General features: G+C 39.0%; 2 protein-coding genes across 4 annotated transcripts; one reads left to right on the top strand and one right to left on the bottom strand.

The window, feature by feature from the left end:
* The first annotated feature begins 20,293 nt into the window (after window positions 1–20,293).
* BACH1 (BTB domain and CNC homolog 1) lies at window positions 20,294–36,723 on the top strand. Its single transcript, XM_032203480.1, has 5 exons — window positions 20,294–20,438; window positions 21,000–21,297; window positions 25,134–26,525; window positions 28,142–28,348; window positions 33,186–36,723. The coding sequence occupies exons 2-5, from the start codon at window positions 21,058–21,060 to the stop codon at window positions 33,645–33,647; spliced, it is 2,301 nt and encodes a 766-aa protein (XP_032059371.1). The 5' UTR covers window positions 20,294–20,438; window positions 21,000–21,057; the 3' UTR covers window positions 33,648–36,723.
* Window positions 36,724–81,489: 44,766 nt separating this feature from the next.
* GRIK1 (glutamate ionotropic receptor kainate type subunit 1) lies at window positions 81,490–245,074 on the bottom strand. Of its 3 annotated transcripts, XM_032208042.1 has the most exons (17): window positions 244,933–245,074; window positions 158,793–158,960; window positions 156,080–156,337; window positions 149,113–149,294; window positions 139,558–139,611; window positions 137,498–137,671; window positions 134,015–134,158; window positions 119,082–119,189; window positions 114,578–114,691; window positions 113,202–113,405; window positions 112,396–112,619; window positions 106,791–106,909; window positions 102,417–102,634; window positions 97,392–97,617; window positions 92,589–92,839; window positions 89,988–90,153; window positions 81,876–81,928 (listed from the first exon to the last, which is right to left on the bottom strand). In XM_032208042.1, exons 1-16 carry the CDS (start codon window positions 245,072–245,074, stop codon window positions 90,004–90,006), a joined length of 2,736 nt encoding a protein of 911 aa, XP_032063933.1. In that variant the 3' UTR covers window positions 81,876–81,928; window positions 89,988–90,003. The 3 variants fall into 3 exon arrangements, with proteins under 3 accessions (XP_032063932.1, XP_032063933.1, XP_032063934.1); XM_032208041.1 differs by lacking the exon at window positions 89,988–90,153 and having other exon boundaries at window positions 81,490–81,928; XM_032208043.1 differs by lacking the exons at window positions 81,876–81,928; window positions 89,988–90,153; window positions 92,589–92,839; window positions 97,392–97,617; window positions 102,417–102,634 and adding an exon at window positions 106,189–106,248.
* Window positions 245,075–287,800: the final 42,726 nt, after the last annotated feature.

The raw sequence follows: 287,800 nt of genomic DNA, 5'->3' as shown, positions 1-287,800 counted from the left end.
TCAGATACAGTTGTACAGCTTGGATTTTGAAGAAGGCCCAAGGCATATGGGAATGGTAGGCTGCCGTGTGGTCTGGGATGTCTAAATAAGAATTCACTGACTTTTTCAGGTGTTTTTGCAGAGTGTTTTGAAAACTGGCTGGGACAGTGTCCAGACTCAACCCAACGCCCAAGATCTGCACTGTCATGAAGTGCAACATTTACACACTCAGCTGAGAAAAAGCGTGTCTGAAAAAGTGCTGTAATCATTAGAAAGTAGCAGGAACAGCACCGGGCGTTTTTGCTGAGTAGATATTTCAGCTTAGCCAGTGACCAGGCAGCGTATTTCAGCCCCTACTTTAATGCTTCATCCCAGACAAGAAGAGACCTGGGCGGGAATCTCCTCAACATACACAAATACCCAAAGAGAGGGTGCAGAGAGGACAGAGCCAGGCTCTTTTCTGTGGTGCCCAGTGCCAGGACAAGAGGCCGTGGGCACAAATTGGAGCACAGGAGGCTCCATCTGAATCTCAGGCAGCATTTCTGTGCTGTGTGGGTGACCGAGCACTGGCACAGGTCACCCAGAGAGGCTGTTGAGTCTCCTCTCCATAGAGATACACAAAAGCTGCCTTGGACATGGCCCTGGGCAGCCTGCTCGTGGTGTCCCTGCTTGAGCAGGGACCAGAGGTTAGACCAGATGACCTCCAGAGGTCCCTTCCAGTCTCAGCCATGCTGTGATTCTGTGAAGGAAAAGGGGAAAAGAAGCAGTGTGGTCCCAAGACAAATTATTTTTGAAAGTGCGTTCAAGAAGCGCCTACTTTCCAGTGTGAGAAATCCAGCCCCAAAGTGTTTCTGGAAAAAGTTGTGGATCACCAGCTTTCCAAGGAAGGGAGAGGAAAAGCAGAAACAACAGGAAAGTATCAAGCAGATTACTGTATCCTAGGCAATACCTCAAAAGACAAAAGACTAACGCAGAGCTGAGTTATCAGGAAGTGACACTACATAATCAATCCCATCATTTCTATAACCAGTTCCAGGTTTGCAAGTACACTTTCCAATCTAAACCTGCTGTTTTCAGCAACCTTCATCCTCCAACAGGAGACGACCGCTACTTTGTGCACCATCTAATATTTGTGCACCATCTGACATTCTAGTTTTGGAGAAGAGACTCCATCCCAGCCAGACCCAACACAGAGACTTGCAGGTACAATTCTCTCTGTATATATATCTTCTTTTTTTTTCTTTTTTTTCTTTTTTTTTTTTTTTTTTTTTTTTCTTTTTTTTCCCTCCACATGTTGATGGTGATGCCTCTTTCTGTATCTTTTATGCATTGGGTTACCTTTTGCTGCATGTAGCTGTTCTGGACCCTTTGTGACTTTTACAGAATTAACTAAGCTAGACATAAAATTAAAAGCAGAGTTAAAATTGGCCTCCTTTTCCTTTCAGTATGAGTTGTTCACTTGAACCATGACTCATCATGGCTTGCCGTCACACCCAAGCAAACGATGAACGGACTGGCCAATCGGTGGGGAACAGGAGGAAATCCAGATAGGCACGGCAGATGGGCTAAGACTGGCTGCCTCCTCTTGCTGGATCGCCGCAGTGACATACATGTTTGTAATCACTCCAGCTTCTCGACTGAGGCTCCAGCTTGGTAATCAGTACCAGAAACTGAACAGCTTCTGTTGTGGGGCATTTAATTTGCAGTTCTAAACAGAAGCAGGCTCTGAATCAATTTTTCTTCTGTTATGACAAACGGGAAAGCACACAACCTCAGAAAAATAAATCCTTTTTTTTTTTTTTTTTTTTTTTTTTTTTTTTTTTTCAGAAAGCTGTAGTAACAGTACAGTTAACATGCTGAACAGTCAAACTCTTTTTCCTGGCAAGTCATTCTAGGATCAATATAGAAGCCGTAGGTTACAACAAGAACCTTATGTTGTGAAATTAAAACCTAGCCAAGTATTTGAATGTATGGTATTCTTTCCTAATTTTGGTATGCTTTCCAGTCTTAGCCAAGTCTTCAAATGCATCACTCACTTTTGCAATCATCCTCTGTAACAAAAGCAAGCTGGGTGATCATAATGAAGAACTTATTTAAGCAAAACTGTACTTAGGTACCTAAAAAGCATATGTTATACCATACTGCACAAGATCATATGCTTCCAAGTCTTTTTGCCAGTTAGACATCTCCAAAAGCAAATGCAATTTCATTGTTTGCTGTTCTGCTCCTGATATATGTATGATAGCCTTCAGATAGCCTAAGTATAAGTCCTTCAGAAGTCTTCCATCAAATAATTTTAAAATTAATCCTTCTTTAGGCATTAGACTCAAAAGGCAAATATGTTCAGATAGACTGGAATGACAATTCATTTCCATATTTTCTTTCAGAGTCCTTGAAATGTTTCTGTCTGATGCCAGAAAACTTAGCCTTTTGAATCATTTAACCAGTGTTTTTGTTGTTCATCTGTCTGTCTTGGTTGTGTCTGACCTCTGTAATGATTGTAATAGAAAAAACATTCAGCTTTTCTTTCCTTTCTTCACTATGACTCAACATCCTTCTCCTCTCAGGGGTATGACTACAATTTTTAGGGAATCGGTCCAAAGTTTTAATGTTTCGAGTATGGCAGAGATTTTTGAATCTGCTGTGAGAGAGAAGCCATTTCTTTCCTACCTTCAAGGATCTCACCCACAAGTATTTTTGTTAAGAACACTCAGGGTACCTCCTTCCACAGATACAGCGAATGTTTCACAGGTTTTCCTCTGTGGGAGAGAGTTTGCATTTCTCCAGAAGAGCAGCAAACCAGTGCTCCAGATATCACTGATAATCTAGCACTAATGAACAGACTCCTCAGTTAGAGCAGTTTAGAGTGAGAGCAACAGAAGAACCCCAAGCCTGATACAGATGGGGAGAGTGATCTACCAGCTCTTAGCCCCCCCTAAAGTAGGAGTGTGTGGAGGGGCCATCAAAGTTGCTAATTTGGGAGACTATCGATAGACTGTACTATGTGCTAAAGGAAGCAGATGGGCTCTTGGGCTGTTTGAGGAAAGGTTGGACGTGGTGCTTAGGGACATGGTTTAGTGGGTGACATTGTTGATAGGGTGATGTATGGACCAGATGATCTTGAAGGTCTCTTCCAACCCTAATGATTCGGTGATTCTATGATTCTTCTTTCCCTAGTACCACTAAGGGTATTTTTTAAGGTGGTGGCTCCCTTTCCCAGCACAATCTTTTTATATAAAAGGGAACACATAAGCGACGCAGTGTGTTATGCATTTAGTTTGTGAAGGAGCACCCCACCACGAGTTGTTTCACCAGGTCTCCCTACATCTTCCCAAATACTCAGCACTTCCACGAATCTGTTAGCAAATCCGTATCTGGCTGAAAACAGCTTTTGCTGTTTTCGGGCTTCGTGGTTTTCTGCTGCATTGAACTAATTCATTTAAAATCCACACAGCTGCTATCCCACAGCATTACTTGAGACTGAAAACGCTCATCAAGCTCCGGACAGCATACACTGGCTTTCCCACAAACACTGAAGTTTCCTCCCATGCTTCAAAAGAGCCACTGTGTGATAATGCATGGCCTGGACAGTCTGACTGCAGCAATCTCACCTCACTTCCCAGGCGTTACTGGTCTTTTCACAGATCCCTCAGATCAACCATTTCTGCCAGAAAAAAAAAAAAAAAAAAATTACAACTTTTACCATTTTGTTCTCCAGGTTTCCAGGAAATAAAAGCCATTTTTTAATGAATAAATCAATTGTTTTCCTCTTTCAAGCAAAGTACCTGGATCGGTCTTTTTAGTTGTCCTGCTGCGTTTCTCATTTGTTGGTCTCTTCATACACCTCCTTCAGCCTATCTAAGCAGACCTCTGGTGTCCCACAAGTAGAAACTTTTAAATATGTTTCCCATCTTTTTTGCCATTGCTTACATGTGGTTTATAACTCCTTTCACAGAATCCTCTCCCTCCTCCCCAAGTCATTCTTTTCAATCAAAACAAAACAACCCCCCCCCATTTTTTTTCCCTGTGGAAATATTACTGTTTAGTTTAATGATGCTGTTTTTAAAAACAATATCTGAAAAAGGAAGGAAGGAAGGAAGGAAGGAAGGAAGGAAGGAAGGAAGGAAGGAAGGAAGGAAGGAAGGAAGGAAGGAAGGAAGGAAGGAAGGAAGGAAGGAAGGAAGGAAGGAAAAGAAAGAAAGAAAGAAAGAAAGAAAGAAAGAAAGAAAGAAAGAAAGAAAGAAAGAAAGAAAGAAAGAAAAAGAAAGAGAAAAAGAGAGAAAGAAAGAAAGAAAGAAAAAGAAAGAAAGAAAGAAAGAAAGAAAGAAAGAAAGAAAGAAAGAAAGAAAGAAAGAAAGAAAGAAAGAAAAAGAAAGAAAGAAAGAAAGAAAAAGAAAGAAAGAAAGAAAGAAAGAAAGAAAGAAAGAAAGAAAGAAAGAAAGAAAGAAGAAAGAAAGAAAGAAAGAAAAGAAGAAAGAAAGAAAGAAAGAAAGAAAGAAAGAAAGAAAGAAAGAAAGAAAGAAAGAAAGAAAGAAAGAAAGAAAGAAAGAAAGAAAGAAAGAAAGAAAAAGAAAGAAAGAAAGAAAGAGAGAGAGAGAAAGAAAGTTAGTTTAAACTGAGAGACTAGTTTTCACTTCAAGGAGCTTTGACAAGATTCTGGACCAAATTAACTTTGAAATAATCACTTTTATAACTGCATTTTTAAAGGACAGTCTAATAGAATAGTATTCACTTTAGATGAAAAACATTTTCCTCTCTCTCTCTCTCTTTTTTTTTTTTTTATAAAGAGGGAATTTAAAAATATTTTCCTGTGAGTAATAGTATGCTTTCCCAGAATGAACAAAAGACTTTTGTAACCAAGAAAACCATGAAAAATAAGCATGTGTGTTCTTAAGAATGAGAACAGTACCTCACACATACAGCAAAAGACAGTATGGAAATAAATTTGCTTTGCTCCTTCACTTACGTACTTGTAAGAAAATGTAGAAAGTCTTCAAAGGCTTTCTAGAAGAATTTGTTTGAAGACTTTAAAAATAATTTTAAAGTAAGAGGCAGATATTCAGCTTATACATATTGACATAGCACTGTGGTTTAAGTCACTTAAATACATTACATACTACTTAGCTACTTGATAGCTAGATCTGCAGTAAGAAAACACAATCTAAGTGTAGATAAAAAAACAGCTTTTGCGTTTGCAAGTCCACAGGAGGGAGCGGTTTGGTTTTCATTTACCAGAGTGCCAATGGACTGGTCTGCTGCATGATGACGTGGATGTGTGCGCAGCAGGGTCCCCAGGCTCTGGCCCATGAGGGCCAGGTGGCAGCCTCCTGCAGGAGATACTGGAATTGCTGTGCCTGCATCCATTTGTTTTACTGCTTATGACAGCATGGTGAATGCTTCCAGGAAAGCCTGCCCCGATGTAGCGCATTCAATCTATGGATATGAAACTGGTGTGTCTAGGACAAGTCTCTTACACCTGGTTTACTGTATGCTCATTTGGCTTGTGGCCAGAAGTGCCAGATTCATTGCGTATGTCTCATCAGTCTGCTACAGTGTAGGTACGGGCCCAAAGGCAGAAACCCTATTCTGAAAGCATCCTGCTCAGCCAGAAAAAGCAGGGCACAGAAGGAAGGAGATGGGGCCTTGGTGTTTACTTTTCTCAACAACTTTTGCTGATGTTTTTGATATCTTCTGATCCCAGCATCCTGCAGAAAGTGCAGATTCAACTCATCCACAGTCCTCTGAGAGTTATCCACCTAGCCTAACCCAGTTATCTGTGTTCCCACCACAGACATAGGAGTGAGACAGGCATCTCCAAAAGGAGTTTCATCACACCTGTCTCAGACACCTACCATAGGAAGGGGAAAATTACCCTGTGGAGATGCCTATCTGGTTCCATTGACTGCACAGGAGCCTAAATAAGTAGCTTAGACGAGACAGCTAATATTTAGATGGGTAAAGATAGGTGGGTTGAGTCTCACCTTTAGCATTGGAATATGTTGCAATTCAGCTCTGGAGAATTTATTAGCCAAGTTTCTGCTGTATGAAACCAGCTTCAGCATAGGAACTAAGGGCAAGGGCAGAAAAGATCAAACACAGTATTATAGATGTTTCAAATGTGCCTTGGCTTAGGCTGTTCCTGTTTAACACAAAAACTCTAAACTACACCACATTCATATGTCTGGGTCATTATCCTCATGCAGACTAGCTGGAGCTCAGTGAAATCCAGCCACAAATTAGTATGAGCTGAGACCGAGCTGAGACTGGTGCACCCAGTGTGTCTGATGCAGTAAATGACACTCAGAAAAAGATAGCGATATTCACACTTCTTAGGGAAATAAAAGCATATTATATAATGGGACTTAAAATCCCATTGTCTTCAATGTATCAGAAAAAAAAATCTATTGCAAAAAAGGGCATTATTCTTCATTTTCTTCTAATTGCATTCTTTTATTATCATTTCTTCTCATTAATTCTGTAAGCATTTATAATTCCAGTTTAAAAACTGTTTAATCTTTAAAACATTCATTATTCATCTGCAGGAAGATCTACTTCCTTATTTTTCAGCTTAGCTCCCAGATCTCCTTTTTGCTGGTTTTACTTCTCCTTTTTAGGAAAAAAAAATGGACTAACATTTTTTTTATTTTATTTTTTTTTAATTTTTCCCCTCTCCAGTTGTGTCTAATTTCAATGAGGAAAGTACTTACTCAGTTCTTCAGTCTGACTATGAGTGAGAAACAAGCTATTACACCATAATTTCTTTCTCTATTGTGTGGGAAGTCAGCATTGCATCATCCCTAGGACTGAGAACAAGAGATGAAGATCCCTTCTTGGTGGGTGCGGTCCAAGGTTTGGTAGCCAATCTTCAAGCCAAAGTAAGAGTTCTTTTTGTTTTGATTTATTTCTTCTCCCTTCATTCCCTTGCTTCCCCTACAAAAATCTTAAGAGTAAGATCAGAAAAGAAAAAAAAAAAAAAAAAAAAAGAAAAAGAAAAAGAAAAAGAAAAAGAAAAAAGAAAAACAAACAAACAAACAAACCACCCTAGTGGTATTTTAAATTTTCTGCTTATGCTTAAAAACTGAACTCATTCTCTATTTCTGTAACTCTACTTTTACCATTTAAACATTTTTTTTTTAAGCTGTTTGTTTCACATCTGAGTACTTGGGCATTGGGAATTGTCAACATGGGTAAAGGCAGGAGGTGGTACAAAACATACAGAACATCTATAAAAACTGAGATTTGGAATACGTTATTATTAAAAATGTAAGAACAAGCGTTACCCAAATCTCAAACATAAAGATACTTTTTGGATATCACAACCAAATAGTTGTTCTTAAAGATATTTGCCAATAAATTGCTTATGCTATTTTGTAATGAAACCCTGGTTGTGTTAGTGGAATATATTGGGCAACTAATTAAGAGCTAAAATAATGACTGAAAATAACTGAATGCCCTCTTAAGGAGGTGAAAAGTAGTTATCAAACAGTCAAAGAGGGAAAATTGGTATTAGCCTCTAGCAAAACTGAAAGTCTCAGAATTTTGCTCTATACGCTCTTTGCATGAATGGCAAGGAGAACCACACCCTCCCTTCACCTTGTGTGATTTTGCTAAATCCCACATGAGATCACAAACATTGCATGTCTTCATGTTACAATACAGTTGCATTTAGCAAATTGGGGCCACCACCAAATTCTTGCTTACTCAAAATACAGGAGCTATATAAGCACAGGATTAACAGTTCTGTTACATGTGAAGGGAACTGTTAGAGGAGTTCTTTCTGTTTACAAAGTATTGGATATAACTTGTTCCTTTAGCAGAAATGCATGTGAGCAAACTTGTCAAGAGAAATTCCAGGGGAAAGTAGTGAGTGGAGAGGCAATCCTTCCTCCGATAGGAAGATTTTTCTCAGCTAAAAGGTATTGTTCCTCCTTCACAGAACACTCACAAAGTCAATTTGTAAAACAAACAAACTAAGGCTGTAATTATGTATGTGTACATATATACATTATATTAGCAATTGAATATCCAATTTGCTTTTCAGTCAGCAAGTACTTTCATGTCTTCCGCTCGTGGCCCAGTACCATACTTTGTACTGCTGCAGTTCTCTACCGTCCTTCAGCCATCTCTTTTGACCTGATACCCTCTGCTTCATTAGCTCTGGTGTAACACACGTGCAGCATTTTCATCTTGGCTGTTAGTGTGGACTAACACACGGGTATATAATTCTGTTTGCTCCAGGCCTTTCAGAGAAAGCCTTGCTAGACTAAATCTCATGTACAGACAACATAGTAGGCTGTTTATTCATGTTCTTTTATTTGTTCTGCATAATTGTCAGTTACAAATGACAACTGTTACCCATCCCACATTAAAGACTCTTAAAGAATCCAGGAACTTGTAAAAGTAGAATGAAAGGTGTGTCGCTCTGAAAGATGTTTAAAGTTTATGTGCCTACAGCAGGCATAACAAAAAGCCAAACCAACTTTCACCTGGTGGAAACCTAGACAAGGTGTTAACACCTATCTGAAATGTTGTCAACTGAGGAAAAGACAGCTTTCATTTGGCAGACTTTTCCACCTGAATGCAGAGATTACAAAGTAAGTACGTCAGTTCCTCAGGGGCTGGGGCAATCAGGAACCCTTGAATAAACAACCTGGAACTGCTACTCAGGGTCTGGTTGCAGATCTGCTTTCACAGTGCTTCAGGTTGTTATTTTTATTTTGGGTGGTGTTGAAGATGTCTGACCAAAGAAATGCTAAAAAAAACACACCTTTCAAAACGGAGACTGAAGGAACTTAGAGAAATGATCCAAGGAAACATAAGGCCTGCCTGTGAAATACAGCCACTCCTCACCTTAAAAAAAAAAAAAAAAAAAAAAAAGTCCCATTCAAAAGCTAACAAAAACAACAAAAAAGTCAATAAACCAGCAGGGATTTCCTGTCTGTTATCAGTTTTAATTTGGTATAATGACTATTGAAGAAAGCTATTGAAAAATTCCTTTCTAGGTTGCAGTGGAAATGAAACCGTTTGGTGTAGAAGGGCTCCCCAGTTCACTGGGTGGGGGCTGGCATCAGCTGTAGATCCTTCAGACCTCTGATCTGTGTGATTTCTAGCTGCTTTGTCACTGAAAATAAAGAAGAGTTTCATTATCAACCTGATGGTAACTGAAGAACGAGAGTATTAATACTTGTCGGAGTGAAGTAATATACAAAAATATGTTTTTGACACTGAGGACTTTTCAGTAAGCCTTTTTCCCCACGGTTTCATATGTTTCTGAATTATGCAAGGTCAGTCGCTCTGCGCAGACACGAGGGGAACTCCCTGCCCGCTCATACACACCTATCACTACTGAGCATTACCAGTAAGATTTTCACTCACACCTTCCCCCAAAATTCCCACGAAGGCCAGAAAGAGGTGCAGAGCTTCTGCTGTAGAAGCAGCTTGGGAAAGTTACAGGGCACTTAAATACAGGGTAAGAGCGCGTATTTCATTTTGTTGTTTTTAATGTAGTTTCTATGGAGCATAAATGGAATTCCATAACTCGTTGGTAAAGAAAATTGTTAACTTTATTAGAATTTCGTAACAATGACGTTCCTATTAGTTGGTACTAGTGACAGTGAGGCTTTCACAGCTGCCGTCATTGGTGTTTTTTGTTTTATTCAGGATATGCAGCTTCTGGAAGGACATTACCCTCCGTGGCATCCTTGAACGGACAAGCAGATGGAGCTCACCCCCCTCCCAAGCGGCCAACAGGATTTCCCCCCCATTTTAATGCACAACAGAGGTGAGTTCTTTCTGTGTGACGCCAAGTTCCCCTCAGCAGTGCCTTCAGGCTGATAATTGCTGAGATAACGAGCAGCCTTTGGCTATTTATTGGCAGAGGGAAGCTTTAACCCGCGCCACAGCCGCCTGACGGGGGGCTCCCCTCAGAGCCCGGGGCGCCCGCAACAGACACCGGCTGCGGCGGCGGCGGCGGCGGCCGCGCGCATGCGCCGTGCGCGGGCGGTCGGCGGGGAGCGCGGCGCCCAATGGGCGGGCGGGGTGTGCGCGCGGGGGCGGCCCGTGCTGCCGGGGGTCACCTGACCGCCGCCAAGCCGCCGCAGTCGGGCCGCAGCCGCCGGGGCAGGAGCAGCCGGGGCGGAGCGGTGGCGGCGGCAGGAGTAAAGCAGGGAAGGAGGGAAGGGTGCGAGCAGGCAGGCGGTGGCCGCGCTGCTGCTCCTGCTGCTGCTGCCCCCGCCGCGGCGGCGGCGGCAGGCGCTGAGGTGAGGCGAGGTGCGCTGCGCGCGCGCGGAGCGGCCGTTGGGTGCCCGTTGGGCGCCCGTTGGGCTGGGGGCGGGGGGGGGGGCGCGAGGGCAGCACCACTTCAGTGCCGGGGGGAGGTGGGGGGGGTGAGGCTGAGGCGCGCTGACCGCGCTGCGCCCGGGCAGCCGCAACCCCCCTCGGTCCCCCCCCGCCGCCCCGCGCGGTCTGGGTGCCCGGCAGGGGAGGAGGAGGGGGGGGGGGGGGGGGGGCGGCAGCGGGCCGTAAACAAGGAGCCGCAGCGCCCGCCCGGAGCCTCTGCGTTGTCGCTGAGATTAAAAGGAGTTCAGAGCGGTGTTGTGGGGGTAGAGGTAGCGCTCTGCGTGCGGCTCCGTCACGCCGTGACTTCTGACAGACGCGTTGATCTGAGGCGCTTTCGGGAAGGTGTGTGGGAAAACGTGCTTAGCTGTAGTAATGACGAGTTGCCGTCTGGAAAGAAATGCCGTAAGTTAGTTACACAGCTCCACAAATCCTTTACAGCCCTATAAACTGAGGGAGCAAACAAATGGGAATCTCCTTACCAAGCAGGAGTGAGTAAAGCTGTTAAGCTATGATGTCGTATTTTGTGGGTCGAGTTTCCCCTTTAAAGGTGACTTGCATGGCATGATTCCTCCTGCGTGTCCTGACACCTGTGAGTAAGCGGCGTGCACATTTCTAGGTGGTGAGGCCCGAAGGTGGCAGATGTGCAGAGAGAAACAGTTGCTGAAAGCAGAGTATCCATGCTGCATGCCTTTCATAAGGATCATTCTGAGATGATTCTGCTAAATCCCTTAGTATTTGGGCTTCTTTTGGTGTACTTCTAGACTATATCTTAATACAGATGGAATCTACAAGACGTTTAGATGTTGAGCTTAGTGATATGGGTTAGTGGAGGACTGCTAGTGTTAGGTCAGAGGTTGGACTTGGTGATCCTGGAGGTCTCTTCCAACCTAGATGATTCTGTGATTCTGTACAAATCCACTTTTGTAGGCTGGATCTGTTTTGTGAGGTGAATGGAGGCACAGTAGGTGAGACGTTTGGGAATTCTGCTTCACTGGCATGTGAAGTAACCAAAATGGATGTTTTAACTTGTATCTGCTGAGTTATTGTCTTATACTCAAAAACATCCAAGACCTTAGTTTAATAGGATCTTAGTACCTTAAGGGTATTTAAGCAATAGCAATTTGATGTTAATGTTAGAATTGTCTGGTATTAGAAGCCATGCTCTTCACCTGATCATTTTGATCAGGTAGCACTACCATTGGACATAGAAAAAAGGTACTGTTGGGGGTAGAATAGAGACATTTTTGTACTTGAGTAGTAATTTGAGTCCCAAATAACTGCCCAGTGGTTTTGGCCCAAGTATTTTTGCCCTGATACTTCTTCCACTCTTCCCCCACCTGATCAGGTGAGAAAAGGTGTTCAGATAAATTTCTCATGTTTCCATTCAGCCATCAACCCAGCTTTCTCCCTGCTCTGGGCAGACTGGTGTGAAGGGAGGGATTGGTAGGCCAGTTGAAGGACTTGTCTCTGAGTGCTGGTGTTTTAATTGCCCCTTTGTGTTTTGCCACTGCAAGTTTCAAGAGGGAGGTTTTAGGAGCTGAAAAAAACTTGGGGGTATTTATAGCATAAGTCCTGTTTGTATGCAGCCCATAGTTAAACAGTGGTAACATGTTGGTTAATGCAAATGTGAGTAGGAACAAAACCGTAAGTGAGCAAAAAATAACTGCTGAAGCAGCCATGAAGTTGTGTGAATTCAGCCAAGTATGCCCAAACTGGGGATAATTTGTGAGGACTTCCTGCAGCTTTCCCTGTCTTCGTTTCAGAAGTTAACAGTGGGGTGGTGTTGGGAGGGGGTGCTCACTGTGCTGAAACAAATCATAGGCTGTGTTGCAAAAGTAACTTCATCTCCAGCAGCATGCTATATTTTTCAGTTAAGGACCTTTTTGTGGTGGAGAGAGGTTTTGTTCTTTGGTAATGTGAAGGGAAGTCAGTGTTCTTCAGTGTTTTGCGTAAATGTGAGGTAGCAGGTCAGAGTAAAGCTCAACTGACCTGTCGGCTACTGAAACTTTACAAAGAAGAGGGAAGTGTGTTATGGAAAATTGGCTTTAGAAGCATTAGTGAAACACAAATTCAGTTTAACCATTAGATGTATGCTGAAGAGTGGAAGACCCTAGCATAGGGTCTGCTAAAATGCCTTCAGATTGACTGCGTCTTAAACAACATCCAAGTAGTCTTCAGGATTGTGTTGAGATAGTGTTTGTGAGTGACTTAATTTTAACTGTCAAGATAACATTTGTATTCCAGTCTTGGCCCATTAGCTAATACTTTCATAAGGAATTAAATAGCACTTGCTATTCCCATTACCATTTGAAGTCTGGTACATTCTGTCTTCTAAACAGAAATATATAAATATTGCGAATTCTGATCAAACTTCCATATGCTTTTCTGTTTCCATAGAAGTGTGTCCAAAATTCTTCCTGATTCATGCCTAAAATCTTCTTAAAATTCTGTTTGTTTCATGTGCTGTGAAGAAAGGTTGTGGAAGCAAATCAGAAGAGCTAAAAAGCTAACACCACAAACAATGTTACTTTCAAAAAAGAAATAGTTACTTTGAATTGCCAATATATTTGCTTCTCAGTTCTTTCTGGGTTGTTTCATGCATTAGAACTAATGATGGTTAATTTACTATTTATTGTAAATATTTTGACATTCATACTTATGAATGGATTCTGACTGTTGTTTATACACAATTCATTTAACTGTGGCAAGGAGTAGAATATGTAGATATAAATGCAAAGGTATTTGTCCTTTAAGGCAAGAGTTGACTGTAAGTACTTGTTGAGCAAGCTTTGTTATTCATTTTACCTTTCATCCTAAATGAATATTTTCAGTCAGGGCATAGCCACCTTCCCAGAGTAACTGTTGAATACCAGCAGAGAAGACGGGTTGTAAATGGTGGGATTTTGCTGCAAAAGAGTCTCTGAAATCCCTGCAGTCCTGTTTGTTTCTAGCACTGGAACAAACCAAATCCCACAAAGTGATTTTTCTTTTATTTTTTTTAATGCCTCATACAAAATTTTAGTGGTGTAAGTTAATATTAAACTACAAATCAAAACACCTTTTCTGGCTTTGATATGGACTGCTTTATGTCACCTTCTCAGGGAAAGTGTTCAAACCTTTACTCTGGTGAAAGTTCTGTGTTTTTACAATATCCTAGTCTTCTGTTTGTTTGTTTGTTTTTTTCTTTAAAATCCAATCCTATGCAGTCTAATGTCTACTAGGATTCTCAATTCTCTTTCATTTTTTCCTCTCTGAGTTCTTATACAGATGGCAGATATTTTAAAAAAGTGAATCTCTAGGCTTAAAACCTGGAAAACAAATGGTGACTGTGAGACTTGTCAGTGGCCTGACTTTCCATGAGTCTTTAATTCTCACTTGTGACTTGACAAGAGTCCAAATGCTGTGGTAAGAATTACGCAGAAATGCAGCCTAATCATTTTTAAAAGCTCATTTTGTAATTAAGCTGTGAACAATACCATCCAGGTGTTTAGACTAATAAAGAATAGCTTAGAGTTTTAATTATGAATGTGCTAATCATCTGAAGAGGAGACCTACTTTCTTTGTAGGAGAAAGCATTGTTTTTATGAACAATGCCAATTGCTGTAATCAAAAGTTTTTTTTGAATCACTTTGTTCTTTTTAAAGTATTGTCTGGCTGATGATGGAGAAGCAGTAAACATGAACACTAAAATGCTTGTTCATCCCTTGTCAGCATAACGTGAATCAGCAGCTATTAACCGCTGTAGGCACTCATCTGTAACATAACTTCATTTCCTTAAAAGGCGAGGAAGTTGGGGGCAAGGACAGCTACAAAGCCTTAGAAAAAAGCATTTGCCATGCATTTCAAATAAGCAGTCTCTTACCCAAGCAATCTCGTTTTAGCAGTAGTAAACAATAGTTGTCCCTTTGTGCTTTACATTTGTGGATGAGAGTTTTATTTTTGTAGAATGAAATAAATGTGTCTAAGGGAACTGAGAGGGAGATAAGTGACATGCTTAAAGTTACTTGATACATCAGCATCGGAGGCAGGAATAGCACTCGGGTTTTGCTTTTCAAGTTATTTTCTTGTCTATAATACCTTTTCCCAATTGCTCAGGTACTTAAGGGGTTCTAAGAGTACAGATAAGTTATGAGCATTGTCATTGCTGAGCAGATGTTTACTGGCTGCTGCATGAGAAATTAATCTTGCCAGTTTGGTTTGATGATGATCACAGCAGAAAGTGCATCTGGATGTCCAAGTTAGGTGGTGGATTCAGGAGAGGTGACCTGCCTGAGCTTTGGAGCTGCTGAGGATGAACTGCACTCACTGCTTCCTTGTATTTCAGGAACTCTACCTGTGAAATACTGGAAATTACTGTGATTACTACTGGAGATTGATATGCAGCATGCCTTAGGAGGATGGCTGTTCACTAAGTAAAGAATAAGGAACAGGTTTTTGTTTACTTTTTCAGTAAATTGAGTAACTCTTGGGTTGGATAATTTACAGGAAATGTATTGTAGCGGAAGGTCTGGGGGGGGGGCGGAAAAACAAAACAAAACCCTGTGGTTGTAGACAGACTGGTGGTAGAGCAACATAACTGAGTCTAGGAATAGAAGATTAGCTCCTTTCAGGAATTTCTGAGATGGAGTTATTGACTGATGGAAAATAAGATGCTGTTGCTCTTGAGAAGAAAGCATCAACTTGATAGGTTGTAACTTGTATGGCTTTTTTTTTTCCTTGGCTCTTGCTAGTACCGTTACTATCTTTGTAGAGCCTAAGACCTACGAACCACATGTCAGTTTGAGCTGGTTTATTACCCCTCTTGCTATTGAGTGTATTACAGTTGATGGTAGCAAAGTACAGTCCTATGTTTTATTTGACAGCCTTTCACAGGTGATCATTAAGCTAGGATGCTCACTAGATTTGAAATGCAGGTGCCTGTGGATTCCCATTATCTTGCTGAGAATTAGATACTGGAGTTTCTTTTCTGGGTCTTCAGATTTGCCCCACAGAGTTTAGATTGTCAGTTTGGCAAATCAGCCACCTCTGTCCTGAAAGTGGAAGCCTCCTGGGTAGGAAAAGCTAGACCATTATTGGTTTCCATGGATTTGTATGCTCTGATTTAGTATTTTTAAGGACACTTGAAACACTCAACTCAGAATGTCCAAAAAGTATTTTAGTAAACATGTACACAAATCATAGGTGTATCCTTCTGTCATTTCTGCTTTTACTTGCATTAATTTCCATTCTCAAATATCTACCTCAGTTCTAAGTGCCATTTTAGTATGTTTTGGCTGTTTTCCCTGTAGGAGTCTGAGAGCCTATGGAGCTGACTTCTATGACTCATTCATTTTTTCTGGTTGTGAGTTTTCTTCTAATGCTGCCAGAGGATCTTGCCAGCTTCAGCTGGTCTCACATGCAAAAACATTTGCTTTAGCTGTAAAGTATGCCCCTTTGTATGCTGAAATCTCTCACCTTTTTCTTTTTAGTGTTTATGGTGGTTGAAAGCAAACTGAAGGGTGCTGAATTTATTCATCAGTGTGAGAGCTGTCATGCTGTTGTTTTAAGTTACTTAGTAGTGAAGTTCTTGGCAGCTGTTGTAGGCAGGCGGGGACATTTCCAGCTGTTGTTTTTGTCTTCTCTGGTTAGAAAGAATGATGGAAGTATACAGTAAACAACTACAAGCGTACAGAACTGGTGTTATTTAATTGTTTTTGAGTCAATAAAAAGCTTTGTGGTAAGCTATATGACTTTGGGGGGATTTTCTGACATAGATGCAAAATGCAGGCTATTCTGTTTAAAGCTTTAGAGTCTGAAGAAGTTCTTAAATAGTATGTTTCATTTATTTTGTCAGTTCAGTTGATTTTTATGATCCTGTATGTTTGGCATTCATTATAAATAAAATATTTTGGACAGAGCATGGAAGTTCTAGAAGTTCTCAGTAGGAAGGATGGATTATTTTTTTGGTAGTTCAGCAAGCATCTGGATGAGCACTGAGGCTATGACTTGAGGTAATTGCTGCTGATGTTAAAACTCGCAATGAGCTGATGGGTGACATTTTATTGTTTTAAGGTTTCATATGCTTTCTTAACATCCACATCTTAGTGCTGTTGCTTTCGGTTAGAAATAGCACTTTCCCTTTGGAATAGGATTTCTGTTTATCTTTGTGCAACTGTAAAGGGCTTGATCATTGGGGAATATCGTCAAGCTTGGGCTGAACTATGTGAGAAAAGCAGGTGCTCCTTTTGAGTGTACATAAACTGTGTTTTGCTACCCTTTGTGTAGTGGGAAAGTTTCTCCTTAGCATTAAGTACTTCAGCTTCATTGACAACTTGATGCTTCAGAGCTTCTTTCACCTCTGGCATAAGGCTCTTCTGCCAACCACAGGATGTTCATTTGCATGTGGGCTTCTACCTTTTGTAGTGGTGCTGCTGAGCGTGAAAGTTACAGTTAATTTACCTTGGGCCAGATTCCTGCATGTGGAGGAGAATTGTATCATGTGCGCTGTTACAAGGTTTTATCCGGGTAATATGTTTCCACTCTTACCCTATCTATTCCAAGATAATATTATCTATTATGTTCCTTCTGTAACTTAGTAACTGCAGTTCCTTATAGCTCGACATTGACTCGACCAGGGTGATCATCATCTTTGGAACATATGCAACTCAAGTCAAATGGGGACAACTTAAGGTTTTCCTGAAGATCAACTCTGAAGTGACTCTTCACTTCCCTCCCTACCAGTACCTGCTCTAGAGGATTACTTAACCTGGTTTATTCTGCCATCAACAAGGAGTTAAGAAGTAACTTTTACCAATTGTAATCTATCAGATGAGCATACCTGAAGTCTGGTTTAACTTTACTTAAAGTACCTTACACTTTCTATACTATGCAATTACCTCCATGTTAGTAATATAAATTAATGAATAACTTCAATCATGAGGAAAATGGGTCCCGGTGAGATCTCTTGTTCCGGATAAATCTGGACAGGCATCTTGCTCTAATCTCTAGACTGTATTCCAAGAAATTTCTTTCTTTACTTAACATTGTTGACAGTGCTAATTCCCATTAAGATAACAAGTATTTTGTATGTCCTTTTGTATTTCATATGTCCTTTGAAAATAAATGCATATATATTAAGTCAATTAAAGCAGAGATGTGTAAATCTCCTGAAGACAGTAATTTTACAGGTACCTATTATTCATGATTTTTTCTGTTGAGCCCTATCGTGGAAGGGATGAAAGAAATCAGTATAACTTCGCTATGAAGCAGAATAGGGTTTTATAGCCAGTATTTAAGAGAATAATTTTGCCCTTAAGCAGAATGTTCTTGATCACAGTGGCTGCCCGATAAAGAATGGCAGCTTTACAGTCACATGCTTCACTGTGTTTTCAAAGTAGAGCTCGATTCATTCAGCTGCAAGTGTTTCTCCAGGTAACTCTTATACTAGCACTCATGTTAGTTTCTTTCCTCTCCCCTCAAGCCTCTGAGGTTTTTAGGTGCCCAGAATTTCATGAGAGGAATTTAAGGAATGCCTTTGTACTGACAGTACTAATTTTTCTTCCACTGACAGAGGATTCGTACTTAGTGACATATTGTTTCTTCTTTAATCCTTTCAACCTGTAGTATAAGGAGTACTTTAATTTTTTTTTTAAGATCTCTTTGGATTCCCCTTATTTTTGATGGTGACTGCTCTATCAAATACCTTAAGCAGTGTTCTTACCTGTTTCTGTTTCTTAGCTTCTTTTGCATACAGCAAAATGTTTGTTAGGTTATACTGACTGAGTGAACAGGGGTTTTAGATACAGCCATAGGCTGACTTGTAGTATTTCTACAAGCTATCTGTGCCTGCCTCTAGTTTTCTTTCCTTAAGTGTTCACTTGAAAATAAAGATAGCATGGTAAAATAGGAGATTGATAACTTTCAAGGAAGTAGTTTATCACTGTTTTGAGTGTCCTGTTTCCTTTTTTTTTTTTTAATTATTTGCATCTGAATTGTAGGGGGGGGAGGGGAAGAGGGGAATCCAACAGGTGTTTGTTGAAGAGATGCAAGTGCCACACCTGTACTGGGGCAGGGAAGGGCTGTGAAGGTCTGTGCCAGGGGAACAGTTGCAGATTGAGCTTGCAAATTACACACCTCCTTAAAGTGCTATCTAATTGCCTTCTCTGCTTCAAACCTCTTACTTACCCCCTTTGGCCATCTGTAAGTAGTATTAATGGAAATAATTTGTGGGTGCTCCAGAAGAATAGTTAGAGTAGGAAGAACCCAAAACAATTTAAAAAAGATTTTTTTTTTTTTCCCAATTGGAGACAAGAATACCGAGTTTCTGCTAGCATTGTGTTTGTGGATGTGTATATAATGATACTTTTATGGCCAACAGTATTCTGAACATAGAGTGGAAAATCTAGTTGGCTGTCATGACGTGCTATAATGAATGTGTGGCCTTGCCTTTATTACACAACTGGAAAACAGAATTAAGACACAGATTTGACCTTTGTTAGTACTTCTCTTAAGTATGACAGATTTCATACAGTGCTTACATTTTTCCTTTCCTGTTTTGATACTTTGTTTTCATGAGCATTGTCAGTCTTCTGGTTGTTTTCCTTTTGATTTCTCTTTGCAATATATGAAGGTTATTAGATTTTTACAAAGAAGACATTTAGTGCTTTGGGATTTGTTTTTTGCTTTTTAAAGGTTCTCTTAAATTTTGAAATGCTTAATGAAATGCCACATCTTGTATTTTGGATATTTCATACTTGTCTCCTGTTTAAAAAAAGTGGGGGCTTGAGGCTTAATCCTTCTTGGAATCTTCACGTTAGAAAGTAAAATATTCTATTACCTGAAAAATACTAAATCAGGTTATACTCAAATAAAATGCTTTCACCCTTGAAGAAACAGAATGTGGTGTTCCCATGTAGAAACTTTCTTTTTTTTTTTTGGCAGCAACAACATTGGAAATTCATTAATTCATTATCAGTGCTTTAAGTAGGCTGCACGGGGTTTTGAAAGCACATTGTATGCCGTGTAGAGATGAAATGGAATGGGTTCAGCTGTCTTCCATGCATATATATTCTACTGTTCTTCCTAACCTTCCATGCTATGAAAGTGCAATGAACTTCAGATTTTCACAAAACAAAATTTTGTTTTTTTAAGCAAACACCCTACAATGGACTTACTTTCTTGGTCAAGTCATGACCCATAGTTTTGTTAGTGAGGTTGAGTGTGCAGTACTCCATTAGGGAGTGGAAGGTGTGAATCATGTTGACACTCTGCTTTACTGGAGTCTGGATGTTTCAAAGATCACTAAAAATGCCTGTATCCTATGAAAATAACAGGAGTTGTGAGTAACTAGAAGTATAGCTTAGCAGGGTAGCTGTTGTTTTTTTGCCCTCTTCTATCCCTGACTTGTGAAAGCTTCCCATATCTGAAAACTGAGGATTCATATTGGCTACAATTTTATTGTTGGGAGCTGGCACATCATAACAAACTCCATTGAGCAATACAATGGTTGGGTAGTTTTGTGTCAGTTGCTGTCTGCAGTTACAGTAACCCTTGTGTAGAGCAGTTCAGAGTAATGGAAGTGCTTAGTTTGTTAATGTATCGCTATTCTTAGTGACACACTTTCCTTGTAGATCACTAGCTAGTTCCAAATCCAACTTCTTAGCTTCTTGATCAAGCTTTAGGTGTGAAGATGCTTTCTATTATGCCTTTTTTTTTTCTCTCTTCTTGAAATAAAGCTCAATCCAAAGAAAGTAGGAAGTTAGAAATGCAGTGTAAAGATTGGCCTTGGAAACAGTGTTAAACTTTGCACTCTGTAGGAGGGCTGACTTTTCCTAGCTCTTTATTTCTCAAACACCAGGAGTTCAGGAATAGCTTCAGGACTCTTAAGAGTTTATTTCTGAGACCTCGATGTTATATCATGTAGTGTTATTATCCAATTAATACTGTTATTTCAAAACTTTGTTCTGTCACACCATTGCCAGGTGATCTGAATCAGTGTTCCATTAAGAAAGAAAACTCTTGACAAGCATGATCCAAATAGCAATGAGCAGAAGGGCAGGAGGAAGGCTGCATTGGAGAATTACTGAAAGTGAAAAATAAGAGAACTAATGTGCTTAAAAAGTGAAGTATTTGCTAGAGAGAAGGTAAAAGCTTTTTTTTCTTTACTGAAAAAAAAGGAAGAATTGTTAGAAGATTTGTTTTATCTTCTTTAAAAAGTAGTTTACTCTGTACAGGATGAATCAATAAACAAATAGTTTAGTAGCATCTTGGTTTGATTTTTGCTTATCAGATTTGGGTTATATTTCTCTTTACATTTCCATAGTGTTGGAGTTACTAGCTCCGTAACTAAAAATTAATGCTTAAGTAATTTCTAGGCGTTACAGTAAAGTTATTAATGACTTGCTGAGGAAAAACTGGAAAAACTGAGGAAAAACTCTATATCACTGAAGTCAAGGGAAAATGTGTTTTTTGGTCTGTTCGACTATTAAACCAATACTGAAGATGTACATACCAAGGTTTGGATATGTTAAATGCTCATAATCATGTATTTGTGATATCATGAATGAAATATTAGGTGTTAAACTTATTCTTAGAATTAGAACAGGTGATGCATGTTTAACGGTTTCCTTTTTATGTTCTAGTATCATCAGTATGTTCCTGCTGGATATGATTTTCATGTACACTACTTCTTTTTCTTTCTCCAGATTGGAAGAATAGAAGCATGCTTTCCACTGAGACTTACACCAACACTTGTGATACAGAATGTCTCTAAGTGAGAAGAATAGTGTGGTTTTTGCATATGAGTCTTCAGTACATAGTACCAATGTACTTCTCAGTCTTGATGATCAGAGAAAGCAAGATATTCTTTGTGATGTTACTATTTTAGTGGAAGACCAACGCTTTCGGGCTCACAAAGCTGTGCTAGCAGCTTGCAGTAGTTACTTCCTTTCGAGAATTGTGGGCCAGTTGGATGCTGATCTTATCATCACTTTACCAGAGGAGGTGAGTGTCACTTGCTTCTGTATTTTACCTGTCTGTTCTTCTGATCCATTTTGTTCAAATCTGTTTTACAGTAGGCTGGTGCTAAACTGAGATTAGAAATTAAGGGAAGAGAACTGAAGAGGAAGGAATTTTGGAGTTATAAAGCTGCCATTGATTTGAGGTAAAGGCTAGGCAGATCAGAGGGTATATCACAGACTGACAATAAGTACTGTGCTGGGGAACATGTAGAGTAGAGCTGTTCAATTAAGTGTATATTACTTTTAAAATTGTGTACCAGATTCAAAGCATATGAGCTTGTCAAAAACAGCTGTTTAACATAGACCTCAATTGTTGAAGAAGCACTGCAGAAGTAGTCATCCTATACAACAAGGGAATACTTCTGGAGTAGTAAACAACAAATGAATGGTATTACTATTTCAAGCTTTACACCAGCATCATCGAGGTTTTGTTTAAGAAGGTTTGAATAATACAACCATGCTTATATTCCTTGCTTGCAGCTTACCATTGTTGTTTTCCTTTTGTTCAATTCCCCATCTTTTTTTTTGCATGCATAATTAGCAGCTCGATCTTTTTTTCTACTGTATTTTTATACTTTTAAGACTGAGAAAATGTATTGCAACTACTTGCTTTCTCTTTCCAGTTGAAATCCACACTCTTAAATCAGATTGAATTCAAAGGCATGCAGTGGAAATGAGCCAGAACCTGTCATCCATAGGCAAGAAAATTGATTATTAGATACCTGAAGCATCCAAGACATTTAAAGTTTTCAGTTGGTATTTAGTTAAAAGCATTCAAGACACTTAAAGATTTCAGATGCCATTTACTTAATAGCATTCAAGGCACTTAAAGATTTCAGATGGTATTTATTTAAGAGGCATGAGGCAAACAAATGATTGGATTTTATATTAACCACCGTGCTTGTAAATGAAAAGTCAAGAGCCTCCAAGTGCTCTGTGCCAAGAAGCAGCAGTAAGCTTAAGAGTTAGTTGGTGCGTGATCAATGGTTTTCTGGGAGGTGGCTTTTGATAATCAGCCTGGTGAGGGGGATAGAAATAACATGCCAGTTGTCAGCAAGTCAACTGAAATTATTAAAGTAGGAGGCAAGGTGCATGCCAATGAATATTTGTAGTGACGCAACACTAGTGACTTGTTCACGTAAGAGTGAATTGAGTGCTAAACGTAATGCATCAATATATGCACAGTAAGCCTGTATCTCATTAAAATAATCCTTTTACTATAAGATTCTGTATCCAGAATCTTCCTGATCTGATAACAAAAAGGAAAACCAAGAGGGGTCAGATGGTCTCTTTAAAGAGTTTCCATGATCTTTGCTATTCTCTGATCAATGACTTTGTTACAAACCTATACCATATCATAATATCACTACATTACTTTTACTCAACTTCTTTACTATGTCTGTGCGTTCTTTTTTCCCCTTTTTATTCTTGATAGCTTACTATGTTGGTAGCCTGAATATCTTCCCTATTAAAAGAAAAGTAATGAAAAGAGCTGATAAGGGAGTTAGGGTGATGGGGACACAGTGATCATTTGGAATAAAAGAGAAGAATTAGTGACATGACAAACTTTTGAAATGGTGAAAAATAGGATATTAGAAGAATAAGAAATGTACATCAAAGTTGGAGAGGGGGAACAGTCTGTTGTAAAGCGCTGGTGTTCCCATGGACCTGTGAACTCAACTTGAGTTAAAAGGGAACCAGAGTTTGTAAACAAAATGAAAGAATTTAATAATCCTGATACCATGAGTGAGATGAGTCCTCATAAGTCTACAGTTTAAGAGCATCGTTTAGCATTACTGATGTAAGAAGCAAAAATACTAGTGATTAAGAGATAAGATTCACTTAGATCTCATCATCTACTTGATAAGTTGCTGAATCTGAAAATGTTTTTGAGCTTGTCTTCTGGGAACTGCTGAATACTTTGAAATGAGTCAGTTTATGAAGCTGCATATATGAGAGAGACAAATACTAATCACGTGGTTTAGTTAAAAAATTCTTAACCCTTTTAATCATCCAAAGTATTTGAAATTTAAAATGAAAGACACCAGTCCACAATCTGAAATGCCAATATATTTTTGGCTTTAGATTTGTTCATATACATTATATTGTCAAAACAAACTACTGTCATGTTGCTGTCTGTTCTTTCTGCTGTTGTTTTCCTACCAATGTTTTTACTAAGAATTCAAATTTGAGCCAAAAATGCAAATGAAATCTAATGGCTTCTGCAAGACCTGATTTTTAGGATCAGTCAGTCCAAGAGTCATTCTAGTCTATTTTGTTCGAGGATAGACATCTAGATATGTCTAAGAGAAAGTATAAGGGGTATAGTGTTTTTTCTCTTATATTTATTGCTAAAAAATGAAATCTGCCTTATGTAGGAAAAACAGTTCTGAAATATTGTACTTGTTTTGTTTGGTTATGTGCATAAGTGCAATTTGTTTGTAAACCTACTACAATGATTTGTTGGCTGTACTAGGTTTGAATAATTCTTGAAAACATATGGATGAACTGTCTTTTCCCTGCCCATATTGTTAGGGATGAATTAATGTGATGGCGTAATCAGTATTCTTGTCTCCAGAGAATACTTGAAACACTATTTTAAGAATTCTTTACAACAAGGTCACAAGATTTTATTTCAGAATGTTCTTTTGCTGAACTGTCTCTGTGCAGATCCCTTCAGCTGCCTTTCATGTGGTATTTGTTTTTTTTTTTTTAAAAAGGAACTCAACTGATTCCTAAATCAAATTGTATTGTATAGTAAACTGTCTTGCTGGCAGAAGAATTCAGTATAGTTTATGCATTAATATGGCACTTTATTCAGCATAAAGCCCTGTTCTTTTAAAATTAAGCCCACGCTCTGGTACCTTTCTTGAGTTTGAGTAGTAATAATGAACATATTGCTTCATCTTCTCTTTGCAGAGAGGCTAGTTGAGGTATCACGTAACTTGTAATATGATGGTCTGTTTACACTTTCCTGCATGATTCCTTAGTAACTTTTTCTTGTGTAGAACTTGTGATGATACAGTTTTGCTCATCTTTGAGTTCCCTTTTAGGTACCTGTTCTGCAGTAGAAACTGAGGTGATAATGATGGAACTGTTCCAGTAAACCTATGTACTCCAAAGAGGCTTTAAAATGAGAATAACTGCTGTTGTGTAGGGTTTTAGGTACCATTCTTTACATCCACGGGAAGAAGAAAGGAATAGAGTGGATACAGTAACAAATAAGTGGTCAAATTCCATTATTTCAAAAACTTTGATATCAGCGATGCATTAAGCTGAGCCAATAGCAGTAATTGGTCTTCAAATAAATGATTAATGCCAGCAGCATCTTGATCTTATTGTAGGGTAATTCATGCGTAACTTCAGTTGGAAAGATATTTTTGTAAAATTGGAGTTCAGTTACTGGTTTTCAGCGTACAGCAATATTTTTCACTATTTAAAAGATTTATCACAGCAGAGAAGAAAATTGCCATAAAATATACAGAATAAAAATGTATCAGAAGGTTTGTTTTACAATGAGTGTGGCCAGATTTCCTCTGTGGAACAACCCTGTTGCTTTTCTCTTGTTCTCTATCTTGATGACATGGTTTACACACTGGTAAATGTGAGTTCTGCGTGTTTAAACCCATTTACAACACTGGTGCTGCAACTGGAAACTTGGCAACTGAATTGCCCGGTGTACTGGAATTGGAAATACAGAGCCTTGTTCTCTTTCATACTATATTTCCTGGTCGAGAGGAAGTGAGTGAGAGTTGGTCATGGTTTCATCGTGAAGGAAGTTGGCCTTACTAATATTCTTTTTTTTTTTTTTTTAAATAGGTAACACTTAAAGGATTTAGTCCCTTGCTTCAGTTTGCATACACAGCTAAACTTATTTTAAATAAAGACAATGTGTCTGAAGTTTGCAAGTGTGCTGAATTCTTGGGCGTACACAACATTGAAGAGTCCTGCTTCCAGTTTCTCAAATTCAAATTTTTGGACTGTAAATCGGATCAGCAGGAATGTCCTAGGAAGAAATGTTGTACGCAACATTGTAAGAAAGCAAACCCTAAAATTGGCAATGTGGATGATGGAGACCTAGAAATAGATGATGAAGCAGAAGAACTTATAGAAAAAGAATATATTCAAACATGTCACACAAAGCTCTGTAAAGATGAAGAAAATCCTAAAACATCACCTGCTCTCCAAGATAATACCAATCAAATGGGTGATCCATCACATTTAGAAAAGGGTAACATCTCCAGCTCATCTTCCCAATGTCCAAAGTATAGGAAATTCCAGAAAGCTTTTGGAAATGACAAGGTTCATACTACAGAGTCCAATTCCAGTATTAAAGACACTCAGGTGCCATCGATTGCAACTTTTCTCGAGAAGGAAATATCTGATAATGATGGCACACGAAAAGCTCAGGAGTGTGTACCTATGCAGCTGGTCTCAAAATGTGAAGAGACTCAGGTAAAAATGGAAGAAGGGGAGGAAGATGCTGAGGAAAAGGAAGAGTTGAAGAGGGATTCTGTGACTCAGAGTGTGTCATGTCCTGTGGAGAAAATTGATGTTGCTGCTTTCCCTCAAAACACTGCTGCACCTCATGGACTTAATTCTGTGTCTTTTTTGCATACATGTGAGCAATATGGTAACTTGAATTTCAGTGGTGTACAAAACAACACGGTCTTAGCTGAAAAAACTGCAACAAGTACTGGAGTTGGGAATGACAAAACTGAAGGTCAAGATGATGCACCTTTGAAGGTTGATTTGTGCACTAGAGAAGCCATTAACATTACGTCAGCTGGTGATCGAAGCAGTGTGGAGAGAGAGATAGCAGAACATCTAGCAAAAGGGTTCTGGAGTGATATTTACAGTACAGAGCCCTGCCAAATCCATTTACAGTCTGCAGTTCTGAAAGAATGCTCAGAGCCTGTATATTCGGGGAAGAAATCAGAGTGTCCATGGCTGGGTATCAGGATCAGTGAAAGCCCTGAACCTTGCTCTCAACGAACTTTTACAACGTTGAATTCTGTCAACTGCCCCTTCATAAGTAACCTTAGTACCGAAGGATGCTCCAACAGCTCTGAAATAAGCAGTGGAGATTATGTTCAGGGACAACAGCAAGAACAGTGTCCCTATAACTATGTGATAAGTTTAGGAGAGGATTCGGAAACTGACACCGAGGGAGACAGTGAATCCTGTTCAGCAAGAGAACAAGAATGTGAGGTAAGAACATCCTTGTGTATTCTTCGCTTCCAAGTCTTTTAAGTCCCTATTCAGAAGCCCGAGTCCTGTTATTTTGTTGTGGTTGCTTGTTCTAAAAACTTGGGAAATTAAACTTAAAATTACCATTTGAAGATCTATGTGGGAAATCACTGTTGATTCAGGGAGACTTAAGAGTTTTGTTGGGTATTGAAGTGCCAGATGCTTAGGTATTCGATCTCTTCAGATATTTCTGTGGAACAACTTGATCAAAAGGTGTTAGGAGTATTTTAAACCACAGCATATGGATTCTTTTTTTTTTTTTCCTACTTCAGTTAAACATAACTAAATTTCATGGTCTGTTTTCTAGAAGCTTAAAACACTCCTGTTTTTGTTTTGAAGTGAGAAGGCAAAATGAAAATTGAATTTCCAAGTTGCCTACAGTAGCTGTGTATTTAAAACTACTTTAATAGCATCACCTTCTCCAGAACTTTGGCTATACTTGTTCCCTTGAAATGCAGAAACTATTTGATGCTGCTTTCCTACATGTCACTGCTTTGGTAGCATTGTAGACAGATGCTGTAAGTAGTCAAATCTCAAAAAGATTTACTGTGTAAATAGAATGACTTCTGTCACAGTTCCTAGAATTGTAGAATTGCAATGCAACTCTGTATGGTGGGACCTTACTGAGACTTAAAATAAGTGAAAGCTGCCATTTCTGTAGAAGGTTGTCAGGCCATAAAGGGCCAGATTTGGCTTAAAAACATTCCTCATCTTTATATTAAAAAGAAGAAAATGGCATCATAGCTTAAGGTAATACTTTGCCCGTTTGTTTGTCTATTAACCAGTGATAGCCAAACACAAGAAGGGTGGTAGTTTTTTTATTTGCTTTTTAAACAAATTCCAGAACTTTAACCACTGCAAGGTAACATTTTACTGTTTAATGTACTCAAATAGAGGGATTAAAATAGTGTCTTTAGTTGGGTGCTTAATAAAACCTGACACTTCTTTTGTAAAGATGGCTTTCGGTATTTATGAGGACTGTATGATCTGCATGTTTCTGATACCTGCTTCCGTAGCCCAGGTGTACATACTACCTACATAGACTGACTTAGTAGCAACAGCCTGATTCTTCTCCAGCATTAAGAATTATAAAACAAATACTAACTGCCAGTAACTTCTCTACTTTAAGTGCCTGTTTCATACTAACTCTTCCTACAGTGAAGTATAAAAATAGATACAGAACACACTCTTAGTGGCAGGTTAGAGGAAACTTCAGACTGCATAACAATTCTTGACACCTATTTTATGCACCACCTAACCATAACTTAGTTTTACAATGTATCACCTAAGTGATTTGCTGTACACAGGGATCAATTTTTGGTTTTACTCTCAACGTTCTTTTGAAGATCTAGTGTAAATGTGCTCAGTTATTTCTCCCATTCTTGAGCTCATCCCTTTGAAACCCCTGGATTTTATCCACCTCATCTGATGGCTATATTACTTTGCTCTTGCTTCTGAGATTAAGGAAGGAAGATAAGTGTTGTGATAATGCTTATAATTGTAAGACTTGAATTGACCTGTTGGAGTATGTGGAAACCAGTTTCACCTTTGACTTACAACTGTATCTTACATTCTAGGTAAAACTGCCATTTAATGCACAAAGGATTATCTCACTTTCCAGAAATGACTTCCAGTCATTTCTGAAAATGCATAAATTAACTCCTGAACAGTTGGACTGTATTCATGATATCCGAAGGCGAAGTAAAAATAGAATCGCAGCACAGCGATGTCGTAAGAGGAAACTTGACTGCATACAGAATCTTGAATCTGAAATCGAAAAACTGGTATGTATAAATATTCATTAGTAATATTAATTTGAGTCTTTCTTTAAATGTCATCTTTGGATATGTGCCAGCAGCTTGAGGTGGCTTATTTTATCCACTTAAGACAAAATAAAGCTCAGAGAACTTTCAGTCTTAAAACAGATGACTTCTTAATAACAGTTTTAAATTTTTCTTTGCCTACTCTAAAATGCATGCTTTTCCTCTGTTTTTCTGTGGTAAAATTTTATCACAGCATAATCCTTTGTGAAGGCTGTTTCAGAACTGCCATCAGTATTGAGCTTAATTACACAGAATGATTCCCACACTGTCATCTCATTCTGCTCAGTGTTCTACCTCTCTGTACTTTCTTGCTTTGTGCTTTTTTTCTTCAACTCGTTATATGGCTCATGGTCAAGTTTACTGTTACAGTATTGTTGGTAATGTCCTTGTAACATACCAGCACAGGCTGGGAAACAATTTCTTGAGTCTTGAATCTTAAAAGTGAGACATGTGCAGAAAGGCAGAAGACAGAGCAGAATGCAGGAAGTTGCTTGCAGTTTTATCAGTTTTATCAAGATCGTAGCTGAGGAATTAATGCATCCAAATTTCTCTACAGGCATCTGTTTACATATTTGCTACTCCTTTAAAGTGACAAATGCGTAGCTTCAGACAGCTGTGCGTGATCTGAAGTTCTTCTGGCAGGAAAGTTGTTGTGAATGGCTTTTTTCTACTGTTTGTTTCTGACCCTCTCATCTCAGTTTTGTTGTTGATTACACGAGATGAACTAAAAAGTTAGGTTTACTGTACTTTTAATTTGTGTCTGGTGATTAAGATTTTGTGCTCCATGTAGGTGAATGTAGTATCTGCATCAGGAGCATATGTAGTCACGTAAGCACGTTTTTTTCCTTCTGACCTTGAAGTGAAAAAGAAAATAAAACTAGAGCAAAGGACCACAGGCTAGAAACTTATTTTCAAGAAATGCTTTGTCTTTCACAATTTTTTTTTCTGCAGCAAATGCGAGACTTTGAGGGAAGGCTGAGAGTGCCATACAACCCTGATGAGTTGACAGAGCAAGTCCATTCAGTGTGCTGAATGAAGATATTCAAGTAGGGAGGGAAATCAGGTGGTTGTGCTAATAAAAACAAATTATATTACTCAGGCTAAGCAAGGAGCTGTTTCTGACATTTCAGAACTTTGTTTCTGTCATCTTATGCGATTTCTGTTTGTTTTGTAACTTCGTCAACATTGTGCAACAGTTTGGGGAGAAAAATTTAAAGACATGATTCATCTGCAAGATTAGACCTGTAGTTGACTAAACGATAATTATAGTGTAATATCCTTTTTTTCTGTGGACCTACATTAGAACAGAATGAACGTCTGCTGTTTGACAGATTGCTGTGCGAGCGCTAGACAATGAGCATTGAGAATTGTGAGGTGAGGCCTGAGTTCTGAATTGTGCTCTAGGCACAAATGTTTCCTGTCACTTTTTTTTTTCCCCGAGTGGGTAAGTTTCTTTAGAACTTGTTGAGAAGATGATGTTTGGAGCTGTTGAGAGTGTTAGGGTAGCTGATGTTGTGCTCTGTCAAACTTGTGGAAGTTGTGCACAAATACAGAAACTGAGAGACTTGTCTAGGCATAAGTTTTGGGTGGCTGGAAGAAGAGACATCTGAAAAGTGTTGTGTGGTACACACCCAGCTTGCTTTGTGCATGGGGACTCCTGCCTCCTTTCTGCTTTTCCAGGCCAATCTTGGGTCTCAGAAGCTGCTCTTCCCACGGTATTCTCTGTGATGTGGCTCTGAGAGAGGATAATGAGGTATAGCTATACTTGGAAAACTTTGGACAGGTAGATAATACTGTGTGCTGTTAGGAAATATTATTTGGCAAAACTACCCATACTGGTTTCCAGTATATGCAGCATGTTGTCTTGTATGGATGTCTGAGTTGTTGCTTATCAGGTTTTTGTTTTTCTCAGATTAAAACGTAATATTTGTGGTGTATTCTTGAGAAACCCCTTTATCTGGGGCAGACATTAACCCCTTGCATTAGTAGAGGCTGGAGACTGGCTGGGGAGTAGCTTTGCTGAAAGGGCCCTGGGGGAGTGTTCTGGGCATGAGCATGAGTCAACAGCTGAGCATGAGTCAACAGCTTGTCCAGGCTGAAAAAAGGCTGTCAGCATCCTGGATTGTATTAACAGGAGCACAGCCAGTGGTTTGAGGGCAGTGATTGCGCTCCTATACTTAACACTCATAAGACTGAATCCAGAATACGGTGCCCAGTTTCGCCACCGCCCTCCCTGTGCTAGAAGGACCTCGACAAATGAATAAGGTTAGGAGTGGGGTCCCCAGGGCATTCAAGGCTGAAGTACTCGTGTGAGGAGAGGCAGATGAAATGGGGCTGCTTCTGCTCGGGGAGAGATGGTTGTGGAGAGAGATAATAGCCACCTGCCCACATCTGGGGGGAAGTCATCAAGATGATGTAGCTGTTGGGAATGGGAGTACTCCTGCCTCCTAGCAGGTAGTGTTATTTGCAGCACAGGAGCTGGAGACACTGTCATAAAGAGAAATAGGTTTCAACTGGATATATGGAAACCCATTTACCAATGGGGATGGGCAGGCAATGGAGGAGGTTACCCATAGAGGTTGTGTGGGCTCTGTCGTAGGAGGTTTTCATGACTTTTCATGACACCACTGGACAAACCCCTGAGCAGACTGATCTTACTCAGAGGTGACTTTGTGCTCAGTGGGAGGCTGGACTACAGACCTCCCGAGGTACCTTCCCATCCAAGTGATTCTGCGAATCTGAAAGTCTTATGTTAAGCTCCACTTACATGCAAACAAAAGTAGTACTGTGTTGAATCGAACTGCTCTCTGAGAGAACTGGATTTAGTCATTTCTCTTGACCAGCTCTGTACAGAAGACCATCTTTGACCCTGGGTCTGGCAGGGGTGGAGTTAAATTCCCCACAGCAGCCCATGGAGTGTTGTGTTCTGCAGCTGCAGCTAGAACAGCCCTGATATCGCACCAGTGTTTGGTCTATTGCTGAGCAGGCTTGGCACAGCATCAAAACTCTCCTCCCTTTTTTCTTTTTCCTTTAAACGATCCTTATCTCAACCTGCAAGCCTTTGTTTGCAGTCATATTTTCTCCTCCCCATACCTCTTCCTTTGACGATGTCAGTTGGTCATTGGTGTGAAACCATGACAGATCCTCCTCGTATAGTCCATGCAATCTTTGCTGATTGACCTTTGAGGTGAGCCTTTGTGTTCCTGTTTTTCACTCCTGTTCTGTATGTGCGAATACACATGGGCCTCTCAGGGAAAGGTTGGCTTCATAGAAGCAGTTCTTTCAGAACACCTGTATGCATATCCACCTACCTTGTACTTTCTGACACCAGTTTTAGACTGTGGGAACTTGTGAGGGGGGGCAGAGTAAAGGACAGCTGGCCTCAAGAAACACTACTTCCTTGGAGATCCCATGGCTCAGGAGGAGGATGTGTCACTGTGTGACAGGCCATAGCTGTGATCTGAAATGCAACTGAGATCTTGTTATATATACTATAGCAAGGAGAAATGCATGACCTAAATAGGTTCTTCACCAGCAGTGAGAGTTCTTAATTTGATGATTATTCTGACTTCCTAGTTAGCATTACTTTGCAGTACTAATATAATGCAGCTAAAATTGAAATGCATTAACTTTTTAACAACTTAAGTTCTCCACCCACATCTTACACTGGGAAAAAATATTTCTCAGTGTTGAAGTTTGTGTTAAGCAACAGTTCAGATTATTTCATCAGTCCATGCTGCACAGCTGAGTGACTCTGCATACCCAAAATGTACGCTTCAGATTAGGAGATCTGGCAAAGCTGCACTCTTTCTAATCACTTTCAGCAAAAGAGGCTGGCAAAAACTGCTTCCCTTGCAAAGTGCTGCTTAACACTAGTGAATTCTTTCAAAACGAAATTGTGGAGGTTGCAGTATGAGTTTCTCCTGCAAGAAGGAATGTGAGAAGAAATAAGAGTAATATTTCTAAGAATGAATTGATGTAACCCATAGTGATTTATTTCTCAAAAGCTATTTAAAACTTCGTGCAGAAACTGAAATGTGTGTCTTCAAAACTCTGCCTTTTTAAATTAACTATAGAACTAAAAATGTTTCTTCTTTCAGCTACTTCATTTGGGTCTTATTTCCTGTCCTTTGTTTCCTCATTTTCTTTTCCTCTAGACATTGCTTGTTTACATCATTAGGCTAGCCCCTTAGTTTTCCATGTCCTTGCGTCTTCAACTAGTTGTACCAGAAGTCTCAGGAAAGATTATGGTGTTGAAGTAAAATAAATCTTCCTATTCTACTTCAGAAACAATTCTGAAGTCCATTGTTTGTTCTGTGGTGGGCTTAGTACTTCCTGAGTATTGAATTTATTTTCATCTAACAGAGTAGTATCAATACTGAAAATGTGATGTCTGTTTTTTTTACGCTTAAATTTTCAATGTAAAATATCCATGGAAACTGTTCTGCTTAATGTTTGTTTGACCTAACAGGGCTGGTAACAGTGTAGATATGTTATCCTGTAGAACTAGTGTTTTGGGAATATTTACAGTAAGTGGAACTAGGTTTCATTTAATTAGTAAGTGTTATTCTTTTAGCTGTCAGCATTAGTTTTGAAGAACTTTGTTTTGAAAAGACACTTCAAATAGCTGAGTTAATGCTTCAAGATGGGTAGGATTGTTCTTTTAGTAGGCATTTGGTTGTGTTATTGTTGATCTTACAGTCTGCTGAAACAGCAGGAATTTGGCAATGTTATTTACAGATTTGTTTTATTTTTTGTGTGTTAAAATGTATGCTAAAAAGCTATTTCTTCTTTGCAGCAAAATGAGAAAGAAAACTTGTTGAAGGAGAGAAATCACATTCTGTCAACTCTGGGTGAGACAAAGCAGAATTTGACTGGACTTTGCCAGCAGGTGTGTAAGGAAGCAGCCTTGAGTCATGAGCAAATACAAATACTTGCGAAATATTCTTCCTCAGATTGTCCGCTTTCATTTTTATTCCCGGAGAGAGAACGAACAGCGCCATCTGATAGCGAGCTCGCAATACCAATGGGTCTAGAACTAGCAGATGGCCTTTCAGGTGTTACGTCTACAAACGAGCAGAGTTCCTGTTATCAGTGTGTGAAAGGTGTGTGTGATGCACCATATGATCAAGTACAAGAACTGCATCCAGCTTCTGTAAGAACACTGGAGAAAACTTCACTCGTGGAACAGAGTGGACAGAGTGGTGCTATCACAGACTTCTGTCAGCAAATGACTGACAAATGCACTACAGATGAGTAAATCTATTCTCTTCCTATTGCCAGCCTCTCAACGTTGTGATTTAAAGCAAGATTGAGCATTATCCTAAAGTAATTTACAAAGTGAAAGTTAAGAGGAAGCTTTCTTTTAAAACTACATTGGCAATTATATACATGGTCATTATATTACTTGGCAAGCTTTGGGTTTGCTCTGTGTAGTTCGAGTGTAATTTGTACGTGTTAGCCTTGGAGCTTTTTCTGTGTGGTGATGGCAAGGAATGTTCCAGTAAGTTGTTTGAAAGTATAAACTTTGTGCACAGATGTTCGTTTGTGAGGAAGCTTTCATTCAGGTATCAAGTAGCCTTCACTCTGGTTTATGTCACAGTACCTAATGCCACTCTACATCTCAAGATTCCTAACGTGTTTATGCACAATGACTTCTGTACATGGAGTACTTATCTGTTTAAGATGTCTTTTTTCTTCTGGCAGACAAACTTTAAGAAGCGTGTATAGCTTTATAAATGTTTGTTTTGTAGATGGGTTAGGATAACATGACATTATGAGGAGATTCTGCCAAATACTCTCTGGAACAGCTAACTGCTTCCTGCTGTTCACATCCCTGTACCAGAGCCACCTTTTATTGAATATTTGCCTTTGTCTTAGCTTTCCCATGTGTAGTTAAGATGGGAACAGCGGAGATGCTGCAGTATACTGCTCTTCCTCTGTTTATTTTTTGTGAGAGAAATAACGTACTGGAAGGGCAGAAGCTTGAAACTGGTAGAGTTCCTTGCTTATACAGTGTGCATTGGATCCTCTCGCATCTGAATCCCAGGTGCTTGTTAAAATTCATTGATGTACAGTAACTTACTATCCTAGCACCTTTTGAGCTTGCTGCTGTTAGTGATGAGATGGAATTGAAGTATTGTGGAAGTTTAAGGACAAGTGGCTTTGTTTTTAATTATGGTATTGAGGCACCAAATTCTTCAGAACTTCAGTGCCTAATTGCATTTTAAGTAATCTCTAAGTCTATAATCTCTTAAGTCTAATTGCCCTCTGATCACTGGGACCAGTAAAGATCTATTTCAGAATTTTAATCTTCAGGAAAATTTTATGGCTAAACCTGTAGTGCATTTTCAATGGCTTGTGTTATAAGTATAGATGTATAAAAAGTATAATAAGGAGAAGAGCTAGAGAGATTTCTTTTATTTACTTTATGAAGGAGAAATTCAGCCACTAAAATAAGAGAAATGGCAAGTAATCCCCCCCCTTTTTTAAGAAGACTTTTACTTGGAAGTAGATGCATATTGTATACTGATGATTGCTTTGTTATTTAGATGTTGTTCTTACACCAGAACTAAGTATTGAACCTCACCACAGAAAACTTCGTTTTTGCTGGTTTACAAAACATGAAGAATCTTGTACAAGCCAGTGGAATTCTTCATTTCCTACCTCAGAGTGTATATTAGCTGTTTGTGTCTTCGTGTGCATGTACAGTAGGCAGCGACTAGAGCAAAGGACTATTGTAAATACTACTTCGTGTTTTGTTTTTTTTTTCTTGCAGTGAGACAAAACTTGCTAACGAAACTGTTTGGCAAGGATCTTTTTTTAATTCTCTTCCTCTTAGCAGGTAACATAGCATTAATAAATAAAGACTATTAGGCCACTTATTTAAAACAAAATTGACAGACTTCAACAGTACTTCTTGTAACCAGCACCTAATACAAGTGACTACACTACCTCACTTATGTGATTGAAAGTTAATTCAAATCTCTAGTGATATCCTTGGATTTTCGTCATATATCATATTTTAAGGGGAAAAATTATGTTAATGGAATATAGCTTGTATAAATCAGTGCTTGCAGTAACTGAAGTTCAGAAATAAATACTTGCAGACAAATATTGCAGACATCATGAGAGTTCTTCTGCTTTGGAAACATTTTCAGATAATCAAATTGAAATTCTTTTAAATGACTAGGATTTATATACGTTGATCCTGTATATGTATTACTCATGAAGCTCTCTGTGTCTGTTCTCCAGCATCTGTATATTCCTGATTAATTTAATCCTGCCTCCCTCGTGTACTGCCATCATGGGCAGTATATTATCTTAAGTGTCCATTTTAATTAGTAAGCAAGCCAACAGAAGAGTAAAAATTAAAGTCCCAAACCCTCTACTGTCTATCACTTTTTAAAGTTGTTGATATTTGAAACGACATGGATAATGACATTAAAGCATTGTCCTATAATACATGTACTCTAAAATAGAATTTCTTGGGTTAAATATGTTTTGTTATAAACTGATGGAGCAAGTATATAGAGAGTGGCTGGCTGGGAACTTAATATATATCCAGTGGCCCATACCCCGACTCACCTGGCTGTGAATGAAACAAAGTCTGTGACAACCAGGTCCAGAGGCTGGAATATCCACCAAGAAGAGTTGTGCTCCACTGCCATGGTCTGATCAGCCATGTCTGAATTCCATCTAGCAAATGTTGCAGGGCTTCCAGTGCAGAAGTTACAGCTGTCGTTTCATGTTGGGTTCAGATAAAATTTGTGTCATGTATTTAAATCTATTATGAACTTGTTGAAGTTTGAGGGTAGGTTTTTGCCTAACCAGCTGCATCTAAATAATTTTTAAAATATTTATTTAATACAGTAGACATACAAGTTGCATGTTGACTTCTATAGGCTATATCATCAACTTGCAAAAGTTAAGAATGAATGACAATTTTATGATACCGAATTCTCAGGTAAATGTTTTGGAGTTTTTCCAGTAAAGAAATAGTCAATTTTGAAATTGTACAATACTTTGTTAAAGCATGTTTTAAAATACTTTGGACAGAATATCTAAAAGCCATAAGAGTATGGTGGCATACAGATTGTAAAATAAACAGATAATTACAACAGTTGATTTTGTATCTTTCATAATTCAATATTTTCTAAGACTACAATAAAAACCACTATCCTTTCTACAATGGCTTTTCTTTTTTTGTACAAATCTTTTGCGGTGACAATGTTTATTGGTGTATTATTAACTTCTGTAGTACTATTAAAACATTTCTGAAAGTAGTAGCAAAATAATTTATATGGTCTATAAATTCCTGAATAGTACACACAGTAGCAAACATTACTAAGTTGGAATAAATTTCCTGCAAGTTCATTTGATGTTTGTGTCCTGTTCTGTTTGAGTGGGTTTTCTTCTCCGGGGAACTTTGAGTCTCTGATTTGGAAAGAGAGAAAAGAGCTAAATAGCTGGTTAATAGGATGCTGTATAGGTTTGGTTCAAGAAAAAGTACAAATGACTGTGTGTATAGTCCAGATGAGTGCATGAGATAGAGGTGGAAGCATCTTTGCAACTGTAGATAAGGTAGGTCCTATTAAGTAATTAGGATTGCAGAAGAGCTTTCCTTTGAGAAACTACATTTATCTGTATCTCCCTCTGTACCTCCTAAACAGTTAACTGTAATACGGGATCTGACCTTTCAGTACTGTGACTCACCTTATTCAGAAAGCTTTTCTTTAGAAGTTTTTGTAACGTGCATTTGGCACTTCAGTCTGACGTTGTTTGATCCTACAGCAGATGCGTCATTAAAAGTGAAAGCAGTCATTTTAGGAGGGAAAAGCTGGAAAGTAAGATGATGGATTAGAAGGCTTAACTTGCTGCTTATAATGGGTAGGGCAGAAAACTGTTTTTTTCAAGGTAGTTTTGTCCTTGAAATTCATTGTCACTTGGATTTAGTCTGTAGGTGTTTCATATGTTTCTTGACTTTAAGAGTCAAGTTGTTATCTTTCACAAAAAAAGTTACCATGGTTCCTCTTTGAGGAAACTAAAATCTCAGTGCAAGGCTCTGTGATGTTTAAAACTCCTCTTAATATTCAGAAAGAAACAACAACTGCAATGAAAGCTAAAGGGTACATACACCAGAGATCAGGACTGTACATTTAGTTCTGCCTCTGGATCTTCTTTTTGGGAAGTAAGAAATGAGGAACTGCTGATAACTGGTACTCTAGAACTTCAGTTTATATCTGAGTATGACGGCAAGTCAAATTAGTAAGAAATTTGTTTGAAGCAGCAAAAATTCTACCAGTGTTGAAATAGTGAAAGCATACCCACTCTAACTAGCAGTTTTGGTACAAATTTTAATCTTGTTCTGATGAAGGTTTCAGTATAAACAAAGTTTGCCAAAGTGAATTTTAGCCCTTTTTGACACAGAAATAGAAGCTGGACAAGCTGGACCATTATGGCAGTCTGCTCTTACATTGTTTGCACATTGATTTCCTCTTGATTTCATTTGTTTCCAAAAAAAAAAATAATGCACACAGTTGGGATTCACTAACATGCATCATGGAGATTTTTAATACCAGACTTGCTGTCAGTTGAATTTCTGCGGACAGGACTTAAGGGAGAAGGGGAGAATGAACCCTTTTTACAAAGGGGTTTAAGCATAGTACTTAAACGTGCATTATACTCTTGTGGCCTCTTAAATTTGTATACACTATACAAACTTTTTATTACTTTTTAATCTTTTTGATTTGCATATGATAATCTGACACCATGTGGATGCAAATCTTGCTAACAGAACAATGTTCTTTTTTTTTTTTTTTTTTTTTTTTTTTACAGTTCCAGATAAGTGGTGTGGGGCAGGGAAAGCATTGTTCACCTCAGATTGAAGCTTTAGAAATGAGCAGCGTGTTTAAACAAACATTTCTGGGGGTGTTTGTGTATGAAGGTCCGGGTAATGGCATTTATTGCTGAGAAATGTTTTTCCAGGTCATGTTCAAAAACAAATAAGTGTTTGTTTTTCTGTTGAGCCAAGAAAGATTCAGGTAAAATTTGTGATGCCAGAACCCATGTTTTTTTTCTGGTTAAGAGAAGGTGAGTTTCAGAAAGGTCAGGTTGACTTTTCTAACCCTTCCTCACTGTTTCAAAGAAAAGTGGAAGAAATAAAACCATTTACAATAATGCTTATTCAGTATATGGTACAGTTTTCTAAGGATGCTGTTTAAAACATGGATGCATATTTAAAAAAAAATAAAATAAAAGTTTTAATACCTACCAGGTTTTGCAGGCAGGCACTATCCAAAGAGAATGGTTAAGAGATGTGAGATAACCTAAAAATATGATCTGCAAAGCACAAGATAAACTAAAAATCTCACTTTAGTTCTGGGACGGTGTTTCAGCTTGCTACCTACAAAACTTCTAGGACTTCTAGGAGGATTTCTAGGCTTCCTGTGCTCTGAGAAGGTATGGTATGACTGCAGGAGGGTAAAAATAGCTTTAGACTGTGAATGAAGATGAATTTGTTTTGTGGAGGGTTATATTAGGGTTACTTCTATAATATATTGCTAATGTTGATTCGTATATGTTCTTATTACAAGCTAGTGTACTGAGTAGTAAATATATAGTAAATGTTTATGTACATATAAAAAATTTCCTGAACTCATCAGAAATGCTAATACCTGTTAGCTGGACTGATGCATGTCTTGGAGTACCCAGAGTTGTTTGGGCTACATGATCTGTACAGTAACTTGTGGAAGGAACGTGTGACATCCATTTCCTTCCTGTATTGGGATCTCCCATTGGGGAGGAAATGGGGATGTGGGGCGCCTCACACAAAACTTCATTCTGGCAATGTCAGGCAGAGCAAACTGTGTGGTTGGTATTCACTAGGAAACATTAAGGTTGTTTATAATGTTTAGTAGAAGCTGAATGTTTGATCGTAGATGGTCTAAAACTCCAGTTATCATCAGATAAGAGTATTCTTTGTGTGCACGTAGTGGCTTCTTCCCTTTTCAGTTCATGAGAAGCATTTTCTGAGCACTATAGCTGGTGAAAAACTTCCAGCTTTCTATGTATCCACAGACATAGAAAGAATGAGGATACAGATAGAAAAATATTAACAAGCTCTTATAAGTTTTGATAGTAATTTAATACTTGCATATTTTTGCTTACAAAATTCACTTAGTGATTTGATTGTGTTACAAAAGTAGATCAAAATGAACATACTTGTAATGCCTAGAGAGAACATCAGAAAATGTCATCTGCTTCTTGAATTTCAGTCACTCAAATTAGGATCTTTGTGTTTTTCTTATTTTATCATAAAAATAAATACAAAAATCAAAGGAAATAAAGTCTAGAAGTGTCAGATTCTGGAAGACAAGTTGGTAATTTACAGGATTTCCACATCCACAAGATTTCCATTATTTTCTTAACAAGAAAAGTTTTTTTATTTTGTTTTCATAGAAATATATTAAATACTTTTTTTAAAAAATAGCTTTATGCAAAAGTATATAATTGTATGAAGAGCCATCCTGAGAACAGTAAGACTCGTGTCCAAATAATTTGGAAAATGAAGAATTCAGCATCTTTTTTCTAAGCTGCTAATACCTACTTTGAAAGTGCTAGTAGGTGATCTCACACTTGTAATCAAGATTGCCAAATCTGTATTTCGTACAATTGAATGATTTTTGTGTTTCTGTACAGTTACTTTTTGATGTAGTCCAAGATAAGACTCCTCAAGGATGTCTTTCTGATGCCTTTAATAAGGTCACAAGTTTTGCTCAATGGGCTAGAACATAAGCACAAAAACGACTGCATCTTGATCACACATTTCATGAGAAGCTCAGTTGATTTTTATTTTATAAATGCTACTTAATCCAGTTGTTTATATTATAAATTGAACTGTGCGGCCTGTTTTCTTTTTTAAACTGTAGATGGCAGCATAATACTGCTTACTGTGTGCATCACTAGGTGTATCAGTGAGGGTGAAAAGTTTGTTGGTTAAAAAAAATCTACTGGAAGAGTGAATTTAGATTTTTAAAAAAAAAACAAACACCACCAACAAAAACTTACATTATGAACCTCAATATCTAGCACTTCATCCTGTAAACTATGCTTACTACTCATTCATTTCAGGAGATCAGTGATGCGAATGCAGCTTACTGGTTCTTGATATATTCAGATGTGAATTCCAACAGTATCTATTTTGCTTCCAACTTTTTATTCCTCAAGTGTATAGTATCTCATTGGCTTGATTTCAAGATAGAACAATAGTAAAAAAAATTAATAAAACATTTCCTAAGGCTTTCCTCTTTGTGAATTTAAGTGGGAGAGTACATTCCAGTTTGCCTTGGGGCCTGGCCGAACCAGTGTGCTAGTACCTTTTTAGTGCTATTATTACTGCTGCTGGTACAAAGGACTTTATATTACTCATTTTCTAAGAAAGGAAAGGTCTTTAAATTGTGCTAGCATTGGGTCTTCTAAATATAAACAGGGACAGATGTAGATTTTGGTTTAAAAATGAAGATATAGCTTTCAAATTGTCAAACTATCACTGATAGTTTCAGGCTGTGGTCTAAGAAACTACAATCTTGCCACTTCATGTATACTGTGCAGTAAGAGGAGGTAATTCCCACAAGGCTGAGGATGTTTGTTCCCTCTTCCAACCTTCCTGGTGGACTGCCTTCTTCCTGGACTATCTTCTTTGATGCTGCTGAAGAAGACAAATATGCTTTCCAACAGCCTGAAGGGTACCAGGTGATAAGTGTTTGGTCTGAACACACAGAACAATCCACTCTTTGGAAGAAAAGATTTGGCTGACACAGGATTTACATAGCACAAGCTGTAGCTCTCAGCTGATGCTGTCTAACACATGCCTGTGAAGGAGAAAGAATTAGCTGAGATAAAATAGATGCCTGCATTTAGTTCTGTTGAGAAACTGTAGTGTCCTACATGCTGATGTCAGATGATGCCAGATCAAGCCTTAGGGTGTATGTAAAAGAAAAAAGAATTTGCAAAATGGTATTTCAATTATAGGCTAAAACTTTATGTAATTCTTAATTGTGTAGCTAGATAAAACACTTAATGCACAAATCCTAGCAGTTAACTTCTCAAATTTCTCTTTATTCCTCATCAGCTTAAAAAATAAAAAGATAGATCCACATGTATGTGGCAAAATTTTCTACATTGGCAAAATTCTACATTGAAAATAAAATTATCTTATTATGTAAATCTTACAGAGATAGTCATAAAAGTGCCTTTAGGGATATTTGCTTGAAAAATGACAAACTTAACCAGAAAACAGCTTTTTGTTGTAACAATGTGATGACAAAGACTTTTCTAATGTATTGGAGTGCAAATGTTAAAAGCAAAAATGTACAGATGTCTTAAAATGAAAATCCCCATTTTTCAAGCTGGTACATTCCCTTTTGTTTTGCAGTTATGAAAAATTTCCAAATATTTCAAGTGGTTTTGATAGTGATAGAAAATGACCTGCATATAATTGCCATCTCAAAAGTACTTAAAATAAGTAAATAAATAAAAAAATCCTTTGTCTGAGCTGTCAAACATTATTTCTGCCCTATCTTAAAATCAAATGGTTGTTTCAGCTTTATTTTTTTAACACTGTAGTCCAGTGTTACAGGCTTACAATGAAGCATTGAAGAAACTAAGCAATAAAACACAGCAGCACTAATCCTTCTTTACTCTTTTCCTCTTATGGTGATCTGAAGATCTAGCATCTGATCCTAGAAATATTCTTTGACTGGATTACATTATGGAGTTCTTAATAAGGGGAAAAAGTAAACCGAGGGGAGGAAGACTCGGTGCTCCAACTGAGGCACTTGGCCTGCAGTCATTCCAATGGTTTTTGGAGATGTTCTTATGGCTGAAGTCTTGTTTGCATGCTCACAAATTTAGGAAATCTGTCAATCAAACTGTTACGCCAAGCAGCCAGCAGCTGTGTGTTGTTGGATGTTTTGCTTTGTTTCCTGAAGGAGCTGTGATTTGAGGCTAGGGGCTTAGACATCCAACAGCTGCTGTTTGGGGTTGGCAGTCTGGTGCTACAACTTTCTCATGTGTGAATTCCTCCAGTGAAAATACCACAGAGAAACGTGATCTGCCATACAGTTGCAGGAGGAATTGCATTGAAGAAAGTTTTTCTTAGCAGTCTTCTATAGATGGCTTATTGCTTGAAAATACCCATCCTAGTGCTGAATGCACTACAGTCATGTACGTTGTTTATATCTCAAGAATTACTGGATTTTTCTGCCATTATAGAGCAAGTTGCAGCCATGGGAGACACAGTCACTCCAACAGCTACTTTCATAAATGCTTGAAAAAAATATTTTAAGTCAATTCATAAACAATGTTAGTTTTAACTTTCCCTTTAAATCTCAAGTCAGACTGAGCAATACTGATGAATAAATTTGTTTGTCAGCACCACCCCATCCTGTATGTTCAGAATTGCTGACTGGTTACTGACAGAAGTCAGCCAGAACAGAAATCTTGCTTCAGTGTCATTAGCTAGCTAACGAAGGAAAAAAAGTCATTTGCACAAGGCTTCCTGTTTTTAATAGTGTCCTCTTTGTCTTTCCCTTCCTCCCAGCTTGTGACTTGTAAAATATAGGAATTGTAATTCTGCATGTGCTGTGGGGCCATCACACTGCATCATCACCAGTCAAGTCCATGAAATAATAGGGCCCAGGACTCTGTTTTCCTCACTGTTCATTTGAATGTGATTTATGATTTGGCTATTTCAAGAATCGGAAAAATATTGTGTAAGACTTGAGAGAAATCGTGCTGTTGCTGATTTTCTTCCTCTAACTTCTATCCCCTCCAGAAGCTACTGTGTGCTGTTCAGATAGGAAGTAAAGCACATGAAAATGTGATGTAAGATTAGTCATGACTCTTCCCACACAGTTTTTAAAATGAAGGTTTAATCGTTGTAGGTTTTTACAACTGTAACCCAAAGCTGTAAATTAGCCCTTATTTTTACAAAATGCCGCTATCAAACTAAGTGCCTGTGTGTTACATAGCATTACTCCTACTGTCTTCAACATTAGCCCCAAGAAGTCAGCGATCTAAATGAGTAAACTGCTGTGAGAGGGGGAATAGCAAGTATAGCTCAAGAGCTACACCTTCTTTCAATAGGGATCCCCACCCTTCAGCTCCTTAGTGGCAAGGATTGCAGGTGATCTGAAATTGCCCACAGCAATCAATGCTGGCTTTCCTAAATTCATGGACTATTTTATAGTCTATCTGTGTGTCAAGGCCAGGTCTGCTCTGTAATGACAGTTGTGGTCATCTCTTATCTGGTCCTCCAGTGCATGTGATGCGAGAGTTTTAGCTCTGTTTTGTAGGAGGATGCCAGCATGGAAATCACAAGGCCAGGAAGTTTCTTTAGCTCTGCTCTGAAGTTGAGACTGTCTCATGGCTATGTGCTGTAAGGTATCTGCAACATTGGCAAATCTGGCAGGGGGCTACAAAAATGTAAGTTATAACAAGGCTTTGTAATGAAATTGCAAAAGTAGTAGTGAGACAAATTGAAGTATTTTGCTAACTGACAAGGATTTCTGTTCTCGAGATGTACTGAATGAGCTGAGGCTAGCTTAAAAAGCTCAGTGGATATTCTTTCCAATTCTGTGTTCTGAGAATGAAGAAGCTCAGGGGAATGGGGACCACTGCAATAGTGGTAATTGCAATAAACAGTTTCATTGCCGCACAGAAATATTCCTATCTGGCTAGATAAACTCCAAGGCAAAGCGAAGTATCACAAAGTATCAGTGACTGTGATTAATTTTGCTACTGTCATTGCTGACACTGGTAGAGGAATTGGTTTGCCTAAAAATAGGTGATTAGTGCTATTTCAGGAGTGTGGATCTCCTATAAGTTATCTGTTAGGCTTGTGTGATGTCTTGTATGCTTAATGGTGCTTTCTTTTATACTTGAAGTAGATGTGTGATCAAAAGAAAGGTTTTTATAACAGTGGATGTCAAGCCACACATTGGACATTGTAATGGAAAGTCACTAGTCAACCAAAATTGGGAAAGATAACTTTAAATGATGATACTGAGAGCTTTGGCAGCTCTCCAGCCTGTGGTATAACTTTGCTGGCAGCGAAGTACCACATAGCTGTTTGCTCACACTCCCCCCAACAGTGCGATGGGGGAGAGAATGAGGGGGGGAAAAAAAAGTAAAATCTTGTAGGTTGACGTAAAGACAGTTTATTAGGACAGAAAATAAAGAAAAATAATAATGATAATAGTAATAATAATGTGTACAAAAGAAGTGAAGTACAATACAATTGCTCACCACCTGCTGATTGATGCCCATCCCATCCCTGAGCAATGGTCTCCACACCCTGGCCAGTCACCCCATATTAATTGGTCATTATAACGTCATATGGTATGGAATATCAATATCTGTCCCCTCCCAGCTCCTGCTGCACCTCCAGCCTCCTCACTGGCAGGGTGATATGAGAAGCTGAAAAGTCCTTGGCTTAATGTAAGCACTGTTCAGCAACAGCTACAGCATTGGTGTGTTATTAGTGTTCTAATACTAAATCCAAAACACAGCACCATAGCAGCTACTAGGAGGAAAGTCAGCTCTATCCTAGCCAAAACCAGGATGCAACTTCACTTAGGGAAGAAGTTTGAAAAGTGAATATAATTCAGTGAATATATAGTTTAAGGGTTTGGTAGTGGTTTTTCACAGAAGGCTTTTCATTCCAGGAATCAGAGTGACTTAAGCGATGGGAACTTCCCAGTTTAGATGCATGACTCAAGAAAGCATTTTAAAGCACTGGATGATAAAGCACCTTTTACAATTTAAGAAAAAGACAGTATCTAACCAAGCAAAATTGGGAATTATAATACTTGTGAAAAGGATAGGCAGGAAACAATATTGTAGTCTGTAAATAAAGAAGAAGAATCAAAGCATGTTTATGAAGGGAAATAACCCTTAATTCAGAAGAAAAAAAGGGAATAAAAAAAAGAGGGGAGGGAGGGAGTCTACAAATTACTAAAAGCAAGTAGTTCTTCCTGTGTTGTATGATCTTCCATGGACTATTTTGGTGTTGCATTTAAAAGGTTATTTTAATGCTGTCTTTAAGATGAGACTTCTTGCAGGTCAATCCAGGAGATGAAGGTCTCAGTAGCTACTGGATGGTGTCTTCTGCAGTGTTTTCATCCAAGTGTACATCCACAGGTATGATGTTACTATCATATCATATAATATCATATGTTACTATGTTAGTATCAGTGTTACTACACTGATAGTTCAGCATCAGACAAAGTGGAAATGTTAGGTATGTCTAGACAGCCCACGGACATCTGTGTTAGCTGGATGAGGTGAATGGACAGGAAGTCTGCTGAGCTTATGGTCACCCTGAGTCCTTCAAGAGCAGGCCTTCTTGGCACAAGTGTGAAGATGTTAAAAAAAAAAAAAAAAAATCTGAAAAAATCTTAAGGAGATATTTTAGTTAAAGCTTTATACATGATAACAACCTTTGGTGTCAAATATTTTGACAATTTTTGGTATTAGATAATGAAATAAAACTTAATGTGAAGAACAGATTACATCTTCTTGTTTTATATTTCTTGTATGTTCTACACTGAAATAAAATCAAACAAACAAAAAAGTCTTGTTCCAGTTGAGGATTTTGGATAGCAACTTAATGCAAAATTATTTTTAATGTTACTTTTCGTATACATTTCAAAAGTTAGTAAATAGATTTTAACAATGGTATCACAGAACGAGTAAATATTAACTTCATTGTATGGCTTAGTAGTAGGCTGATTGAGTAGTTGAGGCTGCTGTAGTGTCTAGGCAGTGTTTATAGGTATATGTATCCAATATACCTAAATGATTGCCAGCTGAGTCTAGATGCTGTGATGAAGCTCTAAGTTGCATCCCTTGCCATCTACATCTACAACCTATTTGGTTGAACTTGAGCATAGCAAGACTGCGGGGAGCAAGGGGAGCAATACCACAGTTCAGTTCTTAACTTCCTTCTATACATTGTTAGCTATGTGTAATATCATCTGGAGGAAAAGACAAAATTATACGAAAACAAACAACACAAAAACAACAATTATGTTTTGATGTTTCAGCACAGTCTTTCAGATAAGAAACAGGTGGAAGGAAGTAAACCTCAAGCAGTTGTTCAAAATGGATAAGTACAGGATTGGAGGCTAACTATAAATATCACTGAAAAACTAATTCAAATTGTTATTTGCAGGGAATAAAGGATTAAAAGGGAATAAATCTGGCTTCTCACTCATTCCTCCCTCCTCTTTTGCAAAGGAACCTAATTAGTAAAACAAGATCCTCAAGAGGGAATGCCAGGGGTAATGTAGAAGTGTAGATGACAGCCAGGAAGAATCACTGGCTATTGAAAATGTTTGTAATAGCAGAACTTGAATACAAGAGAATGTCTTGCTTCAGAAATCAGGTGAAAGGACCCTGCTAACTCTGACTGTGGAGGGAGGATGGGGATGGCTAGTAATACGCTGGTTTCCTGTTGGGTGGGCACCTTCATGTTCTCCAGAAAGTTCCAGTTGGCTGGTCCGTTTTGCTGCAGAACACTGTAGCAATTGCATGTGTTTGCATCAATTTGTGTTTGTACAGCAACTGATTTTTTTATATAATAGTACTTTGTGCGAGGATAATGGTGCTGAGAAAACGTACTAAAATTTGGCATGATAAGCTATACTTTTCATCTGAATTCATGAAGAAAAAAAAAAATAAGAAAATAATGGTGTTCAAACAGCTAATAAATGCATACTTTTCATACTAGCTATTATTTGGTCCTATTTCTGACTGATCACATGGTGATTTACTGACTTCACTGATAATGCTCTCGGAAATCACAAGAAAGATGTGAAAACACTTAAATATCTACAGACCACTTCAACTTCTTCATTTCTGACGTAGTCAAACAGCAACTGTAACTTCCACAAAGCCAAAGGACCAACTTCTGTTTCACCGAATTCCTTTTCCGTTTCAAGAGAAAACTTGAGGATTGGAGATCTTCCTTTTTATTCACACCAGTTTTTCTTGTTCCCTTCAAAGACCATGAGTAATAAAACAGTAGCAGCAGCAAAAAAAAGTTTCTTCCATTTTTGATGACAATGACAAAACTCTTGCTAAATTTAGGGATTATTAGGGGCAGCTGCATATGGTTTTTATTAGGGAAGGTGATGAAGAAAGATCTTATCTATGTTGGTAAGGGCTGTTTCTAAAAAGTTTCTTAATCTTCAGCTATCTTCCTAAAGGAAGGAGGAAGATCTTGTCATAATCCTTGGATTATGTGAATATCCTTTATGCTTACAAATGCACTGCATAAAAATTATGGTGTCAGAAGCCTTACATGAAGCATTTCTTTTATTTACTAAGGATTTTTTTTCCTGGTCTGTATCAAAAACACCTTTTCCCTTTTGAATTTCCTCCTCCTTTAAATAAAACTCCAAATATTTCTGTTATTCTATCCATCTGTATGTGCTCTTTAAGGAAAAAGGTTGAAATTAAGAAAAATTTAATTCTAGCTCACTGTCATCAAACTAAGTTGAAGATAGTTCAAAACTCTTATTGAGCTTCAGGGAATGACTTTTCCTTGGACTTTTCCTCTCTTTAAGGAATTTGAATAATTCAGGAACTGATAAACTGGGATAGCCATCGCTAACAATGATGTAAAGTGCTTCCAGAACTATGATGAAAAGTGCAATGGATTTAAAATGAATTGTGAAATCAAGATTGTTGTTTTCCTAATATGGCTGACTAAGATTTTCATGACATTAAATGACTTCAGTTCAGCTATGTGCAGAGAAAATCAACTGCTGTTTTGTGAGGCAGCTCAGATGCTTGGAGATTTCTATACAAGACAAGGAACTTAACGCAGGAGGAATAAATGAAGCTCACAAAAGAGCTATTCTAGATTTCTTCTGCAATTAGCAATGCCATGTATGCACTTGCTTTTGAACTAATTAAATCATTTATACTCTAATGATCCTTTTCTTGCTGAGTTCAAGGCAAGACCCCTGAGTGGGGCTGTCTCACCAGGGTGAAGTGAGATGAATTAGTATATTGGTCACAGGGAAAAACAGCCTGGTGGCCTGGGTGCTAGCCTGGGTCCCATAAGGATGTATGTCCAGTTTTTGTATTGAAGCATTTTGTTGTGTGCACGTGGAAATGGGAAACAAAGTTTCACCAAATCACCTCTTCAGACAAAATCACCTCTTCAAACACTCTGATAGTGGAGGCTGCGGACATGCTACAGGCAGCTAGAGACACCCATGGAGGAGGTGTTGCAACGTGCCATGTCTACTGAAGTCCTCCTCCCTGTTGGCAACCCTAAGTTCCCAAAATGAGGTGCCTGTGACTGGAGCTGCTTAAGGAATCTTGACCCACTTCACCATGATCTCCTTCAAGTACTAAATAGGTTTAAACAGAAACAGGCTTGGTGAATAAAAACGCCTAAATGTCTTGAAGGAGTTGTATGCATTTCTTGTTTGGAAAAAACTACCCCTTCCCCAAAGAATTTGCAATAAAACTAGATGTGCTTGGTAGAATTGTCCTAAAATTCTTTTTGTAAGTGGAAAAAAAAAAATCTAGGTTTGTACATAGTATTTTGCTGACTCACGTTCTCCAGTATTGTGCATTATTAAATCTCAGTAAGTAATCACTCCTGGAAATGTCTCAGGTGTTCTAGGGGCAAAGGGACTTTGAAGGTAGCTCTCTCTCTTCATGGAGGGACTTGGGTAAAACAGAATTATTTTCCTATCATATTAACAACAATTTAGAAGAAACACATCACAGGCTCTGATGGATTTTAATTCTTCACTGAAAGGAGAGAGGGGTTCAGATTTTTCTTTGCTGGAGAGTATTTTTGTCTTTTTTTTTTTTTTTTTTTTTTTTTTTTTTTTCTCTCCTGGGACCTTCTTATAGGTTTGAAATGGCTCTCACTTGCTGTGACAGTGAGCATGAGAAGGGGAAGCAAACAGCTGTCCACCAGAGGCAGGTCAGAGGCCTCTAATCTTCCATTTTCTACATACAAGATTAAAGATCTGCTTTGAGTTTTGATTAAGAATGCAAAGTTAAAAGATTAAATACCAGCAAGCCAAATTAAAGAGGTTTAAGTCAATCTCAGAACTCATCAAAGTACCAAATTTTTAAGCTGTCATTACAACACAGGATTAGTGCAAAGCTTCCCAGAACCCTGATTTGATGTCCTTCAGTCAACAATGTTATTCTCCCTGCAGTTTGTGCTCTTGGCATAAAACCAGCTATTGTCTTGTAGTTAGAGCTCATCTCACCTAGATCCCTCTTTGACTTTTTCTGTTTTTCTACCTGTGGCCCAGTTAATCTAAGAACCCTATTGTTTTGTGACTTGTGGTTTAGCAATGCACTGTTCCATACTATGCGTTGTCACAAAATGCATTCACTCTCAGTAAATTTGACTGTTTTAAAAAAAAAGTCTTAGTCACTTGGGTAATTATAAACTATTCCTATGAGTCCTAAGGAGTAAATACTTTCTGCATCCTCTGTATATCTCAGACAACTGATTCTAAAAATAAAGTAAGAGGGGAAAATCTAATGAGTTCCTAGAATGAAATGAGTCTAGCATGGTGATCATCAGCTACCTGAGAATTGGTTTTAACAGGCTGTAATCGATGTTCTGACCTTTATGAAACCATGAATCATTTCAGCTAAAATTTGTGAAAACATAGGACAGTGAGAACGGAAAACTGGAGAATGATTAGATCCAGGAATCTGCTAATGCAAATAACTGCTTCGGTAATAAATTTTACAAGCTGTCATAAATGTTATTTAAAGCTCAGACTGTAATGCATTAAAGTGAATGTTCCTCTGGTTTTCAATATAGTAATTTGGTTCCTTTCCATATTTTATTTATAGAGTTTGGGATGTCTCAGCTACATTAACATTAAGCTTTCCAGGATTATAACCACAGAAGATAACTTACTAATGTTACCAAGCACCACACTAATTAAATCTTTAATTTGAAGTTATTCCCCCAGTAAGATTGTGTGCCAAGTGAAATATTCCAAAATTTTAATCTAAAGACTTATTTTTTATTTTTTTTTTTTTTGGTAACAATTAAGAACAATAATTCAGCTTATTGAACACAGACACACATTTTAACATGTCTGTGCAGAATCACATCTTATCCAAAATACCAAACTCACATGCTAAACTGTCTTTTTTTTTTTTTTAAACAACAACAACAATATGAAATTAATATTTGTGTTCTTTATTGAACTGTAGTATCTGCAGCTCTATATTCATGAGAGATCTTCATGGTCTGTTCTGACTCTTGCAGTCATTTCTGAGAGATCTTCATGGTCTGTTCTGATTCTTGCAGTCATTTCTGAGAACTGACTTGATGGGAAGGACCTTACAAATTACCGATGTATAGTACATGGGACTGTAGTAAGCACATAGTATCTTTCAGAAAATTCTTCAGGATCATGGAAGACAAGGGATAAATTCTTGACCTTTCAAAAATGTTTTTTCTTGTAATGTTTTCTCACTCACTTTTTTGAAACTACCTACTATCTAATGTGTTTTGGGTATACTACATAAAGTCCGAAAAAGCATTTAGTCAGCAAATAAAATTCAAATTAGCTAGGTTTTCTGAAAGAACTACATGTGCGTGTTTTGATTAAAGGCAGAAACAAAAACAAAAACAAAAACAAACAAAACAAAACAAAACCAAAAAAAAAAAAAAAAAGAAGAAACACAAGTGCCAAAGAACAAGGAGGACCATGAAGAAGGAAATAAAGGTACTTCTCATGAAGCTCTTAGCATCCTACTCCTGGCAGATTTACAGTTATTTTATACCTGAATTTCACCAGGTCCTGTTTTCATTTGCTAGTATTCAGGTTGCAGACAGAAATGAAAACATGAGAGTATGATTTCCAACCCATAGCAATCATGAAAATAAGGACTTCACAAAAAACACTGTCTTCAGAAAATGGTATTGGCAAATTCACTTTAGGAGTAAGCAGATAACAGATTAGGTAGAGTTTGAGTAAACTTGTTCATGAGTTGGTAAAGCTGGGATGCAGTTGACTTCTACGATATTGTGCAAATTAGTTCCTGCAGTTTAATGGATTTCTTTTTCAATATTTATAGTGTAGAAACAGTCATGCTGTCTGTACACAGGTTCACCTGGCTCTGTAGGCACTTTGTGAGAGTGGCTAATGCACTTTGGACAAATACAGTGATATTCTTCATCTGGCATTTCCTCCTGGTGATCCACAGGTTATGATTATGGGCTTCTTGAGCCCAAGATTGCATTGGATTTTTCTCTTTAATGGCCTAGTGGCTTTTTTTTTTTTTTTTTTTTTTTTTTTTTGAGAAAATGTACATTTCACATGCTGGCGAGTGACACATTTTAAGTATGCAAAAAAACTCATTCTGATTATTTTGTTTTTATGTTTTTTACCTGACCAATTCTTTTGATGCTTTAGGTATTTGTATTATGAAAAACAATGAATAACAATTCTATTTGCATTTTCCTTACTGCGCAGAATTTCTCACAGCACTGACCTGTTACCTCTTTTTTCCATGATGAGTAATTCTCTAAAGCCTCGTTCTGTTTTTCTCTTCGTCTTTGTCTTTCTCTCTTAAGTTCTGCTATATCCATTTTTAGATATAGTGAGCGGAACTGAATGCCTTGTTTAAGAGACATATTTATATACTGGTAAAGAATGTTTTCTGTTTTATTCTCTATTCCTAATCTTTGCTAATCTTTTTTTTTTTTTTTTTTTTTTTGACCATAAGTGATCTATTTCCAAAAAACTTATTCACTATGGCTCTTGATTTTTTTGTTTCTTATTCATACACAGTTAGTTTAAAAACCATTAGTGTGCATGTCTAAATAAGGTTGTTTTTCCCTATATGGATCACTGTGCTTTAACAACATTTAATTTAATCTGCCTATTTTACCATCCAGCTGCTCAGTCTCCTCCTGCAACTCTTCACAGTGCATTTATTCTTTTACTGTGCTGGATTATTACCATCAGCAATCTTTATTGTATAGTTCACTTTTTTTTTCACATAATTTATGACCATGTTCTACACAGAGATCATTACTGGACCCATGTGGTAGCTTCCTCTATAGGTTGAAGGCTAATCATTTATTCTTGCCTTTTATTTCCCATCTCTTAACCTATTATTAATCCATAACAGGACCTATATTTCACAAAGAGCTTTGTTCAGGTAGTATTATACAAGCCTGTTCTAGAAACCATAATATGGTTCACTCATGACCACATGCTTGGTGATCCCTTCAGGGAACTTTAATAGGTTTATGACTTCCCTCCCGTGGTCATATTAACCCTTCTCATCGTAACACTAATGTGTCTTTTAACTCTTCCCCTGTTATAATCTTAATCAGTCTGGTCTCTACAGGCAGCAGAATTACTAAACAGCTGCTCCATAGATCCTCTCATAGCTCTTTTCAGAAGTTGGTATCACCTTCCTTGTCTCTGACTGCTCATGTCATACTACCACACCTAACTACTTCTAGAATTAATATTTGAGATACTACAGAATTAATGAATGAAAACCATTTGGTCCTCATAAATTATTACTATATGTTTTATTTATTTGTTCTACATTTATTCTACTGATGCTTCTATTTATCAGATTCTCCAGTTGATTGTATAAGTAGGTGCCAAAACAGGCAACTCCATGTTCTTCCCCATGGTAGAAATAGAAGTAAAGCATTGATTTAGCATTTCTGCTATGGCTTTAAATTTCTTGTGTGTATTTATTTTTCTTGCATCTATTTCATTTTCAGGTTTGTAGTGGGTTTACGTGGCAAGGTTTTGGTAGCAAGGGGCCATAGGGGTGGTTTCTGTGAGAAAGATCTAGAAGCTGCCCCATGTTTGGGAAGGGCCCCATTGTTTTCCAGAGCTGAACCAATAAGCGATGTTGTTTTATGCCTCTGTGAGAGCATATTTAAGACAGGGAAAAAAACGCTGCGCCACACAGCAGCCGGGAGAGTGAAGGGAGTGAGAAACAGCCTTGCAGGTGCCAAGGTCAGTGTAGAAGGAGGGGGAGAGGTGCTCCAGGCACCAGAGCAGAAGTCCCCTGCGGCCTGTGGTGAGGACCATGGTGAAGCAGGATGTCCCCCTGCAGCCCATGGAGTACCACGGTGGAGCAGGGTTCCACACTGCAGCCCGTGGAGGAGACCACGGTGGAGCAGGTGGCCCTGCACCGACGGAGGCTGCCGCCTGTGGAAGACCCCTGCCGGAGCAGATTCCGGGCCAGACCTGTAGCCCGTGGAGAGGAGACCACGCAGGAGCAGGTGACCTGGCAGGAGCTGCTGCCCGTGGGGGAGCCAGGTTGGAGCAGTTTTCTCCTGAGGGATGGACCCCATGGTACGGACCCATATCTGGAGCAGTTCTGGAAGAGCTGCTGCCTGTGGGAAGCCCACGCCAGATCAGTTCATCAAGGACTGTATCCTGTGGGTGGGACCCCACAGCACAGGGGACGAGAGTGACCGAGAAGGAGCAGCAGAGAAGAAGCGCTGTAGACTGACCATAACCCCCATTCCCCTGTTCCCCTGCGCCGCTCGGGGGGAGGAGGTGGAAGAGGGTGGATGGGGGGGGAAGGTGCTTTTGTTTTTTTTTTCCTTTGTTTCTCACTTCTCTAGCTTGTTAGTAATGAGCAATAAATCTTACTATCTTCTTATGATGAGTCTGTTTTGCGCGTTACAATAATTATTGCGTGATTTTCTCGTCCTTATCTCAACCCTTGAGCCCTTTTCACGTATTTTCTCCCCATTCCTCTTTGAGGAGGGGGAGTGAGAGAGCGGCTGTGGTGGAGCTCAGCTGCCCACTCGAGCGGAACCACGACAAGGTTCTACAGACTGGTTGATTTTCTACGTCTGAGAAATTTGAAGAAAGTTCAAAAGACTTGTCTGCAATATATTTTTAATATGGCTTTATCTTTAGCTAGCGTTAATGCACTTTTCTATTTTCCTTGTTTGGACATGGCTTCTACTTCTGGACAGATGCCTTTTTGCTATTAATAGCTTTCTTTATTCTCCTGCTTGACCACACCAGTATTTTCAGCAATCACTTGAGAGTCATTTTTAGTAAAAAGTATGCTCTAAGTCTCTGCTATACTGTCTTCATATACTCTCAAATCACCTGCAAGGATTTTGGTAATTTAGGTGCTGATTTTAGTGTTATATTTGTGTGACATATTGTTTCTAATACATTATTTCCTTTATCAGGCCTGTGTGGTTTCAGTATGAACAGGTAAAAAATTTACATAGCAATTGAAACAAACAGATGAGCAAAGATCAGCAAATTAGTCTGTGTGAGGTTAAACTCCGAACTTTTGGCAAAACCACAATAATGTTGTTATTTGGGTTGGGCCCTGCCTGTTCCCAGCAACACACACGTTCAATGAACTCTGACACTGCGGTCCTGCTGGGTGCTGAAGAAATGCCTGTGAGCCTGACAGAGCAACAGATGGACCCCAGTCACACTGACCCACTGAAGGAGGGGCCGCCCTCTAAAAGGGCTTCTTTTCAGTTTAGTTTAGTTCAGAGGCTCTCTTTTTCTGCTTATGCTTCAGCTGAGGTGGCTCATCTCCCACCTGGAGGGTTGGGACAGCATCTTCAGAGGATGCCCCTAAGGCCTACCACCACTGACAGGCTTCTGCCCTGGCCTGGTCTGGTGAAAATGATGTTCTCAAGGCCTTGCTAAGAATGTGTCATAACATCAGAGGGTGTTACAATTTTTAAACTGTCCAGGACATGGGCTGTTTCTACACAGTTTTTCATATGTGTGAGAAATTCAGTGGTTAGAAATAAGAATGGAAAATGGAATAACCCACGGAAAGTAATCTGTCCGTGGCTCATAGTCTATGCTTCCTGAGCTGAGGAATCACGATTCAGAACAAGCAAGAGTTTCTGAAATCTTCTCTGGTTTAGTTATGTAAAATCTTTACTGTATTGATAGGAAGAGACTGAGGATTCCTGCAGCTTCTTGGGAGATTGGAGAGGAATGAGGGGATGTTGCTGCTTAGCTGTATTGGTTTTCCTTGAAAAATCAATGTTACCACTGTGACAAGGACATTCAATTTAATCATCTGAAAATTAAGGCAAATAGTTGAGGGGCCCCAGAGAATACAAACTGCAATTAAGAGCTAATTGACAGAGAATAGCATAGATTGACCCATTATCCCTGAGCCTTGCTTGTGAGGATCAGAAGTGGGAATAGCTCCTGCATGAGGAGTTGGTGAGGAGGTCCAGAGGTGATGTGGGAGATGTGACAGAGGCCCTGCAGGGTTGTGACCAGAAGGGGAGGACAGGGGGGGACCAACAGCTCAACATCTCTGTGGACCATTAAATGAAGCTATCAGGAGCCTGGTTCAAACCAAACAAGAGGTGGGGTTTCACTTAGTGGATGGCTTGGACTTCATGCAGAAAGACATGTTTAGGTGCTAAAATATTACATAGGTTGAACAGGCATGTGGAGAAAAATATTGCAGCAAATCTGGGAGGTACTGCTGCAGAAAAACACAAGAAAAGAAGTTGCATGTGTCATGTTCAGTGCGTAGGTATGTCACCAAGCGACACAAGTCAAGACTGGAGCTGCTGTGTGATAAAATGAGGCATGGACAACATTTCAGATGGAGAAGCTATAAACTAGTGTGCAGTTCTCTGCTACAAAAAGAGAGATTTATCTAAGCTTTACCTAAGATGTTTACATAAGCTTTACTTAAGCTTTACCAAAGCTTTAAAATCATCTTTTTTTTTTTTTTTTTTTTTAAGGAACTGTTTTTAAATATGAAGTTTGAATTTAAGAATAAAGTAAATTAATTAATCTGAATAACAAGAAATGTAGGATCATGATTACCATGTCTATTCAGAAATCACTATAATTATAGTAAGAGAGCTATATTACTATATAGCTCTCTTCACTCATGCATCTTGATACTTCTGATAGTAATAATCATGTTATTTTGAAATCCATATGTGCAAGCATTATAAGCTACATTGGATTGTCACTAAACTGCAGCTAAGATGAATACAAAGAAACAAAAGTTACAGCTTACAGTTCTACAGAATAAGCTGTATAAGTTCTACAGAATAAGTGGATGTCACAATACTCTCTGACCAGATTCTTTCAGATATTCCACATGAGGAAGGTTTAATATGATATCTACTTATCATCAAATGTTACTTATTACCAAATGTATTTAATATCAAATAACTTATTTGGTTTATTTGGTGTTACATGGGATTTGATTTAGCAGAGTGATACAGAAATATACCAAAATCACAAGCATAACATAACAACTGCAGTATACAGTTGAATTGCAATACAGATGTAATTCCCATCACCAGACTCTGTATGTTCACCATCACTGCGCTGGGTGTCCCCAGTCACTGACAAGGCACATGTGGGTTGAGATCAGCTCAAATGGTTGCTTTCTTCAAAATGTGTTTTATTTTTTGGCTGGTATAATACATTATGCTGGGCTGAGCCACATGGGCACTCCCCCCACATGGTGATCCGGCTGGCTCAGGAAGACATTGCTCTTTGTTAACTGTCTCTGAAACGTGATGACTCACTGGTGCAGCTGTCTTATCAAAAACCAAGGTTACCCTCCAGTTGCAAGAAAGTGTAACTTTTTTTTTAGGATATATTTTTCCCTGAGCTTATTGCTTTTGTTGTTGTTGTTTCCCTTTGAGCTCTCCTCCACTGTGGGGAGTGCTGGTGGGGCTCAGTAGGGCTCTCGAGTGATGAAAGAAAAGGCATTGAGTTGTATTTTGGAAAAATCAACTTACTGGTGTAGTTCCTTTTAGCATATTTTTAATATTAGAAAAATGTAATAACGTTAAGCTTTTAGTTACATTTCATTGTTTTAACAATTGTGTGATACATACAATACATTGTATTGCATTGTGTTAGTTCTTGTGAGTGCATTAGAGCCCTCAATCTTATTGGGCACTAGAGGTCTCTTATTTACACTTTTTCAAAAGACTACAGTTCATTTGTATGCTGAATACAGTGCTCATCACATCGCACTTGCTTGCTACTTTATTATTAGAGGTACATCGTGTGCTGCAGACCAAAAAATATTAGCACCAATTAAAAGTCCTAGTTATTGAATATTGTTCTTTCCTATACAAGCAGCAGCACAGCTTCACTAGAAGAAGCAAAGCATAAAAATCTCCTATTTGTCTTAAGGAAAAAGAGAGAGAGAGTTAAAAGACAAGGCAGTTTTTGTTATTTACTATGCCTTTGGGAATGGGGAGTCTAAAGTTCTCCTTAACTGGCAACAGAGTGTTGAGAATTTGAGCCTAGATAGACTTTTTTAGGTAATTGACTATGTAGCTATTCTTTCTGGTACATTGATAGCAAAAGAATAATTGAAGAATTTATCCGTAAAAGCATACATTTTGTCTCATAAATATGCCTCCATTTAATTTTTTGTGCATGAAAGATCTAGAGCACTCAAAATGCAGTAATACAAAGGAGAAACACACACTTGTAATAAATCCTCAGGCATTTGAAGTATATATTTGCTATGACTTTTATCATGCATTTGACATTTTCCTTCTGCCCAGCAACAGTTTGTTATAGCCTTTACTGCAAGAAAGATTGTCAGTGGGAGGTTATCAGATGCTAGAAGTGCTACTGCTGGAAGACGTCATCTGTAGATATTGCTTACATTTCTTCTCTTTATCTGTATTTTCCTCCTCTGTTCACCCCAGGGGAAGATAGAAAATGGATTAAAATTGATTGAGCTAATGAGTTTTGGAAAAAGTGCTGAAATATACATTTTCCATAAAACCACAAATGAAATGCATGCTGGCTGCAGTCTGCAGAGGGACTCTGAAAATAGAAATGCTCAGATGCAAATTTTTCCTGATTATCACAGGATAAAATTCTTGCATCTAGTCAGTGGCTCCTTCCATTGTGAAGCCCAATAACTTCTTGCAAGCATTAAGGACTGAAGCAGCAGTTTAAATTGTCACTTAAGTGATTATTTCTCTTTTATAAAGGAAGCATCTGAGGCACAAAAAAAACAAGTCCCTTGCTCCCATGCAGGGAGTCTTTGGCAAAAGTAGGGTTATGATCTAAGTCCCTCGTCATAAAGAGATCCCAGTTAAGGTTTCTCATTTCTAACAGCTTTGACTGACTCACCAAGCATCTGTGCTGAAAACCTTCTTGAAGTCCAGTGTCCAGCAGCAGCTCAGTCCAACCCAAGAGCACATCCTCCACCTGTGAGGGTTTCTAAGACCCATGGAAAGGCCTGAACAGGCTGCTCTGATCCCAGAGCTGGCCCTGACTTGGGCAAGGGCTTGGACTGGAGATATCCCAGGTTTACCTGCCACCCAAATTATCTGCAGCACTCTGAGAGCTTTTCTGAGCACCACAGATGGCAGTGGAGGCTGCTCCTGCACCTGGCTGTGGTGGGGACAGAGTTGGCTTGGTGCTGCAGGCACACTGTGTCAGTCTGTGCCTGCCCGTCTGCACCTCTGCTCTTCTCTCTGGCTCCAAGATTTGAGGCAAGGTCAAAAGGAAAAAAACAGAAAAGAGAAAAAAAGAAAAAAGGAAAAAGAAAAGGTGAAAGAAAAAGAAAAAGAAAAAGAAAAAGAAAAAGAAAAAGAAAAAGAAAAAGAAAAAGAAAAAGAAAAAGAAAAAGAAAAAGAAAAAGAAAAAGAAAAAGACAGAGAAAAAGAAAAAGAAAAAGAAAAAGAAAAAGAAAAAGAAAAAGAAAAAGAAAAAGAAAAAGAAAAAGAAAAAGAAAAAGAAAAAGGGGGAAAAAAAAAGAAAAGAAAAAGAAGAAAAAAGAAAAAAAAGAAAAATGATTCCTAAAGCATTTTATCTCAAGTGCAGTTGTCCTTCAACCGATAGTCATAGCCCATGGCAGGGCAACCTGGGATGATTTTCCAGCACTGGGCTATATTTGCCCTCTGTCTCTATTTATTGGTCTATAAAAGACTGATAAATTATACTTGCCTGCATTAGAAGTGAAGAGTTATTATTAAATTGCTATATAATGTATCTCTAATGAGATATTTAAAAAGAAGGGCAGAGATAAGCTCAACATAAATGCAGGGTAGGAGTGTTTACTCCATCCCACAAATATTTGTGTTTTTGCCTGTCTACATCAAAGCCAGCTTACACTGGGAAAATGAGAGCTACCAGCACAGCAACCCTGAGCCTGGGGCTTCGCAGGTAGCCTGGTGGTGCCACCTCAGATCCTGCTGGGACAGGATCCCTGCAGACAGCCCAGTGCCGAAGGCATCTGGACCATGGGCGCTCAACCACATCAGAAAGGAGACCAGGCTGACGGCACTGCAGGACGGCTGGATGCTGAGGTGCACATGCAGGTGTCCCTACCAGTGTCTGGGGACAAGTTTGAACATGAATGTGAATCACAAGTTCCTGAGCGAGGCTGAGCACTCCTCTCAGGCTGCTGGCCACTGTGAGGTAGGGCAGAAGTGGGTTGAAGGACCAGGATGCCCATCCTGCAGCACATGGAAACAATTCAATGGGATATCAACACTGATTAGACCCTTTTCTCTTTCCTTAAAATTACGGATGTGGCAAATCTCTGCCTGGCACCCTGCGTGAAAGATAACTGATCAATAAGCCAAGGCTGCATGCTGGGATGCTGATGTTATCCGCTATTTGTACTACTCGGAGCGCTGACTTCAGAGGCTTGCGTTCTTGATTCGCTGAGTTGGTAGCTGCATTACAAGTCTCTTCACGTTTTTCCAGTTAAACTAAATGACTATTATTTCCTCCTCCTCCCTCCCCCACCCGGCTGTTGTTGTTTAATTAACCATAACATGCTGCTCTTCAGTGGGTGTTTGTTTATAGCTAGATAAATGTCAGTAATATGCTGTTGTGTAAAGTCTTTTAACTGGGAATAGTCAATTTTTTTAACAACTACTTCTAATGTAAATAGGAAAAGTTGCTTAAAATCTATTTTTCTGATGCCTTTTCTTAATATTTTAATTTTTTTTTTTAAAAAGAAATGTGTAGCTCAAATTGGATGTGAAACTTTAATCCCAAACTGAAACCATATGTGACAAGAAAAGAAGATTATGTGGATTTCTTGTAGCATTTTATCAAGAGGTTTAGTTCCCTAGAAATTCAGATCACATCTGCATTTCTCAGCTTTTTATTTTCCCTCTTTTACTTACTTTTTAAGCCTCTGAGAAGACATAGGCAAAACAAGCTCATGCCCAGCAAGACAGAGAATACAGACATAGGCTGATTACTTTGATTTCCGATACCTGTGTTCAGTTCCCCCAAAGTAAGTTAAATATCTTGAATAACAAATAATTTACTTTGCTAAAAGTGCCACTGGAGCATATCCAAAAGCTGGTCTCTAAGTGTTTTGTAGTCATTTCTCCAAAACCATCTTTATTTCAATAGTCTTTTATGTAAGAAACACCTGAATTCACTTTGTGTGTGTGGAATGCCGTAGATAGTTGATAGACATTTGGGACACAAGGTATTCTAGCATATGCCCTTTCCTGGTCAGGAGTAACAGGACAATGGAAGAGGTTTAGGGCTCCCCTCCCACTAGATTGCAGAGACCTGGGACACAGATCCTGAGGGTACAGCTTAGTCCAATGTTCAGAATACAAATATTCCTGCTTAAAGAAAAGCATATTTAAAAAAAAAAAAAAAAAAAAAAAAAAAAAAAAAGATTTTTTTTTTTTTGAAAAGGAAGAAAAGGAAAAGAAAAAAAAATAAGAGTGAGAAACAGAGAGGAAGGTTGGAAACAATGGCAAAGACAGAATGGGATTATAATGGTCAAGGACACTGAACTACATTTTACCCTACGGTAAATCAATAGACTTCTCCAGGCTGCCCAAAGTGCTGCTGGCAGTCTTTCTCCATCACACACAGTGCGCCTGTCTCCTGTGGCTCCCTGTTTGTGGCCAGGTCGAAAGGCAGGCTGAAAGCAGTCCTTGCCTGAAAAGCACCTCCAGAGGCAGCAGATTTGTCAGTCTGAATCCCAAGCTACATCATTTTACTCACAGTAACGGCAGTGACCAGTTGGAAATCAACCGGGGTGCAAGCACACATCGAGGGGGGCTGCTCTGCAGAGAATATGGCCCAGATGTGGCTGGACTGGGGGGTCTCTGCCTGCAGCCTGGCAGTGGGGCATCTCAACTCCACATCATGTGGGCTGTGTGCCTGAGATCATGGCCAGGACAGGGCTGCAGCCAGACAAACCTCACGGTGATTGTTCTGATCCTGAGCTGTGTTGGCAGGGTTGGTAGCTAGGTCGCAGATGAAGCATCTCCAAGTGCAGGGCTTTGCAATGTTCCTTTTTTTCTCAACTTGTTAAAAAATTGAATTTTCTACTGTGAGTTTGTTCCTGTTTAGGAATGAAGGCAATCACTACATCTCCTTATAAGCTTTCAGCCTTTTTTGCTTTTTTTTTTTTTTTTTTTTTTTTTTTTTCTGTCTTACTAGGCAGTATTGAAGAACTGAGGAATATGGGCACCAAAATCAATTCGTCCAAACAAGACATCTCTAATTGTTCTGTAGTGCTTATCCAGGCTCATTCCCTCTCATGGAAACATGCTGAGGGCATTTCTGCCTTGCTGAACAGCCACAGAGCAGCACCCTGTGACAACATTGCCATGGGGTGTTATGCTATGGGGCCAGGTTGTCTCAGAGTTGGTTCAGGGACCTGCCATCCTATATCAAACTATGGGGTCTGGATCAGCTTCTGGCTGCCTAAAAAGCTGCTGTATTTTGTGGATATTTTGTATGTTGCATAAACATAACACTGTTCTACTAGTTGTAGATTAAATCTGGAAGATTTATTGTCTGCATTGTCTCCCCGAATCCCTATGCTGAGATTAGATATTTTAATCTTTTTTTTGGTCCCCAGTCCCCATTTTATCAACAGAAGTCATAGACGTTCACCTTGGGGGAGACATTCTTTTTCTTAAAACCATAAAGTTTAAATGGGGAAAAGAATACAGAACAGCAAAAACAAGCTATCATTGCTATCAGATGTCACAGGAAGAAAGCATGACTTGCCCAGTGTCACTTGAAAAACATGTGGTGTAGCTTGCTGTTCCATCCAAATCTATCATGTGATTTTCAGCTTTTCACAATACCCCTTTTCTTTGCCTGTTTTGTTTGTTTGTTTGTTTGTTTGTTTGTTGTTTGTTTGTTTTACTTGGTGGCAATCTGTATGTTTTGAAACCGGAGAGGAAAAGTATATTCATGATTTATTTTGCAATAGTATAGAGTGTAAATACAAGCTATTGCCTTCATGTACATTTATATTTATTGGCTGTGTGAAGTTTAACATGTCCCAGATTATAGCTGTAAGAGCCACTGAGAATGATCTTGGTCCTAAAAAAGTGTGAAAAGTAGAAAGGCAAGAGCTGGCAGCCAACACGCAAGGATTTCCATTGGGAAATACACTCTGTTTTCTATCACTTACTTCTATTGAAACTATCTCAGGCCAGAAAGAGTTGTTTTTCCAACATAATAATTTCTAGTCATTTTTGTTTTCATTGCATGAAAAAGCTCTGTTGAGACTAGGGAAATACCAGCAAACCCCACCGACAGCATTGCCCGAGCCTGGCTAAAGTAGTCCCAAGTAAGAGGGAAGCCGCCTCCGCTGCTCTTCTCAGAAGCGCTGGCCGATTGCTCTGCTCTGACCACCTGGGGTCACTTCCATGAGTAACATACAGGCCAGAACCTGAGCTTCCTGCCGATTTTGTTGTTTTTAGGTTAAGGAATGTTTTCTCTCTGCTAGCTATCATAGAATCATAGCAACATAGAATATCCTGAGTTAGAAGGGACCAATAAGGATCATTGAGTCTAACTCCTGGCACCACACAGGTCTACACAAAAGTTTAGACCATGTGACTAAGTGCACAGTCCAAATGCTTCTTAAACTCTGACAGGGTTGGTGCAGTGACTGCTTCCCTGGGGAGCCTGTTCCAGTGTGCGACAGCCCTCTAGGTGAAGAACCTCTTCCTGATGTTTAGCCTAAACCTCCCCTGCCTCAGCTTGACACCATTCCCGTGGGTCTTATCACTGGTGACTGAAGAGAATAGATTGGTACCTGCCCCTCCACTCCCCCTCATGAGGAAGATGTAGACTGCGACGAGGTCTCCCCTCAGCCACCTCTTTTCCAGGCTGAACAGGCCAGGTGACCTCAGCTGCTCCTCATATGTCTTCCCCTCTAGGCCCTTCACCATCTTTGTAGCCCTTCTCTGGACACTCTCCAACAATTTAATGTCCTTCTTGTACTGTGGTGCCCAGAACTGCACACAGTACTCGAGGTGAGGCCACACCAGTGCAGAGCAGAGCAGCACAATTACTTCCCTCGACCAACTAGCAATGCCATGTTTGATGCACCCCAGGGTACAGTTGGCCCTCCTTACTGCCAAGGCATACTGCTGGCTCATGCTCTATCAACAGAGCATGGGCTGATGAGTCTGAAGGCCATGCTGTACACCAGCTGTGCAACTTTCTAGCAAAAAGAATGCTCCACGTTGCAGGAGATGACATGCTACTACCATCCATGCTGCTGCTTGCCAACATAAAGCTGCAAGAAAGATGGGGAAGAAAAAAGTTGTTCTCATTGCAGGATAACAAAATCTGCCTCTCCCTCTTTTGTTGTTGTTGTTGTTGTTGTTTGTGTAATAATTTAAGGCTGGGCAAAGGCATTTTACAAGGTGTTTGCCATAGGGTTGGGGTATACCTGCAATCGGCCCTTCTGTACCACTGATGAATCAGGAGTGACTGTGCAAAGATAGTTGAGAATGAACAGACAAGCTGTGAGAGAACATCATCATGGGGACATGTTGTGGCAGAAGCTTCTGAAGATGATGACCCCCAGAAGAAGCAGAGGGTGAAAGCAAGGGTCTGGTCAAGGCGTCTGCCCTGCAATGAATGGTTTGTAGCCTCATGCTCTTCTTCATTGCAATGAATGGTTTGTAGCCTCATGCTCTGCTTCGTTCTTCTGTTTTCCGCCTGAAAAAAAAAGGGGAAGACCAACCTGCATTTCATGGGAGCACTATGGCTGCAGCCATTTTGTGTCTTAAGTTCCTCTGTCCCACCACATCCCAAAGCAAAGGAGGAAAAAAAAAAAAAAAAAAAAAAAAGTGAGTGCTCTCACTTCCAGTGTTGTGTGTGTGTTTTTTTTTTCTTTTTTTTTTTTTCTTACCAAAATAAGACTTTCATATGTATGAAGCAAAATATTTTGTGTCCCTTTACAAAAATCAACTCAGATACCTTTTTAAAGTCATCTTATAAACAAAGCAAAAAATAATTTGGAAGATGTCTAAATGACTTTGCTTCTTGAAATTCCCTTTCCTACACTAGCCAAAGTTAAAGAAATATTCATTTGAATCCAAAATGCATTTTTGATGACCAAACTCCACACAGGAAAATGGAGAGTGATCCATTAAAAGGATTCAGATGGTAGGATAAGGAGTCTCACATGAATAATGCAGACAGATTGGTCTTTAAGAGACACATTACCTTCTAATTTCTGAAGCAGAGTTTCAGTCACTGAGTTATGTGATGAAATCTCTCTTTTCCCAGCATCTTTGTACCCATAAACAGGAGATTTATCCTTCCAAATGGTGAAGTATTCTCTCAAGTGCTGCTCAATATTAACATAAAGGGCTCCCCATTAATATTTTGGGAGGAGAGTTAGTGGTTTCTTTGGATATCACAAGCTAAGAACATTAGCCAGGTGGGGCTTGGGAACAGACATGATATCTTTTATTAGACAAACTGGTACAGTTGGGAAAAATAAAAATGTTTTCTGGCACACACTGGCTGAAATGAAAGCAGCAAGTTTCAAAGTGAAATACAGAGTGGGAACAGTTGCTCTGAGTTTAACTGGTTGTCTTGGTGGTTAGGCTGTCTGAGACAGAAGGTAAGAAGCAAGGAGTAAGGGAGGATTTTGGTACTAGGAAAGGCAGCTAAGGACAGAGGAGGAGAAGGAGGAGGAGGGAGTTATCACTTGTAGAGCCCAGAGGGGCTAAGGAGTGACTGCTGAGCTCTAATGTTTTCTGAAATCACAGCAATAGAGTGGTCTCTCAAGGAATCAAATACTTTTATCTTACAAGAAACTATTGAGTTTCATAGTTTATTTATTTATTTATTACATTTTTGGATTTCTTTTTCTTCTCTTTTCTGCCTTCCTTTTCTTTCCTTCTGTCAGGCCTTTCAAAGTACCAAAAATGAACGATGCCTACAAATTCTCCCCAGTGTTTAGAAAAATTCTTATCTCTCCCTACATCTTTCGCACCTGTAAAAACTCTCTGTCCCCAGAAACATTATTGGCATAAGGTAGAAATTTGGAAGAGAGAGAGAGGGTAATTTTTAAATGAAATTTCTTTGAATATGATTTTTTTTTTTTTTATTAGCAGCTGGAAAAAATATTGAATAAAAAGAGTTGGTTTTAAGAGCTAAGCTAATGCTGCTATAAAAGCAGAAGTAGGGAGTTAAAGGCACCGATAGCAAAGAGAAGCACATGCATGTTTAGAGCCACCTATGTGCATACTTACTGTGTGTCTCACATCTGAGTCATCACCATGTTCCAGCACAGATCACGCACATTTGGGGCTGTATTTAATTCACCTTTCTTCCAGGGGCTGTTCTGTTACTGGAAGGTGAAATGACAATTATACATGTATAGGGTGAAGCCCACATGAAATTTCTCCCCCAGACTGGTTAGTCTGCCCAGATGTCAGCAGCCACCCATGTCCCTTGCTGCTGCAGTGACCCCAGCTGCCAGGCAGAAAGGGAGATGCAGACAAAGCCCTGCACAGTGCCACAGCAGCACCAGGGGGGCACAACTTCACGCTGTGTGCACACACTAAAACACCCATGCACACGTGTGCTGCCATCTCTCATGTTCTATCCTGGCAAGGGGAGCTCTGCAAGTATTCCTGCTCAGGTTCCATGTGCCTAGTCTGTCTTGTTGAATGGGCACTTCATAATTTTAAGTAAGGAGGTCTGCTAACAGATACAATACTCTTCAGGGGGGATTCATGCACTCCATCACTTTTGAAGAAGAGGGTGCTGCTTAGTGTAAATAAGAGTGATGGTAGATGTTTTTTCAGACCTGTGCTGCTCATCTATTTGTTTACTGAAGCATCAATCTAAACTAGAGGACTTCATTGATGGATGTAGCACAACCATGCCTGTCTGTATGATACAAATTATATATGATACAGACTTTATTTAACATATATCTATTTTCTTTGTGCATGTTAGCTATGCTCTTCTCTTTATTTATTTAAGGATTTAAATGAGAAGACAAATGAGTTTGGACAGTCCTGTGAGACTTTGCTGTTCTTAACTTTGATTCTTGGCTCTGACACAGATCTCTTATGTGACCTTGATCAAATTGCTTAACACCTCTGAAATGGGTTACTCTCTGTAAATTAGTGATAATAGATTTATCTCTGCTTTCACTTTCAGCTTCTATTTTAATTGGATGGGAAGTGTCCTTTGCTTTCTTTGGTTCTATATTTTACTCAGGAGCAGTGTTTAGAGTAATGTGACATGACTTCTGCTGAAGTCTTTGGTAGTCTTACACTACTATTAAGACTGGGGACTAGTCAGTTCAGTTTAAATAATGTAAATGACAAGTGCTTGAAAATTTGATATGAGTGACAATTACATTTTAATTCTCTTTGAGAAGGATTTTTTTTTTTATGCATACCTATTTTAATAAAAAATTGTAAATTCATGCTTCTGCCTAAGCTGGAGAAATATTCAGGTTTGAAGTGCCAAATTTCTAAGATGCTATTATCAATCACAGCCTTTCTGATCTTGCCAAAGCCAGACAGAAAATCTCAGGAGTAACCCCTCTTTCATGAAATTTGTAGACCAGTTTTTCAGCCTCTAAGAGGTTATGGGAAACTGCATGTCTAACAATAACTATTACCTCTGAGACTTTTATATAACTGCAGGAACTCACAGTGCTCCATTTGCTATCTTAGGAATAGTTTAGGGTCTTTCTTGGGTCATTAGTTGAGTTGTGAAATCATATAGTTTTTTGCAGTCACTTTATGTGTTTATATTACTGGAAAAAAATATTTGAAACCTCCTTTTCTTTTTTTTACACGACAGTGTTGCAGACTTGTTTAGTATCCTCAGTTGCTCAATAGTGAAGAGCTCAAAGGTCACTTTGACCTGTGGAGCTAGACATGGAAAGGGCAAGATTTGAGTAATAATGAAGATTTCTTGTCTTGTTCAGAAATTTACTGCATGCATCTGTCCCTGTATCTGCAATATGTTTTGCAATCAAAAATAAGACTGAAATGCTTTTTTTTTTTTGCCTTTTTTTTTTTTTTTCAGTGATAACTACTTCCATATATTGCTTTTCATAAGCAGCTTGAGGTTGATGTTATCTTCCTTTATTCCCATGGACCTTCTTTAGTTTATGGGATTAGATTTTTGACCCAGGCACCCTATTTCTTTTCCTTTACCCATGATTTCATCTGCTGTTGATTTAATCAATGTGATAATAATAATAACAGCAACAAGACTTTCTTTCTTAATGTTATATCCTAAAGAAACCCTTAGAAAACCCTTAATGTTCATAGTTCTCCCCAGAAAGTGGACTGCCCTGAGGCATTTAGGTTTTTCTTTGTCTGGAGGAATTAAAGATCAACATCTGTCAGGAATATGAGGATGTCTGTAGCTCTGCTTTGGTGCAGGGGAACTAAATGACCTCTCCAAGACTCTTTCTAGTTCAATTTTCTGTCTCCACCACATAGCGTTGCAATATGTCTAGAAAGAGCAGAAAAGATCCTGCATATAAATATCCTATTACAGTACACTTTTTTCAATAACACTTGAAAGGTCAGATTTGAAGGGAAAATCCCCATGCAACATTTAACTACTGTGTTGCTATTGATACATTAATCTCCTATGTATGCTTTAAAAGATAACAACAAAGAAAAAGCAGGAAAAAAAAAAACACAGGTGTTCAATAGTAGCATGAGGAACCTTGGACATATGTTCACCAAGGGCAGAAATTTAAGGATTTTGAAAAAAAAAAAAAAAAGTCTTACCCTGTAGAAGTACTTCATAGACAGGAAAACTCTATTTGTGCTTGGAATCACCTGGAAGTACATTGAACCACTGAAGTAAGGATAACAGGTGTCGGTCAATGGTCATAAAGCCAAATATGTAAAAGAACAAACGATTACAATTTCTTGTGTGCATACTAAGCAAAAGTTTCTCTCCTTTCAACCAGTGCTGCATGTTATAATATTTCTTCAGATGGTATAGCTGGGAGTAAATCTAGCAGGCACTGCAGAATTGGTTGTCTTCATCTGCTCTTTCATCTCACTGGTTAACCTTAATCTCAGGAATATCCACTTTTTTTTTTTTTCCTAGTTTCAAATGAAAAATAATATTAGCCTTTAACTAGCATGGTATGTGGCTACTACAGAGATGATAGATTTCTTAAATAAATATAGAAGTCCATTCATTTATTAAAAAAACACTCTGGCTAAATTGAATAAACATTGATCATCTATTAATATTAAGAATGACATGTCTTGCTAATGTTTTGGCTATGGATTGGCATCATTGTTTACTGACATTTTGAAACAGCATTGCAGAATAGATGATGTTCAAATCTGTGTCTGAAAAACCCACCATAATCTTTCTGCAGAGAACTTCAGGGGTCAGGAAAACAGAAAAAGAAAGGATGAAGAGCTATAAGACGAGACGTACAGCAAGTTTAGCAACTCATTTTACCTACTTTATATGCATTTTGTATAAATCAAAGGTCACACTTTGAGTCTATGTTAAATCATCAAATAGCTGCTTTCAAAATGTCAGCAATTCATTGCACAAATAGTCTGCCAAATAATAGTTAATCAAGTATAAATGGCATGCAGATTCTCATGTAAACTTTGGGAAAATTGTTAACCTCAGCTAAATGTAGATAATATTTTTCATGGAAGTCACTTCATACTCTTGCCTTGGCTGATTTAGTCTGGGCACAGCTCTGCTGTAAATCACTTCAGAAATGTGGATTATACTGAAAAGACATGTTTGATCTTATTAACATAACTGTACCTTCTATCCTGTATCTGGGAGTTCCTTGCTGCATGAAAGCTTTGGGTCAAACCTTTAAAGAGAAAGTATTTGTGTAATGACCATAAGCCTGAATTTTCCCCCATATTTCACAGTAAGCAGAATGACATACAAAGGAGTTGACAGATTCTCTGGTTACTTCAAAACACATCCCTTAAGCTCTTGACAAGACCAGCTTTCCTCCCATTTGCACTGAGATTAGCTGTTATGCCACCTGCCCCTTTCCTTCTTCCCTTTTTCTTGCCAGTGTGTCAGCTCCCTTCTCCTTCACTTTCCTACCACATCGGTTTTGTCAAGGCCACTTCATTTTCACTCTGTTTTCTTTATAGACAGTTGACCCCCACCCCCACCCCCACATCCCAGCCCAATTCAGCCCAATTCAGCCCAGGGATGAAGAGACATGTAAAGGGAAATCCAGCCATCCCTCTTCTTCAAGGAAGTGCAATGAAGGCTGGATGAAAAGTATGGTGCTGAGCCATCTTTACACCCAGACCATGACCCATTTCTATTCTCTTGACTGGATTTTTTTTTTTTTTTTCTGATGGAGAAAGAAAGGTTAAGAATAGGCTTGGAGCTCACGTACTGGAAATGCACAATGCTTTCTGGTGCAAAGGCAGTGGAGCATGGACTCTCCTCAATGCACTCATGGTGTTCGTTCCTTCTCTGACAGACATTCTGCTCTCTCAAGCCAATTTGCTTCATGCCTTTCTTTGCTTGGCGGCTCTGCCCAGTGCTTTGTGTCTCCAAATCTCCATGGGAAGTTTGTTTCTCGCTATTTTAAGGAAAGCTCCCTTGCATTCTCTTAAGGTTTCGAGTCATAATGTCTTTTCAGTCCATTTTTCCTGTCACACTTGTGCCCTGTAGCTACACTATGAACCTCTACTGTGATTTATACATGCCCTAATTTATGGTCATTAGTTAGCTATCAGCGTGAGCCACTTTTACTTCAGACCACAGCAACACTTCGATCCTGACCACTTATATAACAGACCTAGGGTCAGGTGACTCTTCTGGGGCAGCTTTTTTTCTGTTCTCCTCTAATTTCTTCCCCCGTTAGTCTTGAAGCACGGTCCCCCCAGCTGGGTACAATACTCCAGCTGGGCTCTTACTGGAGCCAAGCACACTAACTAGAGAGGTGCCAGTGTCTCTCTTGCACATGCACTGCCATGTATCCAGCCTGGTATGTTTGCATTCTCACACAGCAGTATGAGCATAGTCAGCTGTAATCCCCTGATCCTCTGCAGAGGACACATTTTTTCCACTGCACACACATTTTTTCTCTGTTCTCTGTAGGCAGCTGGTTATTCATATGCTAGGGTGGTGTTTTACATTTGTCCTTAATGAATTGCTTTCAGCCAGTGTCAGAGGAACTTTTCAACCTAGCAAGATCCCTCTGAATTATGATCCTGCCCTCCGGAGAGTTTGTTGATACTCCAGAGTTGGGCTACTCTGCAAATAAGTTTATTATCTTTCACCATTCACATTATTTAAGGAAAAGGTGAATTGATAATAAAATCCTGAAAATATGTTTTGACATTTTGTTCAGCATCATACATTCCCAAAGAACTGGTTCCTTGGGACTGCAAAGGAGACGCAACCAGTCTTGTATCAGACATATGACCCATTAGGTGTATGAATGAGTTTGTTCTTCAATGACTAAGAATAATTTATCCATAAGCTTTTTGCCTGCTGTGACACTGTGGCACACAAAAGTGGTTCAGTAATGTGTGCTATCTTCCATAGGATAATGCTGAAGAACTTACAAAATGAATGTGTTGATGTGAGTTTACCATCTTTCTTAATATCACATGATGTCATTATAAAAAATTTTGGACCCCTTATCAGCTACTTTATCTTCAAGCATTTTTGTAGAACAGCTGAATATGTGCCATCCAGGCAGTCTGCATAGTGTAGAAACAATTTATATTTTACTTATCAGACTGAACTGTCCACCACCCAGAAGTCTATTGAATTTCAATCCTATAAGATGCATTTCTAGTAATTAAAGTTGGTTAAGCCTTGCTGGAAAGCAGTACTGGGTGGGAAAGGTATATGTCCATCCTGCAAAATAGTCACATGTAGAAACAAAGAAGTTAAGCTAGTGTTTCTGCATAATTCAGCACTGTGTAGGTATGTTAGTTCTAGCAGTAGTATACAAATTTGAATTTGCCTCCAGTTGTGGTGCTAGTAAGTTCTGTAGTGGCAGGGGCATCCTTCTCCAGTGGCCCTTCTGAATGTCTTAAGTTTGCCTTCTTGGGTCCGTACCCCCAAAAGACAGTCCAAGAGCAAAAGCCTCTTCAGCCTCACTACTCTCTACTTTGCAGTAGTAAGTACCATAACCTGCTGTTATGAATATTTGTTTTCAGGATAGTATATGCTCCTGAGGTAGACCAGTGTATTTTCTACTGTTATTCCAGTTTTTTCCAGCCTTTAAATTTTGTAAAAAGTCATTCGTGTAAGCTGGGTATATTGGTGATACTCTGGTAACTATCTGCAGAGATAAAGCTGAAAGCAATATAAATAATTAATGTTTTTCTCCTGTTGAATGCCTCTTACTTAACATTAGCTGTCATTAAAACCAATAGAAGAGATACAGAACAGAGTGAGTTACATTTACTGAATTTAGCCTTTAGATAACTGTGTCAAATAGGTCTTGTTAATTAGGTGTTGCATTAAGACAATTTTGATTATGGCAGCTGTCACTAAGGGCTGTTGTTAAGGATTGTCTTCCAGCTCCTTTTTCTTTATAGGCAAGCATGTCTCAACATTAAGAATACCACTGTGCTGGCTGTTAGGTGTACAGCCAAGCTTTGTGTGGTTTTGTGGAGATGTGGGTACTTTGGATGCTAAGAACAGAAACTGGAAAAGATAATTTAGACATCAATAATTGGACAAATTTGCTGTCTTTAATTAAACAATCAGATAAAGCTTTATATCTGACTTTATATCACTGCACTATCTGGGGGCCTTCTAAATGGATTGCAGTTATTGTGCTCCAGATATACCCTGATAACTTAGACATCTAGAAGATTACCTTGCAGGGTTCAGTCTCTGACCGGGGTGATGTTTTTTTATAGGAAGAAAGAGAGATAATAGTTTGGGAAGAGAAGGGACAGTGACAGCATGCTGGAAAAGCTTTTCTCACGCTTCAAAGCATCCCCTAGAGACTCTCAGACTCTGATTTAATCATCACAGGAAGATTATTTAATCTATCATTAACCTGGGTTTAAGTTTTTAAAAAACAAGCAATCCATTTATTTTGAAAGGGGAGCTGGGAAAGAAGAAAACAAGCATGTCTGTAAAGAAAGCTATCTTTTCTGGGTGACATCTTTTTGACAAGATAAGCATCAGTCAAATGTATGGGAAACTTAATCCTTGTACTTTCTCTTCCCTCTTAGAAAAAGCAAAAAGCCACTCACTTTCATTGTTGTTCTTGTGAAGATGCAGATTCACCGGTGTGCACAATGACTTTTTAAATGAATGGCAACCTACTCAACTCCTCCGAGTGGGAAATCCTCTGGGAGGATTTGCAGGATACAGATGTCCTTTCCATCCTTCTGCCCCCGCCCGTGAGGGACTGATACCCAACCTCCGTGAGCAGGCCATTAATCTGACATGAAATCTGATTGAATGAAACGGGGTAAATCCCTGTTGGATAACAAAATGCTAGATTAGCAGTTAGCAAACCTTGTGATTAGAGAGATTAACTGCTAAAGACATCATTCTTTCAAATGTAAAGCCTCCATTTTCATTTAGAGTTGGTAGTCCATGAAAAACTACTGTGCTAGCAATTAAGAAACAGTAAACATACTGACCTGCAGAAGGGTGAATGAAACCTAAGGTAACTTTGGCAGCAGTATTTCTTGCTCTTTGCTTGTTAGGCACCCCATTTTTCTTCCTCTGGGCATTTAAAGCTGTGTCCTCTCAAGAGACACTGTTTTCTTTAAAGAGAATGTGACTCAGTGTTGGCTACAAGGAACAGAACTCATTCTTTTTGTCATTAGGTTTGTTTCATTAGGTATGGGACAACAGCTTTAAAGCAAAGACGTGCAAATGGCTCCAAAGATCAAAGGCTTCCCCACAATTTTCTGAGCTGCCTCCTGGAAATCTACCACGGGACATTAAAGGTTACAGTGGTCTCCCCTAGTGGCACTTGCAAACTCTATAATTTAAAAAATAATTATTGAAATATGATATGCACTTCAATAGGCACCATTAAAGTAGTCAGCTAATTTAATTCAATATGGACATTATATTTAGTTTATGCTTTGAGATGGCAAGCAGGAGCTTTACAAAACATCCTATACTTTTTTTTTTTTTTTTTTTCTTCAACAGTGCTGCATCTCTTTCTAAGTGTCAGCAGAGAGTCCAGTGCTCTTCTGCTCTAAGCACATCTGCATAAAACCTGAAAATCTGATAACTATCAAATGAAAGGGGAATACCAGTATTATGTCAAAACCTGAAATGAAAGCTTTTGGGGATACTAGTGTTTATATCAATTCCCTTTCTTCACAGAATAAAGATGATTAAAAATGAAAAGAGGAAATGCAGATCAGGAAAAATAAATAGGAAATGTATTAGGGACACATTTAACAGGTAGCTTTAAATGTGATCTCTCACATTTCTCCCTTTCCAGAGACATGATAGGTAAGTAATTAGAGTTAAGCTAAATCACACTAAGAGGTGTCCTCTTGGGGTAAAAAAATAAAAAAATCAAAATATATATATATATATCTTGGTTTAAGCAACTTCTTTTGAATATTCTGCTGGGATTGAACTGCATCTTTGGGCATCCAAATCCTTTTTAAACAGTGTGGCTTATACTTGATGCAATGAAGGGAGACTCACTAGATTACCTTTCATGCTCAGACCTGCTGAAACTAACACATCTTTTCCCCTATGCAAACAGGAAGACTTAACGTTTCATACAGTGTGACTAAAGCACTCTGGACAACACTCAGAGTAGTTTTTCTAGTTGGTATTTTCAGCAGTCTGGTGCTTTGTGCATGAGTAAAAGCCCATGGGAGGAAGTTTCAACCCCATCTGTGGATAAAAATTTTCCACTGTTGCTGCTTGGGAATGAAGGAGTTTGCTACCAGCTTGCCAGAACAAAGCTTTCAAAGTCTTTGTCACTTCCATTGTCATCCTGTACCAAACAGAAACCCATCTCCCTGCAACATTTTTTTTCTCCCTCCACTTGTGCTAGTTTGCTGCACCCCTTCAGAAGGTTAAAATATCATCCACAGTGTTCTCATCTGGTCCTGCCTCACTGTTTTTTAGATCTGAATATTTCTTTAGCCTTGTAGTTTGCAGGAAGAGATGGTAGGCAGCTCAAAGATAAAAAACATGTCTGCTTTTAGGATATCTTAATAAATCACTTGAAAACACCTGAACACTTCTGTGGCAGTGTTGATTTTTCTCACAATTTTCAGAAAAATATGATGCTTTTGCTGGGGGTACAAGATTTTCAGCAGAAAACCAAGCACCAAAACCACAAAAAAAAGGATGTGGCAACTTGCATGCTGTTGCTTTGTAGAAAACTCAGCGTTGGAAAAAAAAAAAAATAAATCCAGGCCTCTTACAGTGTCTCCTTTAGTATATATTTTGTAAGTAAAGGAGTATGATGTCAGTTGTGGGCAGAACACAAAGGAGGTATAATGAGTCAGCTTATGAGTAACAGGGTTATTTGAATTGTTCATCAGTCTGGATAACAACTCACCAGGCTGGAGCTCACTTGCAAGTAGAGAGCAGACCAGTTAGCCTTGTAAATGTGTGCCATCTTATTCTGCAAAGCTCAGTAACATCCCAGCTTTTAGCACTTTATCCATTCCTGGTAATTCCCCTTATAGTTTTCAAGGTGAGGAGTCCCCCCTGCTGTAAATATTTTTGGGCTATTGATAACAAAATTCTCGTTTGATATTGGGGGTCTTTTCCAACCTTAATGACTCTATGTTTCCTGTAGCAGGATATTATTCAGCTGTAGTGTGTATAAAGGCAGTTTGCTGACTGCATTGCCCCATATTGTCTAAAGTTTCTGGGTGCTGTCCCCTTGCAGGGCCTCTGCCTTGAGCTGTGTTAAGGGCAGGAGAGCTCCAGGCTTCCTGGGAGTCTGGTTCCTGGAAGATATACCCAAGCCCCCCTTTGCTTTTGGAAATCTCGTCTAAAGATGTGTAACGCATAAAGCAACGTGGGTCTTTCTGAAGCAAAAAACTAACTGCTTCCAAGCAGTACCTTATCTGAAATCACTGGGGAGTGGAGAAGTATTTTGGGCTGCTGCACACTTGTATGCATTTCAGGGAGGACGAGCACAGCGTTATCTGGTTCAGGTGTTTCTGTAATTGTGATTCATTAGTATAACACACAGCATTCCGTGTCTAGCACCTGCGTGCTCCTGCTGGGATGGTGTCAGTGCTCTCTGCTGTGATATGAAATGTACGGCTCTACTGGCTAGTTCAAGATATTTTTCTCCTCTGGTAGTCTCTTTTCAGCGTATTTCTTGGCCTCTACAGCTCTGAAGGTGCAGTTGCAAGTAGCCTTTAAATGACCCAGGAGCATAAGCAGCATGCTGAGTTTTATCCATCCTCTCAGAGAGGGATTACCCACATGTTCCCAATGACACATGACTGTTCCTCTCTTACCGAAGAGCCATTTCTTGTCCACTGTGAGGGAAGGGGAAGAATAAGGGCACTCAGCACAGATTGCCACAGGGTGACAACTGTAAAAGGTGCATAAGGACTAGACAATTTTTAAGGTGGCTAGCTGTGTTTAAAAGCCTCCTATGGTGAGGATGGAGGAGTGAGGTGCCTGTCCCTTCTTTTGGCACTCGTAGGGCTGATATGTATTCAGTGTTGCATACTGTGGGTGAGCATCCTCATTTGCCATATGCACAGCTACCTGTGAGAGCTGATGCAGTGCCCAGGGCTCAATGGGCAATTTGTGGAATTTGAGGTCTTTGTATCTGTGGTTTTCATTATTAAGGGTCAGGCTGGAAACCCAGCTTTCCCCCATACCTCAGCTCATCTGAGCTGAAAGCTGCCATGTGTGAGGCTGCCCCATGCCACCAGCTCCAGGTCCGGGCACATCATGAATGCATGGCCCAAACATGGGTCTCATCTCCCAGGCTGTGCAACTGCTGTCAAAATCTAGAAATGCAAGAGTGAGTTTTATGTTTTGCCACTGATAGCTATGTAACGATTGTGCTAATGATAACAAAGCTTGAATTGAAGGAGGTTACAAGAGGCAAATGGGAATCAGAATGCATCAGCAGGAAAAAAATATGCATCTCTATCAATCGATTGAGCTGAAATAAAATTGCAGTTGTTTGACAGCTGTAAGTGATTTATCTTTAAATAGCAGCAGCTCTGATCCCTGAGAAATCGTGACTCCTGCAAGCCTGGCAGAGAGTAATTAAGGGACAAGCTCAGCAGTCAATAAATGCCCCCATGGGATTACAGGTTCACAGCAGACCCACAAGATGTAGTCCTCTGACAAAGGGTTCAAAAGGTAATAAGCTGATCCTCATTTGTTTTGCAGTAGCTTATTAATCATAGTATTGGGCTGGGCCCTGTGCACACAACTTAAACAGTTGCTTACATATTTCCAATATTTTTTCTTTTCCACTGAGCTTGCCTTCCCACTTTCTCAAGAATGTTGATGGATGTTAAATTACCCTTACTAAGACCACAGATTGGTGGTGGGAAAGATCACTTGACATTAAAACTAGGCCATTTCTGGAATGAAACACATTAAAGCTATTCAACAGCATCAGTCAATATTGTATTTCTCTTTTATAAACAATGAGGATGTATACCTGCTGCTGCCAAGACAGAGATCTGATGAGGATATTTGCTTTCCTAATGGATAATCTCTAATCAGGCTTCCCTTGTGCTGCATGCTGCCATGCAGGAAAATAGGCAGGAAAAAATATTTGTTGGGATATGGTGAAAAGGTCACAGTAATCATATTTGCTACCATGTCGATATGTAAGATTGCCCTGTGCTCATCCCCCCCCTCCCTCAGGACAAAATAACTTTCTCAGTCATGGCATGAATTTACAAGCAGCATCTGAAATCAAGGAAAATGTTTCTAGTGACACAGAAACGAAGATGCTTTAAAAAGGTGGGGGGTTTTTTGTTTGTTTGTTTTATACAGAAAGTGAGAAGAGCAGGATGGCTGTGAATGGACTGTTCGTGCCTGTATGTGGAGCTGGGACCTGTCTGTGAGTGGCGTTCCGGCAGCCTAACCAGTGACCTGAAGATGTTTTTGAGGAGGGTGGAAAAGGTCACAGCTCCAAATGAGAAGAGCACTTAGCTGAATCCTTAAATACCACTGGGATTTAAACTGATCCCTAAGCCTCTTCCTCAGCTGCAATTTTAACTAGCTGAAACATCAAATATTCTGTTGAATCAAGGTGAGAGATATGGTGATCTCAATCTCCCATGCATGTGTCCTTCAGGTCCAGAGGTGGAGGCAGGACAAGATCACCCCTGGCCTGAGGCAGGAGCAAACACTGAGAGCAGGTGTCCCTCAAATTCCTTCACTGTCTCATATTAATCCTTTCCGTAGTTTCTTGAAAGAAAGACAATTAGTGAGGGAGTCACAGGCCATGACAGTAGTGACATAAAAATATCAAGAGAGGAAACAGAGCAAGGGGTTGGGTGCGCGTTGTGTAACTGCTTGGAGGTTTGGGGGAACCCACAGCTCATCAGGTAGTTCACACCTCAAGTCCACCCAAGCTTTGGGGAAAATTTATACTGGAGGAGATTTTATAACCCTTCATAAACCTGCATTCCAGGAGATGGAAGGGAAGGGCACAGATACACATATGGATGTGTTGCTTCATGAAATCATGGCAGGCTAGTTAGCTCCTTTGCTGTAACTATAGTTTGTTAAACTGCCATCTGAGATTAACACACAAACTTCCTGATACACTGTGACTCTTTCAAGCTACTAAAAAGGAAAAAAGGAAATTAAATATGCTTTATTTATTGTTTCCCCAGGTATTTCTTCTCAGACAGCAAAGGCAGTATCTTTTTTTTTTTTTTTTTTTTTTTTTTACATATTTTTTAAGGGGTGGGCCACTAATGTGAAAGCTGAAATTGAAAAAGCAACTAAACAAAATACTGTCTCTTAATTTCCAGAAAGTTTTAGTAGATTTTTTAAAAATGGAACTTGGAATTCTTTAACCTCAATATCTTAGGCACAGAAGAATGTCCCTTTAAAAAAAAAAAAAGGGAAGGGGGGGGCTGATCATAAATCTGTTATCACTTTGAACCTATTCATTTAAAAATATCTTAGCTAAAGGCTGTGGATGGCAGAGTGATAGAGTTACTCAGACTGAAAAATAATAACTTGCTTTTCAATCATGTTCTTAGGACATTACTGGTGGTCTGAAGTGCCTGTTTGTAACCTGAAGATGACATAAATAAAAGAAACTACCTTCAGAAGGATGAAGACACCTTATCATAAGATCCTCTATGAGCTCTCAGGGCCAGGGGCTGTTTTTCTTAACTATTGCTTATCAACCCAGCTTGTTACTATAGTAGGCAACAGACCAAGGTTCCCAAAAGCAAGCATTGATTTGAGAGTTTTCTACTGTTGTCACTGAAAAAGAGACTATTCTCCTTGCTTTCCCAGAGGCTGACTGCTGTGAACCCTCAGACAAACTCAGGGAGGACAGATACAGTCCAGAGGAAATGCTGGAAAACAACAGTAATAATTCCTGTCTTCAGCAGAAGGAAAAGAATAATCTAAGGAGTTCGGGGCCAGGCAGCTTAACTCCAGGTGCCTGGCAAACACTGGCATATACTTCATAAATAATTGGTTGGAAATGAGCAGGAGTTAATATGAATGTGTCAATCCTATCTGATGAATTTTCTTTAGCAGCCTAAGGGGCCCTGTGGATGAGGGAAGGGCTTCTCCATCTCAATTTTAATAAGCCTTTGATCCTGTCCTGTGTGACATTTTCATAAACAAGTAGGGCAAAAGGCCAGATGACATATACCAGACATATTCTGTCTGGTAGCCAGGAGTGTAAAACTGTCCTATTAACTGTCAGAGCCTCACTGTCAAAATAGGAGGAGGATCTTCAGGGATCTGTCCAACATCTGGATCTTCTTTAAGGTTGGTCTTTAGTGAGTGTGACAAAGGGGACAAACTGAAACACTGGGGAAACTGTGGTTAAAAAAAAAAAATACACTTATGAATGGGCATGGCCCTAAGCTTGTGCTGAAATCATCACTGCCTGTACCGCAGAGGGCTCACTTGCTTTACCCAGTTCAAGCAAGCCAAACCTCATCACAAGGTGTATGAGCAATGGTGCTACCTTCGAGGTACATGAAACAGTTTTTCTGCCCAGCTTCACATGGATTAGACTTTAGGTGGAAGAGCACATCTAGTTTTGGGCATTCTGTTTTGAGAAGGACATGGACTAATAACAGAGAGCATTGGGCAAAGCAATGGTAATAACGTGAGTTTTAGAAAAACTGACCCCTGTGGAAAGGCTAAGTGAACAGAGGTGTCTCCTAGCCTATAGTAATAATATAAAAATGTATCACTTCTCAAGTAGAGCTTTAGTAAGAAATACCATTCTTTTCCATTCTTTTTCAGGTTGACCTTGCCATGCAAGATCACCAGGGGCTGCACAGGGCAATGGTGTAAGGCAAAGGTGGAAGAGAGATTTCTCCACTCGTCAGTTCCCACATTACTTTCTGCTTTTGCAGAAGAAACAGCCAGGGATACAAGGCAAACATAATCAGTGGTAAGCAGTATGTTCCCTGGGGGAATACAAGAAGGACAATAAAACTTAACATTTTGCTGAAGCACCTGCAAGATGAACATTACCACAATTAGAAGCAAGTTGACATGACTGGGGCTCACCCAGCCCCACATGCTGTGCAGAAAAGCAGTCAGTGGCTCCTGTCCTCTGGTTCCCCTTTTCCAGCCTTTCATTAGGACCAGAGATGGTTGTAGTGTTGGGACCAACCTGGGCAGACCATACCCTTACTCAACCCAGCAAGTAGGATGGCAAGATTCTGCTGCCCATCCACAAGGCGCAAAGGCACCGACCCCCAACATCCACCCTCATCCCTTGCAGGGCATCCATGGGAGTACCTGAATTTCTCAGGTTTTCTTCTGCAGGCAGCCTCAGAGATAAGCAGCTGGCACCAATAAAAGCCCTGGGAGCAAAAGAATTATCAAAAGGAAAACATAATAAATATAAACGTACCTCACCTTACTCTAATGTAAAGGCACCGCTATATGGAGGAGGGATGTGGGAGCCTGATACTCCCACAGTGCTCTTCAGACAGATTTTTTTTTTTTATTTTTTTTATTTTTAAAGACTTAATTTCTTCTTCCCAGTTAAAATATTTTGCTGGTGTCCCAAGCTGCAAAAATGGCTTCAAGTCCTGAGCATTGGCTCTATCTCTGTCAGATGTGTTATATTTCTGGTCAAGGTTTGTTGGAAATTGAATATTCTGGGCTCTAATTTCTAAAGAGATTTTTATTTTGAAGTCAAGAATCAATTTATTGGTATCAGGAGCTGGAAGATACGGCACCATGACAATGTCAGTGTTGCCTTCACCTGTTCACTGATAATTATTTCCGTGATTTTATTTTTGCCTTTTGAACAACTAGCACCTGGAGACACGGCATTACCAAATAATCTCATTTTAAAATAAATGAAAAAGAAAGGAGATAAGGGAAAAACAAGTTTGTCACAGATGAGAACCTGAGGAGTGTTCTTTATAGCATCAGAGAAAAGTAAAAATAACTCACAGTATATACCTTAGTGTTAAAAACATTTTTGTACTCATTGTTTATGAGTTAATTGCATGATTTTTTATTTTGATTGTCTAGACCCCAGTTTCTAAACAAGTGTGCAATCTTTTATTCAAAAGAAATAAAAAGATACCACTCCTAGATTATTGGAAAAAAGATCCCTGTCTCTTGTTTATTTATTTATTTAGAAAGCACATACAGCGATGCATGGGGAGGGGAAGAGAGATGCAAAACAGGTGAGCATACAAATCCATCTCAGAAGAAATAGTGAGACACTTCCCAGGTGATTAGTAGTACATCAGTCTATGTGAGCATTTAAACTGTTGTACCTCTAGATTAAAAAAAGAAACCACAGAGAATTTCTGAAGAACAAGGTAAATGTCTATATTTCAGAAATCCCACCACAATCAACTTGTAGGCAACAAAGTTTTTGTTCTGTTTTTGTTCCTGATTTTTCCTCCGAGGGGCCTCTTGCTCATGCTATGGTTTCTTTCCTCAGTGTCCTCCTCTGGTGACAAGTAAGGATACTTGTGAATGAAGACTTCCCCTTAGTTCTTGACCTTTTCTTTAACTTCTTCTGATGCTTGAGTGAAATGCCAAGCTCCTCCATTATAGCATTGAAAGAAAGACACTGGTGGAACATGAAAATTGCATTAGACACTTTTCACTGAAGACAGAGTTTGACCATACCCTCTGACCAAATTGTGGCTCTTAGAAACAAGGACTTCATCTCTCAAAGACAGGATCAGAAAGCTTCTCTGGTGAGTTCTGCCAGCCTTTAGTAAGTCTCTAATGTATAGTAGGTAAAGTCTATAAGTCAGTTTTCTTGCCTAACTTGACTTTCACTGAAATTAATTTAACTTTGGTTTAACTAAAGCTGATTATGAATGCTTCTGAAATTCTACACAGATGACTGTGATATTTTGGTGGCTTCACATCATAAAACTTACCCTTTTTTTTTTTTTTTTTCAGCAGGTAAATCTCCTCCTGACCTTAAAAGCAGAAATAGTTTCTTTTAAAAATCCTTATCCACCCCTAAATTATGAATACTAAAGAAGACAAACAAATATTTCATTGTGATTTAATTATTTTCTCTTCATGAAATTAATAAGCAATTCCAAATACTTTTTCCTCGTTGGAATGAATCTTTTTCAAATATTGTGTATCAGAGAAAGAAGAGAAATTACCACAAGAATGAGGTAGCTGAATAGTTTAGAAAGCAAACAGAAATCTTTTTTTCTTTCCACTATCACAACATTAACAAAAACATTTTGGATAAATGGAAAAATCTGTTAAAATCTATTGCTAGAATAATTACTTATAACACAAAAAGCACAAAGAATCTTTTAAGTGGAAGTATCTAGCAAGGCAAAAGATTGTTCCATGCAAATATGTATAAATAGATTATTTATACATAAAATGAAGTGATGGTAGCAGTGTGAAACAAAGCTTTAAACACCTTACCTCCACCACGCTAAATAAATCCTCCTACCAGACCCTTTCTAGAACAGTAGGACTGCTCAGTTTTAACACAGCTGGTTAAAACAACAGTTCAACAGTTCTTGTCAACAAATGAGAGCAACAGCACACAGACATGGTTCTTTGCATCAAATACAAATTCCCTTCTACAGTGATACCAATGCAAGGAGAGTTGTGTTCAGTCTTTAACCACTAGTAACTCAATGGTGATCTCTACTATAAAAAAAGAAAAAAAAAAAAAAAAGAAAAAGAAAAAAAGAAAAAAAGGGGGGGCGGGGAGGAGGAGAGAGAGAAAAGAGTAAAAAATAGATATGTTATTGAAGAGGAGAAAATCCAAGCTTTGTACTAGCCAGCTGAATTCTAGTGGAATTCAAATGCAAAAGAGACTATGAGGTATGAGGTAGCCTGGATAAAGGTTAGGTCCCTTGTATAAGGTAGCAAAGGGATTCCTGAGTGGTGAACTCCACACTCTGCACTTCTTCCAGTCCAGTAGAAACCCTCTGGGTGGAGTGTGTAACCTCAATTCTGCACATGAGACCAACACATCTGTGCATCAGTGTGTCTGTGGTTTAAATGTATATGATTGTGCAGGTATCATCATGTCCATTTGTGGGATGAGCTGCATACAGACTAATATCCCATAGAGTGTGACATCAAGAGTTTAATATGCTTTTTCTTTGAGATGCTTAATTTTTGCTCATCTGAAGTTCTTAAGTATATGTGAATCAAACTAGTATAGATTCATGCCAGACCCAAAATGTCGAAGGCATGGGCTGGGTCACTGTGTTGCTTTATATATATGTATATATATATAAATATATTTCAAATTAATATCTGGTAATAGACAGGACTTTGGTGGTGCAATTATCATTTAAATAGCTCCTTTGGCAATGTAATATAGGAATTTCAGTGTTACTGGAGTTAGAGTCAAGTGTCTGCTGCAGCCTCATGCCCTCTGGAAGCAGCAGGTGAGTGAAGCAAGTATCATACTAGTACAGAATTATTTGTATATTGCTTCAGGCTTTCTTTAGAGCATAGCACCACTTATTTCCAAACCAATAAAAGTATACACTCTAACTAGACGATTTAGCATGTATAATTTATCTCTACTGTCTTAGTTTTAACTGAGCTTTCAACGTCTAAATTACCAAGTGATTCCAGAAATCCATGGCCAATAATGAAGAAGGGACCATATTAATAATTTGTAGGATTGATCAGACTGATTTTTATTTTTTTCCTGTTGTTCTTACCAACTTGTATGCTGTGTGTGTGCTTCTGCATTGTGCATGCAGGGATGGTTTCTGCAGAAGAAAGAGTACACTTTGCTGCTTTGTTAATATGCCTATATTGGAATTTTCCAAACGGATTTGTATTATTCAGACTATGAAATGATTACAATGTCTTCTAATTTCAACAAAATAGTCCCATGAAGATCATTTTACCTTTGCACATAGATATTTGAAAAATATAACTGGCATTCTATATATGAAGTTTTTAACTTCTGAGGATATGTATTGTGAGGCGTTCAACTGGTTCCACTTTCAACTCTCCTATGAAATTTTAAAAATCATTTTCCAGATATAAGCCTTTTAATAGAAATATTACCAGAAATAGTTCAATAGTTCAAGTTTATTTTTATGACTAGGTCTGATGTTTAGATTGTGTCTCTAAGAATTGAACTTTTGCCTAAATGTTCATCGGTACCAGCTACACCTAAAACCGTAAAAATATTACTATTCTTGTCTTTCCTGCAAACTGATCATGTTTATTCACCCAACAAGGTATGGAACTAAGTCATTTAAAAATCTGAAAGATTCTGTCTGCTGAGACTCTCTCCTCTCCCGTCCTGACAGTGTAAGTCCCCAGTGGGCTGATCCCACTATCCAAAAGAGAAGTCAAAACACACAAGCTCAACACATGTAAGAATAGGCTCAGTCATCCTACAGAAACAGCAGTTTGGGAGAGGCGAAGGAGGACAGTTTACAGTGACAGCTACCTGAGTCTTACACCTTGTAGATCCTCTTCCTGACTTCATAAAAGCACAAAAGCAGATTTATTTTTACTGTTATATTACACCTAGTTTTGAGGGACTTAAAACACCATTGATTTGAGTTTTGTCAAGCTGAAGCAATGAATTAAAGATAGATTTAAGACCTTGTACTGATCTGTCAAAGATATTCCAAAGGTTATGGTCATAATTACAAGTCTGATCAACTTTATGAGTATTCCTCTATCTGAAATCCTGCCATCTTTGAATAAACATGCTGGAGGTGGCAAAGAGAATTAAAAGCCTGGGATACACAGGGCCATCTAAAAGAGCAATCTTAGACAATACTTTGAACTTTCAGGGGTTTGGTTAATAATTCAGAAAGGCAGTTATAACATGAGCTTTCTTTTGAGCCCTGGAAACATAGCTCAAAATCCTGTTTATCTCCAAGCTTGTTCATACAATCAGGAAACTGAACAGATGTTTGAAAACCAGGATTGCACTGAACTCTTCAAGCAGCAGAGAACTGTGATATAGAAAGGCTACAAACTCAGCCAAAATGCCTTAGGAGTGACTTGAAAATCATGGACAAGAAACACCATTTGTAGGGACTCTCAAGACAGCCCTCAGAACAACACCGTGTCTGCTGTACAATTGCAGTAGCCTTTAAAAAGGGGATGGTGACATTCTAATTCCATTTAAAAGGGTAATATATTGTTCTTTTAATCTCATATTCAGATAGCCAGACCCAAAGGGTTTATTTAAAAAGCCCTTTTTAAAAAAAATTATTTATTTTTTATTTTTATACATGCTGTTAAATCCACTTTAGAGATCTCTGTGAGAATGAGGGTGAAGTAGGAACAGAGCAATACATTTAACAACAGAGTAATATGTTTAACATTAAGCTTTTTGACAGCTTGACTTTCTCATTCTTGCAGTGCCAAAATGCTGCAGTACATGGCCTGTGAGGGTTAAAGGAAATCTTTTAAAAACAGAATGGATTTGGGCCTCGTTGTGATTTGAGACTCTTCCTCTTTGCCCTTTGGTCATTTCATCAGGATGTAAAAGCTTGCTCAAGAAGGTCTCAAATCTTTCCTTCCACTCCCATACAGAAGACTGTATTAAGCATCATGATAATTCTAAATTCATTATTTAAAGAATAACATAAATTAAGCTAGAAATGACTGAAAAAGTTCTATAGTTAGGCTTTATCAGTCTGCTACTGCTTATGTTGTGGGGCTACCACTGGAGACAAAACTTTTCTATTGTTTTTTTAACACCTTGCAAAATCAAACAAACAAACACAAACAAACAAAACAAACTAACCAAACAAACAAAAAACAGGGTGCTGTGCTGGAGATCTGAAAACTATGGATATCAAAGGATGTAGCCTAAATTTTATTTTGGGAGAATACCTGACCAGCTCAGACACAGGAAGAACAGGATTTTTCTCCTGCTGTGCCTTCCTCGGCATGAAACACCCATAGCTGGGATGCTGACATATGTCTTCTGCTGAAAGAAAAATGATTTATTTTTTCCTAGTGCACTGAAGGAAAAATATCGAAAATAGTTTCTCCTAGTGAGTAAACTGCTGTTGCAGCACATTAAGAATCTGTTTGAGTATTCTGTCATTGATGGCTAATTGCATGAGGAGATCACTAAATGAAGGATTTTGAACTGTCAGAGTCCCTTGAACAGTGACTTTCAGAACAATATCACAATAATCCATGGATTATTTTAGCTGTTTCTCAGTTACATAAACTGCACATCAGTTTCCTGTTTACAAGAAAAAAAAAATCAGTAAAGCTGCTTGCTGATATCAGAAACTGTCTTATGCAAACATGGCTGCTCAGTGAAGGCACAGCTGGCCACAGTTGTGTTTGGAGGTGGGGTTACAGCCTGCAAATGGATGGGCCAAGGTTGATGTTTGAAGAGGAGAGAGTATTTATAGACCTAACAACTTCACAAAAAATTATTTTTTGCAAGAACCTAGATAGGGATTTTTTTTCTTCTCCCCCTTCTCCCCCTTTGTTCCAAAAAAGCTAAAGATTTGAAGCTTCAAAGCTTTGATCCAAGAGAGATGGAACAAGGACATGAAACCATGGCAGTACTTTGAGGAAATATCAATCCAGATGTGTAAAGCATTATTGGTGTGCTTGTTCTAGCTCCGCGGTGCAGACACATTACTAATCCACCCTGATCCTAGCTCTCTGAAATGGTGATCATACAGCACACTGCCTTTGTTCCTCTCATTCTTCTCCTGTCTCATCCTTTCTCTCCCCTTCCCCCTCCGCCCCCCCCATCTTTGTCTAATTGGATTGCAGACTGTGTGATGCAACTGGCACTAAATAAAGGTAGGCCTATTGAGCTCAGCCAAATCAACCTGGCAATGGTCTGGGACTTGTTTATTCATGACCTTTGCTTTCAAAGGTTGGTGGCTTCTATGTGTCAAAACGTATGCTTTTTTTTTTTTTTTTTTTTTTTTTAAGACATTATTTTGAATATTCTGGGAACTCGGAGCAAAATGCAACAATAGCAAAATAAAAATTACAATAAACCAATGTAAGGGTATATGTTTACAGCCATTTGTCTCCCCAAATATCTCTGGTTTAAGCTTTCCTGGTACTGCAGTGTCAGAACTGACGGAGTCTGCTGTGGCTCATCCATCGCAGGCAGAGCTGTTAACTCAATACTGTCACACCTGGGAGAGGACCTAGTCTGACCATTGGGTCCTGGGAGCAGTTGCAAGGTTGCGAATAAGGAAGGTGCAACGGTAACAATCTGTGTCTGTAAATGGAGTACTGTTTTGTGGCCAGATTTCAAAGTTTAACAGCTGTAGACGCTGAGTTTTTTAAGGCTTCAGCACTTCTCAAAACCTATTACATCTCTGCCCACAGGTGCCGTACACTTCACAGGAGATGCCATGGACTACGGCTTCATTGAACCTCACTGTTAACCTGAAGGCATCTGACTCTTTCTAGAGCCATGGCAAACCTTGCAAAAGCTGTATTTACAAGTGTAGATTTATTAGTTCCCAGGTGGCATGCCTCCTCTTCACCATCTCAACTGCTGGTGTAACTAAGGAGCTAAGGAGCAGGTCAGGCTTTTTAATAACTTTATGGTAGGTAGATATGAAGCCCTATTTGGGAAAGGAGGAGTTGCTTTGTAGTCCCCACCAGCAAGCTGAAGTCTGTGAGGTTGCCTGTGGGGACACCTAAATGGGGAAAATGATCACTTTTACTAACAATGTGACTATTTCCTTGACAGATGTGAAAATATTTACCCAAAAAGTGACAGAAAGTTTCGGTATTCTGCATTCATCTAAACAGTGATTAGAAAAATAGTGGAAACTGCAACAGAGAGGATTTTTTGTGCAGAACAGTGATGAAGATAAGCCCATTAGTAATTTTCCTTTCTGAGAGTTCAGAGAAACTGGTTTAAATTGGTTTTGAGCTTCTTCAACTGGGAAATTGCAGACAAGAGTGAATTTTTTATTTTTTAAATCAGGGATAAGGAAGATCTAATTCAGGTCTTCAGTTCTAGGAAGGTTCATTTTATGAAGACACGAAGTTTTCAAAGCTCTGTTCAAACAAGTTAAAATTCCAGATTGAGCAAGACAAATTCTTGCAGCATCTGGAGTAGAACATAAATACCCATGTACACAGATGAACAGTGGCAGAGAAGAGGTGGCATAGCCTAGTCATGAGCATCTTCATCAAAAACAAACAAACAAAACAAAACAAAACAAACAAACAAACAAACAAAAAAAAACACAACACAAAACTTGAGCCTACTGCCACTATAAATAATGCTGACTAAAAATTGTAAAATGAATGGAAGAAAAACACAGGTCACACCGCCTTTTCTCAGGTGCAGCCAGGTGCAAGATTCAAGAGGAGAGCAGAGCTTTGCTGGAGCACATTGGTGATTGATCATGAAGGCATCCACTCAAACAAGTTTTCTAGTTGCAGTAGAGCCCAGAAATGGCCCCTCAATAAAACAGATCATTAAATTGCTTGATGAGGAGGAACTGCAGTGTGCAAGAAATCATAAAGTAGGTGTGAGGGGTAGAAAATGAATTCATGAAACTAGAGGTAAGCCAGGATATAATGAAATTCAGATAAAAGGTAATTGAGTTTTGAAAATGTGCTTGTTTGCCATGGTTCATGACATCCTACGAGCTGGCATTTCTATATATTTTGTGTATCTCTCCCAAATTGTTGTCATATGTTTTTCTGTGGCAACAACAGATCCAGTTTCCAGCAGATCTCCTCCTGCTGGGACAGTCCCCAGACAAGTGGAGGACTGAAGGAAATCAAATTGATGTCCTTCCAGGATATAGAAAACATCCAGTACCAGCTTCCTATAAAACATTCCTTTTCTGTTTCAATATGCAAAACAATGCCAAGGCAAGACAGTTGAACATAAATTGATATCATGATTTTTACTGGCAGTTATGTCATAAAGGACTTCACTATGTCACAAAGCCTTACAACAATGAACATCATGAATTGCTCAGGCCAAGTCAACAGTTATGCTATGAAAGGTATATGCTGGGAGTGCCTGAGGGTGCTTTTGCTGAATATGTTCTTAAATGTTAATGGTTACATGGCATAAAATTTAACTGAATGATATGATCTTGTGCTATGATAGTTACTAGGAGGTTTTGTCTAATGTATTTTAAATGGATGAATTAAAATTCATTAAATATTGACACCAGAAAAAATATATGTCAACTAAAAATCTCTGGCTGTTTAAAATAGGGGTTTAGGAAGTTAATGGAGCCCGCAGGTTGTTTTCTGAGGTTTATAGAGAAGTGTCTGTCCCACTTGCTGAATGCTTCAGCACAGACCAAGGAAAACATTTCTCCGTGCTTTCAGTAATGAGACTGTCATGAGTTTACTCAAGTTCTGTTGAAAATGAAAGAGTTAAATAATTTTTCTTACCTGAAAAAGGTGAATTACCGCATGAAATGACAAGATGACAATTGTCATATTTCTTAGAAACTACTACAGTCTGTTGCTCTCAACCTTCTTGTAGGTGTAATTATTTTCTGTGATATGCATTTAAACTGCCCAAATTTCCAGGACTTTGACAATTTGCATTAGATAAGCTTATCTCCTGCTGAAGTGAAAGGCACTTTGAAGACATTAACTGCATGTTGGTGAGTACAACCTTTGTCATTATGTGCACTGTTTAGGTTTAATGTTTTCATTGGACACACCTTTTTTCTTTCCTGACTATACAGTGTGAATTGAGGGCTGAGTTCGAATCCCTCGCTCCTCTCGGATTAACTTGCCACAGTCTAACTCCGTAGATAAGGTGGTGCCAGAGGTGGAGTTGGACGGATGGGTTTGCTTACACTGTAGTCCATAAAAGAAACAAAAGGCCTTGCATGCAAGAAAAAAAAATGGAGAAAATGAATAAATGAAAGAAGTAAAATTAAAAATAGACATGAAAATGAGATTCAAAACTGTTTAAATCAAAAGAGATTATATTTATGGAAACAGAAAAGTCATAGATTGTACACAACTCATGCTGTGGATTAGCTTAGTGATAACATACAATGTATAGAATTTTCTATCTAAGCTTCTTATATCACCAGAATAAAAATAAAACAAAGTGAGAGAAATCAAAAAGTAACACTAAAATTCACAGTATTCTCCTCCTGTTCCCCAGAATAAATCTGTGAAAGTCATATATGATGTTATGTTAACTCATTCAAAGATTTTAGTTATTGTCATCAGTGACACATTGCTGTGAAACAGTAGTAGAGTTCCACAATGTATAGAAGCTGTACATGTACACATGTATCCATGAACATTTAGTTATTCACCCAACAAGTTGCTAAGTAAATTAACAGTCCAGCATGATGTAAAGCTTTAGGTCTATTTTAATTATGACTTCAAGTATACCTTTTCCAGGAGCCTTTTCCAGATTCCTCAAGATTTTCTAAAATATTCTGCACCATATTAGTACTTAGATATTTTTACTGCAATAGTTCTCCAAAATTTATTTCAATAATTAAAAAACTCCCTAATCTTGAATCAAACCAAGATCTCAATATATTCTTTACACATTTTGTGGTAAAACTAGCATTATTGTGCTAATCAGAAAGCTACAATATGGGCAAAAAGTATCCATCATTTCTGTCTGATTTACTTCAAAACTTGATTACTAAGGTCTGAAGAATTGCCCCACACGAGCTCCATCTGTTGTTCATTACATGGTGACATTGCCTTTAGTGAGGGCTTGCTCAGGTGCACACAGAGAAGTCTACACAGTCTGGAGCTGCCTTCTTCTGCAGCATACTATGAAGACCAAGTCAACTGACACTGGAATTAGGTCCCATGGATTGGACCCTCAGTAACACTAAGTGTCAGCTAGGAAATGAAGATGCCTGGTAGGATTCAGCTCACTTCTTTCCAGCTGTCTGAACAGCAGGCATGTAGATTTAGCTTCATGTGACCCCGCAGCAGCAGCAAGGAGATAGAGGCATGGCTGCACAGAGCTTCATTCCATCCAGAACCTGATGTCTGCAAATGAGGCACTGTCCTCTCAAGGTCCTTAGCCCTGGCTGCTTGCTGTGACTCAGCTGTCAACCCCTCTTGTGGCCCAGCATCAAAACAATGTAAACCACATCTCTGAGACTGATTTCAAAATGTTCTCCGTCCCCTCCCACTCATCCCTGCTGCCTTTGTTAAAGTTACTTTTCTTGACAATCGTTTCTGGATTTTATATTATTATCCTTGTAGGACTACACCTTGGATGGACAGGATGAACAGCCCACTGAAAAGGTCATGCCTTTCCCATCTAAATGGAAACTGAGCTTAAACAACTCATTTAGAAGTAGAAGCCTGATATTTGGAAACTTGAAGTTAGGGGATATGAACCCACCTCTTGGTGATGGGCACAGGGGCCACCAAGCCTGCAGTGCAATGTGACCCTCATCCCTATGATATGTCCTGTAGAAGTGAGCAGGATTTGAACAGCTTTATCAGCTAAGCTGAACAGGACTAAAATAGGGGTTAGGACGCTGCTAGCAACAGACCAGGACCAGGGAAGGCAGCCAGAGGGAAAGGATTAGCAGAATAGACTGTGAGTGACTGCCCATGTCTTGTTTCTTTTACAATGTTTGGAGGCTCAGAAAATGGGTGTTTGCATATTATTTTAATGATTGATTCTGTTTCTCAAAGTGCTATGATATTCAAAGCACAATTTATATACAACAATTTCTTTGTTTTCCCTCTGACCTTTCAAATTGCTTGTTACACTTCAGTGTAGCTATATCCACATTTTATTTGGCTCCATAATCTTACCTTATTGTGGCGTCAATCACCTTTCAGCAGGTTTTCCTGCTTTGAAGTGTATGCACAGAGTGTGTAAACCTCTGGCTGTGAAAGAAATGCTTTCTAGAGCAAGAAAAAAATTACACTGGGGATTTGGAAGTGCATTCCTGTTGTTACTCAAAGGGCTGATGCTAATGCCAATAAATAAATAAATAAATAAATAAATAAACCCACTTGCATTTTATTCCTTTCCAAAATAATTTATACTTGAAATCTTAAAGATCATGCAGAAACTGTTTGATAAATTAATTGCTCTTGTTCTACATTGCCATACTAAGCAGCACTAATTGGACTGTGGATGAGGTACTTCCCTATTCTTAATAATAAATTAGTTGTCTTTAGTGCTAGAAACACATGGTGAGAGTCCAGCAATACAAAATCTGCACTCCAGCAAAGAGACTCATAACGCAGTCACCTCCATATCTACAAACCCCAGCCTCACAGACACATAAGCAAACTGGAAATGGACAACTTACCTGCTCAATATCACTGTTTTTCCTTGATTTATATATAAATTCACCAATGGCTACGAACACTGAAAGAACAAGCCCTGCGGCGAGCACTATGAAGATGCCCCCAATATTCTCCACCCCGAGAGCACTGGCTTCTTTGCTGTCCTCCTCGGGGCAGCCATTGCCTCGCCACCACTTTTCCTTCATCATGTGGAGCTTCCCCTCCTCCTGGAGCTGGAGGATGGCAATGGTGATCTTGTCCCTGTAAGGAGACCCTGCAAGGTAAGAGCAAGACCCGTCAGTGCTGGTTGCAGCAAAGGGAGGAAGGCAGGGAGGAAGCATGTTGCTGTTATCTATTTGCAGCAAAACAGCTTCCTTATCACAAGACTGATTATTCCAGCTAGAAGGCCTTGGTTTCTCTTCAGCTGGAAGGGGAAAGAGAACTATGTGTTGGTATCTGCCCCGGGGACTGGAAAACAGAAGGCTCCTTTGGTGTGGTTGTTTGTTTGGGAATTCATGATAATTTCTAGGGTCTCCTGCTGAGGTTTATTCAAGCCTTGGCAGTGGGTTTTCTTGCTAAATAATCCCTCTATATCATGTTTGAATATTGCTTTGAGCATCCTTTGAGACTTTCCACTTTGCATCTCTTCTATTTACTTCAACATCTGTTTATTTTTCCTACTGCATGTAAAATGAGTAGCTGTCTAAGAAAACCCACAGTCAGTCAAATATATTCTCTTCTCATTTATACCTGCATATGCCCACAACTCCACTTCAACTTATAAGAACACAAACTGGCTGGGTCTTTTATTTCCGTGACTTGCAACAATATTGGCATTGCAAGCTGAAAATAGCAACTATTTAATGCTTTTTATTTTCAGGCCAACAGCTTGCTAAATGATGCATCTTCAGGCTCAACAGCATTAATGTCTCTGTACAGTATCTGGCAAATGGCAGGGTCACATTGGGCAGTTCAATCTGTTTAGGTTTGCTTCTCATGCACTGTTCCGGCTGTCCAGCTTCCAAAATCTCTGTTGCCTGTGATTCATTTCAGCCAGAAGCTCTTTCAGATGCACAAGTCTGTAGCCCCAAAGGGGGGAAAAAGGGAGAGATCTTCCCCTCAACCTGATTTTGCAGCAGACCATAGTTAAGGGGAAATTGCTACCAATTAACTTTTTCCATGCTGCCAGTCGCTGAAGTTATCAACAATGATAGCAGCAATCCTTTATTAATTATAATAGATAAGCAAAAGTTGGTTTTGGCATTGTGAGGAAGACTTTTGTTTATGTATATGATGATAGCAAGCAGGAGAGGGTTACAAGAAAGGCAGTTGGTTCTAAAGATATATTATCTATCTATCTATCTATCTATCTATCTATCTATCTATCTATCTATCTATATCTTGGGTACATATATATATGCATTCAACCCCTGCCATGCTGTATTCACTGAAATTGCAATGTTTTAGTGTCTGGGCTGAAATACAGTCAATGTGGCCAATCTCTCATCCATGTACCTAACTGCAATTCATTCTTTCCTCTCCTTTAGCACATTAATAAAACTACTCCTTGTAGCTGGAATTTCACAAGGAGTCAAATTTAGGTGCAAATTGAAGCAGCTGCAATTCTTGATCTGATCAACAAACTTTAAGGCAGAAGGTGCACCAGGATTTCAGTGGTAGCAGGGTGCAAGTAGATGTGGACATTTGTGGAAAGTGTGGAAAATCTCATGAGGCACCACTTTTGTGTCTTCATGCATCTAAACGGCCTTGGAAATTTGGGCTTAGCTTCACTTTTCCTACACTGTTGTGCAGGACACTATTAACAATAATTGTACCATGAATACAAGCCTCTGTCTCTCTTTCCATTTCCCCTAGCCTGCAGCACTGTCTGAGGAGAGTCAGTGTGAAAAACATGGCAGCTCCTCAGTTGTTGCGCCAACACTCAGCTATTTTTCAGTGTATCCTACTGCCAACAATAGGACATGCTGTGACCACAGATGCCAAGAGACATGTGTCAGATTATACAAAGTCCATCTGGGAAGCCAGCACTCAGCAGCCACTGCTTTGGGTAGCCAGCTTTGAAAGGAAAATAAACTGGCTGTAAGAATGGATGACTTCTATGCATGCCATTAAAGGACCAAAAATAAGCACAACAGAAAACGAAACAGAAACACCTTCAAAAATGTTTTCAACACAGAGAAGTGAATTATTACTACTGAAAACAGGAACGCCTCCCAGAAGGAAAAGCAGAATTGTTTCTACCTTAGGAGTGGTTTGTCGCCCTGACGGCTGGAGTTTGTTATATTGTAGGACTCATCTATTTTCCTTCGACTGAAAGGACAGAGCTGTTAGGCAAAGTGAAGCATCCTGAGTCATGGCACAGGATTTGTGGGGATGTTCATTCTTCCTTGTGATGTTTTTGTTGCCAGCAGGATTATCACAATTCATCTTGAGGGTAACAGGTACATCTATATTTCTATGCGTGCTTTTAAAGTTTGTCAAGTGTGCCTGAAGTGCTGGATTGGTGGTGTTTTATCAGTGAGCACTAAAACTGCACACAAATCCATCTCAACACTTCTTTGAATATTCAGCACATCATTTATGGCCATTGAGCTATTAACAACCTACCTCGCAGGCCGGGAAATACATCCATCTACTTCCTTAGCAGTCTCCCAAGTAACTGGTAATAGCTTTAGTGTTAGAATTACTTGCATCAGCACTGGCAGTGATGCTGGAAGTAATACCTGTCCTGATACCTGTAACAGCATTGGTTTCTTCAGACGGATTCCTCCCAGGGTGACATTTTGCACAGCTTTTGCTTAGAGGTGCCTCTGATACAGCCATGCTTCTAGGCTGCAGCAAGCTTACCATCAATTATCACTGCTGATTTTTCATTGGTAATGTTCTTTGCCAAGGATCTAAAGAAAACCCTCCTCCCTGTGATCCATGTACTCAGTAATAAATATAAATGGAGGTTTTTGTTGCTACACCTGAATCCTGATCATCCTACCTCAGCAAAATGGAGAAGGAAGACAGAATATATATATATATATATATTTTTTTTTTTTTACTTGCAGAGGTTGCTGTGATAAATAAGGTGAAATTCCCAGTGTATTCATAGATGAATTGTTTCCTTGGGAACCAAGTGTTGATAGTATTCAGCTCATTCACTAGAAATTTTAGAGTGTAAGGTGTACTTTGGCTGCTGCAAACCATAGCCACATGGTTGTATATTCTCCTGAAGGAACAAATGCAGATTCAGACTTGCTGAAACTTTGGTGTTAAGGATCACAGACAAGTCTTGTTTTCCATACAGCTTCTGCAGTGCAATACTTTTGAATGCTATGAGAGTATAACAGAGGCTTTGGGGTCTATGTGAATAGTAGAAAGGTCTCCACAACTGCATTAGTCTTTATTTATCTATGTCTTTAACTTTTTAAAATTTTAAAATGCCTGATGATACTGCATCATTCCAAAGTGCTTGCAGGTATCTATTGCCCCGATTTTTTGCTGTTTTTTCTTAAGAAAGAAATCAAGGCACATTTATCATACAAGAAACATCTTATAAATATATTTCACAGCTGTATTTCCAATGGATGCACTTTCTCTGAGGATTACCATCTGTTCCAATTATTCTGTCATTGTTCTTGGTTTAAAGTATGGCAGCTTTATATCTGCAATGAAACTCTTGCCATGCATTTGTCTTTATTTGGAGATATTTTAGCTTTTGTACTGTTTTCCTCAGGGAGAAAGGCTGTTCTCACACAGACAGTGTGGAAGAATATAGTTAAAATATTCTGTATGATAATCTGAGGTGCCCAGCAGTATAAAGAACCACATGTCAAAGTGCAGTGGTGTTTTTCCTCTCTTATTTATATCTGATCTGCCAAGCAACTGATGGACCAAATACTTCACCTGTTATACCTGTATAGCATAGTTAATTCCCCGGAAGCCAATAGAATTGCATAGCTATTAGCAGAGTGTGACATGGTAAATGTATATATGAACAGTCTGGAGAGATATATCATACAAGAAGAAGATCTGTCTGCATAGTACCATTATTCACAAGAACCCAGAGTAAAATAAAAACAAAAACAATAAAAAAAAACAAAAACAAAAACAAAAACAAAAACAAACAAACAAACAAACAAACAACAACAACAAAAAAAAAAACAACACAAAAAACAAAAACCTGACACTTTCTAATTCTCTACGATTAGAAAAATCTTAAAAAGGGCACTGGATATGTTAGAAAAGGTCTGCTGGAAAGAATTCCCAGAGACTGAAAATCTCTGCTTAGCTTGAAACCCTGGAGTGCCTGATGCAGATGCAGAACCTTTCAATTGCTTTTCATTGTACTCATACATTGAGTCACAAAATGGAACAAAAATCAGTCTCCTGTCATGTAGTTTTCTTGCAGATGTGTATATTGGATGTAACATTTATTCTGCCCACTACTACTTTCACAGAGACACTACCTGACTCCTCCAAGTAAGCTGAAATTCAGTAGAACAACTTGGACCTCGAGCAGCACAGGAACACCCTGTTTGTTCCACGTGGGATGCTCCAGAAGGCAAGCAGGCTACTTAACTTTGTTCTGCAGATGTAGCCTGCACTACTACATCTATGTTCTCTCCTGCCTGTAGAGTCTACTTGCAGGTGAGTGGAGCCAAGAGGTGGTCTTTTGCTTTAAAGGAAGCTCCCGGGGTCTCTTTTGCTGAGAAAATTATCTAAGGCACTAGGGCATCATTCAGATGGCTATCAATGCATCTGAATAGAACATTGCTGGGTGTGCTCTACAGCACCTGTGCTGGAAAGTGTCTTACCGATAGGGGTTCCCACACCGTAGCCTTTCGAGTCGATAAGCCCCCCAATCTGGGTGAGGTTGCAGTTTCTCTGGGTCACATACTCGATGCTGGTTGACTCCATCAGCAGCGCGTAGTCCGTTGTGAGCACACGCTGGATTCCCTCATCATTGTTCTTCACCAGCGCTGTCTGCTGCCTGCTGCTCATGAACGCCCACATCTTCTCATATGTGGATATCTTGGATTTCTAAGGAGGGAAAATGAGGACGTAGAATCATACCAGCACCCATATTACACTTGTAAAATTTTCCTCTGCCTTTTGTTGTGAATGATGCCAATAGCATATCTTGAATGAAAGGGAATTTGTAGAATGGTTTTCCTTCCCACAGACTTTTTCTCTTGCTGTGTTTTATGCTGAGAAATCTTTTTTTTTTTTTTTTACTTCCTTTGCAGTGCCAGGAACTTCATTACTGGCACAACTGTGAAGTGCTTTGAAGTTTTTTGGGGTAATGCTGTTACATGGATTACAGCAAATGACTACACATAGCCCAGCTAAATTAGTGCAGCTGGATACTGTTGCACTCAGAAGCAGCGTTTCTGCCTGTCAGGGCAACTGCACTGTTCCAAAAGCCTGATGATGAATAAAGTACTGGCTCTTTTGTATTGATATCATTTGCCTAGAAATCATGTACGTCAAGGATAAAGCTTGAGAAACAAACCCAAAGTGACTTCTAAGTAAACTTCTGCTTTCAGCTTCTCATTGCAATCAGACTTAAGGTCCTAATCCTTCTCCCACTGAAGTTTAGGGGGATTTTTTGCCACTGGCCTCAGTAGGAGCATGCACGTGGCCTGTGTCAATACCCAGCTGCAGAGGGAAGAGAGAGGCCAGCAGCCCCAGCCACCTCCACGCAGTGCTAGGCATCCCTTTCCCCACTCCTCCCCCTGTGCTGTGGGAGCACCCTGCAGGGAAGGGCTGTTGGAGAGGGTGGAAAGACAAACTGAACCTGCTTAGGGACTTCTCAGGGGCACTGTGCCTGCTGCCCTCAAGATGTGCTACTTACAACCCAAAAACCTTCAAGCTAGTGCTAACACGATTAAGCCTCCCTCTTCCCCTGTGTGCTGTCCAAAACCGCTGAGCACACAATGCCACTTTTGGATGAAATAGCACGTTAGGCCTACGGGCAGTTGGACCGTCAGACACGGTTTGTCTCAAGATGGCATAGCCAACTGTTGCTGAACTATAGCACAACCTAGCACAAGCCAGCCAACCACAAAACAGCTTTGAGATGTACATACAAGTCCCTACACACTTATACTCTCCCACTTCTAGGGCAGCATATCCTCCCCCTCCTTCACGGGCCCTATCTCTGGTTTGTAGCCATCAGAGCTGATTTTAGGCTCACTGTGTGGAGACCCTAAGTGCTCATTACACACAGGTGTCTGGGGGATTCCTGTGAGAAGCTGATTTTCTGGTTCTCTGAGCTTTAAATGTTAACTTGCTTTTCCTGTGAATTCAATACCTGTGAATTTCACCTAAATTTCACCCAAGTTTGTTAAGCCACTGGATACCACTAAACTTTGAATATAGTTAAGTGGCTCTTTACAAGAAGAAGCTATTTGTACTGCTCAGCTGGGAACACTTTTTGAAATTGATGATACATTTATGCAGTAGATTGAATCCAATGTTGAATTTACTGGAAAGATGAATTCCTTATTCAGATGAGTTTGAAAGAAAGATCTCAGCTTCTCAACTTACCAACTTGCATTTTTATTTTTTTTCAGGATATATCATATGCTGTACTCTGGCCTTTGGATTCTCATTGGTTTCAATGGAAACATGCCTGCACATCAGCAGGTAGGGACTGGCAAGACTTGCAATGTCAGATTAAGATCTATTATCACAGAGGGGCAAGAAAGCAATGGAAGATATATAGATGTGTTGGAAACAGAGCAGGACAACACTCTGAAGAAATATGTTCTTGTCATGATTTGCAGGTGTGAAACATCTTGCCTCCATTTAGATTTTGGCTAAATTTGGACATTCACACACATGGAGAATGCTGCCTGAGCTCTCACTGCTTTGTCTGCCTGGAGCCCCATCACCTCACCAGGGTGTTCCTTAGTTCTCCATGCCCTGTTTTCAGGGTATTTTCCTCTGCTACAGTCAGGTTTGTCAGACCAGTGGCTCCAAGATTTGCATACAGGGAGGAAGCTGACTCCAGGGCTCCTTCAAAGCTAGGACTTTTGTCTCCCAGAAGTAACTTCAGTTGGTTTTGATTTCATTCCTGTGACTACCTGGTTAGAAGGCATAGCCACTGCAGAAACTTTCTTGAAACTTTTGCCACTCTATAAAGAGGTTGTCTGGAGAGACTATTCACAACAGTGTAAGGCATCTAGAATTAGTGGAAAACCACAACTGTTTGTATCTGCGTTATAAACAAGACTAAATAAAAAGAGCCATGTGAGTTGGCATAAACACAAGCTGAGTTTTCAGAAAAGCCATGGAAATACTTTTCTTTTCTCACATGGTTGCTAACCTGCATCTCATCCAATAAACACCTTGTGTAAAGCCACACTGCAGGGGCTTGCCTCTGCTACTTGAAGCAGAAAGTCTTAGACCAAAGTTCTTCAGAGTTTACTTTGTGCCTGGATCACTTGATGCTTTCAGAAAACCCTTTTCTCTGTGTGTCACGTGCAGACTTGAAAATCAGCCCCACCTGATCATGTACCACATGTCAGGCACCGTGTCCTTTCTCTCTTCTGTGGTGGGGCACTGACAGCATGTATTGTTTTTCCTTTAAAAAAAGTGTTGTTCTGAAGGGGTCTGTTGTTTCCCTTGGCATGCCTTAAGTACTAGGTTAAGCTCAGGGATGAGTCAAGACTTGGAATATAGGAAGCACTCCACTTCTATGGGACATCTTTGCTGCCATTAACCTGGTGTCACTGCTTCTTCTTTCCCTTTCCCTTTCCCTTTCCCTTTCCCTTTCCCTTTCCCTTTCCCTTTCCCTTTCCCTTTCCCTTTCCCTTTCCCTTTCCCTTTCCCTTTCCCATAGAAACCCTTAACTTCTGCCATTTCCTCATTCTGAATATTAGGATTTATATCTTCCCAGGTCACTCGCTGCAGTGTGTGTGTGCTTGCTCATCTCCAGAAGTATGTGCATTATTTTACAGGACAAGTGAGGCAAAGTCATGCCCTCACAGGGCACATAGTCTTCCTGTTGCATACCTATTTCTTGTATTTATTGTACAAATATCCACACTGTGATATTTTTGAAGTTTTGGCCAGTGTAAGGAAATCATAATATTTTGAGGGTCTTGAAAGGCTTCTGTAATAAAAATAACAATGTTTTTATATAGCACTGTGTGTTTACAAGTGTGTCACTGGTTTACAAGTGTGTTAAACTGTATTTTCCATGCATCTTTCACTATGTCACCTTCATTTTGCTAGCTTATCCATCTCCATTCTGTAAAAAAAAACTAGTGTCCTTTCACTTGTGTTTGCGTACACACATATTTCAGGCACAAATAAGTTAGCATGCATTGCCTATAAATATTTAATCACCTTGTCTGAAATGTTATTAAATTTAAGAGGTTTGCATTCTTTTAAGCCTACAAATTTTACTCATAAGGATTAACTGTGAAACAAAAACAAAACCAACCAACCAACAACACAACAGTGTAGAGGTCGAAAAAGCTCTAGAAATTTGTTTTGAACTTCATGTAATGAAATTACAATTTACTTCCACTGAAAGATCATGGAAGCAACAGGTCTTGAAGATTTCTCTCTCTGGTGCTGAATCTGACTTCAGAATAGCAATGATGTTGGGTGTCTTTGGGCAGCGAGGAGCTCTTAGACCAAGGGAATGTCCTAGAGCACTCCACAGGCTGCTTCCTGCTGCCTTGCATTCTTTACTGGGGTCCTGTCCTTGCCTTATGTATTTTCCAGGAATATCTCAAGATGGGTTTCCCAGCATATCTTAACAGAAATGTCAGCTCATCCTTTCAAGAACCGACTGTAATGAGGCTCTGAAAAGTACTGTATTTTGTGCATTTCTTTCAGAACAGAACATTTCTGCTCAGCACAGAGAGCCATTAGAGGAGGAGTTCACCCCTGACAGCTCCATCAGGGATAGCCTACCATCAGCTCTACTACATAATTGAAATGACCTTGGTGAACACTGCTAGTTTTGAGAGATGACCCAAATACTGTAGCCAAGATCCCTTTTATGCGTGTGGAAATACTCACTTTTCCTCACGTGGAAACATGAGGGGGTGCAGTTAAAGCAGGGCAGGGAGATGCAGGCTGGAACACCAGGGGAGAGGGCTCTCAGCTCAAGGGCTGAGGCTTCTCATGCAGACACGAGTGTTATTTTGTCCCACATTTCTTCACCGGGGTGTTTGATCCTCAAAGGCACCACATATTTGACTGTCTATAAACATCACTATGAGATGTTACAGTGAAAAGCATGATACCAATTCATTCAGTGCTTTACTTCCCTGCTGAGACTACCGATGAAGCTGCTAATTAATTCTAATTGTCACAGGATTTTTATGCATGTATCCTATATTTATAGCTTGTTGGCTTTTACATTGACATTTTATGAGATTAACCCATTTTGTATGTAATTAATACTAATAGTGAGAAAAAAAAAAACAAAAAAACAAAAAAAAAAAGAAAAAGCATTTATCTATAAAGCAATTAGCCACAGAAAATGACCTTTTACTTACGATGTGTTTATGTGTATACGTGGCCTGTATATTAATATTATATGTATTGACCATGAACCATTTTAAGAAAGGGACAAAGCAGCTTGCATTTTGACTACCTGCAGTATTTTTCTAGTGCATATGTGGCCTTCGGAATTGATCTTAGCCAAGTGCTTGTAAGAAGCTGAGGTCCTGCCTTGAGAAACAACTGGGGGGATAACTGTGCCCTGGTCCCCTTCATATTCTCCCATCAGAGGCATGGGTTTGCCCCTCGCACCAAAGGCCACTAATTGTTCACAAGTTGGTCTGACCACTCAGAGCTGGCTGATGTCATCTTACCTTGAAGAAGGTCATTGTGGATCCATCTCTAACAGCCCCGTACTCTATCTTGGTTTGCTTTGCCAGATCATCAGCTGAATCGATGGGGGATTCCATCCTCTCTACTGTCAGGAAGGCAGCCAGGTTGGCAGTATAAGATGAGATTATGATTAAGGTGAAAAACCACCATATTCCTCCAACTATTCTGGTGGAAAGAGCTTTGGGCATCAGCTCTGATCCTGTTACAATATTATCAAAACAATCATGTTAAAATGATGCTTAGAGATACCTTTCCTGATACGAAAGACTATTTTTAGGCACAGAATGCTTTTATGAGCCATAATACAATAAAATGATTTAAACAGTAATCTCACAGATGCACATCTAACATTTATAATGGTAACACACTGTGAAGGGGATGTATGCCATGATACACGACAAATGGAATTATCCTTGGGTCTAAACCCCATTACCTCTCTGAGCTAATGTGCAATGGGCCATTAACCTCTTACATCCCTAACAAGCTGTACTAGTATTTTTTATCTGCTTTCTGAATTCCTCTTTGCCAGTATACTGCAATTGATATTTTCAATGTGATGTCTTTAGCAGAAAGCTGTCCCACTTTTAAGCTGTCTAGGAAAAATGCTTTACAAGAGAAAGATGTCTGGTGTTCCTCCTATCCACATACCTAAATAGAAACAGGGCAATCAATATGGTTCCATTGAATTCATAAACCTGTGTGAACCTGAGCTCAAAATGCAGAATATGTCTTGCTACAAACATGTGATTTACGTTTTACAACTCAGAGGGTGAATGGAACTACCCTGTGGATGTACAGGACAATGCAAAGTTTTGGACACTGTACTTAACATTAATTATGGCTGAAAAGGTTTTAGCAGATCTGCCTGCATGTCACACCAACAAGTACCAAAATGATCTGCCATAGTCATAAAAATCTCACAGAAGAGCATGTTCACAGATTGGGTGTTAAGTGAACTTAAATGCTTCTTAGCAGCTCATACAGAATGTAAGCAACATAGGAACATAGGTACTCAGATGTCCAAACATTCTCAAGTTTTATGCTTGCTTTTTTTTTTTTTTTTTTTTTTTTTTTTTTTTTTTTTTCTAGAGGCCTCTCCACTGAATTTAGCTTATTATGGTGGAATTTAGGATGTGGTTTACTTAGAAATCCATATGAATACTTTTGACATCAAAGTTAAACGTTGGCATAATTTTGTTGATGAAGAATGATCTTAAGAAATTACTCCAGTGTTTGATGTAACAAATACTTCTATTACTGGAAAAACACGCTGGTAGTATGTTATTTCTCCAAAACTATTAGATGATTTCTGTAAGAGATTTAAGCAGGTCACAGAGAATATTTTCAGACTTTGCTAAAACTCTGAATGTGACTTCTGGGGCAAAGACTGAAAGTGTAACAACTTTCCAAACATCTAGCAAACAGATTTAACTCAGCTTTGTAAACAAGTAGACATGTCTCTTAAAGGTCAATGCCTGAGCATAGCCCTAGGGTTTCAGTAGGCTGACAGAATTGCCAAACTGCAAGAGCAGATGCTTTGCCTGTTCAGCCCTGGTGCTGCACGGATTTCAAATTAGGCCAGCAGTCTGAAAGCAAAAGCTCTCACTTAAAATTTGAGGCCAAATCTACCCATTTCTAAAGCTGTAGCTCTATCTGGGTTTATGTTTGTGGTCTGCTGTACTTTCCTTGCTTTTCAGATAAGTGTTTTTTTTTTTTTTTTTTTTTTTTTTTCCTATACCATGAAATCTTTTCATTTTTGCTGCTTTCAGGAAAAGTGTGTGTTTACTTCTAAGCTGGGGTTGACCTGCAAAGGCTGGCTTCTAGGAGAGCTGATCCAGGTTATCCTGAAGGTTTAATTTTTTAAAAACTTATGCAGCTACACACATGCAAATTCTACACTTGAACCCTGATGCTAGGACCTAGCTCCAATGTATACAGACACATACTGCATAATAGCCAGCTACCTTGCAGAGATCCTAACAAGCAGCCACAAAATCTGCCACCATGTGCAGCCATATGGCAGCACAAGTGTGTAGGCGGAGAAGCCCTGTATGTTGAATCTGTGGGGTGAGATGCCAAACCTCCTGTGATTTCCCCTACCAAAATATTATTTGTGGAAAAGCAGCAAAATACATTCAGTTCAATTAAGCTCAAGATTCCCTGGCCTATTAATTATGCAGTGTTCTTCGATTTTGTTTCTGGGAGGTGCTGAGCGCACTCTGCTCCCAGCTGAACCAATCAGGCCCAGCATCTCTTTTGATCGGTCCCCTGATTATTTCAGTGTTCACCTTTCTGAGGGCCCTGACTGCAGCAAAGAGCATTAGTATATACTTAATGCCTCCTTCACCCCAAGCTCTCTCCTGAACTGGGTGCTGCTGCTCTGCCCACCATCTGGTTGGAGAGGGGCTCTGGCAGAAAATTTGTCTTCCTGAAAGCAGTGGTTTCTCTGAATGAATTTGATGGAATGTGCCCTGTTTGGATGCTTTCAGAGTATGTATAACATGTCTGAGACTTTCAGGGGGAAAAGCAGTGGAAAAAACATCTAAATAGAAATGTTGCTAGCAAGACTGAGGGTTGGGGACAATACTTGCTGAAGTCTCTCTAGTGCCTTTTTATGGCAGACATGACAGCCAATCCTGATCCAGACTTTGCTCACGCTCTGTAGAAAAGAGAAAGTCTGATCATCACATTTTAAAATTTAATAACAAATGGCTTCCAATCAAGCATAGCAAGCAGCTGCTGTCAACAAGAAAGAGTGTAACAGTAGATGCAGAGTCTCACAACCATTCACTTCATGTTCAAGCTCTTCACATTAACGATGATGCACTTACAGTCACACGCACCACAAGTTTGTACATGGAAACATTTGTGTTGCCTTACAAATGTTTTTTCTTTCTTTCTGTCATTTATTTTGTTTTTAGGCTTCTTGAAAGACAAGCAGAGTCTGGTTGGGGCTGACTGTCATGTACCCAAGGTAGTGGTAACGAGCAGACACTGCATCCCACAGTTTGCTGTGGATGATGGTAAACTCCAAAAAAAGGCAGTACATCAAAACACAAAATCCTGGGGCACTTTCACACACACGGCAGTCACAGTTAGGTACACACACCTGCCTGATACTGTAAAACCTCAGCCTGTGTTTCACTGATCACTTGGAAGGACAATAAAACAACAACAACAACAAAAAAATAACAGAAGGGCTCCTCCTTCACGCAGCCGCCTTCAAAGCCATGTCTATGAGGAAGCTCTACAACCTGTCAATGCATTAGTGCACCAATAAAAGCAAGGGTATCCTAGGTACAAGACAAACTTTACTCTCTACCATGTCTAGTAAATCCTCCTAATGGTTCTTTTACTGCTACTCATGTCTGTTAAAGAGGGAAGAATAAACTGTACCTGGATGAGTGTAGAGATGGTTTTACATTCCTTACTTAAATGTTTAGGAATTTAATACCGAAGCAATCTGGGATTTCTTCTGGATTGCCTTTTTGGTTGTTGTCGTGGGGTGGGTTTTTTTGTTCAGCATTGATTCAACTGGAAATGTTTGTCAGAAAATATTTTCATCCCTTTCAGTGGACCCCAGTTTTGGTGAACAGTGATTTAATTGGAAACCTTGGAATATACATGCCATAACCAAATGTGATTAGTACACATATCTGTTTTACTTCGCATATGGAGTGAGCTTCACTGCCCTTCCTTGTCAATTGAGTATAATGTCAGCTGTTTCCAAAATCATCAGCAACAGGGACTTGTGACTGTGTTAAGTTAATGCTTCTAGGGTTGGATGCGTTTACAGAAGGATGGGACTCATACCTGCAGAAAAGCCATAAAAAAAAGGTTTGGTTTTGGTTTTAAACAGAGCGTTTGACAAGTGCCAACAAACTTAACAATCCTTCTGAAGAAAGAGCATCATCTTTTTGGTTTGGCAGTAAAAATAATTTTCCTAGGCTGTTACTGTTTCTACTGGGATGGAGCCCAATTGAGAAGATATTTTCCTGTTGCCAAACCTCTAAAATCAACAGACTCAACTTCAGCATAAAGAACATCATATCCTTCTAGTGAATATTTTCTATTTTAGCTCCAGCAGCTCCAATGAGACCCTGTCCGCTTGCCTCTCTCCCGGATGTTTCCTCTCCTTGCTCCTGCTGCAGCCCTATTTCTGGACTCTGCAGGTTCCCCTCCTCTGCCTTCTTCCAGCTCCAGAGACTTGTTGCTTTCTTCCTTTCCTACTTCACCTGGGTTCTGCAATCAGGTTTTACAGTATAAGTTGTAATTACAGAGGGTGGAGTTTACCAGCACAGAAGCCCTTGAGCAGACTGTGGGACGTGTGCAATAACGAAGTGTAACCGGTGTACCTTGCTGCATGAGAGCTCCAACTCCAAACCAGAAACTATTTAGTAAAGTAAAATTGTTTTCCACCACATCTGAGTCTGGGTTGCACGGGTGGGGGTTATACCATTCATAGGGTGTAAACCTGTGGCAGTTAACAGAAACAATCTGTAAACATCAAGTAGAGTACACACAGTGGCAGCAGACCTGCTGAACAACACACAAAATGAGGAGATTAATGAAGAAAACACAAGAAAAAGGAAACCTTAGTGGAAAGGCTGTCCGCGGGATGTCTAGCAGCTGCCTCACGCAAGCTGTGGAGCAGCACTACCACGCCAGGAGCAGTTTCCACAGCCTTACTGCTAGCACAGGGACTGCATCCTTACTCCTGCTCCTCTTTGGTTACTGCCCTCATAGCTGGGGCTGCTGGAACGGCCCAAATCCCCCAGGACTTTGCTGCCCATGCCACTCCCAGGCAGACGTTGGGGTGGGGACAGCTGGAAGCCCTCTTGCTGCTTCGTGGCAAGGCATTTGGAGAACAATGAAGGAGGAGCAGCCCTCTCAAGACAACCCCTTTTAGCTGCCTGTGGTAAAGACACTCGACGCTGAATGCCTTCACCCTTCACAAAGCTGCCCTGGCAGCAGGGAAAAAAGCTGGTGGTGGCTGGAAGGCACAGGGGAGCGGCTGCAGCGGCTGAAAGCCATAGGCCATGCTGTCGGCAGCGTGTAGGAAGAATTACGCAGACGATTGCCTTGAACAGAGGAATTCTGCTCTATTCCCCATGCACCATGCTGCAAATGGAAACCGTACCCCTTCTGGTCTGCAAAACACTTGGCAGAGTTACTTTAAAGACCGTTCCTCCCCAAGGTACCTTGCCTGCTGTTGCTTCCCACTGCTGCATGGCTTGCTACATACTTTCTCATGAAGTTTATGAATATAGTTTTAATTGACAATGTCATGCCAATACATTTTAATTACTGTTTCAACAATATAATTAAGCACTGAATTTACGCACGGTTGCAAGCAGAGTGCCTTGCTCAGCTGAAGTAATGAACTCTGATTGTAATGAACCCGCTAATTGAAACAGTATGTAGCTAGGATGCCATTAGCTGAACAATATTACCATTACTAGTACCACAGTGGTTAAACATTATAACAAAAGACACAGTTTTCAGATTCAAGATACAACAGTTCTGCATATACCAGTTAGAAGAAAAACAATCACCAAGTTATAGGTTTCAGAAAGTCTTTGAGTAGCAATGAAATGGTTCCCAGCACAGTTTGTGCACATGTGGGTAAACACATCCTGAACAAGAGTCTCAGCATTAAGAAATGTACACAGCCTGGACACCCAATGGACAGGAAAGTGAAGCAGTCCCACGCTGTGAGTTCAATCACAGGTATGGGAGTGCTACTATGGGACAGTAAGAAGATGTACAAACAGCTCTGTGGGACCTAATTGGGAAGCCCAAAGCTGGGATGGGACAAACATCTCCATCACACATGGTTTGATTTTGGGGTGGTCCTGTGTGAACCCAGAAGCTGGACTTGATGATCTTGGGGGACTGCTTAGTGTTAGGTCAGAGGTTGGACTCAGTGATCTTGAAGGTCTCTTCCAACCTAGACGATTCTGTGATTCTGTGATTCTGTGATCCCTGTGGGCCCCTTCCAACTCAATATGTCTACGATTCTATGATACTACAGCCACTGAAACAGCCAAACTGCAGTTGTTGGAAAGTGGCAATGAAATTCTGGCAGAAAAACTCTTTCTGCCAGACTGGAAAGATTTTTTATCACAATGGATATATATTTTAATGTGGTACTGAGGTTTATATTACTTTTCCACCTTAGCATAAAAGCTGGTTTTCTTCTTGTGTTTTTATTGCTGTGCTGAGCTCCAAGAAGAGAATAAGTTATAGTTCTGCTCTGTGTCAGTGCTCATTCAGGTCTTCTGTTTACCTGGTCAATTACCCAGTTTTCCACAGTTTTCAGTGAGAAACCCATGCTGAGTTTTCTGCTATAGATGAGATGTTTAAGGTTACCTAAGCACCTTTTTCTATAGTCGATGTGCATAGTTATTCACCTTGTATGACTGATGGTTATCGCAGCTGCCTAGCTCTAACATCATTGACATCAACAGCACAGTGGGTATGACATTAGCAATAAACAGAAATTTTGGCAGTAAATGCCTTCTTCATTCACTGCCAGTATACTTGGGAAAAGAGCTTTGTCAGTCTGTAACCTTTAGCAGTGATAAAAACTTCAGTGTTTGAGTTTCAGAATTAATGTAACAATGACAAGGCTGCATGATACTCAAAGAGAAACAAGAAATGGTTCAGCTGTTGAAAAATCTGAAGAAAAATAACAGCAAAGTTACCCCAGTCCATGAGAATTATTCCCAAGTTTTTGTCTTCTGCAAAATTATGTCAAAACACCAATAACTGTTTAATTTGCTATGGCATTGTTAAAAAACATATATTTTTAAAAAACATATATTTTTGTTTTTTACTGAAAACAAGATTGCCAGATATTTACTGAGACATTTGGCAAATCTTACAGAAATCATGGCATATATGAAGACATGAACAGTCCTAGATGTTGACATTAAGGATGGCTTAGCTTCTTGAAGTAAATTAAAATGTCCAAAGTCTGGAGTAAATTAAGACCACATGTGAGCACAGTTTCATGTACTTCTTCAGCCTATATAGTCATTATCTAATTAGGCACTGGTTTTCAGCATAAGTTCCAATAAAAAAAAAAATAATCAGAAAAGTGCATAAATTCAGAAAATTATCTTAACTATTTTGCTTAACTAGCATGTTCTTCTCCTCTTTCCCTAGAATAGGGAAGTTAAGAGGGTGATACACAAGCTTGATATGTTTAAGTTGTTGCAAGTTGGGTTTTGTGTATTGTTGCAAGTTGGCTATGTATTATAAATGTTTGTGGGTCTATACCTTTAATGACATTTGAGCCTTTTAGCCACATTTGACAAATAGGTAGAGGCCTTAAAGGTTATTATGCTCCTGTAAGTTTTGTGAAATGTTGCAGCGGTAGCCCCACTAGGGGAGAAGCTGCAGGATGATCTCCCAGCATGTTCCATGGCAATTAATGCACACAGGAAAGATCTCCTACAAATCCTTCAGCTGCAGGGAAAGTAAACAAGCAAACAAACAAACTTCAATTGGTGATCACGATCCACCAGGAGACACAGATCTGTAGGGAAATCATGCTTCATTAGTTACACGACTCCTGGAACTACTGCCTTTTGGAAAGGTTTAAGAAGCAAAACATAGCACAGTTACACAGGCAAATGCTACAGATTTACCCAAACACTGCACTGTGGTTTGGAGCAATATTTAGCAGCCAGGAGAGTAAAGCAAACAGGTTTCACAGCTGATGATCTGTGAGCACTGTGCATTTCCATTCGGTTTATTCCTGGCCATGCATCTGTGTGTAGGCAGATCTGCAAGCAGGCAAGGGACCCTGATGCTTATTTACTCTTGCAGCCTTGATGCTTTTTTTTTTTTTTTTTTTTTTTTTTTTTTTTTTTTTTAATAAAAGAAAAGGAAAAAAAAAAAGAGCTGAGGATAACTTGGGTTTTGTTTTCCCTTCTGCCTATTCTGAGGTGGAGAGGACTGTGGGATGTTTTCAGTCTTGGCACACAACTGCAGAAAAGTCAATCTGTCATGGTTGAGCAAATTTAATATTAGTCATGAGTGAGATCATGATTTGCGTACAGTAAGAGCAGTTATTTATGGTACAGTGAGCCACTGCAAGAGCTTGTGGGAAGCCATGACTAATTGTGTACAGTCTCGTCACTGCTAGGGAGGGATGAACTCTCTTTTTTACCAGGGGCCAACACTAATAAATTAACCTATGACCTCTCCTCCTCAAACTCCCTCCTCTCTCTTCATGTTCTCAGAAACTTAAAGGAAAAAGTAAATCCCACAGACTTCTGTACTTTGGCACTGGAACAGAAGCATGCAAACAAGCGAAACTTTCACATAGGTTGACCTCCTGGAGCTAGGCTTGTTCAGTAGACCACAGAGAAATGTATGCCCGAGGCCAACCACTCTCAGCTGAACTGCTCCTGTGAATAAAGATTTTGTAGGGTGTGTCTGTTGATTAGAAAAAAAAAAAAAAAAAGAGTGAACTGTAGGAAAAGCAGCAAGAGCTCCACTTAACTTGGCTCACACACATGTGGAAGTCAGGCAGAATGTATCAGAATTAATGATTCAGATTACTATGATTTTTGTCATGTTTGAATCAGGGTTATGGATGCATCTTTTGGAAAATATACAGTATTGTTGATTCTTTAAAGTAGAATGTCATCATTTGCAATAAAAACTGTAGCTTTTCCATGTTACCTTTGCTGTGATGGGAAAGGGTGCTATTTCAATGATACACAACTATAGTTCTTATATTTCATAGTATAAATATTTTCCCAGACCATTTTCCCACGTAACTCATTAAGGTGTAAGACATTGCTGTATATGCAAAACAATGCATAATGAAAGTGGAGGAAGCATTAGTGATCCTTAGTAAAATGCTACAAAACATGGATCTCTGTGAAGTACTAATAAAAATATATATGTTTTAAATTGTGAAAAGGAAAAAAATGAAGGATATGCTGAGATCAAATAAACAGAGTTAGAAATGAAATTCTGATGCCATTATTTGAAGAAAGTGACTATGCCAGTTCACAGAGCCCACAGTTTTTGAAGAGTATAAAAAAATATGCCTCAAATGACCAATTTCCTCTGACAAGTTTCTCAGTTCATCTTCTTTCATGCTTGGTTTTCCCTTGCTCAAAATCACACAGCAACTGACTCCCAAACCATGGTCCATGGTCTCTGCAGCCAAGACAAGTGGCTTGTAGCTGGCTTGTGAAACTAGATGAGCTGTCTAGAATTTTTAAGATAAAGTTTGATGTTAAGGGTGCAGAGTGCTCTTCTGTGGCCCACTGGTAGAGAAAATGTGGTACACCTGTTTTTGAGGTCATTGTGAGCTTTAGGATCCTTTGGAAAAGTGGTGTGTATGTGCTTATTTCCTACTGTTTTTACACTGGGACTTCACTGGGAACCTGCCACTGACAGGCAGGCTGCACCTCAGGACAGTGCTGGGAGAGACCCTTAGTTCTGTACCACCTTGCAGATTGCCCCCTCAGGATCTCATGCATGGTATCTTGTGTTTCCAAAGGGGAGTGAGCTGAGCTAATTAGCATCAATCAGCAAAAATATGTTCACAACCTCTCTCCTACCTTTTATATGTACTATTAGTAGGAAAAAAAAAAAAAAAGTGTTTACATACAAGTAATATCAACTGTTTTTCAACATGTAGTTAGTGTGCTGAGGTGCTGTGCTCTGACAGAAGAAGGCTGACACGTTTCATCAGATATTTCTCTCCATTCTGCCCTTAAGGAAAGTTAAATCTCATCACATTGCAATACATAAAAGTGATAGCAGTGTTGATGTGAAAATACCAAGAGATCTTCTAGAACATTATGTTTCAGGGCTGGATAAAATCCTTAGAACAGTATTATACTACAGCTACTTTGCAAAACCAATGTAACACCTGTGAGATGAGAGGTAGTTAATGTGGATGCATCTGAAACTATGTGTTTGTCTTACCTTGCAATGACAAAGAGGACACAACTGACTCCAAGGCAGGCTAGGAGAACATACATCCAAATATCAGGAGAAAGAGGGTTTAAAAATGAGAAAACACCAGGGTTTGTGCCATTGGGCTTCCGGTACAAGATACTGATTCCCAGCGTCATGAAGGGCTTGGAAAAATCAATTACTTTCTCTCTTACATAGGTAATAGTGAGAGGAGCAACTGCCAGATCAGCTTTCTGAAAACACAAAGGGGAAAATACTCATTCTTTGTCATGTTTTCATGCATACACAATACTCTTGCTTCCATCTCTTCCTCTGAGTAATAAAGCTAAACCCAAACTGACTATAAATACAAAGTGCACAACAAAACTTAACAGTGCTAGGGTATTGCTGCATACCTGACATCCTTTTTCTGCAGGTGGGGGATCCTTGTGTGGTTTTTTTTTGTGTGGAAGGTCTGACCAGGGTCATGGGGCTCGGTCTCTGGGGGGGGCTAAGTCCTGTGGGGCTCTGTCCCCAGGGAGGATTACATTCACAGACCAGAGCCTGCTGCAGGACATAGTTGAGTTCTGCCTTTGCATCTGGAGCTTGTAGCCAAGGGGTGACAGCATCCATGCGAGCTCAGTGCCCACTGCCCCCCAACACCCAGGCACTGCGAGATCAGACATAATGCTGTGACCTGCTACTCTAGCAAGAGGTGACAAGACAGAGCAGTGGCTCTAAAAAACTGTAGACAAGTGCAAACATTTCATGTGGGCTGGCTTCACATAAAACACTGCAGGTGAAAGGAGAATAAAGAGAGAATGATTCAATCTTACATGATCTATGAGCTCTTTGACCATCCCATTCCACTCTCCTTTGTCATTCTGGGCTCCATATTTACCGTCAGAAACTAGTTTGACCTCATAGATGAAGCCCAAAATATTTGACAGCTCCTTTAGCAAATCCAGGCAATAACCCTCGAATCTGTCATTTCCATACAAGGGCTTGTCAGACTTCTTGTACATAACATAGGGATCTTCCTATAGAAAAACACAGCAGATATAGCAACAAAAATAAAGTTTGTTTCAGATTATATCAGTTTCTCTAAATTATGCGAATATTTTATTAATGGATTGCAATTAGTTGGATACCAGTAATTTATGATGTCCATTAAAAGCTGCTCTAGGTGTGTTAACAAATTTACCGAATCAATTAGTGATAACCATAAGGGCCCTAACTGTCAGTGGAACAGACCATTCACAGCTCCCGTGGGCTTTAATTAAGGTAGTGCTTAGCAGCCTCAAAATCAGATCCAAGATTTGTACTCTACGTTGTCCCACCCTCAGGGACAGGAAGGAATATTGGAGGAGAAGCCTAAATACCAGGAAAAGAATCATAAGCAGAACCTAAAATTTTATATTCTACAAGAAATAAATCTCTATTGAAAAAAATCTCTAATGTGTAATATAGCAGTGAGCTGAACAGGTACTTAGAGGAGAAAATGAAGAACAGCATAGATAGATTGCAAACCACTTCACTGTTTTTTTTTTTTTTTTTTAAAGGGATTTTGTGTAGAAGGTCTGGGCAAGAACATTGCTGCAATTTAGTGCAGCAAAAGGCCTTTGGCAACAGAAGAGGAGGGCAGAGGGAGCCTTTGAGCTCTTTCTCTTCCCTGGAGGGGTTAGGCAGAATAATTGAAAAAAGGAAAAAAAAAAAGGGGGTGGGGAGAGGGGGAAGGAGGAAGGGACAGGGAGGAGGCATGGAGAGAACACACGAGCAAAACAATTGGGTGAATACCCATTTCCACATTTTCTGTTCGTCGTAGGAAGGACATACCTCAATCTGTCTGTCTACTATTTGCTGCTTTCTTTCATTCCTCTTCATCTCACTTTCAGTAAACAGAAAAGATGTATAAATAGTGACTACAAAACTGAGCATTTGCATGTGTTAATTCTTTTGGGAAGAATAGTATGCAGGGTGCACCTCTGAAATTTTGAAGTAAGCTAAAGAGACAAAGGTTCCCCAGAGTCATTCATTGGCAGTGGGGTATTTTGAGTCCCCCTTATCGATGGATGAAAACTTATGCTGGTTCTGAGTCTATAACACAAAATTTGTTTGAAAACAGTAGAGGAAAGGAGCAGTAGAGACACATCAGCCATACCTGCAACCTGCAGCACGGATGGGGACACCAGCTCTGCCCACCAAGACTTACCAAAATGGTTGTGACGATCAGCGTCCGGTTAGCCAAGGAGTCGGTGATGTTGGTCGACCTATCTTTGTTGCTGTCCGTCATGTTAAGGCCGCTGTAGGAGTTCCAGACACCGATCTACACAGAACAGAGCTGGTGAGAGCCTGCCTGTCCTCAGCATGCTGGCTGGGGTGAAATGCAGGGTTTCCCTAAATGCTCACAGCCTGGGAAGTGTGCATTGGCTCTAGTCACCACAAAAAGAGACACCAGAAGTACAAGATGCTAGAGAAGGGAAACAGCTGTAGATCTGAATAAGGCAACGACATTGAATGGTTGATTGTCACATTTAGAAAACACAGGGAACATACTGCTCTTTCAAAAGCAGGCTGAAATTGTTCAGCTGTAAGAGTATAAGGCATGTCAATACAGTGGTGTACTAGCCAATTTGCTACAAAAGTGGAATATGTTGACTTCCTTTCCTGCTAAAAAAATGTCAAATGTCTATTTTTATGGATTTTTTTGCTTTTGTAAATGGTAGAGTTGCAACATACACCTAGATTTCTCTTTTCCACTGCAACAGATTAAAAGCTTGAATAAATATGTTGAAGCAGATTGACGGATGCACTGGCCTTTTGGTTCTGCTGTGCCTTCACCAGGTTTAGCAAAGATTATTCTGTCATTTCTTACTACTATATATGACAGAGTGAACAAGGTGAAATCATTTCACCTACTGATCAGTATTTGCTCAGTAAATATAAGCGACCAAAGGCAAAACCAATTTTTGATTCTTTTCTAGCTCCAAATATAGTGAAGAATTGTGGCATTTAATGCCAGATCTGAAGCCTAAAGGGATCCATGATTTCAGTGGATCTGGATCTATACCATATATATATATACCTATATATAGATCCTATATATAGATCCTATATACCTCTCTATATATACATATATACATATATATATATATATAATGACAGAAATTATAACCATGGAGTTGATCTATTCAAATAAATATCTACTTAACATAAATGCAGTCTGAAAGCATCTTTTTTGTTTGTTTGTTTTAATTTGGTTTACATATACTGTGTGGTTGAGGGCTGGTGTGAGAGAACCTCAGGCAAGTAGCTTGCTCAGTTTGGTTTGTATTTTGGACATTCGTGGAGAGCACCAGATGGATGGCATGGAGGACTGGTATCGTCCATCCACAGAACTGTCTGCATTGCTGTGCCACTCTGCCAGCATGTTTCAGCTCTACCTGGGAGGGATCAGCTTTCATATCCTCCCTTCTAGGATTGCCAACAAAGCTGCCAAGTGTGTCTAACAAAAAACCTGCTGACTTGTCCTGTGTACTGAAGGTCTGTAACCACCATCAGGTGCTCAGTCATCAGACCCATGCAGGACCCTTTTTCTGTGGCTGTTAACTGATGCAGAGACAGACCCACCTTTGTACCAAACCCAGCAGATTAATTTGTGCCTGCTGATAGTCGATTCAGGGTAATAACTGTATAATGTCATACAGACTTTGGGTTTGTGTCCCTGGGTGCCATTATTCTTGTGTTTCATAATTATTGTCTCCAAAGTATGCTTAATGGGGATAGTCATGCCATTTATTTTATTTTTTATTTTTATTTTTTGAAGAGTTTATCAGGCATTCCCTTTGTTTCCAAAATTAGATCAGGTTGAGAAACTGATCTGGAAAGTATACACAGAATAAGATGTTGGATATTATGATAGTCTGTGCCAGGAATATAGTAAATAACCAGTGTCCTTGAATTTGCACCACGGTGGCCAAGTTAATCAAAAGCTGTTCTGCTCGTTGTTACTGACTTTATTCACTTTTATCAGCTGGCAGCAGGGAAGAGGAGAACAACCATGAAGAACATGTAACAACACAGTCACAGGGCATACAAAATACACCAGGAGACCACTCTACATCTGAAGATAAGGATGACACCACAGGTCAACCTTGATTAGAGCAATGGAAGAGATCGGAGGGGCACTGGAAGAATGAGGCCAAGGTAGTACATCACTATGGTGAATCCAGGAGATTTATTGCAGTTTAGTGACAAGTCTGAGAGGTGTCATATGCCCTTCTCAGCAAGCCTGTGTTTTGAACCAATTGTAATTTGGTTTAAATCAATTCAGCATAACACGAAGTGCCTAGAGTCAAAAGCCAGATCAGTTCAATCGCGTTCTGCACGTCAGGTAGGATGATCTATTCACCAGTAATGAGGGAAATGGAGCCCTTTGTGCCTTCGCCTGATTTACTGGTATTAAAACAAGGTTATTAAGTACGTCCTTTATAAGAAAAAGAAAAGAGTGCTGTAGGATGCTTTACACTGGTCTACTCTGTAGCATTAAAAGACACAAAACCAGAACCTTTTAAATTGTGTGTGTGGGAGAGGTGGGAAATAATAAGAGCTGTGCAAAAGATATACAAAAATATAATTCTAAGTGCTATAAGAAAATTTCAACTTGTGAATCCAAAACTCTTTCAACATGGTAAATGCAGTTGTTATCTTCTCCTTACAGAACAGCAAGTGTGTAGTAAAGAAAACTGTGGGTTGTACCTCCAGCAGGGAACAGCACATGGAGCTGGTCTCTGATTCCCTCTTTGGTGCCTTATCCACCAGACAGAGACATCCTATGTTAAAAGAGGACTGAGATTCCTGAGGTGCTTTATAAACAAGCTTAGTTCCAATTTCCATATGTTAGTGAATGACAGCATCCACTTCATCAACTATATTATTTTCTGTAAGGAGCTAATAACACACCCGTCAAAATTTTGAGTCAACAATGCTAGAACATTGCCCGCACAGTATGCATTCTGTGGGAGTTAAAAAAAAAAAGAAAAAAAGAAAAAAAAAAAGAAAAAAAAAAAAAATCCTGCACATTAAAACAGTCCTGCTGCTGATGCTCATAGACATTTGAAATGATACAAATTTACCAGTCACGGTAAATCTTAGGTGAATCAGGAAGGATAGAAAATGAGAAAAGGAAAGATTTTGCTGCAGCCAGGAGCCTCTGCTCAAAGAAGGAAAAGGCACAGCTCCAAAGAAATAGCATAACAATTATGATGAAAAAAGATTTTGATGAAAAAGCTGAATCCTGCCAAAGATTATTTAGAGTTTAGTGTTTTAAGTTGGGACAATACTTAGCCTACTACAAAAATTCATATTCTCAGATAGACTATTGTCTCTAAACTGCAATTTGAGAGTCACCATCAAAACCCAAAGGATGAGTCTGATGACCCAACCCAAAGGTTTTTGCATCACCTGTCTGTGTACAAACCTTCTTCCACACTTTATATAAATGATTAGAAACCTCGCCAGCAGCCTTGGTATAGAGAAAAATAAACAAAGTGCTTCATTAAAAATGAAAAGAGAACCAGTCTGGAGAGCTGTGTGGGAGCAATTGTATTTACAGTCTCAATTAACCTGTCAGCAATTATTATGCAGAGTCAAGCCAATGTACACAGAGCACGGGACAGCACAGCCTTGGGCTGACATGAGCTGGTGACGTTACTCACCTTGGGGATCTTTGGACACCCACAGCAGCCTCCTCCTGCAATGCCTGTTGGGTACTAGTTCTGGCTGGCTGAGAGCTGGGGCAAGGCCATCCCACCTCCCTCCAGGACACCCCGAGCCCCCTTGTTGTCCAACATGGTCCCCGGCTGGCAGTGTTGGGACTTGCATGATAGCAGTGCCATCCAGCTGTTGTGAAGCATGGCCAAAGACCTCTTTGCCTTTGTGGTCCTTCTTAGTGTCTGCTAGTCAAGGAGTGCTCCCCGCCCTACCCTTCTGCACCTTCAGGACAATTAGTAAGTGGTGAAATAAGGGAAACAAGACATTTGGACATCCTTTTTTTTTTTTTTTGTTCCTGAGGCATGCTTCCCTGAACTTCCTTAAGGAATGTGAGCTTTATTTGGCTTTTGTTTGGAAACAGAATGAGTTTCTGAGATGGCATCGTGCAGAACTTACTATTTTTTAACAGAGATAATGCAACTAATTTAGTCTCCTGTTCAGCACAACGTATGATAAGCAGTTAGGGATGTGAGGGCAAAAGAACTGATCATGTTCGAAAACACAAAGGATTTTTAACATCTCAACTCTTTTTGAGGCTATTACTCAACCATCTGCTGTTCCCTCTCCCTTGTGTCACACCTATTAAAAGCAGTACATCTAAGTCCAAATTTTATACATATATATACATATATGCATACATATGCATATATAATCTTACCACACTAAATTACAGTGGCAAGAACAGAAGATAACATGTACTTAGAGTAATTATTGTCATTCAGATAATTATCACCAGTCTCAAATTCCTATCCAATGTCTCAAAATGCAAGATACACATTGTAAAACAATTAAAACAATCTTAGTAGCTCTGTTTAACTTTAATTTAAGTAGTCTTGACAGTGTATTTTAGCCCAACTACAGGAAATACAAGCTGAGGAGAATGGACTTTCCCATGCCACTGTCAAATCAGCTTTCCATCATTATTTTACAAAAGATCTGGTTACCTTTTCTGTTCCTTCTTCCTTGAGACTAATAATGTCCAAATCAAAATCCTTTCGTAAGCCGTCAGTTTTGTTGAAGGTTATGCGCCCTGTCAGGCCATCCCACCGTGCCTATGTAAATACAGAAAAACACCTTTCCATGTAATGATTAGTAAGAACTACTCAAAAACAATGACAAATATTGTATTTCAAATTAGTCATAGCATTCAATCACTTATAAATGCTTTTTAAAAGATATGCTGCTTTGTTACTTTGATTAAAAATAGCTTCTTCAATTTTTTTTTTCACCCAGTTTCTCTTCAATATATTTTATATTTTATAATCAGGCACAAGTTTGTGACAGTTTATATATATTGATTTGTATATGTATTGTATACTGTAGATAAAAAAAAATCCACTGAAAAGAAAAAAAGAAGTACATATTACTTGTGCCCAATGACAGAGCAGTTTTGCATTGCATAAGAGTTCACCAAGAAAGTTACAAATGTTTGTCCAAGCTTTGGGGCTGAATCTTGGAATAAAGCAGTCTAAATCTACCAGCCTCTCTGAAATGATTCTGCTTACCCCAGCCCAGGATCTTTTAAGTTTTCCATGAGGAGGGGTTAATCAATGGCAATTGCTGCTGAATGGAATCCCTGAGAGGTCTTCCATGAAGGAAAGCTGGTAAACACCCAAAATCACCAAAGCTTTCTAAATACTTTAGTTATGCATTTCATAGTCTTGATGTTGCCTCTGCTACACAGAGAGTCCAGAAACCTGGATTTTTCCAGGAAGAGATAAATGAATGAAGGGCTTTTGTCATTCTTCTTTGGTTTCTTGGACAGTTTATGGTTAAATCTCCCCCATCAGCAGTGGACTCCTAACATCCTTGGACTGCTGAATTGTTTCACTAATTCCTACTCAGTTTGCATTACCAACGAAGAAGGCCCAAGTTCCCAAGTAAGCAAATGAGGCGTATCATTTCTAATAGGAATACTACTACTGCTTGTGCTCACAGATGCTGATGGCATGAAGAGGATAGCTCTAAAAGCAGGCTTTCAGGAAAAATTCACAGAGCGCTAATAAACACTTTGTAGAGTAACATACACACAAGTCTTATGTGTGGATTTGAATTATAGCATAGGAATTGCATATGACTAGTTCTGGTCCAGACAGCATCTTACTGTTCTGTCATAACAAAGTGAATTTATATTATCCTTGTTTTAAACATTGGCATCAGGAGGAAATTAAAGTGATGGTCTTTGTACTTCAGCCTGTAAAGCTATGATGATTCCCTGTGCAGTGGAATGCTTCTTCAGTGTGGCAGGATCGATGTCCAGAACTAACTTCTGCAATTGAAGTTTTTTGTTATTTTATAGGCTTCCAAGCAAGCTCACTTTCTTTTAAGTGAGATCTATCTGTCTCTCACATAGTCCCCCTTTCTCCCCAGAGCTGATGCTTATCTATAAAGGAAAGAAAGTGATGGATTTCAAACTCAAGATTATTTTTATAATCTATTTTGGGGAACTCCTATGTTAGATTAAATTCCTCTAAGGTAAAAGAAAAGCTGATAATACATGATGAGATAATTTCTTCATGTGTGTCAACTATATAACTCTTAAATCTAGAATTTTGTGTAAATAGGTAGGATTTCTAAATGTGGTTAAGTAATGTAAGAGTACAAAACCATGAGCGGAATGAACTTTGCATGAGACTTTCCACCTTAATGACATGGGAACATGAAAATCTCAGCTATAGACAGTGAGACACTTGTGGATTTTGTATGCTGTTATGATAAAGATAACAGGAGGGTAGACATAGGAATGCATTTTGTTATATAATATCTCTTCTCCGCTCTTTATTATTCTGACATGGCCCTAATCTCCTATTCGTAAAGATGGAACATTTTAAAAAATATGGTCTTTAGCGATCAATTCCTCCTCGGAGGGCAATTTGCTTCTGTGAAATGCTCACACTTATTGATTACATATCAGATGCTCTGCTTCTCTGCTAACGTGATATGATCTTGAATAAAGGAATAAAGTAGCTAATACATTATGTTTGTAAATGGTATCAGAAGCTTAAATCTCAGTTCTATATGGTGAAATGTGACTTTTGAAAAAGGTGTTGGTGCTTTTACATAGTTGTACCCCCATATAAAACAAATGGAATCAAAAGATGTTACAAGCTGCACAGATGTATGCTTAAATTTCAAGGTAGTAGGTAAGTGCATATAGCCTTTGTCTACCTTAAGTGCCAGTTAGGTCATTAAATAATGACACAAATGTTACTTAAATTATAAAGAGGAGTCAGCGAGTGTTTCTCAGAAGAGTTAATCCTCAATGTCAAAGGTGTTCTTCAGACCCTGTTTGTGAGGCACAGGCCTCAAATAGCATTTAAATTCTATTCTTTTGAAATGTGTATTTGTTTTATTTATTTTAAGTAAAAGCAAAACTTCAGCATAATTTAGTTTCAGACTTTGAGACAGCTGTGTTGCCTCTATGTACAACATGTCCAGATAGATATGTGATGTTTCTTCTCTGACCAGAAAACCAAGTTTTCTCCAAGAGCTGCTGGGAAGGATGAGCTAAGAACTTGCAGTAGATTCTGGGTCTTCTGCAGTCTATAACAAAACTTCCCAGCTGTTAATATGGTTTACCTCCTATAGCACACTTGCCTGATATATGCAAAGGAACTGAAATGTATCATTGCTAGGAAAATATATTTGTATGCCACTTCTAGGTGCCTGTCAGGTAAATTGAGGATACGGGTGCCTATTAGTCATCGTGTTCTGGCAAACAGAATGAGCAGCAGTTGCACAGTTCTCAGATGCAATTAATGACCAGAAATGAAGCAGAACTTTCTGAATAGTCAGAAACCACATGACTGTTGAACACAGCAATGAGAATTCATACTTTTATATGCAAGATTTATAGCAATTTTAATGTTTCTAGTGTCACTCCGTGTTAAATGTTACAGGATATAATAAAAATTGAATCGGAACCTAATCATGTAATTCATCAAAAGAAATTGCTTTTTTGAACTCTGTCCTTGCTTTAATATTGGAGGAACTAAGGACACAATTTGACACTCTTACAGAGAGAATGTATTTTGGTTTTGTTGGTATAATTTTGAGTATACCCTGCAGCTTAATTAAAAAATGTGATTTTCAGTAGCTTTCATTTGTAATATCTTTTTGCTTGTCTTTATCCCGCTTTGTAAATGTTGCAGGCTGCCTCTGACAATAGAACGGTGATGAGATGCTGCTCTCTCAGCAGTTTGGTTTGCAGAAGTAGAGTAGTACAATGTTTAGCTGAGATTCAAAATAAGACTTCTCTGTCTTCAATACTGTATTTTATCTGATAATTATAATTCTCACCTATTCTGAGATGTAAATATTTGATGACTTCTTCCCTCTTATTAAATAAAATGGAGAATTAATCCAATATATTAGTTTTGACTATCAATTGAGAAGCAAGTTGTAAAGGACCGTCAGCTATTCAGACACTTTCTTCCTAAACATTGAAAAGGCAGTAGATAGAAGAGATTACAAATAAATCTTCAGTCCTCTCTGAAGGCTGTCAGGTACCTGATATGGCAAAACTACACAAGGAAACCTAACTAAAACTGTGAAACTTTCTTTTTCTATTTATTTACTTTAAAAGATTAAGATTGCAGCTTAACTACAAAACAACATCTGGGTTAAGTGTACAAATCACAGTATTGGTTTCTGTATAAATATACTGATAGAAAATTATAATAACTGTAAAATGAAGCTGACTCAGCTTCTAAGAGCAAACACTCCAGAAGCTTGCTATCTATTCACAGTACCATCATATGGTCTTTATATCAATTTCCCCTTCATCATCTTGAGTCAATGACTATATTAGCCTTAGTTTCAGCCAAGGCCAATCAACAGCTCAATCACAAAATCAATTATTTCAGCTACAGCCAAACTTGCTAAGGTAAAAGAACAGGTACATTTCAGGTTTTGCTGCTTTTGTCTCTAGCAGACCTCACAGATTTGCTGTAGCAAGATATAAATAGATGAGTAAATCATAATGCATAGTGTGTATAATGCATGGACTGAATAAATATCCAGCTTTATGATATAGCCATAATGGGACATTGACAATTTTTATAGCAGATACTGTATTGCAGTACTGCATACAATAAATATCAATCTTTCTCAGACAAATTGATTGCCTTTTGATTATACTTTTTTTTTTTTTTTTTCCTACTCAATAGATGTTTATCCAAATATTTTAGTTAACTATTTATCTGCCTACGGCATATTTACTCTTTCCAAGTCCAGTGTTGAAATAATAGCTACTGGTTAATTATGTTTCAGATTAGATAATTTTGATATTTTTCAAGGTCTTTTTAAAATGTTCAAAGCATCCTGATAATACAAAAATGCAAAGGCTTGATATTGTTTTAACTTTTTAAACTATTATGTTTAATAATGTTTAATAACGTACATCCACTTTTTCCTTTCTATTAATAATTTATTCCAATGACCTGTGAAATAAAACAGTTTTTCTGAACCTGTTCTTTTGTAATTAACCAAGCAATCTCTTTTGAGTTTCAGACTCAAGTTCTAACCTTTTAATATGATTTAATTTCAAGTTTAAATACTCAAACTGTTCAGAAAATAAGATTCCCCTCCCATTTCAAAGATATGTCTCGAACTAATATTAGAAGAAAGTATCTGAGACACATGTAGGCACCCCATAAATGCAAATAAAACAGTGACTATATCACTTACAAAATATGTGTACATAATACATGTACAATAAATTGTAATTGTATTACAATAAATTGTAAATGATTATAACTTAAATTTTGGACTATGTAGACAAAGGAAGTTAATAAAATTTCTGAGTGAAAAGCTATTTAAGCACAGTATTACTGCAGAAAATTATCTGTTCTGTTTTTCAGCTCCAAAACAACTGTGTAATTCCAGGCTCCAAGTTGCCTTTGTGCAAAATATTCTGACACTTTGCATCTGCCACTGAAACCTGAATTATTGTTTAGTATGAAATTATATTAAATATATGATAAATAGCATCTTATGTGAACGCTATCTTTGGATAGAAATGCGGTGGTAAATAAGAGCCTTTTTAATTCAAAAGACTTAATTATTCATCCAGGCACATAAAAAGACTACTTTTTTATTTCTCAAGTATTTTATTAATTCTCAGATAACTGACCTGAGAAATTCCCACAGTAGACAATGGATCATATTAGGGTATTAAAGTATTTATTATCCAAAACAGCCTCCGTATTTTCTCTCTCTCTCTCTCTCTCTCTCTTTCTCTCTCTCTCTTCTCTTGCTGTTCATGTGTAACAAGCTTTTTGAAACCTTGTCTTAAAGGCATGCAATCAGAGTTTTTCTATGCATTTAATGGGAGCTTGGAACAGGAATTGATTAGTTGGACTCTTCAGTATCAAAGAAGTACATTCAGAAGCCAGAGTGAAGTCCAGTAAAAGGTATGGATATTACCTTATCTACTCAGTTTTGTCAAGGAATGACCCTTTACCCTTGGTTGGTAGCTTTCCCAACCATCTTACAGGTAACCTACAAAGGCAAATAATTGAACTGCATTTTTATGCTGAATATATAGTCAAGAATATTTGTATTTTTATAAATTTGGCATTGTTTGGTGTATATTTACTATTATAAGTTTCTAGGAAAAAATTAATATCTGTTACTGATTTAATGTACATTTCTAAATAACTGCAGTTACGAAGAAGAAGGTACTACACTATCATGTAATTGTTGTTATTGTTTTCTAAATAACAACTTACCGAGAATCATCTGGCCTGGAATTCAGGAAGAGAAGATATCTGTTTTCAACTCCACAAATTATGTTTGCCCATTTACCTTTGCACAGTGGCAGAGACGTGCTAGCAGTTTAGTCTTTTTGGACCTATACATACTCCAGAATAACTGTGTAAGGTGTTTGGGCTAAAATTAGGAAATTCTTTTCTACCAAAATGGGGTTCTTGAAAGCAAATCAGTTCTGTGTTGAAGAGACATAGAACTTTATATTATATTATAATTTCCTTTAGCCACCGTCGCACTAGAACATTTTACCTCAGATAAACATTATCAAAGTATAGTGAATGAAGGTGAAGCAACCTCTGTACTTAGTGACACCATGCTGTTTCAGGTACAGCATCCTTCAGCTTTTAACAACAGTTGGCAGATGAGTACATACAGGGATCTCAAAGACATATCAAGATTACTGGAGTGATAGACCTGTTGTGCTTGGTCAGTATTACCTGTTTATAAAAAAAAGTGAACAACTGCTTTAGCTATGAACTGCTAATCCAAAATGGCTGATGAGGACTATTGTGCTAACTGCCATCCAAATGCAGAGGTGGATGATGGTGTTTCCTCCAATGGCTCTTAGACTTATTAACAGAGTGGATTCTGATCGTTACAGAATCATTGTTGATGACTAATGCACATATACATAGGATATGAATTGTGTTGCTTGATGGCAAGAGGCAAGGTGGTGAGTGAGCTCCTTTTCTCATGTTTTTTTCCCTGCTTTAAACGCTTCTGGACTACAAAATCAGCTATATGAAAAAATTGTAAAACAGTAGGTTTAAGTACATCTAAATTGTGGCCATGTGCTGACAATACTACAGCTCACTTTTCTACAACTAAATCTTCCAACTCAGTAAATAACATAGCCAAAATGTCCTAATCAAAATGCTAATGACAAGGAAAAAATTCCTTTAATTCTCTTGTTGTTTCTTTCCTTTTGGAGGAGAAAGCTTCTGCTTTATTAGAATTGCATAGACAGTTGATAGATTTAAGAGATTGTGCTATTGCTGCTAGTTACAGTGGAAATCATAATAAATGTGCTCTGAGCTACACATCAACTTATCAGCTCTTACAATTAATCCTCTTATTAAAAGAGATTCTCAAGGATTAAGGAATATAGTGAGTTAGTGTATGACTTTTCCATTATCCCAGTCCAAATCCAGCATAACAGATGTAATAAAAGGAGTTTCAGCATTCACCATTACAGGGCTTTATCTGCCCCACTAAAAATCATGATGTTTCACAGTCTCTTTACACCAAGACTGATACTGTCCTGGGCTTCTAATAAACGGCACTGATGAAAAGGAGGAGGTGTAGGGAGGCTTGTTCTTAGGAAGGAGTTTAGGCAGCTATTATAAGACATTCCTGTCTTGAAATAGGAAATATAAATATTGGGTGAATAGAGAAGGGGGATTTCTTAGGGAAGAAAGGCTTTTCTCTGAACTGCTCAAGAGTGCTTGTTTCCAGAGCAGTGGTTGAACTTAATAACTTTCAGGTAATCACAATAAAGGCTTTTGGTGTTACAAATTTGATAAATAAACCCTGAATACTTGAGGATGACAGTTCAGGTGGATTCATTTCAGAGCATATGTTTGAAACGCCTTTAAGGTCCTTTAAAGCTTACACTTACCAGATTGCTTTATAATAGCAGAGGTGAGGGAGTGGTGTTGAAGGATCAGAAGGAAAAGTTAAACCTTGTCATGTATTCTTCCTAGTGTATTTTATGCTACACAAATATGACTGCAACTGAAGTGGCTGGGTAGGTTATGAACTTGGAAAACAGCTTCATACTATTTTACAGTTAATGGGGAATGGGACTGTATTGTAATAGATACTGTTTGTATAAGCAAGACAGTATAGAGACATCATGTTCCACATAGCTAACAGACTAAATACATTAACTAGACAAGAGCTGTCATCTATCTTTAACAGAGTAGAATTGCAGCATTTCCAGCTACAGGGCTTCTTCGCCTAGATTTCAGGCCCTGTCGCTTTTGTTTTGAATGAGGTGATAGCTACAAGTGCAGATAGTGAACAGCCTGATCGTGTCAGCCTACAAAGTGGTGACCTGCTTTGCCCTCTAAGATAACTGAGGCACAGTTTTGGAGCTGGCCAGAAAAGATTTGCTCGTGGTTGCAGAGGCCACAGCAGAGCTAGGAAATAGTGTTCCCACCCAGCGTCTTGTGTGGGAAACATCCTCCCTGCCTGCACTGTTGCCCTATTACAGTGACATTGATCCACTGGACTACAGAGATGACAAAGAACCCATGGAGATTTCATGTGGTACAAAGTTCTGTGTCATTTCCACCTGGGATAACAGTACACAAGTGCTGGCAAATATGTGAATGAGTGAGTGGGAGGCTGCGTGGTTGAGGGACAGATCATTTTAATGAGAGTACACTGCTTCAAAATCTAAACCATCTGCATTTAACAGTTTTCTTGTAAAGTCGTTGGAGGAAAGACTGTGCGTAATGAATTGCTCAATGGTGGCATGGTTAGGGTTTCTGGGAGCTTTTCCAATACAAATAATTATAATCAAGTTTAGGCCATGCACTAACACTTAAATGGAAATATCAGTGTGGAATAAATGAAGTGGATTTTTAGTAGGCTAGAACATATAAAATATGTTCTGAAAAAAATGATTTTGTGTAGCAAATATAAAAATACACTCCATATATTCAAATAAAAACACTTTGTATGAACTCTTTCTCACTGTTTTTAAACAAATCTACTTTCTACATAATATTTGACAAAGTAAAAATTGAATGGAAGAGAATATACATAATCTTTTTGTCAGATTTCTTGTTTTCATTTTAAACATTGCAGTATCAGAGCCTTGCCAATAATTTTCATTTATTCAATATGTATTTATTCTTACCATGCAAGTTGTAGGACTGTTATTTTGCTATTTATGTGTGCACAGATCACTGCATAAATTTTAAACTTGAAATTTGATTTCAGAATATGAATCTCTGTTGGCATTAATCTCAGCCATACATTATCTTCATGGAAAGCTGACCTTTATTTTCTCATAAATCATCATGGGATGAAAGTCTAGCAGTTGTTTTGTTTGCTCTTTCAATTAAGAGTTTCCAGTTCAAAGCAATAGGCTTATATCAGAAATGCATACCTTAATTTATGGGCGAGAAATTTTTAAAAAGTGAACAAAAGAAAAATATTTATTTTAATGAGAGTGGATCAAATCCTAACACCAAATTATCTGGTGTCCTGGTAAACTAAGCAACTGCTTTTTTTTTTTTTTTGGATTAACTAAATATTGGAGCATCAGAGCCCAGAGAAAACTGCCACCCATATGTTACAGATGATATATTTTATCTTAACACTAAAACCCAATGAAAAGGATGTAACAGAACAGATATTATTTTATGTTTTGGAATTGAAACATTCTTGTCTTTCCCAAGTCATGTGAATAGAGATTTCTGTGCATCAGAAAGGTCAGGTGACTGACACACAGACCTTTCTTCAGGCAATAGGGGAGATGTGGGGTTCTTGGGTCTCCTAACACCCACAGTCTTGTGGTGCCTGACTATACATTTTTAGCATCATGAAAATGCTTCAACATGTTGACTTTAATAACAATAAATGAGCATTAAAAAAAAAGGAAAAAAAAAAAGGAAAAAAAAAAAGCAAAGCAGTATTTTCTTCTCTTGTAAAAGGTTTTGTGTTTCTTTGTTTGGAGACTCTGAGAATTTTAGCCAAAAATAATGATGAATATCTCCCCAAAGGGATTACTTTCCTTTCTGTCTTATTTTAAAGTCATAGTATTTCTGTAATGAAAAATCTTCAATATCTTTTTCCAGTGATTTTCAACATTCATTGTAGATTTAGTTAGTTATTATCAAGAATTCCCTGAAAATTACACCCTGTGATTTGATACCAGTTAATCAAGACTCTGACTGTTCCTGTCCTCTCAAAATGCTGGTCAGCTCATGAGACTTCAGCAAAATCAATCTGCATGTGGTGATGCAGATTCACTCAGTTTTGGCTTCAGTTCCCTCTATAGGAGCTTCCAAGAAAATATAGTAGTCCTGAGGATGTTTCCTTCCTCCTTACCAAGAGGAAAACAAAAGAACAAAATATCATCCATACTGGCGGATCAGAATGAGTGCACAGTTGCCTCATAGTGCACAGTTGCCATCCATCTATAGTGCTGGGTAAACATTGAAGAGTCCAGAGGTCTCAAGGAGATAAACTTTCAAACATCTATGTGCTGACAAAAAAACCCACAATATCTCAGACCTGCAAAACTGCACTAAAAATGTGAGAAAACAGACTTACTGCTGCTTTTTTTTTTTTGGTCATAGATTGGTCTGGTGTAGAATAAGCATGTATATAACAGATACCTTGGAACAGAAGGAGGTGGGTTTTTTTGTTTGTTTGTTTTTTTGTACAATCTCAGCACAGGTGAGGTAGATACGCAGCTGATTTTGTAGAGAAGTATGGGCTAGTGGCTAACGTTCTGAAACACCTTATCTCATAAGAATTCTTACAAACAAGTTTAGCCAGAGGCTTGCAAGATACGTAGTTGTCATAGTCCTCATATGACCAAGTCCTCCTATCTTTTTGCTTTCCATGGACATTACTTTACATGAAGAATTGGTTTAGCTCAAGAATCCTCTTTTACTTGTGGTGCAGGACTCAGCTACTCCACAGCTCTTTTTGTGGTGGCTGGAAAATATGATGCCTGCTTGTTATCAGCTTCCTAACTATGCTGATGGAATAGCCTTGCTCTCTTCAGACCAAGGCTAACATTTGTTTAAATGCCTTGAGTTTGGATTACAGGAGTGATATTATTCTATATATAAGTACTTTTTGTTTGTTTGTTTGTTTGTTTGTTTGTTTGTTTGTTTTTAAGGAAGAAGCAGAAAATTAAAATATTTACAGCCAATGTAACCAGAATGCAGAGTACCACACTCTGAATTATTGCCATGGTTTCAAAAAACAGGCAAAATTATAACCTAAGTAGGTAAAAATGGTCTTGTTGGATAGCTTCATTTCTTGATGCTGAACCAGTTACTGTCCTCTTGTACAGGGAAGAACAGGATACATTACTATTATTTATTAATTTTACTCTTGAAGCAGAGTGTCATCCACAGACAATCTCACAATGCTAGATACTTCAAAAACTATACAATATGTTCAACACTTACAGTATCTTTTCTCTGTAAAAATAACTTAAATTAAGTCCTCATTGTAGGTTTTTAAGAAGGAAAAGTGATGCAAGCTTCTTCAGGGACTTAATGTTACTAATCCTTGTCTTTGCTGCAGATCCGAGACCGTCTATGAGAAATACCATATATTACCTGAAGAAACAAGAATCATCTAGAAGAAAAACTTATAAATTCTAAGGAAAAAGTTTATTGAGCTTAAAACCATTTGAGTTGTCTTGGTTTTCCAACCTAGCTGGGACATCTTTGCTCTGAAAAATTACTATAAATAAGTTTATCCATAGACTTGAAAATTATACCGTCATGGTAGTCCTTCTATGACTAAGTCTAACTATCTTGTTTCTTTCTGTGATCATTCTGCTAGCCTACATAATGAATTCATTGAGCTCAGAGGATTGTCAAGAATCATGTTTTTACAACATGTTATTGATGGTGGTGGTGTTTTTAATAATGTAAAACCAGCAAAAGAAGCCTGCTCTTAATTATTTTATTTATAACATAGATGGATTTCTCTCACTCCTGGTATCTACTAACCAGACGTGCTTGAAACATATCTTGTCAACAACATAACATAAGCCCAAGTGTAGATTTAAATGCTTCAGATTTCTTTTAATCTTTGAGATTTGTGTGTGTGATGCTGTTTGAAGGGATTTAATAAAGTCACTCAAGATAAAGTCTTCATCTCTATGTTCTGAAATACTTCTCAATACAGTTGTTCTTGTAATTGTTACTGGATTTGAGTGAAGAGAATGCACGTTGGTTTACATGATAACTGAATAAAAATCAATTGGCAGTTGTTATTCTGGAGCTTATCTCATGATTTAAAGGGGAACTGATCATTTAATTATGAACACCTGTTTCATGTTTACACATATGGTCGCTTAGGAAAGGTGGAATCATGCTTGCTCTGTTTCTTCCCTCCATGAAAAGAGAATAACCTCATTTTTCTTTCTGGGCTTGCAAAAGATGGTACTCTGTGCAAACACTTCCACAAGGGCTAAAATATTAAAATATCATATATATATATCAATGACAGTAGGTCACTGAGGGAGACAAGCTTCTGACAAGGATTTATTTTTCATTAAAAAGATCTTCATGAGCTATTGTAGAACAGTCTTGATTCCAGACAGTGTATTTTATGTATAACAGCCTCCTTCATGGGAACTAGCTGATGACCTCTCTGACCTCAAAGCCATCCTCAGGGCTGGGTGACTTTGGGCAGGCTTACTTTTCCATGCAATTTTCCAAATTGTTCCTACAATCAGCATTAGCTCATAAGATCTTTAAAGAGTAGAAGAATACTCTTTTTGTCACTGTAATTGATTATCCTGTAGTTTCAGACATTTTTTTCTAGTGCTTGTCTCCTGTAGTCCTACTAGTAGCACTGTAAGTCTTGGTCATTAGGGAAAATAGGCAGTGGTTCTGATACTACTCTTGGCTGGTATACTTGCCTGAAGTCCTAAGGCTAAGAGAAGACTATTATCACATTAAATTATCTGTTTTTTGATTTTATGTACTCTGAAAATTCAGAAATGGACTCCAATGGGCATGCATTCCAACCAACACCAATCAGAAGAAGATATTTTGCACTAGGATATCCACTTTCCTACTGCTTTCTGGAAGAAGATAGGTTGTGTACCTGAGGACTGGGTATGACATGTGCTTTGATTACCCAATAGGATAGTAACAACCTTAAAAAATATAATTTGTCCTCTGGGCAGTGAAGAGAGAAGCATCTTATCAGCTCTTATAAAAGGCAGATTCTTTCCACCATATTTTCTGCTTGTGTCCAGAAGGGTTCTGGGGTCCCCTCTGTTACCATCAGCCTAGCATTTCATAGCATGGGATCATAAAGCAAACAAGATGACTGCAGTGCTTATCACCACCAAGTCATAATGAAACAAACAAAACAAAACAAAAGAAAAACAAATCACATTGAAGTTCTTGCTAAGCTCTCACACCTGAACTACTCCTTGCATGCAACTTCGTTGTCTGAATATTATTTACTGGGACTGTGGCATTGAACATTTTAGGCCAGTCTGTAAAATGGCTTCAACTATTGTCAGTTCCACATAACTTGTATTTATGTGGGCCCAAACCATCCTTCCACCTGCATGATGTTTTTCTCCATGCCTACTCACTTGATTCCTAATTTATACAGTTCATCCCTCCTTGTTGAGCAAACCATATCCTGACATGAACTAGGAACATATAATTGCATTTGCTATTTAGTTTTCAACATCTGTTATAGCCTTTAAGGGAAATGTAATATTGTCTTATTAAACCTTACCATGTAATTTTAATAACCATCTTCTGGGCTAGAACAGAAACAGGAAGATAAGACCCTTGGAGTGTTTAAATCAGTGTTTTACTGACCATGAAAGACACTATCTTCACAACAATCACTAATTAGCTTACACATCTCACTCCATGCAAGAGAAGCCAGCTGTACATGATAAATGTGAACTGTATAACTGTTTAACATTAAGCTTTGAATTGCATCTGCTGAGATACGTCCAGTGTTTTTGGTCAAAGTACTTCTGGCTTAGGATTCAGGACCCTTGCACTATATTTTCAGCATCACCCAAAATAGGTATGACACCACTGTAGAAATATACAGGTGCATTCACTGTTTACAAAGTCTTTTGCTGATTTTCAATGTGATTGTAATTTATTTTTTTTTTTAATGTACCAGAAATTGTATGAATAACACTGCTACCTCATTTAGCTTGTGATTTAGTAAAAGAGCAAAGGTCAATGCTTAGATTTTTGATTTGCTTAGATCAAATCACAGGGGAGGGAGGAAGGGAAAGAGAAGTGAGATCTTTGAGATCTCTGAGATCTTTTTCTCATCTTCTGCTCCTGCTTACAGTCATCTGGATATGGCATGGCTGAGATCAGTGTGAGGGAATGAGGTTTACCGGTGCTGTCTCCTGTGACTGTTCCCTCGATCTGTGTCACAGGCTGGGAAGTATTTCAGTTTTCTTAATTCTTAAGTCAGATGTCTGAGCACTGGGGTGACACTTTTTTTTTTTTTTTTGTACTTTCAAGAAGAGAAGCTTACAAGTAAAACTTAAAATCCATAAAACTGTGTGAGGAGAGTGTCAGTAAGTTTCACTGCTTTCTGTGTAGGTGAATTCCTACATTGTAGCCTGCCTATGGCAATTCTAAAATGTTTTCTTGGTTTTGGAGAACAGTTCTTCTACATGTTCTGTAGCTGCCACATGTCCCACCTTTCAGATTGTTCCAAAAATATTCCTGGATTCAGTCATATGTCCTGACATATTACCTTGTGCCAACAGGACCTGTTCTACCTACCCACATGGTAATGAACTTGGCTTTGACAGGAATCCCATTGTCATGGACAAAAACTAAGGTGAAAGATTAAATAGATCTAGGAAACTTCACATAATTTCTCATTTTCATTTCTACACTGTGCTTTAAAGGAAAAGTTTGCATTTAAGACTCACAATAAAGACTGGATATTGTGTTATTGGGTGTACTGCTCAAACAATCTGCAAAACAGCCAGGCTTAAGTGATAAACCAACTCACTTTTCTTTCACTTTCTAGAATGCTTGTTGTTAGTTTTAGAAGTTAGACATCCATAATAAACATTAACCAAGCAAAATCCATGTGAACTCTTATGTCGTATTAGTCTGAGATTTTATCATCGTAGGGTTTAATAACTTCTTTTTTTTTTTTTTTTTTTTTTGAAAGACCAGGTAGAATTGCCACTAAAATGCAGGTCACAACTTTGTGTCTGTAAGTCAACATTTCTCTGCTAGGAAGGTCAAGAAGAATTGAGTTTCTGGGTGCCAGAAATCAGAGGACAGCATATGACAAAGGCACAGGAGCAATAACACAAGCCAGTGTGGTTAAAGAACAGAGGAAGGATTATGCTGTCCATAAGCAGATGGTCTACACTTGCCTCTTTTATCAGATTCATGAATCTGGGTCCAAAACGCCACGGCTTGTGTCTGTGACACTGCAGGGAGCTGACAGTCATTTGGGAGGCACGCTGGGAGGCCACTGCTACCATGTAAACAGCGTCGTACATCAGAGCTGCTTCAGTCTGTGTGAAGAGAAAAAAAAAAAAAAAACACAAACAAACAAACAAACAAAAACCCATACACAACAGAAAGTGTTTATTTAAAGTTCATCTTTGTGTCCAGTCCCTGCTTTTCTCTACTGACAACCATTCTCCTGAGCTGCTAGTATGGAAGAGGCCTCTGTTTCCTTGTTTACTTCCTTTGCACTCCATGGAAATCTGAGCTATAAGAAAACATGGTGATTTTTTTGTTTGTTTTGTTTTTTGGTTGGTTGTTTGGTTTTTGCTTTTGCAGCTCATTTGTGAGTATTTCCAGATGCACACAGGGAGGAAAACACAGGAAGGAGCTTGCAGGTAGCTGTGTGTCATGGAGAGCAGTTTTAACAAGCCTAAGGTGATACATAGCCCAGGTCCCACCTTTCCAGGAAAATCAGTCCCACCAAGCATCCCAAAGGTATTTATCATTTCTAAGTGTCTACTGCCCTCAGGGATCCCAGCTTTTGGCACAAATGGGTGAAATGGCTCTACTGAGCTTTGGCCATAGCAATTCCTCTGCCACACCTGGCATGCCACCTTAGAGGAAGGTGACTTGTCATTTTGATGTGCCTTGGTAATAAAGTTGAACTTCTACATCTAACTTATAGTTGTCTAAGACAGGGCAGATGAAAATACTCCTAAGATACCAAAATATTACTACAGTCATCAGATGCTTGTTACATTTTGTTTTGTTTTGAGAATGGTTTTAGTGGTTTAAAATAATGCCCAGTAAGCCTCAGACAATATCACTCACCTTATCAGCCTTTGTCACTGGGAAGTTTTAGAAAAATCTCACCTTCACCTGCATTGCATTTCAGTGCTCTGGTGTGCGAGGTGGGAATGTCTGTGTTTCACTTAATGCACAGGGATTGTAAAAATGAAGTGCTTACATTTCTTGAAAAGCTACTGAATAATTAAGGAAGGATCTTAAAAAAAGGCAGTAACTGGAGATGAGAAAAACTGGCCTCATTTATATGAACTGCAAAGCTAATCCATTTTTATTCCTTTCCCGTGCAATTCCCTTGGGAAATTAATAGATTTGATTCTTTGTCTGTTTCATTTACCTAAGTACATTACGACAGCATCAGTCTTATCAGCATTGGAAGATTTTGCTGGCAATCAAATGTGATCTGAATTTATCAACTAATCTTAATGTACTGCAGATGAGGAATCGCTCTTGAAACACCCATCAGAATCTGCCTGGAACAATGCTCCCACAACCCAAGCTAATTGAAAATCTTATAAATGACGAGGCAAGAAGGAAGAGACAGCAACAACTGTTCTCAGTGTCAAGAATCTTTAAACAGATACTTGTTGCAAACAGACCCAGTGACTAAAGGCCTGATCCAAAATCCCTCCATGTCAGTGGGAAGTTTTTGATTAATGCCAGTGGACTTGAGATCATTTTCTTTTTCTTCGATGGGAGAGTTGTCCATTCAGGATTGAATATTACATGAGTGATGGTCCGTGTCCAAGTCCTAGTGGTCAGATTCAAGTGGATCTGGAGATGCTTGCTGAAAATGTTTCCATGCATACCTCACTTTGCATTACTACCTGGGACCACCATTGCTTTTACTTGATGACATGGTGCATCCTGCATGGTTGGTATGTTGGGCAGCACTGCCAGGGCTGGCAGTTGGAATCTCATGCAACTTGTTAGTTATCCATCCTGCCATGCAGCAACTGAGAGGTTAGGTTATATTACCTCCTGCACTCATTTGTTTCTGCTCTCATTCTTGTTATGTTTTAGGGCTTGGGGTAGCATTGAGAAAAAAAAGATCACCCCATTTTCTGAAGCAAAGTGCCTATATGTTGACACCTGTGATTCTGCTTAAGAAGAAAGGCACTAAGAGATAGTCCTGGAATTTGTCTTTCTGATTTTGATATTCTGTTTAAATTATTGCAAAGAAATTCTAAGGTATTAGAACAACTATGCCTATGTGTGTAATTTGTGCATAAAGTGGGACATGAACTCAAGACTGCCTTGGTCATGCTCTGCTGACCTCCCACAAGCTCAGATCAGGGTAAAAAATATAGCATGAGTCTGAAAGAAGAAATACTGTAATAACAATAGGACATGTAATCCTGATCTTATAATGTGCAGCTTGTCATAGCCTTACTGTCTAATGAAATATAGCAGTACTGCATCTCCCCATCAAACTGAATAAGCAGAACTTGCTATGAATATTTAAATGATCACATCCAACGAGGAGCATGCTTTCCTTGGTATTCCTGCTGTTTCAGAGCATCAAGGACACTAAAGTATTATAGAGATGAAAAGAAAGGTTTAAGACTCTAGCAAGGACTTCATTTTTCCTAAAATTCTAGTTTTATACCTAGGTGAATGTAGGTGAATAGCTAGATGTGAATAGCTACTCTTTCATGTCTTGTCTATTTACATCAGAAGCTCCCAGAGAAACTTTTCTCCCCTGCTTTGGATATCAGTAAGCAGAATAACGCTACTGAAAAAGCTCTTTTTTTTTTTCTTTTCTTTTTTTTTTTTGTTTTTTTTTTTCTTTGTTTTTTTTTTTTTTTTTAAATGCTAGATAGCACACATAATGCATTTCTCTTCAGGATGTCAGGATGCTTCAGAATTTCCCCTGCAATCATCTGCAATAAAGTCTACTTCGTATCACCTCTAACACCATCCAGTATACGAGACACATTATCTTATACTGCAAAAAGATGGCAACCCTTTACCCCACAAACCCAAATGGAGTCACACAGTCTGTGTAATTGTTCCTATTCTCTCCTTTGGTTCATGGGGGAGTGGTAGGCAGGAAATCCTGATTTCCTGGCTTGATGATACCTTTCATTTATCCTTAAATTATATCTTAAGAGCCAGAGTTGCTGTAGATGATGGAAATGAAGGGAAAGGGCACTTTTCCAATTTAGAAATGCTATTAACTGTCCACATGTACAATATCTTTCCCTGCAGGTCATAAGTCCTATACCTGCTCTGAAAGTTTTTATTTCCTGTTATGTTCTATACTCCATCCAGAACATTAATGGAGAAATGAGGCAGCAGTATATACATTCAACAACAAAAAGATGAATGGTGTAAGCTGGATGGCACTGTGATGGAGAACTGTTATTCATCCCCAGAGCTTCCCAGCAGTGGCTTGTCACATGGGGAAGTACAACAGTGGTTAATGAGGCAAATGCATTCCTGTGTAGAATCACAGGAGAAGAAATATGTTTTGGGGATTCTGATTTCCAACATTTGCTTTATGAATGGAAATGCTGGTGGAATTGGTTCACCTCCGCTAGTATAGAGTTGTAAAATGTGCTGTAGACATCACTGCATCATAGCAGTCATTCACTTACTGTCATCATGCCATCAAGCAGTCCAGTCTCTGGTTTTGGTGGTGCCTGCAGACGCTCCATTGACCATTTCTCAATGACTGATGAAACCTGGGGATTCTCAATGTTGAGCAGACGAAACCCTGTCATATTTACTCCACTGTATCTGTAGGGTTCCAGGTCTAATGCAAATAGATCCTAAATCATCATTAAGAAAACAAACAAAACCAGATGTAGCATTTTTAAAGCAAGATGTTTGGAAGGTACAATTAGGCCAAAACCGTATTTGATTTTTCAATCCAAAGCTTAAGTGTGCTTAAGTGCTGTGTTTTTTTTTGTTTGGTTGTTTGTTTTTTTTCCCCATGTGAACTCTCTGCTTGCCCTCAAAACCTAGTCACGACCACTTGTTATAAATCTGAATAAACCAAAGCTGTGTGAAATTTATGACAAACCACATATCTGTTTTGTTGGAATGTAAAAATCAGTCCCCCACAACAACGTTATTTTGCAACCAACCCGCACAACACTATCTAATTTTAATTTATAACAGTCCTCCAGCAGCACTACAGCTCTGTCAAACCAACACGAGGAATTAGTTGGCCAACGTCGAGCTTATTTCTCAACTTGGGGAAGGAAAATTCCGAGAGATGTCTAGAGCAATACACTTTTTCTGCTTATGAACCCCATTTTTCTCCTGCCTTGCCTGCTTCAGGTGACTCGCTGCCAGTATGCCTAATGGACGTGTCAGACCAGTGCTCAGTAACTCTGTGCACTGCAGTGCTTGGCGTTTACAGGCTGGGAAATAATGGCTATTCTAAATGGCATAATTGTGTGGCGCATTCTGCTGCTAGATTTATCAAGCAGTGGGAAGATGCTAACTGCTTTTTAAAGCCTGAAGGCTGGTTTTTCAAAACAACTTTTTGTTGATCCCGGCAAGCCAGTAAAACGACAAATGTGGTGGTCATGGTTTAATACCACAGTAGCCATGAAAATGTCAGCATTTACAATACCAAAATGCTGAGATACCACCAATGCTGCTTACTGCTTGTTCTAATGTATGCTCCATGCTACCTTCTGTATACTGTTTTTCTTGGTCACCATTATATGTTAGATTCATTGCTATTGTATAAAACAGTATGATCCACATTAAACACTAAATTTTCACATTTTTCTTGGTGTTAAAATGGGCTCAGAAGAGTGCTATTGCAAACTACTACTTCAAATTCCAAACAGTTTGAGAGTCTTTTCTGACTAATGAATTGATTCGTGGATTCAGAATAAATTTTCACTTCCACATAAAATTTTATATGGAATGGAAATAAAGATTAATCTGATGCACATGAACTGACATAACCAGATGTCTAGGATTGTTCTAGTAATATTGGCTCTTGGCTGTCTTTCTAGTCTGTCATGCGAATAGATCTTAAACATGGATTAAGTTATATGTGGTATGTATGGTAAAATGTAGGAATAATGTGTCTGAAATGAATATCCATAGATTTTTACTGTAAAATAAAATTTAATGTTTTTATTTTCTTATCAAATTTCCCAAGTGAGATTATAAATATGGGATTTTTTTGTTGTTGTTTTTTGTTTGTTTGTTTGTTTGTTTTTGTTTCTTTTTTTTTTGTTTTTCTATATATATGAGTAAACATTTTAGCTATGACCTGTGCTTGTCCAACATGTGCTAAGACAAAGTACACATCTTAACCCCTGAATTACAGTCTTCTTTTTACATTGTACTCAACAAAAATAGCTTGGAGGGACAGGGTCAATGCAATAGACTGTGGTGGACTTCAACTAGCTAATAATTAGGTGATGCTTTTTAAGCTAGGTAGAGAGAGACTGAAGGGCAAGCTCACATACTGTGCAGGATGGGGGCTGTACCCCACTGCCTGCAGAAGTCTTGATCTCAGCACCACCACAAAACTTTAAACTTGTGACTCCTGGTATACTAAGGAGTGTTAGTACTCATTCTCCAGGGGATTCCTTGAGTAATTGCAATAAAAAACACCGAGGGAAAGGCTTTACTTGGCTTTTCTGCAACATCGAAATTTCACTCCCAAATCTCCAGTGTTTCTTACCAGTGTAGTAAAAAAGTAGTGGTAGTATTCAGTCATCATTCCCATGGAGAGAATCTGTTGAAAGAGATTAAAAGTTGAGTGTACTTTACACTAGACACTTTCAGTATACTCCACTGTCTTTTGAAAAGCACGGATTAATCTGGAACAATACATTACAGGTTATAAAAGCTTGATTACAATAAAATCTACATTTTTCTTCAGGAGCAAAAAATAACATATTTGTATGTAAATGATGTTTTTATCACCTCTACTCAGGAAAGAGATTAAAGATTGCAAAACTTCTAGGACAAGAAAAATGACTGGCGATAATGAGGAGCTGATTTTTTAAAAGTGAAATTCTTTAGTCTGCAGTTTGGAAGTGTTAAAAGGAAATTTACTAGCAGACAATGGAATTTATAGGAAAATGTGCTTAGATGCATTATTTTTATTCTACATTACCATGTGAGAACAAGACACTTGGTGAATGCTCACTGAAGTAAACCAGAAACAAAGAAAATAAGAAAACTTCTTTAAATGCCTTTTGTTCCACCTGGGGAATTCAGGTCTGCGAGAAGTTGTCAAAATAGCTAGTAGGAACGGATTTTGGTTCCGGAATAATTTTCCAGAGTCAGACGTTTTTAAGACGTTTACCTCTGCAAGGTAAGGTGGTGTTTCTGTGGCAAGGATGCCATTTAAATGCAAACTGACTGACGACACTGGGCAGAAAAGGAGGAAGACTTTCTTCCCAGCCCTCACATTGCAGTGGTGCTTTGAGGAAAGTTCTAGGGGGATGTGTTTTTGCTCCAGCTCTTCTCCAAAAATTGTTGAAAATGCTTACATAAGATACCCCTGATCACATGTACGGGGATGCCCTACACTTCCAGCACAGCATCACCTATGCTTATCACCACATCCTTGCATGTTGTTACTGTGACGCAAACATTTTGCCCTCTCTGGGATTGTGTGAAGTGGAGGAACAACTGTGAGCTAGGAAACTAGTGGAAAATTCATCGTCGTGACAGAAACACGGGCAAAGGTTAAGTGTTATTCAGTCTGGATCAGAGTAAAGTAAGCACGTACTATTAATAGTGTTTTAGAACACTTTCAGCAGTGCCTGAATAGCTACTTGAAAGACAGGGGAAAATAATATGATTTGGCTTGCCAATATTCTTTGCCTCTGAAAATCAGTTGCGTGATTGTGTATGGAAATTCCTTACATAAAGAAAGGAAAGAACCTGAACCTTTTAAGCTGCAGAAGATAATAATCAGTGTTAATCACAAACAACGAATCCATTTCCAGCCACTAAAAATCAAGCCAGAAGGCAAGTATTTTATTGAAACACTCCATTGAATTTACATGTCAAAATTGGCTTTTTTATTTCTTATTTTATTAATCCTCTTCTCTTCCATTTCTTAGAGTTATTTTATTACCTGTAAAAATGAGCACTCTAGCAATCATGAAGAGTGATGTTCCTTCCCTATTTATGCACAGAAAATGATATATAGCAGCATCAACGTAAACTTCTGCATGCTGTGTTTCCCAGCTGATTTGACTGGACTCAGTTCTGCTCCCTGAAGCAGCTGGATTTCTGTGACTACAGTCCCTGCTGTGGGAAGGAGGTGTCAGGAAGGATTTTTATGATGCAGGTTTCTTTTTAGCTGAAACTGTACTAAAATAACCCAATTACTTCATAGGGGGCACAGAGCAGCCGCTCAGTAATAATGATTCATGTGTGGTTTGAACCCAGGTAAACCTCTGGATGCCCAAATTTAGCTGGTCCTCTACAGGAAGTTCATAGTTAGTTCATGGTGCTACATTATTATGAAAGCAAGATTATATTAATAAATGGGACAAGGAAGGATACAAATACACAGATTTAAATTATTGATTCATTAGAGTTTTAATTCTAGCCTGAGATACAAAATCTGACATCAGGTCATTGCACTTCTGTTATCAGAATGTGTAATCTCCAATCTGCCTGTGTAGAAATAGTAAGACGACAGAGGACCAGGACAATGCCAAGTGATATAATGCCTTAAAATACAATTTTAAATTAACTAGAAGTACATATTAGCTAGCAAGATTATATAGTGTGTAGTGGGGGGGGGGGGGGGGTTGGGAAGCATTACTTAGCTTGTGCTGCTGCAGCTACACTGCTCCTGGGTATGCAGCTAGTTAATCCAAGGTAGCCTAGTTATTACTTTCCCCATACAGCCAAGGGCAGTAGCCTGAGAGAGAGGAGTGTTTGTCTCCTGAACACATTTCTGATTAAAACATTTTTTGAAAGTATTGATTCCCAAATAATACACGATAAACTGAGCTGGCAGGACATACACACATGCCTGTGAATAATAATGATTTCAAAAGTCATGCTACAGGACTGTATTTGAAAACAAAACAGAACCAGAACACTTGAAAAAGAAGGGCAATTGCAGCAATTGCATGTGAAAAATGGGATTTGACCAGCAATGTTATCTGCCATAACCAAAATGCAGGTTCACAATGACCAGTGGTGGAAGGGTGTCCTAGATTTGGCATGGACCTGACACCAAGAGTGCTGTGAGAGAAGCTTGCTGAAGCTCTCCCTTCCAAAGAAAGTATTGCAACCACCCAGAAAAGCTTAACCAACATGTCATTTTTGTACTTTCTGTATTAATAATGTCTCAATTAGGATGTGAAGCTACAGATAGCTGGAAGGAAGCTCATAAGTGGCACACATGCAATAATAATGTCCTTTTCTGGCTAAGGAATCAGCACTGATTCTGGATCTGTCCCAGGCTGGCCTCTGATTTGCCACTGATCTCTGGCCTCTCATTTAGCACTGGTCACATGAACAAGCTTCACTGGTTGTCCTCCCCTCTAACACTCGTTAACAATGATAATTAGTTAACAGGTACATAGCACTTTTCTGTGACTTGCGAATTAGATTTGTAGATTGACCTAAATAGGGTGCTTTTTATTCGCAGATATGAAAGGATTTGCAATAATAATTTATTTCTCTTCTAGAGTAGCATTGTTGCTAAGTAAAATTTCCAGTGAATGGATGGATTTTATAATAGTATCGAATGCCCACTCTAAAAGATGGTATTAGGAAGACAGAAAATGAAGGCAAGTTAAAGCAACAGCGAGAGGAATGTTGGCTATTGTGCTGAAGACCCAAAAGCAGTGCCTTAATGACTCGGATGCTCCCATTAGTGTAATTAGAAAAGTTGCACTTGTGTGCTCTCAGCAGCAAGGACTGATTTCCTGCTCTCTGCAACACAGCAGATATAGGGGCTGCAGATTCCAGGAACTACCAAGAGACAGACAATAGTAAAAGCATGGTAGGAACAAAGATCCCTTTCAGACTGGGACACCTGAATAACCTGGCAAAGCAGCTGCACAGGCTCTTCCCACAGAGCAAGCGCCCTCCCCACTGCAGAAAATGAGAACAGCCCAGAAGATACAAGGGAAGGCAACGAGATTCGGTTTTGTGTATATAGCTGTCCATAAGAAACTAGAATGGAATGTCATTACATATTCCTATTTAAATAACATTGTGTGAAATTAGTTAAATAATTATGCATCTGATATAAATGTCCTATTTAAATAATAACAGCTTTTACTTGCTGTGGAACTTAGCTGAATGTAAATTAGTGAAACCAGGATAAAATACTCTGCATTCTCCTTGCAGATCTCCTTCCCATCCAGTCCTGTATAAAATCTGTTCTTTAGCCAAACCCAGATATGGGTTATTCTGGTAAATGAGATAAAGAGACTTCCATCTCTAACTATCCATTTCAAATAGGATGTTTGCACTTATGTGTAGCAGACCTGTGCTTTTAGCTGTAGTTCATGAACTACAGTGTGAATCTGAACAAGCATCAATGATCAAAATATATATGTCAAGTGGACAGAGGCTGTATCAAAATATAATCTCATATGTCTGTAAATTTCTTTGGGTTCCTTGTTCTTGGCTTGCATTATATCTCAGCTCTAACCTCTGTTCATTCGTATTGTGAAAAAAAAAATTAAAAAAAATCTCCTCATTTAGAGCTAGTCTCAGTCTTCCTTCAAGGAGGGCTGTAACCAGACTAATGGAACCGCATCAGATACTTCACTTACTTTCATTTAGCATTTTCCTCACTCACGCTATTATTCAATTTCATGAACATTAAATGAATGCATTTCATTATCCAATTAATTAGTACCACCACTATGTTCTAGGATCAGCAAGATATGCCATGATGAATAAAGTCTCTCTGCCTCCTAGCCTCTAAAATGTTCAACATAAAAGCACTGTGCTTACTGTGCTTTCCTGGACTTCACGCAGGCAGCTTTAATTGTTCCTGACTGGAAACCTTCCATGTAACCTATGTCACACATCCACAGCATCAATCCAGCTTGAAGTGGTAAAAAGTTCCTCCAACATGGACATGAGTCATGTCAAGAAACAAGCCATACGTTTCCCAGTATTGGAGTCCAGGTGTAAAAAAGGCCCATAGAAATAGGACAAAGTGAAAACATTGGCCCAGGGGCCCAAAAAGCTGTGGCTGGCTCCTTATGCTTCCTGAAGAGATCCCAGAGAGGTTGGGCAGTGACATTGTCTTTGAAGCTCTGGTGTGGACATAGTCTCACAGTACAGACTGAAAACACATCACTTTGAAAGTTCACTTGAATTTGCACCATCCACTGAAGTTTCCAAGGCAGCAAAGAACAACTACATGTGCAAGAAGTATGGGTGGTGGTACTGCAAATAGTTTGATAGCATGGCTAACAAGAACAGAGAAACAGAAGATTCAGAAAAGCAGAGTTATGATGAGAGAGAGAGGAGAACCAGTGAGATGAATATCTCTGCTTCTCACACTGGGGTGTGGGGGTCACCTGGGAGGATCTGCCACAAGTATTTCTTCAGCAGCAGTGAGAACAGGATAATCCTGCCTTTTCATAGCAGATAGTAGGCTTCAGCCTCTCTGACAAGCTAATGGAAGGAGCATACTTTGGAACTGAAATTTTATATTCTCACAGTTATTTTACTTAGAATGTGTACAATGGTGACAAAGTTTTTGCGCTTCTGTAGGAACCACATTAGTTATTTTGCTCTTTGTCACGTAGAGAAAGTGAACACAGAAGTCTTTATAAAATGTTTTATGAGTCTTAAACCTGATTAAATATGCTTTACGTTTTATAAAATTTATTTTAAAGGTGTGGAGGAAGGAGTAGATAATTTAAGGCTAGTAGCAACATAATTTATGAGATGTGAGTTTGCCTAACAGTAAAATCTATGCCAACTACTGGTGTGTTATAAGAGTAAATTGAAGGTTAACCCTAACAACTTAACCTCTTGAACAAAGTTCCTGATACGAAAAGACAAAATCAAGAAAAAAAAGATACAGTAAGTGCAGAATATATTGGAAGATTTGCACCCAAAACAGATCGCTGTTTGCAATAACTAGAATTAACTGACTTGTGTGATTGCTTACCTAGTCTAGACCAGCACTATATCTCTGTCCACAGAATATTTCAGGTGAGTGTTGTAAACACCAGGTTTTTCCCTAAAAAAAAAAGTGTTTCTAAATTCCTCATGTAATTGATTCAGTCCTGTTGGTCTTAGGCACATTTGGAAGGTGCCTTATTACCTCATGCTCTCAGGGATGTCTGTTATGGGGCTTGGAAAGACAGGAGATGCTATGCACCCTTGCAGCAGGGCAAGATAGGCACAGTTTTAAACAACCTGGGTGGCTCCTACAGAGCTTGAGCAGATCCTGAGCTGGGTCTTTGGACATCACAATTCTACCCTTAGAAACCTCAGCTGCACTTAGCTCCTGCTTTCAGCACCTGACTCTCTACTAGATCTTGCTGCTTGTCAGAACATTTGTTCAATCTTTATGAATTTTAAAGCTCCAGTAACCAATATCTTCAAATAGGCTATGGGAGTGACAGACCAGCTAAAACTTTTTCCATCAGCTCTGCTGGTGCAGTACATCTCGTTTGAAAACTCTGCTGGTGTAATGTTTTGGCTCATGTAATTTCAGATACCCTGATGCCTGTGGGATGGGTCACTTTGGGCAGCAGATGTGCTGGTTTGGGAGGTTACCTGTCTGCCTGGTACCAGCAACAGAGACGGAAACCTCCTTTAGCCACCATACACCAGCCACACGAAGTTGCCAGCCCTCAGGAAGGAATATGGAAAAAAAAAAAAAAAAGTAACGATTGGAAAAGTCAGTAATTAATAATCACAATTTCTGTTTACTCCTTCGAAATGCGGATGATGGAAGGGCCAGGTCTCATTAACCTGGTCAGGGACTGTGAAAGGCTGGGCTCTCTGCAGCATGTCAGAGAGAAGGGAAAATGTGTGAGATTAGGGAATAGGTTATTCAGCGGCTTGCAGGCTTTGTATTTTGTTTAAATTAGGTTATTGATTCTCCTGTTCTTGTGCACAAGGAAGAAGAGTGGTTCGATGGCATTTTAGTTGAAGCTATAAATAAGCAAAACATAGTCCCATTTAAGAGAAGAAATCTGTCTTTTGTGCTGGTTTGTAAACAAAACTCAAAGGAGGCAAGTGAAGAGGTCACCTCCTCATGTCCCAAACCTGGTAACGCAACCGGTCCAGGCAGCTCCATGCTGCCAAACACAGCTCCATAAGCTGACACTTTCAGGACATAAATTTCTGATATGCTAATCCTTTCAGTCCCAGAAAGAGCTTGTGGGTATCCCTTGCCCCCCTGTCCCAGCAAAAAAGCTGTGCCACAGCCGGTGTTCTCCACACACTGGTGTGAGCAGCCCCTCCTTGGAGAGCCACTGGTGCTGAGTTGTAGCTTGGAGGCAGGGAAGAGGTGGCCTTTTGCCTCTTCCCCAGCCTAGGTGAGGCTTGGAGGAGGTGAGGGATGCTGCCTGCCTGAGGTGGGGGGTGCTTAAAGGAGATGAAGCCAAAGCTGGTAATGAGGGGACACCCTTCGGCTTGGAGGGGGGAGATGCAGACCCTTGTGCAACCTGGTGAACCTGGGCAGACTTGGAGGGTGAGCAGGATGCAGGAACCTTGCATTTCATAAGGGATGGGGGACACATGCCAGTGTGACCCTGCTGCAGTTTTAATCTGTGAAATATCATTCCCACCCCAACTGGCTACACATTTACACCACCCTAATTTGTCTTCTGTATGGGCTACCAAGCATTTACGACATTACTGTAAATACAGTGGTCAGACAATAAATTGTTGCTTTGGGGACTGCTTTAGGTGACCATTGGCTGAATTTAATGACAGTATGTGTTTTTTGCTGCTAACATTAAAGAGTTTTCTTAAAATAATTTCTACAGTATTCTCTTTAATATATTGTTGCAATTCAGTGTAAATTTATATAGAGGCTTCTGTGTGCAGGGATGAGAATATGAACCATGGTACTTCAGGCAGCTGACCTACAAACAGATGATCCACACATGAATTCAGAGCCCTCCACACCTTTGCATTTCACAGCTGCCTTTGGCAGTGAGGAATATCAACACCTGAGTTACTGCTGCCATCAACTAGATGCAGCCACAGAAGGATCTCATACAAGACATTTTCCTTTTCTTTCTCGCCTATATTTATGATGCTTCCTTTCCTGCAGCTTTGACCTACAGGTGTACCTCCCTTAATTTTCCTGTTTTCTTCCACACTGCCATTCACCATCCTCCTCTGGTCTCTTAAGGCATTGGAGAGCATTATCTGTATTTGCAGCCTGTCAGTTGTCTCCCCCGATCCATTTCCCATACAAACTGTTCTGTCACTTTGCCCTGTCTTAGTGCATCTTTTAGCACTTCCTCTTCTTCTTTTGACACTAAGGTTATTTATTTATATATATATATATATATTTTTTTTTTTTACACTCAGTCTGGTACATTTGAAGCTCTGTGCCTCCCGCGGTGTGCCAGACATCTGCACTTTCTTCTTGCAGATCCCTGAAAATCCATGCTGTCAGTTCCCCCACAAATCGTATTTGGGAGCAGCTTGTTCCTGCTGACATGTTTTAATATTTTTGGACAGCCCTCCAGCAAGCAAAGTGCAGCTGGACAGACAGCAGCCTCCAGACAGCAGCTCTCCTACCCACCCCTCTTCTCACATAGAGCTGCATGTTGCAGTGTGCTCCCTATCAGGTGAGAGAGCAGCCAAGTGACTGCATACCCTGCCCTTGCTCTTTCCTCATGTTCCCAACATCATGCCTACATCTGGTCCCACTGTAAATACATAACTTGCATGGAGAAAACCCTAAAATATAGTACAGATCAACTTTCCTGACTGCAATAAATTCAACCCCACCAGCTCACAGGAACTTGTGTACCTGCTCTCAGCTGTGTTGCTCAGCTGATTAAGGACACCACCCTGCAAGTCTGTATTGACAGCACCAAGAGTCTCCAGCATGTAGACAATGGTTTCAGGCTCTGCAGACAAATGCATCCAGTAAGTTGGCTTACCCACTGACACATATTGCTACTCTAAATAATATAAATATTTCAGCCATGGGATGGAAACATTAGGTCCCAACTTTTATGGGACAGTGCATCCTTGTGCGTTTAGATCAGTGGAACTTCTCCTGGTGGTCTCCTGTGATCAATGTTTCCCATTAGACCAACTGAGAATAACCGAAAAATAAATTAAAAAAAAAATTCCAAATCTACAACTGCAGCAAAAAAAAGGGAAACACTCTTCCCAGCACATTACTTGCTTGGTATTATTGTCTACAGGTCAATGAATTGCAGAAGCTGGTGCTTTAGACTTTGATTGTCTGGAAAAATATAGTAAGTGACAATAGCAAATTCTAATTTGCACCACTCTTTGTGTGCCCCTGGTAATGTCCCAACCCATTAACATCAGGCTTTGTGGTGCTTGTCCTTGCCTTGTGTGACTATCCAGCTCTAGCATTTAGGTCAGGGCTATGGAAACCTTGAACAATAGCCTCCTTCCTCTTTTAAAGCACACATTTTTCCTCTGTTAATGTCTCCACTCCATCTTCTTGCTGCACCAGAGTTTGAAATGTAATGAGGTGGTGCCAGTAGACCACATATTGCTTTGTTATGGGCATGTGAATGCGGAGCTGTGCTATTCTCTGCAGTGGATTAATGCCCTGTTGTTACAGTCAGTGCTGAACTTGATGTGCAGCCTCTGAAGAGGCAATAGCTTGACGTGAGCCACTCTCTAAGCACTCCAAATGGGTCTCTTTCATTTTATTTATTTATTTATTTATTTTTTGTGGGGGAAGGCATATAAACTGTATCGATTAAACTAAGACAACCTAAAATAAATGCAACAATCTTCCTAGTCAAGCAGAACCTGAAGTATGAAACAGAAATGCATATTTCCTTCTGCTGGATATTTACAGGCTTCTCTTTAGACATCAATACTGCTGCTGGTTCTGTGAAGCCCTGTGAAGCCCTGAAATCTTGAGTACTCAGAAATTGCTGCACATTTTCTAGCAGTTTCTGTCCCTGATATTAACTAGTCTATGGCTGAACTGAAAACTGATTCAACTTTAGTGTTTCCCACAAAATGAAAACCAGATAGGCTGATGACTTTCAGGATACAAAATGAATGCTGTGTGTTTTTACTCCCTTCCCCTTACCTGCTTAAGGATTTCTGCTGCTGTTTCGTGTGAGCAATCAAATATCACGTAGAACTCCTTGCCCTTCTTCATCTCCTTGAGTAAAGGCCTGGCATCTTTATTCCCAGAGGGCAGCTGACGGATTTTGATTTTAATGTTGTATCTAGAAGGGGCTTTGATGAGCTCCTGCAGTCGAATTAGACCTGAAAGATGATATGCAATTATACAACTAACTATTATGTGCAGGGAGTATTTATTGTCACTTAAAAAGGGTCTCTTATCAGTCCTAACATATTTCACATATCTAAAGGATAAGTTGTTAACCTCATATTTTCCAGCTTCAGACTGATATAGTTATAGATTTTCCTTTTCATGATTACATTTCGCCTCAGCAACTAAATACTCTGAAATCTATTTGGAATTTGTTGACTCTAGGATATGTTTGTATTGATGCAACATTGATACCGTACATTGCAAAAAAAATAATATAATTCTTCTTTGCTGGCAGCTAATTATTATTTCTTATTATTATATAAGAACCTCCTGATTAAACAAGAAAACCTTACTATCTTTCCTGGCTAATATAAGGCATGAGCAAATGAGGAGAGACTGAGGGAGAAAAGTTTCCAATGGCAATGTTACCCTAAGTGAGCAACAAGTTGTTAACCTGAGCTAGTGATTAACCTGAGTGCCACTTAACAATAATTATTCTTAATAGGCATCCATATGGCTTTCATTGTCCTCATTTCAGCATACATTGCAATACCCTAGAGAGGGGAACGTTATTTTTTCCTTATCATCAGTTTAGAGACAAAAAGCTCGAGGACATAGTGAAATTAAATGACTTGCTTAAGGTCACTCAGCAAGTCTGAGATCTTCTAAAGAATTGAAATACTTTGATATCTAACTCTATATCTGTAAACACAAGAACATGATTTCTAAGACTATGTCTTCAGCTGGTAGAAATCTACAGGGCTTATTTGAAGTCAGTGGAGCTCAACCAGCTGAAGATTTGTCCAAGTATTTAAACACAGTGCAATTCTACTAGCTAATTCAGCACTCCTATGTAATTTGTACTGCCTCCAAAAACAAAGTAAGATAGTTAAGAGTTCTTTGAGGTGTGTGATTACAATTTCTTTCTCATTACCCATGAACTTAATTTTCCCACCAAAAAAAAAAGCCCATGATCTCCTGCTGAGTGAAAGTAAAAGGCTGCCTTAAAAATCTGTATAGGGAGAGAGAATACGAGCAAGAAGCACTTCTTAAACAAAAATCAAAAAATGATTAATATGAAAAAAAGTCATTTCTCTCTTGCTGGGTGTGGGTATATGTTTGTCTTGTTCATGAATGTCCTTGTCTGAATGATCCAATGGTACATATAAGGCAATATGAAGGATCACTATTTCTTCTGAGGTTAGCGAGTTATTGCTAAGTTGGCTATTGGTTGTTGGCTTTCACTGTTGATTTTCAGTCAATTTATTGGCAATGGTTTTTGAAAAAAAAAGTCTTTGTCTCTGCCTGCAATACTGGGTCTGTTCTTTGGAGGTCTTCAAGTATCAACAATCAATACAGAATATTAAGCATTATGACTATTCAAATGTAAATTACTGCACACAATGTGAGATCGGAACCTGGCTGGTAGCCAGCCTGTGTAAATATGAAACAATTTGAACTCATTATTATGAGAGTGGAGCTCATGCTTCCAACACTGATTAACAAGTAGGAGAGTTTATGCAATCTGTCTGTAAAGCTGTAACTTGTCTGTATCATACATTCAAGTGCACTGCTGTTGACTGCAGTGCCTCAGACACTATCACAAACAGCGACTCTCAGAGGAAAAAATGAGTTTGGGGATGGGGAGAGGAATGCAGGAAATCTTGCATTTAATTCACAGCAACAGATTGAGTGTTATATCTCTTTCCAGAATCAAAAAGTACTTAGCTGCCAGTATGGTGTAACTGCGAGAGCTGAAGAATATTAAAATACCTGCTTCAGTCACATACCACTTGGAATTGCACTTCCCATCACTTCCTACTGCAACACCGAATGAAAGCAAAGTCTGGTTACAGTGTACCAAAGAAACCAAAGAAACATTTAGGTGTGAAAAGTATGCAGGTATTTTCTTGGAGGACCAGACAAAAGCCTGAAGCTGCTGATTGCCGTCATAATCAATAACTACGACAAATAACCATCAGTATTCTCATCTTCCTCTTTTTCCTACTCAAGAACTTCAAAGCCTTGGACATACTATCACCAAGATTTGACTTGTGACATATCTTAAACATTAAGAGCTTAATCTGACTCCCAGGGAACAGGGATAAAGGCCTGGGCAAGTATGGTTTAGCGGAGGACTTGCTAGTGTTAGGTCAGAGGTTGGACTCGGTGATCTTGGAGGTCTCTTTCAACCTAGATGATTCTGTGATTCTGTGAAGTGCAGCACTTAGAACAGTCACTTTTCTCTTGCTTGGTATGACCATACACCCAGTTAGGAGGCATTAGTGACTCCCCACAAGGCTGGGAAGAAAGTAGTGGTTAAGATGGGAAGGGGTCAGAAGAGACATATCCTGTGCATTGGTTCACCCTCTGCAAAGTGGATGATACGGCCTAGACAATGTTGCAGGACTGTGCTAGAGCAAGAACTTGAGTAGGACAAATACTGTTTTAGAATATGGACAGGTGGAAGCTGTGAGTCTGGGTGTGAACTTCAAAGAGCCTGAAGGAGGTATCAGCCAATTCCATTGAGAGGAAAAGCTCTTTAGAACTTGAAAATAAAAGCTGTAGGGATGGAAGCCCGACTTGTATCACTAACTTGTTTGGGTTACTGTCTGTATTCTTCCGTCTTTTATCCAGACAGCTGAACACCCTTTTCCTTTGGAAACAGTGTTGTGAATTTTCTCTAGCATTGATGGATTCAGTACTCTTCCAACTTGTCTTTTAGTGGTTTGAACAAGAGAAATGGTTTGCTCTGACACTTAAGTAAAATGTTTAAATATGTGAAAGTCTTTGAATATTTCATATAAATTTGTAATGTCTAGAACTACTGCAAGTTGTGATTGACATTTTTAGGAGTTCAAACACGCCTAACATGAACATAATATTCCAACAGGCAAATAGTCATAGACACTGGTGGTAAGTATGGTAGTGTGTGTCAGTAGAAGTTGTTCAAGTTGTTCATCTCCTCCTTCCTCCACCTTCCCCTCCTTTTTTTAATAATAAAACTGTGTAGCTAATTCAGTCATATTTTAAAAATATTAAGAAAAGTTTTTACTACTATGGGAGAAAGTACTTATTTTTTATTAGAAAACTGTGTTAGGATTAGCCAAGTTTGATATCTCTTGTCACTGTGCAAGTTCAAACAAAACAAATTCAGTAAGAATTCAAATTTTGCGCAGTGCAAACAGATCAAACCGATATGACAGAAAGATTTAGTTCCTCTAAATCTTAAAAAAAAAAAAAAAAAAAAAAGAAAGAGAGAGAGGGAGGGAGGGAGAAAGAAAGAAAGAAAGAAAGAAAGAAAGAAAGAAAGAAAGAAAGAAAGAAAGAAAGAAATAAAGAAAAAGAAAGAAAGAAAGAAAGAAAGAAAGAAAGAAAGAAAGAAAGAAAGAAAGAAAGAAAGAAAGAAAGAAAGAAAGAAAGAAAGAAAGAAAGAAAGAAAGAGAGAAAGAGAGAGAATGAAAGAAAGAGAAAAGGAAAACAGGTAGGAGAGCTCTCTAACAAATAGGGAAAATCAGTGATTCTTACATAAGACGAGGAAATTGATGTGGCTGCCCTTCTCAGTATCTGGTAGGTTAAAATTATTGAATTCAGGAAAGGTGGAGTAGATGAGAGACAGAGACAAACCTGCACTGAACAACTATTATTGTTTGAGTTTTTGATAACAGGCAAAGTTATGTGTCTGTTACAGATCAATGTGTGAAATAACAATGTACAGAAGTGGGATATTGGAAAGGATATATTAAAAATCACTGAATCTAACCAAAGTACAGGATACATACCCAGTTCTAGCATGTGGAAAGACAAACAACAGTTTATGGTACTGAAGTTTGGAAAATGCAGTGATCAATGTATCATAAACTTTTCTGCAAGGATTTGTTAGATTCTCTTTAAAGTTCTGGAGACAATTCCTTGTCTTACCTAGGCAGGAAATTGCACTTGATATAAAATAACTCTTTTTAATTAATACCCAGAATAAAGGTAGATTATGGCCTGGGTACTCTAAGAATAAATTGGATTATGCTTAACATGTAAAAATGAAGGAGCAAATATTTGCTTGGGAGTCTTATTTTTTTGCTTAGGAGTCTTATTTTTCATTAGTATAGGAAAGCTATAGGTAATAGGGAGTGGGGTGAGAATTTTCAGAGAGATCTTATTCTATAGCCCAAAGACATTAATTTACTATCAAGAAAGACAGTAAAAAAAGTTACAGCTGAAAAACAGTTGGATTACAAAAACTGACGGGATGGGAAGTAGCGTTTGAGATAAGAAGGGTAGACATAAGTGATTTGGATCCTTTAGAAGCCCAAGCTCATTCAAATGAGGTAATTTTCTAATTTTATTTTTTTTTTTAATCATTGCTTAGTCCAAACTTGTAACTGTATTTCTCTTGATGGATGTGTCCATTCAGCAATGAAACCCATAACTACAGGAAGTGAAGAGAAACATCAGCTTGGCAAACAGGCACAATTTTGCAGCCTCTCTACCAGAGGTGGCTGTGATGGCACGTGGGCTTGGAGTAATCCTGTAGTGTGAAGGATAAAAGCAGGATCCCCTCAGTCTTCAGAGTAGACTCTTATGGATCATTGCAAGTTCACTGTTACAGCTATGAGTTCATTGTTTGTTTAGAAATGCAAGTGCACTTACAATTAGCTTCCAAGCTAATTGTAAAAATATATATATATATATTTTTTTATATATATATTTTTGTAAAAATATATATATATATTTTGTATATAAATTGTAAATATATATATATATATTTTTTTTTCTTCTTGTAGTATAAAAATGTCAAACATGAGAAATAAAAAGAAGAGCCTGAGCTAAATGGTGCCAATCTATACCAAAATCCAAATACTCTTTATAGTGATCAAAATTGACCTGTTTACTTTCCTGACTCCATGTTAATAAGATGATTGATGGTTAATTTACTTTAGAAATATCTCTACAAATGAAGTCTCTTTAATATCAATCATTTTTGTAACTGAACATGTACACAGCACCTAGTGTTTTTAAATGTTAACTTGATAATGGAGTGGGCTGAAAAAGACCTTTATTTATTTACCCCTAAGTATATTTTGGCATATAGGGCTATGAGTCCATAAGAATCCTGCTGAGCTAAACCATCTTAACATGAATGCAGGAAGATTGCTACTGTAAGCCCAGCCTGACTTGCTCTTCTACCTCCAGCACTCTGGTATACACTGCAACTCTAAGGTGATCAGAATATTTCCACTGAAACCTGCCTCTTGGATCCAGGAAGGGATGTTCTTTTTTTGTGCTGTCTACAGTGTGGAAATAAATCTAACATTTTTAGCCTTAAAACCAAGTTTGGTGTGGTTTTTGTTTGTTTGTTTTTTCAAGCAGAATTTTGTCTTTCAGTCAATGTGACTTCTTATGTAAATATGGTGGTTTTTTTTTATTTTTATTTTTATTTTATTTTATTTTTTACATGCTCGTTTTAAATGCTTAGAAAGCTGCTTTCATGACTCAGCCAGGAATGTTTTATGCCGGTATCACAGAATCAACTTAAATGTTGCTTGCACATCTGTAGAGCTCTGAAAGGTGTTATATTTATGTAAGCAATGAGAATCGAAAGGGAAATGCAAATCTCAGAGCAGAGTTGACAGTGAAGTGCTTACTTTGCACCAATGAGAGTTAACACACAGGATTTTTCAGAAATGCATGCAGTTCATCTACATCTTAAAAAATACATAAAAAGATAGTGTTGAAGGATTGGGATGGTGGGAGTTTACATTGGAATAACTGATATGCTTTAGCTACCCCACTGTAAAATGTTGCCAGAGGTAAGAGATCTACCAAAAGGTAAGGTCATGCTGTGACACAATCCTCAGCTGGTTTCTCCTCATTTACAACTCCAACACTTTGGTCTAGCTAGGATCTTTATGGTGGGTAACTTTACACTGGTTAGGGGAGGAACTTTAGCAATGGATCCTTGATAACAGTAGTTTTGTATTGGCCAATAAAGACCAATTTAAAAATGCAGTCTTCTTTGGGCCCTGGTAATAGAACAGAGCTGTGGTTTGTGCCCCTCCAGTGCTTCTAGCAGTCAGCTAATTTCAGTGTCAGGGCTACTCTGTTCCCAGCTTCAGCCAGCACACCAGCAGATGCTGTGGGCACAAGGAGCTTTGTGTCTTTGCTGGACAGCTATGGCTACTGCTTGTCCCAGGAGGAGGACAAAGAATGTCACAAGGAATGAATGATATTCTCTGAGTTAAGACTCACAGGATGGAAACATTTACATGAATTGCACCTTTTAGATTCAGCATTCAGTATCCAGCTGACAACTGGGTTTGTTTTTTCTGAGACAGTTCTAAGGAAGAAGAGAGTCTCTGCATTAAAAATGCTACAGTTTGAACTTTTAGTTTGTAAATACATTCTTCTAAAGATCAACCCTTCACAGAGACAGGGAATCCCAGATCAGCCCCACACTAGAATACTTATCAGTTTGAAGCTGTGTTATTGGTTCCACAAACAGGAAGTGAAATGTGACTCTACCAAACACTGAGGAGCTACCTCCTGGTGACTTCTTAGCTTCTGATGAAGTGAACAGCTTTCCAAAAGCCTAGGAGTGGAAGCACAACTAGGAAGCACAACTGTGCCATAAGAGATCTTTCTCTTCCATACTCTGGGGAAACCTGCTGTAAGAATGCCAAACTGAACTATCACAGGCACTCTCTCACAGAATTTATCCATGAACCTACATTAGCAGAAGCACACAGCACGTGACTTGCAGCACACCAGTACTACTTACCTGTGCTGTCTTCATATACTACTGTTACTATTTTCCAGTTGTAGTATAGTACGAGATCCAAAACTGCTCTGCTGATGGCTGCATAGTCTGGGTAGAGGTTGATATAAAAAGCGTCCTTGTGATCCACTGTAGGGTGTTTCCATCGAGTCTGAATATGTGGGACTTCGAGTGCATTACAAATGGACTGCACAGCGCTGACGGAGGAGCTGTGGGAAGGTCCAAAGAGGGCAGCTACACCAAGAGCGAGCTGATCACATGCTGTGGAGAGAGGAGGGAGGGGAGGAAGAAGCTGCTGGTAAGGCAAAGCAGGAAACTCGCATGGTATTTGCTAAGATAATTTATTCTCCATCCATGCTTATCATTTCAAAGTGACAACAGGTAACCATGTTGCTCCAAGACCCACTTGGAAATGGTCCCTGAAAATGGCATTACTGATTAGCAATATATCCTAGAACCAGCTTATAAAAAACAAAACAACTTCTCTGTCCATTGCTTTCAGATTGCATTGATTCCCAAATTGCCTTTCTCTGAATGGCATTATCCTGGAGAAACCAGGAGCTTTCTGACTATGGGCTTGCCAAAGGGATGTCACATGAATTAAGTTTCATGGCAGTGTGTCAGCGAATATGTTCATGGAATCACAACAGACACCATACAGATTCCCCCCATGACTGGCAAACTACTACCAATGTGAGTTGCTTTAATTTCAGGCTACTGAAGTAATATAAACAGTAAAGGGCAATATGATTCATGGCGCTCCATAATTGGTGTTTACAGAAGATGCAGTAAAGCCTAAAGGCCTCAGTAACAACACAGAGAAATAAAGAGCCAACATCACTTATATTTTAATACCTTTCCAAATCAGTCAGATGGTACTATCAACAAAGGCTTCTTTGTTGATACATTGTGCCTGTATCTCATCCAATGTGGTTAGTATTTCTAGAAAAGAATCCCTTCTGTAGGTGTCTTTTTATTTTTCTTCCCCTCCCATGTCTTTTCAGGCTAACTGACATAAGATGAAGTAATTTTAATTACCTTTGTCCATTCGTAAAATGTACCACAAATGTTTCTAATAAGGTATTTATGGACTGAGACAAACCTCTGCACTGAGTTGCAATGTCGTACTCTTTGTAAGGTAGTTCTTTGTGGAAAATCTAGAAATTACTGCTGTTGGATGAAATACTAAGTATCTGAACACCCACAGTGAACAGAGATATTTTAAATTAATATTTAGTGTCTGATAGTAATAGAATATGACAGAAAATCAATTATTTTCTGTTTTCAGTCTACAAATGGGTGTTTTACAGACAGCATAAAATGCACAGGCTTTCAAGGTTTAATTCAGAAGCCTTCTGAAAGGATAACAGGTTTTAATGTGAAATTGCATAAATAATATCAATAATTCATGCAGAGAAGAAATTACTATTGTCTGCATGGATCCCTTGTGCTTTAGTGTGTAGAATTACAAAAATATTTGTAATGAACTCCTTCCTACAGATTAAATGGTGAAGACACTGAAGTATTTTCACAATAGTCACAGAAGAGATTCTCACTATAGAGGGAATGTAAAATCCTCTCTGGAGGTCTGGATTATATGGATTAGAAATGCAGAGTATTTGATTTTTGATAGCGTATAGTTCCAGAATATATTTGAAAAAATAAAAAATAAAAAAGCAATAAACAGAATTTAAAGCTATCCTTGATGTTCTTTGAAAATATTTTTTTCCCAATCTTCAGTAAGAAACTAAAGTGCCATGAGGAGAATTTAGTAACTTAAACATTTAAAAAACAAAAGCTTAACAGTGTTCTAACATGATTCATGATTTGAAGTGCATTAATTTTCAGCCTTCATTTGCCTTATAGTAAACATATCTTTTAACTTAGACCAAATATATCTTGTACTTTTTACAGAAAGAGATGTTATAATAAAGCGCAAAACACATCTGCAAAGTCTTGGTGACTTATGGGTCTTTTCCCTAACTTGTTTGCATAGATTGTGTGCACACCATATAATTCCAATAGCTAGACTGCTGAATATAAAATCTTAGCAAACTTCAACGTTGCCTCCTAGAGGTGAAGAAATACACTGTGCCTAAGAAAAGTTGTGTGTTTTTCACCTTTTCTGTTTACATTTGCAAGTAAATTGGATTCAAATAATTGGACCATACTTTTCCCTCTAGGAAAACTAAACAATATGCAAAAAATTCCAAACTTGTCCATTCCATGTCTTAGAGTTATATATAACAGAGAAATTGTACTTCTGTCTAACCCACTGAAGTGTTAATATTTCAGGACTGGGGCACTACTGGCCTCTGCTCTTTAAGGTACAATAGAAATCATTTGTTATGAATAATGGATATCTGTGTGCATGTGCTAATTATGGGTTGTGACATCCCACTGTGCTCCCTGTTAGTCAGTGATCATGATTCTGTGATTCTGTGATTTACTGCAAAATTCCAGGTGGCAAATCTATTTTTTGGAAAGAAAAACTGGTTGGACCTGTCTCCTTCCATCTGGGGCTCTTAGCATGCAGACAGGATGTAGGTGTTTTATCAGAAACTAGATGACAAGACCAACTCCAGCTCAATTCTCTTTGAAATATATTTTTTATGTTACTGTTTGTATACACATACTACAATTGGAACAGAAGATCAGGCAGTGGAAAGGTAGTATAGAACATGTATGTTACTGACACAGTAATTGAGATAATTACCTCTTCTCGAGGCTTCAAAACTATCAAAAAGGTTAATTCTCTGGATGTCATAGGTTAATGTTGTATTAGGCATCAGAGTTCTGTTTCTATTAATGTTGGTGACTGCAAACTTGAAAGCCAATTCTTCAATATTAACAGGTTCATTTTCCACGGTTTCAAAGATCCCTCCTGTTGATACAGAGATAAATGAGAAGTATTATTCACCTCTTCATCACTGTACATAAAAAAGAGAAAAATAAATTATTAGCAACAATAAGCTGACTGTTCATAAAGTAAAACAGTTTAACTTGCTGTTAAAAGCAAAAGCACATTGGACCATTAGTTTTTATCTACAATGTCAGTGTAGGTTAACGCAGTATTATGAATACTGGTTAGGCAAACATCTGTGAAAGACGATACATGTTTATCATTCAGGCTTCTGTAGTAAAATGTTTAAATGCTTGCAAAAACTTCTGTCAAGTTCCCAACTAAAAGCAGTAGTCATATTTATTGGTCTTGTTCCTCCTGCTCAGTGTAATCTATGTTTAGAGATGAAGCTTGGATGTGTTGGAGATATTTTCTGAAGTGTTTCTACAAATCTTGACAGTACAAGTTCCACATTCACAAGTGATATGTAGTTGGAGTAGGAATGGACCGAAAATTTCCACTTGAGGTCTTTGCCTTAAGAGGGCTTTTTTTTTTTTTTTTAATTATTATTCACGTGTTACCAACAAACGTTGGCCATTTCTCAGTTTTCTTGGGAACAGGTGAATATTTTTGCTTTATCAAAGCTCATTGCTGTACAAGTTGAACTTGTTGATATAAAGCATCTGAGCCACATACTGCTCCCACAGAAGATTCTGCCTCTGTGCCAAAGTGATAAGTGATGTCTCCAGTAATGTGGTGTCTACCAGTACCATCATGACTGCTTTATAAGCCCCCTTGAAAGGCCAGTGCTGCATGTAGCATAATTGCTCTCAACTTCCTATTGTTCCTCTAAACTCTTCCATTAACATCTGTTCCGAACTATTTGAGCAATGAGGTGTCCCAGCCCTTCTGTGCAGTTTCAGCTGGGCAACTGCTATTTGAGCACTGCTCAATTTGTTAAGACTTGTTTTCTACCTTTCAAATTGAAATTATATATACTTCTTGCTCCTTGTTAAAACAAGTGATATCAATAAGAACTTTAACATGAAAATAAGTTTTACAGAAGAGGACCTGTAAAGAATGAATTTTAGTTTTGGCACTATGAATTACTTTGGCATGTACTCTGAGACGGGAAAGGTGCTTGTGTTTCAAGCCAACATACCATCCCACTTATACTAGGATGTCTATTCCCTCTAGCCTCTAGAGACTATATTATGCCAACAACATATTCAGCCTATCTAGGAGCACTGGGATTTGATGAATGCATAACAAACACAGCTAATTTGAAAAAAAATAGCTCCTTTAAACAGCAATCTCCAGCTTCAGTACTTGATTTTGCAAGTATAATTTACTCATTTAGTGCAAGTCACTAGAGAATACTTTGGATTTCTCACTTACATATTTTCACATTTCCCCATGTGAAATTTGAGCCCTAGATATCGCTTTATATTTTCTGAGCATCAGAATGTATTCAGCTAATGTGCTGCAATCTCTTGCAATTTTGATGTCACCAGTGTAGGAATAGTGCAGTCATTAGCTGATAATCAGGAAATGGAAACACAGAGGAATTAAAACCTGTTTTGAATTTTAACTCAGCAATGAAAACACTGGAGACTATCAAACCCAAGTTGGCAATGTAATCTCTAGCTACTCTTGAATACGCAGCATTATATGTTATTTCTCAAAACCATATGTAACAGCACCTTAACGTGACTTAATCAATTCTAGCAACTTAACCAATTTTTTCATTTACTAAATGGATTTCAGACTTTCATTTTAGTTAGATAGATCTTTCAGAGCCTATAATTCCTCATGACAATGACGAACCCAACAAACTTACTTCTTTTCTGATTCAATAAAATTTACTTTTCTTCCTTTCATCTGTGGAAGACAAGTGTTTTCAGTTGGCAATAATGTCAGTTTGTTCTTAGGCCAGCAAGATACACCTGTTGTGTCTTGCTTGGACCCCTACTAGGATTAGCAGAACATTGTTTCATGAGGCAAGGTGGAATCCACAGAGTATAATCAATAGCTTGAGATAACTTTTTAATTAGACAGTTGATGATAACAAAAAATCTTTCCATCATGAAAACTATTACTGTGCTGTGCTTTTTCATTTTGTTTGCTTGTTTGCTTGTTTAGCTTAAAATAACTTTTTTTCAAATATCATGAGATAGTCTTCATGTCCTATGCTTACGCATAAATGCAAACGTTTTCTCATTTTAGGACTAGGACTTTTTCCAAACCTCTAATCAGTTGTCTATTAAATTGAGATTAATTTTAATTGATGTATATGCAGGAACTATTTATATTTCATTAGCAGAAATTTGCAGAGTTTTTGCTTGGTCCCCTTAAAAAAAATTGAAATTCACTGGGCAGAGGGAAGAAGTAGAAGGAAAGGAGGAGTGATGGATAGCATGAAAGTTTTGCTAAGCAAACTAATCAAAATAGCATATGCACCATTGTGTATACTTCAAATGTATTCAGATATGTCTTTCTAACAGTCTGCTGTACAATCAATATGTTGGTACCCTTTCAACACATTTTCCAGGTTTCTTTTGTGCATATTAACATGTCAGTAATGCACTTACAGAGAACTTTGGTTTCATGTTATAATTAATTGGTGAGAAAGACTGGGTAGGTCTGTGTAGGAACAGAACAGGCGGTCACAACATTCAGAATTTATGCATGAAATATAGTTCATAGGATCACAGATTCATAGAACATTTTGGATAGGAAGGCACCTTAAAGATCATCTTTTTCCAACCCCCCTGCCACGAGCAGGGACACCTCCCACCAGACCAGGTTGCCCAAAGCCCCATCCAGCCTGGCCTTGAACACCTCCAGGGATGGGACATCCACAGCTTCTCTGGGCAGCCTGTGCCAGTGCCTCACTGCCCTCACAGTAACAGGTTTCTTCCTAGTATCTAATCTAAATACACGCTCTTTCAGTTTAAAGCCATTACTCCTTGTCTTCTCACTTCACTCCCTGACAAAGAGTCCTTCCCCAGCTTTCCTGTAGGCCCCCTTTAGGTACTGGAAGGCGGCTGTAAGGTCTCCCCAGAGCCTTCTCTTCACCACGCTGAACAACCTCAGCTCCCTTAGCCTGTCTTCATAGGAGAGGTGCTCTAGCCCCCTGATCATCTTTGCAGACCCCTCTGTACTCATTTTAATACTTCTATGTCCTTCTTGTGCTGTGTGCCTCAAAGCTGGATACAGTATTCCCCTACTCCATAAGAGCAGAGGGAGAGAATCACCTTCCTCCACCTGCCAGCTCCACTTCTTTTGATGGAGCCCAGGATATAGTCGGTTTCCTGGGCTGAAAAACGCACATGGCTGGCTCATATTCAGTTTTTCATCCACTAATATGCCCAAATCCTTTCCTACAGAGCTTTCCTTCAGCCATTCTTTTAGCTGAAGTAGAGATGTTATGTTGGGAATTGGCATACAGGGCCTGGACATGTGTCCGTGGAACAATTGTTCAATCTGAGCTTGCCTTAAGCAACCAGGAGCAGGCCTTAGAAAATCTCATGGCTTGCTGTAGCTGAGCAAACCAAGCTACCAGGGCAACTATGGGAAGTTCCCGTGACAGTGTTCCCACATTGCCCAATTGAGGAATTCAGAAAAATATTGTTACCAGTAGCTGGCTTCAAGGACAAGGTCTATGTGACTGCTAATCACAAGGGGGTTGTTTTCTTGCAGGTGGGGTTGTTTTCTTGTAGTTGTTTGTCTGAGTGCTTTTGACCAATAATTTGTGTGAAACACCGTCCGCCCCTGTTAAGTTCACTATAAAAGTTAGGCTATTCAGGCAATAAAATGAAGCTTGCTGATGACTCATATTGAGTGTCCCTGTCTTCCTTCCATCGACAACAATGTTAAACAAGGTGCCATTTAGAGTCTCTGTAAGATAGTGATCCCCTTCTTCACCCCTATGATAGGGAAATTTTGAGACCACTAGCATCATTCTCCAAGCCAATAAATGTTTATTTGACTATATGTTCTCTTGGTTAAACCCTGAAGTAAGCACAAAGAGAGAGGCCCTGCTGCCCATGAACAAAGTCCATGAGATAGTTTATGGAGGAAATCATTGTTTGTTGCAAGTGAAGTTTGGGAAAACCTTGAACTACTACTTATTTGAGACTGATTTTTCTGTTGGGACCCATGGGTATAAAAAGAGCTGAATCAGTCTATAAATTTGCATCACAAACAAAGCAGCAAATACAATCTGTCTGTTTCATTCTGTTGTGTTTTCATCCATATACTCTTAATGAAATCCAGCAATTTAGTAAATAGTTTCTCTTCTCTCATGGTCTGCTGATGACTTACAGTCAAGCTCAGAATATATTGTAAGGTCTAGGTTAAAAGAGAAATAGCAGAGTAAGTGACAAGTTTGACGAAGAACCCATTTGTCAGATGATTCATTTAAATCAAGTAATTACTGTACAACACTTTAAAAACAAATTAACCAAAGGGTTCTACAAGGGAAGGGAAAAAAAATCAATGTTAACTCAAGATATAAATGATGTTCCAGAAATGAGGCTATTACTGCTAAGCACAAAAACAAGCACTGGTTTTCAAGGTAGGCCACTGGTAGCACATACATGGGAGAAAGCTTGGGTTTTGAGTCCTCCCTTTCACCTCCCTCCCCTGTAGCTCAGCCAGGATATGCTCTGCTGCAGCTCCAGCCAACTTCGGGCAGTGGCAGGCCTGTCCTTTCTTCAAGGGTAGTTGGGCACTGGAACAGGCTCCCCAGGTTTCCTCCCCAAGCCTACCAGGGTTCAAGAAGTGTTTGGACAATGCTCTCAAACATATGGTCTGATTTTTCGGTGGTCCTGTGAAGAGCCAGGATTTGGACTCAATGATCCTTGTGGGTCTCTTCCAACTTGGGGTACTCTATGATTTTATGGCTCTGCAGCAGTGCCGTGTTTGCTGCCATGATGTGCAGGTTTCAGTCTATTGAATCAACTGGAAGCTGAGTACCCCATGTCAGGTGAGTGCAAGACCTATAGGGGCTGCTCTGGTTCTTATGTCAAAACTTCCCAAGGGCTGTGCCAGCATATGTGGCTGAGGAGTGTTCCCGTGCTCTGGTCCCACATGCCCTATTGCTTGCAGGCTGCAGAGAGGCAAAGCCAGATGTACATTATCCAATCATGCTGCATGCAGGGAGTAACTCTCCATCAGCCACATGCGAGCACATCAGTGGGAGAACCCAGTAGTCATGTTCATTTAACAGATAATCCTGCTTCAGTGCACAACATGTGTGAAAAAAAAAAAAAAAAAAAAAAAAAAAAAACCTTTTCCTTTCTGCATTTACTTTATAAAGTGATGTCTCAGAGGCTGAAGAAAAAAGCTGTTTTTTCCCCTGCTTTTAATTTAGCCATGGAAAGTAAGAGAAAAATGACTATTTTCTAATGTTACTCTGACAGAAATGAGATCTGAGCCACATGAGTGACTCCTCTTCAGAAAACAGCAAGGGATGCAAGTCAAACTGACAAATATGACAAAGCATCAGCCCCATTCATCCTTTGAAAAAAAAAAAGAAAAAACCTACAGCAAGTAAAATGTCAAAAATATAAAAGCACACCTCAGTAGGCACCTGAAAAAGTAGCTTCAGTCCTTCTGAGCAAGCGTTTCCATTTAACGGGGTCATCACAGACTGAGAGTTTTAGAAAAGGTCATGGCTGAATTGATTTCCATATCTCTGAATGGGTATCAACATTTTGCTTCAAGACAAGGCACAGCTCAAAAGATTATTATTGGGAAAAAATCTCTGTCCCCACTTTAAAACCAGTCATAAACAGCAACAGCTAAAAATTGTTGACCTTTCTAATGTTAGTTATCAACCTAGTCTTTTTTTAGCTGGGTTTCCTCAGTGCAGAATATCTCACTAACAAATTTCAGTCCCAATACTGTGGATCTAGTACATTCTTTTAGCTGCATGAACACAGAATTGCCTGAGTAGACATGAAAGAATTTCTGTGATTTCAGTCAGTGGTATTATCTGATGCTTTCAAAGCTAAATAGTTAAATGCTAACTTCTCAAAACATATATTTTTTAAAGTTGTATCCTGATTGAAGAGATTTTCCTTAGCTATTCTAGAGCTAACATAAGAACAATGCCTTTCTTTTTTTTTTTTTTTTTTTTTTTTTTTTTAAATTTTGTACTCCCTACTAAATTACTGAAGAAAGCAACTTGGATGAGAAGTTGGCTTGCAGAGAAAAACAGTCCTAATAGCCTGCAAAACAGAGGTGTGAAAATACAACTGTTTTTTTGAGGGTGGTCTATATTACCCTCTGACACCTAAGGGAGAATAAAGAGAAAAAACATGTTCTGCCCTTAAAACAGCCTGAAACTCAGCGGTTGCCATGGACATGCCAAAAGAGCAGTTATTTTTCAAATTTAGATCTTCCTCTGGAACATTCTTATGTTTATTATCTTGTTAGAAAAACTTCAGATTTCCCAATTAAATTTTCCGTGAGTCTCTCCAGCTCACTGGTGGCTGCATGAGGCAAGTTAATGGCAGGTCTCCGCCCATGCTTACACACTGGACCAGTGGTTAACCTCCTTTGCACAGCATGTAACTGCTATTGAACCACCCTCCAGATATTTTTAAATTCTTTATCACTAAAGTATTTCCTTCTGCTTTTTGACCAGTGAAAAATGCTGGCATTGGACGTAAATCGTGTTTGTGTTGTTAAAACTGAGAAAAGGGAGAGCTGTTGAACACTAGATACAATATTCAAGGACCATAGGTAAAGCTACCAGACACAATGAGATTTAAAAATACATATTGCTGGGATTTTTATTTGCTGACAGCTTTTCCTCCCTTAGTGTACCACCTCTGTCCTACGTCCAGCAGTTCCAGCAACTTAAGAAGAGTAGCACAGCTACTTATACATACACATGATTCCAGTAGTAAGCATATTAATACTAATTCAAAGTATCTGGATATTATGACAGAAATTAAAGTGAGAGACAGGAGTTTAAAAACCTCGGAAGCCATATGTAGTTTATGTTCTTATTCAGATTCTACATTCAAATAGCAAAAGAATGCTATTTGAAAATAAACATACTGACCATGCAGTGTGTTTGAAATATTAAAAGGTACAATCAAATAAGAATGGAAACATATAGTTAGAAAATACGATTTTCTTCATAAAGACACATGAATTTTTCTCTTCCCTAGGGAAAAAAAAAGTTGTTCTCTCCAATTAAGTATAAAACTACATTTCCACGTGGCTGATGTCCAAGTGTCCTTTCCTTGCTCAGAGGATATCCTAGTTTCATAGACTGAGTGTGACATGCACCTTCTCGCCTCCCTGGGGAGATGTTTGTTGCACAAGAGGACACACAGAATCAGCGATGTTGAGGCACATGGCCCGAGGGAAGTCACTGCCTGAGGCTTTGAGACACTGACAGCTTTCAATGGCGTCCTAGTGCCATGATGTGAAGGTGATTTTCTAGCAGGATTTCCAGAAACACCTATCTCCCAGAGGGACTAATGCTTCGAGAAGACTCCCCTGTTTTTCTCAGCACTGTCTGAACACCATGAGGTCCATGAGACCTCATTAAAACCCACCTGTCTGCCACTGAAGAGAAATGAGAGTTCAAATCCTAATAACTGTGCAGCTACATGTCACTGGCTTCCTGAAAGAGAAGCCGTTGCTGATGCCAGGTTAATGTAGGAGATTCATAAAGCAAAATTAACATACAGTTTGCCCTTGTTCTCAGTCGATACGGACACGGACTCACACCACTCTGCTGTCTGAATGGCTGTGGGCTCACACACACTTCTGACTCTCAGTGGGGTTAGTGGAGTGGTAGGGCTATAGATGCTATTCCAAAATGGAGCTAGGCGAAACAGTACTTATAAAGAATTTTCCTGCAAATAATGTCCACTTACACAGTTAAAGAGGGTGCTGCTGGGACTGGAAGCACTTGCTGATAGAAAACACCCCAAGTGTTTTTCTCCATCCTTGCCTTTTATCAGAGGACTTCTCCTGTGCCACAAAGAGCCTGACTGAGAGCCAGTGCAAGTGTGCTCATCACAGAGCTAAGTTTGGGCATTCATCTTACAGGGAAAGAATAACCAAACAGGTTATTACTTGCAGGCTTACCTTTAGCAGACAGTTTAACAGTATCTTTCTTTTTAAAGTTAGCTCAACAACTGTGTAAGATTAGTCCAGAAATTGGATATTACCTCTAATTTATACATGACCTAAAAACTGCTCTATGTGTGAATTAAAAAGAAAAAAAAAAAAAGTTTCTCAGGAATAATCATCAACAATCATAATTCTACAACCAACAATAACTGCATTTTACTTTCACAAATCCAGGCTGAAATGGGTTTACTCCCCTAGGTTTTAATGGAATTAAATGCATGGGTTTTGCATTCAGCTCACAGAATATAAACTAAACACATTAGCATTCTTTGCACGAGTGAATTTAGCCTTGCAACAGGGACCTTTGAGTTAGGCAGCTATTATCATCCTCATTTTACAGACAGTGAAGCTGAGAGCTTGAATGACTTTTCTGCCATCACTCCCTCTTCAATCTGTTCAAACACTGCCTTGGAAGTCCTCCACGCATTGCTCTTTCCTTCAGCCTCTTCCCTCCCTTTTGGAAGCCCCAGTCCTTACCTCAGCATTTGCCATCTTTGCATTCACCCAGATTGTTTTTCTGCCCATCATGCCTTTGATTTCTTTCTATACCCTGCCAAATGTCACGGCCATCTCATTGCCTGTGCCTGATCCTGGATTTGGAACCTTTCTCTGAAACCTTTCATCCTTCTGTAGCCTCCTCCTTTTGGGATGCACTTCAAACAACACTTGAAGCCCATACCTTTTCCCCACTCCTCCTTCATTGTTTCCAGCATTCCAAATCAAAAATAAAAGAGAAAGCGGGCACAAAAGGCAAATGCAACGTTCTGGTTTTCACCAGGATTACTTGTGTCCCTTACCCTCACCTCTGTGTTTATTTTCTCTGCTGTCTCTGTAGATAGCAAGCATCTCCAGACTACAAAAATTTCAGATCAGATTTGTTTTTTGAGGTTAGATGATGATGATGATGATGATTATTATTATTATTATTATTATTATAATAAAGGTCACTTTGACGAATTGATGGTCCTAGGTTCAAAACTGCACAAATGAAATCCACCTCTGGGCCCATGTTTAGGACCTGAGTGAATTCCTGCAGCTTCTGTGGAGACTTTGCTACCAGCTTTAACAAGAGGCGAGGTATAGTTTTTCAAGCTTTGAAGTCTGATTCAAAATTGGATTGATTTAGACTGAACCCTCACAGAGAGTCAGACTTTCTGTTACATTCATGCAACATGGTCAGTGCGTTAGTTGCACGGCGATGAAAGTGGTAGAAACCACATTTCAGTTTCAGCCCTTGCACAGACTGGTGTAAGTGCTGTGAGTGCAGCAGAGCCACCAACACTCACGTCAGGTCAAGATGCAGAACTCCCAGAAAACAAGACCTGATAACTGACTGAGTTATCTCAGTTATAAGACTGAGATAAAGGGTTCAAAGAAGGGAAAGGATCTTAGATAATGCTAAAACATCCCTCTATCCAAGACATTCTCTACAAGAGTTGGGGACAGGTTTTTATAATTGTCTTTACACTAGTGAGCTACTGCATGCAGCTATGCTTTTATCCTTTGGAAAGCAAAGGGATAAATGTATGTGTGTATGTACATATATAAAAAGTTGAGTTTATTAAGATACAAAGATCTGCCTTTTCCAGTGGGATCTGTCTGAGTTCAGTTTGTGAGTGTAGAGATATTTCCCAAAGGCTCAATTGGCATGATTCATGTTAAAGAATTTCAAAGTAATGAACTTTTTCTATTTTTACAGGGAAACAACTGGTTGACCTGATTGACACATCTCTTGCAATACAGCAGCAGTACTAGCAAGAAACCAAAGGATCATTTCAGAAGTGCAAATTCTTTATTTGATAGTAGTTTAAAAATTATTGTCTTGCTGCCTGTATTTTATTGTTTTTACTTGATGCAGAGGATAGTCAGCAGGCACTAAAAATGCCAGATAATACATATGTTATTCACATTGTTTGTTATTCTTCCTCCCACAGAACCATACCTGCTTGGGTGAACTAGATATCCATGCATTGCAGCATTAATTTAGAATGAGAGAAAAACAGGAGAGGGAGAAAATTGGTTCTAATTACCCAGTTACACATGCAACATTGGGTCCCATCTGATGCTATTTTTGGTCATGCAGCAAGGAGAAGGGAATAAGAATTGTTTCCCTTCTCTTCTTGGAGCTAGAATTAGGCAGATGAGCCTTGCAGAGAATGGGCTTTGATTTTGTGTGAGATGTTTTCCCCAGGAGCAGTGCACCTAGAAAGGGCACAAAAAGAAGTGTGTGCAGGTTTATAGCACCCCACTTTCCCGCTGCACATGTGCACCATCAAGTCTGCAGTGCTGCGCACAGGTGGTATGCTGCATGTTGTGAAAGTACACGGAAAATCAAGCCTCCACCTTCAACAGAGCCATATTTTAATCATTAAGTATATTATGAATTGAGCTGCTCTCTTCAGGACTCCGTAATATCTGCCAGAATCATGCTGCAGTGAGCTGTGCTGACAGCAGGACAATGAGGAAGCCCTTACCCAGCAAGGTGGGTGCTTCAAGTGGATGCTTTAGTTCAGTGTGAGCACTACCAAAATGCTTGTAATGATGGTTCAGGATATAAAGTAATGAATATTTCTGTAATTAATTCCTTTAATTAATGAGATGAGATGATGGGTTTGTTAACTCTGCATTGACCATAGCTCTGTAGCTGGATCCATTCATAGTTTTTACTGTCATCCTCCTGCTTCCTGATTTTTGTGGGGAAACAAAACAAAACAAAACAAAACAAAGCAAAACAAAACACTCCAGGACTCTAGAACTCTACAGAAACAATGATCTTTACAAAAATAAATAAATAAATAAATAAATAAATAAAAATTTAAGGCTTCCAGCAGCAAAGTAGCAGTTAGTCTTTCTCTCTGTCATTAATTCAGCAGAAATAAGACTTTGCTGAAGAAAGTAAATGTTTCTATCAATTTCAATAGGTTTTGATCAAATTCTCTCATGGCTGAGCATCTCTCCCACTAAGCTGTAACAATTTAAATACTCCCACTGGAAGAGAAATTTACTTTCTGGTGTCTCTTTAAATTTTTCAGAGCACTAGTTCACAGGTATGTTTTTCCTACATATTTGCCTGGGTCAGAGGATTTCCCTTTCAGACATCCTGTCACATTAATTGCTGATCATATGTTGGACTACAAAATGCTTCTGAAAATGAAAAGGGATGGAAAAACAACGTGAAAGTAGAGAAGAAAGACCAATTACAGAGAGAAAAAAATGTTTATATTAAAGAATAGAAGAAGAGGGAAATAATATCACAAAAATATAAGTAGATGAGGATAATGGGAAGAAAGCTGGCTGAAAGAAGGCTAAAAGACTGATGTCCTTGAGCTGCAGAACTTGCTGGAAGTTTTTCCTTACTGATTTTAGTTGGATTTACCTCAGAACTATTAGAAAGCTTAAAAAATATAGTCAGATTTGTTGCAAATACAAAGTAATAGTACTTTATATTTGAGGAAAACCAGGAGTAACTGCCCCAAATAGAGCAATAGAGACCTTATCTAAAACAATGGCAAAGAAAATTGATTTCAGAGGGTTTTTTGCCACATGCTTTCATGTAGGTACCTGCTTATAACGGGAAGCACATCTGTGCAAAAAGTGCTTTACCACCTTCCTTTGCATTTGCTACAAGATCTTGCACTTCCCAGAAAGCAGCAATCAATACAGCATGTACTGCCACTTCACTTTATTTTTCTGCACTCTGACAGCAGCTGACCCATAGAAAGATGTATAGCTTCATTTGGCTGAATCCCTGAAGAGTTTACTTACTGTAGCTGGAGAGCAGTCCTGAGCTGTGAGGATATAGCTTTGCCATGAAGAAATTGTTGAGTTTGTATATGCAGTGATACTATTTAAGGATTAGCCATTTTTCTCAAGCTCTTAAACAGAAATAGAAAATCAGATTTCAAAATCCTTGACTGTTCTTTCAAATGTGCATTATTTAGTAAACAGCCCTTTTATGCATAAACATCAGGTTTATATATTTAAAAATATAAACTTTTTCTTTTTGTGAGTGCCCATTAAGCACTGTTATTTGTAAGATGCTTATGAAAGTAAGGTCTTTAATAAAGCTGAAGAAATCTGAGCTTATCCTGAAAAAGCATGGATAAACTCAGATCACAGACTGTCCAAAAGAACCTCTTTTCCAGAACAGAAATGGAGGAGGAGAGAGGTTAAAGTTAATAGGGAAAACATTTTGCACTCTAACTTTAGTTAATCGCTCTTCTCTTTCTGAAATCCAGCTGTTAAAATTCCCCTAAAGGCAATGCTAGCTATTGATCCAGAAATGATTGACATGGGTTTCTCTGGTGGGGTGTGTCAAGGAGCCCACTGCTTAGCAAGCTACAGCAGAGATATCCCCTTGGAGACTATTATGGACACTGTGTTTTAAAAAAGAACAGCCTCACAGTGGATCAAGAATTTAAATGTTAAAGACACAAAGATTACATTAGCTTTTGTTGTCACACACCACACATTCTGTAAATGTGAATTTTGGCTTTGTTTCTTTCTGATACACAACAACTGTCTGGGGTAGACTGGTCTAAGGCTGAGGTTGGTTCTCTCACTCTGGAGATGAGAATTAAAATAATTACTCTAAAGTGGAGAGGACTTTACTTGTGACAGTCAGCATCTTTTCCTTCTCCCATGGTAGCCAAATGTCCACTGGAACTTTTCACTAACCCTGCCAAAATCTTGTCCCATGACTGGAGCCTGTGGCCCCACCAGTTCAGGCAACCAATGTGGTCAATGGGGTAACACCAGGCAGAAAACAAGAAATCTGTTGTAGTTTTGGTGTGTTTATCCTTCCTTTATCCTTCACATCTTCCTGATTCAGCTTCAAAAGCACATCAGAGGCAGTATTTGGAAACTTCTTGACACCATATTCTTCTGGCCACATCTCTGATCCTGTAAGGTGCAGGTCCTTAGCAGAGTAGGAAGGGGGTCAGTGCAGAAAAGCTACTGTTCCCTCACTTATCCCCCAGCACAGCCTCTCACTTGCAGTGTCATAAACTGTGGCCCCAGGATCGCTGTTGTTTTTCCCTACGGTCTGCTTGAGCACTATTTAGGTGCAAACAGCTGTTGGCCCAATAGCCATTTAAATACCACTGTTCCAGAGATGGAGAATTGAGCCAAGTAGGCTCAGTCCTGATCAGACATAAATGATGGCATTTCTTGTAACACTTCAGCAAAGGGAAGCATCAGCTATGTTTTATAGCTATGGATAAAGGTAGATGCTCAGAATCCAGAAGACATGCATTAATAAAACATAGCCAGCTTGACACACTGCTTGCTGAGCTCGTCTTGGCTTATAGGGGAACTATGTAACATGTCTATTAGGAAGAGATTATACTGTGGAAGAGCTTTTGAACTCTGACAAAAAAAAAAAAAAAAAAAAAAAAAAAAAGGCTAAGGACTTCCAGCCCATAAAGCCCCTCTGTGAACAGAGTATGTTCAGATGTTAAGGCCGTGGCTAGCCTAGCAGAAAAGTTTTCCTAAGCCTCTTTTAGTGATCTCTCTTACAAATGAGACTTTTGCAGTAGGACTGGAAAACTTGCATTCTTCTAGAAAGAGTGGCAAAATACAGGTAAGACTGCAATCAGCTAATCAGACCACATAATGTATTTAATTAAGAAAATATGAATGTAAGGTTTAAAACCACAACCTTTAAAAAAAAGACATGATTAAAATGATTTTTCAGTAAAATAAATAAGTCCCTCCATCCCTTAGTCTTTTATTGGAGTAGAGGACAGATATAAAACCAAATGTCACCAGGTTTCCTACAGCATAAATTGTTTTGACCCTCTTGGAGGTCCTATCACCACTGGGAGCCCTTCCCTGACTGTCCCCCATGCTTTGTAAGATGCCAGCAAGATGAAATAAGCAGATTTTATGCAGGGTTTATCTATTATTCCTTAAAGTTTATAGAAATATATTTTTTCTCCATCCTTCAGTCTCTCTCTTACAAACATTAATGTAGTTTCATCCTTAAATACCCAAGTATCAAAAGGAACACATAGAAAATGAGCTGACAGTTTTCTCAACAAGATATTATTATATCGCAGCCTCAGCATAGCAGGTGCCTTAAAGAAAAATATCAGGATACATTTTCAGTCTTGTAAAGTATAACATCTAAGTAGGCTCATCTAGGATTACATCTTTAAGGATGGGCTTGCAGATTTTGCAACCGATCCACTCTTACATGTAATGTTTAATCAGCACCTGCTCTTTGAGTTGCCATATTTCTTTATAATAATGATGGTTGGCTCTTGAAAAGACACTTAGTTGAGATGCCTGCAATTTAAAGCTTTCTTGGTAATTATCAATCTGGAACATTTCTATTCATGAAACTACTGAGGGCCATTTGTGTCTGAAAAATATCTTATTCTCATCTACATTTGCAAATGTTAAAATAACAAGTGTAAACACAGTACATCTGCACCTGATCACAACTTTATGAAATGTTAAATTATGCAACTTCAGTGGAAATTTGGAATGGGAACCTGAACTGGAGCTACTAACAACTAGAGGAACACTGTTTTCTTGTAATGCTTTTTTTTTTTTTTTTTATCCCTCAGAACTTATATTCTTCAAAAACCCCTGTTCTCACCAGACTGATTGGAAAATACTTAGAATGTGTGGAGGAAACTAAGCATTCCCAGTAGTGCTGAGCTTTCAGATGGAGATGGGTTTGAAATATATGTTTTTGAAATTCCTGTGCATCCTGGGGCCTAAATTAAATAGGATATAAGGGCCTTAACTCCAGAAATTCTTGCACTAGAGAACTTTCCATGTTGTATCACCACTTTTCTCAATGCTGAATGTCCAGATATGTTCTTTGAATCCAAACTTTTAATTTCTATGATTTCCTTTTAACATCAGTCTGTGAATTTCAGAGGCCCCCACTCAAATCAGACACAAAAGCTGTTAAAGCGGTATCTTTTATGCAAACCAAATTCATGATGTGTTGACCCAGCAAACTTCTAACTAGATAAAACCCTAACATGAAATGCCTAGCAATTGCATCTAGTGCATACATAGAAATGCCTATTGCAGCAGCAATCATTCTCAGGCATACCAGTGCTCGAACTTACTAACTGATTCTTAGGGATGAATTCAGTATAAAACATGATTGGAAAAGACTGTAGCAGCTACATATGTTTCTCTTTCTTGTTTCTTATTCACAGTGTTTTGAATTTTCCTCCATGTTTCAAGAGCTATGTGCACCGAATATGATTTGTGCAACAAATACGGAGTCTGTGAAAGGCTCCTAAATTTCCTAAAAAACAAACCAAAAAATAATAATAATAATAAAAATAATAATAAAAAAAAAAAACACACACACACAACTCAAATGTGTTTACATCCATGCTTATCAACAAGTTTTAAATGAAAATTCAGAATGTATTCTACTTTATGCTTGGTTGCAAATGAAATTGCTGTAGCATGACTGCATGCAATGATACTTGGATTTTTACCACAAAGCTAAGTAGTCTACTCTTGCATTAGAAAAGATTTCAGTAGCAGTAATTTGGCTGAAATAACAAGAAGACATGAGAAGTGCAATAGGCATTATCAGTTTCCTGTAAAAGAGATGTAATCTTTATGCAGATTTTTCCATCTTGAACAGATTTGCTTGTTATGTGCAATGAGTATGTTAGCAGTTGTGCACACTTAAAATTGTGCTGCTCTGAAAATACACTTTTAGATTCTACCTCTCACTGGTTGTTCCATTCAACATTGGGTCTGCACAGGACTATATTCCCTCTTTTTTTTAAAAAACAAATTAATTAATTAATTAATTTATTATTATTATTTATTTCTTTTCCTGATCTAACATTACCTATTTTAGGCAAACAATGTGATTGAAGCCAAAATCTTCCATTGACCAAGCACAATTTTTTCCAGAAAATCTCTTATAGGCTCTGCTAAGGCATTACGTACTCCATCTCCTCATGCCTAACCACTCAGTAAACTTCAATGGGAACAGCTTCATCAGGAATTATTAACTTGTTAGTTAAATATGTTAGTTATGGTAGATAACACAGTTATTAGTTGTAGTTGTACTATACTTGGTTGCAATTGTAAATTATTGATAGACAAGTTAAATATACACCTTTTGAAAGGTGGGGGGAAATTTGGTTGTGGAGAATTTTACAAATGCATTAGTCACATTGAATTTGAAGTATAATATTAAATGATCTAGAAAAGAAAATATATGAAAGAAAATGACTGTTCACTGAAAAACTGGAAACTACATCTCTGGGCTCCTGAAGTGAATATCATGGTTACTAAATCATTCCTCAGATGTTCACTATATAAAAGCTGAGGCTACTAGGTATAGCTATTATGTGTGTTTTTTTTAGACTCATAACTTCATTGTTAGAAATTATGATGAAAAGTCCATAAAATAACCTTGCTATGAAGAGGAGACTGTAATTACTTATAATTATCACAGTGTGTAAAGTATGGCTTGAAACCCATTCCATCAATCATTAGAGAAAAACTTAAGTTTCAAAGTAAAATTACAAGTTCAGCTCAGGAGAAATTAGATTTAGTTTTCCTTGTTAGGTGATTCACTTTTCCTTTCTGCATATAAGACTTCCAATACATTGTGTTATTTGTAGTTTTCCTGGCATTTGCTATGTCTGAAAGGTCTTCCATTTTTTAGAAGTTATATGTTAGACCTGTTTCAAAGTGACATCAAGGCTACTCTTTCCCTTAAAATCAAACACTGAGCTCCTCATGTCACGCATTTACAAACCCCTGGGTGGATTTCCATAACAACAGAGCTGAGATTGTTTCAGGTTGCTGGAGCTGTTTCACGCCTGCTGGAGCTGGAGAAAGAGAACTGCCTGAACAGGCAACTCTACCAGCTCTTGTTAGGCATGAGCTATGTCTCTAAAAAAAATATTGAGCTAAGGTTTTCAGAAAATTAATTTAATTTAAGAAGGCCTTCTAAGGGGAATGCAACAGATCTCAAGGAAAGTGGGGTAGAAAGCACTGACTGACTAAAAGGGCTTTGGACTTAGGGCACATTTTCATATACACTCTTCAGATTTAAGTAGGCACTGTGAATACTCTCTCAGCGTATATGATTCTTGTCCCACTGAGGTGAATGTAACTTTTTTACCCATATTCAATGAAATTAGTATTTAACCAATATGCCCATTCCTCTGTATTATCATGTTGGTTTTAGTAACTCAAGAAGTAAAATATTAAGGCCAAACCCTGTTATTTAAACTCTTGCTGGCTGGTGCAGATGTGTCAAAGAGGCTGCTTTCACTTATTGTATTGACAAACTTCTTTCTCTTTATGCTTTGTTTAGTTATTTTGTGCCTACAAAATGCTGGTGCCTGCTGGGTATGACTCTGATCTCAGTATCTATGAAGTATCTCAGGCTACTTCTGTTCACATTCCCAAATGACTTTCTTCCAACATACACTAAAGATAATAAGTGAACCAGACTCATTGATTATTGTATTTAAAGATGCATTTGGTGCAATCATAGATAAGTCTCCAATTATTCTTTTCCCTAACACTTACACCTGAAACACCACCAGACCATGTGCTACTTGAGGATGAACAAGTCTCCAAAGACCAGGGTGCCCACAGGAAATTTTGTATGATATGAATCACAGAGACAGAGGGAGATTTGTTTCTTTTCTTTCTTTCTTTCTTTTTTTTTTTTCTTCTTTTCTTGTCCACACTCCCCAGCCCCCCAGGGATGTGGCAATTGATGGGGTGTATGATTTTAGAAAACAGAGACAGTTTTAAAGACCATAAGCCAGAACACCTACTCCTTGGCAGGCTGTAATTTATTTGGATCAACACTGAGTGCCTTTCTGAAAGATGTGGCACAGTCCTGTAGAAGTTAATGGGCTCCATTCTGAGGTAAGAGTATGAAATTCTGCTCCTTTTTATGATGGAATTAGGTGTGGATTATCTAATGATCCCACCTGGCATGAAACTTTGTGAAACTCTGAAGGTAGTAATGAATCATAGTGGAGATCTTGAACAAGAGGTGGGTTGTTTGTACGTGGCAGGAAAGCTTTCTTTCACAGTTACATATGCCACAACAAGCTGGATAACAGAATTGTGTGCACGTGTGGTTTTTGCTTGGTGACAAGGCAAGTGTTGCTTCTAACTATGTATGTTTTCTGTGAGATACTGAACATTGAAAAATGGTCAAATTAACAACTGCAATACATTTTCTATGTAAATTAAATGCTATGTAGACGACACTTGTAGTGATTATAGCTCTCTATGTGGCATATGTTTAATGATTTAGATTGGCTCCTGTTGAGAGGGATTTAATTTAAGGCACTTATGGTATTGGGCTCAAATTATTTGCAAGAGTTGATTGAAGCTTATGTTTTACCCTGCAGCTTGTGTTCAGCTAAGGATCATCCACTGAGTACATTTCATTTATCTCTTGCAGGATCTAAACTGTGGGGTTTTGCCACACTTCCCTCTCTCCATACATATTGCTTAACCACTTTCCAACAGTATCAGCTATTGGTGTAAAGTCAGATGTGAGAACAAAATTGCTGAACTCTTCGTTTTTTTTGTTGTTGTTGTTGTTTGTTTGTTTGTTTGTTTGTTTATTAAGTGCAATTTTTAAGGCTTCCCCACCTATTTCTCTTGGGAACAGGTTTTAGGTGTTCTGCTTCACATTAAAATTGGCAAGAATTGGTTATCCAACTCTTCAACAATCTTTTAAAGCCTCCACTTTTCTGTTTATCTGTACCATTGATCATCAATGAACTGCTGACTGTAGGAACCTATGGATTCAGAACTGCCACCATCAAGTATGATAGCAGTTTAAACTTAATCTGTGGCATGCAGTTACCACTAAGCTTCCCTGTGCATTGACATATTATCTCCCCATGTTGATAAACTCTACTGATCAGTGACTTGCAACCATATGCTCTCCATTAAACATCTGCAGATGCACGTGTATGCCTCTTGCTGGAGTGACATGGGAGACGAGTGCACAGCTTTCACTGAAGTTGTTTGGGTGTGAAAGCATAATTTTGATTCAAAATGTAAAGGCCTTCCATTAACTTTTTTGGCCTTTGTATTGGACCCTCAGCACTCACTTGCCTGGCCCTTATTAACAGTAATGATTGTTAAATCCAGGGGGAGGGTGGGGAATGCAGACTGCAGATGAGAGTAAATAATCAAAATGGATGTGTAATTTCCCTGTAGCACAATGCCAGCTGGCTTAGAAAAGGCAGAGGACAACTGAAGCAATGGTTATTTCATTACTGCTTGAAAACTAGATGTCTGGTGATACTGTTCTGATTTGTCAGGTAGTTGACTATTCTGTTCTGGTTCCTAGGATTTCTGTGTGGAAGAGCGGATTAGTCCTTCGGGACTCTCCCGTGCAGGGTCTCAAAATAACCAAAGGACGTATGGATGTGTATAGTCTTTTAATGAATTGGAAAAAAATCCAGTTGATGTCTACTTGTATTCAAAGAACCTGGTAGGGTGTACAGTACAGTGATGGCACAGGGGACAGGGCAACACAGAAATTCAATCTGCTGCATTGCACAGTCTTGACCAAACAAGGGCCATAATGCTTGGAACACTTTACATCTCAACTCTATGTTGTTTGTGCCAGAAAGCCTGTTTCTTTTAATGCCTGGTCCATAAAGAGAACAGCTGCACAACCCTCTAGCCCAGAAAGATTCTGAAAATACCCACAGAAAATGTGGACTAGAGCTAACTCAAGGTCTGTGCATCATGTACAGCCTCTAAAGGTAGGTTGCAGGACTAGTACTAGCTCATTTAACAGAAGTACAATTTCCATCACTAAAGCCATCACCAGAATCTGAGACCACGTACCAATAAATGTTCCACTAAATGAAGAACTAGGATGCCTCTCTTCTGGCTGGAAGCTAGTTATACATGTCTTTTGGGCATATTTCATTTCTTAAAGGCAGTGCAGGTATATCTGTCAGATTTAAAACGTGGGTTGAATACTCTGTGAAACCTTAAGAGAAAGCCTTTGATTTAGGAGAGTATTAAATAGAAATTCACTATTGGGGAATATAAATTTGGGAGGAGAGCAAACTGTAAGCAATTTTAAGGAGATGAGTTAGAATAATTTGCTAAATAATTTTCACACTGCAAGTGAAATTCTACACTTTTCAGTGTGTGGATATCTTGTATACCTTTATTTTGATTTTTCTTTGCTCCCTAATTATGATTACATTTCCCTTTCCCAAAATATGGAGTATTTCCTGAATCACACCTTTTAATTTATACTCACTGTAGCAAATACAGTCTCTGAAATATTAAATTGTTTTAGGTAGTTGAATGACTATAGCCATACTCCTTTTATTTTACATGAAGCTGTGATGCATAGCTCTCTTTACATCTGGGTCAAGGAAGGAAGAACTGCAGTATAGCAGGTCTGTGTGTTAGGTTTGATTTACAAGAAGGGAAGTGGCTATGCTGTGATTCAAACACTACTGATAGGAGAAAAGAGCCTGCTGGCCTCGGTGGGCTTGTATTCATCATGGCACCTCCAGAACAGCCATTTGCAGAAACACCCTGCTGTGGAGTCTGGAGGCACCTGTGTAAGTGATGCTTTTCTGCTCAGTCCTGTTCCTGGAAAAGTAACCTGTAGTTACCTGGGACTTATAATGTGTATGAAGAAAATAGAAGTCTCAAGAAATAATACTGCAAGTTTGTAAACCTGAAGTGTCAATTGCATATAAATAGCAAGTATATAATAAATTGTTCCATTAAAATAAGAAGATATCTTTCTCAGATCATTTTGCTGAATACATAAACCACAAACATGCTAGCCTCCAGACTATTATTAAATATGTATGCAAATCAGTAGTGCTGAATCCAAACTCCAGCTCCCTAAAACAGACCAAACACCAACTATAGAAAAGAGGTTTGTGTTTGGATGTGGATATGAAAATCTGAATCTTACTTCTCCTATTCATAGTGGCGTTCTGACTTTTTCCTAGGAGCAAAGTTCAGGTACAGACTCGGATCTGAGCATAGATGTGAATTGAAAAGAAGATATAAGGATATAGAACTTTTTGTTTATGAGAAGGAATTTTATTTTATTTTTTATCATTGCTTTTGTTCAGATTGTTTGGAGGACGAAGATGTACAACAAACACAAAATTGCCATGTCAGAAATGCAGTTGCTTGTCTGTTGAGATAGCACATACATTGGTCATAATCATGGGATATTCTACTTTTTAATCTCTGCACTCATACTGTTAATCCTGCCAAAAATAATACCAGTTGAGCTTGACAGGATTTCAACATGTGGTTTTAGCATGCCAAGAAATGATTTCTTAAATTTGTCCTTCATGAACTCTAACAGATGCTTTTTCTCTATTGCAGCTGTATTTTTGTCGTATATATCATTTTGTGAGCAAAGGTAGACTAAAGGCATGAATTCTAGAAAAGGCAGTAAAATGTGTTATTAGGTATTTAGAATTCATTTTTATTCAATAAAGTTTCAGCAGTTGACTAAATAAGCTTATTACTATAAAAAATTGCTGTTGGTCCATGCTACATTTCATTCAATATGTGAGCATTTGCAAAAATGAAAAGCAAGATAAAATAGAAGAAAATTAAAAAGAAAAAGATCACTGGAATTTTTCTGTCTGAGAAATTTCTGTTTCTTTAATACTTAGTGGGTTTTGTTTTGTTTCGTTTATTTTTTAAGTGTGATCTGATTGGTTTATTAGAGCATGAGTTGGATAATTGTAGATGTATCAATACCTTTAAAATCTTGTGTGGTAAATAAACATTTTTTAAATACCAAATTATCACAGATTACATGTACTCAAGAAGTCTGGGGGGATAAAACAGCAGAAAGGAAAAGTAGTTGAGCTGCTAACAAAATATGCAGTTTCTCATTAGTGTAGGAATCATCACCAGAAGACTCAGGGGTACCAAATGCTGCTGTACTAGTTTTTAGAAGAAGGTGCTTGGGACTGATTTTGAGGATCGCTGACAAATTTGCTTCCTGGAACACCGATTGAAATGATAAATTACAATATGGAAATTATAAAATGGCTGATAGAAATAACCCAAGTTATGCATATATATATATTTTTTATTAATTAAATTAATTCTTGCTATTCAGAAAAGGCACCTCAAAGCCATTGTGAACACTTCTCTGAAAACACTGGTGTAGCATGCAGCAAAGATCTAAAAGGCAAGTAGCGTGAAGAGTCTTAGAGAAGCAATAAAGACCAAACCAGACAGCATTCTCCCAGCGGGGCATACATTCACGCTGTAGTGCCCAGAGGAGTGCTGCGCCCTCAGCCACAATGCTGTGAGCCCTGTGCTGAGCAGCAAAAATGGCAGTTCCTCCCTATTTGGCAGAAAGTCTCTGCACCTGCTTGTTGGACAGACCTGGAAAGTGATAACAAGCCTTTTCTTGGCTTTGAGACTCGGGGTCTTCCTATGTTAGAGGTTGCTTTTATTCTGCCCTGTACCCCTGCATCTGGTGAAATGTGGGTGGGGGAGGCATGAAGCATGCATGGCTGCACTGGGTGAGACACCATCTCCAGCTCAGGGGCTGCGGGGATGTCTGCCAGCTGGAAACAAACAGGGGTGGGCTCTCTGCCAGCTGCTGAGGTGCTGCACCTCCCACCTACATACCTACCCCAAAGGCAGAGGGAAAGGGAGGAGAAGGAAGATAGGGAGATGAAAGGGAAAGGGAAAGGGAAAGGGAAAGGGAAAGGGAAAGGGAAAGGGAAAGGGAAAGGGAAAGGGAAAGGGAAAGGGAAAAGATATCCTCAGAAACCTTGTCCAGAGGAGGACAGAGCTGCACAAGCCCTCTTTCCCATTTTTGGGTGTGAATGGGTCACACTTCCTGCTTAAGAGTTCTTCTTATTACTGCAAATGGCTCCTCTTGCTATCTAGCTGTGTGTGGAGTCCACACGTTTCATCATGTCCATCTCATCAGGATGTGAGAAAACCTATTTCTACTTGCCTAATGTGGCAAGTGCTTTATTTCAGCAGTGATCTTTTTAACTCTTCTAATGCTGTGTACCCTCTGAATAACCAGCTTCCTTGTTTAAGGCATTTTCTTGTAATAAAAAGGAAAAAGAGAGGGAGGGGGGAAGGGAGGGAGGGAGGAAACTTTCTCTGAAGGTCCTATGTAATGTTTGTAAATGTTTTAGTGTGGAGGTTACGCATTTGTTAGGGGAAAAAAAAAAAGGCTAAAATTAATTTCATAGTGGTTTTGTTTTGGAAGGAATCTTACCATATACCCTACATAAAGCAAAATGAGTTCAGGAAATGTTGACAGGAATTTTATCTAAATTTCTCTGTGGCACTCCTCAATTTCAATTAAAAAAACAATAATCAAAACACTTATTTTTCACAAAAGCAGTTTGAATATGAATCATTTTTTTTACTCTTTTTTTTCACTGAAAATGTAGAGATGTGAGAACTATCTGAAAATCTGTGGGATGCTCTTTTTATGTTATCAGGTTTATTTTTAGTAAGAAAATACAAAATTACTTACAAAATTAGCCTGAATCACACTTTATACAACACTTAAACTTGATGGTTGAAGTCCTGGCACATGGAGGTTTTGTTATTGACATTTGAATGAGTAAAAAGTTTATATGTGGCTTCTGAAGAAATGTTGTCTTTGTCTCATTATGCTAAGATGTATAAACCCATGCACATGACTGATCCTACTGAGCTCAAGAGGACTAAGGTTAACACTAAGCCAGTGCATGCTTCCTTCCTTGGTAGGTGTTAGATAAAATATTCTAATCCTGGTATAAGAGATTTCATGCAGATGGATACACAGCATGGGTCTCCAAACCTCAGAAGTTTATGCATGTGTAAAATCAGCTTTTTTTTTCTTTTTATTTTTTCTTTTCTTTCCTTTTTTTTTTTTTAAATAGAAGAAAAACAGTTTTTGTTTTTGTTTTTGTTTGTTTGTTTGTTTTGTTTTGTTTTGTTTTTTGGGGGGGGGGTCTGTGGTTGAGAAAATCTTTATAAGGAGTTATTAACAAGAACCTAACGAGGCTCCCAGTTCAATGGAAATAATAATCTACATTAAAAAGTGAGCATTTGGAAAGTTATTTCTGACTGTAGCCTCACTGCAGGAGATTACACTTTGCAGAACACTGACTGCAGATGTGAGATTAGGAAGGAGATTGTTAAAGAAAACAACTACTTCATTCAAAACAGAAAAGAGGGAACCCAAAAGAGACAATATGAATTTTTGAATTAGGTTTTTCAAATACAGATGATAACTGGATAAGAAGGGTTGCAAATACACCTGAAAACGCAGTGATTGGTTCAACTGGAGACTGTCCTCCTTGCCATGCATATGCAATGCCACTTGCTCACTGCACTTTGCCCAGATTCTCAGTTTTGAGCTGGTGCTGTCCGGAAGGAAAAGCAGAGAGGCTGGATGTTTGCTTGGTTGTTTGTTTTCTATTTTTAAATCATAGCAAAGCGTTTAGTATTACAAGCAATTTATTTATATATATATATTTTTTGGACTGCATATGTTCTCTTGATGCCTCAGTGATCAAAGGGCGCTTGTACAAAATAAGAATATTTCACTAAAGAAGGCAGCTGCTTTGACAGAAATTTGCGGTCACCATTAAGATCTTTAAAAGCAACAACAAAGTGGAACACCAAGAAAGCAAGTTCACACTGAGGTAAACCATATGGGGCTTTTAAGGGGTAAAGCAACCTTTCTGGGGATTTGCTGTGCTTCTTGCTGTGTCCAGAAGGTATAACGTTATCAGAAATGCAGGCAATGTCTTAATCTCCTTGAGGACATGTATTTTCCATATTTCCATTAATTTACCATTATAGCAGCATTATGATTTTTTGCAAAAAAAAGAGTTTTCCAGTTTCCCACCTTATGAATATTGCTTATGCAAATTCACACCAAAGAGGAAAATGACATGGAGAAACTACTGCTCTGCTTTTTATTTAAAACACAGCACAAGGGTTGCTTTGATGTCCTGTTAGTGACACTGTTTTCTTCCCTTAGCACATAAAATTTTATTATTGGTGCTGAAAAAAAAAAAAATGCAGATAGGTCTGGATTACTTCATTTTCCGGAGGTACAGCATATGTATGCCAGCAGGCATGCTGGTTTGGCAGCACCCCATTCCAGAACCTGCCCTCCTGGCATTAGCTCAGGCTATGTGTGCTTCATCATGGGGCATGTGTCTTTACACGATGGCCCACAGTCACACAGGTAGCTTTCCCTGACTTTCCCTGACCTTATTGTTTTGCATTTTTAACTACTGTGCCTTTGCCACCCTCCTCGTGCCCTGCTGCTGTGCATATGTGTGCCCCACGCAGTGGGCATTTGGCAAGGGCACACTCAGCCTCAGCATGGCCTAACTAGCCAAAATAGTTTGAAAGGGTACAAGAAAGCCTTTGCAAATCAAGCTGCAACTCTATTCGATTTATGTCAACTTAAAATGAAAAACAAAAATAAAACTAATCTCTTGGCAATAGGGCTAGTGCTGACTGCTCACAGATGTAAAAATGCGAGAAAACAGCCTGTGGGGCTGACCACTAGGCTGCAATCATCTTGCTGACAGATCACACTGCATCCATTTTTCCTTCCCCTTCATCTGTTTTTGCCACTGCTAGAGTGATGCGAGATCTTCCAGAAATATGCCAGGCACAATGCTGAGCATGTGGGCATGGGGCGAAAGGCACAGCAGCATCTGCCCTCTTTGCTCTTGCCCAGGAGACCTCTTCTGGATGCCCTTCTCAGCCTCATCTCCAGCACCTGGAGTGATACAGCCTTGGGTGCTGCAGTTAATAACTGAGAGCTACTTGCCCTGCTGGTACAAATCCACCTGGAGAGAGTAGTTTCACCAGCAGAGCACTTGGCATTACAACCTTTGCGTACTCCAGGTGAAACAAGACACTTAAGCTTCTCTCTGAGGACAAGGAGGCACAAACAAGCCATCTTTCCACCTTTCATTCATTTCCATCCATCCTCACAAATAAATGAAGCTGGCCAAGCAGAGGTGATTCAGATGTGGAGCAAAGAGAAGGAAGGCTTCAGCAGAAATCATCTGCGTGCCTGCAGGTAGCCAGGGTTCATTAACTCAGATGCTTGCAGAGCAAAGTCTAGGAGGACAGCTATGAATATTACTTTCTTCCAATATTCCTAGTTCCTTCCTGATTGTTCTTCCTTCTCTGCCAGCTTCAAGTGCTTGAGGGGCTCTGCTGAGGCTGGTGCCAACACATTGCTCTTGGTCCTTTGCTTGAAGAGCTCTGTGGTCTGAAGGCTCCATCCAAACTGATAACCATATATATATGTGTACATATTGCTCTTTTCATAACAATTTTCTGCTGTTTTTCTTCATAACTCTTTGAGATCATTGCTTTAATAAAATTATCTCACGTTCTGAAACATTTGGATAATGAACTAAGTGATACAGCTGTCAGCTCTTTGTTACTCAGCTGACCAGCTGTCACACCGAGAACTGTCTTTTGCAATTGGTAGCCATTGTTTTTGATGTTTAATTCCCTTATTTCATCAAAAGGCTTTCTTTGAAAAGAATATTTGAATCATGCATGTGTTGGAGATGGTTTCTTGTAGCTAGATCATCTGCTAGAAACAACTGGGGTTTCTTGATTAAAATTTTTTTTTAAAGGAAGCAATATTTTTTTTTTTTTTTCATTTGGGGATTTTTGTTATGAAAGTGATTCCTTTGCATTAAACAGACATGAATATAATTAATTTAATATTCCCAAGTCCAGAACAGCACACCATGTGCAATATTTCCATTGTGCTGAAATGGCTTAGAGACACAGTGCACCACGTGCTGAGTTCCCCTTCCCCTTCCAGCAAGGGGGGGGGGGAGAGGGAAGGCAGCAGGAGGCCTTTCATCTTCAGCAAAATTTAATAGGTAGTAGCAGCTGATTGCCACTGATGTCTTACGATAACTTTCTTAGAGTATTTCTTCCACAAGAGTGCTAAAATCAGTCAAAGTTCATGGATGAGAGATGGGAGGTCTTTAAAAAAAAAAGCAGAAAAAAAAGGCCTCACACAATTCTGTATTGGGAATGTAAGAATCTAGCAAAACTTCAACAGACTTTGCTATTATGGACACATAGTTTGATACTTCATTTTTCTTCTTATTTTTAAACAACATTAAAAGTTACTCCCAAGCTTCAGTAAATTTGGGGATATACAAGTTCTGCTCTACATGGGGTAAGCTCTGCTCTACATGGGAAGATGTTCACGGCTGTGAACAGAACCATTTCACCAGGGTGAGGACCTGTAGGTGGGATTACAAGTATTATATTGAATTTAAAACTTGTTGCAAATTAGCGTTGAGAAATTCTCCCAAAAAGATTTGGTTTGTGTTTTCCTCCTGAAAACTGGATGGCAAGTAATGTGTATCCATGAGAGAGACATCCAACCTCCCTCCTCAGGGTTTCAGGACCTCTCCGAGAATACCCTGGGGCTGCCTGCTCTGATCTCAGAGTTGGCCCTGCTTGGGGCAGAGGGCTGGACTGGAGTTCTGGGGGCTCTTTTGACCTGAATGATCTTATAATCTTATGAGCAGCTTGATAGTTTCTTTTCTGGGGTAGAAGCTAGCCAGCACAGTTTGCAGAAGTGTCCTTTATCTGAAATAATGCAGATGATGCCCCCTTCTAGAATACTGCATAGACTCTTCCCTGATTTTCGCATGTACACACATCTTTCTGCACTGCTTTGGTGATGAAAAAGGGTGTTTGACTTATCTCTTAATATGAGAGCATTTATACCAAATTTTGGCTAATCTGTGCTGGGAATCTGCCTCTGCACTTCTCTGCAGTACTCAGCACCTCCCCCAGAAACTGGTAGCATGCAAGGAGTAAACAGAAAGAGCAGAATAGATTTTGCAGATTAGTTACTCGTAAATATATTCTTTGAGGATCTGTCCCAATGCACATCTCAACTCTGAAAAGGCAATATATATTTTGCATATTTCATTTATTCTGTCTTTTTCTTTTGCATTGTGGTTAGCTTTTGATTTTCATGAAGGCTGAGCTCCTTGTTTTTAATATGAGGAAGGGTGTAGGAAAGTGGGAAGGACTGCAGAGACTTATTTCCATTTACAGATTCAAATATTGACCTCCATATTTGTCTGCTCCATCTATTTGCATTGCATTTTTAGAGAAAATTTGTGACCTTTGCATTTAAGTAGGTATTGTTCTGACAGCAAACTGTCCCGGAGCAGCTCTGTGGTGCATCATTGTAGTGCAGACAGGCTGCCCAGGCTTGGAATCATTGTTCACATCCAAGAAGCCAAGGTCTTATCCTCATATACTGCATAAAACTACTCACAACAAGTCAGTGCCTATCCATGGCTAATTCCCTACTTATTTATTTAAAGCATTGCCAACAGACACTGCTTTGTTTTCCTTTAAAGGGCCTACAGTTTTACATAAATATAAATGACTAAAGCTCATTATAATTAAACTCCTTAAAATTGCTGGGTAACTGTCTGTTGTGGTACAGTGTGCATATGTACAGAATATTTTCTGATATTAATAAGCCACTGCATCTGAAATCCCACCATATACAACTGACCGACAAGAGTAATGATGAAACTGAAGCTGTGATATGCTCCCAAGGGAATCGTTTTAGGCACAAAGCAGGAACTAACCTTCAATAATGTTTATGCATGTCATCCATTATTACAGCAGTTAAATGCTATGGAAATCCAGTGCCAGAGACAAGCAGGCTTAGGGGACTCAGTGCAGCTTTGATACAAATAGGAGAAAGTTCCTTTGCCTCTTTAGTGTTGAAATTGCTTTTACACCCTAAGTTGGCCCATGTTAACCAATATGCCAGATGGATATAGGAAATTCCTTAGATTTTATGATGCTTTACAACTTGAAAATTACCCAAACCCATTTTCTATAAATTATTCAAGATATTAAGGCCCCAATTGCCAGAATTAGCCCCCAGTTCTGTACCCGCAAACAATTACAGGTACAATTTATAGCAAACAGATGCAAGGGCATATTTTGATATGTGGACTTTTGACTGATGATTACCCCACAAAACGATGTCTATGTGTTATAAAGTGTTCCCAAAGTAATCTGTCTCTGGCAAATTGCTTCCATGAAATTGAAGCCTGAGCTGAAGTCCTCTCAAAAACCCAAAGTTTAAAAGTAATTATAAGATTACTGTATATCTTTGTGGGGAACAGCTTTAAAAATCTTTAAAATCTTTCTTTAAAGATGTGCTTTATTGTTATCATCATTTCCCTGGGGTCTGCTGCACTGGCAAACTTACATTCCATCACCTAAAAATGTCAGTGCGATGCCTTCAGTACACATAAGAAAGATAGATCTTCCTTAATGTTGTTATAAAAACTATTTTCATGTTCCAGCATTTGGATTTATGAAGCATGGTGTATATGTGTTATACATTTTTTTTTTTAAAGTAGTAGACTTAGGAAAGTAAATAGGGCTACTATTAGTAAAAAATATAAATAAAAGGAATGATGTTAAAGGAGGCAAAGCGTTAGGGATTTTATGAGGCTTCATTTCCACTCTTCTCCACAGACTTGAGACAGCTTACATCTAAATACCACAAGTATTAGGGTGAAGAGGTTATTTAGATTAATTCCAAATATCTGCTTACACTGAGCCATGTCTAAAGCAGTGTGCCCTCTGGAACCTGTGGGCATGTGTATGTGAGCAGATGTTGTGGCAGAGTTTCTGAACTAATAAAGCTGAAAGTCTTATATGCAAAAATCTGCAAGTAATTTTTATTATCTATTCCTACTTTAGTGTGTTACCTCCATCCCTTCAACTGGTTATTAAAAGTGTGGTTATTTGATCTTTGCTTCAGATGCCCATTACTGCAATTGTGAGCTCTGGTCAGATTTCTAACAATTTTGGTGAGGAAATCATTCCATTTAGAACTGGAAGTTAAATATCTGCTGAAAGAAAGAGTGACTAATTCTACCTTGGCAGTCACAGCACGCACCTCAGCAGTACAAAACCTGTGAACCTAGCATATTTTTCTGAAATGCCATCTAAAGCCAGCTTCAGTGAAAAAATGTTCCTGTGTATCAGTGGAAAAAAAAAAAAAAAAAAAAAAAAAACACGAATTTGACAGAGATTTTAATAGATGATAGCAGGTGGGGAAAGACAGAATTAGAAAAAGTGTGCCTGGTAGTTCGGAGACTTATTCACCATGAGAGTGAGGCTCTAGTGTCTTCAGCAGATGGAGCAGAACAACTCTAGACTTACCTCTCCATACTAAATGCTCCTACCAGTGCCAGTTTTTTTCAAAAAGTTTCACAAGAAAAGGTTTCATCAAGAACTTCTCAAACAAAATGTTTATCACTGCCACCAAAATTGTGACCATCTGGAAATTCAAGAAATGACAAGATTCAGATTTCTTGGTCATGACTCACTGGACCAGGGCTGTTCCCAGTTCTGCTCATGGATTTGTCCTTTGTGTTTGTTTGGTTTTGGTAGTAGATAAAGAATATTTTGTGGTCGGCCATTTTTGTAACCTTGAACAGTCCCAGGTAAGTGATTAGGGCAACCAGATATCCCACCCTATCTTATAGGCCAACCAAGTGTAGTGCCTGAAGCCGTGACCATATTGCTCACCTGGAAATGCCCATGCACAACAGGAGAGAGAGTCTGAATAGGCAGGACCTACAAAGTGACAATGACCTACCTACAAAGTGACAATGTTTCACGTGGCAAGGAAACTGAAGCACAATATTAATGTTTTTTTTTTTTTTTCTCTGCACTGTGCAGTCACCATATAGCTGGAAAACTTGCCAGAGCTGTTAATTCTCTTGCAGAAAAATGAAAGGTAATTTTTTTAAAAAATGTAAATTGTTGTTAATCATGCTGATGAGTAAGTATGCAGAGAGTTACTAAGGTAGCAAGAGGATGCTTCCTAAGGAACACTGAGGAGCTGAGATATTCCCTACACAGAGCAATGCAGCATTTGGTCAGATTTGGAAAAAGGTTCCCTGGTCAAAATTACCCTGTATTTTCTGACAGCTCCACTTTACTGATGTCTGCGATCTTCTTAATGACCAAGAACCAGCTTTATGGAGTAATTAACTTATAAAAATAATAAATTTATTTCCTACTGAACTCCCATTCTGAAACTTGGCTCCTGTCTTTGCTTTTGAACTGGGTGACTTCATTTCTCTAGAGAATTCTGCATCTATCATGAAATTTAATGCAAATATCATGGTAATGATAAAGAGATTGTAGCATACATATACACAAGCTTGCATAATGGCACATACCACAAATGTACCATGCATTTGTTAAGACAAGTTATCATAGTGCAGGATTTAGTCAATGGATTCTAACTGCAGTATCGGTACGGAATATTTGGAGTGGGACTTAGCTGACATTTTTCACCATGTCTTCCATTTGGTACATCTACAGAATGCCAGACAGGAGAAACTTCTGGGAATCGGTTCTGAAATCAATATAAAATGTGTGAAATAAGTGAAAATTCCATCCAGAAAGGAGAAGGAATTAATGTTTTATTCAAACTTAAAAAAGAAATAAAATAAAAATTAAATCACAGTCTAAACTTTCTTCAAAGTAAAAGTTCCAGAAAGCTCATACTGACTGAGAACATAAATGGAAAGTACATATGAGAACATGCAAATATGATGAAGGTTACAGTTCTACCACAGGGTTGCCTGCCCCTGTGACCAAGAAAATAGTGTGCCAGTGTTGTCCAGAAGCACTGATGCCATCACTTGAAAAGGTGAAGAAAATCTGACTTCAATAGGAGATGACTGACAGCCAATGTCTTTAGTCTTTTTGACCGCTATGAACTCTGTCTCTATGTCTCTAATGAAGGTAAAAACTGACAACCTCACAGAGATGATGTGGTCATACAAGCCTCTGTCATGGTGGAAAGTAGCTCTTATCCCACAGTGTCTTTAAGTCAGCTTGTTAAATAGAAATTAATGCTCTTCTTTTAGCTGTTCTAAATTTAGGCTGGACAGAAAATGAGAAAAAAGAAAGAGTTTTGCAAGGCATGTGTGAACCCTTGCTTTGAAATCCAATTTTTCATAAATTCATGTTGGATCTAATTCTGTACACTTTTACCGAAACCTCCGCCAAAAGTAGGATGAGCTCTGAGTGCCTGAAGAGAGCGGGATGTGTCCCCTGGTAATGTAGTGAGATGAAGCACCATAACAAACAGCATGTCTTGGAACCTGACAGTTATTGACAACAAAAGCTATAAGCACTTTTAAAAAGCAATACTGAAACACCCCAACAAACAGCGTGTAGCAGTCTCACAGAGGCAACTCATGAACTCAGTCATGTCCTGTTGGCCCATGTAGTGGTCAGATGCTCCTTCCTATTCTTAAAGCTGAAGAGAGTAAGACTGGAGGGAGAAAGAGGAATAGGACACACTCCCTACCTCCCCCATAAACAGGTGTGACTGACTATAGCTTCAGAAGACAAGATGAGGACAAGGCAGACTGCCATGTTTCCCTTGCAAAAATTGTAGCCACCCTTCTCTTGTTTGCACTCTCTGACTTGTGTCCTTTGAACTCATTTCCAGACTAACTGCCCATTGGGGATGTCTTGGGCAGCTTGCCTCTGGCACTAGACCTCCAGTTCCCCAAGCGTAGTCAGAACATGTGGGGATATAGTATTACCCTTTGCAAAAGAAGAGGAGTTAGGTGTCACTTAGGTCAATGGGGCATACCTAAGCCTATGTGCCCAGATGGGCTACACCTCATTGTGCTAGGAGAGCTGGGTGATGCTGTTGCAAGGCCTCCTTCTGTCATCCTAAAAAAGTTGTGGTTATTGTGAAGGTTTCCAATAAGTGAGAAGAAGGTAAATGTCACACACGTCTCCAAGAAGGGCAAGAGGGAGAATCCATGTAAATGCAAACTGGTCAGATTCATCTTAGTCTCTGGGAAGGTTACAGAGCAAATCTTTCTGGAAGTCATTCTCAGCCATGTGAGGGTTGAGAAGTTCACAAATGAACTCCTTCCTTTCACAAGGCCCTAGCACAAGGCAAAAAAGCTGGCTCAAAGTAGCTGGGGAATGAGATCCTTGGGCTTTTAGGTGAAGGCTTTTACATTTTACCCTGTCAGATTGTTGTTTATGGCCATAATATCCGTGTGGCAGGCATATGTCTCTCTGCAGTGAGGTTGTTGCTCTATTTTCTGCATAGCCGTAGCATGCTGAGTGGAGGTGCTAGCTTTCTGCTGTGAAGTAGGGCAGGAGTAAGGCTTTTAACAGCAGGTTTTATTCTTGTAACTTCAGTCTTTCCCTGCAAAGGTCATAAAGAACACATAAAATATTTTATTTTTGCAAATACACTAAAGCTGTCACATAATCATTGCTTGCTTTTTACTCCCTGACAGGGCAGCTGTTCTAGTTATGGGAAAGGCACATGAGGAGAACTGTGGAATATTAACAAACTGTAAAATTCTAGTGACAAAAAATGAAGGAAATTGAAGCTCTTTTTTTTTTTTTTTTTTTTTTTTTTTTGTTGTTGTTGTTCTAGAAATGGTGTAGACTGTGTTATATAATTACAGTGAAATAAGGAATGCTGTTTTGCATTAATATCTAAATGAACAACAATAACAACATTCTGCTGAGAATTTTCCACAATAACTAATTCTGCTGGTTATTTTCTCATAAGCATTACTTCTAGCCCCATTTATCAGAGATGTTCCTATGCAAACTAACAAGCAAGCTAACAGTGCTCCAGTTAGTTTTTTTAATTATTATTACTATAATGATAATTTTCCACATATTCTTCAAACATATACAGACATCCCTATGCCAAAGAGACAGAAACCAGTAAACACCATTTACACCACTGGACTATCAGTGGGATACCAGCGTAAGAGAGAACAGTATAATAAAATCTCTCCCCTAAAGCAGTTGAACCCTTCACTAATATTTAAAAAAACTTATTGGCAATGACAAGTGCATTGTGCAACAGGGAACAGGTTGTCTCTGCACCTGAACAGGACCTATCCTGAAAGGGGGGAAAGATGACTTCAGACAGAACTGGGAGGACACAACATATAAGAAGGTAAAGTCTCATCTGCTCTTAAAATAAGTAAGACCAATGCAGTTTGTGTAAGCCACCTGAACAGTTAAACCATGTCAGTCCAGTGACTATGCTACACATGAAAATGCATGACTGGTCACACTGACATCTCTTCACCCTAAGCATGTGATAAAAGCTCATGTTTTCATAAAGAGAGGGATTGAATGAGTGCTAGTGTATCTGACTGTGTATTTTGTGGTTACTAGTCCAAGTTCTGCTTTCATAGATGGAAGGAGAAAGTAAGAAAGATGTTGCCCTGTGGCCAACAGATGAATGGTCCAATAAACATGCTCCACCTACCTTTACTGAGTAGTGCTTGTGAAGGAGCAAAGCACACTTCAGTTTACCCATGTAATATACATGGAAGAAAGTTTGCCACATTAGTCTGAGATAGTTTCATACATTATAGTTTCACATACGACTTACAGTGTTATGAAGAGAAGGAAAAGACCAAAGTTCAGTGCTGGAATCTTGGAACAGCTAGTGGATACCACATTTCACAAAACACTTGCATGAACTTGTGCATGGACCAAAACATGGTGTTAATAACTACTGAGTTTTATTTAATGGGAGTTCAACAAGATACGGTACATCAGGATTTTCTGTGTCTGTCTGCTTCCGGGCATTAGATAATCTTGTCTGCCTAAGCTTCAGGAAGGTCAGAAGCTGATTTAGCAACCTTATCTTTCTGGAAAGGAAACCTTATTCTCAGAGGTGTAATACAAGCACTCACGTAGATAACAAACTATTGAACCTTTCCTGGGAAATCATGAGTGTGATCCTGCCTAGTTTTGCAAGAGCTGAAAGCCGATTCCAAGTTCCTGTCTTTAAGTTTCTATTCCTCAGCCATGCAAACAGTTTTGTATTTTCTAACATAGTCCCTGTTTCAGTCCCATTTGTCTCCTCCCCCTTGTCATGAGTACCCATTAATTTGTTCTCCTGTTCTGGCTCTTTCTTTCCTGGTGCAGTTATGTTTTAATACAGATGAAGGGATCCTTATCACAGTATCCAAAAGCAGTAGGCACTTGAGATGATAGTACAGAAATATAAGATTTGACGTATTTCTCTCATTTTTCAGACCTTTCTTCTTCTACCCCCTATGACCTCCCTTCTAGATGGCCTCTACACATACTGCTGAAAATTGCCTGTTTCCAATTAAAATGAACAAGTATTTCTGTAAATTCTAAATTCTCTGAGAAACACTGTTTCAAAGTAGGGTTATTATATCTCCAAGACACTGCCCACCCCCCCTCACCAAGATATCTTAAGTGCCTAAGCAAGCCCTGGCCCTTCATGCTCGTTTCCACTCACAGACTGCCTTGTGCTCAGCACAGCTGGGTGTGCAGCCACGTGGTGAATCAGATAAAGAAACAGACACAGCTGGAGAACTAACTATTTCTTCAAACTGTGATCCTTCAGGACAAATCAGTCCTCCACCTGGTTCTCTGTGGAGCCACACAAACAACTGTGCAGGAGCAATGAAAGGCTGGCCTGGGGTGCCAGTGGGTGAGGAGGGCACAGGTTGGCCTCAGCAATACCTGCCAGCAGGAAAAAAAAAAAAAAATATATATATATATATTTAAAAAAAATATGCAGCAATCAGGTTTTGTTTGTTTGTTTGTTTGTTTTATTTTTTCCCCTGCACCCATCAGTGATTTCCCCTCCCTTGCTTACAAAGCAGTTGTTTGTTTTTGTTTGGTGAAAAGGAAGCAAATGGATTGATTTGGTCTCAGATTAAAACTAAATGACTGTTGCCCAGTAAAGAAATCTCTAAAGAGATTCAATTAGCAGGTACATGGGATAGGAATATACAGCATGGAGAACATTGCAGTTAAATATCTGCTCCCATCACAGTATTCCTTCAGATGCAGGACTAACAACGTTTGGTATGAATTGGTCATGAGAAGCTAAACAAGTACATCTCTATCAACACTGCTCTAAGCCAGTTTTCCTCCTTCATTGTCTCAGATTTCCACACAAAGATGTAAAGATTATATAAAAGAAATACTGTGTGAAAACTCATAGCACTGAGAGATTTTGAAGATACAAATAGAGGTTTCTTTGTTATCAGCAATACATTGAGCTTCTTAAGAAGCATTTATTAATAACTTTAAAATTACTGCAATACCACTATTACCACACTGCACCTGGGGTTATGTTGGTAGTTTTGGATCTTGTTTCTAGGGGCTTGTATTAGATCTTGAAAACATGACCACAACTAGAATCAGATGGCATTCTTATCCAGTATTATTTTAATAAGCAATTATAGATATATATTCTCTCCTAAAAATAGATAACCTTTAAGGAGGGCATGGAACATCTATGTTCTATCTATTTCTCAAATCCTGAATTAGACTAACTGTTGGATTTCAAGGGCATAATTTCAGCTATTAATGTAGACTGGTGGATTCTAATTTAGCCATAATTTAGTCAATATCAGACATAATTCCCTTGCTTAAAAAGTTATTAAAATTTTAATAAAACCAAGGAGATGCTAGGACAAAGTATATTAAGATGGCATAAAAGTTGTGCATACATATTAATTTAAAGACAGACTAGATGTTAATTATAACATCTTAACTGAACATTTCCAAATATGAACATTTTAAGATTCTTTTAGAATGCAATCTCAATTCTGAATGCAATTGATTTCAAATGCATAGTAGCAACAAAGGTCTACCCCTCACCCCCAGATTGTTCTTTTATGGAACTTATATATGTAAGTGCTGAAGGTGAGTTGTTCTTGCATGTTACATGGTACATGTTTCTGTATGTTACTGGTACTGATAAAAAAGACCTAATATGGGTCTCACGTCTGTGTAGTGGTGTTGAGTGTGTGCAATGTAATGTATACACCTTCAGTAAGTAATGCAGTGTGAGCTGAAGGAAACAATTTTATCTGGAAACCCAGTGTTTCAGTTGCTCATCAAAATAAAGTTCAAAGTCAATTTTTCAGTCTTGTTGAATTTAGGTATAAGGTTTTTTTTTTTTTTTTTTTTTTTTTTTTGTTTTTTTGGGGGGGGGGGTGTTGGTGGTGGTTTTTTACTTGCTTGGTTTTGCTTTATTTCCATTCTCCATTTATCAAAGCAAGCCATTATAATAACGTATAGTTCGTGTCTGCTAGCACTTTGCAGAATCTGCAAACAGTAATTTATAACCATGAGATACATGTGAGAATTTGGAAACTGGCTTCTTTCATTTCCAAGCAGATTTAACCTTCAACAAAAATCCTAGCATGCATTCAGCTCATTTTCTACAAATTTGTTAAGAACTCGGTCTTTCTTTTACTGAACAATCAAACTAAGATTTTCCCTTAAGTCCTTGAGTACCTATGTGTATACTGCTATTTTATTAGTTAATTTGCCAGCATAGTAGTTGACATGCTCCTGGATTGCTTTGAGAGTGTGTAGAGTATTTGCACTAATATAAATAAATGAAGACTTTTTTCTGGCCTATCTGCAGTGGGGTGTCTCACAAGCAGGTATTATTCAGGGTAATTTCAGTTCGATAAGGCTTTTTGGTTAAATTCTACATCACAAATATATGTTTTCATACACGTCTTTGGGGCATTTTTTTTGTTGAATCTTGTGTAGCTCAAAAATAAGATTAAATTTGCTAAGAAAAATAACAGCCTTAAAAATGTAAGCACATTCACAACGTGTATAGTGAAATACCTTTTATTCATCCAGACCTACAGCAGCAAACGAAATGCATCAGAAGCAGTTCAGTAAAGTCTGTACTGGTTCAAAAAATAGTCTGTATGGATCAGGAACCTCTTGACTTCAGACCACAGTATTAGAGGCTCTGTCATCTGCAGCTTTTCACAGGTCTACATGGAGTGTTTTAGTGGGTCACAGATAGGCTTTGTACTGCAAAACTCCTTGCAGTTGACTCCTTCCTCTGCCAATTTGAGTGGAAAGCATACAGAGCTGCAAAACTGCTAAGCTGAACTGGAGTGCTACTGCAGAGCCTGTCTTCACACATTGACCTCCACGTATACTGGCAGGGTGGCTTTAGAAAGTTTTCATGTATAAAATCAGTGGTAACCTACATGGTTTCAGTTCAGACATGCAGGTTCTGGGTAGAACAGATACACAAAATAAAGGCCTTCTCTTTAGAGAGAGAAGGCCTGATTGATCCTTATGGGTCCCTTCCAGCTCAGGATATTCTATGATTTTATTGGTAATAATGTATTTCAGAAAGGATGAGCATTTAGCCTACACTGAAAACCTTTCCAAACATTAGCCAATATCACATGGTTCAAATTGTTCAGAGGAAAGTATGGGAGTTTTAAAATACAATTGACAATAAAAAATATTATTGTACTTCTGTACATCTGTATGATGTTGCATTATCCTATATATAATGCTCCAGTATAGCTGGAAAGCACATAACAAGCAATGTTAGGAGAAAACCTAGTCATAAGAAAACTTCTGGTGAAATGTGGTGTTTCTGACCTCCCTTCCCACTGTTTAATCAGATCTATCAGACTAGTAGGCCGTGCAGCATCTTTGTTTTACGACAACATTGGGATCTGATCAACGGCATGATAAAGTAAAAGGAATTTTATGCAAAAGGAATGAATAGGGACTCTAGACTGGCCTTTTTCCTATTGATTATTTGACCTGCATTCTTCCCCTGCTTGATGTCTCTTTGCTGCTAATTGCTATGAATATGTTTAGGCATGATTCACCTGATACTCAGTATATCACTCCATGGACAGTTACTCTTTGGTGTGGTTATCCTGCACCAGAGGGTGTAGGCTTCTCTACCAGCACTCAGCTTATCCCCAGCTTCAGTAAAGGAATCGACCAGCTCGGGGCTGAGACCTCGTTTAATTGCAACCAGTTCTGCTGATACGCTAATCTCATGGTGGTTTAGTAGACTGTTAATGAGAGCAATATAGGGAAGAGAAACACAGGGACAGCTGTGCTGGCTCCAACCAAAGAGCAGGCTCTCCTGCTATCTCATCACCAACAGTGGCAAACTGGATATTTATGAAACAGCACGAAGTATGAGGGAAGCATATAACAGTTTTATTCCCTGAATAGTCAGTATTCATGTATCTTTAGCTCACTCTGTTCTAGAGCCAGAGGTGATGTCCGGACTTTTCATAGGCTTCACTGGAGTACTCTACCAGGATTTTTCCAATGCCTTTTTGAACCTGTGAAAGGCCATTGGCTTCCTCAATGCCCCATGGCAAGGAGTTTCACAGTTTAACTACAAGTTGTGCCAGGAACTACTTTACATTGCTGTTATAAATCTGGCCTTTGCTAGTTTCATTTCATGCCCCTTGGTCCTTATGTTCAGAAAGGCAGTGAACGCTCATTTCTGATTCACCTTCCCTACTACACTGATGATTTCACAGCCCTCTGTCTCAGCCTGAGCATCTTTTCAGGCAGGCTCTATATGCTTTCCTGTCGTGCTTCAAGATATTTTTATTGCCCTCGTCTGAACCTGCCCTATTCCTGAAAAAAACAGGCAACGCTCTCACAAATAACAGGCTGTCAGACTTTCAAATACGCCTCTCAATTAGTATGTGCATACATTTTGCACATGCTTGGATCAAATGACCTTTGTAAATGTGCCTTGCCAATACAGTTACTTGAACATTTCCAACACTACTCTCTGAACGTTATTTGGCTTGTTAATCCTGCTCCCAAGAGCCAACCATTTGGTGAGCTCCAGTCAAATAAATGCTCTGTTGAATCTGATCTCACTGTGGCAAACACGCAGAATGCAAACAAACCAAAACCGAACCCCAGAAGTGATACAAACTCTTAAAATCTTACTTGAAATAACTACTATATACATATATGTGTATGTGGTCTATGCTTTGTGGTTTCTTTAGTGTGTTTTCTTTCAATGAAGGCTACGGCTACTGTCAAAAATAGGAACATTCTCAATAAATCACTTCTGCAGTTATCAAATGTCTTTGGATTCATTTCAGCATTTAATCACCCACAAAAGCTGGTTTTTGCCTCATATGTTTCTGCATCCTTTAATCACAAAGGAATTAACTGCCAAATCCTGTTTTATTTTATTTATTTATTTTTTATTTTTTAATATATTCATTTCATGTACTGAGACTAGGAATGAGGTTGTGTTTTGTTGTTTGTTTTTGTTTTGTTTTGTTTTGATTAAGCTACCCACAATTCCCCACCCTAAATGAAAATTATTTCTCATTCAGATTGTATCAAGAGGATCACTCCTCTCTTCCCTCCATCCCCACATAGCCTGCCTTCTTTCCTCATTCTGTGCTTCTTTTCAATGAACCGCCCTTAATGAAAACGTTTTGTCTCCCTCTACATTCCCTTCTCAAACAAATAAAGTTGTTGCTGGGGCTTTGAAGACAGATAGAGATTCACAAAAATCTTGTATTTTTTTTCAGTAGCGCTTTCCTCTGAAACGATCTGCTGCCGGGGATTACCAGCTAATGCACCTGGAACTACATTAGTTTGTTCAGGCTCTTGGTTTATCTGAAAAACATTTTCCAGTAATCTTATGTACACCATCTGGCTAAACATCCTGCTAGGAGCCAGCCGCTGAGCGGAGAAGGAAGCTTTCTCTTCCCCCAGGCCGTTGCTAAGCAGCTCAAGTAGGAACAACCAAGCCATTGATGCCCTCTTATGCACCAACCTGCATTTGGACACATCCTCTGGCCCCTTCTGGGGCATGGACAAGCAGCCACCACTCTCAGATAAGCTACTGGGAATTTTTACTCCCATCCCCTCCAACTGTCAAGCCAGCATACTTTCTTTTTCTTTTCTTTTTTTCTTTTTGTTTTCTTTTTTTTTTTTTTTCTTTTTTTTCCCCTACAGTGATTATTTTTAGTGAGCAGGGTGCATTGTCCTTAACCACGGCAAGTCTTGGGTTCCCCGTAAAACTAGACATGGCAGCTAGGGACAAATGGAGAGATGCTCTACAGCTATCTGGGTGCTGCCTCTGCACGGCTTCTGCCCATGTACACATGGGACCTCACCACCTGCTTCAGAGCAGGCAAGTTGACTGGTGAATTCCTGCCAGCAGCTTCCCACTGAAATGAATTCTGCTGAGATCTTGCTCATTAATCTCTGGGATGCTGCAGGTGCATTTATTAATGCAAGAGCCCCATGTTCAAATGCTGTGATCCTTTCTGACACATTAAGCCATTTTTAATTTGCTCTCATCATCTCCAGACTCTCTAGTAGGCATGAGATAACTCTGGGGTCCTAAACAAGCTTCAGTGCTTTAGGTAGAAAGCAGGTGAGTTATTAATCTTATGCAAATGCCTGTTTAATTTTCAGGGATCTTGGCACCCTTGTAAGTGCTGGAAGTCATGGACTATAAAGAGAAAAGGTAATTTCCTGTTTGTTTAATTGATCTTCTGTAACTTTTCTTCTGGCTGGTAAAGCTAGGTAATGGAATTTGCAATGTATAATCATTATTAGAAGTGCCAGTATGACATTTGATTAATCCAGTCTATTTAGGCTTAATAATACATACTTGACTTATGTTCTGGAAGCAAAATTGCCTGCTACTTCCCCTCCTGCTTTCTAAATATATTTATAAATATCCCTGATGTTATTATACATGGACTTATTTCTTCATGCATTATTACTACTCAGTGACAACTCCCCCAAATGTATGCTCCATCAACAACAGCATGTTTTCTCTAAGCTTTCTACCAACAGGAAACATTTGGTCTACGCAATGTCCAAAAATTCCCTTAAACAACCAGTGCCTTTCTCACTTCCATTCAGGTTGAGGAAGGTCAGCTCTGGCCGCTTCTCAACTGGCAGGTTTCCAGGAGAAACCCAGAGCGTGGTGATGACTCAGGAACCAGCACTGCTCTCATTCAGCATGGAATCAATTTTCTGCAGTGCTAGCTCTTGGATAAAACAGAAAATAACAGTACTTCTGATGGTTTGAGGAAAATAAAGGCCACCTGTCATTTCTTTTCAGTGCAGGACTGTTACACCCAAAACCAGGGACAGATCCAATTCATGAAAGACGTTTTCTCTCCACCCACACCTTCCTGTGTCATTTCTAATAGATACAGCTTCTTTTTGCTCTCCGCAGCTCAAGCCACTGTTAAAAATTATTGTATATTATGACAGATATTGCTTTAACACAACAATGAACAAAGATATTTACTCTTACAAAGTACTTTGGAGTGAAAACAATATTCTTAAGTAAAGTACAGCCACTGCAAGTGATGCATGAGCATTTTGTAAGATTTGGATTACTTTACAGAACTCTATTTTTTAATTGTGCTAAAGAAATTATTCTGTTTCTGGTTTCGTTTCACTTTACGATAATTTCTGTAATTTCTATTTCTATCATAGTAATATTAAGTGCAATCATATCCATTTAGTTTGATCATTTATGTTCCACTGCAGTGATCAAAACAGGCAACCTACTACTTCATGTTACCATTCGTTACACTTTACTACATCAGATATCCAAATAAATGTAATTGTTGTAAACACACGTGAAATGGTATATTTTACGCAGCAAAGTGTTATGAAAAAGCTTTTAGAGTATTTTCAAAGTAAAAAATGGTTCCTTATGTTTTGTTTGTACTTCTGTGCTTCATAGCCTGAATTTCATTTGTAAGTCAAAACTGCAAGGGATATGTGATGTTACTGAGCTTTAAAAATAAATAAAGTGTTATTCTGTAGTAGGCTTCAAAAGAGGTTTTATTCACATAGGTTTCATTTAAATGCTTCTCACTACATGTCTTTTGGGGATAGGACTACCTGCAAAGACAACACTGAAACAAAACAAACACTGGGAGGACTGATTTGAAACCAAACCAGGACTGATTTTTAAACCAAAAAATATTATTTAAAGCAAAGTATCTCTGTAAACCTAGGATCTCACTGGTAGACCAGAAGTGTTTGTTTATTTGCTTTTTAATGGGAGGTGTGCAAGTATCAAGTACAACAGCTGAGAGATGCTCCTGAGGGAACCCTGCAGAGATGCTGGAGCAGGGTTGGGCAGAAATGAGCTGAGTCCCTGCCCTCAGAGGTAGACCTGGGACATGGCCCTGCACCATACCAAAGTGCAATTTTTGGAGAGCCTGAGGAGAGCTCCTGCCTTCCTCTTTTGTCAGTGCTGTCATAAGTCATGAGTCTACCTCAGTTTTGAAAATGCTAAAATGAAAATTCTTCAAACCTTTTCTCTGCCAAAACCATATACCTGAATGTACTAAGAATTTTTTATTTTTATTTTTTCTGAGGTTTTGTTTTCCAATGAGTAAGTGATTCATCCTTTCCTTCCTTCCTCCTGACAATCTTGTCTTTTGTCTGCAGCTCTTACAAAATGAACCTCTAATGTTGTTTTATGCAATCAGTAGCCAGATGGTGGCTGGACAAGAAGCAGCCTGATTTACCTCAGCATGGTACTAAACTTCCCCAGCTGCTACTGAGAGAGAGCATTCCCTTTTGAATGAAGCGTGGTTTGTGGGGCTCACAATAAAGTGGCAAACTTGCCGTAGATAGGTGTTTATGGAGAAATACATTTTTTTTTTTTTTTTACTTGACTGTACTTCCATAAGCAAGGAAAATTAAATCTTTGGATGCATCTGTTAAGCTCTATCCCCTAGAGAGTAACATATTGATGTCCTTGCACTATATTGGTGAGGGTCCACCAGGATGACAGCACACAGTTCTCATCACTTATATTCCAAAAGAACGTGTAGAGTTTGCCCACCAGGATGCTCAGGAAGTGGAAAATCCATCTTCTGAGTGGAGAATAGATGAGAAAGGCTGGATCACAGACCAAAATAATAGCAGCAAAGGAATAGGGTTTCTCTTTCAAAAACAAAATTTTGGTGGCATGGAGATGTCTAAAATACAGGGAGGGAAAGGCTGAAGGACACAACTGGCACATAGACAAGTGAATATGAAGCAGTCATGAATAAATCAAAGACAGCAAAGGAAATGAGGTTGTGGAGCAGACTCTCATCCTGACAGGCTCGCTCTTGCTCACAGATTAAACAACAATTTCTTAGAGGGCTGTGGAGAAAAAAAAAAAAAAAAAAAAAAAAAAAAAAAAGGGGGGGGGGAAGGAAAAGGGGAAGAAAAGAAAAACTCTCACCTACTCCCCCACAAAAAGATTTTGGTTAAGATAGGGTGAGGGAGAGAGAGAACAGAAAGGAGTGACTGCTCAGGATTCCCAGCCACTCTTCAGGGGAAGAGAAGTTGCGTTTATATGGTCTCATCATTCAGCTGGAAATGACAGGCAATGATTTCCAGGCTCTTCCCTCTCCTTTTGGTGACTGTTTAAAAACTGTTTGTGTTGGTTTGGGGGTATTTTATTATACAGAGAATAGGTATATTTGACAAGCCTTAAATATGAATTGCTGCTGTGCTGCATGAAATATCTGATAGCAGACACATTTCTAAACAGTGTTTTGCTGTGATGCCTGTGCTTGTTTCTGCTGAGAAGTTTTCCCTCTCTAGTTTGTTTATCATTATTATATCTTGTCTTGCCTGATGCATTCAATGGTTCGTAAATACAACTTTCATTCTGCAGTTAACAGTCTTGTGGATTTTAATAAATTGCCCTCCAGTCATGCTGCATTTTCCTTCTGCAGAGTGAGCCTTCTTTTCTGCACACAGAAGTACTTATTACACATTCTGTTTTGCAGCGTAAACCTGGGGAAGGTGAATCTTAAAGCACCCTGCTAATGAGCTGAGACCTGCCTTCCACTGTGTGCTGCACAGGCAAGAATAAAGCCATTTGCTTCTTCTACATCCTACCTTTCTAGATAACAGTGCTACCAAAGTATTGCACATACAATATCCCTGTAATTCCATTCTATTAAATTCACTTTACCAGTTTAATAGTCCTCCTTATGTAAATGCTGAACTCAGTCATTGAATGCATTTTGATTCTCTGAAACAGCTCTTGGTATCTCTGCAGTACATTGCTTCAACTGAAATTGGAACACTAGAGTTTTTAAAGATTTTTCTTGAAAACGGAGGTACTTAATCTTATTCTGAGAAAGTAAATATTGGTTAATTGAAGTTTAAGCTTGCAAAAAGATTAGAGACATTTAATTAGTCTAAATTATATATCATGCTGTAATATAGTAAATTAGATTAGACAAGCTTAACATTTCAACATCACATTAATGACTGCATACATTTTATTAATATTATAAGCTTTAATCTTAGATCCCTTAAGATACTAATAATTCTCTAACCCATCAGTGACTTTAATATTCCTATTTAAAATCATAATCACCTCTAAGATTTTAAATTTAACTTTATGATACAGGAAGTAGCTATATATCAGGAAAGGACAAAATACATATAGTTCAGAATGTGAGATTTCTTTTAAACTTGGATTAATGAAGAGCCTATTTTGCATTACTGATTAACTAGGACCAGCCACAATAGTTTCCTTTTTGATTTCACTTAAAAGACTGCTTTGTTCAAATTTAGCTTATTCTCCCCCAAGAGATGGGCTTGGCAGATCTAGGTAACTGTTAGTGCCATGTCATCACTCCAAATTTGCAGAAAACACTGCCTTGAAAGAAGCTTGTGTTGATAACATGCAAACAAACAAGGTTAAATAATTCAGGTACACACATTCAACTGATGGCAGAGCTTGTGATGGGTGCATGGCCACTATGTTGACGTTGGGATTTCTTCCTTCATGCCCAGAATGGCTAGAGCTGAAGTAGCACAAGAAGAATGGAAAGATGTGTATGGGAGTATCAGTTACTAGTTATTTCGCACAGACTGAGACTAGCACAGCCTGAGTGAATCAGAGATCTTCATCTTTGATCTTCACTTCAGTGTCAGGTTTTGGAGAGAGATGTCAGTATTACTATGGCACACCATACCCCAGAAACATTCCCCCAAACCATTCGCTTTCACAGGGACACATCCAAGCTTCCACCTTCAATAGACAAGTGCCTTATGGAAGATTTCATTTTCACAGATTCACTCCAGTTCTTGATGTAGCTCACCAGCAGAGCATTGCAGTGATATGGGATACAGTGGCTCTTTCTGGCTCATGGGCTGAGATTTACATATTTAATAGATTATTTAACTTATTGTATCCAACCCATGAGCAAGACTCCAGAGCACTCCTTCAGAGGAGCTAAATACCCTGGGGTATGTGATTTGGATCAGGAGCCTTTGGTTCAGCAGTTAAAGACCAGCTCATGTTAAGAGCTGTTACCAGCAGGTGATGGCTGACCAGCCTCATGTACCCTCAAAAGCCAGGTTCAAAGCTGTAACACTGACTGCCCTAATCTTCTTAATCCTAGAGTCTAAGGCAGCCTGGAGGCTTGCTGGGAAGTTTGTCTTGTTACAGTGGGCTGGGACTGCTCTGAAGAGCTGTGTCTCCAAGGCTAAATTTCAGTATCTCTCACCAGCACTATGTTCCTCCGGAAAGCAATAGCTTTATCTTTGCCTTAAAATATTATCTCGCTTCAGAGCTTCAGTTTGTAAGGATACTTTTGTCTGGTTTCCCAAAGTGTATTTCCTCATGTTCTGCTTTAATCTGTTTCATCTAGGTGCTTATGTTTTAAAAGAAAGCCCCTGACACTGTGCACATACCTCAGTGAGAGAACTGGAGAGGAGCATGTGGGAGTGAGAAAACTCAGGAAAAGCAGAGAATGGTATGTGCTTGAGGGACATTTTAGTACAAGAGGAATCGGAAGAAGAATGGGCAAAACCTATTTTCCTAAGAGCAAAATCAAAGCATTAGTAGATTTAAATGTGAAAAGCAAAATAAAGATGTGATTGTTTCAGCCATTCTGATTTGCAGTTTCATCCCCTCATCTGCTGTTTTGCCACTTTGCTGTGCAAGCAGAACTATGGAAATTCCATGGTTTTATTCTCATAATTATCTACTGATAAAGAAAAAAGAATACTTGGCAAGGTCCAGTTTTGTAGCCTTCCTGATGAGCTGTGTAGTGTCACGAAGACACCACGCAGCAGCAGACAACATAAGAAGTCCTAGTCACAGCACATTATGTAAGAGACCTCCTTAATACTGTGGAACACAAAAACAATTACTACTTGGTTGCTTTATGATAGCTCCTTGAGTTACTCACAGGAATCATGCTTATATACTGTATGCTGTTTATTGCTGTCTTTACTTGTCATTTCAATGCTAAACTTCCCAATCAAAATCAGAATTAGTCCTATGCTTTCATGATTTACTTCAGAATTTTGGTTCCCAGTGTGCCTGACTGAATATTAAAATGAAACAGAAGGTTGAATGCATCCACACAAGACACAATCAGAATTTTTTCTGTCTCATGGAATCCACAGAGGACAGTCAATAAGTAATTTGGAACTGAAAATGTACATACTTGCAGAATTTTTCCTCTTTCAGGGACATTTTCTTAATTATACTAATTTGTCAAATATATCTTCATTTTTACAAGAAGTTTCCTTTTCAAACGTTTGTTAAAAGAAAGATAATTGCAACTGGAAAGCAGAAAAATGAAAAGAACTTTAATTATGCATTATAATAACAAATGTGTTCTAGTTCAGGTGAGCCAGACCAATTATATATGATTAGTGAATGGAAACAATTGATGCTTCCTCATTTTCAATTGGGTCTCCTGACCTTTTATGGTGAACATGCTACTATCTGTCTTCCCCTGCTGCTCAAGACAGACCAAATATTTTAATTTATAGAGCCATTTGGAAAAATTATTTCAGTCTCCTTAGAGACAAGTTTTACTAAATTTCATCAGTATTTACTCCATTCCCACAAAAGGAAGGAATGGAGTAGCTCTTTGTAGCTCTTATTAAGTTGCATATGGTTTAACTATGAAAAACAGCTATTAGGCTAGTACTGCTTTTCTTCATATCACATTTTGCATCACTCTGTAAAAACATAGACAAAGATAGATTGAAATGTATATTTAAATTCTACTTAGGAATTACATGAAATTGAATAAACATTAGTGTTCACTGAAATTTAAATCTGTATGTACAAAACTATGGTTAACTCCAAACTTTGCCAGTATTTGGCTCTGAAGTGAAGACCACTATGACCTTAGTGTTCCAGCTGAACCCCTACGTTCCCCTGCACTCCTCGCTGCATGAATTGTGCAAGAGGCACCAACAACTTTATAATCCAGTCAGAGAAAAAGTAGGAGGTATGGCACATAATGAAAACCCAATGACCAAAGGAATTACTGAAATCAAACGGCATTTCATTCAGCTTGGCTTAGATGCAATTCTCCTGAGACACTCACCAGTGTCTGGTTCTGCTGGATATCATGGCTATAGAGCCACAACTGCAGCTCCTCAACACAGATGTTCAAAATTTTGTAACAGAATATGACTGCAGTGTTGCCAGCTTGAAGAACTTACTGAGCATTTATTGTCCAGAAAATGTTTCAAAATGCAAAGCAAAAAGTGAACTTTTTGAAAGGACACATAAGGTGATAAGGCATTCGATTTCTTGTGGTAATGTTGACATAATGTAAGAAAAAGTAATTAGAACTCCTACTAAAAAGTAAGTTGCCTTTAATACATCATTCATTTTCCTTTGACTGTGACATGATTTCTGTTTACTTTTGCTTAGTACTTCTGAATAGCTCTTTAATCCAACGCTTGAATCATTTGGGATGCTATGTTTCAGAATTCCTTCTTTAGTAGAGACATATAAGAGATTCAGCATGTGAAAGTAAATTGCCAGAAGCTCTAGTAACTAAAATACTTATTTTTTTGAAACCTTAGTTTCATACAAATGTTGGTAAGAAAATGTGAATCTGTTCCAAATGGGATATGAAAATGGACCAAAAGCATGTAATTGTTTGTCCCCCTTACTACATATTGTATTTTTCTTCAAAATTTTTTCTTCTACCAGAAAGCTCAGCCAAGTCTCTGAGAGTGTAGCTGGGTCCTTCCCAGCATCAGCAGAAAGATATTCTGCAGGTAATGTAATATCCTGTAACTCCATTACTTTCAGACTGTGCCTTTGGAGAAACCTATGCAAACTCCCTCAAATCTAATGAGGCTGTACATCACTGGATTCACTTTGAAGGTAATAGGGTTGCACAAAGTGACCTGAGGGCATAATTTGGCTACTTATAATGATGATGAGTGAGAGGAAAGAAACCCCCTTAAGTCTCAGAATTCACAGAGGACCGGAGGTTAGGACAGGAAAGTGCAGGTTTATTCTGGGTACCTCTGACAGAGCATCAGGGTGGCACAGTAAGTACATCTCCCTGCAGTGAATCTTGATCACGTCTTCTTTGGGCAAAGCTTCGTTTTGAGTCTACTTATGTTATCAAAGAATTAATAACAATTTAATTTATAATCAAATTAACTGTAATCATCTTTATTAAGAAAAGAAAGCCTTATTGCTCAGACTTACAAGGAGGAGTGTGTGGAGGGTGCGACAGAGGTATACCCACTAGAAAACATGTGGAAAAGACTATGCATCTAAGAGCCCAACCTTTTTTTTTTTTTTTTCACAGACATCAGCAGATGCAATCAATGATACCACCTCTCATAGCCAGTGAGACCAAATCAGCTGGAAAGAGGAGAGGATGAATGGAAGAAAAATCCTGCCGGTTTTCCTGGCCTTTTTCTCTTACACTCCTCAAGGGTGTTTGCACAGAAAACTGTGTTTTTATTCCAGATATCTGCAGTGTAAGAACATTAAACATTACTTTCTCAGTTGCAACTGATAAAATGATTTCCCTGATAACCAGTGGGTACTGCATTTTATCATATGCAATTGGGAGGATACTGATTAATATTTTCATACCAGCAAGTTTGGGGTTTAGCAGAGATTAAAGGGTGATTGTCCCTCATGCATGTTTCGCATTCACTTGCAACTAGAATTAATGGAAGCAAAATTGTCTGCACAAATTTGCAGCACAAAATGAGGACTCATTAAATCTTTGTATGTGAAAGCATGAAGAGAAACCGATAAGGATGTAAATCATATGGCAGTAAGAAAAAACAAACAGAAATGTGTGTTATTTATTTATGGGCAGGGGCAGGAAAGGGGACAGTTCTTAAAATGCCCATTGACTCTACTGCTTTTTCCATTCCTATTTAATGCTCTGCTTTCTTCCTTTGCCTGATGCAAACTAGTAGCAGGCATCTCCTCAGAAAGTGATGGTCCCACAAATGTTAGTAGAGCTGAGTCGCCCAATGTCTCCAGATGTATACTTCTCAGAAACCATACTAGGTGATTGCTATATACAATAGTGTACATCTTAATTCCCTTGAAAATAGTATTTATCATATTATGACTCCCATCAAGGTGTCTAGAGGTCACTCTTACCAGGTCTCCTCCACAAAATTTGCTCTCTCTATGTTCAAGAAGCAACCCTGCTTCCTCCACCCCTTGCCATTTTAAGCTTTTCAGTGCACATAGGTGGTACAGTCTGGTGGTCTGCATCATTCCTTAGGAGACAGTTTGAGATGCTACTAAGAGCCTTAATCATGATAGGTAGGGCACCATCTCCTCAAAAACTACTTCTCTAGCTCAGAAATCCTGTACCATAGTCTAGCATCTGAAGCACACTTATCCTCATTCAGTCTCTTCTTTACTAGTTTCCCATGAAAAGACTTTTTCGCTTCAACCAATCAAGTAGTTTGAGCAGTTCTGAAGGTCAGTCAGAGGTACAGAAAAAATCAGTATTTCCTTTATGTTGTGTAAGTGCACACAGAGAAGTGGTTTCTGCCCCCAAAACTTGTATCCTGAGTAGACAAAAGTGAATAACAAAACTAAATGACCAGCCTTTATATAGCATCTCAAATCTTAACCTGTGCAACACTTTCTCTGAAAAAACAGAACAGTCCTTCAATTTCTTTTTCACTTACAATGCACTTAATCCTATTTTCTCTATAATTGCTTGCTGAAATGGAAATCAGAGCCCGGCATTAAAAGTACACTCTGTTGGCACACTGGACTGTGCAGAACTGAGAGGTAGGTAGCCACCCCATCCTGGCTTTGCTTGGAGCTCACCTCCACACAGAGGGCCAGCAAAGGGCCTGCGCACATCTAAAATCCCACCAGGGTCTTATCTTGAGGCTTTATGTTTTGTTCTGCACATTATTTCAAACAGCACAGTATGCCAGAATGTGCCAACTGCCTCCAAATATGGGGCAAACAAAGTATTCTATCTTTAACATGCCCTAGAACTGGTGACATTTAAAGGGTGTGTAGAATTTAATACAAAGGAGTTTGGTGAGCTTAACAGATGTTAAGTAGCATGCCCTTTCTCTGAGAATAGATACAACCTTTGCATGACATAAATATTTGCTACAGTGAAAGATAATTAATATCACTGCCTTTACCCAGTAATTTCTTCAGAAATCTGTCATCCACCCATTCTTTTCATGTTCTTGAGAAATTAGTTCAGAGGGGGATGGCAGATTATGACCTATAACATGGGGGCTAGGATGGACACCCAGATTTAAATCCTCCCACTAGTAGGAAAGATGTCAAAGGTTTGAGGCTAGTCATCCCTCAAAACTGCACACAGTTGGCAGATTCTCCTTGTGAAAATCCCCCAAAAGCTGGGGCTCCTTGTAACCCTCATTCCCTCATATGCAGAACCAGTGAGACCACACCTCGAGTACTGTGTTCAGTTTTGGGGCCCTCACTACAGGAAGAATACTGAAGTATTCAAAAGTGTGCAGAGAAGAGCAATGAAGCTGATGAAGGGACTTGGAAAATAAAATTTATGAGTGGCTGTCCTCACTGGAGTCCTCATCCTTGGAGGTATTTAAGAGAGGGGGGGACATGGAACTGCAGCACATAGTCTGGTGATGGGACTTGGTAGGTCATGTTGATGGACTTGATGATCTTGAAGGTCTTTTCAAAACTAGATGATTCTATGATTCTATTCTATGCTTCTATGAAACTGAAACAAATTATGGTTAACTCAACTTCCTTGGTTGAAGTTATAAACTTCACAAGAATTATACATTGAGAAAAGGTAATTCACATAGTCAGCAGTACCAGTTCCATTTCAAATTATTCTACCTGATATATTATGTGAGAAGTTAGCTATTATCTAGCTGTGCACCAATAGTGATTATTTATTCATTTGGAAATACATCTCTTCCCAGACTGAAAAGTACTGCTTTTCCCTGAGCTGGAGCCTGCACAAAGAAGGCAATTTACGCATTCCACAGAAAGCCTACACTGAACATCCCTACAATCTGTTTAAAATTCATCACCTGAGCAGCATGAGTCTTGTCTTCTTGTGAAGACAAAACTAAAACCAGATGAGGAATACTGCAGCAAAAGTTTTAGCGTGTGTTAGTGTTTCACTTGTAAATTGAGGTATTTTTCAGTTTTACTTTCTCAGCTATTTCAGATTCTATTGTGTTGCAGTCTGATATGGTAGATAATTCATCAGCCTGTATGTCTTTTATTATTATTACTGTTACAAAAACAAACAAACAAACAAACAAAAAACCTTGAGTTTAGGAGAAACAAAACAATAATTTTGCAATATTGTCACAGCACACTGGGTTAGAATATAATAAACCTTGTTATTATGACCTGGGAATAGCAACGAATCACAAGGCATGGTGCGCAAAAGCATTCATTCAAAAAAAGTGAAGGTTTAAAAAATACATAGATAAAATGAAATTTCAAATAGAATGGGAGACTCAAAAAATGCATTTTCCAGCAAATGAGTTTTTTGGGTCAAAACTGGGATCTGTTCCTACATCCTCCTACTGTGAGGCCAAGCCCTGGGTCCTTATCTTACACCAATATGTAATGACTGTGTGGGAGATCAACACTGAGGTGTACGTTGGAATTTAAATGCACTGACAGTCTGATGGTCCTAAGTCTTGTAAGATATAAACACAATCAGGTGACCCAAGCAAATAGCTTTAGCTCAACAGTTTTCTGCTTTGCTGCAGCTTGCAGACAGCAACTACTCCCAGAACCAACTGCATGTCTTCACTTAGGTAATGCCTTTGACCCCAGCAGGTCATGCTGCTAGCACTTGCAGGACAAAGCTGCCAGGGTGTTTACTGATTTATGATTTGGTAATGCTAAATTACTGGTTTGAAGGGTTTGGATCATTGGTGGAGGCAAGTGGGGTGTTTTTTTTGAGCTAGAGGAGAAACTGTCCACCAGGCGAGTTCTTTGGACTACAAGGTCTAAACTGGGTATTGCAGAGCTACGTTGTACTTATTCTCCACTACAGCAGTACCACTGAATGGCATTTCACTCTGCCTAAATGATGAGTTTGCCACCCAAGCAGAAATACAATGAGCTGATGCAGATGAATTTCCAAAGCGTGTGAGGACCTCTCTGCCATGGAAGGCTGCCGGGTAGCACTCCACAGAGTACGCTGTCAGATATGAATTATGCATTGACACTTCACTCCCACATCATTATACCTTTCATTCTGCTGTGTGTGCACAGATAGGATTGATTCACACATCATACACTGTAACGTTCATAATGGGCAAAAGCTGGAAACGTTTGCATAGTGAGGAAAAAGAACATGAATAAGTACACATTTGGTATAACCTTATTAGTAGTTGGTCCTCTAGTTTCTAATGGGGCATGAAATGCCATCAGAAAGCTTTTTGCTTTTATCAAAATATTCCCTATTTAGGTAATAATTCAGAAGTAGGCACTTGGGGCCTGATGCAAACTGTCTACTTGCATATGGTCTAGCAAAAGTGAAAAAAACAACATGTTGTGAATTTTGAATATACTGCTTTCCAGAACAATGTTTTATAACAGCCCTGCCAAACATTCAGAACCATCATTTAAGACATCTTGCAGTACAGAGTGATCTCATCCATGCAGTAAATTAATCAGAACAGAAATGTTGCATATCAGCAGTGTCATTATGTGACTGTAACACAGTGCATTGTTTTTCAGAAAAGAATAGACTCTGAAAAATAATCTGCCCATTTTTTGCTTCAGGATGTTACATTTCTCAGCCAATCTTTTGTGTCTTCACCTTCACACTCAAGCGAGGATCCAAAATACTTATCAGGCATACTGCCACAAATTCCTGAATGAGATGTTAAGCCAGGATTAATGATCAATTTTTCTCTATCAATCCACCTAAAATTGGATCTGTCTGAAAATCTCGATAAAGTAACACAAAGGCTTAGAAGGGACTTCCTACATAGAAAAATCAGCTTCTGCATGAGGATATCTATCCATCACTGTTTAAGGATATAATTAATTAGTTTGGCTTGGACTCTATCACTACCTCTCCTATTCACTCCAGGATTGTGAGGAAAAAAATAAAACAAAACAAACAAAAAAAAATCTGGAAACAGAATTTATATTCTGTGTACGCTCTTGTCCACAAAGACTTTCACTGCCACAATGGAAGGATGCAAAGAAAAGAGTGATTACTGAATCCTGTCCCTCAGAGAATTGTTAATGAAAACACATCAATGATTCCAAAGCAAGAGCTTAGATTCATACCCAAATTCTTCTCAAGTATATTGAGAACACCTAACAAAGTCAAATATAGTTTTAGAACAAAAATGATTTGCATTTTTAAGTGTTCAAAAAACAACATTAGAGTTATTAGGTGTGAAGATTTCTGTGGCCTTTTGGTTAGGCCCATAACACTCCAGGAAATGTTTAATCATTTCAGAGTTTGCATCTACTCAAAATTCTCCACATATTCAGCTTTCTACAGTCCTGACTTTTACATTTCAATTCCATTCACATTTGAAGTGGTGCAGGAATAGTTCAGATCACAAACACGAGTTTAAAGTAGTTCAAAAATAATTACATTTTAATTAATTCTGGTAATTTGGAAGTTGTTTTTAATTTTTCTTTTATTTTTAAGTATGATGTCAAATCATTAATTTATTAACCCAGAAATATTCCTTATCTTGCCACTACAGTAGACAACGGATTTTTTAGATTTAATTTGTATTTTGGGGGTCAATAGGATTTTTGAATACAGACAGATCTGATATTGTACATTTCGATTTTCCATTTTTTGTAGTAAACACAGGGTAAGAAAAAATGCAACATATTGAGATTCCTGTGATAAGAATATAAGATTGAATTTGTGGTTTATTCATTTTTTCACGTTCCTTCAAGAAAGGAATGAAATCAGATAAGAATTACATATGAGAAAAATGGTCACTATTTTCATTTTTGTTCAAAAAACTACAGAGCAGAATCTCTGTGATTTTGCATTTCTGCTGCAGGTTTCACAAAACCAGATCAGAACAACAAAGCATCAGCCGAAATTTTAGATAGAGAAATAGGTTCACATTAAGCAAGTGGAGAATTTGCAGCATTGAATTTTAGGCATCTAATTAAGGTATTTAAATTAGTACTGTAATAAAGTCAATGGAAAGAGGTAGGTACCTAACTGGAGAAGAGGGAATTGCCCTCTGGAGAAATGTCTCCACTGGCACAGCATTCCGTGGGTCCCTAATCTAGACACCAAAGTTCAGTGCTCAAAGTTAACTAATGTGAATATTCCATCTCTCTAAGGCAACAATCATGGCAAAATACTACAGGATAATATGTTAAGGAAGAATTATATTACTTTTTACTTTTATCAATGTTTTCCATGTCAGTCCACTTAAAGCAGAGGCAGTGTTGCTGCTAATAGATAAATGGTGCCTACTGAAAGGAATATGTTTTCAACTCTCTTGCAGGTAGAGCTGGTAAAAACCATTCCAAAGATTTTTTTTTTCAGTGAGCTGCAGTAGTATAATCAAACCCCAACTTCCCACAGGAGGATGGTGAGTTTGGCCCCAATAAGGCATTCCAATGGCATACACTGTGACACATTTCCTGTAGAGATATTGCACATGTTTTTGCTTTGCTGAATTTTAAGCCTCCAAGAAGTACATGATCCATCCATATTTCAGAGGGGATCTCCCATGGATGCACAAACAGAGAAACCTCTCAAATGCATTTTTTGGGTGGCACTGTGATACACACCTCATCTGTCTTGTAATGATGTGGCTATGGCCCATACAAGGGGATGCTGTGAGCACTCTTCCCTGCACCTTTGCTCCTGCTGGGGTACAGGGCTTAAAGCTATATGCCTGCAGCAGTACACAGGGTTATCCTAAAGGAGAGTGACTCCTTAGAGTACTAATCACATTTGCCTTAATTTGGACTCAGAATAAATTCAGGAACATGTAGAAGAGTCCATTTTGAAAAAAGTGTGTACAGTGTACAAAGAAAGACAGAATGAGTGTGGATATTCACTCTGCATAATCATTTCTTAGCCATGTTATTATTTCAATTTCCCCAAATTAATATTACATCTCTGGAAAGAAAACTAAGAGAAGTTTTATGTATCTTCAGGTACTTTAATTTTCTCATGTTTTTGCAAGTATGCACACAAATTGAGGAAAAGTCTGATTTCTCAGAAGGGCTCTTTTATGTTAGATATTCATCTATATAATTATATTTTGGATTCAAGCTTTTTTCCCAGTTGTTCTCCAGCTCCATACTAATAACTATTAAATGATAGAAAATGTCTTTGCAAAACACCTCACTCAAGAATGCGAAGGACTTTGGCCCGCACAGCCTTGCCTTCCTGCACCAGCTCCCTCTATAATATCCCTGATATGCTCCCTCTGGCAGCTCTGCTCTGCTCCGCCATGCACTGGAGGCATTGGCCGCAGGACAGACAGTGGGTTTCCAGCTCTGCAGAGGTGGTTACGAGGGGCAGGAGGCCCTGTCGGCTGTAAGGCCTGGTACACCTTTTTCATCTGCACCGCTCCACGCGAATTGTTTTGGCAGGTAAAGGAAATTTATTATCTTGAGCACTTAGGGCAGTGATTAGAACTGTATTAAATGGCACTTGGAAGCCAACAGACTGAGCAGGCAGAAATGGGTCTGCAGTGCTGAGACGGGGAGAGTACTACAATTGTACATGAGGAAGTAAAATTCAACCAGAATTGGAAAACGAGGAAATGGATGTGATAATGAAGAGCCAATGTAATGAAAGTGTCATGATAGGTGAGATGGAAGAAACAAAAGCAAAGAAAATTGAGAAGTGACGCTGGAAAAAGGATATTAAATCTTTTCTCTAAGCAGCACATCTAATTCTTATACAAAGGACCATGCTACAGTGATCACAGAGCACTGTCTAACAGGCAAGTGGGTGTAATTAAATACCACTAAAAATCTACTGACTATCCCAAAGGAAAATTAATTCCTTAAAATAGATTGCACCTTTGGAAAGAACTGGACACACATCACAGAATATGTCAACGATGCCATTACCTCCACTGCTAGTTAAGTAAGCTGCCAGGTTTACAAAAGCTTGTGCCTGCAGAAAAGCAAAGATCAGGAAAATATGGCAAAATTTATTATACAACTCTCTCATACAAAAACAAAATGGTTTTCAAATTGAAGATAAAAATATATTAAATAACATTTCATACATAAAATACCATGGTGTCCAGGTGTGCTGAGGCAAGAAAAAAGGGGAACACACTACTGAGGTGGCTTTGATAGACCTAGGAAGTTACCCAGCTCACTGATAGAGAATTTCCATGACACTCTGGGTTCCTCGCATAGCTCTCCAAAGTAGCTCATTAACAGAAAACAATTAATGTTTTCACATCCTATTTATGAGTAGATATCATTTTGCTGAATATTAACTTGTGTTTGCTGCCTACTAAGGGAAGCCTGAAGCTTTCATAATCTGAAATATGAGACATGCCAAGGAAACCAAACAATTTGTAAGATTCAATCTACAGATCAGTTAGACAACTTCAAGCAGAAGCTGCATACAACCCATAACCCCAAGCAAAATCATGCATCCCTTAGAAATCCCATCATGATACCAAGGAAATGTAAATCTCAAATGTGACAGAAAATTTCATTCTCATTCATTCACAGCCACATATCTTCGCATAGCTTCAAGCATAGCCACAAAATGTATTATTCTCCATTCAAAAAATAAAAATACAAATCCATTTCTTCATCCTACATTGCCACATGTGGGAACATGCCACAAACATTCAACAGCTATTATAAATATGCTGCATCTCAAGAGTTTGTGGCAGTAATCCACAAGACTACTTTGTTGTTTTTTCTTAGACAACAGTTTTAAGAGACCCTTCTGTCAGACACACCCTCTCCAGGGACAAGGTGAATATAGCCAGCAGAAGAAAACGAAGGAGCTACGAATGTCCCCAAAGCTGATCAGGATGTTGAAGGTACTATCATGGTCAGCTCAGCTTATTCCAGTTGAGAGCTGGTGCTTTTGAATGTGAGCAACTCTGGAAACCATTGATTTTACCAGACTCACTTTCCTATGACACCCAGCTCACCCAAAAAGAGATGTAAAAAGGATCTTTTTCCAGAGGCTGTTTTTTGTTTTGTTTTGTTTTGTTTTTCATTTTGTTTGTTTGTTTGTTTGTTTGTTTTTTCAACCCACTAAGTCTACCTGAGTCTGCTCAGAGGTTTGCTTGTAGTGAAGTGACTAACTTCACTCTGTGTATCTGAGAAGAATTTTCACCCATGTAAAAATGCTAGTTCTGTGTAACAGGGTATGTAGCCAAAATGCAACAACAACAAATAAAACCAAACATGGTAAAGAGTAAACAGCTTAACTTCTGCTCAAACACCACATCTGTTTAGAAAAATCCAGACTTGAATATAATCACAAAATACAACTTGAAGTCATTTTCCAATGTGTGAGCTATTAAGTCAAATGCATACTTACATAAAAAACAACAACAACAAACAAACGAACAAAACCACAGCTCTACAGAAAATTAAGTTGTATCGGCTTCTTAAAACAACTCTGTCTGGTCTGGTGGCATTCTTCACATTTCTCATGCAAGAAGGAGAAAAATATGACTACAATTCTCCATGGACAATATGCAGTTACAATTTTTTCATCAGGGTTTCACAGCAATGATCTTGACAAATGAATCCTGTCAAATTGTCTTTTTTCCCATAAACTTCCTTTGTGATCAGTTTTGATCTTGAGGCTGGTCCAGTCCCTAAGAAAATGCCCCACTAGATCACAGTTATCCCCATCAGATAATAGTGTAGTTTATCCTTAAATTTCCCTTGATCCGTGAATCAAAGAAAAAAAAAAAAAAAAAAAAAAAAAAGAGGTAAAATGGAAACCAAACTAGCAAAGGCACAATTTATTTCTGTGGAAATAAAACACATAACAAATTCTGCTTTTATCAGATAAATGCTCCCAGGGCAGAATATCTGTATCTGTGAAAAAGCTTATTTTAATCTGAGGACAGTAGATTTATGTTCACCTCTAAGCACACAACAACAAAAAAAATAAAAAAATAGAAGGAAAAAATCCATCTTGTGGGGTGAATTTTTATGACCACACAGACTTTAGCATCAAGACAGATGGCAATGGGTCAGCTATCAACCCACCTAGATTGCCATTTTTCAGGCAAATCACAATGTCCCACTCTTCCTTCTTAATAAACAGTCACAAATAGTCATGTATGGCTCCCACAGGAACTTTTAAAAAGTAGACAGCTAGGACTGGGGCACAGGCAGAGCTTGTTTTGGGATCCACTTCTTCCCTATGCTATTCTCATTAACAGGAAACAGTCTCCAAATTACCTGATTTTCACACAGCTCTCATGTGAGCTCGTTCTTCTTGCCTCTCAATTTTTCTTTGAAAAATTATTAACCTTATCACAGTCAACTTAAAAATAATTGCTATTTCAGTGTGTAAACCTGTGATAGGCCAGATGTTGCTGAGCCATCCACTTCACATTTTTCCCAGCGCTTGAGGAAATCTTGGGCTGAAATCTCTGGGATTCTGGCCAGGGAAAGACTTGGAATAATTTAGTATTTCTGCTATGTGTTACATTTGTCTGCTTCATAATACTCAAGCCATTCTTAAAAACACCTGCTTTATTTTAAAAAAAATTTTCTCTCTTTTTTTTTTTTTTCTCTGTGAGCAAGCATTACCTTGGAACTATGTCTGCGTCCTTCAGACAAAAGTTGTTTCACTCCCTTAAACCACAGTGAGCAAATATTTAAATGTCTCATCTGTATTGCAGTGAAGTTTTATCTAATTAGAGGAGGGAAGGAAGATATTCTCTGTAGGCCAACTAAATATTTTATTTGTATGACTGTTTGTTCATTTATTTATTCATAATTTGAGAGAATTTTGTTGTTCTGTATATAGACAGGTTCTGCGGGACATGCATTTGCACACTGCAAAAGCACTGACAGCATGCTTCTCTGAAGTTTCTCATCTCATAGTTTCTGAACAATGGTCCAGTTTGTGCACCAAGTAATTGGTGCACGTCGTTCCAAGCCTGAATGACTGACACCTCCTGAAAACCTTTAGTTTTCCATCTGTGTGACTTCCCACACAAAATAGAATGAAAACAAAGCTGATAAGAAAAAAACTATAAAGGGCTGTATAACCCACAAGATTGAAATACATATATAAAGTTTTAATATTTTAAGCATAAGTAAAACTTCCAACAGGATCATTTGTTCAGCTTCTCTATGGCTAAACCAAAGCAAGTAGGAAGGAAGCAGTGAATGGCATACCAGGAGACGGCACTTAAAATTATCTTCCTGGGACAAGTAAGATCATATAACCTGGGGAAAAAAAAATGCTCTGACACTCAAATTTCACTAAATTTTCAATATGCGAGGGCTCCCTGTGAGTTCTGAACATATCTTTGGAAATACATAAAGTAAGGAAGCACAAAGGATCCAAAACAGCATGTCACATCGTGTCAACAACAACAACAAAAAAAAAGAACAAAGGAGGATTTTTTTGTTAATAATCCCTTACACTTGAAAACCTATGAAAAGCCTCTCAGACCAGTGGTATGAATGAAGGCAAACAGAATGGTTTATGTCCTCCCTTCCCTCAAGAACTCCCTGCAGGAACACGTTAGGGGAGAAATTAATCTGAAGTTGTATGGCGGCATGGATGCTCTCGTGCACGCTCTGCTGCAGCGGTCCTGACATCTGGCTAGCTGCCCAGCAGCGGCTGCATTACAGGGCACACTGAGCTCCCGGATGCATCCCACTCAGCTGCACATTCCCAAGAAATTTCCTATTTCAGAGGGGCTGAGTGTGATGACTCTGCACCACCCTGGGGCAGTCCAATTTTGTACTTGCTTTAACAAGAAAGTGCGGGGAGAATTTGTTGCTTTCAGTACCACTTTTAAGGATGTGTACTCTGTCCAGGATTTTTTTTTTCTTTCTGCTTCCTGTTCATATCCAAAAATATAATTGTCACTGACAGGGCTTTTATTTAGAGCCTGATGATTAAGTAACCATTTTAAGAACCAATTGGTTGTGATGCTAAGTTACACATTTCTGTCCCTTTTGACTCATTTATGACAAATCTCTTTTATTTATTTTACAGAAAGGAGGGCTATATTGGATTCAGTCTGGTCTCTGGCTCACTGTTCTTCCACTATGTAGCATTATAATCAACTCAACGAATCTAAAATGAAAATAAAAATGTCTTATTTCTATTTTGGCCTTCATTTACCTCCTACCAAACTGGACAGAAACACCTAAGAGATTACAGGTTATTGTTACTGATTCCCATTATAACAGACAAGGCTGAACTAAATCTAAATCCTACCTGCTGAACTAGCCTCCAGTCCCCTGGGGATTGGAGCCCATCCTGGGGCTCCAGCCCTTCCCTATTTTATGGCACTGTGTACAACATGACTCCCCAACAATGTATTTTCTTTCTGCACCTGACTTTATCACAACCACAGTGCAACTTTTCACATTTCCTTTGACTTTTACTGTCACTTTTGTCCTCATCCATAACATACAGTCATGCAGCTTCCTCTTCAGGACCAGCTGTTAGGATGATGCTGATGATGTTTGCACTCCAGCATTTTTTTCCCAAGCGTCCATTAAAAGTTGTGTTTTGAAATGTCACAACTTGCCTTGTTTTTGTTCTGTTATTAGCACAACTGGGGTTTGTTGGATTACCAAGGAAGGATAGTTGCCAAATAAAATGTTCGACACAGAGCCTGTGAATGACAGATCCACTATGAAATGAAAATTTGGAGTACACAAGCCTATAATATATTCTATTTACAATAGAGGGCACACAAAATGTATACATATTTTGTTCAATAGTGATGGTTCTGCTGCTGCTGTTAGGTGGTGAGTCAAAAGCTTTGTAGGGAGCAGGTATGCTACAGCTCAAAACGTTTTTGGAGTTAATATTCTGATTGTCCTCAGTCACCAGGTTTTTGCTTGCATCCCTGAGCAGTTCTGGACTACATAAGCCAGATGCATCACATCTGGACAAAGACAAAACAGAATATATGGTCCAGAAGTGAAGCCTAATGCAAGCCTACCACTGGTAGGCATCTTGTGAGAGCACTGGAGCTCAGCCACCATAGATGCCTGCAGCCACACGAGTGGGGCCGTCAGCTGTTTTGTTCAACGGATTTACAGCACCTTCTGCTAATGTTGGGAGAGCCTCATGCCCAGACACATCTAAAGATACCATACTGAAAGACAGAATAACCTCTCAGTGCTAAAAGTCTGTGTCCTCAGGCCTGTATTATTTTTACCTGATTATGAGGACAAGATGCTTATCGCTGAAACAAGATGATGCATTTTTGTTTTTTACTTGCAAAATGAACTGCTTGACCTAGGTAGTAAAAGGTTATTTCTATTTACTGTAGTTATAAACTAAGCAACTTCACAATGTTCTTCCCTATAACAGATTATTCCATGATATCATGGGTCAAGACCACTTAGTGATAAGTGACCCTCTCAAGTTGAATTGATTTGTAATTTTTATACTACCAAGTGCATATAAACTTGATGCTTTAGAATTTCACTCCTATTTCAAATCACATTTCACATTTGCTTCTTTGGTAAAAGTGTACTTGTATAGCACCTTGCACTATAGACATCCTGTCAGGGCACGTCTACACAGATATTAAGCATCTCTATTGGCTTTCCAAGACAGCTGAATGAAAGCAAGGACTGGACTCAAACCTGTGGAGCCATGCTATAGCACTCCCTTAACACAGCACGTTACCCTGGGCTGTGTTCTCCAATTCATTTAAGCCTTCTTTGGACTGAGCTGGCTCCGCTTGCCTGTAGACATCCAAGTACATATGTCCTTACAAGCCTCTGGGGACTCCCATGGGTAAATGTCGCATGCTGCATATTTCTCAGAGTTCTGAAAAACTAGATTTCCAGGAAAATGAAAAGCAGGAATAGCGAAGGTAATTTTCATTCAAGTAATCCTGGGTTATTTGAATTTGGCATACAACAGTGAATTTCTCCAGTTTGTTCATATTCCTCAGGGTTGCTTCTTGGTGAAAAGTGTAACTTTCAGTCTGGGCAAAAATAAGAAAAAAATCCTCCTACTCAACTACTGGTGCCCACCTACATGTATGACTAGTATTTTTCCTTTTCTCTTTGAGAAAAGAAAGAAGTATTGGCAGGTGCAATATGGCTGTAAAGAACATTTTAAAGACTCTTCGTCTCTTCAGAGGTGTCTCTCTCTTGGGAACATCTATTGTCATGATCTCAGGGGTCCTAGAATGTACCTCTTTCTGTCCTGCTATTAAGCCTCCCCCCCAGTAAATAAATAAATAAATCCAATTAGCTCTTCTTGACACAGCTTTAGGTAAATTTATATATTTATAGGATTGCTAGGATTGCTTTTTTTTTTTTTTTTTTTTTTTTTTTTTTAATCAAAAATGGATTCTCAGCAGAGCTGTAGTTGCTAGAATTCCTGAACTGGAAGGAAAAACAATGGGACTAGTAAATATAAATGTTGCTGTATGCACTAATAGGGCTGGACAACCAGGAAAGACCTCTGGCACATTTCCAAGCATCTGGTCAGACATGGAACTTATCTTTTGTCATTTGCAGTAACACATACCTGGAAAAAACTCACTTTTCCAGTAAAGAGTCTTGCTTTGCATCTGCTGATGCGCTGAGGACAGAGAACTAGCAGAGAGAAATATTTAGAAGTGCTTGACATGAGCCTAACACTACTCCAGTGAAGTCTGAGGCTTTACCATCAAGAACATTTGGTGCAATCAAGCCAAATTACAGCACTTCTGTAAATCCCACACGGAAGATACAAGCACTTGGTTATACTGTGCCCAGCATAGCAGCTCCCTGGTTTGTAATGCAATGAAGCACAACACCTGTTTTAAAGAAAATGCTGAAAGCAGTTGCTGCTTGCAAGCAGAAAACCCATTTCAATGGGCATGAGATATATTATACAAATGGGAACAGACAAGGGTGACAGCAATGTGGGCACAAATAACTAGACTCCTGTTTTTTGTAGCACAAAAATTAGATGACATGTAAGACATCAAGGGTACACCTTTTGCTTTCTTTGTTTCACAGATAGCTTTCCTATTTCAAATAAGACAGTGGACCCTGCTCTCTGCGGTTGCTCATGCACATCTCTGACTTGTACACATATATACATTTTCTGAACTTAAAGAAAAATGGCATTTGCCTTGGTGCGGTAAGCCATGTCTCTGTTTAAAAGCCCACAGGATCATTTAGATCAGTGTGTGTTTTACTTCCAGATCTGAACACAGCCCCAGGGAAACATCCTAGCCTTTCCAGACAAGATCAGAGAGCATGTCCCTGTGTATATTTATACGGGTGCTTATTTTGCTGTTGCATAAAATACATAGCATTACCTGTGGACAAATATAGCTAGCAAGGGTCTATCTTTTCTGTCTCACAGTGTGACCAAAACCATTCTACAGCATGAGACAATTGAGATAACTCCAGACAATAAGGTGCTGAATAAAAGGTGGGAGGTTATTTTCAAAGAAACTCTTGTTTAGCAGGGGGTATAGCCCACTTTCAGAAAAGTTAACTTTATGTAGGATGGAAGGCTTGATGTTATACTTGATGTTATAATCTACATACGGGAAATTACCATTTCCTTTATACCAGTGCCTACACACAAGTCAGTACCTATCTATAGCTGTACACCTGGAGGCTAACATCATAGGCTTTCTATATGAGAAAAGTTAAGCTTTGATCTGTACAAGAAAATGCCCTCCAGAGGCAGAGGGCAGAGTGCTATAAAAATCATGTTTGGGTGACCTCAGAGTGCCATGTCAAAAAAAAAAAAAAAAAACAATGCCACAGCAGGGTTTTACAGGAGAGAGCTCACCTCTGCAGGGCAGTTTGGGAAATAGGATGTCTTTTTTGGGAGATCAGAAGATGCTGATCCTCTCAGGGCATCCTTTTCTGACAAAAGGGAGAGGGCAGAAGCAAAAGCACAGATGCAAGCTCCAAGCTGTGAAATTCCTGCTACTGTTGCTTAACCTTCACAACTTTCCTCTCAGGACCAAAATTTCCCAGCAGGATGCCTCCAGAGGGAAAAGCAATCACTCTCCCTTCTCTTAGCTGTTTCTTTCCTCTTCCCTCAACAAACAGCACCTTGTTTAACTGCAACTAAAATTTGGATTTGACTGCTAATACTAAGGGGAATAAACACTGTCTCACCACTCTGGTTCTACCTTTGTGGATGGGACTGCTAACAGACAGAACTGCGCAGAGCAAATGGGATGCAGATACAGCAAACAGCAAGAGTGGTACAGGCAGATGATTATCCTCTCCAGTTTATCCTTTTCATACTTATGGATAAAAGAAAGTACTCAGTGAAATCTGAAATGGAGAAAAGAAAATGCTGCTTGATACAAAGAACAATTAACTTGCAGAATGTGTTGCTACAAGGTGATACCAAGAACAGAGAGGTCAGTGGGATTCAAGAAAAGATGAAACACATGGAGAATGAGAACAGCTGTGATTACATCAAATAAGATTAAATGCAGAATTCATGCATGGTAGTAGTAGAGGATAAGAAGCTGGGAAAGAGTTTTCTTGAGGGATAACATTCCATAATTCTCCTTTAAAGGGTTTCTGATTTCTTCCTTTCAAACCTGTAAAAGTAGATATTGCCTGACATTGAAAACCAGAATGAAAAGCTCCAAACATGCTTATGTTGTAATTCTTCTCATTTATGTAACAATTTCTGGGAAGTGCCTATTCTACAGCAATAAACAGTCTGACTGTTGAGCTAAAACTGTATATCTGTGTTTACCTGGGTAAAATTAACCTTCTGTTTCCAAGCTGCTTACATCCATGAGTTTCACAGGACTCGAGGACAGTGTGCTGCCCTGAATACATACCACGTTACCTCACTTTCCCACCAAAGACCCCCTAAGAGGAACAGCACCTGCTTAAACCTTCTCTTCATGTACACAGATAAATTACAAAACACCTCTAGCTCGCACAGAGTAGGGAGAGCTCGCTAATAAATCCACAAACCTCCTTTAATTTAACATCTGGGTCTCCAAGTGGCATTCTAATATCGGTTTTGTGATCTGTGGAAAGTAAACTCCAACTGCTCACTGGACCAGGCATAAACTATGTCTGGCAATTTCACAATTTGGTGGATAAATACTTGTGCCTGGGCAAAAATAAAACAACAGATTCTGACTCCGAGGGGAAGCCCATTTGCTGTGATTTATATACTTACTGCAGTGGATAAACACTAATGCCATCATGATTGCCCGTTGTAAAAATCCTGTCATCTGCAGCAACCTGTCTTTTCCACTGGGGCCAACTGTGCTGTCTGACGATAAGCAATAAAGCTCTGGAAGGTGACTGTAAAAGTAGCAGACTGTCAGCAGCAGTCAGAGTTGTCATTGTTTTGTCACTGCCAGTTATTTGAATTTTTAAGACTTACACAGCCAGGAAACTTTCTGCCTTTCTCCCAACTTGCTCGATTTTTCTTTTCCTGCCAGAAATACTGAACATTTTGAGTCTTAACTTAATACAAAGGCATCCCTAATGAAAGAAAAATGAATAAATCCTTATTGCCCATTAGCTGCAAATACATTTTTATACCGTCTTGGTAGCTTTATAAGCACATCCACATTTCTATATTTCTTAGTTCATACTGCAGTGCTCCTTCCAGTTTGGGGCACATCACAATATACCAGGATAAGAGATGTGTATTTGGGAATTTCATGACAGTTTTTGCAATAAACCCTGCATTCTATAATCTCTTAAGAATTTTGCATGCTGTAAAGTACTACAGTTTAACTAGAAAACATGCCTAAATGCAGTTCCACATACTTAAGATTATCATCAACCTGCCAATTCACTCTTATCTAAGATTTTTTCATTCCATTTCCTTTTCTTTATCCTCCTTGTGTCTTCGGTGCTTGAGCTCGTGATGACAGGAGATAGTAGGACTACAGTAAAGAGCTATTGTAGCAGAACTCCAATCACTGAATCTCATAAAAGCGATCACCTTTATAAGGCAAGTCTGTTAGCTTCTGAAGCAGCCTCCAGCTTCAATTTTGAGGGCTGTGAGGGCAGAGGAAAAGAGCACACACTGAATAATGGTGACGGATAGGAATTTGGAGGGCTATAAGCTACCTTACTATGTCAGCAAAAGCCTACAGTGAAACCGTATAGTACTGCTTCAGAAGGTCTGCCATCCCTGTTATTGTATATGGCCCATAAGTACAAACTGTATCACCATATGCAGGAATCACCATACAAATTATTGCCTGCTTTCCTAACATTTCTGTGTCCTTCTTGCATATTGCAGCAGTCTGAGTCACTGAGAAAACACCACATAAGCCCCAGCTCCTCTTCCACCACCACCTTAAAGGACATTATCTCCTTCAGTGGCTCTCTGCTGTCTTTGCAAAGGCTTCTTTTCTTCCTTCTGATTCAAACATATGAATGTTTAAAGGAACGTTTATGAAGATACCTGTGAATATTCTGCATTGTAAAGGGCTTTTACAGTAAGACGAAAAATTCTCTTTGATTTTGTGCTTTATTCATCACCCATAACATAACAGAACGGGGTAAATTTTGAGATGTGTGAAGGATGTAGATCACACGTTTTGAATAATAAACATCAGTGTACTTCTGAACTTCCTGTGCTGCTTGATTTCTTGAAACATGTTTCCCTGTAATGAAGAGAAAGCTGAGCAATACTGATGGGCCTGATATTCCAAAAATTGCTATCAAAGCTTTTCCCTTTGATGTCTGTCTGCATCCTGATTGCACTGTCTCCCAGGCTAGAGAGGAAGGAAAGATATTGTTGGCATAATGCTGCATGGCTTGAATGGAAAAAGCATAGCATCTTAATCCACTTTTGCCCCACAAGGAAAACAAATCTCCCCAGATCTAGCCTTTCACAAAAGCACAGGCTTTGCTGCAATAGCAGCGTCAATTTGGTTTTGATTACACAGTTTCACAGGGTGCAGAATGGGGAAATCTGTATTTTTGCTATCTCAGCTATAATCTAACTTGTGGGTTCAGAAATCAGATACATCTGATTTAATTTCTGATTTAAGACAAAAAAATTAAGTCCCCTCTTCAGCCAGATTTTCTAAGAAAATGAGGTTTGCAAAATGATGCTCTCTGCTCTTCTGTCTCAGTCTTGCTAACACTAATAACTAAACCACTGGCCAACTCTAGCCAACTTTGACAGTTGAGAGAGGTCTCAAAGTTTTGCAGTTCCTACAAATTTTGTAACAGTTTGAGGACTGCTGGAAGAGCTCAACAATTACCTGCAGGTTTGGTCTGATGACTGTGTGTCTCTTGGAGACAGCTCTGCTGCCTCTTGGCAGCTAGTAGTTTGGGGGACAGGTGTCTGGAAATGGAGAAGAAAAAGAACTACTAGTGCTGCTGCAGAGAGGACCTCAAGAAGGAACAAGAAAGGCAACTGAGGTTACAGTGACTGCAGGATGGGGAGAAGCAGAAGACAATTCTAGGCTTCATTAGGTCATCAAACACTTTGTTTCCTGGATCCTTCTAAGTACTTTTCTTTCTTTTCTTTCTCTCTTTTTTTTTTTTTTTTCTCTTTTCTTTTTCTTTCTTTTTCTCTTTTCCTTCACTTTCTCTTTCTCTATCTCTCTCTTTTCTCTTTCTTTCTTTTTCTCTTATTTCTTTCTTCTTTTATTTCCCTTTTTCTCTTCTTCCTGCCTTCCTTTACTTGCAATATATGCATTAGTGTGTCTCAGAATAATTGCAGCATCATTATCTAGCAAAAGGGATCTAGCAGTTACATTTCATTCTTTAGTATGCAATACAAACAAACTGAACAGACACGGATCCTTGAATGATGTAAGTCTATGTGGCTTTTTGGAGGTCAGGGAACTCTTCCGATTTTTATCAGACTGCACCCAAAGTACTTCTGTGTATTTTGAGATGAATGTGTGGGGAAAAAAAATAAAATCCATACATGATGACTATGTTGCAATCTCGTATTTTATATGTTCACAGTTATCTCTCCTTTCTTTCAGCAACACACTCCAGAGTCCATCAAGTACATCATGGAGACTGGCAGGAGCTAATTCATCCAAAAATACAGAACACACAACTCCTAGTAGCTGTAGGTGGAACAGGATGACCTCTTTTCACCTTAAAATACTCAGGCAGAATCACAGTCCAAGGAGGAGACAGATACCCTCTTAAGATCCTATGTGTGAATACGGACCAGAATTTTAACATTGCAGCACACTATACAGGGTCTTTCTATTTCACTTTGGAAGTCATCAAACAGAAACCTACCAGGCTGCCTGCAGTTCTTCAGTCAAGAACAGGTTTCACAGATATGGGGATTGCCTGTTGCCCCCCATTCGCAGAGAGCTCAGTGACAGCATGAGGGACCATGTGTCCTGTGGAAACAGATATATTACACCATGGCTTACCTGCAAAGCTGATCAGTTTGGGTTCCTTCTCCCTAAATCACTTATAAACAGTTTTGCCAGATTACGTTTAAATGCAACTCTTTTAATCAGGTTACTCGGTACACTACAAGCAAGATTATAAAATGGGTGCTGTTATTGCATTACTGATTTTTATCTCCATCGATTCTTCTGTATCTTTCATGAATCACCCTACTGAAAATGTGACAGGTTTATGTCAGTCACGACAGGACTATAACAATATTAGCTCTACCATGAATTCAGCGTGACACCAGAATTGTATCATACTTGACCTTATTTGATATATTCATGTACTGATTCAGAAGCTAAGCTGTACGAAGAAGGGAAGGTTCTTTCTAAGACATTCTTCTATATAAATTGAGGTTTGTGCTTTTAGTGTTTGCTGTGCTAGCTCCAGTCACAGAATTGTATGTAAATAATTACGCTATTTCTAGAAATGGTGGCTAGAAGACATTCCAGATCTCTTCTTATTCAATCCTGTTCATAGCACCACCAGTAGCTGGAATAATTTACACCTGACTACATCTATTCTTACTATAAATCAGTGATTTTTGACATTCTTTCTATGCCTCTGCTTTGATGAGAACAAGCCGGGCAAAGAAGAAAACCTTTGCAAAAGTTGGAGATCTCAACAAAACCAGCAGCTGGAGGAAAAGAAAATAGGAGGAGGACTTTATCCATTGATTTCCTCAAACTAATGAAATCCAGAACTTCATTTGCAATTTGGATGAACCATTGTAAATTGTCCAACTGTTCTCTTCTGTCAGAATCATACACTTGCCAGAATCCCATCAGTATAAACTGGAACAGTTTCATTGACTTTAGGAGAAACAGAGCTAAAATAGCTTCTGGGTCATATTTTTTCTGAGACCAAGTGATCTCTCACTTAAAGAACTGAGAATCAGAAGAGATAATTTTGTACCCTGTTTTCTCATAGATTTTTCATAAGAACTCATAGATAAGAGCTTGGTTTTCAAAGAAGTTTCACAGTTTTATCTGCTGAAGATAGGCAGCTTAAAGCTCATGTCAAATCAAACCTCCTGGAGAAGCTGTCTGTGCACTCACTGGGCTTTTACCTGTTGCCCATGATGTTTATAATAGCACTACTTTACTTACTAGGAATCAATATTTTAATTATAAGCTTTGTTTCCAATGGGTTAAATTCGGAGTATGGCTGACCATCATCTTTTTGTATCCTGCCTGTTTTAACTTACAGAAATAATGAAGGAGCAGACTTGCACACATTAATATTCTAAAATGTGAAACTGAATATGTTAAATATTTCCTCTAAAATGTTTCTTTGATTTTTGTTAATTCTGCAATATGAATTAATTCAGCAGTGATAAGAAGATGTAAAAAAGTGACAATTTGACATGAGCAGTAACTGTTATTACATTCAGATTTTTCCTGTGTATTTGGAATTATGGGTCAACAATCAGTGAAGAGACTGTATTAATAAAAATGTATATTCATGTTAATTATAAAATAACATAAATCACTGCATCATTCTAAGAATTTTAATAAAATATGCTCTTGATATTGCAAATAGCTGAGCTACAAGTACAAAAGCCAGGAATTCCAGCATTGATTACAGCTTCCTAGGAAAGAGAGTTCTGCATCTTTTAAACTTAGTTATTTAAATTATTTAAAAATCCTATTTCTTGCTGTGCAAACACACAGTCAGCTGGTATCAATGAGCAGCTCAGTCTCCCACCTAAGAAACTCCAGCCCTTACAACAGCAGTTAAAAACCACTGGAGAGAAATAGCTTCACAACACTCATTTTAGACGTTGCTAAAAATGAGCAATTCCAATATATGTCTTGGAAATAATACTTACCAGTTTTTCTCCATACTAGTTGTGGAGGGTTGACCTTGGCCAGCTGCAAGTGGCCCACCCAGCTGCTCTCTCACTCCCCCTCCTCAACAGGACAGGGGGACAAAATAAGACAAAAAAGCTCATGGGTTGAGATAAAGACAGGGACGTCACTTACCAGTTACTATCACAGGCAAAACAGACTTGACTTAGGGAAGATTAATTTAATTTATTGATATATTTGATGTATTTGGACAGTGAGAAACACAAGTTAAAACAACACCTTTCCCCTAACTTCTCCTTTCTCCAGCGTGGTCTCTCCACAGGCTGCACGGGAACCTCTGTGTGGATACCTTCGGTACTTCATGCCCTCTTCCTCCTCCTCCTCTCCCCTGGATGTCCACAGGGCCATTCCTCACAAATGTTCCCCTCACCACCCCCTACCATGCAGTGTTTGCCCTCCCTTCCCCAGGCTGGCCCTGAGGCACTGCCATCTTGGCTGCTGTACTGACCACACATAATAACAATTTAACACTCACAGAAATACTCAGGATGAAGATTCATATAATGGCTTCCTGGAATTAACTTTGTGAAAAGGAAGAAAAGGTACGATCTCACCACCCTTATGGGTGCTTATGGACTTGTAGAAATAAATTAGTACATAAGTGACCATAAGACAGTAGTTGTCATATTAATTATTCCGGATTTATAAAGAAGAATTATCTTTTCCCTCATCACCCTTTCTCATTATCTTGCTGTGCGAAGTATTTCAATATGCTATGGAAACCTGGGCTGACTTTTGCTTACATAAAGTAGTCTGTGAAACACCCTGATTAACACAGAAGTAATCTGCACAGAGAAACACCCCCATCTAACGCAAAGAACCAGAGGGCATAAAGCTTATAGACATCTAATTAGTAGAAAACACTTTCCTTTATTTCCTCTGACTCTGTGCTAAATTGCAGCTCTCATAGAAAGGCTAAGTGAGACCTATACTGCCACCCCGGCTGTCTGTGTTGGTGAAGGGTATGACATGGTGGATGGGGCCTTGACACACTCACTTGGATGACTCTGCCAGCAGTAGTCCCAGGCGTGCTTGTGACCACTCTTTTCTTTTCAGCCTAAGGAAGACATTGATGTGCTGCTCCTGAAAGAAGGGGAGTGCAGCTGCCACAGGGGGAAGAAGAGAGGTACCAAACTAACGTGTCTCCCCTCCATGAAGGTGACAAGGGCAACATACAAGAGAGGCCATGGGGAACCACGATGCTGGCACTCTTCCCACATTGGTTAATGTCCTCTGGCCCCATGTAGTGTCTAATAATCATGTAGCAATTTTGAGCAAACAGCATTTGGGGAAGCTGCAATGTCTGGCTTTTGTGTGCATATGTGCATGTATGCAACACAGTTCATAGGAAGAAACTAAATTCACCCTTGTATACAGAGGCAACAGAACTGTTTTCAACACTTGATCCTGTTGGATTGAGTTGTTTTATGTTTCATGTTGCTTTAAAGAAGGCACCCACTCACCTTCCTCCCAGGGGCCTGTATTAGGCACAGAAGGAAGGAAACACATGAGAACTCCCCACATCGGAAGAGCTAAGAGAAAGAAGAGGGATTGAAGCCAAGAATTCAGCCTGATAGAGGCATGTGTCTAAGTAAAATGGCAGTGCAAAAGTATTTCACTTGGAAGCTGCAGGCAACTGTTTTAAAAAAAAAAAAAAAAAAAAAAAACACACATCTGTATATCATACATTGTACAACTACAGAAGGTCTAGATGAGAGGATAAATATCTCTAGCTGATTTTCCTTCATGACCGATCTGGTGTCAAGATGACAGCATAAGGATTACAGTTTCCCAGACCAATTGCTGTTCAGGGCACATCCCACACTCACTCCATCTGCAGATGCTTTCTAATGTCAGTACACAGATCACCAACAGGACTTGGTCCCCAGGGAACAGCCTGGCACCCTAGCAGAAAAATAGAAAGGCTTGGGCAGTAAAGTGTGCAGTGAGCCACACTGATGCAAGACAGATTCTTCATTTCAAAAAGAAAAATCTGCATTCTTCAGAAAACAGTGTTCAAAAATTTAATCTTCATTCAGTTCAATGGAGCAGCTTTATAATTTACAGCAGCAGATAAAGCTAGAAGATGTAATGTGAAATATCTGAAGCAGTTCTTCTCCTGTATTAAAATGCACCTTGGGCAACAGAGCTTTAACTTCTCTTAACATATGTTTCTAGCAGATAAGTAAACAATTTGGACGTGAAATGAAAATTGTCAAGATAGTTACAGTCAAAAAAGCATCAACTCATATTAGACTTCAGCTACAGTGTCCCACTGCCCACTGATAAGTTTTTGGGGTGGTTTGGCATAGTTAAAAGCAAGCAGCTTTGGAAGAATAAAAAGCTTTTTGTGTACAAGTTGTTGGATCAGAGATAGAGAGAAAAAAAAGACATCATTTTACATCAAAATTCTGAAAGTGGCCTTGGTGGCTGGATTGAACCATAACCTGGAGCATGTGGCCAGGGTAAAGTTGTCAGACAGAGGGGAAACAGAAACAAAAGGATCAAGGCTTGGAAGTTTAAAGGCTCCTGCACAGACAAGCGATCCACTTGCACTGAACTGCATTGACATTTGGCTTCCTTACAACCACAGGCTTCCTTTAGTCATGTGCATGGTGAACTTTGCGTTTGTTTCTGTTCTGCTCTGTGGGGCTTTGTGCATGGCAGCAAGCTCTAATTGAGTGCCGAAGTCATCTTCACACCACCACTGCGACAGCTTAGCGTAGATCACAGAAGAGCAAATCATCCCAAGTAAAGTTCGGCGCAGGCCCAGACCAAATGGTTTCTCTTCAAAGTCCCCCTACATGCTGGCTCATATACCTGAATACTAAGCTTTTCTTTGCAGCTAGCTCCCTCTCTGCCCAGATCTCTGCCACCGAGCTTAGGGATGTGTTACAGACAAGGATCCTATGTGTCCTTAGAGGGACTTCTCTTGAACTGTTTCCAAATGGAGAAGGAGGAAACCTTGTAGTTCTCCTTTCTGCACTACTTGGCCATTAGCAGGCAAACAACTGGAAAATTGTTCAAGGCAGAAAAATATGCCCCTCTTTAGTGGTCTTACTTGAGAACACAAAGCTCTCATGAAGGAAAGGCATATTGCTGTAACAATCGCAGTATTTCACTGTGTAAAATGTCAGGCTAAGAATTGCCCATGTTGACTTGTCCAAGCAGGTCTGTTTTAGAGAAATCAGACTGCACTCCCACAGCTGTCAGTGCTGCTGCTACCACCATCCTGTCACCACACCTCAAATTTCCAAGGTCCTTAACCAAACAGCAGACCCAAAGCTTTGATCATCTAGACCAGACCTACATGGCTGGCCAGGCTAATGCTGGCTGATCATTTAGGTACTGTAAGTGCTTCTCATCCAGCAAAGGCAAAAGAGCTTTCCCAGAGGGGAGCTCTGTCTCACCTTTTGTAAGCATTGTCAATAAGACCTTGTAGCATTTGTCAATAAGAAAGGACTCCTGACATTGTCCACTATACAACTGTGTCTCTAGCTGTTTATAACACTGTCAAATATTAGCCATTTGAAGTGACATTTCCCCGATCCTGCATCAGTCTGAACACAGGAGGTTTTAGCTGTTCTTGAGAGTACCAATTTTTTGTTTTGTTTTGTTTTCATTTTTCTCATGATTTACAAATATTCTGATAATCATTTTACTGAGAATATCTTCATACAGGGACTTAAGATTTGATGGGCTAGGGCTATGAATGCAGACACAGTGATGGTGTTTTACCAATGGACAGACCTTACCTGTCTGCACTGTGAACGTTTTGCCCGCATCTGCAGGAATTAACCTGTTCCTTTTCTCTTGTGGTGCCTGGAGACCTATGAGCCAGAAGCCTGTGCTGCCCCTGGGCTTCTCATCACCAGACACCTTTGGAAAAACACAAGCAGTAGCCTGACTTGTTTTTCTCTAGGGCTGGGTCTGTAGAACAGCCACCTCTACTGGCAATGGGTGGCAAGTGTCTCTACACGGCATCACAGAGCTCCTGCACCACCAGTCATATTTGCCGTGCCCACTGGGCATCAAGGGAAGGTTTCTGGGTTTTCTGCTTGTTTTTTACACTCATAGAAAATGATACCATAAGGTTTTTTTATATAAACATATAAAAGTATAAGGTGAAAACCAAGAAGATGAGAAATGTCAAACAACTTCAAAACCCATCTTTTGTTACCTAACTATATACATTATTCTACAGGATTTCTGCCTCATTTACTACATTCTTTTACTAAAGTCTTTTACATTTAATATTTTTAAACATGGATGAATGAATTGGGGGCATAAAATTCTATTAGCTAAACAATTTTGTTTAGCAAAAGCACTGCTTATCATGCAAAATACTTTTGAACAATCATCAGGGAATGGCAGTGAGTCTATGTCCTTCCTGAAGCTTGTATATTTACTCATTCTTCTCCCATTCTAACAGACTATCAAAGATCATCTGTTCAATTTAACTAATTTCCTATGCTTTCTCTGAAGCCTAAGATGAATAAAAGCATTCAAAAACAAAACATGAGAATATTTTAAACAGAAATTATAATTGTATTTGTCTCCAAATTGCAGTGAAGAATTCTTATGTGGCTTCTTACTAGCTTCTTTAATAGCTCTCCAATATCTTATTACTAAATTATTTTATGTGGACAGCAAACGTGCTTTACACATGAGATTGCTGAAGTTATTCATCATGCATTTTGATTCATTGGCCAATCTGACAGTGACTGACAGTCTTTGGAAAAGTATAGTACAGCTAAAAACCTGACCTAACTTTTAAACAGCTTTTTCTGTGATACCAACATAATCAAATAGAGTTTTACATATGTCATGCTGTTGCTGCAGCAACCTGGCCTCCTCTCCTCTGACTACTGATAGGAGTCTCTAAGCTTGATATGGCCTCAGATGTCTTGAGACTAATCTCTTGGGACCATTCCAGAGAAATACAGATTAATTTGCGGTTCCTCAAAAATGAAGTAACTATTTCACATAAACTGCTTTTCACATTCCATCAAGTCTGAGCTTCCTATTCATAACCTTTATAAAAATGACTAGTTTGGCACAGCGCCCCCAAGACATTTAGGAGAAAGCAGTTTGTGTGGCAGGAAGGAGGATTAAAATGGCTTTGGCTTCTCTTGTATTTTTCTTGAAGGTAAGGAGAGAAAAGGTTATTTCTGAGAAAGCAAAAGCTGCACTTTTTTTTTTTTTCTTCCCAATGTTAACATCTTAATGCATCTAATTTTCAGTTCTTCATATCCTTGTCAGGGATGAGATCAAGACAATAAAAGCAAACTGTAAGCACTGAGAAAGGTTTGGGTCTATATCACTGTATACAGCTCAAATGTCATATACAGGGGTGAAAAATGGAAATTGTACTGTATCCTAAAAGTGTCCATCCTTTGCTAAGACTTATGCCTTATTTTCAGAAGAACACCACTCTGCTGAGCAGATGCAAAGACAGAGGCTGGCAAGGATATGACAAACCATGCTGAAAAGATGCTAAGAAATGTAACCAGTGAAAAGGCACTTAAAAGGGATATGGACACTGGTGGCCTCTGAGGGGCTTCTGGCTAAGGTCAAATACAGCACCTAATATTTAGTCTCTACCTAAACTGGGACAGGTCAACACATGCTCTGCTTCTTCAGAGAATCCACCAATGTCAGGGTGGTCTGTGCTGTTTACTTTATACTTCATATCCATGGCTAAGCTCCAAGTGTATGCTAACAGGACAGGACATCAGACACGACTTCTCATTGCTACCTATAATCTTTTTAGTTAAATACACTTAGGCTTCCATAGCAACTCTTAGCACTTTGTACTACTAATTTCCATGGATCTATGCGTATATTCACCTAATATACAAACTTTAAGAAAATGTCAAAGTTGTAATGCAGTGGACAGAGGTCTAACGTGGTGGCACTCAAGAGATGTCGATTCACTCCCAGCTTTGCCACAAGTTTGCCAGCAAAACACTTCAGTTGTCTGGACTTGGCTTCCCCAACCATAAAATCAAACTACCTATAGAAGCTCTGTGAGGTACTCTGAGCTCTACTGCCTGGAAGATCGCAAGGTTATTATTATTCATGACAATACTTGTTGAAATACAATACAGTTAATACTACATGAATTATGGCAGTAACAAAATGAGCTCAATTCCACCTTTCATTGCATGGTAGACCCCATAAACATCAATTTCCAGGGATTTGCCTCCAAATTATATGAGCCCAAAACATAAGGTACATGCAGCTTTTCTTCTCAGTACCGTCTTGCAGAATCATGCTAAACCCAATTTATATAAACCCCCTTTCCCTAAGAATAGCACAATTCATATAAGTTGTTCATCATTTAATTGTTCTATTACACTACAATATCCTGCAGTAGTGTATCCTGTAGCTATAATGTTCTAAAGATATAAGTACGGCAAAGTCTGTAAAGAGAAGTAGCCTTTCTTAGCCTTTTTATTTAGAGGCATAGCTGTGAGACCAGATACATGGGTTGCTCTTGCTATTCACTGTTGGAGAGCAGAGAGTTAGAAACCTACTGGCTTCCGCATGTACTTTCATGGACCATGAAGGCCAAAGCTTTCAGACAGGAGAAGATACTGGACATTAAAGAAATACACAGCTAAAGTAATACTTACAATATGTTAGGCTGACATACAGACTGCCATTAACTGCAGAAACAGCAGTGGCAGATTAGGCAAGCCTAATTAATCATCTGGGAATCTGGCCTGCATGCTGAGGACATTAATGACACATCTCTCCCTGGGAGGTGAAGGGGAGGTGATCTTTAGTAGAAATGAGTGGCAGCAAGGGCAGTATAAACATTCCGGCAGGACTTTGCTCCATCACATATCCCAGGGGATGTGGAAAATAAACTCGTATCTTCAAATATTGTTTCTTCTTTTCTTACAGCTACCTAACGTTGTTCTATTAATTTTTTTTTTTCCCAAATCCTTTGATCCACAGCATACACTAGTGTCTCTCCTGCTTATTCTGTCCAAACCATTTAGAACTGAAAAGACTGTATTACTTACAGGGCAGTGAATGTTTTTATATTTTAGCATGTCTGATCTTTTAAAAAGTGTGCTTTTAAAAAACATTCTCTGTATACTAAAATCACTGTGATGCAAAATCACGGTGATTTTAAGGTCTTGGTGGTGTACCACTGAATTCAGGGAGGGCTCTGTCCCTTCATCTGACAGAAAAAGCAAATCCTCACATCTCTGATCATACTTCTAGCAAAAGTACTGCTTGGGTGTAACGGATAGGGGAAGTTTTGCTGCCCCTTCATATTTATGTAGAACAATGAGTTTTTCACACTTGCTCACTCTAAACAAGTTCTGCTCCTTACTTCCTGAAATACTGCTCTGACTGTCACTTCCACCTACTCAGCATTTCACCAGGGCCTCCATGCCAGTTAGCAATATGGAAGGATAGCAGGTCTTGAACCCTAGCCAGAATCAATGTGTTGGAAACATAATTTTCCTTGAAATAGACAAAGTTTGCATGGGCAGATCCAATGGCAGCATGTGGGAGCAGTTTCAGTGCTACCAGAATTTATAACACTCATCTTTTAAATTTTTGGTGTTACAATCTGAAAGCTCAGACACAAACAACTAGAAGGTGTGATTGCAAAGAGGATGATGGACCAAAAAAAAGAAGCTCAAAACTGAGCCTTTTAGACCATTTCTAGCTCTTTGACCATACTGCCATGCTGTATTACTCATTCATGTTTCCCAGTTTTGTGCCACCCTAATTTAGTGTGCAGGTACAGGGGATGCTGTAAAAATAATACAGGGAACCTTCTGCACTGCCAGAGAAAAACAAAAAGAAGATATTTTACCAGCCCAATCAGATACTTACTCTTGTGGTTGAAATGAAAGGGCGCCTATTTGGAATAATGAAACAGTTTTAATTTTGAATTGTGATTTTTCTCAGTGAGAACAAATATATCACTTGAAAGCTAATTATTTTCTAGGTAATACTGAATCACCTTCAGCAGAAAGAGAAAAAAAGAGAGAGGTAAGGGTAATAACATTCCCACTGTAAAGCTTTCCTGAAATCATAAACTCATTATTGCAAACTAAAACCTAAAGTCAACAAAAACTAGGACAAACTGGGCTTGCAGGTTACAGATCCAAAGCTGTAGAGTAAAACTAATCAGTTCTTGGACAGGATTTATTTTTTATTTTTTTTATTGCAGCACAATCTATAGTCTAGTTGGTCAAATCAAGCCTTTCTGAGAAAAGAAGATTAGAGGCAGTTGTTTAAAATATTGTCGGGAGGGGGGAAAAGATGGACAGACAGGATTTAAGCTTTATTACTGACCAGGATATATAAAACAGACTATAATGAAAAAACAGTATTGAGATTGTACTTGTGGTCTGACTAGAAAATGTTAAGTGAAGACAGGGCCATATGGAGGAGCTTATAGCTACAGCAAGAACTGATGCTAAGGCAAATGTCCTCTGAATATGTAAAATTAGGTTTTGGGAAGGATGCAGGTGTAATCAAAAAATCGATTACACCTGAAGAAAAATAAGCTCTTAGGCAAGAAAGAAAAATCAAAGAAAATTTATTTTATTTACAAGGATTGTTCTTCCTCCAGTGGTCACTGCACTGTGCATGAATGTGAAGAATTACTAGGCTAAGTGTCAATCTCTTTGCATAAACAAAATATTTGATGAAAAATACTTATCCTTTGGCAAAATTTCATCAATTTCATTGCTGTGAAGATTTCATCCTTTATTTTACTGAAGTCCTAACTGTCTGAACTGATGCACATGTGCTATATAAATGCATTTGAAGCCTTGGTGAACCACAGCAGGATGTCCTATTTATCCGCCCACATGGAGCTCACTGCAGCACTACAGACATGCTTTGTCCATTAGGATACACCTTGCATAAGTTAAGAGAATATAACAAATTATTACAGCACAGATATCAATGACCTGGCTGTTTTCCATTTCGTTTTCCTGTAACCCACTTGATTTTTGACAAAGATAGCTCTATCAAATGTGCCATAGCTAATCACCTATCTTCCGAGATGTAAAATGCAGCAGTAATACACCTTTGTGGCATTTTTTTTTTATTGTTTTTCATCTCCCTTGGTACTATCTGAAGCCTCTGAGCTCTGGTCTCAGGACCTTTTGTTTGCTTTTCTCCTTCATCCTCTACTGACAAGTGTTCCAGGACAGAAGCAACTCATGTTCGGAGTTTTTGTTAATACAGCTGTGAGTGGTTGGCTGCCTGCTGCATAATCATCAAGCCGCAGTATTCTATGCTATTTGAAGACTATAATTTATGCTTTTACAGCTCATCTATTTCATGCTAAAGCAGATATTTAGGACTTAGGTATACTCTGACAACAGAGACACATACTGCCAGTTTTCTGGAAAATGAACCTCTTTTCTACAGTCTTCTTCACATACTGAGTAGCACTTCACACCATCCCAGCAATAACAATTTTCTAGCAGTGCCACAGGCATCCAGCAAGTGCTGCTGTTGAGGTACCAAGAGCTGGTGATGTAACCACATTTCTCACTCGAACACCAGTGAGTTGCACACACTCAGTGATCATCATTGCCCAGCTCCATACAATAATTCTCTGGAGAATGGATTGTCAAAAAACAAGGGCAACAAGACATGTAGACCTGATTTAGTCTGATTCTACCCATCATTAGGAAGGGTGGTAAGTAGACAGGGCAGTTGGGGAATTATGAAAGTTTCATCCCTCTAATATACTAAGTATGTCTAAACAGCTCTCCAGGCAATTTAAACCAGCATAGCTCCCCTGAGTTCAATAAAAAGATGCCAATTTACATCAGCTGAACACTGGCTTCATGACTTTTTAATATTCCCCAGTGGAGCAACCCAGTATGCCCAACATGTTTCATGATACAAAAGCCTGGAAATACAATGGTACAGAACCCAAAGTAATTCACCCCTCTGCATCATCAAGCCTAAATGGCAGAAGACAAAGAAATTGCCAATGGGATTTTGATTTTAATAATTTAGGTTGCAACCATGCAAATCATAATGCAGTCAAGTGTTTTCCCTGAGATCACCGTATGCATCAAGGCCACTGAGCTCCATTGACCTTTCTGTGTCCAAGTACAGCTTCACTGGAGTGCCATTGGAGTGCTGGCAATACATTTTTCATCCACCTCTTTTAGGCTATTTTTGACTTGATTAACCATTTAAAGCACGTGAGCAAGGTGTTGCACTGTCTCACACTTCATGGAGTACTATCAAAGCCAGCAAGAAGGGAGACTGATGTTTGGACATTTTGGTAGCAATCCTTTAGAAGTACTTGTAGCACGGTAGTCTTCTGTTAAGTGCAGAATGAGGAAATTCAAGCAAATTATAGTGTAGTAAAATGATGAACCTCTGAGTATTTGGGATCTAGTGAACAAGCTGAGGTTAATGCCATCTTATGATATAAAATGCAGTCACACTTCCTACAACCTTATGGAACAGAATAACTTCTACACACCCGGTAAGGTTTTTTGTTGTTGTTTTTGTTTTCTAATTAGCATTTTTAATGATGTTAAAATATGACAGAACTTTCTAAATATAGTTTTTGCCATGTCACACTGAGGAAGCTCAAATATGTATTAATATCATTCCCTTCACAACCCTGCAGAAATAAAATCTTGAAAAGGGTTGACAAAATGTAGCAAATTTGCAGTGAAATTAATTAGGTTTTTGTCTTTATCATTCTGACAGTGTTGGAATGCTAAACTCACACAGGAAAAACCTCCCAGCTCTAGCCCTGCTTGGGGAAATATAAACAGATATTTTCAAATCCATATTGAAAATTTCAACTTATTAGAAAAACTCTATTTCACAGGTTAGGTTGATTTCTGTTTCTGTTTTAAATCATATTGTGGGGCTAGACTTGCATCTTTGAAAACACAACTTGCTAAGCCACTGGGAATTTTGCTGAAGTAAAGAATAAATCAGTGCAGATCTTGAACCTGTATTCAAATATTCCATTTAACTACAGAAACACACAAAATACTATGGTAAATTACTTCTGATGAAATAGAAACTCTTCAGTTAATACCAGCTAATGCTGTTTCTATGAAACCTAAAAATTACTCATTTGCTCATTTTCAGGAATTGTTCGTTTTAGAAATTAATTCTAAGATCTATCCAAGCGTAACTTCCTACATGTATCTGTTAAAAAGTGGCACATTCTCTTTTTAATTAACTTCAGCAATATATTAATAACTTGTATAGTTCCTCAACTATTCTTGATGTCTAATCCAGAGCACAACTTAAATGACTACTATTTATAAATTACCATGCGATAGCACTGAAATTTATTCTTATAGCCTAGTTAGAAGGTTAAGTTGTAATGGCCCAAAGGATAATACGCTAAGAAATAAGACAGTTCTGCATCCAGCATTAGTACCAGATTTTGTTGCTGTTGAGATTTCAGTGCTTTTAAGGCTGTTTCTGCAATTCGGTGCCTGCTTGTCTTAATTTGTATTCTCCCTTCTTTTATTTGAGTTCGTTCATTTTAAGCAAGTGGTACAAGTAGGATAGGCCAGAAGGTTAGGCTGACTCAATGTAAAAACTAGAATTTCCTTGGTATTAAATGAAAAATATTAGGGTCATGAACTTTAAATATACCTTTATATAATGTAGTCTAGTGGATTATGGGTAGATAAAGATGGTATTTCCTTGGACAGCTCAATTAGTTCATATATCAAGGAAAAAGCTTTTTAGCATAAACGTGAAAGAAATATTCAGTAAGGCACTAAAATTCAAGTACTGTATTACCAGAAACTGAAAACTCTATCTTATCTCAAATTCCTCTGTTTTGTCCTAGTGAATCAGTTTTACTGTTCGTATTGCCACCCCTCATTTCTTGTTTAGAGGACTAGAAAAGTAATCATCACCTAGATGCTGAGAAATAGACAGAATTTCTATCACTTGCATGTCCCTTCTCAACTAATTAAATACCAGCAAAAGAATCCATTCATTTGTATTATAAGCCAACAAAATCACAAAAATCCAAAAGCTCCCTAACAGTGGAAAATGCAATTAAACTACCGGTGTATTAATTCAGGCAGCAAACTGCAGCACCATTGTAAAGCAGTGCTTTCCTTTCCTTAATTAACTAAAACACGACGAAGAAAATCTGATGGCTTAATAGCATTTTCTTCACTCAGAAATGCTTTGGAATGATTTTATTATGTTATCACCAAGAGCGCTGAGGGAGTTATTTCCAGTACTTCTGTTTGTCACCTCGAAGAGTGACACACTCCACGGAGAAACTTGCCCCTGTTAACTGCTGTGAAGGATTAATATTTTATGACACCATTACTTTATAGGCAGGGTAACTATAGTAATAAGAGTACATTTCATATTTTATGCATTCACAACCACGTAACACAAGGAGGATTCATTCTCCAGCAGCATCTCTTTGGATGTGTATTTGTTGCTGTGAATGAAAGCTGAGCAGCTTGCCACTCTTGTTATTGTTTATAGTGTAGCAGAAGTAGCAGACCATAATCAGTATCAGGGTACCACCGCCGCACGCCCTGTCGGAGTGAATCTGCACTGGAGTGACACACACATCTCGCAGCCTGCAAACCATGCAGAGCAATTTTCAGGAAAAGCAGTGTGGGCAACTGGCTGGGCACCTCGCTAGACCGAACATAATCGGTAATGCAAGTTATGCAATGGGGAGGTTGACAGAGGGAGGTGTGCACACCCTAAATGTCTGCCTGGGTCTGTGCAATGCCAATGCCAGCTGAGAAGCCAAGGCTTCACCCTGCATGGAGTGAAGCATTTAGGCTACATTCAGGCAAACATGTTTCCCTTTAAACTCTACAATGCTCCACTTACTTCAGAGGCTACTCCTGGTAAAGCCAAGTGAGTTAAGGCAGTCTAGCAGCAGCAATCATGCCAAGTGTATTGCCAAGGCATCCTGCTACAGCATGCATCCAAGTTATCTGAGCAGGTTTTACTTTCTCCCACAAGTTTCACTGGCCCTGAATCTCCTGCTCAGTGAAAGCACAAAGCTTGGCATTTCATGTGCTGTGTGCATGTACACAGCCATTCCCCTCAACATTAAATGGGGCACAGCTCCACGGGCAGTGGTGAGTGGAGACTGCAGCAAACTTCAGCTGCACCCCATGAGAAAGAAAAAAGAAGCGAGAGCACGCTGAACGTGAGCAGCTGAGTATGTACAGCTTTTCAGCTGCAAGTTGCAGAGTGCCTTTAGGTTTTTTTTTTTTTTTTTTCCTCTCCCCTTGCCTTTGCTCAGCACTTTGAGGGACTGTGCCCCTTAATTTTTCTAAATGCTTCCGTGATCAGCTCCCTTGCTCTCTAAGCCTAGGAGTCGTCTCCCACTTGATTTCTAAAGGAGCACTCGTGAGAAAAGCCGAGCGGGGTTAACACTTGCAGGTTAACAAGCATCCATCTCCTGCTTCACGCAGGACTCTGCCTTCACCGGTGCATCTTCCAGGGTGGCTTCTCTTCTCTTTACTAGCTCCGTGCTCGGTACTCGCCAAGCCGGAGAGGGGCAGGCAGGGCAACAGAAGCGCGACAGCTTCTGCCCACGGCTTTTCCGCAGTTTTCCCTAACCCCTAACTCCGGCGATACTTTGCATTCACCGTCTCACTTGACTGACACAAGAAACCCACTGTCGGGAGAGAGGCTTCCTGTGAACCAAGCCTTGTTTCCATGGTGCGGGGTTTTCAACTTAAAAATAAATCCCTGTTTTCTGGGGCTCACACGTATGTACAGCACTTGTGGAGCTCTCCCCCCCCCCTCCAGGGTTAGGGGCCGGGACCAAAGCAGGGCAAACCCACATCCCCAAAGCGGGACGGGGGCTGGGGAAAACGCCGCCAGGTCGCGATTCGCCTGTCCCAGCTGCCGACCCGAGCCGGGGATCCCCCGATCCCTTCTCGGGGCGCGTTTTGGGGCCGCCGAAGCGCACCGCCGGCTCTCTCCCCGCCGTCCCGAGCGGGTGGGCAGCGGCCCCGCCTCGTCCCCAGCCCCAGCCCCGTTCCCGGCCGTCCCCCCGCTCCCCTCCGCACCTCAAAACTTTCCGAAGCGGCCGAGCCCCGATGCGGGAGGTCCGTGGGGGCACCCCCGGGGCCGGACAGGGGGCACCCCGCGGGAGATGCAGGGAGGCACCGCGCAGAGCCTGGGGAGGGGGGAGACGCGCAGGGGAAAGGGCTGGCAGCCCCCGGGTGGCACTCACCGATCCGCAGCACTTGCTGGCCGCTCCGGGGCAGCCCCGCCGAGGCGCACAGCAGCACGAAGAGGAGCCCCCCGCCGCCACCGCCACCGCCGCCACCCGCTGCCGGGCGCCGGGGCCACCGCGGGCCGAGGGCGCTCGCCATCCTCCGCGCCCGCCTCAGTTCATGCTGGGCTCCGCGGGTGCGGGGCGAGGGCGGCCACCCCCTGCCACCCCCGGCCACCCCCGGTTGTCCCCGGTTAGCCCCTGCGGGGCCGGCTGCGCGCCGCCGCCGCTCCTCGCCGCCCGCCCATGGTGCGGAGGCTCCGCGCCCGCGCTCCCGCCGCTGCCCTCGCCCCCCGCCGCCGCCGGGAGGGGAGGGGAAGGGCTGGGAAGGGAGGGGAAGGGAGGGGGAGGCTCCTCCCGCGGGGCGGGGCGGCTCCGGAGAGGACACGCGGGGACGCGGACACACGGACGCACGGACACACGGATGGAGGCACCCTGTGTGCGCGCTGCTCCCATTTGGGGTCCGGGTGTGGGATAAGGGGATGGAGCGCAATGTATTGGGGCCGCTTACAAAACCGTTAGAGGGACACATCCTCGCAGCGCATCTCCCCCTGTGTGGCAGGAGCCTCAGCAAAGGGGCTGCGGGGCTGCGCACCCGGGGTCGGGACTTGGCAAAGTCCCACCTGCGAAGACAAGGTCGGTTTTGAACATCTGGGCACAGGGCTCATAACGCTCCCCATGCCTGACTTAGCCGGCAGATCACTTCTCCGCCGCGACTCGACGTTCTCAAGTTGTTTTTGAGATCTGCTTTAAAGGCAAAATGCTTCACTGCGAAATAAACATATGGATCCTGAGCTGATATGAAAACAGAAAAAAAAAATCATAATAGGAAAATGACTCCCACCTAGCAACAGAACTAAAACTGCGTAGCTGAGATCCAAAATTGAAATGATTTAAATTTGTTTATTTTGTATTCCTCTCCAGTCTGTCTAACAATTGTTCCAGAAATTAACTCCTCAGAGGAGTCGCAGCACACGCTGAACTGCAAGGGAAATGCAAGCGTCTGCGTTCCACCTCCCCGTCAGCCTCAAAGGTTTCCTGAAAAGCCTGCCTCTACCGTTTGCAGAGTAACTCGGTGCTTGTTCAGAACTTCTCACCACCGAGATGCCCAGCCAGGATACTGGCTAGTGCACCACTTTGCATTTCTTTTTACATGCGTCTCCAGGATGCAGGATGTGCCTTAATGTAGGATGAGGGGCTCAGCCTGCACTCTTTCCTGTCTAGCACCCATCACACCAGCTAAAAGTGACAATTATATTAAATCACTCACGTAGCTAATAAATATAGCATAGGCTCTCATGTAAGCAACAGACAGGGAACCCATCAGGCCACTCTGGGCTGTACTGAATGGCTCTGTATCTTTTTAGCGCTATTTTATAATCTGTCATCCCCTCTCAAATTGCTATTCAGGAGAGAAAGAGCACATCACCTAATCTGGGAAAATCTCAGTGGCTGAGAAGTGGCTGACAACAGCTGTACATCAGGTACACATCCACCCATTACAAAACCAGACAGCAGAGGTAGCACCGACTGGACTGGCAAGTTCGATTTTCAGCCACAATGGCAGGGCTAATAACAGGGATGTAAAAGCAAGTGCCAGTTCCAGAGGGAAATCATATTAATTCCAGTTTACTAAGATATGGTACTTTTCTGAAAGAAAACAAATAAATAAAGTATTTTGTAAGGAACATCTACCTAGTGATACTTTCCAAATCACTTGTCCTCAATGTAAATAGGTTCCTGCAAAAAGTCAAAGACAACTCAGCATTCATTGCGGTGAGACAAGTTGAGCAGAACCATATGGTTTTGAAAATAACACTGGTTTTAGACTGCTGTTGAAGTACCTAAGAGCATAAACTGAACAGAATGGGAAGAATAAGAGCATTATAATGACTGTGAGAGGGTGGCAGAGGTTTGTTGGCACATGCTGCCAGTGGGAGACACACGAACAGCTCAAAGTCTGCTAACCCCTTGAGGCAGGAAGGGGATCATAGTGAACTGGAAATAGGCACTAGTTTCTGCTTCAGGGTGCAGTTCAGAATTGCCTGGATTGTTTTCCACGAGTTCATAGAAAAAAAGAGTGTTTGCCTTTAAAAAGATGCCAGCAAATATGGAAAAAAAAAAAATAAAAAAAAATTGGCTCTTATTTGGCAAACACCAGCCAATTTTTAAAATGAGAAATAGTCTGGTTGTTATTGTAAAATACCTTTCCTGCCCAGTTTTCTCTTTTTATTTGTGTATATGACCCCTGAGTTCTGTGTTGGCCTGAGCAGATGTGAAATGGAAGGTTGTATTTTCAGAATTATTCACAGGAAAGCTGAGGGGCAGGGGTGGGGTCTTGATCCTCCCTTTTTGAGATTTAAAATATTTTCTCTTCCCAAAATATCTCTAGAAAAAAAAAATAGATTGAGAAAGGCACCATTTTGAAATGCAAAAGGACAGAAAAAGATTTAAACTAACTGAAATTGCCCTAGAAATATCATTTAGGTTTCTAATTTCTAGCCCATACATCTCTTCCATTGCTTGCCAAGTAGTAAGCCACCCAGTAAATTCTATCCAACAAAATCATGGCATGCTTTACAGGGAACGTTGTTTTATTTCTGGATGATATTTTAAAATTAGAAGTCTCGATAGAGTTCATTTTGCAGGTCTCCAGATATTGATATCCCAGGATCATTAATCTCCTTTTGGACTTTATTCAGAGAGAGTAGGGAAGGGGACCCTAGGTCTCTGGCCAAATTTTTTCCCCCAGTTAAGCAGGTTTGAAAGCTCAGGGCATTAGCATGTGAGCTGTTACTCAGCTACCACATTTGCTTACTCATTCATTGCATTGCCAATATTTAGATGAATTTATTAGTAAGATGTGTTGGAACACCTTGAAAGTGAAAGGTGCCTTGTGTAATCAGAGTCTGTGCTGATCGCATAGCATATTATAAATAGTAAGATGGAGTCCTTTACACAGGAATCTGGGGGCTTTATTCTTGTTCACAACATCAAATTCCAATTTAATATAATGTGTGATTATTATGCAATGTTCAAATAATAAGGCTGATAGCTAAAACCACTTCTAATGTCAGGGCCTCAAGACTGAATCTGAGAATGTAAACCATCTCCCTCGCATTTTGCATCCATTTTAGAATTCTAGTTTTGAGTTTGGACATCAGTCAAAATATCAGTACTCACAATATCTGTGTGCAAACTTGTAGGAAAGGCTCACCTGGAAATTTTCTCAGTTTCTCAGTCAAGTCCTGAGGAATTCTGGCAGTGTTGTGTTACAGTCCTGTTCCCTCAGGACTTCAAGCAGACCTTACCCAGTCTAAACTACTTTCTTTCTGAGTGCAGACCACAGACTGCAGTTAGCAATCATTGTGGGGAAGCTGTGTTTTCCTCATTTGTCTCCCAATACCCCTCTACCATCATGCAGAACAAGACTTGACAATAGATTGTAGAATATCACAGTAGTAAAAGCTCCAAATGGAGGCATAATAAATCAGACTTCCCCAAGTCTTTCACAAGCTACATGCAACACCTGATAACACAAAAATTGATGGCATCATCTAAAAAATAACCACAGCAAGTCAGCATTCTGCTTTTCAAACAAATAGCTGTGATCTTCACAAAATATTTCACTCTGAGTGTGCCTTAGAACAAGGCTGCAGCAGAAGGGTAAAAGAAGAGACAAGAACCTTCCTTTCTTGTCCTTTCTCTTTCCACTTGATCAAACATTTTCCTTCAAAATCATTTGCAAAATAAATATCACTCCGAAGGAGACAGGTTCTGAAAACCTAAATGATTTGTCAAGGTCTTAATCTTTGGAGCCCTGTCATCTGTTGAGTCTCCTTCCGTGACAGTCTTGGGCCTGGCTGCTCCGATGTCATTCTGATGTTCCCTGCCTCTTTGCGTGTTCTTTCATGTCTGACCGTCAGGCCAGGATTAGTGCTGCCCCTTCACAGAGACCTTGCCTCACTGAGCTGCTGTCATCACAGTGAAACTGTGCCATGTGCCAGAGGAGAGGAGAGGAGGGGAGAGGAGAGGAGGGGAGAGGAGAGGAGAGGAGAGGAGAGGAGAGGAGAGGAGAGGAGAGGAGAGGAGAGGAGAGGAGAGGAGAGGAGAGGAGAGGAGAGGAGAGGAGAGGAGAGGAGAGGAGAGGAGAGGAGAGGAGAGGAGAGGAGAGGAGAGGAGAGGAGAGGAGAGGAGAGGAGAGGAGAGGAGAGGAGAGGAGAGGAGAGGAGAGGAGAGGAGAGGAGAGGAGAGGAGAGGAGAGGAGAGGAGAGGAGAGGAGAGGAGAGGAGAGGAGAGGAGAGGAGAAACATTTCCACCTCTTGACTGTCTGGGAACACACAAAGAGCACGCCCTGGGCATCCCTGCAGCCAGAGGCAACACAAATAACCTTTATGTCCTCTGAGGGTGCCATTTCCCATAAAGAACAGCTATTCTGGGGAACCTGAGGAAGGCGGCATGATGAGACGCATTTGATCTGTAGAGCAGGGCTGGTGGATATGAATGATGGAGCACTGTGCAGGTGTGGGCAGGGGAGAGGAGAGAGCTGTTTGAGGGGAATCATTCCAGATCCCCTGGCCTGCCCTCAATTTTGCTTCAGGTGAAGTCAACACAGATGATTTTTTACAATCTTTTCTTCCTCCCCTTTTAACAATGTTACCAAACCACCACTGAATTTCACATAAGGGAGGAGGTTAAACTACTTTTTAAATGTAAAAACATCAAGGCATGAGTATTTGTGCTGAAGCATGGTAATACATAGGACAGTTAATATAAATTATTCCCCCCAATGAAAATAGCACCATGATTACAGCAACTTAACGCATCACACTTTAAAAGCTCCTTTTAGTTCAAGTGTTTTCTTTATTTATGTTTCCAAACCCATAAATGCAGTTCTCCCCTTTCCAAACTCTTTTCGCTAAAAAACGCTAGAATCTCTTAACAAACTAACATTGATCCACTCCATTGAACTGGCCCAACATTAATCTGCAAAACTGCTTTTCCCTGAGCAGTAGATACTTTTATCCACCATACTATTTAGCTAAAAGACATAAATAACCTGCAACTCAAATGCAACCCACTGAAAATCTTTCTCAGCCAAAGACTTATTACATTTTTTTTTCTCCAATAAATGATATACTAGAGACATCTTGAAAAAGAAAGCTTCTGCTGTATATATTTAGAACATGGTGGCACATCTTCTATTGAATAAGAGACTTTTATCAAACTCTGCTTCATTACATTAACAGAAATATAGAAATTTACACTAAAATGAATGGAGTCAATGTGTGAGCTTCCAATATTTGACCAAGAGCAATACTTCTACCTTAAGAAGCTATTGAAAATGTTCTTTTCATATTTCTTTTTCACAGAAGGAAAAAAAAAAAAAAAGAAAAGAAAAAACTTTCAGCAGATAGTGCCAAGGGGAGAAGAGTTAATACTATTTTTTATTAAACTGCATTAAGTATTGTATTTACAGTTTCCCCAGTGTATATTTCTCTTTTCTGCCATTGAGTTAATATTAATTATGAGTAAGTTGATGGGGTAAATTAATGACTGTTCCAAATCTCTACCTAGTATTATTAAAATATGTCTTGACTCACGTTTTTCTTTCCACATTTATTTCAAAAGAGTAGCTTAAATGTCAAAAAGAGAGTATTTCACTTTAATATTGTAGTACCCCAGCACCGATTAAATCGACTGGGACCTGAGGAAGGAACGATATTATGATCCTGCTATTTTCTGCCCTTTTCTTCTTGGATTGACAAGAGCAGGAGATTGAGTTCCCTGGATTCTCCAGAGATGTATTTTTCCTGCTCTAACACAATCAGCAACACAGGAATGGACAGAACAGCTTCTCCTTGTCCTCCCAGGGACTCCAGCAGACATTTCACCGCCTACTACCAGCTGAGGCAGCACTGGGGTGTGAGGTACCTCCCTGCTTCAGCAGATCCTAGAGAATGCAAACTTCCGGGGTCCCTCAGAAATGTCTTGATGCTTTCCACAAGTCACCGTCTCCATTGTACACCTCAGTCCCATCCCAGACTCAGATGCTTCCTATTCCCAGGGAAGCTGGAGTAGTAGCAAGGAATGCCAAGAGCAGTTCTGGCATTTGTAGGCTCTTTTCCACTCATCCACAGACACGAATAAGGAATTTGGAAAAGATTCTCCACTGCTTAAGAAATAATGTAAGTTTGCCTATAACAAGGAGAGTTTCCTTTTAAACATGTATGATTTATATTGTGATCACTCATATCATCATTTATGCAGCACCTGGCAAAATTAGATTCAGATGTGCAGGTTTTGCTTTTAAAGCTCTACACCCTAAAGATCACAAAAGTCGTGTTTATTCTGTGAATATTTTGGCATTTACTTGACGTTTGTAGGATCTATTCTATATATCCCCAAATAATTAAAAATTGCATGGTATGTGTGATTAAATATATATATATGTAAAGGATTTTGACTATGTGTGTAGATAAATAGCTTTATATACACATACTTATCAGGATATAATTTTAAAACCTACTTAGAAGATTTTAATACCTGTAATAATACATGCTTGGTATCTATATATGATAATATATGTATATATGTTATACAGATACATAGTTTAATCAACTAAGTCACTGGGTCTTCTTTATTTATATTTACAGTTTCTTTGGCAGCAATGCGCAGCACTTTCAGCCCAGACGGGGTTCCACTGTCACAGAGCACACATGCAAGCAGTGATGGAAATGAAGCAGTGTGCAGCTCTGTGCCATGCCAGCACTGCTCAGAACTCCGCAATCATGTATTAGCAGACTTTCATCTCCTCTCCCTGTGTGTGCGAGGAATTGGTTGAATACAGGATTGCTTCTGCTGCTTCCCCTCTTCAATCACTATCCACAGGGAGATCCTCTCCCCTCTATGAAGAGCTTATATTAGAAAAAGTAGACAGATGAACAGGAAGGCAGGCACTGTACTTCAACAGGAAGACAGCATGGTCAAGGAAAACACGAAAAAGCAGCTTTTTTATATGTTGATCAAGTTTAATTTTTATTATGGGCATAAGAGTTAGTGGGAATACTGGAAGAATGAATTAGGGTACAAGTGTCAAGGGAAGGGAAAAAGTAGAAGGAAACCTATTAAGAATGAAAGATGGAGGGGAGAAATGGAAGTCCTGGAAGGAAAGAAGAAGAAAGAAGACAGGCAAGTGAGGCTGGAGTGGAAACATTAAGAAGCAGACAAAAAATATTTAGAGTTCATATATCTTGGAAACAGCATTTTCTAATGGCTGCAATCCAAGGATCAAGTAGACCCTGAAATAGTCACAGAGAGGCTGGCATGTGGCAGATGGAGGGGAAGGATTTTTTTTATTTGGGGGTTGAAGAGGGAGCTTTCATTAGCAGTCCCCATTTATACATTCCATGGCACAGCTCAGTGGTGAAATGTGAGAACCCACCTGGGCCTCTCTCTATACTATATCCCTCGAGAACTTTGTTAGTACTGATAAATACTGTCTATTGCTAGGTTTTCAGCAACACCAGATTTCCATTTTAAGACAAGTGTCTGCAGACAGGCAGCACTGCTGCAGCACTGAGTCTTGAGTGGTCTTGGAGAATTTTTTGTTTGTTTGTTTGTTTCCTCCAGTTCAGACCACACTTATCAGTATGTACTTGTTTATGTGTACTTTTTTATGTGCACAGACATATGAGATAAGCACCCTGCAGCCACCTCAGGCTGCCCTCAGATTATATGACCCAGTGCTGCTCCCAGCTCCCACCTCTCAACCCACAGCGTTGCAGAAATCTGACCTGGAGGGTGCTGTAGGTGCAGCGCGCAATCGGCAGGACATATCTCCGGGCAAGATGTATGGAAAAAGCAAGCCAACATGCCTCTGTGGATCCTTTGTCACTAAGGCTGTTCCATGTAAAGACACCTTTGTGTCATTCTGATGTGGAGCATCACTAACACAGTGCTCTGCTCAGGCCAATTTACTGCATTTCATATTAGTGCATAAAACCTGGGGCAGTGCAGTGTGGCCAGTACCTTGTATCCATGTGTCTGATAATGAGGTGCATGAGCTGGCCCATATGTCTCATTGTTGATAGATTGTACAGTGCAGATATTTACCCTAATGCTGACAGTAAATTGAACAGACAATGACTGGAGTTTGCTTTTGGCTGGTCCTCCCCTTGCAGCTAACATCACATTGGTCTTGCTGGGATTGAGATTGAACATTTCATTTCCAGCTGCGTTCAGCTCCTTGGGGGGCTGCCCATTCCATTGACTTTGGGGTTTGGATCAAGTTCTTTCATATTCTGGTGTTTGAAGTAAGCCTCGTGTATAATATACTTCCAATAATTACTAAAGGAATTATGCATGAAAACAATTCCAGTATTAAATGCAATCAAGGAGAAATGTTCTTTCTGAGTTAGCCTGAAGTTCCTATGTACAAAGAGATTGCATTACTTGAAAACCTCTACCTTAATGTGATATTCTTTTACGGTTGTATTAATAACCCAAAGCCTACACAAACTGCATTTTCATAAACAACTTGGATATATTTTTTAAGTCACTCTCTTTTGCAGTGTTCAAATTAAACTGCTGAATTGCATCTGTAAACCAATTTCTTGCATGTTTTGCTTTTTGCCTCTCATATAGCTAATGATGCTGAAGACCTTGGTATTGGCACTACACTGTGAGCTAAAAACAGTCACATTCTCCACGTTCTCCACTGCTGTCTGGGTTGTTTTGTCCTGACTCCTGACTAATTCACATTCTGTCCACTCTATTGTGTTGCTGCATGAATGCTCTCTGCAACTAGCTGATGACTATCCCATTATTTGACCTAGTAGAAGCACTTTACTGCCTTTTCTGTAGGAAACAGAAGAGGATAATACATCTCAACCAAAATCCTTCGGTTTTCTGTGTTCTGTCAAAAAATTAGGGCTGGCATCGCTGGATGCTAAAATGTCCCTTTGGAAAAACTACTATATATAACAAGACTCAAATTGGCTCTAAGCATACTTTTTTTTTTTTTCCCTCTCTAGCTATGACACTGCTAGCTATGTAAATCAAAGCCAGGGTCAGAGGAAGATGATCATATCTGAAACAATGATGTTGTAATTGAGAAATTCTCTGTCAGCCTTCCTAGATCTCTTTTGACTTGTGGTTCATAATTAGCCTGAACTACAGGTAATTGAAACAGTCCAGTTGATGTAGGGCAACTTCTGTATCTCTGACCATGATACGTAGTGTAGTGGTTTTAGGAATGAATACACTTACACAAACTGACAAATTAATCAGAGTAGTTATTTTTACTGCTTTGGATTATTTAAGGCTTCCTTCACAACACTAATTCCTGATTTTTTCCTACTTATGTAATCTAAACACTGCTGTGAATATGCTGATTTTCTCACCATGACCATTTTTTTTTTTCTTTTTTCTATTTTTTTTTCCAGTTAATTCTGGCTTTACCTCTTTGACCAAAGAGGAAAGAAGACTTACAAACAAAGGAAAGAAGACACTATAAACAAAATATTGAAGAAAACACCAGGGAAAGGCTTGTTATTTTGCACCCCTAAGTGCAAGTTGAGACTTGCAAGTATTTGCAAGTCTCACTGACTATCCACATTGGCAGTATTAAAATTCTATGTAGAACTTAGGGCAAGATAATTCAGTATAGCTCCATATGTCTTTATTGGTACTATGCCAACTTATGCCAATGAGGACACAGACCGTTTTGGGCTACCACCCGACTGCATTTTAAAACAGTATGTATCTGGAGTTGTATTAAATGAGAGCAAGGGAATATTATATCTTCCAAATTAATGGAGTTTTCCCATTTGATTTAAGATCTTAGTGCTACAAGCCAAAACTACTTGAAATCCAGACATAATGACTTGAAATCAATCAGATTTTTATCCTAAACTACACTACAGTCCAGGGACCCAAAAATCCTAACTCTCTCACTGGAGAAGTGCCATTAAAAATACTGAGCTAGTGTTATCCCCTCGCTGCAGTGAGGAGTATTTTCAGGCTCCTTAATATAATACTAAAGTTTAGCAGAAATATCCATGGAGCAATAAAACAGCCTGAGTAAATACATTTTACTCCACTACCAATGAGGTATTTGCTTTTGTGGATTTGGGATTAAATTCAAAACTCAAAAAATCTCATTTTCTCAGATTAGATATAGTGCAGAAAGCATGCAGAGGCCAGAATCTTCACTTATTCTTTTGATATTTTTATGATCAGGATCCTCAACTGGTGTTTACTAAAGTATGTTTTAACTTCAGTGGAGCGGGCTTTATTCTGAGAGTGGCTCATTAATGCACACATATTCCCTGATACTACTTACAGCTGCATTATCTCCAGCACGTAGTTTTTATTAGCTTTACTAATTTTTTTATAACTTTGCTGGACTATCTTCATGTGTAAATGTCTTATGAAAATTAACTGAAAACATCCACAAAAGGGAGTGAAAAAAATGGCACAGTTAACCTATTCTAACGTGTACTCCAAATGTCCCTTTATGATGATCACCTTGAATTTCCCAGAGGAATAAAAGCATCTTTGGAAGAATGGGGGCAAACTGATAGATCAGGGCTAACCTTTGTGGCCATTCCTAGAACCAAAGCACAGTATGTGTGGTTCCTGATGTTGTTGGAGACCTTCAGTCCCAAAGCATTACTTCTCCAAGAAAAAGCACCTGCAAGTTTTCCAGTGTTCCAGGGCACAAGCAGATCAGTAAAAGTGACAGATCTTCATCAGTAAGACTGCCTGTATCCCAGGTAGACTTATACTACATAAAAGCAGATCAGTGTTTTCTTTTCCACGTGTGGAATTTTCAGAGCTTTTAATTGAAAACTTTCCTTCAGAGAAATGTTAGTCACACAAAAAAAAATATTACAAATTAAGTACTTAAATAACATACTGTCTTACTTCCATGTTTCCATGTTTGTTGCCTTCTGACTTTCAAAAGTTTTTATTTTTAATTGCATGATTAACAAAAATTTCAAACAAATTTTAGAATGTGTGTTCCATCTAGCATCTGTACCTCTGAATCAGACGATGGCAGAGGCTGGAAGGCTTCTCTTGGCATGACCTGGCCCAAAACAACTGCTCAGAAAAGACCACCTCCAGGGATGGAAACTTCAGAAGCTCTCTGGGCAACCTGTGCTGGTATTGGACCACCCTTACAGTAAAAGAGGTCTTTTCTTATGTTCAGAAGCCATATAACAAATGAGAAGCCATCTGAAGCCAAGTGATAGTAGTAGCTGACTTTCTTCTGAGAGGTATGAAGGCACACATTTGCCAACCTGACACACTCTCTAGAGAAGAGTGCTGCTTACCAGAGACTTGTATCAGGGATGTAATCAAGGCTACCAAGCCTTGTACAGCCCACTGACTATTATCCACTGCTGTTTCATGTGGACACAAATGATGCCGCCAGGAGCAGTCTGAGGAGTACCAAGAGGTATTACAGAGCACTGGGAGAGGCAGTAAGGGACTCAGGAGCACAGGTAGCTTTTTCATCTGTCCTGCCAGCCAAAGGGAAGGGGATTGAATGGGCCATTTAAATCCAGTATATTGACAGACGGTTACAGGACTGGTGCCACAGACAGGGCTCCAGCTACTTAGACTATGGGACTCGCTTTGAGAAACTTGGTCTGCTGGGGTCCACCTGTCAGAGAAGGGGAAGAGCATCTTTGATCATAGGCTTGCCGAGCTGGTAAAGAGGGCTTTAAACTAAAGGTGCCAGGGGAGGGGAAAGGAGAACTTCAATCCATCCCACTATTCGCAGTTTGGTGCCAGTGAAAACAACAGGTGCCCAGAGGTTGGAGAAGGGTCATGGTTCAGCAGGGGAGCGAGCCCAAGAAATCTAGTTAATATTCAAGGATGACCAATTTCAAACTCAGGAGCAATGCATCCCAACAAAGAATTCAAGCAAAAACACCAGGAGGCCTGCATGGATGAGCAAGGAGCTCTTGGTCAAATTCAAGCAGAAAAGGGGAGCCTACAGAGGGTGGAAGCAAGGACAGGTAGTCTGGGAGGAAAACAGAGAAATTGTCCAGGCAGCCAAGGGTCAGTCTAGGAAATCCAAAGCCTCAGTAGAATTAAATCTGGCCAGGTACATCAAGTGCACCAAGAAAGGCTTCTATAACTATGTCAGTGATAAAAGGAAGACTAAGGGAAAATGTAGACCCTTTTCAGAAGGAAATGAGAGACCTGGCTACATGGTGTATGGAGAAGGCTGAGGTACTCAATGACTGTTTTACTTCAGTCTTCACTAGCACGAACTCTGAGTCACAGAAGGCAAAGGCAGAAACTGGGAGAATGAAGAACCGCCCACTGTAGAAGATCATGTTTGAGACCAATCTAAGGAACCTGTAGGTGCACAAGTCCATGGGACCTGATGAGATTCATCCAAGAGTCCTGAGGAATCTGAAGGATAACATTGCTAAGCCATTATCTATCATATTTGAGAAATCATGGCTGTCAGGTGAAGTTCCCACTGACTGGAGAAGGGGAAACATAACCCCCATGTTTAAAAAAGGAAAAAAGGAAGACCTGGAGAAATACAGGTCAGTCAGTCTCACTTCTGTGCCAAGCAAGATCATGGAGCTTCTTTATTTTCCTCTTCTAGGAGTAAATTCTGCTTTATATTCTAGGAGGAAACTGTGCTTTATTTTCTTGTTCTAGGAGGAAACTATGCTAAAGCATATGGAAAATAAAGAAGTGACTGGGGACAGCGAACATGGCTTTTTCAACAAAGGTAAATTGTGCCTGAGAAATCTGGTGGCCTTCTTCAATGGGCTTACAGTGTTGGTGGATAAGAGAAAAGCTGCTGACATCACCTACCTAAACTTGTGCAAAGTGTTTAACACTGTCCTGCACAACATCTTTGTCTCTAAATCAGAGAGACATGGATTAGACAGATGGACCACTTGGTGGATAACAAATTGGCTGGATGGTTGCACTTAAAGAGTTGCTGCCAACAGCTTGATGTCCAGGTGGAGACCAGCAATGAGTAGCATTTCTTGGAAATCAGTATTGGGATTAATGCTGTTTGACATCTTTGTCAGTGACATAGACAGAGAAATTGAGTGCACCCTCACCTCATGTTGGTGCCAATGACATCAAGCTGTGTGGTGCTGTCAGCAAGCCGAAGGGAGAGAAGGGATGGCAGGCTTCAGAGGTGGGCCCATGCAAATCTGATAAACCTCAAAACCTTAAAAAATATATGTATTTTAAGCTTTGTTGAGCTCAAAACATTTGCTCCCATCTCTTAACTGGTTCATTCTCTGTGATTTTCTTATATGCTTGCATTAATTCATATTGCCAGTTATTGCTCTTGGTTTGAAAAAAAAAAATAAAAAAAAATCATGGAAACCATTTATATTAAAAGACTAAAACTGGAGCAATGTCTATTCTTATCTTTACAGACCAAGTGTCTTGTGTAAAATTTGACTTTTAGGGACTTCTGTTCCTCTGTTAACTACAAAGAATTACAAGGAACATCAATTCCCTGTCCTAAGCGTACACTGAGACAAATTTAGAGACTTTGTATGTGAACACAAGAGAGTTTGACATGCTTTTGAAGTCAAATTAAGGAAGTGATTATGAGAACAGCAGCCAAGGGTTGGACTGCAGGTTTGTGAGCCCTGTATTCTGCCTGTCTCAGCAAGACCAGCAGCAGACACAGGGGAGAAATGTAAGACGAGGCACACACAAGGAAGATGTTGGCCCATGCATTCCTTCAACCCTCCATCCCAGCTCTTCCCACATGTGGACCAGGGACCATGCAGCTGTGCCAAACTCAGTGGACTTGTGAAGATTTAATCCAGTGTGAAGCCAACTCTTTGACACTGTCCATATATGTATGCTTCACATAGGTACGTTACTTCTATCACAGCTACAGAAACAAGTCAAGGGTCATGATGTTTTCTAGAAAAAAAAATGTAGGTGTAAAAGACTTCTTTCTGCCTTGGAGGAGTAGGCTGTCTGAATGTTGTACACAGCTTCAGAACACCCTGTTAATACTTTAGTTCTGGAAAAAAAGGCAGAGATGTATCTTTCATCTCACCCCCAGCCCAAGCACATCAGAGGTCCACCTAAATTAACAGGTTTTAACTTCCTTAAGCCTGTTACAAAGAAATAGGTTTGTATTTCAAAGACCACCAGTTTGACTTTTTTTCCCAAATGTAGTGTAATTCTAGCAAACTCCAGAATCTGCTCATTATTTGTAGGTGAAGAAAACTGAACTCAGTGGAACAATCCGAGAAAGAAGAGTGCTCCTCATGGTGCCTAAGGCTTGCCAATCTCCTTATAAACACATAAAAAGGAAAAACAGACTGCTTGACAAGGACATGGGGAAAAAAAAAGCAATCAGATAACACATATACCAAAGAAATTCACTGCATAAAATAGTGCAGAATACACAAAATAAGTATAAAATGTTTATCTTCTTTAATCTTTTCTAATTGTAGTAATTTTAGTTAAAAATTTTCCAGGAAGACGTGATGTTTAAAACTCCTTGTAGTATGGTGATTCTCTATTTTAAATTAAAGAAAAGAACTACAGCTCAGATTCTGGCTTGGCATATACCTTATTAAATATATAACTTATTGTATAACATCTATGCAAAATTTAACTTTTATTTTTCAAATCAATTTCCATAACTTTTAACATGAATTAATTGAACCCTGAAAATTGATTTTAGCACTAATGATGGTCCAGTGCTAATACTAATAGTTGCATTGATTAATATTTTGCATAATCATTCTCTAAATGTTAATTCTTAGGACTTGACTAAATTTCAAAAGATGCCACCCTTGCGTTATTTGTTTGTTTGTTTGTTTTGTTTTTTGTTTTTGTTTTTGTTTTTTTTTTTTTTCCAACACATTTTTTGAAAAGTTAGCAAGAAGCAGTCTGGCTATTTCCAAGAGAAAACAAATAAACAAACAAACATTATATTTTCCTGATTTTATAAAGCAACAGACAAAAATCACAAATCTTTCTTGGAAGAGTTTATTAATGTTTCAGAGGACAAATTTTATAGCACTGAAGTAAAACTTAGTCTTATCTATCTACCATTCTATCTTTCAGGAAAAAGAGGGAAGGCACTAATTTGGCATGCAGACCTGTAATGTCCATGATCTCATGACCTTTAAATAAGCCCTAATAACCCAACGGATTGTTGTTTCACCAAGCTGTAGATAAATGGGAGACAAACTGAAATTTTACATGGAAAAATAAAATAAAATAAAATAAAATAAAATAAAATAAAATAAAATAAAATAAAATAAAATAAAATAAAATAAAATAAAATAAAATAAAATAAAATAAAATAAAATAAAAAAGTGTTTGGATATTGAACTTCCAAATAAAATACTGGGCCACTCTGATGGGACTATCAGCAGAAGAGAAATGGACCTACAAAATTGCTGGGTGGTTAGAATCTCTTTTGCATAAGAAAATTTGCTGTTTGTCTACATATATGGGCCACAGATTTAAATGTGAATCTTTTTTCCTCTGCTATGTCAGGAGAGGAAACTTTAAACTAGGTTTCAATGCTGTAGTCCAGTATCATTTATCAGACTCTTCTCCACTGGCTGAAAATGTGGGTTTCTCTAACTCCAGTAGCTCTTGCCAGGATCAGGACTCTTGTCAGGGCTGTTCAGGAAGCTCTTTTCTGTATCAGATACAGGACAAGGTACATTGGATCCAAAGGGTGAATTCGATTTTCTGCTTCTCTATTTTAAATTCTATCCCCACTTTTCCAGGTAGTACAACCACAGTCCTTGAGGAAAGTTCCCTTCTGCCTCACTTGCTCTGCACATGGTGTCTAACACAAAAGCTGATGGGAAACCATTGCATTAATGGTTTATCTCCTATTTACTGAACTACTTAACCACTTTTCTGATGACAGCTACTCATATTCTACCATTTATTGCTCACAAAGATCAGCCATTCAGTAATATGCTGTTAAGCATTTGCTGTAGGAAAGTCAAATAGCTATGAAAATGCTACCTGTATGGCAGCTTAGCTAAATGCAAAGTTCAAGTAAATGTATTCACAGACTGCTGTTTTCTGTCCATCATGCTGTGAGACCACCTCACTGCCTATTCTTTCTGTGCTGCTCCCATATATGTGATTATTCTGGCTTTTCTAGAGCTAGTTACTAAGACACTTTACATCTTGTTACTAAGGGTGTGTTGTTTCCTTAACTGAAAGCATTACTGTTTAATCTCCTTTCTTAAATTCTGAAGGTTTAGATATCCTAATCTATTCTCAGTTTCACAGTTTGCTGACAATTTTTTAGAACTGAGCAGTAGAATGTGTGGCCAGAATTCATATTTTTTGCTATCAATTTTTGAAGCACCACCTACGCAATGTTTTCATATTTACCCCCAAGACAGGTACTGTTTTTGACATGGCCTTATGATTTGTCAAACATTATTTACAGCCTGACTTCTTAATGAAAGAAATCTAAGCATGCCCAGAGTCCCAGTTTAGCTTTTGTCAAACCCATTATATTCACAGTTAACATCCTGAGAACTACCTTCATTGGCGCTGGAGTTAGAGGCTTCTATCTTGACTCAGTTGTAAACCCCATTCCTCATTTTCTTGGTCCATCCATTTGGAGTGGTAACTCCATTATCTTGTCTCAAAAACTAGCCCTTACTCTTTCCCAGTGAAAACATTACAGCACATTTCATGTTCTTGTCTGAATAACCTGCCAATTAAAATAACTTATGACTTTTTAAATAAATAAGCCTATTTTAATCCCAAACTGTATAAGAAAACAAAGTTTTCTGGTCACACACACACACACACACACACACACACAAATGTTTTGCTTGTGGCAGCAAGACTGTCCCCTTTGAATCTGGATGCTATTGCAATTGACTTGTTGTCTTCTCAGATATAAAAGGTACTTGTAAACCAACACTGAACTCTGTCTTTGTGAATATAACAGTACTTTGCCCTTATGCAAAGTACCTTTAGAACAAAACAGAATATGTTACTTTCATCTAAACGTCAGAAGAAGTATTTTATTTCTCAAAAATGATCACTTTCTATATGCCATAGAAGTACTAGAGATAAGAGGTAGTTCATGTTCTGTTAGCCAAGCAAAATTCTCATTGCAGGAGGAAAAGGTTCAAAGTACTATGTTACAGTATTTATTGCAGAGCATTTAGATGCCAGTGGCAGCTGGCATTGTAAGAAATGAATACAATGAAGAAATGTTGGCATTTACCATATAACATCAGTAAAATGTTGCATTCTGCAATTTATTCTGCACTCTCCTCCTTGATGAAAGACCATGGCCCTTCATAATGTGGTCATTTATAATAGTGAATTATGCTCAAATGGTGTTAGGCCTTTCTTACAATGCTTCCAAAAGAGAACTGAATCTATACTGACATTTAGCAAAATTAACAATTATCTTGAAAAATCTAAATCACAGAAAAAACATATAAAAAGAGGGTCAAATGTCAACAACAGTGCCGTATTCACAGAAGCAGCCTTGCTGAAAGTGGTGGATGGTACGCCACAGGAATAATGATATCAGGATGGTTATCCCACTGAGAAAGCAAGAGCAAGGAGGAGCCACAGAAACAGTTGCATATTTATGGTAACTGAACCATTTAAGTGTCATAAATGGTACTGGTCAACCCTGACTTTGGCTGAGGTGGCCATGGCAGAAGAGAGGACAGAGATGACTTGAGGTCAGAGAGGTGTTCCTTGGGAGCACCTGTGCTCTGTGCTGCCTTTCTGCCACAATCAGCTGGCTGTGCAGGGAATACGTGCCATTTAACATCATGTCTTCTGCATAAAATTGCTATAACACACCAGAAAAGTTGATGCCACGCTTCAACTGCAAGAATAAAAGTTGTTCTAATTAAGTCTCTTGATATTTGAGTCTTTTAATAGTCTTTTAATAAATATTGTCATATCTTGTAATCAGATTGATGACAAGTTAATTTACCACTGTGAAGAATTTGGCTGAGAGTGGATCTTTGGACTGAAATAGAATTTAAAAAAAAAAAAAAAAAAGCATGGAGCTGAGGCAGGACTATAGATGTGTGTTTCATACTGAACAACAAGTGTCATTGACCTTAAAAAGTCTGAACAAAGTAGTTTCCCTCGCCAGTTTAAAGCAGGAGTCTGTTCTCACCAAAGAAGGAGCCTAGGGTATGAGCTTAGTAATTAAGCACCTAAAGTTAGTCAGAAGCAGCAGCCACAAAGTGTGCCTACCAGTTTAAGTTAAGCTATTAATTCTACTTCAGCCTATCATCAAAATGACAATCAGAAGAAATAACATCTGCACGAGACACAGCCATGCGCTGTTGGTCCAGTGGATCTTTGTCATCCTTAAGCCCTGTTTTACATGAAAGAGCACAGTCACAAATTAAACTTACATATTCCTCTTCAGCATGCGTACGCGATGTTCATCTGTCCTTGTGGGAGTCAGCATTTGAGATAATATACATGCATTGTAATACCTCTGAACATGTTTATTTAAAATCAGCCACGACGAGATGTTATGCTAATACTGCACAGAATGACGTAAATTAGGATGAATTGACTAAGTCCTCAGATCTTATTGCCAGGAGCACCCTCTACAGAGAAGCATCAATAGAAAGTGTTATTTTATTATTACTGAGATGTGTCAGTCAAATTCAGTCCCATGTTCAGGCTCCACATAAATATGTGTTAAGAAACAATATGTGTTAAGTCCAAAAGAGGTTACAGAGTGGGGCAAGAAAGACTTATCATAATAAAGGGTACATTTATTTTAGTTTTCTCTAACAGAAAATAAAGCATACAGGGATTAAGTATATATACCTGGCACCAAATTGGAAGGAACCCAACAGGAAAGCCAAAATCCAAACCAAACATCTGACTCCACGTTAGTGATTTAACTCTTTCTCTTGTACATAACTAGCTGGCATAATGTCAAACACTGCATAGTGATTTTTACTTTGGGGAAGCAAATTTCTCTAGCATCAGCACAACCCTAATTGTCATATCTTGTGTCTCTACTCTTAAAATAAATGATTTATAGCAATTGCCTTTTCAAAGTCCACCCTTAAAACAATTTTCATAAACATTTAAAGCTTTTCAGGTGTAGCATGATGAATGATATTTCTTTTGGGGGGGAAGAAAAAAGTGTGAATTGTTAGTAGTATCGCTGTTATGAATTCAATATCTTCACTGTTAAGAAATCAGGTGTTTTCACAAGGAATGAAAAATATTACATGATATGCTGAAGAATAAAAGTGGAACGAGTCATTTAATTTTATCATGAAAATACAAATGCACTAAGTGTCTGAAGTACACACAATTCTCATTATATGTCCTTCAGTTTGCTGCTCCTCTGAATTCTTGAACACAGTAACTCTTAAAATGAAAGCAGAAAAATCAATGAAATATATTATTCCTGCTGAACCATGTTATTGTAATGATTTGGTATATTTTACTCATTATATTTTTCTCAATTTGAATTGTAGAAGGGGAGGGAAGAGTAGCAGACAGGAGGAAAAGGCAGAAGGGAATACTGTCACAGTCAGATATTACCAGAATTTGTTTCAGTCAATGACATTCTTTAAAGCTGAACTTCAGTAGATTTGTATGCATCAAAATGAATTTTATCTGCATGTCATAATTACTTGCTTTCATTTCAGTTATATTCATTTGAAGTATTAAAATGGCAGTTGTGCCCTCTGTGGTGTTAGTCTTCTGACTTAGACCAAAATCCAAACAGATTTGGAATGAAACTGTTTTTGCTGACTTCTCCTAGAACTATGTGGTGCTCAGCTAGATATGTCTGCTGGGGTACATGACCGTACATTCTAAGTGAATAGTTTGGGATGTGTAATTAAGTTGTGTTAACTGTTTGCTGATGTAGTCACTTTACCAGATGAAGAAGATACCAATAAACCTAGATAGTATAAATATATAACATTTAAATAGCTAGATGGAAGAAATTAAAGCTTCTGCTTAATAGGCCAATCAGGCTTTTAATTATGCAGGAGTCTATAGCAAATGAATTCAGTTGGTCTAACAGATATATATATTTTTAGGGCAGGAACACAAAACTATGTATGCAATAGCTTAAGCACATAGGAAAGTAGTCTTCATCCATATGGGTAGCTCCCAGTGTACCTTGAGCACTTAAAACCCGCTATTTCAGTCATTCACTCCAAAGCAATTTGAAAAGAGGGTATATAGGCCAAGATAATGCATTGGTAGCTGAGGAACTCCTGAGCCAGACTGTAAGCTACACAAACCTAGGAACTTTCCTTCCCCAGCATTTTCTTTCAGGGAACAGACAATATTTGCATTGCTGCATCTAGCCTCTTCTTCATATGCTGAGAAAACATATATGAGAATGCTGAGCATGTGGTCAATAAATAGCTTCTAAAATGGATAGTAACTAGCAGTTTGAGATTGCCTTCTGTTGGGAGAATACATTTGCTGGAGAGCTTGATTTTGATTAGTTTTCTCCTTAAGTTGTTTATCCTACTTGTATTCACTGTGTCTTTTTTCTGTAGCACGTGATCATCATTTGGCCATGCAGTGTCTAAACTTTGCTCCATTTATATTAGTTCTAGAGGGTCTCTCAGATACCAGCATAGGTGGAAGAAAAAGCGGAATAGGGTTTTTACAGAGTTTATAACTGTTCTGTGGTACCTGTGACCTAGAGAGTGAGTTTCAATGGTCACATTTTCTTTCTTCCTATTCCACTTCAGCCTGAGCATCTGTTTTTTACTCTCCACTGTATGCCATGGATGCAAAGGGCTACAGTCACTGTATACATGCTTTCAGTTTCAGCTTGAACAAGAACACCGATCCCATGAATTCAATGAACTGGGTACTGAGTCCACAGCCTGGCTGTCTGCTGGCAAAGTTCATTGCAGGCTTACTTTTTGAAGGTGATGCTTCCTAGTTAAAAATAATAGTTTTCAGAAATACAGGTTTAACTACCAAGAAATGAAACTGGTTAACAAAACCCAACTCCATTCCCAAGCAGAGAATTTAGAACAGAAAGAATGCTTCCATTAGACATTGGGCAGTGCCTTATGGGATGTTTTCATTTTGAGAAAAGTGAAGAGGATGTGATAACCGCAATACTGAAGGATGATGCCTATTGATAGACAATAAGGCCGGTAATGTCTCTGCTAGGTTTGCTTCTATAAGGCTGACTTCTCTCAATTTTGTGTAAAATCTAGAGAAAATTTTCTTCCTAAATCTCCAAATAACAGCTTCAGTAACCTCATAGCAATTACCTGGCATTTCATAAGGAGATACTGGCTCATTTTCCATGACAAAATGCTCATTCTGCTCAGATTTGGTGGATTGTTACAGTTCAGTAATCTTAATCCCAGAATGGAAGGTAATTTTTACAATAGATAGGGACCATTCTGTGGCACTGTATTTCACCTCCATTGATTTTAGTTTCTGCAGGCCAAGCAGTTTTTTCTCCCTGACTCAAACTCCTCATCTTTTACATAAAATATGCATTGTTCCGTGCCAGTGACAGAATCTGTGAAAGGGCCATGGAAATCCTATCCATCAACTCTGCAGGAACCAGTTCTGTCTCGCCATCAATCTTCACACTTTCTGACTGGAAAAGGATGCTGTCTGCTCCGAGAGCTGACTCAAAGAAGGGCCTCTAATGTTTGGTTCACTTTCTTCAAGAAGGAGTGCTGCCTTGAAAGAGACGACAGAAGCCGTGGGGAAAATCATAGGAAATAAATGTTACTGACAACACCTGGCTGAACTAAGTGGTGTTTTAAAGGGAGTGTGCTCTCTGGCTGCACATATCCTTCTTTCTTCCTAAACTTCCACACTGTGCTGTGCTGATATTTATTCAGACAGTGCTATGGTTGCCACAGGGGAGTCCTAAGGTGACAAAAAGGTAAGAGGAATACAGAGTACTTCAAATGAGAGGTGAAATATAAAGTAATAAAAGGCTTCAGGTTTCTTTTGGTTGGCTGATTGGTTTTTATGTATGTGTGTATTAATACTATCTGATAAATGAAGATCTTCTAGCCAGAATTATAACTCAGCTGGGTCTGTTTATACTTTGGAAAGCAGGAAAAGAAGCTCCCTGCTCAAGGTGATGCTAGAGAAACCCAGCAGGTCCTCAGAGGATGTGGCCAAGGCTGTCACATGGGAGTTTCTTACACCTGCTGGAAGAGGGCAGAGGGGCTGATCAACCACCTCTCTTTGGTACATACGCATGCAGATAAATCCTATTTAAAATTTCCTTTCCATTCAGGAAAGTCATTGCCATACAGTTCTTCCTAATTTTTCACCTGTGCTCTTTAGTAAGGTGAACAAGATTAGAACAGATTGTAAAAAACAAACAAGCAAAAGAAAAAAAAAATCATTTAAAATGGCTTTTATATCTTTGGCTTGCCTTTAAATGACCTAAATACTAATAGACGACAAAATCAGCTTTGTAATTGGAGGTCCTTCCCCTTTCTTCACTAGGGTGACTAATTTCTATCTTTTTTGTCTGGAGTGTAGTCAGTGCAGTAGCTATTAGAGTTTAGCTAATGCCATTTTTTTGCCTATATCTACTTTTTTTTTTTTTTTTTTTTTTAAAGCTTGACTATTATTCTGGTTCCTGCAGCACTGTAGGTGAGCATGGCCCTTTGCAGGCAAATGAAAAGACCATCTCATTCTCTTCAGAGCTTAACATTTAAGTTCAAATCTCCAATTCTTATTTTCAGACCAGTATTATACCATGCAGAGCAAAGAGGTGACTGTGGACTCTCTTTCCTGCAGAGATATATTATATGTTGCGGTGACGTCCCTATATTTTCTTGAACAGCTTGAGAGAAAAGTGACACGTTCAAACTGCACTTGCAGATATTTCAAAATTTAAAATAAATCCTAGGCATTCATGAGGAATTGTGGTTACTTCATTCATCTAGACTACAAGATGTCTTAATGAGAGGCTATTTTAAGAGGCAGCATGGCTGTGGAGGAAGGTTTGAGAGGTGCAAAAGAATGAATGGAAGAATGGGTGCTCTGAATAATGGAACAGATGAAAACTGAGACATACATCCATAATTAGTGGGATTACACTCAGGATGAATATTGCTTTGTTTTTCTACACTCATGTAAATTCATTATGTGCTGTATGCATATAAAGCTAGCAATTAATTGGATACTCTATCATCAAGTATTGTTTGTAATACAAAGGTTGTATTCTAAAGAAAATAAATCTAAACTTGTTATTAGATGCTACAAAAATGCTCTCATGCAGTGCATTCACATTTTGAAAACAAAAGGAACAAAGTATATCCACCATTTCTGTCTCCACTGAACTTTTCAGACAGATGTTAATGCAGACAGTCTACATTTGTTTTACAAGGACCCCCGAAACATCCTGCTCACAAACTGTGCCTCTCCCATTTCCATGGGGGACTGTGATTTGGATTGCTTATTCCTGATGCATTAACACTGTTCTTTGCTAACTAATAACCTTAGCCATGAATCTCAGACTTATTAATGGACTTTAATGACCCTTACAGGAAAATTCCAGGTTTGATCTCTTTAGTAACTACAAATGCAAATATAAGTCCCTCTCAGTTAACAGCTTGTTATGCTTAAGAAGTAAAGAGCACCGGAAATTATTATGGCCCATATGTTACTAAAAGGGTTTGATGTAGATTAGTGGCTTATGTAACGGGTGGGTCTAACCCACATTGGGCTTAATTTAGGGGTTATTCTCCTTTTTAAATAAAAGGCTTGTTTCCTAATGATATACTTTACTACTAATTTAATTTACATTTTGTTGCTCTTAGGCACAATCAGCATACATTGGAATAAGCATTTAAAGCCCCTTACAAAACAATTTGTTGCTTTTGCCATTATTCTTTTTACTTTTGAGTAGTGTTCTTGTTTTTCCTGATGAAATAGTGTAGTTAGGTTTGAACTGGAATTACAGAAAATGCAAATTAAAACAATGAGTAACAATCTGCAGTCTTCTGGGGGAAATGAAAACAGCTTCAAGGAAGTTCGACAGTGAAGGAAAATTTTCGAGACCTGGTCTAAACAAAGGCCAGAAGATAGCTCCAGACATACAAAGAAAATTTAGTCAATGTCAATGGTATAGGATAGCACAAGTGGACAGTTACATACCATAGCTGGTAAAAACAAAACAAAACAAAACAAAACAAACAAACAAACAAACAAACAAACAAAAAACAGAAAAGTTGATGTTCGTGATGAATTCTAAATTTATCACTAAAAAACCTTCAAATTTTCAAATTTCTAAAATGTGTTTTTTTGTGTGTGATTTGTGTTTCCCAATAAACATTAACATTACTTCAGTGTTGCATCTTAGAAAATGTAGGTTGTATCCAGACACTCAACGCAGTTTTTCAGAGAAGACATATGTTCGCTCGTGATGTGTCAGTATTTTATTGCCAACTTGATGTACTCTGGGGCAGTTCTAAAATGCTGAGCTGTTTTAGAAACAGTTCCAAATTAAATCAGAGACATACAGAGATTCAGCTTCTCTGAAAGGCAATTTAAAATAACAATAAAAAGGAAAAAAGACATCCATCTTTTATTAACCAGGTATTAGCCCCAATGCTAATTTGAAATGAATCTGAATGATTCACAAGACATTTCTTTCCTCCACAGAAGTCATATTAATACATTCTCATTATCTCTTTATACATGTACTAACTTGGGTTTTACCACCGTTATGACTAATTTACCAGTAAAGAAACTGGGGCTATTTGTTTGTGATATCTGATTTTCTCAGAAAGGCCTGGGATGCATTTTAATAAAAAAAAAAAAAAACCTGTATTTAATCATGTATCACTCCCTCTCACACTGGTATCAAGACTACTTAAGGGAACAGGCTATCTACAACAGCAGGTTAGCAGTTATATATCTAAATTCCTTTAGCATTTTTTTCTTCATAGATGAAGGCCTTTATTACCTCAGACTGCTAATACAGTGGCTCTCATGAGAAGGTTGCAAATCTCTGAAAGCTTCTCCAGAATGTATAATTCTTGATGCCAACAATTAACTTGCCTATTTCCCCAATACAGATATAACTCCCACTTCTGAAAATATATTTATTTTACTCTTACACTGAACTGCTAATCTTCCTTGCTTTAGGGGGTTAATTTTACTTGTTTTGTTTTGGTTGGTTGTTTTGTTGGTTGAGTTTTTGTTAGTTTGCTTTTTTCTCTCTAAAAATCATTTTAAACTTTCATTTCCAGCTTGTAATGTGGCGATGTCCTGAAGCAGTCTTCAGGTTACCTGCAAACATTTTACCCAGTTAGCAGTTCCTTTTAATTTCCTCTCACTAAAATTCTTTACTTGATTATAGTTTTACACCTTATGTTATTACTGTGAATTTGTGTTTTGACCTTTCAGACCTAGAAAAATTCAAATTTTCATACTTTAAGGCTCTTTTACCAAGAAGAACTTCAGTGGTTGCATCTCAAATAGGTTACATGGTCTGCTTGAAACTAAATCAAGAATATTTTTTCTTTGTGGATTTTCTGACCAATTAATTAAACAAGCAAACTTTTAAAATGTTTAAAATAATATTTTCTGCTACTTGCCTTATTATGACAGTCTATCTGGAAGACATGAAGTCTTTGGGATTTCTAATCTGGTAGCCTCTTGGTCTTCTTACTACACTGTCATCTTTGTCCCACCTTGGTGGAATGCTCAGTATGACTATATTCTTTCTGCAGTGGCAAAGAACTAAAGCTGTAATAATGGTTCACACAGAATACTTAGTTTCCCAGTTTCTCCGTCTTTACTGGTTCAGAGCTCTAACACTAATACAAGCAAACATGTTTATTCAGTCTTAGGTGCCTCACCAATTTCTGTGTATGTTCTGAAATGGGGATTTACTTATTAAAGATGCAATTTGCTATTGTTTTTCTGCATTTTACATTTCCATTCTATTCTTTATCTGAGGATATAACAGTTTTGTACTTCATCCCTGTGAAATACACCATCCTGAACTATGTGCTCTTTTCACATTTATTGACTTTCTCCCAGTCTTCGCTTAAAAATCCCCCCTTACCTTTTTAATTTCAGTTATCAGTTATCAGGTTCAGATTTGGATTACACAGACTCTGTCCGCAGAGTAATAAATCAGACAGTAATAAATCTTAGCTGTCTTTCCCTGCAGCGTGTTTTCAATGAAGCAATGAGTCTCTGCCTCTCCATCTGCTGCCATGTGTGGGCCTGCTAAGCTTGAACTTCTCTTCCTACCTACGCTTAGATTTTTTCTCCACATCTCTTCTGACCATCACAACACTGTTGACATTTATCCCTATTGTTTCTGAAGAGATCAGTTATGTGCTTCAAGAGGTCTGCCACTTTCATCCTTGACAGATGAGAGTAGGTTTTCTCTTTATGTAAGAGCCATTATAGTGATCACAAGATTAGATATTTATATGTCAGATAATTGCAACCCTTCATACCATTCACTAGATGCTGAAAAGTTATATGACAGTCTAAATGAGGCTAATGCAAAGTAAAAGCAGCTTTAACAGGGACAGTCTCTTCCCATGTGTTTTCACATACCTATGTGACTACAAATGCAAGTACACAAAGTAATCAGTTTCAAAATAGCCAGGAAATGATCTTGGAATGACTATTGGAAATATGTTGAAAAAGTTAATTTTCTGCTCAGCTGTGGTCTTTAGGAATTGTTTAAAAAGATGAAGAAAATAGACAATGTCATTGTGTTACTGAAAATATAAGCAGTTCACCCAACATTGTGTGCCAACCCTGTCAGGCCTGTCACCTTAGGAGTATGAAACAAGATTAGACAACTTGAGGTGAAAGGAGGTAGAGTAGGGAAGGACTTCTGAAGAAGGAGAGGCTGAACAGAGTAGGACATTTTAGTTCAGAAAAGAAGCAATAGCAAAGAGAGCAGAAAACATGAACAGCAGGAAGGTAAATGGGAGGTAATCATTTCCTAGTTCCATAAGCATAGAAGCTATCATTCACCAAAGGAAATTACCAGGTGGCATGTTACGACAAGAAAAAAAAATAAATTACTTTTCCACAAAATGCACAAACTGTGGCACGTATTCACGGGTTGTGACTGGGCAAATTCAGAGAGGAAGTGGCTGCAATGTCAGACATGAGGCTCAAATGACAACCTCTGGCTGAAGAAATCCCTAAAATGCAGATTGCTGAAAAAAGAGAGAGAACACTCTCCAATTGTTAAAATATTATTTCCTTGACCAAGTACTTCTGATCACATCAGAAACAACAGAAGGGGTAGGAAGATTTTTGGTCTGATGCAGTACAGTTAGTCTTATAACATCCTTTAAGACTGAAGCCATCCAGAGGAATGAACATAGAAATTGAGGATCCAGATTTTGGCATCTCTCTATTACAACACTGGCCAAATGCACTTGGGTTTTATTGTTTTCCTTTTACTACTTTCTATACAGTACCGTATTATTCTACGAAAACACAAGTAGTAAACAAGCTTCTAACTGTTTGTGCAGATTGCAGCTTTTATGACAAAAATATTTTCCATCTGGAAATGAGTTTTAATATTCTAGATAGAAGAAATATCTTGTGTGTAAATCTTTCTCTTGTAGATGTTGCTGCTATAGACACAACTTTACGTGATTGAAACAAGTGATTTAAGATTATACCATACTTGCAATCAACTACCAAATGTATTTTTTGGACATGCAGTTGAAACAAAGAGGAATGCAATGTGTTCTACCCACAACAAACCATAAATAACAAAAAAGGCATAGCATGAGACAGAAAAGATTGTACAGTATTTTTGTGGACTTGTTTGCAATATCTGAATCAAAAGTATGTTCCTGAAATGGTTTAACATTGACCTGAAACCAAGTTTTATATATTTTTGATTAATCTCTTGTTGCAGTTACACAAACAACAGATGTATATCAATTGTACATGTAAATGTGGAGGAAATTCTGAGAAGCCATGTGCTGCGAACTCGTTAGCTTGCATACTGAAAATATAGGCAAGAATACTCTGTATTTCAAGAGCACTAGATCAAGAAGGGATTCTTAAATTTAAAAGGGAGGAGAAATTATGATGCCTTGAAGTTTGATTATAACGGAAAGGGGATATTAAAGGTCCAGAGCTCAGGAGAACTTCAACATGGCAGAAAAGTGCCTGGAGGTCCTGTCAGATATCAAGTTGAACATGAGCCAGCAATGTGCCTTTGCCACATAGAAGGTGAACAGTGTCCTAAGCTGCATTAGCCAAAGTGTTGTTATCAGGGTGAGGAAGGTGATCCTTCCCTTCTACTCAACACTAATGAGGACACACATGGGGTGCTGGGTCCAGTTCTGGGACTCCCAGTACAAGAGAGACATGGGGCTACTAGAGAGAGTCCAGGGAAGGGCCACAAAGTTGATGAAGGGACTAGAACATCAGCCCTTATGAGGAAAGCCTGAGAGAGCTGGTGTTCTTTAGCCCAGAGAAAAGCAGGCTCAGGGGGGATTTATTGATGGAACTAGATGATCTTTAAGGTCCCTTCCAACCCAAGCCATTATATGATCAATATGATTCTATGAAATAACTGAAAGGACAGTACATAGAGGATGGAGCCAGGCTCTTTTCAGTGGTTCCAGATGACAGGACAAGAGGCAACAGCACAAACTGGAACAAGGGCGGCTTCATCTGAACATCAGAAAACGCTTCTCTACTCTGAAGATTATGGAGCACTGTCACAGGTTGCCCATAGATGTTGATGAGTCTTCCTGTTTGGAGACATTCAAAAGTTAACTGGATGTGGTTCTGGGCATTCTGCTGTATGTTTCCCTGCTTGAGTCAGTGGGGGTTAGACCAGATGACCTCCAGAAGTCCCTTCCAACCTCAGCTATTCTGTGATTCTGTGATTCATGGCATCTTCAAGACCAATGCAGAGTAAGATTAAAGAATGACTTGTGTTCCTAGAGCAGAGGGACAACACAGAAACAATATGTGCCTTCATGAAATTTGGGGTTATAAACACAACCACAGGCTGTGAACAGAAAAGCAGAAATGCAAAGAGATCCCTTCAAGATTTCAGAGCAAAAGGATACAAAAAATAAGTTGCTATTAGGTAAGAAATGAATGTAAACACTTAATGTAAAATTAAAAATACAGTCGGGAATGAATTGTCATAGAGCAGGAGGTAGTGGGCATATGAAAGGCTCTTTAGGAGGTGTCGCTACATCTTTTTTTCAGTGATTGTCCTCACAATTACTCCTGGGAGTAAAGAAATACCTTGATCTCTGTGCCCATTCACTTGGCATCATTTCTGAAACTGGCATGAATTCACTTTCCATCTCTCTTTCTGCTCTGCTTAGGGAGTCCTAAGTCCTAATGGAAGCTGCTATTCACATTATTTTGGAAGCTTTGATCATGAGTTATTTATGCTAACAGTTGCTCTTATCAGCTATGGCAGCTAAGCTTGCATGTAATGTGATCATATATGAAGTCTTTGGACACTGACTGAAGGAATGAATGCTCCTTCAGAAAAATTCTATACTTTGCTGATAAATTAGCAAACCTCCATCAGCCTTAAAGAAGTACACCAGTTTTTGCCGGCTGCAGAACTCCCACTGTTTATCCAGTGATGCAGTGTGACATCATTACCAGCATGGTGGAGCTATTTGGAGCTGGAGCAACCTAGAGGTTACCAACTCTTCCCAGCAACACAAATGTCATCAAGCAATGCTAGGCACTACTTATCTATCTGTATGAGCAGCACACTTTAGTACCAGCTAAATGTATCTCAGAGCCCATTGGTCTCTGAGAGTTGAACTCCATTCTGGAGTTCAATCATTCAAGAACATTTAGAATACAAGCAGACCTGAACATTTAAATGATGAACAGGTATCCCACTACCCATTCAAAATTGTACTTTTCTATATGAAACTAGCTAAAAATATATTTTTAAAAAACTTAGTGGTTTAGAACAAACACAATACATCCAAAGAAAGCACTTCATTAAAAATAAAATAAAATAAAATAAAATAAAATAAAATAAAATAAAATAAAATAAAATAAAATAAAATAAAATAAAATAAAATAAAGTAAAGTAAAATGAGTTTTATAGCCTTCTTTATAGACATGAGAAAATGAAGGGATATGTTTTTTTGAAAGGGAAAAAATGTTAAAGATTTCTTTATTTTTTATTTTTATTTTTTTTTTTTCTGAAATCAAATTCTTTAAGAAATAGCAGCTGTACTCAAGGTAGAAAGAAAACACTGAGCAGTACCTTCCCCTGCCAGGAGTCAATATTCCCTTTGAATTCACCCCACCTGGGATTTTAGCCATGTTACTGACATTAGTTTTCCAATGTCACTAACCCACGTATGTGGGTTTATCCTCCTGATACAAGGCTCAACAGTGCTAAAACAAGAGTACAGTCTTCTTATTTCTTCTAGTAAATCTGGTTTGTAAAACACTTTAGGCACTTCTGAGCTGAGTAGGGCTTGCAAGTTGTTTAAATTCACTGCAACAGTAAGCTTGCTGGCACTGATGCTGCTCTCCTGACTGTCATTCATCTCCTCTACTCGGTCCCTTTTAGTTCCTAAAATATTCCATTTCACATGTTGAAAATGAAAGAAAAAGGAACTTTAATCTTCCATTGTATTTAAAATACATATGCAGGGGCTTTTTTGATTTGGTTTGGTTTGCTTTTGGTAGTTTTTTTTGTTTGTTTCAGTAGTGTGTGTGTGTGTTTATTTGTTTCTTTTTTTCAGCTGTTACCCATATCACAGTTTGGAAATGAGAAAATTGGGCTGTCACAGATTGATTTTGTTTGTTTTCCACTATACTGGGTCCAAACTGGGAGCTGTTAATTTTACCTGGGAAGGTACTGTTGAAGTCAAGCTGGAAAATGGAATGAGTAACAGTTAAAATGAAAGAGCTGCACAAGTAGAGGAGACAATGGCTTTGCACAGCTGGAGAAGCAGAAACCTCCTCTGGGACTTTAGGAACCAGTAGGATGAGGCTAGAAGAACCCGATAAAACAGACATAAGAGGTTAGATCAGGATCTGCTTCCTGGTAGGTCACAGGCCTGGTCACAAACACACCTTGTAGAAACCTCAGATATACTCCACTATGGCACATGGGCCCTTGCTGCCACATCTCTGGTGAGCAGTTTTAGCTCCAAGCACACCCCTGGGGCTTGCTTTGAACAAGGGGAATCCATAGGGTCCAGTCAGTTGTCATTGCCCACCATGAGTTAATAAATGCATTGATATACCAGCAGTAAAGACCTGCAAGTATGGCAATGTCTTTTTTTTGGAGGCAGTGCAGAGGGGTTGTGCATGCTAACCTCCCCCTGATGCACACCCTACAATGGTCTCTGATGGGCAAGGTGTTCATCTGCAAACCAAAGTCTGCGCTGCAGCTGCCAGTTCAATTTGTTTCTTGTCAATAAAGCAGTGGAACCATCAGGGCTCTGCACTGCTCACTAGTAATGAAGATTAAATTAATGCCAATATTAGTTCCTCGTTCAACAAAGAAAAAAAAAAAAAAAAAAAAAAAAAAGACAGCCCAAAAACAATATCCCTGGAAGAAAAAACAAACCATGTGAAATAGACAGAGCTGTGCTCCCACTGATTCTTTTTTATAAACTGAATTACCTTCTATTTGGGATTTCATTAAATATGAGCCCCCTAAAGCTTGTTTCTTTGTAGTTTGGAGTTTTTAAATCAGGATTTGAAATTCCCAGTTGATGAAGCAGCTGATGAATTTCTTGGCAGCCTTGTTCAAGGATGTATTTTGTGTTAGTTAGTTTTTTTTTCTTTTTTCTTTTGTATGGCATTTTGTACCCTCCTTGACTTGTCTGAATGCCTCACGACAAATGTAATTATTCCTGTCAAATGTGTGCAGCCAGTTAGATTCCTCTGGATCTCATGTGTATAGTTTAATGATACATTTATTGGCATGAAAATCTCAGCAAAAAATTGACTGACTCAGGCAAACTATTTATTGTTTTGTGTAGTTCTCCCCATGACTAAAATGCACTTTCAGGAGTTAGATAGACCATCTGACAAAACTCTAGCCTGTTGAAGCTAGCTAGTATTGTACTGTCAAATGGCTATGGGCAGGATTTTAATGGCAGTTTTGTGCTGCTAGTCACCTTGTGGCAGGCTCTCAGCTTGACTGCAGGCAGAGGCGATGCATGGGTTTACCCCAGCTGACAGCCTGGCTGCTCCATTTCACACTCTACAAGCAACCTGTTCCTGCTCAGTAATGTATGCAAGCGTGTACTTAGAGTTAAGCATGTGTTTAAATGTTTGCTGAAGTGGGCTTCAAAGCACATAAAAATGGGTATAGTTTCCTCTTCTAACTACCCTTATTTAAATAATTTAATCTGCTATTTTGCATGCTTTTAGGGAAATGATGCTACGAAGGGCTCTGATTACCTGCTGTCAGTGAGCTGCGTGACTTTTTCTAGCTCAAAAACAAAAGCTAGTAGTTAAATGCTGCTTCACTGAAAGCAATTACTTTAATGCATTGTCTAAGTACTCATATAAGAGATACAATTAATAAAAATGCATTGACTCAAGTGTTCTTACGCACAATGTCCATATTCCTTCAGGCTAGCAGGTAGGAAAGGCTGTGTTCTGAAACACAATTCAGTTTTCTTGCCAATGACTATTTCTACCAGTTACTGTCTTTTGCTTGCAATTCATGGTACAGAAGATACCAATATTTTTGTCACAGAATGTTGAGTGACATCTTTTCCCTGGAGTGCCGTCTTGTAACTTACATCAAGTACAACTATGTGCTTTTTTTAGTCTGAATTTAAACAGCCTAATGATGGGGTTTAGTCATTACTATAGTGGAAGTTGTGGGCAAATGTGAAAATGGTGTGATCAACACTTTGAGTTCACTTTGATCACTGCTGAAAGACTGTTAGTTGCTTTTCACTAACATGCCTGAAAGAAATTTTCTGACTTTGCTGTAGCTTGTTTTCCTTCTAGCTAGTTCTAAAGCAAATGGTTGATTTTCTTTCTTTCACCCTCCTAAAAGCCACAGTCTAACTCTTCTAATATGCTTTTTTAGACATTCTGTATTTGGATGTTTGGAGAATTGAATTTGGGACTTTTGTTTTGTTTTTCAATTGGAGAAACTCAGGCAAATCAGGTTCTGAAAAGAGCCCCAAAGAGTTACGATTAAGATCTCAAAGGCTGCAGGTTACTTTAGAAGTCCCTTGCATCTCTAGTTCACCATTCACCTGCAGTCTCCCCAGTCTCCACTTACCTGCGGCAGCATTCCCACTGTCATCTTTCTTCTACTGCTTCAAATGCTGTAGCATGTAATTTTAAATTTAAAACATCTCTATCTCTACCCAAAACTCCTGCATGAAATTAGAATTTAAATATGGAAATTGTTAGCTTGACAGCTTTAGCCAAACTAATGAACCTTGAGCTCAGTATTTTCTGTCTTCTATCTCATATTATTTAGGAAATGCTCACAATGATGCACAATGTCATTTATAAAAAGAGAGCTCTGCCATGCTAGTTGCCAAATATCCATGTGCATGCAAAGGCAGGCCTTGTGCCAAGGAAGGTATCACAGTAATCATTCTCAGCTCTCTATTTTCACCACTTACCTGCAGTTAGTAATATCTGCACTTACTCCACATCACAGTATCATCGCCAGCTGTGCAAAAAAATCTTCCAATACTTTTAAAAGCAGAAAATAGGTGCCTGTCCTTTCCCTCTTTTCTTTCTAAGTCTATTTGGACTACTAAGCCTACCGTGTAACAAATCACTAATGCTGATTAGAGAAATCTCCCCTGTAAATGAAGAGAATGCCTCTATCGGTAAAGCAGTAAGAAGAAAATACACTTTGGCAATTGAAGGAATAGACTGGCTTTGCAACCATTCAATTTCTCAGCAAGCACACTAGACCGTTTTAAGTTTCTCTTCTGTCAGTGCTTGATGTTGAATGCAATATGCATCCCCAGCAAACCATACATATATCAGTCATCAGTGACCAGGTCTGTGTAAAAAGAAAGGAACATTGCAACCTGAAATAGAAATAATGTCTGGATCGCATTTTTACTTTGTGTTTTAAGGATATTTCCCTTTGTAGTACATTACCAGAAAAACTGTACTAAATGCCTTTCTGCTTCTCTAGAGTATTGCCTGCTTATTCTAGGGTTATGATTGATAAAGCTGTGAAATACACAGTCTATACCTGTGAACAGACCAATATGTACATGCAGACAATATTATTTCAGATTGCAGACTCAAACTTTGAGGAATAGCCTTAGGCCCTGCCTTAGGACTCCCTCTGTAGTTGCTTTGATATGACAAATGTAGTCATACATGGACTGATATATAAAAACAAAAGGAATGGGGAGAAGGGGAAAAAAATCCCTAGTCAGTGTTGAGCATGATAGAGTGATTTAAAATGAGACATCAGCCCAAATTCCTTCATAGTCTCAGTGGCAGGAGTTCTGCTGTTGAAGAGATTACACAGTGCAAAACAGGGTTTTCCCTCCCCTGCTTGAACATCTTGCTCCCATATTCCTAGGGGAGAGTATGCTTTTGCTTCCTGAGAGATACCAGCTCTTGAGTTAGGTGGGTCTGTCAGAAGATCAACCAAAAAGGAAAAAGTGGATTCCTTGCACAGAAATTCCTGAAGCAGGTTGACAGTGACAATGTCTTTGACTGCGGCATAAGCTCTGTCTGTTCTGAATAGATATTTGCTTGTCTCAGGTCTAAGGAGGCTAAGCACTACTTGTCTGAGATGTATTTGCCTTCTAGCTGTTATATCATGAATTTATGACTGCAAAAGGAATTTGCAGGACTCATTACCACAATAAATACAAAAGGTGTCAAAATAATGTATTTCATTTGTAAAAGTTTAAAATGAGAAAAATTTAAATTACAGCAAGAGAATGCCTTGGTCCCTTTCCAATATTTTTGCACATAAATATAAAGGTTGGCAAATGGATCTTGCTTTTCCATGGAGACTACAACAACTCTTGATTTAGTAAACCACAAAATTCAATACATTTAAGTTAACAATTACTTAATTCATCATAGCATTTTAATGACTCAGTGTTTACTTTGATTTAAAGTTGTTTTTTAAATTATCTCAGTTCCCTTTTATTCAGGTAGAAGAGATAATCCACTCTGGCATGAAGCATGTGGTGTTAAATAGATCTAAAAGTGCCGTAAGACTCTTTAAAAAATTAACACTCCAGAAAATTCATTTCACTGATCTTGTACCTAATAGTAAGATTCCAGAATGCATCATATCAATGCATGATCCTCAAGGTCCCAAACCCTCTCAGAAGGGAACCATTGCTATCTCCTGTGTTCACGGCCAGGGAATGTCTGGTAGGACAGGCAGACTTAACAGGCACTCTGTTAAGCCAAGGTTAGCAAGGGATAAGCTCTGGAAATAGGTGTGAGACAATTTAAGATGAGTAATTGTGGTACCACTCCCTCCAGACAAGCACACCCCATGGGAAGAGCTTGCTGCAGGAGGCAACCTTGCACACTCCTGACCAGCCCAAGGTGAAACCGCAAAGGAATCAATTTACTTGTTCAAAGTGGTTAACACAATCGATTCCTTTTTGGCAGCCCTGAATGTCATTTAGGCAGCTCAGATTTCTTTTTCCACGTACTGCTTACCCTGAGTATAGCCAAACCCCTCTAGATTTCTCCATGATTTTTTCTTTGGCAAAGCAAAAAAAAAAAAAAAAAAAAAAAAAAAAAAAAAAAAAAAAAAAGGCTTCTGTTTTTTGTTTGTTTGCTTGTTTTTATGCTTGGTTTGAGACCCTCACTTTATTTCAGCTGTTTTTGGAGAAAATAACAAAGTTCTGGGGTGCTGTTTTGGATTATATGTTTTATTTTTATTTTCTCCTGATCCTCTCTGCCCTATCAGTGTTATATAACACATAACACATTAAGTACATAAAAACTAACAATGTGACAATTCACTAAGGAGGAAAGAGAACTAGGTACCCATATCTTATTGACTCTGATAGATGAGAAGTTCATGAAGACAAAAGTCCATTATTAATCTACAAAAGAAATGTGATGTAGGAGACACTGTAATCAAAATCTTTTGCCTATTAAGACCAGTATCTTCAAGCATGGCCTAAAAACAAGGTACCTCACTTTTGTGTTTCCAATCTCTTGGCAGTAAGTGATTTCCAGAAGTGGAAAAAATATCCATGGTCTGCACAAAATTAACTGGAGTTTTGGGAGATCCAGGCAAGAGAATGTCTGGATTTTCATATCTGAAAAAAAAATACAGAAAAGAGGGAAATACAAAATTTCTATGTTTGTCCCAAAAGTTGTAGTGTATTCTCACTATGATTACCCGAGAAAGGGCCAACTGTACTTTTTGCTTTCAAGATATGATGTATATGTAATCTCCATTACAGTGAGAAGGACTGCTTGCTCACTCATAATCATGCGACTTCTCTTCTAAAATAACAGATATGTAAGACATTAGATTTGTAACTGTGTCTCAGGCTTTTAAATAGAAAATGCCAGCTATGCGCTGGTTTGAATAAGAAATCATGCTGGAGCGCAGTTCCTAAGTATAGGTGCACTGTTACTGTTCCATTAGCGGATTCAGGTAAGATCATGCATCATGTGAGTGAAGACCGTCAAGAATCCCTAACATATATGCAAGACCTTGTTGCTTGAAACTCTACAGTTGCATTAACATGTCATCACTATGCATCAAAATCAAAGACCCGGACACTTCTGTACCCAGCAGCACTCAGCACATTCTATAAAACTATTAAAAATATGACCTTAGAAAATTGGGTTTAATGCTGCAAATTTGATTCCTGAAATCAGCCCAAGATACCACTTCTGACTGTCTCCTAACTTCTTTAGGAAGTGAATGGATTCTTTTCAGATTTGTATCTCAGTTTTATTGAGTCTGATTTATACTGTGTCCTTATTTTCTGGGTCAAAGTTTTGTCCTACTGCATGAAAATGTAGACATTTAATTAACAACTGGAAAACGGAGTTAATCTGACTTAATAGCTGATAAGGATCTCCATCCTATTGTCAGATCCTTTTGCTTTCAGAATTCCTTTGCAAATGTAACATATAATGAAAAAGAAAAAAAAAAAAAGCAGACTTTTTTAAAAAACTCTGACTTAGCCAATGATTTTTTTTTTACATCTGCATTTGTGTTCTTCCTAAAATTCTCCTTATCATTTTACCCTTATATATCTATAAATATTCCTTAGACAAACCAGAGCAACTAATTGCATAAAAAGATGGATACTTTCCCACTCCATTTCAAGTAAGTTCAGCCTTTGATATGCTACATAATCAGGGGTGAAAAACATGGTAGGATATTACTTTTTGAGATCTGTTTCAAGCTGACTACACTTTTATTTTGGTCTTTAAAATGTTGTATCTGTTGTTTAGGTTCCAAAGGTGGTATTTAAAACAAATACCTTCAGCTAAACTCTGGGTGCAATATATTTGAAAATGTGGGAAGGAGGATATCCTCTTCGTCTCAGTCTTTCCATGGCAAAAATTCTCTTTGCTCAAATGGAGCCAAAGTGTCCAGTGTCCTAATTATAGACCCTATCACTATTTCGTGGCAAGCCTAGCCTATTGAAATAGCAGCCAAAAGAGAAAATTTACCCATAGTAACCTATACAGAGAAAAAAATTACCTGTTTTGACATTTATAGTCCAAGTGCTTTTTAAATTTCGGTGCAGCAGATCACTGTCCCTCCAGGGAGTGGGAGCAGCTGGGGTTTTTGGGACCAGCCATCGGATGTCAGTGTTGAGCTGCTCGGATCCAGTGACATGGAGAGCTCACCAACGGGCAATGCAAAACTCTTGGCTCTCGCAGGTCTCTTGTTTTTTAGTTTCAAGTAGTTTATCACAGAGCTCAGCCTAGAGGCAAAGCTATTTGTCATCCTGTGCATGTGCACATATGTGCGTATTTGCTTGGATTTTGATGACATAGGGAATGCCAGCCCCACGGACTCACCACACGTGCCTGTGGCTCAAGACTGCACCCAGTTCTTTCTGGTAATATTCATGGTTTCTTCTTAACAGGCAGGACTAGTTTGATATTGCTGATCCTGGAGATAACAAGAGTTTTCTGTCTAAAATTAGCAACATTTTTCCATTAATAAGCATTTACTTTTCCATGTAAGCAAGATTGCAGAACTGCAACGCATCTATGCATATGCAAAAAGAAAATAGAGTTAATCAAGCAACAGAAAAACTTTTTATTTCCTGAGTCATGTTTTCCTTCTGTCTAGCAGTAGCTTTCAAGGACATATCTAACAAAAAAAAAAAAAAAAAAAAAAAAAAAATATAAGCAGGTAATAAGAAAGTGGAAAACTTGCAAAATGAGTAGAAGTTGCTTAAAATAAGTGGGTGGCTGGATCAGCAAATCCAGCAGCTAGCATGGGCCAAAATTGCTGCATAATCTGCATAAGGATTTATATTGCTTTCTTTAAGTAATGGCTTGTCTCTGAGAAGGAACATGATTTTTCCTCATGGCTAACCACTCTCTGAGAAAAGACAGATTTGTCACATCCCATGATCAGCATTTAGCAAAAATGAAAAATTTGTTGTCCTTCTTTTGAAAATATTAGGTCTTCAGCAAGCCTATGAGTTGTTTTTTTTTTGTTTTTTTGGTTTTCTTTGTGTATACTGATAATAAAACACCTAATCTTGGTATGCAGCCATACCTGAAGTTTTCTACTGCCCAAAAAGGGCAGACAGAGCAAGACATAAGGATGTGAATTTAAAAGTGGAAAGACACTTCAGGGAAATGAAGGGATAACCTACAATTATAAACTAACAGTTTTAGAGAAATAAATGATAGAGTGGTAATTTCAACATTATCACCTTTTTGTCATGTTCAAAAGATGTAAAATTTCCTTTGTGACCTAGACCACTGGATTGGTTTTGCTTCTGCTACATGTGTGACAACAGAAACCTTGGTGATGACATTATTGGCTTTACTACAACAGCAGCCAGTGACCCCAGATGGGGCTCCAGTTGCCCATCTGCAGGGTGCTATAAAGGTTCAAAACAGTAAAATTCATTCCATTCAGCTTTGTTTTCAATTGCAGGAAAATTCATTTAATGAACAGCATTATGAAATGCATAATGAAAAATTTGTTCACTTTGTTCACTTCTAGGAAAATCTGGCAGCATTTGTTTTCCGGGCATCTTTACAGACAGTGTTTATAATACATGCTCTTTCCAATTCTCATTTTGTCCCTCCTTCTTGCCACATCCTGAAGTTAAGTGTGGTAGCTTTGACTCATTCCTCTCTGTAAGAAATTGGGGCAGCACAGAGTAAAAGGAGCAAGGAGGGATGGTTGGTGGGCAGCTGGTGGCTGTGGAGGGGATCTGACAGTTATACAGAAAGGAGAATGTCTCTTTTTAGGTTTTACCCCCTTTTTATTAAAAAGCAAGAGGCTTGTTTAAATTTAAATAAGTAAACATACACACGTGAATACTATTTATGCCCTGGCAAAACAAATTGATCTTTTTGAAGGAAAAAAAACAAACAAACAAACAAACAAAAAAAATTTCCACTTCTCTGTTTAAAGGCAACTACAGCAAACATCTCATCCTTTGGTACCAACACAACTGACAAATACATCACTATCTAGTGAGAGCATATGGAAATGGAGCACTGGCCACAAGTGTGGATGCAGTTAATGAAATTATTCTATCACTATACAATAGCCAGTAGCATACGATTAGCAACAATTTTGTTTTCCATAGACACAAGTGAGAAGAGTCTGTGGTGCCCCACACATTAGTGAACAGTACCACAGCAGTGGCACAGGTCCTGGCTCTGCAGCTCCATGTTATGAGGAATGTCGCAGTCTGAAATCCACTGTGTGTTGCAGGGGCACAGTGATACCTCCCACAAATGTTCTGCTGAAAAAGACAAAATAGTTTTGAAGCACCACTTGTCATCTGTCAACCGCTTAGTGTCTCCTTACCCCAATCAGCCTGTCTTGTCTACTGCCTGTTAACCATTGCTGTTGTAGATTAACACTTTGCAGGTAATTTACATTTGCACATAAAAAACTCTATAAGACACATAAAAGCTTCCAGTCTTAACCATCTTGCTGGTAGTCCTCTAAATACTTTAATAAAGAAGATCTCTCAGTAGTTTTGCTCTCTTGGTCACAGAGGACTTTTTCAGGGGATATTTTGTGCAGGGATTTTCTTCCCCAGTTCCATCTCCCAGCTTCTTTAATCTGTGAAAAGGTGTTTCTCTCCAGAACTTTTATTTACTGAAGTACTAAGCAATGGTGAAAGTCACCTGGCTCTAGATTAGTTTTTTGCCAGCTGGAAAATCTTGGAAGTTGTTAGGTGACCATTTGATACATTCATTCAATTTCCAAAAGTATCATGTCATGTCACCAAAGCTGCAGATTAGCCTAATGTGGACCATTTATATTTGGTTATTTAACTCTGGATGGTCTTCTGATAGTCCATGCTTGTTACACCACTATGAAGATTTCCAGTTTGTCTTCATTTCTCATTTCTGTCTTCACAAAACACTCCTGTTTTTCTGTGAGCTCTGGATGAAAACGTAGCAATAAGCTAGTAGCCAAGACAATGAGTCACAAGAGGAAGATAAATAGCTTGCTTCGAAAATGATTGAGGACAAAATAAAGCTTTAATCACCATTAATCCACATGTTTACAAAGGTGTAAATTGCATTAAACTAAAAGGTCTTCTCTGTCAGGCTGAGCCTACTTTTGCTTATTTGCTTGGTATGTTTCTAATTTCCTAGGTGTTGTCTTCAGTGGACACTACAAGGAGGTGATGGTCTCAGCAGGTGCATTCTAACCCCATCAGATCTTTCCTGGATGGACAGTGTGCTGCCTTATTCTCCAGTATTGACCTCAGAGAGCAGATTATCTGTGTTCAGCAAAGACAACCGGATTGTTATCATCGTGAAATGAAGTTTCTGCACATTGGCAGCTAATTCAGTTAATGTTATGGCCTGTGTGAGGAGTCAGGATTTTATCAAGCCTTTTGGTATGCTTGGTGATATAGCTCATTAGTGCTTCTGAAGCCTTTAGAGCCATTCTAACATCCTTGGGTTACAACAGTTATCTACTCACCACCCATCAGGTGATAAGCAGTAATTGTCCATGTTTGTGGCCTTGGCCTGCCCCACTTGTGACTTGAAGCTGTTGTACACAGGCTAAACCTAATGTTGTTCACCTCATTAGTGCCAGGTCTGTAACTGGGGCAGCTGGCTGGGAGTAATGGTCAGAAGTAAGCTGTACTTACACCTCAATGAAAAGGTATATGTATTGAGGCAAGTGATTAGCTTGGTGAAGTGAGACTAGTCCAAAAAGCATCTTAGTACTGCTAGCAAGAGTGGGCACAGTAGATGCGATTATTTTTCTGCTTTTTAACTGTGTTTGTAGTCTAACTACCTAAGTTGCAGGGAAAAGAAAGCAATAAAGGTAGGTAGAGAAAAGAAGAAAACAAAGAAGGAAGGGGGAAAAAAAGCTTAGTTTAGGAAGAAGTTTTCAATTTGCTGCTGGGTTTTGGGAGATGGTGGTTTTTTTTGCTCTGTATGTTTTGTGGTTTTGTGTTTGTTTTGTGTCTGTCTGTTTGTTTGTTTGTTTTTTCCACTTCATTTGGACTATATGGAAGGTGCAGTATAACTAACAAGATCAAAGAGAACAATGACATGTGGGTTGGCACTGGCTGTCCAAGGGCTGGGCAACCTGTAAGATTTCACTTGTCCCTTGTAGGACGCAAGTAGAAACCATTATTAACAATTGCAGTTAATTATTAACTGTATAAAATCCAAAACAAGAAAGACTGAGATTTACTCCTGGACTGCTCCGCTGAGTGTTAAGTTGTGAAATTCAGTTTTTCCAAAGGAGGCAAAGAAGCTGTTTTACTCAAGGCTCTAGGAAATAAGACTTTAGCGATTCTGCACATCCCTTCCATCAGCTACCTGGTCTGAGCAGGGCTCAGTTAAAACCAGGAACTGCACTGCAGAACAGCACAGAAACTATGGGCCACATGAACTAAATGGGTGTCTAACTGGCATGTACTGCAGTTGTGAGTTATTTTAACAGGACTGGCTCTTTGATTGTTCAGATGAACAGAGATTTTAATTCTTAAGCTGTACTGTTTTACCTCACTGCTTCAGGTAACAGCTATTGCTCCTTTTTATCCCAAAATGCAAAAGATCCTTGTGTTCATTTGTATGTAATATTAGACAAAATTTCCTCCAGCTCTCCAAGGAGGCTTGCAGACTAGAGCCTGATGACCCAGTACCCCTTTTAGATACCAGCATGCTGACAGCTTAAAGATTTTATCTCATCCTTGTATTTGAGCACCTCCTATTCTTCAGTACCGTTACCCTCATAGTATTAACATCCCACTCTAAAATCAAACACCTCTTCCCTTTTGTGGAGGTAGATGTCCTCAGCCTGCCTAACAATGCCTATGAGCTCAGCAGAAGAACAGGGGTCTGTCTGAATCTGACCCTCCAGGTCTGAAGCACCTGTCCAAAAGGGTGCCTGCTGCTCCCCATGTAGAACAGAGCCCTGCTCCAGGGTCTGAAAGGCTGCAGTTTCCATCAACTTCAGCAGGATTCAGGAGTGCTCCTTACCTTTGGGAATCACATATATAGCCTGCTTTGGAAAACCTGGGTATCTACATGCTTGTATGTTAACAGTCTGCACACAAACCATATGCTCATATTTCTGAGTGCATGCAGAGACTTGCAAACAGATTAATAAATTTTATGATAACCATAAATCCTCAGCTTTTGCTTACTTGGAAATGCTTGAAAT

The sequence above is a fragment of the Aythya fuligula genome, chromosome 1 (genome assembly GCF_009819795.1).
Source record: "Aythya fuligula isolate bAytFul2 chromosome 1, bAytFul2.pri, whole genome shotgun sequence".
Taxonomy (NCBI): Eukaryota; Metazoa; Chordata; class Aves; order Anseriformes; family Anatidae; genus Aythya; species Aythya fuligula.
Note: the sequence above shows the minus strand (reverse complement) of the source record. Positions and strands in the feature narration are given on the sequence as shown.

Excerpts from the sequence above, each read along its gene's own strand:
- GRIK1 (XM_032208041.1), bottom strand. The coding sequence starts at position 245,074 with ATGGCGAGCGCCCTCGGCCCGCGGTGGCCCCGGCGCCCGGCAGCGGGT. Across the intron at positions 106,910-112,395 it reads GTCCTCTTTGTCATTGCAAG|GTTTACACCCTATGAATGGT; the intron begins GTAAGACAAACA and ends TAACTGCCACAG. Across the intron at positions 102,635-106,790 it reads TGGAGCTCTCATGCAGCAAG|GATCAGAGCTGATGCCCAAA; the intron begins GTACACCGGTTA and ends ATATTGTAACAG.
- BACH1 (XM_032203480.1), top strand. The coding sequence starts at position 21,058 with ATGTCTCTAAGTGAGAAGAATAGTGTGGTTTTTGCATATGAGTCTTCA. Across the intron at positions 26,526-28,141 it reads CAAGAGAACAAGAATGTGAG|GTAAAACTGCCATTTAATGC; the intron begins GTAAGAACATCC and ends CTTACATTCTAG. Across the intron at positions 28,349-33,185 it reads AATCTGAAATCGAAAAACTG|CAAAATGAGAAAGAAAACTT; the intron begins GTATGTATAAAT and ends TCTTCTTTGCAG.